The sequence below is a fragment of the Excalfactoria chinensis genome, chromosome 20 (assembly GCF_039878825.1).
Source record: "Excalfactoria chinensis isolate bCotChi1 chromosome 20, bCotChi1.hap2, whole genome shotgun sequence".
NCBI classification, from domain to species: Eukaryota; Metazoa; Chordata; class Aves; order Galliformes; family Phasianidae; genus Excalfactoria; species Excalfactoria chinensis.
In genome coordinates this window covers 4,695,402-4,939,194 of record NC_092844.1, presented here as the reverse complement: position 1 = coordinate 4,939,194, position 243,793 = coordinate 4,695,402, and the positions used below count along the sequence as shown (strand labels likewise).

The 243,793-nt window shown below is 43.7% G+C and overlaps 6 protein-coding genes and 1 long non-coding RNA gene across 21 annotated transcripts in view; 4 read left to right on the top strand and 3 right to left on the bottom strand.

Moving 5' to 3' along the window:
- The first annotated feature begins 9,292 nt into the window (after nucleotides 1-9,292).
- Nucleotides 9,293-32,736, top strand: LOC140261132 (uncharacterized). The gene is made up of 3 exons (XR_011905672.1): nucleotides 9,293-9,405; nucleotides 32,347-32,488; nucleotides 32,583-32,736. It is a non-coding gene; the product is annotated as an uncharacterized lncRNA (long non-coding RNA).
- Nucleotides 32,737-35,590: 2,854 nt separating this feature from the next.
- Nucleotides 35,591-125,069, bottom strand: SKI (SKI proto-oncogene). 5 transcript variants are annotated; one of them, XM_072354247.1, is made up of 9 exons: nucleotides 124,329-125,069; nucleotides 123,301-124,222; nucleotides 100,249-100,359; nucleotides 45,151-45,276; nucleotides 44,534-44,649; nucleotides 43,748-44,013; nucleotides 42,764-43,065; nucleotides 40,503-40,733; nucleotides 35,591-38,706 (listed from the first exon to the last, which is right to left on the bottom strand). In XM_072354247.1, the coding sequence occupies exons 2-9, from the start codon at nucleotides 124,210-124,212 to the stop codon at nucleotides 38,518-38,520; spliced, it is 2,253 nt and encodes a 750-aa protein (XP_072210348.1). In that variant the 5' UTR covers nucleotides 124,213-124,222; nucleotides 124,329-125,069; the 3' UTR covers nucleotides 35,591-38,517. The 5 variants fall into 5 exon arrangements, with proteins under 5 accessions (XP_072210348.1, XP_072210347.1, XP_072210349.1 ...); XM_072354246.1 differs by having other exon boundaries at nucleotides 123,301-125,069; XM_072354248.1 differs by having other exon boundaries at nucleotides 43,748-44,010; nucleotides 123,301-125,069.
- A 19,662-nt stretch (nucleotides 125,070-144,731) lies between these two features.
- FAAP20 (FA core complex associated protein 20) lies at nucleotides 144,732-148,823 on the top strand. Its single transcript, XM_072354019.1, has 4 exons — nucleotides 144,732-144,893; nucleotides 146,050-146,197; nucleotides 146,775-147,394; nucleotides 147,845-148,823. Exons 1-4 carry the CDS (start codon nucleotides 144,802-144,804, stop codon nucleotides 147,915-147,917), a joined length of 933 nt encoding a protein of 310 aa, XP_072210120.1. The 5' UTR covers nucleotides 144,732-144,801; the 3' UTR covers nucleotides 147,918-148,823.
- PRKCZ (protein kinase C zeta) lies at nucleotides 147,824-182,185 on the bottom strand. Of its 4 annotated transcripts, XM_072354014.1 has the most exons (19): nucleotides 182,049-182,185; nucleotides 181,509-181,691; nucleotides 179,810-179,931; nucleotides 178,563-178,652; nucleotides 178,144-178,194; nucleotides 167,512-167,597; nucleotides 164,566-164,697; nucleotides 164,312-164,393; nucleotides 163,393-163,445; nucleotides 161,516-161,704; nucleotides 160,524-160,621; nucleotides 159,915-160,001; nucleotides 159,333-159,468; nucleotides 158,906-158,993; nucleotides 158,267-158,386; nucleotides 157,705-157,784; nucleotides 157,058-157,147; nucleotides 151,283-151,398; nucleotides 147,824-151,086 (listed from the first exon to the last, which is right to left on the bottom strand). In XM_072354014.1, exons 2-19 carry the CDS (start codon nucleotides 181,577-181,579, stop codon nucleotides 150,999-151,001), a joined length of 1,779 nt encoding a protein of 592 aa, XP_072210115.1. In that variant the 5' UTR covers nucleotides 181,580-181,691; nucleotides 182,049-182,185; the 3' UTR covers nucleotides 147,824-150,998. The 4 variants fall into 4 exon arrangements, with proteins under 4 accessions (XP_072210115.1, XP_072210117.1, XP_072210116.1 ...); XM_072354016.1 differs by lacking the exons at nucleotides 178,144-178,194; nucleotides 178,563-178,652; nucleotides 179,810-179,931; nucleotides 181,509-181,691; nucleotides 182,049-182,185 and adding an exon at nucleotides 175,506-175,978; XM_072354015.1 differs by lacking the exons at nucleotides 178,144-178,194; nucleotides 178,563-178,652; nucleotides 179,810-179,931; nucleotides 181,509-181,691; nucleotides 182,049-182,185 and adding an exon at nucleotides 175,143-175,439.
- A 1,540-nt stretch (nucleotides 182,186-183,725) lies between these two features.
- GABRD (gamma-aminobutyric acid type A receptor subunit delta) lies at nucleotides 183,726-197,494 on the bottom strand. 2 transcript variants are annotated; one of them, XM_072353989.1, is made up of 9 exons: nucleotides 196,995-197,494; nucleotides 191,613-191,725; nucleotides 191,038-191,105; nucleotides 190,212-190,432; nucleotides 189,605-189,687; nucleotides 188,016-188,153; nucleotides 186,949-187,104; nucleotides 186,153-186,367; nucleotides 183,726-185,810 (listed from the first exon to the last, which is right to left on the bottom strand). In XM_072353989.1, the coding sequence occupies exons 1-9, from the start codon at nucleotides 197,060-197,062 to the stop codon at nucleotides 185,514-185,516; spliced, it is 1,359 nt and encodes a 452-aa protein (XP_072210090.1). In that variant the 5' UTR covers nucleotides 197,063-197,494; the 3' UTR covers nucleotides 183,726-185,513. The 2 variants fall into 2 exon arrangements, with proteins under 2 accessions (XP_072210090.1, XP_072210091.1); XM_072353990.1 differs by having other exon boundaries at nucleotides 186,949-187,101; nucleotides 196,995-197,490.
- Nucleotides 197,495-197,721: 227 nt separating this feature from the next.
- On the top strand, nucleotides 197,722-233,110 carry CFAP74 (cilia and flagella associated protein 74). 6 transcript variants are annotated; one of them, XM_072353985.1, is made up of 39 exons: nucleotides 197,722-198,595; nucleotides 201,184-201,394; nucleotides 202,271-202,361; nucleotides 203,651-203,785; nucleotides 204,447-204,545; nucleotides 206,337-206,441; nucleotides 206,818-206,991; nucleotides 207,517-207,627; nucleotides 208,773-208,875; nucleotides 209,823-209,971; nucleotides 211,617-211,827; nucleotides 212,759-212,941; nucleotides 213,387-213,560; nucleotides 214,046-214,164; nucleotides 214,736-214,802; nucleotides 214,887-214,976; nucleotides 215,169-215,342; nucleotides 215,506-215,668; nucleotides 216,247-216,359; nucleotides 216,617-216,739; nucleotides 217,864-217,985; nucleotides 219,915-220,043; nucleotides 222,511-222,598; nucleotides 223,243-223,416; nucleotides 223,782-223,915; nucleotides 224,457-224,733; nucleotides 225,205-225,312; nucleotides 225,617-225,792; nucleotides 226,374-226,508; nucleotides 226,791-226,900; nucleotides 227,275-227,330; nucleotides 227,656-227,775; nucleotides 228,060-228,212; nucleotides 228,624-228,759; nucleotides 229,256-229,413; nucleotides 230,395-230,533; nucleotides 230,962-231,095; nucleotides 231,291-231,425; nucleotides 232,549-233,110. In XM_072353985.1, the coding sequence occupies exons 1-39, from the start codon at nucleotides 198,593-198,595 to the stop codon at nucleotides 232,654-232,656; spliced, it is 5,190 nt and encodes a 1,729-aa protein (XP_072210086.1). In that variant the 5' UTR covers nucleotides 197,722-198,592; the 3' UTR covers nucleotides 232,657-233,110. The 6 variants fall into 6 exon arrangements, 4 of the variants coding, with proteins under 4 accessions (XP_072210086.1, XP_072210085.1, XP_072210087.1 ...); XM_072353984.1 differs by lacking the exon at nucleotides 197,722-198,595 and adding an exon at nucleotides 200,291-200,484; XM_072353986.1 differs by lacking the exons at nucleotides 197,722-198,595; nucleotides 228,624-228,759 and adding an exon at nucleotides 200,291-200,484 and having other exon boundaries at nucleotides 229,256-229,369.
- A 1,138-nt stretch (nucleotides 233,111-234,248) lies between these two features.
- Nucleotides 234,249-243,793, top strand: part of TMEM52 (transmembrane protein 52) — a 10,140-nt gene continuing 595 nt past the window's right edge. Inside the window, exons 1-5 of one of the 2 annotated variants that reach the window (XM_072354523.1) lie at nucleotides 234,249-234,458; nucleotides 235,851-235,894; nucleotides 236,653-236,697; nucleotides 238,168-238,337; nucleotides 238,623-243,793. The exon at nucleotides 238,623-243,793 is cut by the window's right edge and continues 595 nt beyond it. In XM_072354523.1, the coding sequence (XP_072210624.1) occupies nucleotides 236,666-236,697; nucleotides 238,168-238,337; nucleotides 238,623-238,933 (513 nt within the window). In that variant the 5' untranslated portion in view covers nucleotides 234,249-234,458; nucleotides 235,851-235,894; nucleotides 236,653-236,665 and the 3' untranslated portion in view covers nucleotides 238,934-243,793. Of the gene's footprint in view, nucleotides 234,459-235,582; nucleotides 235,616-235,850; nucleotides 235,895-236,652; nucleotides 236,698-238,167; nucleotides 238,338-238,622 lie in introns of those variants that run through there. The other variant, XM_072354522.1, reaches the window with a different exon arrangement.

Below are 243,793 nucleotides of genomic sequence, written 5' to 3'. Positions count from 1 at the left end.
TACAGAAGCTGAGTTGGCAGAGAGCTCAGCTCAGAGGTGGGTGGAAGGGGAACCAGAAAGCAAATTTATGATGCACGGGCGTACCCCCTCCGGGGTGGTGCCAGTCAGTGCAGCAGCCAAGGCTGGTGGAGCAGCTCTGCAGGTTCCCTGCGTGCACCCAAAGCACCTCCTTCCCTGCGTGCTCCTATCGCCATGCAAACACACACCCACAGTCTGGGGTTAATTTAATTGTAAAATGACATTAGAGATAACACAGGGCAGCTCATTGGCACTAGGCAAAACACGTGGATCCCTGTGTAAACACAGCACGCTTTTTCGGCTCAGGGAGAGGGGAGTGGGCCACAACCAGGGGGTCATATCATATATTCAGTTTGAGCTGGGGTCAGTTCTCAGATGAGAAGGACGTGATAGAAGGAGCAAGGTTAAAGAAAGAAAGAGAAAGAGTCTTATGCTGCAGTTGAAGCACTATAGTGCGTTCTTCTGGCAAAAATTGTAATATCGGGTCCATTAAGCCATATTAGTGTATATAATAGTTCTTTCTACCTATATTTTTAGTTCATGGGAGACAATGCATGGAAAGAAACCAAAAGGAACTTTGGTTCTGTATTTGAATGTTTGAGAACTGATCATGGTACAAGGACAAGCAAGAGGTATGGGCAGGACATGTGGGCTGGTTCCTTCAAGTCCTCAACCCAGCCACGATTTGCGGTGCATAACTGCAATGAAACCAATACTGGCTTGTTTAAAGTTCTGCAGGAAGGAAGGATGGTGGCAGATGACAAAGTGCTGCTGACCCCAGCTGTGAATGAGAATGGGTGCCTGTTTTATGGGGAAGTCTCCATCGATTCTGATTGTCTGAGTATTCTCCAGTTAAAATGCAGCCCAGTCTGAGGGCCACGGGGAGTGATAAACACTGGCAAGCAAACTTGATGTCGACAGCAGAATCCAGATTGCAATAGAAATTAAATGTGTGTGTCTGTTGTTATTAGAGATTTAACCAGATGACCTGGCAGTAATTAACGGGGAGCTGAAATGAGAAGGTCTGTCCCCCATTGGAGACCCAGCCCTGAAACCTAGCCATTCTGAGCACAGGTCTGCTGCGTATGAGAACCTGGTGAGATGTGACTCCACGTCTGCCAGAGATGGTCTCCAAGGAGAGAGCAGGAATGCGTGTGTGCCAGGAAGCAATATGCATTGCAAGGTTGTTCGTGACCTACTGTAAGGATGTAACACCAGAAATCTTGCTGGCTGGGATTTGCCTTGGCTCAGACCCATCTGCAGACACAAAGCCAAGCAAAAACCAGGTCAGTCAGCTTGAGCTATGCTCATCTGTCCACAGTCACTGTCAGTGGTTAAAAGACTGTGCTGAATTGATCAGCAGTGGCTGCTCTGGCACAGGAATGCAGTTCCTCTTGTATAGATCACCGAGGCATGTAGGGTGATGGTCTCCAGCCATGACCTTCTCAGCTCCCCTTAGAAATTCTCCTTTTTCTTGGTCTCTATTCTCTAGCTCAGTGTAGTTGGTTCAGGGTGGTTGGGAATGGACACAGCAATAATCCTGGTTGGCTTTTGTGAGAGTACTAGTACTTAGTCACAGTTGTTCGGTCACTGAATACCTCCGTTCCCATTGATGCCACCGTGCACTGCCACCTGTCCTGGGGACACTTCATTTGTCCTCCACAGACTCCTGTGGGGATCCAAATCAATCATAGCCAGATGGCCTGTGGCCAGAACTGCTGCAAAACTGAATCACTATGATAACGCCCTTCTATTTTACTCCTCACGAGGGGTAACTAGTCTTAGCATCCCTCTGGATGATAATTAAAACCTAAACTCTCACCTCCACTCTCAGAGCCTCTTCCCTGGAACAAGATCTCAGGCTTCTGCTCTCCCCTTCAGTTTCTGAGTGAGAATGAATTAGTTTCCTCTGTGTGTGTGCATGCACATCTGAAATAAGCAGATTAATATTCTGGTAACTAAATTGTTAGTCTTCCCTTCTCTGCCTCAGAAGCATCTTGTTGCCATCTCCCTCCAGTAAGCCAGAATGAAATGTCTGATTCCTGGTAAGTGCTGTCAGCACAGCAGCTGGGAGAAGAATATCTGAGGGAAATGCACAAGTGCACTGGCATTTATTTGTTTCCTGGGGATATTTATATAGGACAGACCTCAGAGCACAAGTGCACTTGATGCTTCTGTCAACTAAGGACGGGAAATGGGACTGCAAGACAGGCTGCTCTGTGCAGTCCTTGCTCTCAGAGCCCCTTTTAGTTGCCATGTGTGGACCCCAAGGCTCTGCAGGCTGCTGTGATTGAATCCCTGAGTTTGCAGCTCATGGGAGGCAAACAAATGTGCAACATGCAAGGTTGACACTGTGGTCATTGATTTGATTGTTTGTTAGTTCTCAGGTGCACGTTTCCCCAGGATCATTGAGTCCTAATTTCTGTAACTGAGAAGATATTAATAAGCAGTTATGAGCATACAATCCAAATTCTGATAGATGCTCACAATCTCACTCTTGGAATGCCTCTCCGTAATTGTTTTATTTGTAAAGAGCCACCAGTGTGCAAGGTGAGCTGATGCAATGGAAGAGAAACAGAGATGAAACTGTTCCAAGCAGCAGTTTGTTAATCTAAGGGTCTTAGGGTTGCTGCTTCCTAAATCTGCACTGACTTCAGTGGAGTTCTAGGGAGATGATGAGTCCCTCAGTTCATTTGCATAGTTCTAGTTGAGTAAGTAATTATTTCTGCCAGTGAAATACATCGGATCTCCTGTGATTTTGAAGCTCCAGAACCAAATATATTAACCAGTTGCAAAGAGCTCCCAATATGTGTAATTGGGCATCTCATACTTCTTACAGCAAGCGTGCTCTCTTTGGTGGCATTAGAGCACATAGCACTGGACTCTGGTGGCCTTCTGCCATTTCTCTCAAGCAAGCAATGCTCCCTGTCCACTTCATGGGCTTTTGTGTTTCTCCCTATAAGTCCCTGGCTGTCTTACAGCCTGCAGTGTTATTTCCCTAATCCTTATTCTCGTCAAGGAGGAGAGCATTGTTCTTGCAGCATTTTAGATAGGAATCTGACACCCAGGAAAGCTAAATCAGTTGGCAGAGCTCATATGGAAAATCTGTGTTGACAAAGGAGAGTGAACACAGTTTTCCCAGCTGCTGCATTAGTGTTGTAATCATTGCACCAGCTTTCACTGGGCTTTGCTAGGCAGCTCTCACACTTCAGCAACAGAGATGCCAGAATAGAATTATATATATATATATTTAGTATAATTTATGGTTTTTGAATGCTTCCGATTGCTTGTACCGTATTCTCTATAGATAATCCTTTGCAACAAAAATGCTATCCGTACATATTGCTAATTAGTTATGTTTCAATTAGGTCAGTTTCTTCTTCACAGATAGGTTTCTTTTGTATGAGAGATAAACCTCTAGGTAGGCATAGCCCCCTTTATTTGCTGAGGTTTCTATTTTGTTGATTATTGGAAGAAGACAAACAGGAGCATCCCAATGTTACTGCATTGTTTAGTCGTCCTCCTCTTTGTAGGAGCTGGAACACATGCTACTGTGGAAACTCCACATCCTGCTAGTTTTTTCTTCACAGCTGATGTGCACCAAATCGTTTCTGCAATTGACATAATCTCTGTTCTGTTCTCATTAGATTATTCCCCACCTACAAATACTCTTCATAGGTCTTCATCCATGAAATGACCTGCTGTAATACAAGCCATCCCAGGGAGCCCACTGGAACCGGTACTTACATGAGTAAGCCTTATAGCAATTGATCCCAAGCTATTCAGACTTTAGTCACTTCAGTTACATTCCAGTCCTACAGGGAGGCAGGATGACTGCATACAGCAGAACAAGCTAGGAACATTTGATTCACCATCACAGATTCTTCTGCCCATCTCTGCCTATTTGATTTAAAAATATATACATGCCAAGGGGCTTGATATGTCTCTTGTGCCCCATTTAGCATCTGCTGAGCATCCCAGAGCAGCCTGCAGTGTAACACGAGTCACTGGAGGATAGATTTGATAGAGGGAAAAAAACAAAGCAATTGATACCCTCAGGCTCCAGAAGTCTTCAGACTGATTCCTGCTGACTACAGGCAACAAAGCAATTTATGGCAACGTGGTTGAAAGTTTCTTTTATTTCAAAGCTGCTAAACCTTTCCTGGCACATGAAATCACTTTTCATAAGGCAAACCCAGTGAGCTTGCTGGGTTCCCCAGGTCTCAGCCCCAGGAAGCTTTTAACTGGAGTCAAAAAAGGCATTAAGCACTGGGGAGGAATCAGGGTGACATAAAACAGAAATGAGAGTTTAACACAGGGCCATGGGGAGCTTTGTAAAGATTAGGTTTTTTTTTTTTCCCCTATGTGTCTATTTCCTCTCTTTGCCATTTCTGTGTTGCCAGACCTTCAGTGTAGCTCCTTCCCTGGAAGTGGCCTGCAATGTCCAATGAATGAAGTGCACTCTGCAGATGGAAGCGGAGCTTGTTTGGAAGCGGGTGTTTGGAAAGTGGTAGCCAGATTATTTTATTTTAAGGCTCTATTGCAGCAAAAGGCAGGAAAACAGACAGGGGGAGAGGAGTGAGTGGTTCACTGGCACTGATTGTCTACCACAGCAGGTTCAGCACTGAAATCTGAGTGACTTCTCTCTCCAGATGGTTGGTGGGAGCTGACTACCCAGATCTTTGCATAGCATGCTCCATAATGAAAACGTATGGCATCGCTTGCTATCTTTTAAAAGCTCTTTTCTTCAGCCCAAGTATAGCTCACTGTATAATGGATTCCTTCTTTGCCTGATGCAGGAAAAAAAAAAAGTGGATATCTGTCATATGCCCAAGCAGGGACTCCTACCTAGGAAATCCTTCATTTTGATACAGACTAGCTCATACTTTTACAACTGCATGAGCCTACAGTAATGTCAGTGTAGTCGTACTGTCCTTCTGATGTGCCACTGCTGCTCTCTTCACTTCTACCATCACTGAGCCTTATTTGTCTTCTAATCATGTTATGATTCTGGGGGATGCAGAGGATTTATGTTCATTTTAACCCAACTGCACCAATTCTAGAAAAACAGCAATAGAGTTGCAGCAATTCAGCGAGAACTGAGAAATTCAGATAATCTCAGGAATGTGTTTTTGCATGCTAACAAAACAAAAGTTACTTTAAGGAAGGTAAATGGACTTCAAGAGGCATGATCTTCAAAATGATGGGTAGCCAACGTTTCCATGTATTACAGGATGCATACCAGGGTCTGGCTTTTCCAGAAGTGCAGTGTAATGTTCCTTGCCTGAGAGTACATTGTGATTTTGCACTGAGCAGAACTTTACTCTTCTGAGTTCTGGTGCCCAAACCAAACTAGTTCTCTCAGTGTCATATAACCAAGCAGAAAACTGAATGTTGTTTTGCTCCTGGATGCAGTGACTTTGGTTGTGATTTTCTCACCTGTGTCAGATCTTTTTTCCAAACAAATCATGACACAAACTTGGGGTAATTGGGGTTCTATCCAATCGCCTCCAGGCAAAAAGAAGTCTAAGTTCCTAGAGAGCCATTCTCATGCTCTGGTTAACCTCAACTTATGTGTTACATGCAAAATGTATAATGCACTGGATTCCTCTTGTTTCTTCCTCTTTTTGTTGTCCATCTAAATGTGGCAAGATCTGGGAAATGCAATCAATGAGAAGAATATACAGGAAATAGAAGCCATAAACAAAAAAGATTGGTTGAGTCTCGAGGTCTGGAGTACAGTTGTTGAAACTAATCAGTGGTGACCCAGAAAGATCTGAAGCTGAACAGAATGCTTTCAAGATGGAAATGTGCAACAAAGATGGCAGAGATGGGCTGGTAATGGTCTCATCTTTCCTTTTGTAGGCTTTATTCCAGATGTAGCTTTAAAAGAATAGCAGCCTGCTGGACGCACAAGAGGACATGCCTGAGAGTGAGGAAACCTTCATCTGCTCTGAGACCCACAATGTGACTTTGCCTTTCTAAACCTGGAGAACTGTATTTTAAAAGATCCCAAGAGCTGAAGGCACATTATCAGAATGATCCAGCTTCCATTTCAGGATTCATAAACACATTATCTTTTAAAGCTATGACTTGATGCAACTGGGATGTACTATGCAGGAGATACTGTTCTTCCCAGCCTTAAAAATCTATCTAAACTGGGCTGAAAGTTTTGGCTTTTGGTTATCTCTTGTTCTAAATAAGGAGAAATCATTTTGTTTTGTTTGTTTTTTGAGGCTTTTGAAGAAATTCCCAGTAAATGCCAAAGTTTGCTATGCCTTATTAGATTAAAAGTTAGTTATTTAAACCATAAAGTCAACAAGTAGAAAGTTCATTACGTTCAGGATTGTTAGACCAGCATGAGGCAGTTATCGAGCAGGTACCTGCAGTTTGAGGTGGGTTAAAGCAGTGGTACATCAGTGCCCAAGCTCTTCAGATCCCTTTGCAGTTCTGCCTCTCTTTTTGCTGTTCAGTCTCTAGCAAGTTACATCCCTTTCCTGCCTCGATCTTCACAGCAGTGAAATGCAAAGTGTACACGTGTCAGAAGTGGTGTGCCCAGGCCAGCGGAGTTTAACATCAATAACGTGGCTGGTGGGCAGAGCTCACCCCAAGCCATCTGCAGGGGATAGCCAGCAGCAGCAGCTGCCAGGCAGAGGCAGCAAGGCGTGCTGCAAAACTGGGCTGAGGATCTCACAAAGCTCCGCAGAGGGAAGTGCAAATTGTTCCTGCACCTGGGGAAGAATAACCTCAGGCACCAGCACATGCTGGGCTTTGCAGAAAGGACCTCAAGGTTCTGATGGGCACTGAGTCTAAACGTTAATTTCAGTGGCAATAAGAGCAGGTTCCAAGGTGCCAGAGTGGCAGAAAGCTCTTTATCTCATAATGCTTCTGGGCACCTTTTACTGGAATTAACTGTTAGGTTTTTTTTCCCTTCAGATATTCTCCAGCCTTTGCAAAGGAAACCACAGTAACAAATCAGATTCTGCACTAACACATTTTAAGTCCCGAAGCAAAATTCAGCAGTTTTATAGGGACAGTATAAGAGGGAATGGGGCGGGGGAAGTGGGGTGGGAAGTATTTATAATCCCTTTAATATTTTAAAATTTAATTATTTCCAAATTGGGTTAGCGAGACTGACAAGAATACTGCATCTAAAGCATGGAGCCCAGAGGCTGCATTGGAAAATGAGAGGAGAAATTAATAATAAAAAGAAACCTATTGCTTCAAGGCAGCAGACTGGAACACTGACATTCCATTACTCCGTCTGTCTGCTGAATTCATTTAGCATCTGTGGCCTAAATAGGCTAGTTTTAAAGTGGCATACTCCAGATTTTATGTTTAGAGCTGCTGGAAGGGGGGTGGGGATTGCCAGAGGATTTTTCTTCATCGAAAGCTGCCTCAGGAAAGCACATCAGATTTGTCGTTAATAGGGTAGAGTAATGCAAGCCTCTTAGCAGTTGTAGATAATGCAGTATCTTGGAGTGTTTTGTAATGCCTTACAGGTTAGGGTCTGCATCTAGCATCTGGATGTTAGCTTCTGGAGGTTGAGCCTACTGCTGAGCACAGAACTGAAGCCGAGTCTCCATCTGCAAGGCATGCCATCAGCCCATTAGCCATCACTGAAGTGCAGCCACTCCTGACACCTCTGAACTCAGAGCATTAAAAGTCTGGATTTTCAAACTGTGATCCAAAACACAGCATTGTCCAGTAGCACCACAGTCCTTAACAGGTTCTGTTTCAGAAGTGACACCAATGGCCTGCAACATGCGGTTTCTTCCTTAGGATGCTCCTTTCTTACTGCTGACTCCATTGACTCTTGTGTGAGTTTTGTAAGGTCTGAGATCCAAAGCCTGAGGCAGGCTGTCTGTAGTACTACAGAGAACTTCCAGGCACGTACTGGAGGCAAGGTAGATGGCTTGACAGCAGTCTGGAAGAAAGAGAAGAGAATGAAGTGTTTCACTTCTGGGCATTTTCTGAAACATCTGGATACAAAGAGGATAAAAGGTACCAGTGTAACCTCCCAGTTAGATCAATTGTTTAAAGCTTTCTGTGTATTTCTGATCTTCTTTGGCATCCTTCCTAAGATCATAGAAACAGATCTGTGAATTTCCTTGGAGTAGAACACAACGTATTCTGCATATTTCTACTCTATGCAGTCAGCTTAGATTGTCTTATCCCTAATTTATCATCAAATTACACAGAAAGGGAAAACCAGGAATCTTCTTATCCAGCAAGATTCTCAGAGCTACCTACAAAGTCAAAGTGTTGAACTCCCCATAGCTAGGTGAGCTCTGGGCTCTCGGACCTGATTAACCCAGCATCTGAGAGGATCAGTTCAAACTTCCATCTGTTTACCTTATGCAATATGCACATTACCAGTATCTGGGACATCATCAAAGTTGGCTCGTGCATGGAACCAGTATCTTCATAGTCTCTAGGACTGTGACAGAAAACAGGATATTGTTATGTGGTTGTGAGAAGCCTTGAGAATTGGTCTTGGACCTGGAAGATCTGTCCTCCCTGCTGCTGCTTGTGTTCTGCTTTTAATTTCCTTGCCTTCTCATAGACTGCAGACCTCTGTAGTACTCATAATAAAGGGCTTAATTAGGTGACAAGAAGAACATTAAAAGGGCTAAGACCTTTAAAAATAATGGGAAACATTTATAACCCCAAACATGGTACACTTGACATGGTGTTCTTTAGGGATTTATCTCCCTCACAAAGGACATGTCCTATAGTGCTGAAAGAGAACTTGATTTCAATTATTGTTATTCCAAAGAATGAGAATTGTAGTTAAAAGTCATCAGAGTTTGGGGTCTTTTTTCAGTTTTCATTGAATTCTTTCTCCTTTGAGCACACATCTATTTTTCCAACTCAGCCTTTTCTAGTAAACATCATTCTTTCTTTATCCAATCACATCACTGCCTTTCCTTTTTCCTCCTTGTAGATGAATAATTCCCAATTAGACTTCTACCCCAAATTATCCAAGGTTGTTTGTTGTCTTCCTATTCACTGATGCAGTGATGGAAATATTTTCCATTACATGCTTCAAAACTCATCTTTAGTTTCGATCACCGTTGGCTCCATTCAGCGCTTTGAAAAGTTCCATCTCTTTAAAAACTTTCCTTTGGGGCTCAGCTTAGTTCGTTTTTCTGCAGAGAAGCAATGACCTCCCCCAGGTTGTTTCCTGACTGAAGTAATTGCTGAGACTCCTCAGGTCCCAGCCAACCAACAGCTAATTAGTTCCAATCAAGTTCTCTCACAGGTGCTTCTGAAGTTGCCATTTGGAAGCAGCAGTTTCTCCTGGAAGGTGGAGAAGGCAACACCAAAGTTCAGAGAAGAATATGAGATCAGTCCTGGGGTGGTTCTGCTTTTTGCTTGAGCAAGGTATGTCTGAGAAATCCTTTTTTGCTTTTAGAGATGTTACTGCTCAGTGTGGGCTACGTTCCCTGTGTAAAATGTAAAAGCATATAGGGGTGATTTTGGAGTAATCAATGTGTGTGAGCTCTGCTGAAGAAAAGCTCAGTGGGTTTGTGGCACTGGGGTTTTACCATGAAGTTAAGCCAGAGAGGATCAGTCCTAGTAGGTTGCTGGCCTCACCTGCTATCTTTTTAATTATATACTGGTGTTCTTTACTAACAAAAAAGTCCGGTTCTGGATGTGCAGGGTGTGATGGCTGCTGCTCTTTCTGCTTGCATCATGTTATTGCAGGGCCTGTTGCACTAGATTTCGGTCTGTGGAAATTGTATGAGCCAAAATAATGCTTTTTATTGTAGGCTTTGGAAAATAAGTGTAAGTAAAACACAAGTTCTGTTCATCTCTTCCTAAACTAGTGCCAGAATTGCCTCACCTGCTCCCCTGCACAGGTGGCCCTGAGGCTTGCTTGTTCATACTGACACAGCTGGGAAGAATAACCCCTCAGTGGCAGTCACTGCAGAGTGGGGTTGTTTAACCCCAGCTATGCAGGAGATGAGATGAAGTGACCCTGAAGGTGCTCTCTAGGCTTGTTGTCTGTGAATCCAGCGTGTCCCTTTGTGCTCTCAATAGCTGCTGCACTTGGTTTAGGCTACAGGAGACTTTTGCATGTTATGTTAGATAAGTAGGTGCCTCTGGAAGGAACAGAAAGCTTCATGGCTGTGTCTCAAGAGGAAATCTCAAGGTGCTCAAGAACTCTGATGTAATCATGGATAAGACCTCACCTTAGCCACTTCATAGACCTGTAGCCACTATTTGATTGAATAGTGCAATTCTCCATCTTTGAAGGCATTCTTCTGTTGGCTGTTTGGCAACTTCATGCCATAGATGAAGTTAGGATAACTTGATTATGTACCATTTGGGACTCTGTCTTACAGCTGCAATAGTAAAGCTGTTGTATGTATACTTGCAGGGTTCTGCCTTCAATTAAATGCTTCAAATAAGGTAATGTTAACCCCTACTTAACAGATGGAAAAACAAACATGGCCATTAAAAAGGACTTGCTCAAGGTCACAGCAGATGAAAAGCAGAAATAGCATTTAGTTTTCCTGATTCTGTCATGATATTAGACAGACTATGCTGCTGCCACATGTGTCTTCTATTGCAATTGAATGTTGGTAGGGTTCTTAGCTTCAACAAGTAACTGATGAAACCTCAGACAGCTGTAATCATCAAAGCATTAAAAGCCTTGTTTGCCAAGCAGAAATATGTTTAAACAGCTCACATTAGATAACTGAGATCAAGCAGGAGCAGCAGATAGGTTGTTAGTAATGATAGAAGATAAACATGAATCGGCTAAGTGGAGGATATGTTTGTTATGTCACACGAGTGAAATAGATACCTCGTTTATGTGGTGGTTTTTAAGGCAGCAAGTTGCTACTAGGAATCGTATTCTGTTGCTCTTGTTTCTGTGTTGTGCTGCCTTCTCATATGGTATAATACTCAGTTATGAGAATGAGAAGGAAGACATATGGAGAACGCAGCTATGCAATCTAACTCTCAGGGTGAAAATTATACAACTCTTTTCCATGTTATTTATATGATTCGTTTGATATTACAGGCTTCACTTATATGATTATTTCTACTGACTTTTGGTGCTTGATTCAGTTGGTTAAAGACAGATTGAGGAGAGTAAGTGTTTCAATTTGCAGGCTTCTCTTAAAAATGCAGTGTTCCTCCATCTTTGCTATAGGGTTATGCCAAGCACAGGCTTTACTTAGGCAGGGAGGGGCATATTTTGAATAGAATTGTGTGCAACACTTCATCCCATCCATATGTGCTAAATCCTGCACAAAAAAGGAAACTGCTTTAATAACTGGGAGGATATTTACTAAGTTCCCTTTTCTATCTATAAATGCTAGAATTCAAATGTATAGGCCTGTGTGGCAAAGGAAACATAACTATCCTTAAAAAGGAGGAAAGGGGAGGGAGGAAGCTTTAATATATGAATATTGTGATTTGAGGTACCCTGTAATCACAGTTTATCACTAGCCCAAAGGGAAACTGTTTTCCCCCTTTTTGTGTTTTAGTCTTTAAACCCAGGGATATCTCTTTCCAGTGATAGAACTCGGCTGCTTCTCATCCTGAACGTGTGTAGATTCTGAGCCTCAAACCTTATCGCCTTCCTCAGCCTGCAACGTTCCTAACTTTGTATTCAGGCCAGTGCCGTTTTGTGAATAAAGTGCCACACTTTACGTGGGAGGAAGAAGACAGGGGAAAAAAAAAATGTTGTGGCAGGTGGCTTAAAATAAATAAGAATAAAACGAGCCGTGTTTGAAACCGCTCGTAGCTTGGAAATGTTTGAAGCAATCTCTGCAAAGCAGGGTTGCTGTGGAGAACACTTGTGAGAAGGTCAGTTGCAACCATCGTATGGTTTTGCAATTATTATTATTACCAGCGGCTCTGTGTGTGTGCATTTACATCTTCAGTGTATATTGATACTCAGACTAGCCTCTACGTACCTCACCAAGACCCTAATTGTAAATCCAGAAATAGGGTACGTATCATGGACCTGCGTGCTGAATATAATGCACCCCAGAGTCGAATTTGGCCTTCAAGCTGCAGTCTTACTTAAGTTTTGCTCTGCTTGGATTATAATTTTAGTAATGTGAATAAGAAACCGTGCAGATGCTAACCAGATGTTAATATCAAACTAGTTCAGCATGTTTCCATGTCATAACTACAGCGTTACTATGGTGATAACAGATTCACTAGAGGTTTCATTTAATAAAGCAGGACTGCATGTTATATCTATACAGTTACCATAGTTTTAGTCACACAGTTGTGCTGCTTTTGACTCATTTGATGCTGTTGCCACTGAGCTTTTAGTTTCCCTTGTAAATCTACTTCTTTAGAGATAAATTTGCTATGTAAGCAGGTTCTGGTATATTGCTCTGAATGACCTCTATTCCTCTGTATGACAAAAGGAGGAATAGTTATGAATATGAAACTAAAGCTTAGAGTTTTGATCCTTTTATTATTATTATTATTATTTATGCTGCATTTGGCTTCAGCTGTAATGATATTTGGGCTAACAGCCCAAGGCTTCCCAGGAATGCCTAGAGAGGTGGAATAAGGGCTTCAGATGAGATCTGCATTTGCAAATGGCAGGAAAGGGTACTCAGTGTTACTGCCACTCATCCAAGGACCCAGGTAATAGATTTGCACGTTATTATTTCAAACCAATAGACTGCTGATATTTGGCCCAAAGTTTGGAATTACCAACTCAGTAGGTTTGTGATGTTGGTCTGAATGCACAGCAGGAGAGCTACCTCTACTTCCTTCTTGCATTTTGGTTCCCATCTCCCTTGCTTTGTGTCCTGACTAATCATTTACAGATCTACAGGGCAGCGACCATCACTGTGAGCGGAGAAATCAGTTGAGTTTTCACTTGCAGCACTCAGTGCAAGACACGGGAAAGTTGGGTCCAAATACAGGCGGTTTCTTCACTGATCTCAGTCCAACTGTTCCTTTTCTAAGTAGCAGAAAGCTTTGTAGCTTTTTATGGGGCCAGATCTTAACCCTCTAGTTCCATTTACACCGCTGTTGCATCAAATCGAAGGCAGCGTGTAGGTCAGAACTGGGAACTCATCTATTTTCTATGAGACCAAGAAGAGCTTTTGGCTTTTTTCTTTTTTTTTGGTCTGAATAATGGAAGTAATAATAACAATAATTAATAACTATAATGATAGTGATAACCTTCCAGCTGAACACGTGCAATTTGTATTGCCTCAGCATTATTCCCAGGCACAGCCTCATTGATATGCAGAGCGCTGCCACGTCTGTCACTGCTCTGTGCACTTCGGGTCTGGAATCCTTGGGGAGCCTCACAGCTGTCAAATTGACTTCCATCATTTCTCTCCGAGCTGAGAGACAAATTATCCAGCCAGCCAAGACTTCACAATCCAACCTGCGATCTTTAAGTGATAAAACACCGCATCCCGGGTCGGGCAAATAGTTTGGTCTGTGAGGGGGGGGGGGGGAAGGACAGGCTGGCAGCATCGATGCCGTCTGTTTCTCAGTGTCCATTCTTTATTCTTTCAAAGCCTTAATAAATCAATAATGAGGTATTCGTGGTCTGCTGACCCGGCAGGCGGAGTGAGCCACGGACACGTGCGGGCTGAGCGGTGCTGAAGGAGCAAATAGAAGTGCAGAGCCGAGCTTTGCAGGACCCGGCCCGTTCATTTTTATCCTGCGTTCGTTTGGTTTTGAAGCACCCAGAAATGGAGGTGGGGTGCACGCGTGGCAGCGCTGTGACTCCGTGGGTTCCGCAGCCGAGGGGCGACCGCGGCTCTGCTGCACTACCGGCACCGGCCGCCAGGGGGTGCAGCCGAAGCGGGCACCGGGCCGCGCCTCCGCTCTGCCGGCGGGGCCCAGCGTAGGGGCAGCTCCGCACCCGGCGCTGCTCCTCCTCCACGCCTCGCCTTGGCGGGCCCCGCCGGGCAGCGAGTGTCTTATTGCTGCTGTGAGGATGGAAGAAAGGCCGCAGCTGTGTTTGGAAGTGCATGGGAAGCTGTGTGAAAGGAACCGAGCCGTTTAAAACAAAACGCGACAAAAAAAAGGAAATCTCGGTTGCATTCGGTTCTGAGAGCAGAAGAGCCCCAACTGCAAAGCAGGAACTTCCTTCTCTGTAAAGTCTGTTCGAAAAGCAGGCTGCTTGGTTTTGTGTCGAGGAAAAGAGGGCAGTTCTGCGGCCGCTTCTATCTTCCCCTAAAGCTGACAGCGTGAATTCCTTTGTCCCCGCTCCCTCCATCCATAGGTCTTTCCTGGATGGTTGGGAAACTACATAGGATGCTTTCCCAAATCAAGAGAGCACCTTTAAAACTTCCCTTTGAATTTGCTTAAAGTGCTTGAATAGTAGGAGAGATGCATGAGTCATTCTGTCTCTCTCTAGAACAGGAAAGCTAGCAGAGGGTGGAGGCAAGTCAGCACATAGTGTGGTACGCTTGAAAATACCAGCTAAAATGACTAGGCTGAAGAAGTAGGAGGGCTGATATTAGTCACACACTGTTACACGGTTCAGAAGATAAAAGGCGGAAGGAAGGAATTACTGGACTGGCAGATGCCACTTGGCCCAACGTTTTTACAACCTGTATCTTCGCTTCAGGTCTCTTAATTCTTTGTTTTGAGCCTCTTTTTTTTTGCCTTAGGTTGTGAGTGTGGTCGATTATCTTGGTTAAACAGAGAAAATGGTGAAGGTTTCCATGTAGTATCAGCACCTCGCACCCATGGTCATTTGGATGAAGCCCTTTGCTCCTTGTCTAGCTGGACAAGCAGGGCAGTTGTTTCAATATCCCATGGGAGTTAGTATGGAGGGTGAGGATCTGCAGGAAGAGCCAAGATCACGGAGAGATGTCTGATACGATTTCCTTCCCCGCTGCGAGCAATTCAGTGTTAGCTGTTTATCTGTATATTCTGCTTTTCTCAGGCCCCGTTCTTTCACCATTCTTGGCATTGACAAGGTTATACGGAGTTGGCCTACCTTGCAGAGAAATAGACTGTGTTTTTTTGTGGTGACCGCAATGCACAAGCCAAGAGCTTGGGTTGAAGCAATATATCACGCTTTGTGATTGCAGGAGTAAGAGAAATTAACTTGGTTTAAGAAAAAGGACAGTTGAATGTGTGAACTTCCCAGTTGTAATGGAAGAAAACCTCCAAAGCAGCTGAAAGCTTTTTTGGACCATCTGGAGTCCATTTAAAGTCACAGGAGTCTAACATGTTGAATATGTACTTTTCTTCAGTGTCTGCAAATGAAGGATTCTGAAGTGCTTTACAAACCTGATTTCACCTCTGTGTGCCCATCTTGCTCCCTCGATGCATCGCGAAGCTATTATTAAATCCATTTTATGATGACACAGCATGGGATCTTGTCCTGCTGTATGGCTGTCACAGCTGTGCTGAGCTGCTCTGGAGGTCAGTCCTTTGTGAGATGAGTCCTAAACTGATACTGGTGGCAGGACAGGTCGGGGATCCCTGTCTTCCTAAGTCTCAGTGTAGTTACGTCCATCTGCTTGTTGGGTTTTTGTTTCTTTTTCCAAAGATGAGGAGAATTTGCTGCTTGGTTGTCTTAGATACAGACAACAGTGTGCTGCTCAGGCCCTCAGCTTGGACCTGTGGAGGCTTGCAGGGTCTGGTCTCTTTATGTAGCTCTGATTTAACAGAAGGTGTTTCATTAAATAGCCCAGATCTTGTCTCTGTACTATACTGCTATATCTCTCCGTAGTGCAGCTGTTAATCTTATATATCACATTCAACCAAGCCAAAAATAAAACCTGCAACAGACCTTCCCAGTTGTCTGTGACTATCTAAGAAATACATCCATCAGTCCTGTGAGCTGTTTCGGATTTAGTCTTACACAGATTTCAGCCTGTTTGACATGCAAGTGTTTTCCCAGTACCGCTGCTAGAGAAGTGTTGTAGTTGTCAGCTGTGCTGCTTGTTTGCTCACAAAAGAGGAAAGAAAAACCATCATCGTTTTCTCTAAGATGCTGAAATTAATTACTAGCGTTGTACCATTCCTCTACCCTAATTGGATGGCTGGAAGGTGTGTTAACAACTGTCAGGAGTTCTCAAGTGAGTAAAATACTGAAGCTTATGAAGGGTTTTGTAAGTGTGCTGTATTCCCTAGTGTTGTTCTATCATTTAACTTGGTGGAGCATGCAGAGTGGCTCACCCTTTCCACTTGTTAACGTGCTGCGTAGGTTGGCCATGGCTTACTTAAGGTATGTATTGATGCTGCTTTTCCTGGTGGAACTTGGCTTACATTTGTTTGCTTTTCTGATTTATTTTCTTTGCATCTGAACCATCCGGCCCTTTTGTTTCGAGGAAAGTTCACATTTGAAGTCTGCCTGTTCTATGCTAATTGTGCAGCCTGGAGCAAAAGAAGGCAGGCAGTGCTCAGCTGATACTATGAAATCTGTCTCTCTTGGCATGCAGAATCCACACCTACAGTCTCTTGGTGGTGTCCTTGGTGCCTGCTCAGGGCTAATAATCCAGGCTGCAGTGTTACAGGTTCCCTCAGTTTATCAGGATTTTACTTAGAAGTGAAAAAAGATGTTATGCTGTTTTCTTTCATGAACCTCTCGGTGTTTGGAATGGCAGCTTTGTTACTCAGTTTGAAATACATTTGCCTTTTGCTCTGCACAGAAAAGTGTTCCCAGCTTCTCCATTTCACAGGCTGCTTTTAAAGGCAAAACCAAAAGCGGATGCCAAGAGAAGCGAACCCAGCAGTATAAGAAAAACATGTTACCGGGTTAGCTGGTACCCATTTGTGTGCAGAACCAGGGTGAGTGATTTAGCAGTGAGATCATGAGGCCTTCAGCAAGGAGAACTGATGGGGATTGCTGTATATCCAGGCTCCGTATTTCATGCTCCCAGAGCTTGATGGTCAGGATGGAGCAATAGAGTTTGTGTTCATGGCAGAATGACAAAGTAGAGAGACGTTTTGGTGCATCTTGCTGTGTTTTGAGGGTATGGTCCATTTGTCAGGCATGCAGCCTGATGCTGCTTTACCCCCAAAATGGCATCATCGTGTGGAGTTGATGTGAAAACGTTGTTCATAGTTTTTGGTAGCAAACCACAAACGTACCCTGCCGTATTTGTGGAGGGGTTACTGGTCAGAAAGAATCGAACTGTCACAAGTTGCTGCTTCCAGTTGGAAATTCCTGGCTCTTAATTCACAACTCGACCTCCTCCTGAAATTCCAGCATCCTTCCAGCTGTTCACTGTTTAATTTTGTAAGCATAGCCCTGGTTTAATTTCTGCTTCAAGTGCATTTCTTTAAGGACCTCAGGATTCTGAGCTGTGAGATTTGTGTGGCTCTCTGGTTCCGTGTGCTCTGTAGATCTCTCATGAAAACAACAGATGTGCTAAAAGTGAGCATTGCTTTATGCTCAGCACATTTCCAACACAAACCCATGCAGGTAGTGCTGGGGAGGACTGTGCTGAGCTTTCCCTGCAGTCAGTGACCAGGTACTTCTCTGGATGCTATTCCTAGCATCTTATTTCCTAACCAGACATAAAATAGGTCACTTTGTGTCTTTGAGTTCTGTAGTGGATCTGTGTGGGTGACCTCACAGCAGCATCCTACAATCTGGCATGGTGGGTTGGAGCAGCAACAATTTCTTCACAGTGTGAACTTGCCACTGCCCTGCCTGGTTTTCTTTGAAGTAGGTCAAGCCTATGAACTGCTAAAGCTCTGCAGACCACTCATGTATTATATCATTCTAGCCCCCATAATGTGGAGTACAGAGATCACCTGCTTCATTCTGTCTGAGCTGTAGTGGCTTCCATGCAGATACTGCGGATTGCTTTAGAGATGGAGTTCTGTATCTTGTGTCTGGAAGCTCCTGAACCTTGACCACAACATCTATTTGTACGTTGTGTGGATGTTTCTGACGTAGTGATAATGTTGTTGTATAACTGTTTTGTATTGTTCTGGCATGTATGGGTTTGGCTTCACACATCACCAAAGGCTTCGGTAGTGTTATGTGTAGTCACTTGAAATCATTGCCCAGGTGTCCAAAGGCGGACAAATAGAAATACAAAAGCAATAGAAAACTTTTTTGTTCTCTTATTCATTTCCTTGATGTTTCATGCTTTGGCTTAGACCTCTCTGTTTTTCCCTTTGAGTTGCTACCACACAGCTTTTTACGTAGACCACTTTGGAACTGTTCTTTGATTCCTAGGCTATTTAAACCAGATTCCTATTCATTTTTTCCTGGCAGCAGCTACTTCACAGCAAGTACATTAATTACAATTTGTGCCTGTCAAAGTCTGTGCCTTCAATTTTTGTGTTAGCAGAATCACTCTTTTTTTTCCCTAACCCAACTCTGCAATCACAGTACAGCCACAGAGACAGTGTGCATGTTAGGAATTAAGTGTCACCTCGGGAGCATCATTGTAAGCCTCATTGTGCTGATATGTCCTTATACAGGCACGCAGTTTGCACTAGTGTCGTTCACCAACATCTGCCTTATTGAACAGATCTGAGAAATGACTCTTTTGTACTTTAAACTGTACGAACTGAAATAGAATTCTCCAAGTCAATGGCTGTCAGCCAGACATGCCAACTGAGAAGCTTAGCACGCTATATCACATAGTTGGAATAGAAGAGTGATGCCCTCGTATTGATGATCTAACCCGCTGCCAGACCTTCATGATTCCTAATTTACCTTACTGTTTTGTTTCATCTTTTGCTCATAGTGAGAAAAAACTGATTTTCCTGGGAAAGCAGGTATTCCCAAGTTTCACTGCTGAGTGTTGGATGAGAACCCTAAAGAAGCGTGTACAGCTTTGTCACTGATACGGATGGGAACGTGTCCCGAGATACTCAGCAGCTGGTCTCTTCCTTTATTAACGATATAGCAAAACTAGCTATTACATAAAGGTTTGTCATTGCATGCATTTTTAAGGAGGGGATATAAGATCTCCTCCATTTTACTGACTGAGGAAGTTAAGACCCAAAGAACGGAAGTGATTATTCACAGAGACGGAGAGGATATTTAGTCCCAATTTCTATATAATAGACCATGTAGACCATGTAACAGGCCCTAAAATAACCGTCACATTTCAGATATGCGTGTGTAGCTTTCCATTCCAAAGAAAGAAAATATGCATTGCTTTTCTTTTTAACCAACCATACTGTCCCTCTTCTCTTTTTTTCCCCTTAACTTTTTTCCCAGCCCTTACACAGCATGAGGATGCTGAGCCAAATGCTTACATGTCTCTTGAGCAGTGTGCGACTTTTCTGCTTGTGTGACACAAGGAAGTTCAATGGACCTGGTCTTGTCAGACTAAAGCTAGCTATGTATTTCCTTAGCCCAGTATTTGGTGATGGAGAGCTGCCTGTACTTAGCGGCCCTCAGAATTTCATCTGCTGAATTCAGGAAGGTTCTTGCCATTAACTTTTCTGGAACTCTGAAGTCGTCCATGCTTTCAGTCCATGGATACTGAAGTGGGCGACATCAGGAAGCACAGCAATGGTTAAGAGGTCCTCTTCCCATGTGCTGTAAATCAAGACTGCCACAGTCAGTTAAAGTCAGAAAATGGGATGGCTGGAGGAGGGGGGAGAGGCAGAAAGCTTGGGGGTCTTGCAGCTGTTTTCACGTCTTCTCTCGAGCAGAATTACTGCAATTAGAAGCAAGGATTTTATGCAGGAGAACTTGGAAGAAATCAGACTGCACAAATGCTTCACCCCCCCCAGGAGCTGCCATAAGTTGCATTATTGAGTGTTATTTTATTCCTCTTTTCTCTCTCTCTGCGGAACTGCAAAAGTGACAGTGCTTTAAATGGAAAGATTTGCAGCAAGCCATCAGTCATTGTGCATGGAGGATATATCTCCTGGTTTAGTCTTGCTCTTGCTTCCATAAATCAGCATAGCTAAAATATTTGTGGTTGTCTGTAGGAGATTTATGCAGGTGGGAGATTAGAGTCAGTCTGTCATTTTTGTGGGGGAAGTGAGAGATGGAACGGGCTGGGGAATGCTGGCTTGCAGGAAGGAAGGATTTATAATAATGTCAGTGGATATTTAGAGGTTCCATGGAGACAATTAGCAAAAAGTGTATGTATGTCTCTGTGTGTACGTGTCTCCACATCTGATTTGGAAGCAGTTGTTTCTCTGCATCATTTTTGAGTTAATCTCGTTGGAGAGACACATTCTATGGAAGCATTCCTCTTCTCAGATCTACATTCAGTCTGACCGGAGTGTGCTTAGTGGCTTTTCTTAGGTCTGAAGTGTTGTGTATATGGCTTATGCCTCGCTTTTGCTAGCATATGCTTATCTTGCAAATGTGTTGCATTAGTGATTGTCAGGTTAAAAAGTTCTTATAGACCGTCTCTTGTCACACAGTGACTGGATGTAAGCCTCATTACCGTTGCTAACAGTTGTGACCCAGTGAGTTGTTTTGTGCAGAGGATGAAGGTGAAGGAGGGACATGAGTAACACATGCTCTAATACTGGCAGCAAAATTCAGGTCAGCTTTTCAGGTGGTTATAACACTGTGACTCCGCTGACCCTAATGATGTTTTGCTGGTTCACAGCAGTTATGAGTGCAGCCCACTGACTGCACTGGAGACGCTCTGATTTACACAAGCTGACATCCCAATGCTTTATTTCTGTGCAGCAGCAGTGGCCCACCTGGAGTGCCGAGGATGGCAGGTCTGTCCTCCAGGCCTCTGCCTGTTAATCATTCCTGTGTTATCTCAGGCCTGTGTGGAGGTCGTCAGCAGCTTCTATTTCTCCTTGTTGCAAATGAGATCTGCCTTGTTCCTAAGTACTTTCCAGGTTAGGCAAAGCTTAGCAGGTAGGGATGGACACCACAGCCCCAACATCTTGTGAAGAGAGTCTGGAAATCTTAAAGAGTTTGTGAACTGTAATATAAATTTCTGTGTTTTGATGCTATCATGTGTAGTACTAAACCTAAGCAAAAATAATGCTCAGGAACGTGTGTAATGTGAAGGTACTAGTGGTTAGATCAGCCTTTTTTCCTGTTAGCCGCCTTTGCCAAGACCCTATAAATCTTTGCAGTTGTAGAGACAGCCTAAAAAAGCTGCTAACGTTTTCAACTACAGAGCATAACACTGAATAAGGATAGCTGAAAATTTTCTGTCAAAACTGTGTTTAATGGAAAGTGGAGTTTTGATAAAATAGCATTTTCACCAAAAATATCTGCTTTCCACGGAGAATGGGAGCTCTGCAGGATAATATTTTGACAGAGAATCTGAAATCTTGGGCTGAAGTACGTACAGCTGTTCAAGTCCGTCTCGTGCCATTCCTATTTCTTCACCTCTTCAGATCGGAGGTATTTTGCCAACTCTGAGATTTAACATTGTGACACTTGGGATTCTTCTTCCTGCCCATCTCTATAGAGTCATGACACGGGTCTTTTGGCTTCCCCTCTGCAAACACTGAGCTCCTATGGCTTCTGAGGTTAGAGAAGAGAATCCTTGAGAACACAAGCACTCCGGGGACTGGAAATCAGAGGAAGCAAATGAAAAATGCATTTTCTTGTTTCAAATAACTCTCGAGATCTTTCAGCTATTTAAAATATATATATATATATATATAATTTCTGCATCGAAAGCATTTCACAGTCTGACTAAAGATTCCGAATAACTTGGAGCTGGCAGCGCTTTCCCACATGAATGAGCTGAGAGAGCACTGGGCTGGGGCTGCACAAACTCTGATATGTCAGGGATGGCTGCGGGTTGATCCTGTGATGTCTGGCACAGCTTTTTCTCTGCTCCGTGTTCTGTTCAGTCAGTAGTTGAAAATCCCTCTCAGGTTATTGTTGTCGACATGCCAGGCCCTGGTTCACCTGTTCTGATGGTGGCATTAGTTTTAGGTCATTTAACACACGTTGCTCTCTGTGATGACCAAATTAGATCAAGATAAGAGCCGCTGTACTGGGTCAGGCAAAAGGTTTGTCTCACTTAATATCCTTCCCCAGGGAACTGCCAGCACGGTGTCCCCAGGAAAAGAGGCTGAGAACAGCCCAAACTCATGGTGCTGCTTTGTTTTCCTTTACCAGTGATTCCTTGCATGCTGTTTGCATTTCTCAACATTGCTGATGGTTCTTATTACGATCATTTAATGGAAGTTTTATGTTACAAACCTAAGGTGCATCTGCGTGGCAGCTAGAATTGATTTGTCTCCATGTGTTAAAATTACACCTTTGTTGTACTGATCAAAAGAGGGTGAAAGAGGTGAAAAGGAGGAAAAGAGAAGCCTCAGAGCTGCGGGCAGGAAGCATTGCTGTGGTTGTGCTTTCACTAGCAGAGACACTTGACGTTCTTCATCACAGTCTTGTTGTATTAATTCATGCTTTAAGATCTCTTTTAAATTCCAGAGTTAAAATCTTCTGCCAGTGGTGTTTGCATTTCATCTACAAGCTGTCTTTCTTAAGTACTGTGGTTGTCATTGTTCATTCCAGAGTAATAGTACATCGCATGAGGGTGTCAGATAGCTGTCTGATGAACATACAGCTTTCTGGCAAGTGAGAAACGTGCGTGTTCCAAACTGGACCAGAAATCCCTTTTTGGCACTATTGTTACTGTAATGTTCATTTCTGCCATAATTGAGCCTTTCTTTTACTTTGCATTGGGATCTTTGTTCAGAAGATAATGTCCAAACGTTATTCTAGTAAGCATCTGGAAATCTTAGACTCTGTCCATGCTGGTAAAATCAAGGATGCCTGGGAATGTTCCCAGGAATGTTCCTCAAGTGTGGAATACAATACGATACTACTGAAGCAATGGAATGCTTCCTGGCAGAGCTTTGGCCCATGCCAGATAATGTTTTTCTGCCCTGTTCCCAGGTACGGGTTGGAGTGGGGAACCATTCCCAAGTAGCAGCTTATCTGCAGGCGCCCTGTGTTAGAGCTTTCTGATACAGGCAGGAGCCGTTCTCTGTCAGCTGCCCTTAATGTTTGGGAGCATTCCCACACACGTTTCATCTATTAGTGTAAGTATCTGTTACACCAAGTTAAAATCTGGCTGCCCCCCTCACCCCCACCTCTTTTTGTGTGTCATCTTTGTCAAGGACGTGCTGGTACCACTGAGCACATTCCAGGAAGCTGTTTACATGATGTTCATTTGAAATTACCCTCCAGTGTGTGTCACTGCAGCTGATTCCATGTTCAGCGATTTCCTTTGATCAGACAGAATATATCGATTAAAAATGGTGTTTATGGGCATGAACTTTCGGCAGCACTGTGTGTGAATATGTAGTAAACTTCTGAACAGTTTTCATTACGTTGTACTGGCTGTAAAGAATCAAAGATGTGCTTTAGAACAGCTTTTGTATGTAGTAGGAAGTTCCCACCCCATAATAGCATGGTTTAAAGAGATAATCCAAGTAAAGAAACACTGTAGATTCATTCTTATCTATTTGTGGGTCCAGGAGTAGTGGCTGATGTAAAATTCAGGCACTTCTGACATAGACCACAGGCACCAAATAGTTCAAAAATCAGTTCATTTGTTACTAGGGCTCAGAAATGTGTGCTTCTGTCTTTGGGTTCCAGGGCTGGGATTCAGGTATTGGCTCCGTGTTACTTTCTGACATCTTTAACTAACAAAGAAAGGGCTGTAAACGGGCCCGAGTGATTCTAGTGAGCATCTGAGCATTTGGAATGTGCATTGCCTCAGTGATGGGGCAGAGCTGCAATGTGAAATGTGTGATTGAGACATGGAAGGTATAAATGCTCTAATGATGGGAGCTGCATGTTTGCAGAAGGTTTTCCTCCCTGACTGCAAGCAGCTCCGCAGCTCCTTTAAAACAAGACATCAAGCAGGTGCCAGTTTGCTGGTTTCCATGGGGACTGCTACTCTGATGTGCAGTATTGTGGCCTCAGCAGTCAGCTGAGGACTGGTACAAATGAAATTGGTAAAGAGTTGGGTCTGACCATGCACTGCGAAGCCTGTTGTTATCTGATGGACGAGTCTTGCCATTGGCTCTCTTGATGTTTTGCACAGAGTCCCCAGCTGCTGACAGCTTCTGGTCGTAGTGTTGTCCTGAGCTCTCAGAGCATTTTCCTACTGAGTCACAGAGAGAGGCATTAGCACTTAGAGAATTCAGAGCCCATGAATATCCATGCAGCTCCTTCCAGTTGCTTCTATGGGCTCCGGGTCAGCCCACAGAACAGGACATGAAGCATCACAGGGCTCAGAACAAGAGAATTTCCCAGATTTATTTGAAACCAAATTTCTGCACTGTTTGAGATGAAATCTTTGTCAAGGTTTATAAGCCCTCCTGGCAAATTTTACCCATGTGTTGGGGAATTCCCTGCAGGGGGTAGTAAATGTTGAGGAAAGAGCTATAATGTAATTGTGAAAGCATGAGAAACCATAGAAGGTTTTTCAAATGAATTTTCAGCTTCGTTCACAGCTTGGCTGAAGAGCAGCTGTGGGAAACAAACCCCCTGCGAACTGAAACCACTGAGTCGAGTTCAGAGTCACAATTCTGCTCTTAGGGAATTGGAGCATTTTGCTGCTGGGGGAAATGAAACTGGCCCATGCTCTGTTTCTCTAGGTGAGAACTCGGCCTTGCTGTAGGGTTTGGACTTCATGACAGACAAGTGCTCAAGAGACAGGAAGAAGAAACAGTTATTTTAAATTTCCTCTTGCCCCGAGACATCTGAGAAAGGAAATTCTTCTTGTTTGAAACGACTTAATTTAGAAGGACCTCAAGTATTAGTTTTGAAAGCTTTGGGTCCCTGAGCTGCCGCTGGGTCAGCTGGAGAGCCATGGGTGTTCAGCACACCATGAGTGAACAAAGGCTGCTTTGCTTTTGTGCCACTCTGAGCTGCTGCCCTTCTTGAACCTGGTATCTGTCAGAGGTGTATCCTTGGCGCTTGGCTGACTGAATGGGACACGGAGACATGGTCAATATCACCTTTAATTCTGCTCTCCAAATGGGAGGCTCGTATCTCCCAAGTCAGTCATGCATTTACCGTGAGGTAAAAATGCATAACCAGTGGATGTAGCAAAGAGCAGCTGGAAGGTGGTTGCCTTGACATGGTGTTTTCCACCAGACTGTGGTAGCAACCCACCAGTGCAGGAGCAGATTGAGATCAGCATCGCCACAGACCTGCGGTTCACCTTGTTGTTGGTAAGCCATCTGACGAGCCAAGTTTGCGCTTGGGCTCAAAGGCATTGCAGTTAGTTGATTGGTTTTCCTAACGGTTATGAGGTGTTTGCCTTCTGTTTTGTAAATAGGGAGTTGCTTCCTGGGGACAAAAAAAGACCCAGATATTCAGAGATGCTTTACTGCCCGACGATTTACATCAGAGTGAGGCATCTGTGTATCTTTTGAAGGTCTACGACTTTATTATATTGGCCATTAAAAGATAAAGAGGTGGTGGTGGTGGCATTACGTCTGCTTGCTATTCTGATAACTCCATCTTCTGTGTCTGCCCTGCAAGGCCTCCTTAACCTTCATCTCTAAAGCACAAAGTTCTTTGAATGAGTTTCCATTTGCTGTCGGGCAGATCAGCAGCATCCATGTCCGATCCACTTGCTGCGCTGCCTTCATTGACGCATGCAGTCAGTGTGGCTCAGGCTTTATCAGATTAGCACTTATCAGACTGCACAGACGCACCCTGGACTCTATTCTTGTATCTCCAGGGTTACGTTTGTAGTTCAGTCTGTCCCACAGGTTAACGCAGTCTCCATTCAGGAAAGGGTTTAAGCACATACTTACATGTGAAGCACCCCATTTAGTGGTAATGTGGCTGCCGTTAGCTATCAAGGCATGCTTTTAGTGGAAGGAACAAGTGGCTTGTCTATTCTCTTGCCCTCCAACCTGAGCTGCTCAATATTTCTCTGCTCACTGACGGAACTGATGCTGACAGCTATCCAGCAGTCCTTGTGTTGTGCTTGCAGAGGTGACAGACATTCAGCCCCAGGAGGGGAAGATTTCACTGCAGTTTTTTTTTCCAGTTTGCAAGTTGAGGCTGTTTTGATTCTTTGCAGCACAGCTCGGGGCTTTGGCTACCCACAGATTCAGCTGCTTGCAAGAGATGAAACCCAGCCTTTGGTGAAGAGGGAGGAGAATTGTTTTTGGGGTGTCTGACCGTGCCAGTACATTCAGCTCTTCCACTTTGCTTACAGCTTTCATACTCTTGCTGCTGGAAGTCCCATAGGAATAAAGCTATTCCTTTGTACCTTCTCAAAGTGGACAAGAAACACTCCCAGACGTTGTGACTGACTTCACAGCATTGACTGCAGTTGTCACAGGTCCTTCAGGGGCTTGTAGCTGTTTCTGCCTTAGAAATAATGTGGTTAATCTTTGAGCTGCAGGGATCCTTGGACTGATCTCCAGTGTGGTCACCCAGATAACAGCCGTCGCACATAGTAATGAATTATACAGCATTTCAATTCATAGAAGTTTTGTAAATGATTAATAGTCGCTTTAGTAAATAATTATTAACCCTTGCATGTTTAGTGCCCCGACCTGTAAAATGTTTATAACATCTGCAAATAGTTTATTGCCTCCATATAAACTGCTTATAAATGGACACTCTGAGTGCAGACGGGCAGAGCAGAGGATGGGCTCTGACCTCTGTTACCGAGATCCTCTCTGTTCTCATGACGTAGCATGGAGCTGAGGGACCGTCTGGCTCTGTGAGCAGCGGCAGGAAATTGTCTCCCATTGCACTTGGGCTATTTGGTGTATGTTATCTAGAACCTGTCACAGCCCTTTGGTCTCTGATACAGATGGGGTTTATCTGGGGAATACAGATGAGTCGCTGTTATGTGAGTGCTGGCTGGAGCAAGTGCGTGGTTACTGGTTACGTTTCCATCGCTGAGCTGTGTACATTGGAAGGATCAGGTCCTTACTGACTCAGTGGCTTTTGTTGCCCAGCCACTTTGTTTGACGTGACTATCCAGATGATACTGATAAATGATATATGTAGCATTTGAGTCTGGGTCTGAACCTCATACTCTGATCCTCCAAAGTCTACTCAACAATGTACCAAACTTGAATAATGTAATTGTGATAAACACGTTTTACTTTATTCTCCTCTTTTCATCTTGCATATAACGATGCTTTTGTGTCTGGCTTGGAGCTCCCACGTCTCCTTCATTTGGATTGGCTTCTGGTGTGAAGTTTAGCAGCTGTACCTTTTATTCGTGTGTTCTCTCTCACTGCTGTGTATGTGAAACTGCGGCTTTCTGGATGACAGACAGTTTCTTACGTGGTTACATCAGCCAGAAAGCTCTTCAATAGCAGATAGGAATCTGTGCAACTGGGACTGGAAGGGCTGTGCTCCATCCATCCAACAGCAGGGATGGGGCAGAAGGGTTCTGTAGTGCTCAATTAAACCACCAGCATCCTGGCATTCATGTTAGCTGGTCATGGGCTCTTTTCCCTCCATAGGTCCAATCGTGATGCATTCTGTCTCTTCAGATTCTAACAAAACGGGATCTGGGTTGAATCTGAAGTAAAAGGACGGGCTTTATGGAGCACTCAAGAGTTGGGACTTGAATTGTTGGCAAGAATATGCCGTCCTGCAGGGTCTGAAGCATTTCTAGGGACCTTTGGTACAAAACTGAGTTGGGTTCAGTTGGGTTTATTCTTGTTTTTGTGCGTTTCGTTGTGTTTGAAAGACACCTCTTTCACTCTTAAGGGACTAATGAGAGTCAGCAAGGGATGTTGTGATGCCCTCAGTGCAGCATAAAGAATCTATGAGAGCAGAGAGTTGCCAGGACTGTTATTTTTCTCACTGATGGGTTTATATCTGATAAGTATCTGGATTGTTTTGCTGTGGAGTCCTGGTGGGGTCCAGGAAGAAAGAAAGAAAGAAAGAAGGGTTTGTCAGCAATTCTGTGTTTCTTGGTGCCGTTTATGTAGCACCTGCGTGAGATTTAACACAGTAATTCCTTAAATCTTAGCACGCTGCTCACAGAGGTAGGATGTCATAAAGGTGTCTGGTAAACAGCTGTTGTATTCTTTATAAGCTGTTGGGAAAGCGTGGATCATTCTGAATAAATACGGAGGCATCTGCAAATACTTGGGAGATCTTTTTCACTTTGGTAACTGATCTACAGGTCCAAGCAGTGATGCACAGCGATAACAGTGTCTTTGATTAAAGCAATAGGAGAAAGGGAGCGTCCCAGGATGGGTGTAATGACACATCCCGTGCTGCAGCACATCGGCCCAGCAGGGTGAGCTGAGTGGGGATTTCCACTGTGAGTAAAACTCTTCCTTCTTGGAGATGTAATTGAGGCTCCTTCCTTACACCATCTCTGGGTTGGTTCATTCTTTTTTCCACGTGGCTCTCCATCATTTTTCTTTTGACACAGAAATTGCTGTGACAAAGCGCTGAACGCTCTGGGCTATTTTTAATCTAGTGTAGGTGAAAGATCAAAACACGTTCTTGGAAGATTTATACGTGGCGGCCTCGTGCTGTGCTGGATAGGATAAACAGGAGTTGACAAACTACAGGACAGGAGATTTAAACCATTGACCTCTGACCATCACATCTGTACATTGTGGCGCGCTCAGGAGCTGAAGGCTTTGCTCTGAGGGAGTCTCATAAGTGATTAGTAGAGGTATAGGAACAGTTCTTATTCAGTCTTAAGGTTTTATTGTGGTAATCAGTAGTTAAATCTCCTTTCGGGCCCTTGTGGATTTTAGTGCAGAGTATTTATGAGCAATTTCTGAGCGTAGTTTGTGCGTAGTAACACATCTCTGTGTCTCCAAGAAGGTGTAACTACTTAATGACAGTTGGGCTGGAGCTTGAGCTCCACTTTTAGCTGATCCTTTTCCAGCCCACTCTCCAGCTCCTTCCCCACTGCAGGATCTCTGTGGACTGTGTCTGAGCCTTCTTAGGAAGGAGGGTTGAATGAAGAAGAGAGGGCAAAGCTGCTGGCACGGAAGGTGCGTTGAAAGGTGATGGTAATGGGAAGGGCGGCTTTGTGCAGGCTGAGCCACAGCTGTTGGCATTTGCCACACATTTTGTGCAGGAGATCATAGCATTTCATTGCCTTTATTGGGTCTGAGGTTTTTGGGGGCAGTTGCAGCTAACTAGCTGACCCTCTGGGTTTACATACAGGCTCTGTGCAGTGTCGAGTGCTGTTTGTGATGTTCGTAATGCATGCTTCCTAAATTATACATCATTATGAGGAGCACATCACCAATTAGTAGATGGATTTGTTCTGCTTGTGCAAATCTTTTCTTGGGCTGAGGAAGTGTCACACAGAGACTTGGCTGAAGAAAAAAAGAAAATAGTTTAATCTTAAAAGGTAATTGTCATCCTCCAGCTAATGATAAGCAATATTACAGCCTGCGTATCAGCTGTAATTAAGCGGTAAGACACAACAAGGTGTATGTTACACAGAGATAACACAGTGTTCAGGAGCCAGTGACCTGCAAAGCACATTATCTCCCAGCTGCACAAACCCCACAGCCCGTGTGTACATCAGTGCCAGCAAATCCACTGTCCCCTCTTCTCCTGCCTTCGCTCTGCTTTTCAAGGTGCAAAAAACCCTGAAGGATATTCATGTTTCCTGTTGTGTCTCATGATGCTTTTATGAAAAGCCCTTTTTACATACATATATGTGTGTATATATATATATTAGTCAGCTTCTGTACGTGTAACAAGCCAGTGTGAAACGTTATGAGGAGGCATTCACTGGAGTTCTGTGAAATCATATAACTTAAAGTGGGGCCCATCAGTGCCTTGTGAGACACGTAGGTGTGCAGGGAAGGATTCTCACTGATGATGCAAGCAGCAGACTGACAGGGACTCTTAATTTGCTCCACGAAAGATTTCACGTTGTTCTCGAAGATAGAAGAGGGAGCTTTCAGCTGGAACATCGTGTTAGATGAATCTTGTTTCAAAGTAGCATTGATTTTTAGTTAGAATTGAAGTCTGGAAGTGTGAAGCTTGTACTGTTTGTACTCAACATGAAAATCTTCCCTATCAGGATGCCATTTCCATGTAAATGTCCTCAATAGACTGACTAAACTACCATCCATGAAGGGCTGAATTAAAACCGGGGCTGAGAGTGTGGTGTAAGCACTGATAAAAAGCACATCGGGAAAGGGAATGAGAGCATCTGAGTCCTGTTAGTTTGAGGAGGAAAACACACAGCTTCTGTTGTGTGGCATAGGAACCATGAGTGCAGAACTAGTGTTGGAGGAAGGAACCCTAGTGAATGATAGGTCCCAAATGGGAGCAGGAAACAGAAGGTGAGCTGGATTGATGCTGGTTTTGTCCTGCTAAGTGTGATCAGTCTGCTGAAGGAAAGGAGAGTGGATGGGACCCTTCTGTACAGCCTTCACCTCTATAAGGGCCACACGCACATCTCTGCTGGGCTTTGTTGGCATACTCACAGTGCGGGATGAATGTATATTTATGAGCATGTGAGGTTTCATTTTGGAACAAACAGATAAACATTCTTACAGTTTTCACACTGAATTGTGCAAGGCAGAAAACTTGATCCACAAAAATGGAAGGACAGTCATCGCTGAAGGCATCCTGTACATGGTCAGATGCAGAGGAAGGTTCTTTGGACATAAATAGCACTTAGCCTGTCTGGCCGCTGGTTTCAGTACAGCATCCTACATGTTACTGTAGTAAAATGTAAATAAAGGACGTTAGGCTTGATGGAAGAGCAGGGAGACAAAGCAGAGGCAATAGGAACAGCTGTCTGTTCCTCAGAGCCTTTCTACTGGGTGAGACTGTTTCTGATTACAGCTGTAGCACTGTAAATGCCTGCTAGATGTCTGGTGATAATCCATTCAGAGCAATTACAAGGCATCCGTCACCAGCAGGGTCTGAGCCACAGGCCTCTTATCGGGGAAAATTGATGGAAGAGAAAGAGGCAGTGAGGGAAGAAATCAATGTCTTTCACCGATGTGTTCTGCCAGATTAAATTAAGCAGTGTGGGATCCCATCTTTATACACTGCGAGAGTCAGAACTTAAAGAATCTGTTTATAGCGAGCTCCATCGTGGGCAAGGTGAGGGGTGAACACTTGTACTGGCCTGCAGCTCCATCCGTGCCTCCCGCTAACATCAGCAGCACTTGTGTGTGCAGAAGGAATCCAGAACTTAACCTACAGAACGTTTAACCTAATAGCATTCACTTCCAGATGTGAACATTGTGCCTTCTTGAGGTCATAACGTACCATTCCCAGTCCTATTCTAATGGAGTGCTGAGAAAGCAACTGTGGTGATGGAAGCAGAGATACGATAACAGCAAGCTTAGGAGCAGAACTAGTGGAACTACTGCTTAAAAATGACCTGTCGTAACTATTATCCTTCTCCTTTTCTCTATCCTGGTCAATATTTTATCTTAACCCACAGGCTGTACTTTATTTCTTTTCTAGTTATTCTTTTCCCCCATCCCACATAGAGCCACATTCTGTGGTTTCTTCTTGTCCTGCCTGTATGGTGGTTGTTGTTGTTGTAGCTCGTACAAACAGCAGAGACAAGAGCAGTCATTAGTGATAAGTGATAGAAAGGCCAGAGGACTGAGCAAGCTGGGCCAGAATGGGCTCTGGGGAAGTATTTAGGAGCATGAAATTCTCAAGCTTCCAGATTAAGGAGCTGAGTCAGCAGACAGCAAATACAAAAGTAAATCCAGAAAGATGAGCCAGAAAACCCACAGATACTGCACAGAACAATTCAGCTCCACCAGTTCACCAGTGGAAGCTTTTTTTTCCCTCCCCAACACGAGTCTGTGAGAATTTGCATTGCAGTCAGGTACACTTAAAGTGCACATAAGCCATCTAATAAAAATTCCACTGGAGTGTACGTCACACAGCTGGGTTTTATTATATTTGTGCTCTCTTCCCACTGACAGTGCCTTTATAACTGGATTACTCACATATCATCATTAACTGTGACACTCCTGGGTTTTTACTGCTTCCCTGGTTCCTATCATCTTCTGCAAGTTTGATCCCTTCCTTGCAGATGTGCCAAGATGTATTTCTTTAATATCTTTGCAGCAGATGAACATGGGAGCACATAAAAAGTTTGGACACCACGGGCAGCAATAAGGGCTGCCTTCATTTCTGCCCTAAACCCCTATCAAACCTCTGCCCTAAACCCCTATCAAACCTCTGCCCTAAACCCCTATCAAACCTCTGCCCTAAACCCCTATCAAACCTCTGCCCTGCTCTGCATGCGCTGACTTTTCCCTCTGCTCCATCTGTTAGGTATAAAGAAGGGGTGCTGCTAACAGTAAGATGGAAAGGAGCGAGGCTCAGTGCTGAGCTCTCGTTTAATTCTGGTGTTGGTATTTCATAGCCATTTTTTGGCCTCCATACAAGTGCTTTGGTTGGGTATATACGCCGTGTTTGGAGTCGGTGGCTTTAGGAACGTGTGACTTTGCCCTGTGTTTTAGAGCAGTCTCCTCGCTTTGGTCACTGTGTGGATATTTCAAGTGATACACTGATGAAACGATGTACCTCCTCAGTACCTCTTCAGCTGTAGCTGTGTGGGCAGAGGCACGTTGCCAAAGGAAAGACTGCAGAAGTCCAGGAAAGGTGAGGAAATGGAGAGAAAGCAAAGCTCTGCATGGGCGAGTCAGTATCCTGGACACCTCCATTTCTTGCTGCCTGCTAAGAAACTCTCTGACAGGCACCTCACTTAACGGCCTTGGAAGGTGCAGTTCTTCTCCATGTGGCCCCAGCTGTCGGTCTGAGCTCACAAACCGCTTCTGAACACCTCGTTTACGATGCGACGTTAAAGCAGCATCCTTGTTACAGCTGGATTCTTCTGTATCGTTTTTCTGTCCATAAGCAAGTGAGTGTTTAAAAAATAAAATGAAACAAATAGTGTGTATTGCTTCGGGCTTTGCCAAGCCTGACCCGTGTCTCTGTTGGTCTTCCATTGCAGCACCCATATATCCACCCTCCCTCCTGCCCACTGTGAATGTCCAGGTGGTGGAGACAGGAAATAAACCAACACCTTAGAAAACAAGGCCGGGTGAGTCAGAACTAAGAAGTACAATTTGTTTAAGCTCCCTTTGATCGTTCTCTGGCTTTTCCACTGTTTTACAAGGGCACATTAAGAAATGTACCAGAGCTGTGGAAATTCTGCAGCCATTTCTCAGAAAACCACGAGAGAATGACTTTAACATATGTTTCCATCTCCTGCTTTTTGCATTTTTCCCCTCTCGTGTTTCTTTTTTCTTTGACCTGGTACAAACTTTTATGCGCTTACACGTCTCCCTCTTCAAAAGAAACGGACTTCATCCATTGTTGGGATTTTCCTGCTAAAAGGGATGCTTCGTTTCCAGTTAAATTCCTTTCTTCTATCAGCGTTGCCACGTGCAGACCTGAGAGTGATGGTCTATAAGTGGTGCCTCGGAGCCTCATGGCAGGGCTGGCTGGAGCTGCTGTTTGCAGGCAGCCTCGGGTGGCTTGTGGGCCTGAGAGCGTTTAAAGCAGTCAGACATTTTTTTGTATGCTAAAAAAGAGAAACCATGACAGGAAATCCGAGCTTCCCTCCAGCATCTCTGACAACTTAATGCCGCTTCCACCCATAGGCAGAAGGGGCTTTGTTGTGCGTGGGTGTGTAGCAGATGAATACATGGCTGCAGATGAATACATGGCTGCATTGCATGATCTCGAAACTGGAACATGAGAAACTGGCTGGCAGGGGTAAGGAAGTTTGCTATTTTGCAGAATGTGACTCGTCTAGATCTAAATGCATGCAATAAATACATGGATAGTAGCATTAGCTTTGCTAAGTCCTGGCTTCTCCAACAGAGATCCCTGTCCTGAGCAATGAGGGCCCGGCTGCAAGCAGAGAGAACTCACAAACCATAACGGATCTGTTTGGTTTTTTTTCTGGACAAACAATTTTATTTTAGGTAATGCGTCTATACACTGTACATTCAGTCACTGTGGTATATAAGCAATAGCTATTTTCATACATAATCTCATAAAGTCCTTTATTTTACAATATTATCTGCTTCGAGGGGAGGGGGATGTGGAAAAGGGGATGGAAAAGGGGGTGGAAAAAGGACTATCAAGGTACACAGCGAAATAGATAAATATGCCAAGCTTTTTTCTTATTTTTTTTTTCTTTTTTTAAATCAGGCATTTATAAACAAGAAAGCATACATTACTTACATAAAAATAGTTCTAGAATAGTAGAGTAAGTCATAATATTGTCATTAGCAGCAGCATAGGAGAGACCAGGATAACAAAAATGTGCTGAAATGCTATTGGCTATTATAAATGTGTCCATTTGTTTTTTCTTCCATTGAAAAAATGTCATTTCTGTGATTTCTTTCATTAAAAAAAAAAAAGGAAAAAAAAAACAAGAATAGCAAACAAAAAAAACCCCAAAACAACAACAGAAAAAAAACCTCTTATAAACTGATTGTGAGGGCAGAACGGAAAGAAAAATCAGCCTTTGGGGGATAAAATACAGTGAAAATACGGACAACTCAAATGCAAACGGTGGAGAGAGGTGGAAACACAGCGAGGGCTGCAGGAAGGTTGTGGTTGGTTGTTGTTGTTTTGTTGTTCCTAACAGACAGCAAAGGTTCTTCTTAGTTAAAAACACAACTCATAAAACAAGACGGCTACCAGGTAAGAAAGAGTCCTGTAAAAGTAAACACCATATACACTTATAATACAACCGTGTAAAATGAAAACAAGTATTTACATGTTGAATTTACTGCGAAGGTTTTTTTTTTTCTTTACATTGGCTAGTTCTGTTTGAAAAGCAGAATATGACGTTATACTATTAGCTGCTCCAAAGATATGAATGTTATTGCTGTTGTTTTTTTTTTTGTTGGTTTTTTTTTTGTTTTTTTATATATATATTTTTTTCCCTTAAGTCTTCTTTCAGTAATAGAAACAAGGAGTAATTAAACTGAATATACAAGTAATATATTTTTAATCACAGGGAGAGTCAACAGCCTGCATGAAACACCTCTTCTCCCTTTGAACTTCGGAAACTAAAGAGCAGATGAAGTGAGAAGATGCCTTTAGGGCTCCTGCACTCGCAGGTCGGAGCGCAGGCAGGGCAGCAGACACAGGAATTACACACAGAACCTCCTCACCTCAACACCTCCATCACCTCCCATGGACGTTCCCACCACGTTGAGAGACATCTAGAAGGTGTCTCTATGGCTCATTGCTGACAAGTATCATAAAAACAAGTGATGGATGCAGGAATTCAGAGCTCAAAAATAGTTATTTCTGCAGATTGTATCAAGGTTTCATTGTAAAAGTCTACATGGGAAAGACATGCAGTGATTTAGGATTCCTGTCCTCTAAGAACTCCCTGCCAATTGGCTGCTGGTGCAGAGGGGTTGCTGTCAGCCTTTGTGCACCTTTCTCAGTCGCATTGATTTGTAAACCTGATTTTGGAGACATTTAGAACAAGGATGTTTCTGTTCCCTTGGATCGAACGCTAATAAGCCTGAACTTCAACTGCTGTGACTTAGTCATGTATTACGCTGTATTATAATACATGGCAAAAGAAGAAACGGTGCTTTTCTAACAATAGTACCTAATTCATAATGTCGTTCATCTCACCTGATCCACGTGAGAAACGAGGATGCTGATGGTGGTTTGACAGCAAAGAAAAATGGTTCTTATTAATTTATTTTTCTCTGGGGGGGGGAGGTGATAAAAAAACAAGGCAGAATTCATCAATGTTGGAGGGCAAAAGCATCATATGCACACAAGTCATGGCAGTGAATCACTATCCTTCCTGAGGCACACGAAATAAACAGTGCCATGTGCTACAGGTCAGTGGGCGCTGCTCCTGGAAGGGAAAGCAAAGTGAGAGGGCTGAGCTGCCCGAGTGCGGGTGAGTCACAGCGGGAGGAAAACAACAATATCTGAAGCAGCAGATTTGAGGGATCTGCTATTGGGGTGAGAACAGATGTGTTCTATGTGTAATTTCTTAACGTGGCAGCAAAACGGAGCAAATGGGAGACTTCTGAAATGCACAACCATCAACTAAAGCTAAAAGCGTTCAGTTTCCCTTGAAGAAATCAGTGAATAATAATAATAACAGATCTGGAAATCATAAGGCTGAGAACATTTTTATGCATACTGCATAACAAAATAAACCCTTTACATAAGACAGTAATAATGCCCATTAATGAATATACATATGGCAGAGATTTTAATTCCATGCATATGATTTAATAATCGCAGAAAAAAACAAAAAAACAACAAAAAAAACATATAAGGAAACAAAAAAAAAGAACAAAACCAACACAACAAAACCCACATTAAAAAAAAAAACAAACCCAACAACAAACATTGCCTAAGCATGATCAAAAATCCTTTTGCATTGCACTTTAGAGGAGGAGTTCTGCATCCAGCCTCGGGCTCCAGCATCCCACACACAGGGCCGAGCCCTGCACAACCAGGTTCGTGTCATTTATTTGCTGTCACTGTTTCTTGCTCCCAACAGTTCTACATTGTCCCAGTAATTCTCTCATATTTCGTCTTTTTGTACCTAAAAAACGTATATATGAACTTCTCTGTTAATGCTCACAGTTACTTATAATGGTTATTATAATGGTTTCAAGCAAACAGCTCTTGTTTAAAAAAAAATTAAAAAAAAAAAAATAAAAAAGAAAAACTCAAAAAAAAACCAACCAAAAAAGCCCCTCTAACGTACTGTAAGTAAATACTGTAATTTTAGGATTGGAAGCCGCTTTCTGTCTACAGGGAAATAATTTTTAAGCTTACATAGTTTGCATTAATGTCCCAAAGCAAATAAAGATTACTGGAAATACATCTCTTGGTTTATAGTAACTCCTGGGTATGACGATGCATAGGATTTATTTATTGTTTTTTTTTTCTTTTTATTCTTTAAGGTTAAAAAAAGAAAAGTGTCAGCGTTGCCTATAGAAGATGCTGAGAGGAAAAATGAGCTGGAAGGCACAACTGCAGCCCCAGGTCAACTTCTCACTGAGCTCGAGTGTGTCAGAGGTGAGTGTGTGTGGGTGAAAGGAACTTCTCTCTCGTTCAATCAAGCACCAGCTCTATCTGAGCGCTTCCCAGCCTCGACAGACGCAGCGGTGAAGCCCACCCAGCAGCACACTGCTCTGCTGGCTTTGTGGATGGTAGCGTTCTGTACCGAGTTCTTGGTTCACAGAGGTGGAAAATGACGGTGATAGAATTGAAAATGCTGAACTTGTAAACTTCCAAAATACGGAATAAAATGCAGAGGAAGGTTCTGACAAAGTGCAGTTTAAAATCAACGACGATAATAACAGTAATAGTAAGACAGAGTGATGGTGTGCTGCGTGTTTATTCCAGGGCTGCGGCTTGGATCCCAAAATTAAAGTAATTTCTACTTTTAAAAACACAAGTTTTTTTCTTTTAAAAAAGACGTCGGCTTATTCACAGCAGCAAAAAATGTTGGTTTTTTGTGTTCTGTAGTATCCAATAATGTGATGTCGCTCTCTCCTTGGGCACAGGAATCCTGACAAACAATTCAAAGTAGGTAAATACTGAATGCTGTGGTAAAGATGGTGCAACAAAGACGAGCTTTGCAGAGGACTGAAAGCTGACGCGAAGATTTCAGAACGACTTCACATCTTCTGCTTTATTTCTCAACCAACTTCACAGGTCATCCATTTCCTTCCTTTCCTTCCTTCTTTCTTTTCCTAAAGCTGAAGTGCTCTTGGATGAAGCGAGTCTTTTGAACACATCGATTAATGAAGATGTCTTTAGAAAACGTGGCGTGATCTGAAACACTGGAGTCTGTAAGGCTGGGTTTATCATTCTGAAGCGTCCATCTTCTCTTCCTGCCCTCCCCCACGCCCTTACGATCCTGCATCTTCCTTTCTTCTTGTGTTCAGGACAGGAAATGAAGGTGATTGTTTTTAAGGAGGAAAAAAACAAACTCAACTTTGAAAAGCACTCTGAAGTTCTCATACAACCACAGGACAGGATTAAAATTGTGATGGCTTCCTTGACGGCTGGAAAACTGCTAATGAAATGGCATCATCACCAAAGGGCTTCTGCATTAAGAATCCCAAAGCCTTTAACAAGTCATAAAAATTGTGCATCGAAGGTTTTTTTTGTTTTGCTTTTAAAGGTTCATTATAAAAAAATCTTGTTAATTTTTTTTTGTAATACCAAGTCTGTGTAATGAATTACTTTAAATAGCTTATAAGAAAAGTCTGTTTTTAAATTCCAAAAGGTTCCGACAGGAAAAAGGGCAACATGAACACACTGCCATGCTTGCCTTTGATTCTGGTTCTAGTTGGACGATGCTGCTTGCTTGGAGTTTGCCAGTAGAAAATTTGCTGTGGACTTAAAAGTATTTTCTTTATAAACACTTTGTGTTTTATAGGCACAGTAAGATGTTGTGCTATATGGATTGGAAAAAACAAAAAAAAAGAGGCGTAATTCAGTGCTTCTGTTATAAAGAGTAACGTTTGCCTTCCGACTAATAAGAATCCATATTCATAGATCTGTGTGTTAAGACACAACTACTCACACATGCACTTACACACGTACCCCACCCATCCTCCCTTACTGTGCATATATGTCATTCTGTCTGTATTAGACGACGTGGTGTTTTAATTCTCAATGTTGCTCGTTGTGTTTTCACTGCTGGATTGACTGCTCGATTTAGGCCACAGCTGTTCCTGAAGTTCCTTGACTACTTTTTCCAAGTGTTCCCGAGCCTCCCTCTCATGCATCAGGTCAGCTCGGAGCTGCTCCCTGTCAGCCTCTGCGTGCTGAAGCTTAACCTGCAGGTCCTCGATCTAGAGAAAAGAAAAACCAGACATGAAACCAACACAGCCGAGGTAAGGAATTCTCTTTTTCCCTACTGTTTTTCCCACATGCTGTTCTACAGTTATCCAAGTGCATTACACAAACTGTCCAGCTCAGCAATACTTAAATGCTTCTGATGGATCCTTTGTATCAGCTATACAGTGTCCAGCTGCAGCACCCTCACATACAGGAGTATGTATACCTCTACCACGTATACCCCTCCCATTAAATGCATGGAACTCTAAGGAGGCACCTGCAGATTTTCAAAGCTCCCTCCAGTCTGTGAGGAATTCTGTTTCTCTGCACTTGTTACCTCGGTTGTTCTTTTTTTTTTCCCCCTCTCTGTTAAAGTGGAAGTGAGCTGCAGGTAACGCCCAGAGCTGCAGTTCTCAATCTGGTTATGTTTAGTCTGGACACCTCTTATCAGTGAGACATCCTGTGATGCTAGAGAGGAAGCCCACATCATTTCCTGTTTCTGGTCTCCGGTTAGACGTGTCTCACAGTGGTAACAAGTGAACCACTCCCCTTCCCGTTATTGAGAGCCTGGATTAGACAAATTTCTGATTTCTATTGCTTTTTCTTTTCCTTTTTCCTTCTTCCTTAAAGTAACCACATCAAGTATTTGTAGCTTGTGCTCTGGGCATAGCAACACCTGCATAAAGCGTGTGCATCTAACAGCAGAAACACCCCTATAGTAAATGTGATTAGGAGAATTCCCTTTTCCATTGACACAGGTGTGTACAGTAGGCGAGTTAAACAAACGTATGATGATACTGCGTGGCAGCTGCACGTGGTGCACATCTCTTGTGTGTAGCAGTTTAAATTTAGGTAAATGTGCCCCATTTTTCAGGACCTTTCGTGGCTCACTCCTGACTCACACCTCTCAGTTATGATGCAGCAAGGAGCTGGCCTTAAGGCTGTCATCTGAAATCTCTATCAAGGCCAGGGGCTCTCTGTATGTCAGGTGTGGGTTCTGAATGTGGGACCACGCTCTTCTATAGGAGATGTATCACTGGGCACCTGGGATTTATTTATGTATATATATATATTTTGGAGGAAGGGGAAGTCAGAGCATGCAGTTAATTGCTTGTCAGTGCTGTTTCTCAAAGAAATCCAGGAGGCTGCCATTCTACACTCAGTCTGTTGCACTGGGTTATTTCAGAGGTTGAGCAGTGAACTGCCTGGCATCCCACATGCCCTGCAACAGCAAGACACAGCGAGGCGATCTAAGGACGCGCAGCCTGAGCTCTGGGGTCACTGCTGGGTTTTGGTTGGTTTAAATCAACTTTAAAGTAATTTCTTACATAAGAATCTGGTGCAGAAAGGGCAGGGAAGGATTGAGGGAACTCAAAGCTTCAAGCGTACACCTGACATGTAATGGCATGTTCCTGCATTCCAGGAACTATCCTGAAGTGACTGCCTATTGTGTACCGTACTAAAATGGATCCCTATGCGTTGGCATGGCCAACTGAGTATTAGTGGAACTGAAGTAATATTAGTCTTGTTGTCTTAGTTGCCTGTAAACAGTAAATTTTAATGGTCAAATGTGCAGAGTTCAGGGCAGAACTCGAACTGAAGTTCAGGCGTGTTAGTAAGACCTCCAATTAGGACCAGGGTTCTAAACTGACATGATGGGGATGCAGACATTATACAGGTAAGAGCTGGACTTCAAATGAGACCAATGAGGCCAGCTGGCATCTGAGAAAATACAGACACAATCTATTGCTGAGAAGTGCACATAGCAAGCAGAAGTGCTTGCTATGAGCTGTTGGTGTTGAGGTCTTACCTGGGCAGAGTACTTGGCCCGAAGCCTGCCAGCTTCACAGCCCTTGTCGCAAACCCGGATCTGCCTGGCTTGTTCCAGTTCCCTCTTTAGCCGTATCCGAGACTCGTTGGCTTCCTTCATTTTCTTCTCATTCTCAGCTCTCAGACGCTCAATCTCTTTCCTTAAGTTGCGTTTTGCCTCCGTTGCTTCTCTCAGTTTCTCCTTCTTTGCCACTCTGAGGAACTCCAGCTCCTGCAACACGCAAGCAATAAAACATGTGAGAAGAGAGGTGCAGAGGCTGAATTAGCACAGACGTTCTATTTAATTGAAGACAGTGAAGAGGCACAATGCTGTGCTATATGCAAAGCCGAACAAGGCAACTTACTGCTTGCCGAAGAAATCCATGTTGCCAACCCCCACAAGAACACCTAAGGCAAGCCTGAGAATAAAACAAGCTGCGTATATTCTTTCTAACTCACAGGACTTCTGTTCTGCTGTAGGTTAGTGGTGTGCAGCCCCACGTCTCCTGGCCCCCAGCCAGCAGGGCTGCTCTGTCACAGCACTTGGGAAACCCCAGGCTAAAACCTTCCACTAAATGGAAACCATGCTTTGCTCTGGGAACTACCACCACGATCCTGAGTTGTTAAAAAAAGTTGTTAGAGGACAAAATCGCTGGGTGTGCTTTGAAGAACATGGCTGCCCAAAGGCCTGTCTCCCAAATGGTTAAATTACAAACTTCTTTTTTTTTTCAGAAGCAGCATTTCCTCCCTGTCAGACACAACCCTCACAGCAACGTGTTTCTGTTAAGTAACGCCGCAGTCGGGTCATGGGAAATTCACTCTTCTGACAATCTCACTTCCTATCCAGGCCATTGTTAGCTCAGCCCTGCCTCTGGAAGCATGCACAAAGGTACTTGCTCTGTATGTGGAACTGGGAACCCACAGCTGTCCAAGTGGAAAAGGATGGTTAGGATCATTTCTTCTACCATGTGCTCGATTTAATGCCTCAGTGCTCAGTTCTGCTGCTTCATCACTCACTTACCTGATACAATTCCTATTTAACTATATACACTGCATATAACAAGTGCAGCAGTTAGCTTTAAGTATACATACTACTTATATTTTTAGTTTTAAATACATAAAATGAAACTGATTTACTGAAATGCAAAGGAATGAAGTGACTGATTCGCACAAAGTGATGGGGAAAAAGAGAAAAGCAGCTCTGTGGAAAAGGCAATGCTCAGCACAGGGAGGTCTGCTGCAATGAAGCTCTGCAAGAATTTGAGTTGGTAAACTTTCATTACAGTTCTAATTGTGATCCTATCTATGCACTTCACATTCCAACTTTTTCACCTCTTGCTAGTAGAAAATCCCACTCCAATTTGGTTTGTTTTTCCAGTTTTTAACACAGCGCTGATGATGCTGCACACAAACTGTGGCTCTGAGCTGCTGTCCTTGTTTCATTCCTCAAAGCAAAGCCAGACTGCATTCACCTGCTCTTGACCCACAGTACAGACAGCAGTGCTCTGTCCCCTGGGCCTTGTTTTACAGCTGACGCCCCACAGCTATCTAATGGATGACACTTCTAGCTCGGTTCCAGCTCCACACACAGTATTAAGAGAGGACATGTGAAGCTTCTAATCTGGTTCTCTCTCGCATTCCTGTGTCCTAATTCTGCCCTACCTCAAATAAAGCATAAGTTCACCCACCATTCCTATGCAGCCGCTGTGATTTGTTAATGGCCACGCTACCTCCAGCTTCTTTTATCTACTTCTCTTTGACCTGATGTACCTGGGAGTTACAGAAATGGGTTTCTCCACTGAACGAAGGAGGAGAGCTGCACTTCAGTTCTCCATGAGAGCTTCAGCAAGTGTCTCCCAAGAATCCCTCCCTCCAGCAGCTGGGCAATCGCAGCACTCTTACAAATCTTTTTAACTATAAGTAAAAGCTCCAAAATGACGGAGACGTTTCAGTGAAATTAAAGTCAAATAAACTGTGCTGGGATAGAAGATTTTTTTTTCAGTAAAGGAAAAATGTTGATTTTGGTAACCATGGATTTATCCTCTAAAGCAAAAACAGGTGGCAAGCTTAAAAAAAAAAGAAAAAAAGAATGGTTCCTGTATAGTTTCGTTTCCCAGCTGAATTTACAAAACCTTCTCCAGTAAAAACTGTTGCTATTTGGGAAAAATGAGGCAATTCTTTCTAACATGAGACAACTTAATGGTTTCTATCTGGAAGAGCATCTGCAGACAGTGATAAGAGAAAGCTATTCTTCAACATTACCTGATGTAGGCTGCGTTTGGCTTGCAAGGCAGCATTTAGCTTCTCTTCCTGCTTCACTCTCATTTTAACAACTTCATGGAGGAATTTTTCTTTGGCTTCTTTTGTATCTAGGCCACTGTCCAGGGCCTGCCTTAGGTGCTCCAGCTCAGCTTCCAACCCACTGCTGTGAGAGTCAGAATGTGCTGCAACCTCATATGAACTGTTGACTGGGACTGGGGCTTGCATCCCAGGTGAGCTCATGTCCTTTGCAGAGCTGGATGAAGTAAAGGATGGGGAGGAGAGCGAGGATAAGGAGGAGGTGACTGAAAAATAGAAACATCTAAAATTAATAAAAAAAAAAAATAATGTGGAAAACAAATGTAACTCAAAATATGTTGAGCCCCATTTCTAAAGAGGAGACGGTCAGTAATCAATGAAAAAATGGAAGAAAGAAAATACTCATTTTATCCTTTGATGCTTGAAGTGTGATGAAAATGCAAACCTGACTAACTCAGAGGACCAACTTATTGCTTGAACTGTGACTTTGTCTTACGTCACAGCTCCATGTGATCCTGGCTTTTTCAGTGGGAACCTCTTCCTTTGCCAGAACTGTACGCAGGTATGGACTGAACATACTGAGATCAGCAGCAGGATTCCCTAAAGGATGTGTTGGGAAGACAACAACTCTATCTTCATCCTTCACTGAGGGGCCCAAGATGCCAATACTGTCTAAGAGCATTCTGACTCCTGATCCCTGCCTTATGCATTCAGCTGCATAGCTGTAGCTCTGAGACTACAACTGCACTCTCTGGCTGAACATCTGGGCTACATGTTCATATCCCATAAAAGCTTTGCTGTTTTGTTATGAACTTTTCATTATTACCAGAGGCTGCATCTTAATGTGCCATTGAGGTACCAGGCCTCCAGAATCGTGTTTGAATATAACAGAATTCAGTAGCTAACTGCTGGGGTTTAGAGCACAAATAAAGGCAGATCTACACTTACATTCCTCCCTGGTCTCTACTTCAATTTCTGCTTCTGATTCCTTATCCTCTTCAGGGGCAGTAACAGTGGCCACTGGCTCTGGGACAGCCGGGGTCTCTGCAGCATGTTTTCTTTTCCGTGGCTGTGCGGTGCTGCTCGGTGGCTCGCTGCTCCGGGACACCACTGTGGCACAGGGTGGATTGCTCACAACTTTCTGTTGGGCAGGAGGTGCGAGTGCCACATTGGGAGCCACAGCATTCTCAAAGCTTTTGTAGGAGTAAAAACTGCTTGAGAGGGGGGAGCAGAAGGAAGGAGAAAACAGTCACATTCATGGACTTAAAAATGCTTCCCAATCCATGCGTTACACTGAAACTGATGAAGGTTTAGGTATTTTTTCCCCAGACTTTTGGTGCCCGAAGGCTTCCTCTTACACCTACTCAGCTCTTCTCTCCCAGCCTACCTTAAAAATCTGTTTAAAAGCAAGGACATGGTAGTAGCCCCTTTTTTCCCTATTTTTTTTAAATAAGCCCCCATGCCATTTAAGAAGGTTGCTCATCACAGCAGCAAACCATGTTCTCCCAGCATCACTACAACACCTGGCAACTTCCATCAAACTTTACAAAGAAACCATTACCCCCAGGCACTTTCTGCTACCTAAAACACTGCAACTCCAAATACTTTTTATTCCAATACTAGTGAACTGATCAACTAACAAACACTGCAAGGCAGCAAACATAAAGCAACTTGCTCGCCAATTACTCTCCACAGTTGCCAGCCCCATTCCTCCCTCAGCAGCCTCCTCCTCACCTGTCTCGGATCAATGCAGGAAGATGGGTTGAGAGCTCTTTCTCATTTGCTGATACAGCAGGGGACCAGGGCCGGAAAGCTGAGAGACGCTGACGGGGATGGACACAGCCAATACTCTGGGAAGGAGGAGAATGAAAAGTAAGTACAAACAATCTTTAAAAAGTATTAATCCCAACAGAGCACTAATAGTTCTGTTAAGTACGTGTTCTCTTATCTCTAAAGCTGCTCCCCCACTAGCCAAGGCCTACTGGCTTAGCGGGTTCCACTGGAAGAGGTAACTCCACCAATGTGAAACCCCACGTTCTTTTTTCTTTGCCAGCAAGTTATCCGTGGTTTGCACAGACCACGTGAGGCTCCTGAGTTTCAGGATTCTTGTACCTCAAAGGCACGAAGGAATTGCTTACTCCATCATCACAATCAAGGTCAGTGAACACTGGAAGATGGCAAGGGAATTGGGAGGACCGCATAGCTCAATGCTTGCTAGGAAAAGGATAGAAATGTGATTAATTTAGGAAGCCTGGGCAAGGTCTTTCTCACATTAACTCCTCTGGTTTTAGTAGAGGGATGTTGCATGGTCACTTGATCTCTCTTTTGATTACAGAATACTCAGCAATCACCTTATTAGACGAACTGGATAAGGACCGTAACCAACTGGACTGCTTTTCCTTCTCGGTAGAAGCTGGAGATTGGGAAGCAGAGTCATCTATTTTGGTTTTCTTGGAAGCAGGAGGATCTGAAGGGACCTGAAGAAAAGACAGATGAAATCAAAGACAGTTATTCATCTTGCAATCAGCTTAGAGACGAGATATGAAGCAAAAGCAAGTTTTGTATCTGAATGTAAGAAACATCACTTTTTGCCTGCATTTTTAACTCTTAGGAACAACAAAGGAGTGCAAACATGGGGCAGGCACAAATTACAACACAACGTGGTTTCATTCCTCCATTTAAAACACCCAGGTAAAGTGTAGGTGGTGCAGGAGTGACAGGCAGAAATGTGAGACATTCACACCATGTTGCAGAGAAGTATCTGCCTTTTATTATTTTTTTTGTATGCAGAAAGGTAAATTTTAATGTGGTTGCTGAACTGGAAAGATTATTTTAAACGAGAACAGAACAGACTTTGTTATTCTGTTTGCAGTGGTTGTTATGCCGATGACTTCACTACCCCACAGCTGCAGTGGATTCTGGGGGTGCTGCCAAGAGCTGCTTTGCCTTTTCCACAAGTGGCTCAGCTTGGCCCATAAATCATCCCCAAGCATAAGAAAGCCCTTTGGCAAGCAGAGCCCCTTTCCTTCAACACTGTGAAGGAATAAAATTCCTATAGTCCCAGAGCGGCTTGCAAAAAAATTGGTAACTACTGGTTTAACTGGTGCACTGGGGACACCAGCTTGAAGCCTTGCCAGTACAAACTCGTCTGCCGGCAAGGAGGGAGAAGGTTCTGGACCCTGCTGTGCCCCATGGCTACAAATAAGGAGAGCAGCACGCTGCCTTGGCTTCCATCTTCCATCTTCCTGTCCTCCTTCTCGCAGTTCTGAACTCACCACGTTTCCATCAGCCTGGATCTAAGTGAGGTGGCAGAACCAAGCTGCACAACCACCAGTAGCTCATCTTTGCATTGCGTTTTCCCAGCCCAACACCTTGCTTTCTTTTATTACACAAGCATTTATGCTCGTTTTACAGACACGCCTGTATGGTAAAATTCTAAGAGCCTGATATGGTTCAAAGAGAGGCCTGTTAGAAGGTGATAGAAGGTTAGGACCTTCCTGGTCCTTTCAAGGCTGGAAATTCAGAGACTGCTTCTCCAAATCACTGTTCACACCTGAAAGTGGTGACTTTACCTGAAGAATACACTGACTTCAGCATTGCTAAACTGCACTCATCCGGACTCCCAGCTGACTTCCAAACGAACCCGTCAGCCATGAAACCAGAGCAACTCCATCCCTTTTGCACACCTTAATTAGGAGGAAATTCTGACACGCAGGAGAACAGCCTGCTCCTTGCATGGAAGCAGGGCAGCAGTGCGAATATCCAGCTGATGCCAGTTCATCTGGCAGCACACACACTCCTAGGGCTCCTATAGCCCAGTGTGCATAGTAACATAATCAAACCAAGTCTGGAGGTTTCAGTAAAACATTCCCTGGCACTCCGGAGCTCGGGGCAGCTTTCCATATGTAGCAGATGAAGTAGAATGACATGGGTGTGTATATGTGTAACCGCAAGTACAAAATTAGCCCGTACCAGTGCTAAATGCCAGCTTCGATGGATTTGCAAAGAATTCTTGCAGCACAGCCTCAGGCTTACTTAGGGTTGACTCTGGTACTGGCTACGGCACGGCACCTCCCATCTAACCCAACTGAGAGAAGGCATTTCTGAATGCTTTTTGTAGAAATCACAGGACAATGCACTGGAACCGATCTGTTTCTTGCTTTCAGAGATGCTGTCTGTGCAGAATTAGTGACAGCATTAGAAAGGTATTTGGCAAGTGACTGCCGATCCCAGCCCTATCCACTGGGGATGGTGAGCGGCGCGGGGAGGGGAGCAGCGCTGGAGGGTGGGGAGGAGGAAGGGGGCTTGGAATGGGAACGGCAACAGGTGGTGGGGCTCAGAGAGCCTCCTCCCCCCCACCCGCTGCCTTCGTGCCCCTCGGCACCACCCAGCTGGAGCTGGACCCTGCACCGAGTGTCAAGCAGCGGCTCAGGGAGAGGCGGGTTCAGAAGGGTCTGGAGGGGAGAGATGGAACTAGTATGATCTCATTTGCATTTTTAAAGAAATCGTGCCTCCTCTCCAGCTTTCTCCACTGTCACCCTTCTTTTCTCTTAAATCCAGGCTGACATCCGAGGTTCAGGAGGGCTTCGAGCACAAAAAAAGCAGCAGACGTGGGAAGGATGCTTAACCTTTTGTTGCCAGGAGCCAGCACCGATCTGACAGCGTGAGATGCTGCAAGGAGTAAAGCAGTAAATACGTGTGCATGGGGGGAAACGTTTCACCCTTCCCAGAAAGAGATGAAAGCAAGGTGAAAAAACAGGGAGAGAAAACAGGTGCACAACAGGGCACAGAGACAGCTCTAACAGCATCATCTCCCATGGCAGGGCTCAGAAGCACTGCTAACAAACTGGAGCTGAGTGGCACAGCTCGCCAGCAGGACTTGGTGTCACACCTGAGCTGCTGTGATGACCTCGGACACTTTCCATCCTGTCCAACAGACTGTTGTTTTCTAAAGCAAATGACATTTAGAGGGAAAAACAATCATACAGAAAGACTTATAACAGCCCTTAAATATATACATATATATTTTTTCAAGTGAATTCCAAAGGGAAACTCGACCATGTGAACTCCAGCATTCACCCTTTTAAGACAGACTGATAATAAGCAGCCTAATTTGGCCTCTGGCCAACCGGGGGCACGTTGGACACGTCAGATCCAATTTTCTGGTTCAGTTCAGTAATACAGAAACAAAGCACGAAACCAGCAGAAAGCATTTCTGAGCCCGCACTGCTCCGACAGCCTTCCCAGCACACTGTCAGCGTGGAAGCGGCCGACCGGGCGGCACAGCCAGTGCAATGGGGGGGAAAGGCAAGGTGGGCCCAGAAAAAATGGCTACGATGTGGTGTATTGGGGCTGTTCATGGATGTGATTGCTGCTGCCTGTGGGTTTACCAAATACACTCCTGAAGCAATCTGCCGCCTTCCCCTACCTTATTTCCAGCTCTGCAGGGGCTGGGCTGGGTGCCTGGCTCGTGTTCTCTGTGCCCTTTTCTCCTGGCTCTGCTGCACCCAGCGACTGCAGCATCTTCGGGCCGCTCTGTGCTGTGAGCTGCCATCCACTAGGGGATAAGCTAAGACCACTGAGAACAGGACAGTGCTCCCTTTGGGAAGGAGCTGAGTGCCAGCCAAGTCCTGCAGAATGGCCGGGTCAGTGGAACCACCCACACAACACGGTTTGGACGTTGTGTTGAGGGACGTGGTCTAGTGAGAACTGCTGGTGATGGCCGGCTGGTTGCATTGGATGATCTTGCAGGTCTTTTCCAACCTTGATTGATTCTGTGATTCTGTGAACTCTGTATTTCAGTCTCTTTCAAAAAGAATCTGGGAAATAGCGGGAAGCTGAGGAACTCAATTTCATATTTCTACCTCTCATGTAAATCAGAAGCATCTCAACTGAAAACCCTGCAGCTAAAAAAGCCTGTAAACCCAGAATAGGCAAAATAAAAAGCGGGCTCTCGGTCTATAGATAGATGCTGTCATTTGTTCACGCTATCGCTTCTGCTACGAGTTCAAGCCAACAGCTGAGTTCGGTTACACCAGGAGGAAGGGTGGGGCTTCCTGCCTCCTCTGATGCTCGCCTGGCTGTGAAAATCAAGCAGCTTTCTCATTAGGGGCACAAACCACAAGACCAGACGCCGGTCTGATACAATGTGGAGAAACCCCAGAGATAGACTGCTCGGGTTCAAAACGTGTCAGACATCCCAACACAAGAACACATCAGAAATGAAAGAGCGGGGCTGGTGGTGAGCACACAGAGTGCCCCGCTGGCACCTGGATGCCGCCGCAGCCCCACTCATGGAACAGCCTGAAGGCCCAGGGTCTCCCACTGAGCCCATGAGTCCCTGATGAGCAGTTATCTGGTTGCTCTTCTCCTGTCCAGCCCTGGACCACCTCAGCTCATATTTTATCCCAAGGGAACAAGAAATGGAGGCAAAGTCCTGAAGCAGCAACTATCCTGCAGAGCAGGTGCAGGCCCTGCTGCAATGAACACACCTGCAGCAGAGGCTGTAGCAATTATGAAGGGCCAACCTTTCACCTGTTATCAATCTAATGTTTCTTTACACTTTGGGTAAGCTGGGCAAGACAGGTGGCTTAGTAGAGGACTCAGGCACAGCACTGGCAAAGAAAGGCTTGGGACCCCGAGTTTTGCTACCAATCGAGCCTCCCCTAGGAAGCTTACTCTAATTCTGTTCCACTTCAAAAGATGCGTCAAGAATTAAACCCCAAGCACAAGAAACATTCCAGTCTAAAAGAGCAGAGGGCTTCCCCCGTCCCCATCTTTCACTGCTCAGTTGAAGCACACGCTCCCACTTTGCCCCTCCATTTGGGGAGGTGCAATCCCAGGCAGCATCACTTTAGTCCTCCCTTCAGAGCACGCCTGTTGGGCACAGCACAGTGTGAGCCTGCCTGGAGCCGAGCCTCCCCTGACCCTGTGCTGCCCATCCCAAAGGGCACACAGCATGCCCTGCTCACGCAGTAGGATCCAGCGTGCCCTAGGCAATTCAGCATAACCTGTTTTGGTCATCAGAAATTAAGCTGAGTATCCCTGGGCTGTTAATCAGGAGCCCAAGGAGAAGCTCCCAGCAAAACCAGCCACCTCCCCTTCTCACCACTTCTTACAGCTTGATCAGAAATAAACGCAGATCTCAGGACCAACAAATGGAAGAAGAGACGATTCAATCATATGGAACTGAGTGCTGGGAAGGTGGAAATGATTTCGGAGTGGCAGGGGAAGGAAGGAAAACCAAAACGACATCCTCTGTACCGCAGAGCTTCTTCAGAGAGCACTCCTGCCCTTCAAAAGCTGTGAAACCACCCGGTTTCTTCAACCCTACAAGTTTCCAAACCTACAGTCACTGAGTTTATCACAGCTGCTCTTTGAGTCTCTACAGCAGCTGCTCAACAAAATGGGTATTTCCCACTCAAAGTGATCTGGATCCCCAGGTGCTTGGGCTGGGAAGCAGGGTGCCATGGAGGCACGGGGAGCGAGGCCGAGGCCCATGCTGGGTATGAGCACAGTGTCAGCATCCCAACAGCAGCAGCTAAGTCCACTGAGAAAAACACTGCTCTGATTTTCTCTCTGCCTTCTTTTTCCTTTTGTTTGTTTTGAAGAGACATCTGAAAAGATAGCTGATTATTTGCTAAGCAATGTACTTGGGTTTTGGCTCTTGGTTGGAGCAACTGGAAGCCTCTTTTCCACTGGCTAAGAGCTTGTTTTGCCCTTCCAGTGGAAACTAGAAGTTATGGCTTGAGAAGAATTCCCTGCCCTGTGGTTTAAAACAAAACAAAACCTTCAGCTCCCACTTCCCCAGCTGAGCCAGCAATGGGGAGCGGCGCGAGGAGGTCGGGACTAAAGAGGAAAAGGGCCCCAATCCCTGCCCGCTGCTGGCAGCGTGCCTTGGGAGCAGAGGAAAGGGGCTGGCAGAGGGCAGCACGCAGCAGGGCTGTGCCTGCACACAGGGAAACAAGGCAGCACTGGCAGCTGTAAGGAGCCCCACGTCCGGCCCCTCTTGTGACTGAGGCCGAGGGGAGCCACGCCATCAGATTCAGCAAGGAAAATCAAAATTTCCTCTACAAACAGGCTTGCTTTGCCCAGTCCTTGCTGCATTGTTTGTGGGGTCATGGCTCTGGAAATTAAAAAGCCCTTTGTGGGTGAAATTTGCTCGGTGTTTTCTTTGAAATGAAACCAGTATCTCTTGCTGTAACTGCACTGAAGTTCCAGCTTGGAGCTCTCTCCAAGGCCTCGGTTCCTGTGCTGCAGAGACACGTCCACTCTGCCCGCCAAGAATCTCATTTTAATTTCAAATGTTACATAAAAGGGCAAGCATTCCCCTTGAGGTTTTCACTAATACCGGCCCCACCAGGCACTGCTCTCCCTCCAACACCAGCTGATGCACGATGGACTTTGGCGGCCAGACGGTGCCAAACCCTTTGGAGGGCTGGCAGAAAGCACCAGGCTCCCGGCAGCACCTGGGCAGCAGCCAACTCCAGGTGCTGTGTTCAGGTCCCCAGTGCCATAGGTTTTATGGCATGGATAGTGTTATATTACGCTCTGGGTACAGCGACCCATCCTGCCAGAATCGAGCGTCCTTGCAGCACAGCTACGACAAAACAACCGTCTGCTCGCAGACAGCCCCAAGCAGTGGGCAGTGCTTGTTGTACAACATATTCTGACAATTCAGTCGGAAAACCAGGCCACCAGCCCCGTCCCCACTAACCCCGGATCTGCAGCCCGCCGGGTTGCTCTGCTTCCCTGCAGCAGACGCCTGGCACGTGTGCACACACATGTGGCACCGGGGGGACGGGGCCTGCTGCCAGCCCGCGCCAGGGCCGGCCGTCTGACACGTCGTGACAAATTACTTCCAAGGCTGCAGAGCCAGCGGAGCACAGCAGACGCAGCCCTGCTCGTCTGCACCGCGGTCTGTGCTTCCCTGTGCTTATTTATAGGGCCTTTGCTGACAACCTGCTCCCCGTCCCCACCCTTCTTCCACGTCCCAGAAAGGCATTCTGCCAGCAGACCCGGTTTGGTTCTGGTGTGTCGTTGCAGGAACCAGCAATACTCTAGAATAAGAACTTGGAGCCACCTGGGTTCTTCTGGATGCTCAAGGGCTGCAGTCGTTGATTTTTCACTCGTGTTTAATCTGCTGGACGTTGCTTCAGGAAAACTCCGGACCTTTGTGTAAGAGGCAGCCAGTGTCCCATCACAGGATGGAGCACACAAACACCTCCAGTCGGCTGTAACGCTGTGATGCTCCCCCAGAGCCCAACCAGCCTGTTCGGATGCCTCAGCCCACACTAAGCATATGGGTGAAAGCAGACTGCCAATTCATTGATCATGGATTAATAGTTCCAAATCCTATTAAAGATAAGACAAAGTGCAATGGAAACCCCTAGTCCTGGTGAAAAACCAGTGCAAGGTCCTATTCATCCTTGATTCCTGCAGCATCTGATGAAAACAACTGCATTTTTGACTGAAGGAGTTGAGCATCGAGCACACAGTGCAGGACAGCTCAGGTGCAAATGGGTTTAGGTGAGTTACATCCTGAACACATTCAATATCATCAAGGTGGCCTTTTTTCTTGGTGCCTTCTCTATTAAAACACCATTTCTGAGGACTATGTTCTCACCACCCGCATATACAGAAAATAGGGAAGAATTAATTCTTTGCTTACAAAATGTTTTGAAAGCTACAGACAGGCAGATGCTTCCTTAAGTCCCCGACAACTAACGTGCTCCACAATTCAAAGGAATTCACAAGAAGCTCATCTACTTTAAGTAACAGTTATTACTTCTGAAACCTCCCCAGAGCTCGGAGGATAAAGGCAGACAACCAATTACCGTCTTAGACTTCCAAAGCTTCTTTTGCTGCCTTCAGAAATAAGCATCACGCGCTGCGGGCACCAGATGTGGAGTCAGGGGGTGAGGGGAGAGGGCAGAGAGCAGAGGGCCCTTCAGCTCACCCTGCCCAGCAAACCCACGCTGCACATCCTCCTGCCAGAACGGCTTTGCCTGGGAGAACCCTTTCTGTTCCACTGGGTGAGCAGTCCACACAGACCTAATTTTGGTCGAAGCATTTTGCACACAGCATAGATAGAAAAGGACTCGTGTCCTTTAGCGGGGTGCCGGGACGGTCACCATGCTCACCAGCATGGCAGACAGAGCCTTGAACAAATTGCCCTATTCGATACACAACACACTGGCTAAAAAACCACCCAGTTTTGTATAATTCTGAGAAAACTCACCTTCTGACAGCAGATAAGGGATCTGAAGGGAAGTGCCCCTAGTACACGTGCAGAGGTTTATAGGTAGAGTCACAACCTATTTCAACAACTTCATTTTGTTATAACCAAAGGAGGCAGTAAAAGATAATCTGAGGGGGAAAATGGGAGGGGATCGGGATGGACAGGAGGTGAAAATCTGGGGCACCACAAGAAGGCTTTCAGCTCTTGTGTAACGTGACAGATTTTAAGCCTTTAGGGGGAGAACTGGCTAAGCAATATTGCAGTGCAGCGTGACTGCGCAGCCACATGGGTTGTGTCTGCTACGGCTCTATTAATAGGATGGGAGATTAAGAGAGGTCTGACTACGTATGGCCTCTATCTACCAATGCCATTCCTGCTTTGTCTCCACTTCCTCAATGGCCAGAATGGGGTCTGCACCCCAAGGCGCCCACCAGCCCAAGCTGCCCAGGGCATCTGCTGACCCCAGGTCATCCTCCAGACCTGCCAAGGCACCCAACCTCTACTTTACATCTATTTAAACTTAGCAGGCTTTAAGCACAATTTTAAGTGCTTTAAGTGCATTGCAGAATTTAGGTACACATGCAGTGAGTTCTGTTTGTCGTGCCCCTATACTGAATACGAACACCCACCGGGCACAACCAGCACTGTTTTTCCCCCCCCCTTACTTCTCACTTGTGTGTTACAATGTGAGTTCTATTCCACATCCTTCTGTGTATGTGTAATGTGTCTGACCCCTATAAAGATGGTCAAATAAATATCTGGTGACCTCACAAGTATGAAAATAAGCTTATTTGAAACAAAAAGTATATCTTCAGGGGGTTTGGCAGTAACTTTCAATTATTTTTAATTGCCTGGAAAATTAAAGTAAGAAAACAGTGTGGTATAAATGTTAGGGAACGTTATTAAGTAGTTTTCATAATATCTTAGCCGTAGCTTAATAGACAAAAACGGTTTTTTAAGCCATGGTCATCTGTTCAATATGAATGGACTGTCTGTTCCCATACCTCCTCGAGGGGCAACTGAACTGAAATATCTCGTGATAGAAACCAGACTCAGTTTGACCTGGTAGGCAACGAGAACTCCACAGAACCTCCACAATTAGGGTTTAATTACAAACCACCACGGAGTCTGGCCTGCAGCCTGAGACCAGAAACACGAGGAAAGGAGTTCAGAGAAGGTTTGGAGCCACAAGCACTGACCTCCCCTCCCCCATTTCCCTTTTCTCCTTTCCTTGCACCATGGGATGGGCTTTTCTTATCACCAACACAACTGACATGCAAACTGCCAAGTAAGCAAGATTTCCAAGGCAACAGTGTAAGCCTGCCTTTCTTCCTTCTTGGGGAATTGTGCCATCACAAGTCTCTGACATCCCATCAAACACATCACGGGAATCAACAGGAATGAAACTCAGCCCTGGTGGTGGCTTCAGATGGCAATGGCTTCAAAGTCTCTGGTTTTATTTCCTTTTTTTGTCAGAAACTTTCAAGCCTCAGTCCCAGCTGTGAGCTGTAGTTTACTGATGAAGCCTATAATGCAGAGAATGAAAAGCCACCGCTAGCAACCTAGCCAAAAAGAAGCAAAACCTTACATAAGACACTGTTCGTGGCCTTTCGTATTCTGGGGAAGAGTAGAACTGTGCTATACTTGTGGTGAGGTCGTGGTATAAATTAGCAATAAACGCCTGACCCTGAAGCCTTAGGACACAGCAAATCCTGAATGAAGCCCTCACTTCTCCAAGGCAAACACAGCACCATCGCTGGGGCAGTAGGACCATTAGAGCTGGGTGATGGGAACGCATTCATTCGGACACACAAACAGTGGGTGCACGGGGGCTGTGCTCAGCTCTGCACCATTTTGCATGCACACCTCTGTTCCATCCTCAGATGAGACCTAAACAAACAGGTTAACTTGAAGGTTTCATGGAATACGGCTACATCAGTTGGAGCCTGAGACTGGAAGCAGAGCAATGCAGTATTACAGCAGTCACCACCCAGCAGGGCAAGGCTCTGGCTGGGAATTACTAGCTCAAGGGCAAAAACAGGCCTGAGAAGGTGACACACCATGCAGACATAGAGCAACAGTGCACAAAAAAGGTCTGGCAGATACGTTTTGCCCTCCAGTATCTGCTCAAGGAGGAAAGTAACAGCCTGCTGGTATAAATGCACCATCCTGCCCACTGGAAGTTCAGCTTGGAAAGTGCAGATCAGCCTGGTAACCCTGTTCTCAACAAGGCCAAGTTTAATCAACTTCCATAAGAAAAAGGCTGAGCCATTACTGTACAGAAACAGGATTCTGAACATGGAGCACAGTGCTAGCACCATGGAGATAAAGCAGTTCATTCCAGGAAGGAGGAAAGAACGTTATTTAAAATACAGAATAGAATCCCAAACCTTTATTAAAGAATACAGATTAATTCTGTGGGAGAGAAGTTTGTCATTCGCACTGCTGCTGCTGCTGCTGAAGTGGGAGGAAGGAACTGCGGGAAGCCAGGCAAATAATGTCTGGCTCAGCTGTTAGGGTAGCAGCTGTCCTGAAATCCTCATTGGAGGGAACAAGCCAGGAGGTCAGGGAAGTCATGATTATTTGGAAAGAAGAAGGAAAACAATAGGTTGGGGCCCTCTGTCTTCTTGCCTTTCTCATGTCTTTTGTTAGCTGTTGACTTCCCAGGATAGCTGGCTCGCAGTGTTCCAGGCAGAGCTGGGGTTTGGCCTTGCACATGCCTTTTCTCCCCACAACTTCCTCAGTTTTGTTAAAAAACCAACAAAAATTAAGACCCCCAGCTCTGTGTGCAGCCAGGTGTCACCGTGAGGCTTGGAGGCTCCAAATGCTTCAGCAGTCATCAGCAAAACTCAGCTCAAGATGGGGCCAGTCCCTTGAAAGTCTTAATTTTCACTCTAGCCTGAAAATTAGTTTCTGGTTTTAAAGGTTTTTTTTGTGTCATCCCTCCCACCCACCTCCCCCTTTTTATTCTCCTCCATGCAGCTCTTCTGCTGATCCACAGATCAGGGATTTTTGTTGGGTACCATCACAGCTGTTAGTGGAATAGTTCAGGTGTTTTAACACTGGTAAAGAGACCCAAGCACAGACCTGAATAACGCCTTGAAAGAAGATGGAAAATTTAATAAGAGGGCAGATGGATTGAAAGAAGATTAAAAATTCATTTGATCCCCAGCTCCCAGCGAAGTACCTCCTCCCCTTTCTCCATCCTACACACACCTGATTCCTGACCCCATATTAAAGGGCAGAAGGCACAAGAATAAAAACCTAACAAAATCCAGGTTACGTTTTATGCTCAGGATGGGTTTAATCTGTTTGTGCAGGAGATGAAGCCACAGTACAGTTACATGATTCCATTTGGATATTCACCATCCACAGACTTGAAATATCCTGTTGCAAAGCAGTGCTATGTGATTTACAACATCACCGTGCTATTTGTGAGAGCTAAAGCTTTTATTTTTTCTAATGGTATTTGGCTTGGCTTGTTTTTTTGACCTGCTGCTGCTCCCAGGTTCAACAGGAGACATGTTTCTGTAAGCTGATTTCTCTGTGGCTGAGGGTTTAATCAGGTCAAAGTAGCGATTAAAACCCGCACTATAACCACAACCTTAAAGGGATAGCTGTAAGGTTAAGCCTTTCCCCGCTCCCCATCAAAATCAGAAGTGATGCTGCATCTGTCTCTGGCAAACAGGAACACCTTACCATTTGCTGCCTTCCGTGTTGCCTTTCCACTGAATAAGGCGTAAAACTAAGGGTAAGTACTCAGAGATCAAATATGCAAATGGATTAAGGGCTGTGCTTAATGTGAATGCATTAATGCTGTCAAGACATCCCTGAAGGTGGGCTTTCTGACACCCACTCTACTCCAACACACACACTTCAGGCTTCCAGCACCGCCACCTCAACCCTGTCAGTGCTCCCAACATTCTTTCCTCCAGTTTTCCACTTGCTATGTTGTAGGTCTGCGGTTCTTCTCATCCATCCAAAGACAGCACGATAGCATGTTTAGAGTGGTGAGAAACAGAGTAAGAGATGTAAATGGAGCTGTGTTTCCACAGCTCTACACAGCGGTCACAAACACGAAGGCCAAAACCGCTTTTCTAATGACAACTAATTTCAGAAATCAGACCTTACTTTCAAGCAGCTTCAATCATGGCCTGTATGGAGAGCCAACGAGCCGTGCCACCAAGCACACCAGCCCTGTTCCCATCTTCACTCTGCACAACAGAAACAGGCCAAGTGACTCACGCCAGGGAACCCAGAGCTCAGGAGGAAGGCTGCTAGATGCTGGCTCCTAGTCCTCTGTTCTAACCACCAGAAATCACTGGCAGCACTGGTGGGTATTTAAAGGATGGAGAGCAACAGCAGCTTCTGATCTTCATGGAAGACCTGCACCAAACGTACAGAGGATGTTCTGAAAAGCATTCCGCTGGAAGGCAGCATTTAGGCGCTGAGCTCTCCTCTCTCTGTCCTCTCCTCGCTCCTGTCACCACGACACCTTCCAGATCCCAGCTCCTTCCCAGTATGTGGGATAGCATCTTCTTCCAAGCTATTCTTGACACTCTACTCCCACTCCCTTTCTACGTTTTTAACCATTTTAAGGCTGATTTGGGTCATAACTAATATGATTAGATACTAAAATCATGTGCTGCTAGCAATAGTGCTGTGGAGCTGTCAGGACCCGTGTGGAATGCAAGTGGTGGAGCTTTAAGATGGGTGGGAAAGACATTAACTTTTTTTTCCTTCCCCTTCTTAATATTAAAGCTGGACAAAAATCCCACAAGAAGAGAAACCTCAGCGTTACTCTTTCTGTAGCCGATTTATATGCTCTTCTCACAGCTAAAATAAAGCAGAAGGAAGAGAAACCCCTCCCTACTTCTGATGGTTGCAGAATGATCTGTTTATCTGCTTTAGGGCAAGAAGAGCTCTCTAATAGTTACAAAGGTCAGGATTATTGTGCTCTATTCCTGGCTCTGCTACTGTTGCTATTTGAATATCTTCAGGTAAATCACGTACCACAAGCGTTTCATTAACCCACATCAGTGTAAATAGTATCAGAACCCCTACAAACTGGTCTCTGCTTAAAAGCACGACGCTTAAGCATCTTTCCTCCCAGACCTCTTCTCTCAGCTGGCCAAGACCTGTTAACATCCCAGGCACCACCTACATGCCTCAATGCCTCACACACATCACATTCCTTTTCTGTAGTGCTTTCAACTGACTGTTGCCAAAATGTGCTACCTGTACGTGCCTGAAACAGCACTGAAGGTGCACATCACAAACTCGGCTACCCTGGCAAAAACAAGTGGCGGGTCACACAGTTCTGAAGGCTTTTACCACCCTGACTGCATGCGTGCATCACTGTACCTGCTACAGCTGTGCCTTCAGCCATCCTGCAGCTCCATTACCGCATCCCTGCAAGGTCGCAGCCCCGCAGCCCAGCAGGGCTGTCTGGCACGAGGCTGTCGCGCAGCTGCACCACACGCCGCCCTCCCTCCTCTGCTCCTTCCCTAGAAGGGACTCTACAAATTCATCTCTGGGAGAGAAAGGGAACGCCAGCATGCTCTGTAAAGTCACAGTGCTTCCAGTGCAGTGCTGAGGCTGCAGTTTTCCTGTCCTCTACTTCCACTTTCTCTCACGTCAGATCACATTAAAGTAACAATCAATTTTTCTGTCTGGCTCATTCCCGCGCCGCACAAGCACCACCTCTCTCCCCCCAGCCTTCAGAGGCAGGGAAGCCTGGCTGAGAGCCCAACATTCATCAATAAGCCAGCTCCATGGCTGGTGGAACAACCTGGCAGCAGCGCGTCTTCTTTCTTCTTTTTATTGGCTTATAATCAAGCCTCACACCTGCTAAGCATGATTACTACAAAGATTAAAATTTGCAGAGGTGCAAAATAAAAATAGCAGGCACATAACCTGGGCAAGGACAAGGCTGTCCAAGCAGCCAAGGTTTAACCTGAGAGACTGAGCACAATTAACCCCTTCTTACAGCCCCAGCATCGTGCTTAGTTTTAAATAAAAGCATTTCAAGCTGCCCATCGAGTTCTGTAGCTGCAGCCCATTACAAGGACAGCAGTATAGGGCAAAACCCTGTGTTCACGTCTCCAGGCACACAGAGATGTATCTGTGCATCCTCGCTCTGCAGGAACACTGCCCTCATTACCCTTTTTCCCTTACCAGGGGTACACCGGTTTCACAAGCAGAAACATTTCACCAATATTTGGTAAAGGAAATAAAAACGAAATACAACACATTGAAATGTTCACCGTTACCACCGCACTGCCAAAAATCCATGTAGTGGTTAAGGGGAAGAGGTGATCATCTTCAGCTTGGGCTTTTCCCTCAGGATAACGAGTGCCCTCCCCCTGGCCTCACTCTTCCCCACTGCCCACAGCCCCGAAGCACAGCAGTGCTGGCAGCCTCGAGGCAGCTGACAGCCAGCCCTGAAAAAGACTGCTGGGCTCAGCAGGACCATTTCCCACCACCAACGCAGGGTCTGGACCAGAGGAGAGGCACCAGACCGCCGCTCCACGAGCTGCAGGCCCCCCTGCCCCAACACAGAGCTCCAGCAGAACAAGTGCCAGGCAGAGCAGCCCCTGGTGCCCACCCTGGCTCAGTCTTCCTCCTCAAGGGCTGGCGCTGGACCCGGGGCCACTGTCCCCAAACCTTGCTGGTGAGCGGCAATGAATGCAGGTGCCCGTGGAAATAAAGAGCAAGCACCAGGTCTCCTGGGAGGAGGGGGGGCTGCGAGGAGGAGGGGAATTATTGTGGTTTAGAAAAGGGTAGGGGCTGGTAGAGAGAAATGCTATAAAAGCACCATGACGACAGAGGAGGGTGATGGAAAGGTCAGCCTCTTTCAATAATGCTTCTTTTTTTCCTTGTCCAAATGAAACACTTGGCCACGTCCATCGGCAGAGTTCAGCCGGAGGTAAATGGCCAGACCTGGGGCCATAAAGCGTCTGGGGCCGCTGGGATGCGCTGCCCTCAGCCAGGGGGGGGTCACCAGCACTGCTCTGCCCTGCACCCACAAAGGCGACCGCCGCAGCAAAGGGCTCCGAAATTGCTCCAAACAAAAGGTGCTGCTGTGTGCATTGCAGGCAGAGCTGGACTGCGGCTCCTATTTACCTCTGACAAACACCTCCTGATGCCCAGAGCCTATCACGAAGGGTTGCGGGAGGGATAAAGAAGGTATTTTCAATAATGAAACAGTGATTAATCCTGATAGGCATGCAGCCCTTTAGAACTACTTTTCAGCTGCTAGTGGTAGGTGGTCAAATTATACCTTTCCATCACATTTCCCTCTATTGCACATCTCCCCGGTACATTTTCTCATGAAACGCTGTAAGGATTCAGAACAATTAAACCAAACCACTGAGTAATTCCCACTCCTTTTTTCCCTCTAATATGAAATCACTCTTTCTAGCGTGCTACTGAAGTGCTTTAGGAAAATAGATGTAAGCTGTGGAGTTGCAGCTCAGTATTAATGCACAAAAATGGTGCATTACAACAAGAGATGAGATACAAAGATGCATTGTTCCATGGCAGTGGGTGCATGGCCAGCTGAACCATTATTTCATGTTTTCTGCTGTGTGTGACAAGTGGAAAACCTTCCGGGAGAAAAAAATATATATATATATTACTGTGTATCAAATGGTTTAAAAATGACACAAACGAGGCATTTCCTGCCTATCACAACCTTCCTTAAAGCTGAGAGTTTTGTTACTGACAACAGAGCCTTCAAACTGATTTGTCAAGAGCACAGGAGTGCCAACACACGAGCAGGACGGCAGGAGCTGCAGAGCCCCAATAAGCTCTGGGCAGCTTTCCATGCAGTGATGGGTTCCTTTGCCACCAGAGGATCCATGAGCTCCATGGGAGCAGCTGCTGCTGACCCCCACAGCCCTGCAGCATCATGTTGGGCACCCAATGCAGGGCCGGCTCACACGGCTCCTTCAGAAACGCTCCTGCTGGGGGAGATGGGTTTGTTTGCTTTAGAAAAGGAGAGGGGGTGGAACAGTGTGATCATTTCTCACTTCTACTGATTAAGTTGCTTTCTATTCTATTTATCACTTGTTTTTTTAATGCGGTTCCCTTTCACACGCTCCTTTGGAATAATAAAATGGAGTAGTTCCTTCCCACCCAAGTCAGATTCTAAGCAGCACAACCTGGAAATAAACAGAGAATATGCAGGGAATTAAAAAGTCCGTTTTTTTTCTTCTCAGATTGTAACCCTTCAGCTTCTTCACAGCAAGTTCTGTACCACCACACTTAGCTCTGGCACCAACAAGAGTGCAGGGGTCCAGCCAGCTGTGCAAGGGGCAATAAAGGGATGCCTGGTTCCCTGCTGCCTTAAGGATCAATGACACAAAAAAGGCTTCGCTTTTCCATTCCTCCAAGAATGAGAGGAAACACTAAACATAAAAATGAAATGGGGTGTGGTGGTTATTCCGCTTGTAAAGATTATTCACTACGAACCTGAGTAAACCAAAAAGGAATGTTCTGTAAGAAAACGAGGGCCGTATGGCTGTGCTTACAGTTTACAAACCGTTCTTAAGCTCTCCTGAGTTCTTCTATTAAAAAGGCTTCACGAAGTGTCTGGGAGGTTCCCTCCCTTTATGCTCTGTATGCCATCAGCGAGTGCATTTGCATGCCTATTTTTCCTGAGTCCAAACGTTACAATTTCCTAGCATACAACTGCTGCAGGAGGAGCAGGCTCTAAACGTACCGAAAGAATGGCATTAAAATGGAGTGTTTGGAGGTACCAACCAAAAACAAAGGAAAAAACAACAAGGAACGAGCTGAACTCTGCAGGCAATAATTATAACAGTACCTCGCTGCCTTCCCCAGTGCTCCACCGCATGACTCACTGGCTGCTAACAACGCCTCTAAGACAGGAAGTGCCACTGTGAGTGTGCAGTCAGTGGGGAAACCGAGGCACAGCACAGGGATGCACAGGTCCAAGGTCGTGTCCCAAGGCACAGCCACTACACCGGCAGGCACCTCCTGAGCCCAGCCTTGTTACTCTCCTCTCCCTTGAGCTGACAAACTGCTAATGTAAGCCGCACAGGTTGCTGATATCCTTTCAGTAGCATCCACTCTGTTATGACTTCGTGAAGAGATCACCAGAATGGAAAAGAATTTGAGCTGTTAAATTACATAAGTGTGTAGTCACCACCTAGCAATGGAGAAAAAAAGGGCTGGATATTTTCAGTTACAACTAGATTTTCTAACCAGATGGCCAGAAGAACTGACGTCACTCACATTCCAAATTACAGAGCTGCCTGAAAGCAGCTCCAGCGCTAAGGATGCAACCAGGCCTCCATTCTAAGCCGGTTTCCAAGCCCCACTCTGCAAAGATACCAGAAGGGCTTCTGCTGTCATTTATGTTACTGCTGGTGAGAATCTGCTTCTTCTGGGACACAGGCTTGTCCCAAGCTCCCTCAGGGCTGCCCACAGCTTCTTCTCCTGGACAAAGTCCCAGCCCAGCACAGGTTTTGCATTCAGCCCAGCCCTCAGAATACAGCTTAACAGGGTCCTAAGTAATCCCCACCTGGGAAGTATTCTGACCTTCACTGACACCCTGTCAGTGTGTGTGTGTGGGGGGGGGGGGAGCACACAGAATCAGATGAAATATTTTGACTCTGCTGTACTTTCTGCAGCTTTCTGTTGTTTCTATTTGTTTGTTTTGCTTTTATATGTAAGAGCAAAAAGTCAGTAAGAAGGCAGCAGGAACTCTGCAGCATGAGGAGGCTGGGCTCAATTCGAATGCAAGAACCCCCCATCCCAGCTAAGAAAAATGTCTGAACAAGTTCCAAAATCACATCACTCACTGCCTGGACATTTTCCCACCTTCAGTGAAATCCAATACATAAGGGGCCCACAAAACACTTTTAAGCCAACCCATTTCTAACTCGTTTCAGAGTTATGGAAGAACAAGGGAGAAAAGCAGAAAGATCTGAAACCACAATACACTGCATTTTTATACTTACAGCCCCTTAAGAATCAGGAAAGTAACATTATTTTACAATGCTATTCCTCCTGAGATGTGATATTGTTACAGTTCAGGACAGCTGCCCACATCTGCACTAACAGCAGCGGGTACCCAGACGTTGCACACCCAGCTGTGACATGGCCCACAATGTCCTTCTGCCTCCCAGCACCGCTCACAGGGTGTGAGGCAGCTTCTGAGCACTGGCATTACCAATTCTTGCTATTTTTCTGTTTGCTGCAGTAATATTGTAAGACCACCCACCAGGAGTCTGTAATTAACACGTGTTTGCAAAGTATTCTGAGATCCTCAGACAGAATTGCAAAGCACCATCACTATGTACCCAAAAAGGAGCAACGCGAATGAGATATTTCCACTGGCTACTTTCCTTAAAGACAAACAAGAGGAACGTTAGCAAAAGTGATCTAATTGTTGCAAAATACACCATTACGAAGGTGGTAAGGGAAAGAGCTAGAAAAAATCATGGGAAGAAAAGAAGTTCTAATATTTCTAGCAAGAGGTGTAATTCTTTAAACCACCCCTCTGTGCAAAATAAGCCCAGTATTAGTTGTGTCTGGAAGCTGGCACATGAAAGCCTGCCAAGTTTCCATGCAAAATAAAACCTTTTATTTGTTCAAACGTCTCCATCTCTCTCTCTCTTTCCACACAAACGATTCGTGGTTCAGCATGGTAGGGTGAATTATACATTACAGCTCAATTCTGCTGAAAAGTGCTAAGGAGGGATCAAAATTGGAGGGGGGAAGGGAGGAAGGAAGGAAGGGAACGTTGGGTAAAGTAACAAGAAAGAAAAAAAGAAAGGAATTCAGGCAACTTTTGGAAAGCTGAGAAAGGGTAGGACGTGCTGCTGCTCACAGCTTTAGAAGAAAAGCCAAATAAAACAGAATGGGGAATGAAAGAATTCAGAGATGTACAATACCAGCCCCAAGCTACAAATGGAGATGCACCCGGGGCACAACGCACCCCACAGCTCCGCAGCATGCACTGGGCAGAGCTCCCACCCCACTGCCAGGGTTTGGGATCTGCATCCCCCAGGGAAGGGGTGGTGGTAACCCCATGACAAAACACTATTGCAAATATAAGCTAGCTGCAAGGGGAGAAGAAAGCCCTAGCTACGGTATTCTATTATTTCCTTTTCCATAGTTACTATTCGTTGTAAGGTCACTGGAATAATGGGCACGTGTTGGGGCTGTGGGAGCTGTAGATGTATGAGCTGTAGGAGCTATGGGAGCTGTAGGAGCTGGCCATGCAGGGCCAGGGCACCCCCAGCCCCGCTGCCCCCAGCACACGGCCAGGCCAGGCAGGCACAGTGTGGGCTGCCACTGCCCTTTCTTCCCACAGACTTCTGCTACAGAGATGCCCATCGCTGATCTACTGGTGAGAAGCCAGGCTTAACTTTCTTTCACCAGCGTGTTGCCTAACACGAGCCACAGACAGAACAGCAATTAGCAAAACCTCTCAGAAGGCCGCGTGACTCACTGCGATACCCTAATTAAGCGTTGCGTGTCTCCTTCACCTTCAGAAGGGAACAAGATATAAAGCAACAATCCCTTCTTTTTTTGTCTTCTTCAACACGGTTCAGAGCTTTTGTTCAAGTGGAGTTTTACCTGAAGCCACATCTACTCAAAGAGAGGTTCCACAGCAGCAGGCAGCTGATGGGATTTCTGGCTGACAGCTACAGGAGTGTGACCACAAATCCCACCAGTGACAAACCAACCCACTGCCTTCGTGCATCTCAAATGGAGCTTCACCAACAGCACATATCGGGAGGTTTGCAGTGTGTCAAATGACTTTTCCAGCTAACTCATTTACTCCTCCTGAACGAAGGCACAGTGTCTAAGGGTGAATTTTCAGACTGCGCCCCTAAAAAAAGAAAGTACATCTTGCTCACTTCTGTCCTATTTACACCAAAGCAGCTGTTTGTACACCACAGGCACAAATAACTCCATAGTGAAAACCACTGCGGCTCATTTATAAACACCAGAAGCCACACGTATACCTGAACTTAGTTGTTGTCTCACACGGTTGTACTTGAATAGCTCTAAAATAGCTCTTTCCTTGGTGGAAGCTGGCTGTTAATTGCAAACCTAATGTTTGGTGGACTGAGACAATTCTATAAACTTAGGAAGTCTCCAAGGAATGCACTGGGATTAAATAATAGTCTTGCAGTCATTAAAGGTTCTCTGCTCCTCCATGCACCGGGCCTCCCTGCACTGACAGGCATTTTATTGCACATCAGTTGTCCCAGAAAATTGATTACCTATCACGATCACGGAAGGTGAAGAAGGGTTGTTTGACTGGAGCCATTAAAGATCCATAGGATTTGCTATAAAGCGAATAATTACTCCATTGCTTTTTGAGTTTCTCTTCAAATCCCTGCCCTGACTCTACGAAAAGCCCATAAAAAAAAAATACAAAAGTAAAATATTTACCTCTGACAGCAACTTCTCAGTATTTGCACTGCACACAGAATTCATCTCCTAAGCATGAAGCAAACTTAATTAGTGTGGAAAATGGATTCAATCTGAGCAGACAAAACGTTCTAGGAGTCCTGCTTGTACAGAGTTAACTCAGTATAAACTCAGCAGGCGAGTGGAAAAATGATCCCATGACCATCCTCAAGGAAGGACTTCATGGCTTTTCTGCACAAGATCTGCCACCAAATAAACTCTGAACTCTGGGACTCATGCTGTAAGCGCTGGGCCGGGCCAATAAAATGCTTGAATTCCTGCATTATTTCCACTATAGTTTATTTATTCAATGACAAAGACGATCACAGCTTGGCAAACCCCGCTCAGCTCATTATTTTGCCAAATTTGGGCTTTAAGAAAGTCAGACCCAGAAGACAGAGTCACGTAGCCATTGACTACAGTCACCGCCAGAAAAAGGGAATCATTCTCTTTGAGAAGAATAATAGCACTTTATTATCCACAGATCTGAAGCCATTATCCTAACAGGTAATTATTATCATCACTAGCACTTTACACACGCAGCCTGTAGATAAGTGAAGCAACCTGCCACGTGGCACAGCCAGCAACAGAAGAACGCTGCTTGAAACCAAGCTTGGTAACTTCATCCTCAAGGCCGTAGCAAACACACAACCCATTTCCCTCTAAATCATGTGCGGTCTGTGGAGACGAGTCAAGTCCTTGAAAGAGTGAATATTCCAGACATACAGACAAAATAAACAGCCTTACAACCCAAACATCCAGCACAATTAGACTAAATTGTTGATCATTCCAACAGCCTGAAAAGAATAGATGATGAAGAAACATCTGTGTAAATTAAAAGGATACTTACAGCCAGAGGAGCCTTATTTGAGATCTCAGGATGCACTATAAACACTCAAAGCAGTATTCCTAGAGCCTGTGCTAACTGTGAGACAGCTGTTACACATTTATATTCTGTCAATATAGTTTACCGTTGCTATTCAGACTTACTGTAAGGTTGCAAATGCTTCTATTATAAACAAACTTTTTGAGAAACAAATGTTTCTGCCCCAGTTCAATGTGAACAGCTGGAATGATGGAATGCACAGATAACATGGGAAGTGAAAGAAAGCAAAGAAGGAGATATTATTTTTACTGCATAACTGATGTGCTTTGGAACTCGTCTTTAAAACAACCAGCAGCAGCAAAAATCAATCTCCAACAAGTCTGACTCTCCAATCACTTCTGTTCTTCCCTAAATTTGAACCATTTTACTTCATAAAGTATCTATTATAGAAGTTCAGGGCACAACCTTCCAATCTGTAGAAGAATCTCAATGGAAGATGCCCGGACTGCTACACGCACACCGATGTACGGATATGCACACAAGAAAAGCTTTCATTAGATGGAATTTTCCTGCTTGAGGTTACCCATGAAACCGCTATAGAACTCTGTATGAAACGCAGCTCTGCTCTCACACCTACACGACTGCACTGGGTGCAGGCAGTTGATATTGCTTCCATTGATATACTTACTTTTAGCACTCTAAGAAACAATCAGGCTGCACAGCGACTATCCTGACTACTGTTATGCTGTTACCATGCAATGCACACATAACTGCGCCGTAAGATCAGACAGGGCCATACTATGAGCATAGAAAGAAATGCCAACAAATGAATGCTGAGTTGATGTCAGTGGAGACATCCCAGATTTACACAACTATCATAGTGAACAACGTTTGAAACTTGGGGAATAAAAAATCGGACAGTTCACTTGCCCAGATGATCCTTTTTAACCACAAGTACTCAGAAACGGGACAGCATTCAAATTAAGTCCAATTCTTTCAACTATCTCACCAGCATTCCAGTTTGACATCAACATGGAGTAATTCCAAGCTCTTGTTGAGAAGGAAAAGAGAATTACAATGGCTAGCTGAAACGTAACAGTGACAAACCAACCAACACAATAGGAAGAATGCTGGTCCACACCACTCTCAGGTCTTTGCATTATGAGGTTTAATCCGGTTGGGAAACCTTCTAAGCTGAAGTTCTGTTTTTTGTTGTTTGGTGTATTTTTTTAACTATCTTTTAACAAGGTCTCTTTGTTAATTACATACCCGTGTGTAGTTTACAAACTGAGTCAGGGGAGACATTTTGTGCCATTTCTGATAACAGTTCACTAAAGACTCGAACACCTATTTAGCACTCAATCTATGAGTCAACACTTCGCACACCGACTCTCTAAGCTGCTGTTTTTTTTTCCTATGGCAACCACCATAATTATTTAAATGAAAACAGTCTTAAAAAAAGAAAAGGAGGGAACGGGATTAAATCTCTGCCAGCTCAGTTTCTTCTACGATCAAATTAAAAATAACAAACCATAGTTACTAGATGGCGTACAGTCATCTGCAGATTCTTCTTTAGGTCATACAGAAATGCATGGGAGAGCAAGAAGAGACAATGCTGGGAAAGGACAAAATCGAGCTCATTTTCTGTGCTCTATAATCTCTTCGTTTTTCGTACCAGCTGTGGCTCAGAATGCTGATGTGTCTCTTGCAAGTTAACATTTAACAGAGATTTCAGGTCTACCAAATTCCAAGAAATAAAAATAAACTCTTGTCCTGCCTCAGCTGCCAGCTGAGGCCAACGTTTATGGAGGGGAGCTCTAGGAACCAAGGAGATCTTTGGGAGGCAAAGCTCCATAAGACTCACAGCTTTGTGCCCCCCACCGCATCCCTGCCATCTTTGGACCCAGTGCTGCTTTTCTCTGCATGTGCCTGCCTCCATAGCAAACTTCTTCAGCCACTCATTAATAGTGGAGTAATATACAAGGGGAATCTGCATAGCCTCCTTACTGCGCTAGGCACTATTCAGAAGCCACACCTCAGCCCCACACACACCAGCACTGCAGCCTTCATCTCTTCACCCAGGGCCAGGCTGATGAAATCAGGATTACAACAGAAATGTCTCACCCTCCGGACCGTGTTGCAATTAAGAAATTTGTAACTGCCCTCCCTGCAGCCACCACCTGAACTGTCAAAACAAAAGGGCAAATGTGGTTGTTTACTACTAAGCATTCCGGTTTAGACTTCTTTCTAAACCCAACCCCTACCTGGAGAAAATCCTCGTTTCCAAACTTGTTTCAATCCTGAGCTTTCATGTAGCTAAAAAGCTGGAGATTCCTACTTCTAGGGGAAAATGAGGAAGCAAGAACAGCCCAAAATGCAACACTGTTATCAGCACAGGAAAGTCTGCACAGCCCAGAAGTACTGATTTCTTTTAAAGGCAGAGACACCAAACTTATCTGAGTCAGCACTTGTAGGGTTACCTTTAGGTCCTAAAAAGGGGGCAATTCCTTACGATGAGGAAGAACTGAATACTCTGCTATGTGACGGGGGATTCTGCTTTGCATGTATCTTCCTATGTATATCCTTTGACTATTTCTGGTCGCAATAAAACCAGAACTCTACAGAGATGCATTTTCAGGAACCATCCAAACACACAACTGCGAAATGATATATTTAAAAGGTGACAAATCTCCAGGGAATGGAGTCCAGAGTATTATTCTGAGGGCAGATAATTTCTTCGTGATTTGTTTTGCTTTCTTCTGCATCCTGATCAGAACATGTAATGCATGTAATGCTTTGCCACATTACAGGAAGCTACAAGAACTCCCTAGAGCCAAGATCTCAAGAGACATCTTCTAAACCAGGCAGATGGAGAGCAATACTATAAAGCCCATTCCCTGCCATTAGCAGAAACCTTGCAGGGGCTTTTATCTGATGCCAGAGGTTGCTACTGAAACTGTATCTATGTAACTTACAATGCTGAGGGAAACAAGTGCAGATGGAGGGAGAGGGGCGGCAGTTTGAAATCGCTCTTGGAAGAGTGGCACAAAGCTCGTTGATGGACTTAAAACCCAAGGAAAGCTGGAGCTGCATGCATGAAATGCGAGCTCCACTACCCTCTAATTGTGCAGCCCATCCGGAGGCTTGGCAGAGCACGGCACACGGCTCCCTGTGATCTACCACGGGTGAGCCCTCATCTGCTTCCCACAGCACAGAACACCCCAGCTGGTCTTGGCCAACCATAGCAGTGGCTTTGGGATCAGAATCTACCCTGCTAAAAGCACATCTTGGGTAAAGACGTGTGGATTTCGGTCTGGCTTTGCACGCCTGGGAAGACAAAACCCACCCTAACAATTCGACACTGGGAGGAGGGGGCAGAGTCAGGCTTTCACCCTCTGAGCACGCTAGGATCACAGGATCACATTTCTTCTCCACCCCATCCCTCCCCCCCACACTTTCTTCTTCTCCTTTTTTAATACTCTTTCAGGTCTGGCAACCCGTGTGTTTTTTTTTCCTCCATAGAAACCGACATAACAGCAAGTTCGAGCCAGCCTCCAGCTCCACAAACACAGCCTGGCCCAGGGCAGGCTCAAGAGAAACACAGAGACATGGAAAGAAATGTCCAGGATAGCCAGAGGCTGCCAAGCACATCTGATCCTTGAAGGTATTGTTCCCAACTGCTCAGGACAGAGGCAGCGGTCCCATCTGCCCCATCCCACAAGCAGCAGATTGCTCTGCACTCCTCAGATACAGCTTTTCAGCAACAAAAACTGTGTAACTTTGGGCTTTTTATCTGCCTCCTGGTTTTCTCCCGCAGCTAGCAGGAGAATGAACACCTCCACAAGGAGGGGAATCAGGTATCCACACTGCCTGAGGCTCTGAGGGTCTTCTGGAACGTGAACCAGACCACAGGGTCATAAAGCCCTCACATAAAAACCTAACGGTTCATTCACTTTTCTTTGCAAATAGAATTTGCACCAAAACAAAGGACATAAATACATTCTGTTCTCTATTAAAAAGGCATCTGTGGCATGGGATAAATACAAAAACAACACTCCAAAAGGTTATGCTGGCGTCCAGAGAGAAATGAGCAGTAGTGGCAATGGTACACCAGCAGACTGCCAACGTGAGGCTGGTCTAAAAGAAATGACACCCTTCCATCGAGCTCTGCTCCCCACATGACAATCCCTTTGAGCAACCAACAACTCCGGGCCTCACCTGCCCTGGCCACAAGTGAGAAGGCAAAGGAAACAAGACCCCTCCCTGCCCTGAGCAGCTGCACGGGGCCTCCATGAGCAATGCCTGCAGCCCTATGGACTTCTAGGTTTTCCTCCACCTAACACAAGAAAAGCAACACGGTCTTGGAGAAGGATTAGCAGCGGCAGCAGCTGCTGAGTGCTGCTGTGCACGGCAGTGAGCTATCCCCGTTACTTTAGTTTGTCCTTCCACTCAGCTAGGGCAAGGCTGCACAAATGGGATTGCCTTGGGAAGCCCTGGAAATTTCCCTAGAACAAGGTGACTCCCTCTACAGCACAGAAAACCTTTCTGCTCACCTAGCTGTGCTCACACAGCACTGCTGACGTGTTTGCTCTTGCAGACAGGTCATTTCTTCGGAGGTTTTTGTACCAACAGGCAACAAGGGAGGCCTGCTGCAGATGGCAATGCTTTTGCTCTGAAGATGCTCACACAGCTCCAAAGCTTCTAGCTGGACTCAAACAACACCACGGTCCAACCCAAACATGGTAAATATTTATCTCTTTCAGTAAATATTTATCTGTTCCTTCCCCTTCCCACTTTCCCTTAGAGTACTGAGGAGAGCTGAATGAGAGAGGTCAAAGGCTTTTACGTGGATTGTACCCACTGACATGAGCACAGTGCCTGATTTTGCAGCTTTTACTGCCTCGAGTTATCTTTAGATTAAGATCAATCTTGCAATTAGAAGAATAATTTCACCACCTTTTCACATAATTCATACACTTACTATTCTTCTACCTTCACCACGCTACCTGTGCCAATAAAAATAACAGCTCACTCCAAAATAGAGACAACATAGAAGAAGCAAAGACTGAGTAAAACCCAATTCCTTTTGGAGCTCCATTTTAGCTCTTCAGTGCACAGTGGCCCACGGTGAACTTCACAGTCCATCCCACCAGACATCAGCACTCTGCTGCCTTTGAAGCATTTCTGAAGCACCACTGTCAGCCTGTACAGAGCACAACACATGCTGTCCCTGCCTTCAACAAGCCTCTTGAAGCTACGTATCAAAAAGAACACTGTAAATCACCAACTGACCTGAAATTGTTGTTTTATTTGGGTCATGTATTTCTAATACAGCTTAGAGCAATGGCTGCAGCTAACAAATAATAACAGAGGTGAGGGGATGTGACACAGAGGGCATCACTCTTTGAACAAGAGTTTATGAGCAGAGCTCAAGGATGCCCAGAACAACCTGGGGTGGCACGCTGCCTTCACACAACTGGGAAGTGGGACTCGGCGTTCAGCCTCCATCCAGGTGTGTAACAGTGGACAGTCTGGAACCTGTCTAGCACGTTTTCATGCATATGTTAAATAAGCATAATGACATTATGAAACCACCTATCACAAATAATTAAGAACAAATCTGAATGTGATAGAAAGAATAAAGTGCACGGAATTGCACTACAATAAGCAGCAGTTTGTTGTGACGGTTCACAATATTCCAGCAGACATCGTTCACATATGACTTTGCATATGAAGTGTATAAAGTAGAACAGACATTGTTAACCAGTACTCTGCATGTGGAGCAAAAGACTTCAGAGGACACAATAGTTTGCTGCAAAAAGCAAACCCACTGAATGGAGAGACTGTAAAGATATCCCTTACTGGGTATTGATCTGCTCCACTACTATATGGCATTTCATACAAAAAATCAGCATATGACAGGCTGAGGCAAAAGAGAACAACGAAGCAGTAAGTGGAAGAAGTGACTTATCACAGCTTAGAGCTCTCTTTAGTATGCTTGGTTTGCTGTTCAAACATCAAGAGATTTTGGGAAGGTCACCACAAGCTAACTTCCAGCCTTGCACCATTACTATTACTGCTCTGCAATAGTAGGTAAGGAAAACAGCATGGCTACGGAGCATGGAAACGCCAAGTGAAAACAATTCCTGCAACCACAGGAGGCCAGCCTGGAGCTCCATCAGTGGAGCAGGAATGGCTGGCCTCTCTCAGGCACTCCCAAGGCAGCAAGGGACAGCAGAGTACGCTGCAGAAGGCTTGCTCGCAGAGAGCTAAAGGAATCCAGCCTTTTGGAGAGAAGGAAAGGGGCTGGGACTGCTCACCACCAACCACATTATCCTGTAGGTGCAAAAACAGCATGTTCCAGACAAGTTTGGTGACTCCTGCTTTTGTGGGCTCCTTCAGGGCAAATGATGATTCAGCCCTGGAAAGGAGGAAGCCTCAACGCTCACTTCCCCTCCTTGCTCAGAGGAGAGGGCCAGGAGGACCTCCAGGGAAGCTGGCATTCCTCCAGACCCCATCTGCTCCTCCATGCTGCTCGAGAAGAACACTGATAAGAGGTAAAGGCAGCAACTACGGATCTGGGTCTCCTTGTGATAAGTCACAGTGGGGATTCCCCTCAATGTACTGCCATATGACTTCCAGGAAGATACCTCTGAGTTACCCTACATCGAGCGTGGCTGGGATCAATCCAGCTGAGCTAAGCTGCAGCCCTCACTGTGCCTCACCAGCACACACATCACCTCCTCATGTGAGAGAGAAGATGCACCTCCTGCATCACTGCCATTCTGCTCCCATCTTCCCTCTTGGCTGCTGTTCCTCTGTGACCCTTGCACAGTCACACATTTGGTTGGAGTCCAGAATGCAACTGCACCAGCAATAAACAACTTGTGTCAGGATTCTATTCCCCCCACCCTTCCCTGTCCTGTGTATTTTGTCTGAGACTGTGGTTCAAAACACCCAGACAGCATTACTGCAACCCGTCTTTTTTACACACTGTGCAGACTGTCTCCACAGCATGATGCATTTTTAATAGGTTTTCTAAACGCAGACAACCAGGCTGCTAATGACAAGCTTTTTTTTTTCCTCCCCCCTCCTTTTAAAACCCTTTCTCTCTCTTTTTTTCTCCCACAAGGTAAAGCTGCTGCAGAGCTTTGATGTCTCGCTGCACCTTACTCCAAGGAACACCTTTCACATGGCAAACAATTGCAAAACACACAGCGCTCGAGCTGCTACGACTGTAACGTTTACCACCAGAAGGATCTCAGTCTTTGCTTGCTGCCTCCATTAGGTTCACCACCAGTTTTACTCTCACAAGTCTGTTCTATTTGAACATAAGGGAACAAAAGATCTCAGGATGCTGGGCATGGAACCAACAGCTGCGATAAACTCCAAATTTAGCATGCTACAGGCAGAGCCTGCTCCTCTTGAAACACTTGGACAATTTGGGGAGAGCTCCTCCTCCTTGCTGGGCTGAGATGCAGACGACAAATCACACTATCTGGTTCGAACACCTTTCATCTCCTGTCCTATCTACATTTCTCTACTTCACAACTAATCCCCCTGCTTTCTCAACACCTCATAAATTGTAAGGCTATCCTTGCACTGATCAATCTACAAAGTTACTTGAAAAGAGGCTGATTCTGCACTGAAGTGTGTGCACACCAGGTGTGACAGACAGGTTATTAAAGCACCACTGAGCAGAGGACGGCCAGCAGAAAGCAGGAGGCTGTGGCACGGCACAGAGGTGTGTGGTGAGATAAGCACAGCACGGACGGGCAGGCAGACACTCCTTGCTATAAAATAAAAAGGCATCGCCCTTCTTAAGCCTTTCTAAACTGATTGCAACTACAACCTTTAAAAGTCAAGCTATAATTTAGCCCTGCAAAGAAATCTGCATGTAAATAAAAACCAGGAGCACTGATGTCACTAACTTCTTTTCCCCCAGCTTTTCCAAAAACGGAACTTTCAAAATGGGCCAAAATTCAAGAGAAAAGGCTCTACTGTCTCCAGAGCTAAAATGTACCAGTTTGACTTGGCAGCTGAACAACTTTCCACTGATTTGATGCTTTCCCCCTCCTCGAATTCTCCCATCCAAATGCAGCTGGAAATGTCGTTAGAGAAAAGAAGAGGCATTTCCTGTGCGGTTCCCCCTCCCCCTGCCACATTCTTGGCACAAAAGGGAAGGGAAAAGCTAGAGACAGTGTGCATAGGAGGGAGAAAGAGCGGCAGTGTGGAGAGATTTCTGGCTGCTTCCCAAAAAATATTGAACAGAAATCGTGCAAATCAAGAGGGACAATTTACCCCCTTTCTCTGCTGCTTTGCTACCCGGTTGCTGAAGCATTGCTTCGGTATGGAACAGCAGGCAGAGACCTGGGAATGGCACTGCATCCTGCAAAGGAGGCTCTCCAGATACTGAGGAGTCCCTAGAGAGGAGATCAAGGATGCTTCCCACAACCAGCCACACACAGCTTAGCGACTTACACCTTCAATCCAGCTGCATTAAATTCCTTTAGTGGTCCAAATGTACAACGAACATAAATGGAAAGTAAAAAAAAACAAAACAAAACCAAAACCAACAAAGCTTGGTTTAACGCTACATCGCCCGTATTTGACTGCTTTTTTTAATACCATCATTGTGACATTTGAAAAACTGGCCAAAGAGCAAACAGTTTTTGAAAGGCACAACTGAGGTTTTTCATATTTTTCAAGCATCCTGTTTTTCAGAATGTGTGTATTCAGCACTTTGTGAGAATTAAATCCCTGTCAGGTATCCAAATCCCAGCACTCGAAGGGCTTGACACTTCTAGAAACAGTCTGAAGAGCCCCAAATGTTCGGTGACGCTGCCCAGTCATTCTGCACTTCTGTGCATTGCAAAAAGCAGCCATTGTCCCGGCTCCAGAATTCATGATGCCACTCCCAATCTGCTCTGAGCATGCAGTGTTCTTTGTGAAAACGATCCTCCAGCATGAGCCATAAGCTGGGGGACTGCAGGCTGACTTCCCCTGGTTTCACTTAGTTGCTCTCCTCCAGAACGGATAAAGCCTTCACAAAGGTTGAGTCAATTTAAACATTCAGTTTGCTTCTTGAGCTGTGAATTAAATGCATTCTTTGGTGGCTGGGTAGGGATGGGTGACTCAGTCTGTATAAACATTAACTGACTCTAAAGCTAATGGGAAAAAGAAATATGGAAGGAGAAAAACAGAATCATACTTAACTTCTTGTTTCAGCTGGCAGCAGAGCCAGATGAGGTTGGTGCACAATGACTTGCGTATGCTCAGTATCGCTCAGGCTGTTTTCCTAAGCAACCCGTCCTCCCCTACCTTTAAGATTCTTTTAAGTCTCAGCCTGAAATCCACATCCATGCGGGGAAGGGAACACAGAAAGGGTGTGGCCTAATTACTTCCTTCTTTGTTCAGCAATCACATAACACTGAGAGGCTATCTATATCCTTTCTTCCTCCTTGGCAGAGAGAAAGAATTCTCAGTTCACAGATAAGACCTTGCTTTAAAAACTTTAAATTTATCCTGCTCTTCCTGTATTCATACTGCAAAAGTTTTCACGTATCTCAAGCAAAAGCAGAGTGTTACAAATACACGCCAACAAGCAATTTCTGTTCCCCAAAGTTCACAACCCAAATAAGAAGGAACAGACCCTTTCTTAGAGATCCGGATTGGGCTTGCAGAGGATTTAAGAGACAAAGGAATGCAGTTTCTGTGTGTTCCTAGTCCCACTTCTGCTGGAGGGGCTGCACGACACTGCTATCATCTGGTTTGACACGCACCATCCATGTACATCCATACAGGCACTGCAAATGGGCCACCAACAGCCCTAAGAACACACTGCCTGCCCAACCAGAACTAGGAATGTTCTACCTGGAGCTGGACTGCCCCCAATCATGAATAAGAGGCAAAGAAACAAACACCGTAATGACGTGCTAAATTGGTACCGGCACCTTTGTAAACACTGCCCTACTGCTCTAAGGGCACTAACCTTTCCTTATCTGTGAATGGCTACACAGCTCCGAGACACCACGATAACATGCACTTGGCAGGCAGCACCGGGGGCTGTTTAATGCTGTTGGACTTCGGGATGGTTCAGAGGGTCAGCTCCGACTGCTGCGTTTCGCCAGCGCATGTCACAGTCATCTCTGTCTCCCATTAGAGGGGGAGAGAGGTTGTCCTCAGGAAATCAGCTACACTCGAGAACAGCTGTTAATTTTCCCATTTATGCGCTTGGAAGCTGGTGACGAACTGCACAGTGCACTCTAAATTGCATTCAAATTGCATTAAATCTCTTTACAGCAGCATAAAGGAGCTTCAAAGTAAACAAAAAGGGCTCCGTAAGAATAGATGGCAAACAAACGGCTTCTAGAATGGCACAAGCTCTGCTTCACCCAGCCACAGGTGTAAGAATGCACTCTGCTTGTGCCTGCACAGCCCAAGGATGCACCTATGCTAAGAGACACGGCAGCTCCTAGCTCTAATCAACCAACAGAAGCAGCTCATATTGAAATGACTGCCGAGGATCCTGCTTGCGGATGTCCACCTCTATATGGATGCAGTCATCTGAACTCCACATCCACCACCTTTTTAATATCTGTAATACTTGAAAATAAACTCAAGAGAGGCGAGAGGCCAAAGCCACAAGATTATGGAGAGTAACTAACAAAGGCCATCATGGCCTCATCTTCCTCCATTAAACCCAACAGTGTTCCAAACTGTACCCGAACAGCGTACACATGCCTTAATACACATAGGACAAACTATAGGAAAGCTCAGTAAGGCTGACTTCCCATGTATTGTTTTGACATCTTATGTAGGCACACATGAATGAATGGTGATGGTGGATGTTTGGACTGGGTGATCTTGTAGGTCTTCTCCAACCTTGGTGATTCTGTGATATATCAAGGCAACCATTACAGCTTTCTATATACGAATGGAACGTATTGGAACCAAAGCAAAAACAAGTTATTCTCATTAAACAGAGGTTTACTTATCTCCCCCTTGCACAGATTCTCCCCAGTGCTGCAGCATGCACATGGGGCACACAGACAATTAGAGCAGCATTTATCTACAGTTTGCTGTTCTTCTAGAAAAGGAAGTGAAAACACAGTAACATGGAAAGAAGCTTAAATTAATGCTGCAGATCACCAAGAGCTGCACCACGCTATCTGGCTGTCTCTTTTGGCTCCAACTTGCAGTACATTCAAGCAACCTCTCTGCAGACAGTCTCAGCCATGCCAAGAACACATAAGTAACTTTCTTCTCCGGATGTCCTTCTTTTCCCCTTCCCTGCATGCTAAAGGAGAAGGCGTCCATCCACTAACACCAACTGGGAGCTGACACAAAACCTACAGCAAGCCCCATTAGCACACATGGGTGGCAGAGGGAGAAGTGAGGCACAAGGTTGGGACAGGAGCAAGCAGATTCCCAGCTGCACTGATTCTATCAATGAACTACAGCTGTTCCCCTGTGCTTCACTTCACCCAGAGGAGAACCTGGAATAATGGTGACCTGCCATAGCAAACCATTGACCTGTGCAATATGTAAAGCTTAAAAATTATGATGAACAACTTAATTTTTGAACTCACTTTAGAGCCTGTCATTCCATAACCTATAAATTCACTGTGGATCAATGAAACCCAGGGGCACCATTCCCAACTGACCCCAACAGGACGTGCTTCAGCCAAGGGCTCTGTTAACAAAGCAGCTCCACGCAGGTTCATTACGTTAACACAGCTCTTCCCTCTGGAGCTGCTAGCAATCACCATGATCACCAGTGTGGTTGGATTGAGTTGGGAAACCATGGTCGAATATTTGTGGTCACACCAAGTGAGTGAAGAAAGGTGGTTAAACTCAAGGGAGGTGGGATGAATGGAGAAAAGGAGGAATGAAATCTGTGAACTTTTCAAATCTTCTTTACAAGAGCAGCCACGCTCAATTTGTTCTCTGAAAAATGAGACAAAATACCCTTCTTTTTATTGGCAAATCTCAGTGGTGACAACCAGATGTGTTGGAATTTACCAAGCAGTAACATCCACATGGAAATAAACACGGCAATTTTGTCGGGATGTTTATCCCTGGTGCGTGAACATCACTGCCAACGACACTTGGATACTCCCAGCTGTTATCACCAGTATTCTGTAATGCAGGACTGGAATGATGGAAACTTTCGAGCTGCCAGTGCGTTATCAAACAGTGACGGATCTTTCTTCGGATGTGAATTACCAAGCATTTTACACCCAGCTACTGAGATTGCTGCACCAGGTAAACGAGGAGCGACAGACGACGGCCCTCAGGCCAGTCAACACCCTTTGGTGACAGCCAGCCAGCCAACACGACACGGCCTGCCTCCTGCCCAAGCTGCTCCTCCAAGGCCCCCCCTCCCTACCCAGCACTCTGTGCTCACTGTCTGCCTCAGCTTCCTCCCACCCACCCAAGGTCAGCATGGCGAGCCCCAGGAATGGGGCCAATTCCATGGGGGAGCAGGTGGCGGCCAGGTGGAAGTATGGGAAAGAGATGAAATTTCCTCTATTCTGGATGATCTGCTCTCTCTGTACTGAGATCATACTTATAAAACAGGTGCTGCTGCACCATATGTCTCGGAAAAAGTCACACTAAGCAAATTCTATCCTGTAACAGAAGAATCCCTTTTCCTTTAGGTATCAAAACCCTGAGACTCTGGGTTGCTTACATACAGGTTGCCAGGAACATAATGTGTATCAATGAATCTTACAGTTGGGCTTACATAATGATATTTAGTCCATTACTCCCTTTCTGGATAAAAGATAAGAAGAGCTCAGACTCTGCTGCAGCGTCGTATCAATGCAGCACAGAGAAATACACACATCCCTTCTGGTTCTGACTGCTTCTTTTTCATACCCTTCAAGACACTGAGCAGAAAAGTGATCCAAAAAAACTCTCATACGTAATTATGTTAAACTTTGTTAGGAAGCCATTAAAGAATTACTGGGGCTGTCAGAAAGGCCTAGCAGAAACACTTAAGTTATCTGCCTACTGTCCTCTCTTTCACCCCTACTCTTGGCCCTTCCTTTGGAGATGAGTATCTCGCACAAACAAAATTACCTTTGATTGCAACAGCTGAATTTCTCAGAGCAGTGAAAAGAAGCTTGCTGACTACACGGAATGGGTTGCCACAGACACAAACATAGGAGAGCAGACAAGAAAAACAAGTTTTAATTAAAGCCGCTTCTATATAATCAATTTTCCTCTTCGTTATCATGAAGTCCTAATATGAGCCTAAAGAGCCTGATACGACTGACACACTGCAGCGTGTGAAAAGCGTGATCCTGAAAAGTGCTGAACACCTTCAAACCCAACAGGCTGCACAGTGCAGCTATGGGAGGAACAGAGCTTGTGACACCACAGGATAGAACAGCAAGAGCATTTCTGCCTGGCTTTCAAGGCTACAGCTGAAAACACGAGGGCAGTAACACTGCTGCAGCACTCCCAGAGGCCCCAGCAAAGGCTCAGGGGATGCCTGTGCTTACACTGGTCACACTGTACACAACTCACCCCCCGCAGAAAAGCTTGCAATTTGCCCTTAATGTTGATGGCAGAAGGTACAGCAGCCAAGGTGGCTTGTTCAGTGTCCCACGAGGGTCATATGCAACATGATGTGTTGCTCCTGTGTCCCTAACCCAGTGATCTCTATTGCCCGAATCACAGTGGCCCAGAAGCAGTAATTAATTACTCTTAAATGGAATCTTAGGGCCTAACTTTTTACATCAAACGTTCTAAGCTTAATTTAAGTAATCTGAGAGAAGAATTTGGGGTTATTTTTAACCAATGGCTGTTGCTGCTTTTTATGCGCATATACTAAGTGGACAGCCATTGCTGGTATCATTTTACATTATGGTCGTGCATAACTGGATAGATGGACTTTATATATATATATATGCACACACACGTATATACACTCTCTCTCCTTCAGTATCTCATGTATGTATTTTAATGTGTATGCCAAAGAATAATTCTGTGCACAAGGAGCCCCGGCATATCACGTATCATCCTTCCCCTGTTTTAAACTATTTCCTTTAAACCGATCGCCTTCCTCAATCTTTAGAGACTTATAATTTGTCGTGAAATCAGAAGAGAAAAATTAATCCAGAGCATCATAAAAATGAGCAAGCACTAAGAAACGACACCTGCAATTCAGGCCCCGAGCAGTTCTGGTAGGGGGGCGGAAGCCAACGAGATGGAGCCTTTAATCCCGAAGGAGCAGCACTGCTCCCTTCCCAGCTCCCTCCTGACACCCCCAACCCTTTTTCCAAGTGCACACAGTGCCTGTAAAAATTCCTGCGTGCTATTTGCAGGCAAGGTCACTGTGAAAGGGCATGGCTGGCAGCCAGGGTGTTTTTCAGCCGAGCTGCAGGGAGGGGAGGGGAGGCTCAGGAACTCAATTAGAAGTTTCTCCAGTCTAGCCAGGAGGCTGGGAGCCCAGACTGCGGCTGTTCCGTCCTGCGCGCAGCCGCCCCGTCTGCCCGGCTCACCGCCGCGCCAGGGCTGACGCATTTCGCAGGCATCCTCGGAGCCGCAGCAGGGAGGCCCGGGAACGAGAGGCAGCTCGGCCTCCACGGGCTGCTAAATCCGCGTGTGGTTTTCCGGAATGACACACCGGCATGCGAGACGTGTCACGTGTCGTTTAATAGGCAGCCGGGCTCCGTTCGGTGGCACCGACACCGCTCTGTGTACGGATACCTGTGCAGGCGCGTATGTAAAAGCGACGCTCGGTGACAAGCCTGCCCGGAGATGTGTTAGCTGCGCACAGCTGCCAGCACGCTCCAGTCCGGCCAGCACAGCCGCTCCTTTGTCATTCAGCGACAAGCGGGGTCATCCCCATCAAGCCGCTCGGTAATGCTCTGAAGCCTTGTTTGTCTCGGGGCGGCGGAGCACCGCGCAGGGCTCAGTGCACGCACGGCGCATTTGAAATACAGCAGAATGTCACCCAAGGGGAACCTTTGCCCTAAAATTGTCGCGCAATTTCCCCGGCTGGGACCGCGGCCAAGGCAAACCCATTCACCAGCACTGCATGACTTCCTCCTGTGCCTTCGGGACAGGCAACCCCCTGCCAGTGGTTTAAAGGCGCATTTGCATGGCAGAGGCTTTCAACTTCTGCATTTCTGGGTATGCAGGCGCACATGCGCTTCTCACTCCATCCTTTACCTTGAGCTTCTGCTGGGTTTCTGACCCGAACATTCCGCCTACAAACCAGTAGCAAAGGCTGCTGCACTGGTAGCGAGGTGCCAGCACACAGACCTGCTGCCACGGGGCCCGAGAGCAGAACAAGAAGGCAGAGCCTTGGGATCCTACAGACGGAGGGCCTGCTGCTTTGCTAAAAGCCGTGGGCCCACCCTTCACACAGAAGGTTACTCACTTCCCATGTACTGCCCATCCCTTCCTCTATGCTGGCTCCCCAGTTACATGTTCAAACTGGAATCAATCTGGCACATCACCTGGGGAATGAAACAGCACATCTAATCAACATGGAGGGGTTCGTATATAGACATTTTGAACATGAATCCATATACAGACACACACGTTCTCCCAAGCATTCATTCTGCCTGCTGAAATACGATGAGTTTAAACCTTCAGAACAATAGGATAAATGAAACCCGGCACCAGTCGGATTCTTGCCTGAAAAGAGAGCAGCAATTCGGGAATTATGCACAACGAATCCTCTGCTAACAGATGCACATAACAGGCCAGAAAATCCAGAAGCTCAAATTTGCTCTGCACTGTAAGGCTTTTCTGCAGGCAGATTCTGATCTCAGTGAAGCTCGTATTGCTCCCCTGGAGCGAATGCATACCGGCGTACCTGAAATTACAATCCATTTTCTTAAGTTTTTAAGGTCATGTCACCTTAGATTTTTTTGATAAAGAAGGCTGAGCAGTGCTTGCCTGAGAATAAATGCAGCCAGTCCTCAGAGGTGTTGTTGCATGCCAACTGGAGGAAGTGATTAAAAATTAATGCAAGCTAGGAGATACAGAAACCTGAAAGGGTGTGCCCATAAAACACACTTTCAATCTGTCTCATCAGCAAAAGAAAAAAAAAGAAATCAGATTCTTATAAATACCAGCCTTTTGGGAAGTGGTTGGGGCATGAACTCGGTGTGTACCATTCGGATGGAGGAACTCCCCAGCAGCACACAGAGGGTGGGAGGGGCAGGGGGTGGCAGCAGCACAGCTGCCATGTGCCTTCCGCAGGGCAGGCAGGGAGAGCTGTCCTTGCACTGTTTGCTTCTGGCTATTTTTTTTATTATTATTGTTGTTGTTTGTTTAAAATACATCATTTAACAACCTTGAAAGAATACAGAATCTGTTTCTCAAGGCTGCTATGCACAGAAGCCATAATATGTGTATAGCAGGAAACAGACAGACAACTACAGCTTTCCAGGAAGTCAGGGCAGTTACACTGCTTTACCTGCACACACCAAGCCATGCTTAGGATTCCCAGTTGGTGGGTAACTACACCTGAGGTACCAATAGGAGAAGCTGACGCTGCCCGATAAAGGCAGGTTTATCCTCAGACTGGAAATGTAATAATCTTCCCCAGAGTAAGCAGTCCTGTTTGGAAATTTCATGGCTATTTGGGTTTTAGTAATTTAATTAGCAGATATGGTCTCTTGTTTGGTTTCCTGGAAACAGCAGGATTCGGTCTCATTCTCCTAAACAGACTGAACAGTTTATCCAGAAAGGTTCGTTTTTGGCATGGGGAAAAGGAAGGGGAAAAAAAAAGAGGTAGAAGGAGGTATCCAGTTCATTGGATTAGCGGTAATATTCACAATTAAGCTTCTTGAGACTTCACAGAGAGCCTGGGCTGCTCTCCTTTCCCAGCCTCCTCACTTTCTCTACCCAATACTAAAAATCCCAGTCTCTGCATTAACAAGCCCAGACTGCTTCTGTTCTTCCCAGTAAAGGGTCTTAACCTGTGACCTTTGCCATTTTCAAGCCCTCTTGACTCCTCCATGCACCATCATCTGCCCCGGGACTTCCATTTTTTATTGCTCCCTCTGCATTGCTGGTGGGATAATGAAAGCTGGGGATGAAGAACAACAAGGGGCGATGCGAAGCGCACGGCTTTGCTTATAACAGAGATCCTGGGCCGTGGCAGGAATCCCTCGCTATCGGTACTGCTGCTGCAAGAAGGCCAGCAGTGGGCCCCTGGGACACGACCTTCACAGCTCACAGAGCCGCACCCCAGCACTGCTGTTATTAACAATAAATTAATTGGTTCTGCGGCATCATCAGCAGGCCGCCCACAGAACCAGCAGGGACAAGCATGACAGGTTCTAACAAACATCCTTTGACCGCCATGAGGGCATCACCAGCGCGGGCACAAAAACCCAAACAGAAGACGGCACTCGCAGGAAAGAAAAAGACAAAAACCAAAACAAGAGGAACAGTTCCCCTCACCAACAGAGACCTGGTCCCCTCACTGCTCCTCCTCCCCCTTAGCACAGAGCGCACTCTACTTTCCTTAATTATTCCTGATGTTCATTGTAGGTTGCATCATTTTGGAACACCGATGGTATCATTTTTAAAACTCCAGTTGCCATGGCAGCACAGAATGTGGCTCTTAAATGTACTCTGCTTGCACATTCCTCTGACAAGAGGCTGCTTTTTTTTTTTTTCCTTTTTTTTTTTTCTTTTTTAAAAAGCAACTCTTCTGAGAAGCATGATATAATGACAAAAATCCTTGGGAACGGCATACGGAGAAAATGGTGGCTTCAAAAAAAAAAGATGGAGGGGGGGTGGGCAGACACTGGGCTGAATACAGAGCCAAGAGGACACTTTTCTATTGAAGGCAGAAGCTGGGCAGTGCATTTGGGATGGTCCCAGAAGGCTGTAAATCCAGGCAAACGGAGCTGCTTCCTTAGTGGTCGCCTTTACAGCACTGTATTCAGCCTTTGTTTCCCTTTGTAAGGCCTTATGGCGGTCCGACTGCTCAAACCCAGAACTGTAAACCTTGAGCAGCTCTCCCAGAAGCAGCAGCAGGTGACGCGGCACAAGATGCTGCACAGCAGGCAGGAGCTCCTCACTATGGCCACTACACCCGTGGGCTGCAGGCCGGGCAGCAGCCAGGCTGGGCAGGCCCTGGTAAAGCAGAACCCACTCATCCTATGCCCACAGTGCCTGGGGACATCCCTTCCAGTGTGACAGAGAAGTCTTCTCTGGAGCACAGGACCCAGAGATCAGGGAGAACCAGCCCTGAACATCAGCTTGGCACCAGCGAGAAGCTGGTACTGATAGAAGTGAGCTAAACCCAGAAGATCTGCCATCGCTGCCCTATAAAGGTGCTGCATTGCATACCGGTATTTTTCTGGTCTTGTCTCCACTTCAAAGTCCTTTCATTAGCAATCTTGTAAGCAAGAGTTTTAGCTCAAATTAGCAATCCCTAATTGAAAAGGGATGGAGGAACAGAGAGTATTTTTAGCACCTCATCGGACTGTCCTTAAACACCAGCAGTTGGGTTTGAGGCTTAGTTTAAATAAGAATGCTGACTCCTAGGCAATTCTCCAACTTTATTCATCAAAATCATGGGTTGCACCTCTTTCATAAGAACTGCTGCACTTCCTGCTTTCCAGGAGCCCTAGAAGCAGCAAGCAGTGAAGCCTGCTATTTGAAATGCTTCTTCCCTTCTGGCTTTCACCAGCAGCGAGAGTGAAAATTTAAATGAAAATCAATTTCTCCAAATGTTCAGCGCAGTCTAGTTTTGGCACAGGCACTCAAGTCATTTTATCCTTCTCTAAGAAGCAGCCTATCAAAAAAGATAACCCTCTAAGTGCTTCGTAGAAGCCTATAAGCAGCATTATCTCCATTTTTGCAGATAGGTTAACACAAAGGCAAGGATTTTGAGTCCATCACTCAGCAACAGAGAGAAATAGAAGGCAACTGTTCTGACCTTCACACTCATGCCCAGTTCTTAAGATCATAATATAGTCAGACCATAAGAAAATAAAAGATGTCCTAGGTCAGAAAACGAGCTGGAATGATGCAAAAAAAGAAAGATACTGTGTAAATGTGAATTAGAATGACGCAGCAATCTCTTGATCTTAATAAGGCCATGAGATGCTGCTCCACACAGAATGACCACGTACCGATCTGTTCTGTCCATAACGCTGCTTTAGAAATGGTCAGAGAAAAAAATAAGAAGTACCAAATATACCAAGAAGTACAAAAATACCAAGAGTTTTTTTTATCTATTTTCTAAAGTCTCATCAAAGAGATAGTTCTCATATAGAAGACACGGAATACCATCAACTCTTGTCTGTACGTATAAAGAACCCAAGTTTTGAGTCCAAGAAAATAAGACTTGCACAATCTACACGTTCCCATGTTCCTCCACATGGGCAACTTCTTTAGAAGAAAGCTTGGGAGGAGGTAACCACAACAATCACGGCAAGGAAAGCGACTTAACGTGCAAACTAAATAACAGGCCTCCGCTGATAAAATATCAAACACAGAGTCCCGACTGAGTCAGATTTTTCCATGTTGATGTTTAAATATTTCCATCTGAACTCTGCTTTCTTTCTGTGCCGCTATTCCCCACATCTCTGCTTGTGTTGCTCCCAGCCTGTTGCTGCCCAGCTGTGTGGCACTGGTGTCCTGATACACTGGGATGCTGCATAAACCTAAGTTGACTACACAGCCTCATATGAACACTGATTTGTGATTTTTAAACATCTCTGCTTTATGTGCTTCAAAGTGCAAGAACACCACACACCTTCTTTACCCTCTTCTCAGGTGCAACAGCCTAATTTCTTCATCTGAACAACTCTAGCAGGAGGAGCAGTGTCCTGACTCAGTCAGACAGCTGATGCTGCTTTTATTGGTGGAGATTAAGGTATAAACTGGATTGTGCCCTGAGTTCACAGTTCAGCCTTATCTATGGAATCCTTCCCCTCTTTACACATTCCAAGGGTTCTTGCAACTTCAAGTCACTCCAGCCTGTAAGTTAACCCCTAAACACACTTTCACAAACCAGTTTATAAGAACAGAAGGTTTGGAAATTCTTTGATGACAGTTTAAAATGCACCGGTTTGTATAAACAGAACAGTTTTCACCTCATTCAAAACAATCTGCATGTCCTTTTCTGTCTATGCTATCTAATGCAAATCACTGCTTTCAGTTGCACACAGATACAGAGAAGGCACTTGTCATTGGATACAGCACGATGAAAAAAGCCAATAATCTTCTAACTCCTCATGCAGCCCACAGGGACCCCTCCCCATGACCCTTCATTTTTCAAATTTCCTCTGAAAGTGCAGCTGGGAATCAGATCTATCCCGTATTCAAGCACTGACAGGCAGATCTGATGTGACCTGAATGTTGCAACATTATTATTTCACGGGACACAATGCCGCCTGCTCACAATGGTGTTTCTTCTGTTTGCAGTTTGTAAACTACTGTAGCCTGGTAGCCAGGCTGAGGGAAACGGGAGAGCATTTTGGTTGGTTTTACAACACAGACTATTGCATGGCAAGAAAACTCTTTCTTTCTCCACCTACCCCATGTGTCCATCAGTTTTCTTTGGTCCTACATGCCAGCCTTCACCTAAGAGGGAACATCTATCTGTTATACCCAGCACAATGGGGAGGAGACGTTCAGTTTCTCCAGTAATACAAATAATCTGTGAATAAAATTATACACAGTGATTGAACAACATAGTGGAAGACTGTATGATGTACCCAAATATATAGAAGTGCTCTTTGCTTTTGACGTGGTTTTGGTTTGGCCAACCACAAACAGACATTTGCTTCCTCACTATTGAAAACCGCTTCCAAAGATCTCTGGCTTGCTCAAAAGGTGAGATACCAGCAGGGCTCCACTGAGGTCATCCTGCTCTCAGCACACACTGCACACGTCCAGCATTTTGTGACAAAAAGGGAACAGCTTGAAAGCAGCCAGGATGCCAAACTCTGGCAGCGAATGCTGGGTAAGCTCGTCTGGTTCTGAAGTCCAGCATTCCAAGCTCAGCCCAAGCCCAGCCACCTGAGCCCCAAAGGAAAGGGAGACTTCAGGAGGGAAGTCAAGATCTGACAAGTTCTAAGTTGGCCCTATTTGCATTGGGGAGAGGAATAGTTATGTTTTAAATAGTTCTGACTTAGTGTCTTTACAAATACAAAAAACAAAGCTCCATCTGGTAGTGGTAAACCCCAGAAAGGCCCATATTACAAGCCCTGTGGCCTGAAGTCATCTGACGTGAGGCCACGTTCCTCCAGAAAATGAGTTACTGTGCAAACCCAGAATACCACAACAGGACGCTACAGGGATGGGACGGTACATGCCTCTCCTCTCTTGGACACTGCTTTCAAACGGCATCTCAGCAAAAGCTTTTCAATGCCATCTTCAAAGCACAACTTTATTAAAAAAAGAAAGCCAACATTTCTAATAAACGAGACTGAGGTTTCCCTATGAGAAGAGGGAGCAAAAATTGCAACTGCAACGTAAGCCCTCTGCTTTTGTTAGAAAACAGAGGCAAAAATAACGCGTTACTGCTTGTCCCGTTTTCAACCCCACTATTTCCCCTACACTTAGGCTGTTATTCCAGGCAGCTGTGAAGTATCTCAATTGCTTTGGGTTTTAAAGTTTTTGTCCTGTTTTAAAGTTAAGGTAAATACTCAGCATCCTTTAAAGAATAAAAATGTTTAAAGGGCTGATAGCCGGGGTTATTTATAGAACTTTCAAATGGGCTTGTAAGAAAGAGAAAGAATGACTACTTCTCCTAAAAAAAACATCCAAGAGTCATAAAGAAAGAGATAACACCCCTGACCTGTCTGATGCCCTGGCCAGGACTGATGGTGGTCATGAAATGGGACTCCTGAGAACTAAACTGGAGGCAATAAACACGCACACACAAAAGAGCTGTGACCTTTTGAGCCCTGCATCCATACAAAGGTACCAGACACCACAGCTCTGCAGGGAAGGGATACCTGGCCCCATGCAGCCGCTGTTCCCCGCTCCTGGTACTTGCAGTCTGGGAGGAGGTGCTGAGTTTCCAAATCAGGCCCGGACAGCTAGGCTACAGGCTGCTATTTTCTTAATAAAATCCATGTGATATAAACACCAGGTTGGACGCCAAGACAAACGCTAAAATGAACAGCCCACAAACAAGTCAATTAGCAGGGGAAGATTCACACTTGACTGGATTACCCCAGAAGTTATCCAAGTAGAATGCTAGTGGACTATTTCAGCTATCTGACATGGAGTATCACATGCACTCCTCTCTGCCCTACAGCACCATCCCATCGGCTGTGGCTGTGCCAGCACAGCTCGTGAGCAAGCAGATGGTCCCTGATGGTCCTGCAGCAATTGAGGAGGAACGGTTTCCTCCTGACCACTTTCACACTCACCCCCAAGTGACAGGCACTAAATCCTGACAGAAATCACTCACGCCTGCTTCATCTGCCCACCTGCATAGCAGCTCCTAACTGCAGGACGTGGATGTGTCAGCCCATTTCCCACAGAACCATCATTCCAGCCTTGCATTTTACAAGAAATCGTGTGCCCCGTACTTCTACCGCGCTTTAATAAACATTCAGACCAGCCTTTCATGCTCAGCATTTGATTGATAGCAATTAGTTGGCACTGACAGGGATATTGCTTGATGTGACAGACCAAGAAAACACACCAATTTATGCCAAGAAAACGTGTTCAAAGAAAAGTGGTGTATCTAAAGCTCTACCAGTGCTCTGCAGTAACACAGAAAATGAAATAAATACAATGAGAAGGTTCAGTATAAGAGAAGAGAAAGTAGCACCTCACTGCATTGATATAATTGGATGTAGTAACAAGATGGGTATTTCTTTTTCTTTCATTTATCACTGCACTAAGAATATCAGGGCAAAATTCAGTTTTATGCTAACTAAGCAACTTCATCATGCTGCATTTTCATCTTTACACTTAACATCACTCCCTGCTAGGCCAAGTCATTCAAATGACGTGATTCTGTATGCCAATAGCGGTGTTAAATAGCCAGCAGAAAAAGACAGTTCAATTGTCATGCATGTCAGGAGCCTGGCATACACTCAGCTGGAGATATGAACTTCCTTTTGAAAGGAGAGCAATTAAACTGTGCGTGAGGAAAGGAACACTGACGTCATTCCTATACTGAACAGCTCCACTAGTTTCAAACTCAACTCAGCTCAACAGACACACATTTTGTATTGGTTTACGATGTTCCTAACAGGCAGATCTAAACTAGACCATTCTTACCTTGCACACACACCAAGTATGGCTGCACTGACTCAGGGACAGGAGTTTAAATTCAACAACTATATTACAAACAACACAAGTTTTCACATGGACAAGGCACGTGGGGGATCCCAGAGATATGCAGGGCCTGATTCTACCAACTGCTGAATGCTTCATGTATACACAGAGCCCACTCTGAGCTTCAGTGTCAGCTGGGATGCTAACCAACACTATTTTTACCTCTTGGCCAAACAAACAACAACAAAACCAGAAACTTTATTTAAGGTAGACTTCACAGTTCTTGTTATCTCAAGCTGTTAATAGCACACAACACACTTCCTTCCTTTTCTTTGCTCACACTCCTCGTATCCCATACAAGCATTAAAATCAGTGTGATGAAGTGTTTCAACCATCATCCTACAACACAGACTGCAGTGCAGCTTTTATGAGCGCAATAAGCAGCAAGGATTTGTAACAAGTTACTTCTTAAAAGAAAACACAGTCAAAAACATGGTTCTTTTTTTTAAGGTAAAGGTACTGGAAGTTCCCTTACTGAGCTCTCTGACATCTGGGAAAAAGGGGAAGAAACAAAGGGAGATGTTTTTCATACAGCACATACAACTGGGGAATTCACTGCCACAAGATATGGTGGATGCCAAAAGCTTCCAGAAGCTCCAAAAGCAGACAGAGGAATCTGCATAAGAGAAACCTATTAAGATGCAGTAAGAAGGGCTGAGTTCTGGATCCACGTGCAGTACCCCATAAAGATATGCTAGGAAGGCACTGGATGTTTGCCTTCCTATTAACACTGTACCTGGTGCACCTCCCTCAGCACTCAAGAAACAGAGTACACCAAATCAAACTTTGATCTCCTCTACTGAAACAGTTCTTGAGTAACCACTGTTGAAACAAGAAGAACACAGCAGTTTTGCAATGCTGTCTGTACCAAAGCACATTTCCATACTCAGAGCAGGGCTGTGACGTACCGGGATGCCACAGACAATCAGGGAGGTATTTTCCCCTATGGCGTAACTGAGTAACAGCAGGGAGGACAAGGTCATTTTTCTGAAGATGGGCCCGCAGAACTGGAGTGCTGCCCTCCAGACACTTCACTGCTGTTCAACTAGAGATACTTCTGCCACATGGTCAGCATGCAAGTCATACGTGCTTCTAGGTAAGCAGTAACACTGTGCAGGCCATGCACCACTCATATACCCTGGTGTCCACAAGCACAGGCACAGCACCTGAAGATCAAACTCATTCCCTGGGTGAGCACGCTTTTGTGTGCTAACACCGAAGGAAATATTAACACAAGGAAAGCCATCATGGATTGTCACTTTGAACTGAAAAGAACATTGGGTTTCTTCTGGCTGGGATGGACAGGAACTGCGTCAGCTTTCCTTCATGTGCAGGCAATAGCATCTCTATTGTGAAACGAAGGAAACGGCACTGGAAGCAGATGAACCACCTGTAGCCTTGTTATCAAAGTCCTTGCTTCTGTGTGTGACAGTGCTTTAAAACAAGCTCAATCATTACAGTTCATGCCGGAGCAAGATACAAACTTGCACACATTCAGTAACAGCTCCTAGTTCTCTCACTGTTAACGTAGGGTGAGTAAAGAGTGTGCTTTGCATGAGGACAAGCAGAACTGCTGGACAGGAAAAACCCACTTGGCCACCCAAGAATGTTGTGACTGGCCGTCTGTGTGGATGAAGGTAGGTTTCTGTGGTTTTCCGGCAGACAGTTGTGAGTGACACAACGCTACGAAACCAGCCCTCCTTCTTCCCTTTCCTGTCTTGTGACCTTTGGTGCCACTTGTTAGGGTTTACTGTACAGAAGAATCTAGCTTTTAATTGGAAACACAAAATAACATCCTTAACCCAAGGCAGTATTAGTTACTGAAAAATGCTGTGGAAGCTTTCCTCGTCTACCAAAACACCTCTTGATTCCTGCAGAACATTAATAAAAGCATAGTATTGCTAGGCATTGCTTCAGACTTCCTACCAGTACATCCAGATGAATGCACATTGTGTGATAGAAGCTTCACTTGTATTTATTAACCATATTTTACTGAGCCAAACTTCTGTACATATTAGACCCCAAGTCCTCCTTTTAGGTTCAGATTCTGGAAAGCACTGCTGGTCGGGTCAGATTTGTATTCTAATGAGAAGCATGTTTAAAGCCCACTGCAAATCTGACTGATTTTAAGTCCCACAGAGAATTCTCCTAAGCAACTTCTACTATTATGTCCTGTAAATTGGGATTTTTAAGTATGCATTTCTAATCTTCCATGCATCATTAAGAAACCCTCCGGCCTTCAAAGATTCCCCACTACTGATTTCAGAACACAGACCCACCATGAGCACTTAGTTTAGGCAGCTGTACTTTAATTTCCACACCGCTCAGATCTGCTGCATTTAGGCAAAACTGTGGTTACAGTTCCAGCTTCCAAATCAAACCCTGTGACAGGCAAAGCTCTCAAGATGGCAGCAACAACTGGACGTTCCAATGAGACAAGTATGAGGCAGACAAAGCTCAGATAGAGCCAAACCACCCCCTAAGCACACTGCTTCCCCTCAGCCCACGGAGCTCTAACAATGGGAGTGACACTGTGCATAGATTTTATGGTATTTAGAGCTCCTCAGCAGGACACTGGATTGAGCATAAACTGGCCGTTTTAATAAAAATTGCTTGGCAACCGGGGTTTTGTATAATACAAACATTTCTACATAAAAACCCAAGGTAGCTTTCTCCATGTGATTACAGCCGGGCCGCAGTAACGAAGACCAGATGTGCATTCTGCATTCCAGCACATTTGTTAATCTGGAGGCTCTGCGTTGCGAGGGGGGTTAGAACAGTTCACAGAATGATTCACTTTAACCAGGTCTGACTGCTACAGAACAGCATTTATTCAAATGTTTCAGACATTTCTCTCTCAGTTTTTGTTGTTGTTGCAATACCCTGCGCCCCGTTCTGCCTGCCCACTGATCCTGCAGCAGGCGTAGCAGCACACATTCACGCAGTTACTCATACCACTCATTTTCATTATGAGAAGAAGAATCAGGCCCAATGGTCACGGCATTCTTTTGATGCACGAAGCCTATCTGTGATTCCTGCCACATCTGGCAGGGAAGTTCCAGCCTTAATGCGAGGTGGGTGCAGCACTGGTGAGCAGCAGGAGCTACAACCACATACAGAACACAGGTCGGCAGATGAGCAGCCTCACAGAGCCATCCCAACTTTTCCTTTCCCACAGAATACCTCACAGCACCACCAGGTCTGCTGCATCACCTGCCCGTAATGCCACCTGCTCCCCACAGTGCTCTATTGGCAATGCTTCTGTTCCCAGACCAGCTCGCATGTTGCTCTGAACAGCAGTCCCTGAAATCTTCATCTGGTTGCTTCCCTCCGAGGTCTGGTACAGTGGCGTAACAACCTTTTATAAGCTACTAATTGAGTTCAGGGAAATAGGTAACTGAACAGCCTGCACTTGCCAGTTCATTGTTTGGGAGGCTGCCTGGCCTCTCCATCTCACTGTAGCATCTCACACAGTTAAGCTGTTTAACTTCTCTGCTCCCCATCCGAGGCTGTGCTAGCCAGCCCACCTTAGACACAGGCAGCATGGGGCACCAACAGGGCCAGGACTGCCCAGCATCACCATTGTTACAGCTCCCCATAATGCCCACATCCCACCTTTTGGAAGGAAAAAACATGCAGGGGGAACAGCCTGAACTTTTGACCCTTCCTACAGACACCCAACCAGAACAGAGAGCAGCCATAAAGGTGTCTGTGTTAGGGCCCCGAGCTCATGACAATCGTCTGCAGCTTGTTTCCTCACCATCCTCCTCCAAAAAACGTTGATGACTTGTTTTATGATTGCCAGATGGTGGGCTCACCGCCTGCGAACCTTCCTCCCACCCTGCTGACTGCCTGACCCCACATAAAACCAAGGGGCCGAGCCCTGCTCTGCCCATCCCACCACAGGAGGATGCTGAGCCCCTCCAGCCTCAAAGCTGATCCCATTTGTATCACCCTGGTTTCAATTGTGTGAGGAATTCATGCCCAGCTTTAGAAGCAGGAGCAGGTTAGCTATTTTTAAGACTCGTATTGTACCAAAAGTATACAGTCTCTTTAGGAGGTGGCCAGGAGAGCAGCTTCTCCCGCTGCCCCAGGTCCTGTGCTCAGTGAGGCAGGGATGATGCCACACATCAGCTGCATGCCACCCCTACATCTTATTCTGCCATAACTTTCTGGATCCTTTTCCCCCAGGTCCTCTCTCTTACTCTGCCCATCATCACAACTCTTCAACTCATAAGCACCACCAAAGCAGTTCTGCTGTTGCCTGTTTCAGAGCCACCATGCTGGGCTGGATGGATGCTCAGGAGGGGCCATTCCTACACACTGGTTCATAAGGAATTTGGCCTTACTCTGTTACTCCGTTCCCTTTTCCCTCCATTCCTCCCTCTGCCATTTTGACTGATAAAACCACAAAGTTCACAACCCCACTGTCCGAGGATTCCCCTCAGATATGGTGTCCTCCCCCACATCAGTGATAAACAAGATTTACAGGGATGCTGACCGCATAATCCTCTAATTTCCCCCCCAACATACCAACACGCCATAAAGTTTAGTGTGCCCCCCTTTCTGTTGTTGTTTACAATACAATCCTGTTTTAGCTTCTGTCTTGAATAGCTATCACGAAGGTCAGTTAGATCTAATTGCTCTGGGTGCCTCCTAATGACCACAAATAGCGCCTTTTTAATGAGCAGGGAAGGAGGAGAAAGGAAGAAAACAAAAAGAATTCAGCCTTTCAAAACCAGAGAAAGCCACAGCTCTGCGCTTCTCTCAATTACACACATCTTTAACTCCTGTGAACTCTACAAGGAAACAAACGCTCGTGGAGGAGCTCAGAAGGTATCTTTAGTTATTCTATCTATATTTAATCAGGCTGGATTCCGCTCTCATGCGCTCAGCTGGACTGCAGTGCTTCCAGCTCTCCGGGGCAGCAGGGCCCACAGCCGTAACGCAGTGGTGCAGATTCACCCATGCTAGCAGTAAGCCAACAATTACACAGCCAAATGAGCACCCACGCTCAATTCAGGTAGAATTTCTTATCCGCTTCTGTTCAGGCTCATCAGTTAAGTCTTAATTTTCTTGTCTGCCTTCATCCTGCCCTGCTATAATTCTCTACCCAACACACTGTCCCAGAAGACCTCGCAATGCTCACTACTTCTATTTCCCTTGTGCCCTGATCTTACCCTGCTAAATAACAAGCCCAGATGGTAGCAGGCATCCTCAAGATAACACAGAATACATCGGAGTCTTTAACAAATAACAACAATAAATCTCTCCCCACAAACAAACATAAAAACATAGCGTATCAAAGGCAGCTTCAAACATATTTCTGTTCATTTTACAAATCAGAATTAAAATGGCCAATAACTCATGAATGAGTTCCAAAAATAAATCAGTTCAATGATCTGAATAGTCCAATATTCAGTAATGACCACAATCAGAGAACATGAAGACAGCTCTCCCAATGGTTCCCCTGGGAATCCTGCTCATCTGGAGGTGGACACTGTTGGAAGGGAATATCTGTTGGCCTTAAAATCAGCCTTGAATTCTTTGGGAAATCCAACTTCATCTTTGTACTTCCCCTTTTCTTGCTTCCAGAGCATGGAAAGGCTTCTAATTCTGTTCCCGCAATGGAGGGGTTTTTTATTCATTACTACAAAGGATTCATGACGCTGACCATCCTGAGCTCCATTATAAAATCTACGTAGAACTGAAAAGGAAACCCTTAGGACGTCTATTTTATGCAATTCTTGTTTTTTCATGCAGGATTTTTGCAGCATCTGGCCAGCAGAAGGGCTGAAACATCCCTCCTACCGCCTGCATGTAGCTGACATCCCAGCACTAAACAGACAGCACATTAATTCTTCCAAAAGTGCCAAAAAGTCAGATACCAGAAAATGCTTCTAAAAATGCAGGAAGTTGTTTACTGATTTAACATACACTCTGCTTATAAGTTAACACCAGGAGGGCTTTTATTAATTAACAATGTGCTGGGAAACCTTCAGAGCGAGGGGCATGTGGAATGTGGATACCTTTCATAGCAGCGCCTGAACCAAATGGATCAATGTCTTAAAAAGAAGTCAGGAATTTACACGTGCATCCCCTGCTTTTTCTTCAGCAAAGTAACAGGACATTCAGAATCCAGTCCAAATTAGAAAGAATGCTGCCCAGTCAAATTAGTTCTCCCTGACCTCGAGGAAAGGAATATGAATGTGAGGCTGCCTAAACAGCAAGACACGCTAAGCTGATTTACACTCAATTCTTGCTAAAACTAAGAGGTCCAGATCAGCAGTTAAGTTTCTCCTTTGACAACTTCTCTACAGGCACCATTTATTAAGTTCTACTGTGCAAGGAACATTTATGCTGAAAGCCCTCCTAACATGCAGAGCCATATACTTTTCCCATGCAAAGCTGAAACAAAATTTGGGGGTGGGGGGGAACCAGAGCTAAACGCAGCCTCCATTTTACCAATAAACACTGTATATGGGAAAGAACATGATCTGTCTATCTCGTGCTATTTAATTGTCCCCTGTAATTTATGTTTCCAAGTAACTCTGCTTCGAATGCAGCTCAGAATATTTTGATAGCTATCCAAGCTTTTATCTTGTCCCACACTGAGGTTTGGTTTCTGGGTTTGCTACTTCTATAACAAGATTCCATGTTACCAAACAAGCCCCTGCTTCATCTTTTTCCATGCACAAAGGGCAGCAATCAGTCTTCCCTCGAACTCACCAAGCCAAGTGTGGCATATGGATTTTCTTTAAGGTCTATTTTTTTTCTGCTACTGACTCAAGCAGCTCCTGATCCAGCTGTCGGCTGCAGTGCTGGGGGAAGGAATTCCTCCTAATGCTACATTTGCTCTCTCACCTGTCAAGACAGTACAGCATTTCCAAAGTCCATATGCAGCCACTCAAACGAGTGAAAGAAAAACAAACAAACAAACCACCACCAAAGCAGTACACAAATCAGGCACTTACTAGGAAAACGAAGGCAGGCTCAGAGGCAGCACATCAAAGGTGCCACAGAGAGGAAAGAAAGGACTGCTTCAAGCAAAAGCAGAGCTGTACATTGCTTAAGATTAACCAGTCGTATATGAAGCTTTCAGAATGTCTTTGGTTCATGAAATTCTGGAGAAATGCTATATCTGTGGCCCTTTAAGCAGAAAACCTACATCCCAACAGACAAGAGATCTCAGATACAAAGCTTCCTTTTATATGCTTGTTAATTGGGATCTCCCAAAGTGAAATGGCCTACTGTCTATTTTTACCCCTAGGAAATAACTGAGAGGAAGAAGAGAAGAAGATGAGAGAGAGAAGCTGCATCTAGTTGTGCACTACTAAAACATGTTTCTTCTCACAACTTTTAATAATATGTACGTATATAAATACATATATATATTTATTATATATACATTTCCTGTAATGATGATTTAGAGTGATTTTGGGAAGCTCTGTTTGGATGTTCTCCTGGAAGTATCCAAAGCTGAAAACCCCAAAACTGAAAGGGATAGGAGAGGCAGGAAGAGAGAATATCTGTCCTTGCCTAGCACTGTACTGATCCAAGCTACAAAAAACAACTTCCAGCAGCATCTGAGGAGGGAGCTGAGCTGCAGACCAGCTCCCAGGTCTACCCTCAGTTGATTTAAGGCTGCACCAGGTCACTGGAAGCTGGCAGACCAGCATCCTCACCCACTCACCATTCCCTCTGGGCACTCACGCTGCAGTTTGCTGCCTAAACGAGAGTCTGGTGGTCATGACACCCAGCTTTTATTTGCAAGTCTGGAGCCACAATAGAAAGGTCAGAACTCGAGGCAAGAGGTGAGGGCTCCCTGCTCCCAGGCTGTGTGCCAAGGGAAGGGCTGAGCGTGCCCCTGGAGCACAGCACAGGCTGGGCACTGGGGTTCTCACTGCAGGTCCCCAGATAACATCTTGTGTGGCCGTAGACAAGCCACCAGGTCGTTCCCTATCTCAGTTTACTCCTCTCAGAGGCAGATAAAATAAAACTCTTTGTCGCAGGGTCACACAATGGCTGTTTAACATATGTAAATGATTCCAATAGGCTCGGGCAAGCTATGCAGGAAAGGCAGAGCACTGCTGGTGGTACTGTTGGAGCTGCAGCGCTGACAGCGTGTGATGTCACTGGGGCAGCAAATCTTAATGCTGAGCACACAGAAGTCTCTTTAGATGCAAAAGCAAAGCACTGTGAAAGGATTGTATTCCTAATCAGCCTCCTGTCAAGCCCTGGCTTCCATTTGCCCTTAAATCCCAGCGCGGCAGCATGATGTGTGTGCGTGAAAGTGCCTGCGTGCTTGGCCTCTTCTTTTGAAAAAGGAATCTAACAAATCCTTCCAGACAGCATTAGAGAGGAGAGGAGGCACCACCAGATCAAAACAGCCGCCTGAAGTGACCCCTGTTCTGCCTCAGAGACAGTTGCATAAGCTTTGTGCGGGAGTGGGAGCTGACAGGAATGCGGCACGACAGAACTGGAAGCTCAGGCCAGCAGGTTGGGTTCAGCTGCTCACAGGCAGGTACTTCTGCACCACGGCCCCTCCTGGAACGGCATCACTGTGAGCCAGCCACCCTACATGGAGCGGTGCCACCACAAGCACCATTGTGGGGTCAGGACACACTCCTGACTTGGGGTGAAAGAACCATCTGTCTAGAAAATCTGCATCAGTCAAGAGAAACGCTGCAAAAAAAGACGGAGCAGCACCTCCTGATCGCACCTGTGTGCAACTGAACGTGCTGGACTAAGAGTTACTGAGAGTTTGGTTTGCTTTCTGGGTACCTCACAGTCCTAATGGAATGTGGCAAAGGGCATTCTAAAGATCTAAGTGCTCTTTATCCTGGAGCCACCCAAAATAGCATCTTGTGATGTACTTGTGAAATTCTGAAGAAGCCACACAAAAGCCTGGAAGCCACGGGCTGTGGAAAATGGAGCACAGCAATGCAACTTATGATCACACAGACCATGGGAACACACACAGGAGAAGAAAGGAGACATTCATACTCTAGATGAGTAGTGAATGAGTCTGGGAACCTCATGTTTGGGAGAGCTCTAAAAGAGGGACTTTTAAAGGAGGGACGTGGGCTTTCCCAGCCCTGACCCGCCACCAGTAAATTGCTGCTGTCTGTTTTTTCCACTACTGCTGACATCACACTGCTTGAGAGCCTTAAACATCCATCAGTATCTGACTTGAATGGAGAGTTACTCCCAGAAGATACGAGGGCACAGATGAAAGAGTGCTAAAGACTTCTGAAAGCTTTGGTCAGGGATCTGTGCTGTAATTTAATTAACAGTTCAGCATCCAACACGTGACCACAGCCAACTCTGAGCATTTAAGTCTTCACTTCCTTGGAGAACCATGTATAAACGATCCGGAAGTGAGACCTCTTCCTTACAGACCCTTCCCAGACAGGGGAATAGAACACCACTGTGCTTTCTCTCCTCATTCTCCTTATAGCAAAAGGTTTTCCCTTCATTACATCCCTGAGGATGTTCCTCAGAGGAATGAGTGCTGCTGCCCCACTGCCCACCTGACCTGAACGGGCCAAGAAGTATTTCAGTCTTTTCAAGTAGATTTCACTTGAACCTACTGACCACTCCTTTTGAAAAGGAAAGAGCAAAATATGCCAGTATAAGAGTGGGAGGAGGAGAAGTTCTGCAAAAGCAGAACTAACTCTTTGAATGTACATTCAGGTAGTTCTGCTTTTGCTAGTTCAGATGGAAAACTAGTAGAAAAAGAGACACAAACAATATAAACAACTTCTGTGATATTTCCCAAAGGGGCTTTTTTCCTCCCTCCCTCCTTTTTCAGTACCGCTGCTCAGCATCAGAAATCATGACACACACTCCCTGTTTCTCTATGGTCACAGGGTTACAGAGTCTGCAATTCCCAGAGATTAAATGGGGCAGTTTTTTCTTCAAAGGTTCTGTCACATCACTTTTCTCGGATCAAATTTTGCTTTGCTAAAAGATATCTAAAATTTCAACTGTATCAACATGCACAAATAGGAGATGGAAGCTTTGTTCCGCTTACCACCTTATTTGAACTGATGATGCATTACATCACTATAGCCGTTCCACAAAACAAAGCAATCCCATAAAAAGAGGCCAAAATACTTGATAGCCCTTGCTCTGTGATCAGCTCTTCATAAGCATGCTCATTCAGAAATAAAAGAGGACAAAATGTGGGCTATCACTGCTAAAGCCTGAAGATCTGGAAAAAGTTATTTGCATCTCTAAATATTGGTCATTTTGAAATGCATGAGTTTGGCACCTCCAGAAAACCAGGCCAATGTAAGGCATGTCCAGCCGTACACACAAACTCACTTAGGGTCAGTCGAAAATCACAGGCAATGAGCAAATTATGCTCCAGTTATGTCAGTGCACATCCCAAATCAGCGGAGTTACACGGGCTTTTCACTGAGAGCAGTCTGCCCTATTTACTGTAACAACCACACACAAAGCACAACTGACATCTTACTGGCACTGAGCTGAATGAGAACATGCCTACCATAGTTAGCATTTAACACTATAGATACACGTGAATGCATGTATTTCAGAATCACTATTGTTTTCCTTTCCCTTTAAAGGGAAGGAACTCCCCACACCCACCCCTGCAACCCTCTGCACCTCATTTCCATCTGGCTGACGCTGCAGTACCGCTGAACCTCCAGCTGGATCCCACAGCATTGTCTTGAACATTTTGTTCCGGCGGAGCTGAACTCTAGGAGACTCACGGTTCTAAACAAAAATCACAAGGCTTTATGTACAAGAGCAGCCTCTCAATAACAGCCCGTGCCCCTGGTACCGTGGCGGGCAGGCTGGAAATAGGGTCGGCTCATGGAAGGAGGCCAGTTGTTGTGCTGTGGGGTTTTTTGTTTTGGTTTTCAGACACTGCTGCTTTTCACACAGCGCAGACAAACAGGGAAGACTCTTTCTTTCCCAAATGCAAGAAGGTTAGCTCGGTATCTCTGAAAGCCTTCCCAGACTGTGGTGTGAGGGAGGGCGGGAGCCACCTCTCACATACTGCTATAGCAACAAAATGTTTTTCAAGCATGATTTGTTGAAAATGGTAAGTGAATTAAGACCCCACAGCACTGTAGTTAGTTCTACATATCTGCATTTTTCCTTTCCTTCAGTGAAGGACAGGAGAACCACTGGCCACAGCCAAAGCCGAGCCACAGGGTGATGTGGGAGGCTCGTGGGCTCCACTGCTGCCACCCTCGGTGCCTGCATCCCAGCCTGGCTCGCACACAGCGTGGTGCCTGGAGTAGCAGCCCCCCTCCTCCCCCCCACCCGGGCCCAGGGCACGTGGAGCAGAGCTGAGCCCTGCTGCAAGGGTTAACAGAGCAGGCTGCTCCCATACCTCGCCCTCATCAAACATGGCAAGAGGCCTCCCATGCTGGAAACTCCTATGACCCAGTTAAAAAAGACAATGACCCAATTTCATTATGACAGGAATGAAGCCTTTCTAATTTTCTCCGGCGAGAGCTGTCTCAACTGAACAATTCAATTCCATTAGAAGTAGCCCTTTCACGGTGCAGAAATTTGCAAAATGCATTTTTTTATTGCCACAGCCTTACCCTTTTATGGCACATTCATGCCAGCGTTTATTCAAATGCTTTACAAATTAAGAAAACACATTTAATATGGAATAATTCCCCACACTCAAATTCCCCTCGTTTTCAGATGTAAGAATTCCAACATCAAGCCAAGATAAGATCTTCCCAGGTATTGTTATGAGTGCTGATTTCAAGGCAGTGTTACTCTTACTGAACAATGCACAGACTGCTTCGGTGGCACCGAACTCCCTTTGTCACTCCAGCAAAAAGGTCACAGCGAAGTGCCATGAGATGGCTGTGGGCATATTGGAATGCACCCACTTCACGAAAAGATGCATTCGATGAAAGCTGCGTGACAAGACCTTTGCACAGGAGAATCAGGTGCTAAGTGACACGCATATCTCACTGTAAGTATGAATATGACAACGTGAAAAGTCAGCCACAAATGCAGAGAGGAAGTGCTAATCAGTGCACTTGTGTTTAAAACAAGGAAACACAGCATTTGCCTTGTGTGAAACTTTTAGATCATTGTAGAAAGTTCTGATTTAGACGAATCCTCAACCCGGAGCCCTCCTGATGATGCGATTTTCAAATGAATTAGTTGCATAAAGACTTTGCAAATCCATCCTTGCAATACAAAGCAGAGAATGAGTAAAGGAAAAGAGAGTGAGGGTCAAGGCAGGCAAAGGAGCAAGCTAACTCCATGTCTCACTCCTCTGAGCAATCCCCACCGGCTGTGCCACATCTGCTGTTCAGCACAGGTCACCCCACTGCAGCCATCCACCCGACTGGATTACAGTTGCACTGGGGGTAAAGGAGCATGCACAGAGCCACAAACTAACAGCAGAACTCTCCTGAGCCTCAAAATGAAGTTACTGTATCCTGGCAAGCAACTTTTGTCTCTGGTGCTTAATCCATCCTACACTGGTTTGTTTCTTCACGTCACAAGCTTGTTTTTTATTTAATTATACCCATAGTGTGTGCAGGAAATATGGTGAGATTTCAGAAATGACTGTTAACACCTTGACCAAAAGCATAATCTAAAGGATGGCAGAATAGGAGAAAGAGGCATGGGCATTTATTTAAAGCATAGCTTCTGACAGGTTTCTGTCTGACCTGGACCTGCCTTGCCAACTCAATGGACTAAAATCTAAGCTTGCTGGCTCCAGGCAGGGACAGAAGATGCTATTTGATAGCTGTCATTAGGTAACTGGGACAGAAGATGCTATTTGATAGCTGTCATCATACAATTGACTCAAGTCACCTGAGAAGACCTACAAACTAGAAGGCTGGAACACCTACTGTAAAGCACTTTGTACTCACATGTCTATTTTTCAACAACCGTAAACCCAAACATGAAGTTCTCTAGATGGAGGCCTTTTTATTTAATTAAACAGACAAGTTGACTTAAAGAGTGAAAGAGATTAGGAGCATCCACAAAACATTAAGAAAAAACCCTCTCAGTCTTTAGATGGCATCTCAGAACACCTGTAGGTTGGACAGCCCTGCTTGGGCAGCAGCAACAGCACTGCATAGCGAGGCATCAGGGCAAGCTGAGGTCACGGCCATACTGAGTCACCCTGAGCTTACTTTCAGCCTCAACCGTACAGTATGCACGCAGAGTGTATAAGGCAGGCTTATGGATGTATATATTTCAGTTTCTGTCAAGGAAAACGATCCCTCCCATGCAGCAGTGCTGCCCTTTCCCCATTTCACGTAAAAGATGAAGTGAGATGAAGTGAGACAAGGCTCACAACCCTCCTGGCCTTTCCTTGCCTAACTGGATGTCTCCCAGCTATGCCCACCCATCCACAGCAGCACAGCTGCACCACAGGATTGATTAAAAGAGGAAGTCTTCCTTGACACCGCCACTGACACCCTGGAGACCGCACTTGTGCAACCTCCACAGTGTGGTTGGTTCCTTTGCCACAAGCTCAGGATTCAAAAATAAAACGGCAGCACAATATTTTGTCATTATTTCCTCCTTTCTCCGTCGCAATTACAGCTGCATTTTAGGATCTCGCAAAGAGCCTACAGAAAAATAACACGTACTTGGTTCGATGGGAGCATTTCCTGACCCCATGCTCCAAATGCCGGCAATAAGACAAAGTCAGAAAAAACATGGAGTTACTTAGAGAAGGAGAAACGGGGTTTGCCACTTTCTCTTCTGAGAATGTCAACTGCTTCAGAGGATAATGCTCCTAATCTCTTCCATCTCTTCCATTACATAAATTCACAGCAACCACAAGCTTGCAATGAGTTGAGTGCGAGGCCTAAGGTGAGGTAACGTCCCAGTGCCTTTCATACATATTCATAAAAAAACAACACTCAGCAATAATAACATAATCCTGTATGTATGTAAAACAATCCACAGAAATCCTCTCAACAGCCCTGCTGGGCAGGGAGGCAAACATTTGCTCCTGTTTCACAGAGAAATGAAGTAACTCGCCCAAGGTCACCCCTCTAAATGGCGTCAAGAGCTGGGACTATAAAACAGTTCTCTTGACTCAGTCTTCTGCCCTGCCCACTAAAGCAGTATTAGCTCCTTGCACCCTGGTAATAACAAGGGGAGGACAGTTCCTTCCCCACCACCCATGAACAAATTATACCTAGCAAACACCAAGTAATTTGAGAGGAGGAATGAATGAACTCCTGTGTAGTTAATTCCAGGAGCGGATCCAGTCCAGGCCTGCCCATGAACAAAAAGAAATTCTTTCACATGCACGGGAGAGAAGAAAGGAAGAAAGAAGAGGGAGGAAGACAACAGTTATGTGCTAAAATTGGAGTAAAGCTCAGTAATCTCTGAAGAGGAGATAAAACGGATTGACCACCCTGGAAACTGAGTTGCCTAAATAAGGGTGTAATTTTTCAAGTACACGAATTGATTGCTAACCTGGCTTACCCTGCAGAACCTCCAAGGTGTGCTTGTGGCTTTAAATATTTTCTTGTTGCTGCTTTGAAGGCAAGAACAGACATGATCTCCAAAGCATCCGCTGATATGTGGCTGAAGGGAGGGTGGAGGAGGAGGAGGAGGAGAACACTGTAGCTAGCTGAGAACTGTCAGATCGTATTTGCCATCAAGGAATGCCATTTCCCAATGCTTGAGTTTAACTCTGGAATGAGATGCACGCTGCTGCTGACCTCTCTGCTGACATTCTATAGATTCCCTTATCTCATCAGCCCCTGAGCATCCCATCCTCACTCCTCCGCGTTCATGTTCCCAAACTGTCAATCTCCCTGCAATGACTCACAAGGTTCTGAACCCACCATTCGCCTCTATGAGTCTTACTATTTTTTCCATACGTGTCCTTCTGGTTTAGATTGAGAGGTGTCTCATTCTTCTTAAAAGCTAAAAACAAAATTAAAACGAATCACTGAGAGCAATATGCCCTCAGCACAACAGCCTCCCTGAGAGCACTGCGTACTTCAGAGAAAAACACAAGAACCTAATTCTGCTCTTCAGTGATAGCACTGTAAATTGGGAATAGTTCTACTGAAGTTAAACAAGCCACAGTCACTGTAACAACCACTGTGAGCAAAAGCAAAGCTGGGCCTGAGTCTGTGGGCAGATTTCAGAAGCGACAACGCATTACAAAACACAGTGCGAGGGTATACTGAAGTTCAGCTCTGCTTTGCACATTCTCTATGTATCCCCCTTACAACCCAGCTACAAGCATTCTCTTTAGCTATGCTATAATCCTCACCATTATATATGACAACGGAGCTGTTTATGCATTGCTGCTGAGATACCCGGAAGCTGGTGGTGCAACCAGCTGTGTGTTACTGACACAGTTCTGAGGAAGGTGGAGTGGTTTGAGATGGATGCCAACCAAGATTCCAGCAAAGGCTTCGCCCGCTGTACCCACATCCCTCGAGGACAGCCTCAGTCCTTTCCCTTTTGTCGCCTCAATTCTGAATACCCCATATTAAACCAAAGTCTCACTCAACACCGCACTTTTTCAGCTGTAACAACTCAGTAACCAGTAAAGGAACTGTGTTAGTGCCCTCTCATCTAATATTGCAGGAAGAAAAGAATAAAATAAGACTGTCCTCATACTTATAGAGCTGCTTTGGTGTTCCTTAAGCTATTAAGTGACTTGAGCAAAAGGGTTAAAGAAAACCTAACGTGTTATTTTTTCACAGAGCATAGACCCAAACACAAACATGCACATCCATACGTTATTCAATTTGCTGGTTTAATCAGCAAGTACCAGTGACTCAATTAGCCTCTTAGCAGTGCCTAAATGCCACTAATTCAGCCCGCTGGCTGCTGCAGCATACATACCCAGCTTGTCCCCTTAGATTTAGCGGTAACAGCACAACTATTCTTCTCATGACAGCACCAGGGGCCCAGACAGCCTCCCTCTCCCTCTCCCTCTCTCTGTTCTGCCAACCACACAGAAAGAAAAGACCCCAGGGCTGACTGTGTGTGAGCGGCAAGTAGGAGGCAAAAGGAAGAGGGAGACACTATTTCTATTCATTTTAGAGCTTCATCCACCAAAACCCTTTAAAAAAAAAAATATATATATATATATTTATATATATATATATATACATTCACAGTAGCTCACGGTTTAGAGCAACAGCCTAACAAGGTGTTAAAGAAAAGATACTGACCTAATCTTTAGCAGTCACTGCACAAAGGTTTCACAAATGACAGGAGCTGGGGCTGAAGCAGCTCTGCTTGATTCCATCTCATCCTCACTCTCACCATCACAAGTCTGTTCCCTGGACTGTCAGTACTCAAGGATCTGAAACTTTCATACTGTTAGCAAACTCAAATAACATCACAATGCCAGTGATCAAACCCACCAACCCACCTTGGCTTGCTTACTCCGTACACTCAACAGCACATTTGTTCAGTTAGTTTTTGTAACTCTCCTTTATATAATGACTAATTCAGGCAGATTGATTCCCTGGTGAGTTGTTGCACATTGTGCAGCCATAAAAGCACCAGTGACAGTCAGAGAAGGTGACAGGAACAGTAGGCTGGTGTTAGGGCAGAAGCCAAAAGGAGTTTTGGCAGCAACTAGGTATATGTCAAATTAAAGTGACCAAGCAATCCAGCTTCAAAAGTATTGACTCAGTATGAACAAAATGTGCTGTCAAAACACAACGTGTCAGAACTGAGCCCATCAGATCTATTCTACTTGATGACTATACAGAGAATTACAGGTCAGAAGAAACACAGGAGATCCCAGAGGAAAAAAAACACTGTACTAATTAACTCGCAATGTGGAAAACAGAGCGTTCTTACCCAGAAAACAGAGCCAAAAGACAGAGGAGCTCTTCCCTCTCTTCTTCTTTATCTTTCTCGACACTTAAATATCAAAGTTTATTAATTCATGTTCAAAGTGGAGTCACACTTATGTTTCAGAGCCACAACGCTTGCATTATGGCTTTAAATCCCTCCCATCAGCTTCCCTGCTGACATTCACTTGGCATCTTAAGACTGCGTAGGAACCTGGGGATCATACAAAACTGGATTTCTAACATAAAATGAAACAACTGGAAAAGAAAAAAAAACAACAACACACCACTTTCAAGTACTAGACAGTAAACAGACCTTGCACTCCTACTCCCCTTTCCACATTAATATTCAACAGCTTAAAATAAAGATGCACAAAAAAACAGGGAATCCATAGAATTAATTAAACTTTCAGCATTTCATTTCAGCAGTCTCTGATTTCCCAGCTGCACCGAGGTCAGAGAAAAGACGAACATCACACACAGAGCTGTCAGAGCTCAGGTCGGGCAAACGCAGGTTGTTCCTGGAGTTAGATGGGGGCTAAGGAGAATGCAGTGCCTTAATTAATGGAAACAAAACAACCTGTCCCCAACAAACAAAGGCATATACTCAGCTAGCATAAATCAGCACAAACTGCAGGTAAATAGTATAGCAAAAAAAGAAAGTCAGTTTCCTGTTCTCAGAGATAACACTACCAACAGCCTTGGATTGGGGAGATGATTAATGTATAAAGTTTTGTATGTCCTTCACACCTATTGCACCAAAAGATATCACAAATACCAAGCTGAATGTTATCACCTCGATACAAGCAGATGCTGCTAAGACTATTCCAGAAGCGACACCAGCACAGAACCTTCCACCTGCACAAAAACCCAAGCCGGCTTTCCTGTACAAAACAGGGGGAAATTGAGGGGAACTCCATGGGAAGAGTGCACAGAGACAACATCCTGCCCAGTGAATTCTAAGAGTGAAGCCCAGCTTCTAAAAACAGTCACAGAGTTGCAGGCAATTGGCTCTGGGCTGCGGTATCCCCTGACCATGTCCCTGCTCCTTTCACTGCTGACCCCCTGCACGCTCATAAAGCCAGCTGCTCCCAGGGCATCCCAGCAAGCACAGACTGCTGCCTCCCTTACAACTCAGGCTTTAGGAAACAATAGGACAGGCAGATCTTTGTGGGATTTATTTACTTATTTATTTATCTTTAATATCAGCAGAGCCCAGCCACCCAGGGTGCAGGGAAATGTCACTGTGAGGGTATGCTCCTTCCAGAAGCTGGGACAGAAGCTACGAACCGCAGCCTGATCCTCATCAAAGCGGCGTTTCCCTAAATACAGTAAGCAGGCCAGAGAGCAGCTCTACCCAAATGAGGAGATCACAACCAGACAGAACGAAAACGAAGAATGTTCAAAATCGTTATCTTGAGTAGGTGATGTTACTGCAGCTCATGGACATTTTGTCTTCCCTTGTCAGAAAAGCTGGCTTGCTAATTTATGGGCAGAGTGGGAAAAGCAGAGGGAAACAGACAGACACGGAATACTTAAAACAGGACTCAGAATGGAGACAAAGCTCCCCTTTCACCTCCTGCTGCTATTTACCATCTGGGATCCTGAAAAGGGGGTGATGGGTAGCTTTGTGATAGGTTTGGCAAGGGGCAGGACATTTAGGATTTTCTATGTGTAACGAGGTCATGTGTCAGCGCCTTCACAGCACATGGGAACACAGTCCAAAAGGAGGTTCAACAAAAGGGCTGCCCTGGCCAAACAGGAAAGATATTCTATTAAAAATAGAACAGCGGTAACACGGGTTCTTAATAAGATTAATAATAAATTTGAAGGAAATGTCTCAAGAAACTATCTTGGAAAAGCACAAAAAGAAATAAGGCATTGATATATCCCATTATTTTTACAAGTACAAAGAAGCTCCCAAATCACAACATCTCTGCTTCTGCTTGGAAACCAAAGAGGCCAGGAGGTTCCATGCTTGATGTTAACTTTTGCTTCCTTGGCCCACTGAGATCAGGAAGTGGGACCAGGACAGGATTACATAACAGCGCTGAGATTCCCATTGATACTACTGAGGAGGTGGCAAAGACTGAAATCCCACATGTCAGAAGTGTGCCATTTTTCTGCATTTCTAACACAGCTTTATGTCACAACAGCATCTCAAAAAAAGCAGATGCACAAAAAAGAATTATTAATGGGGTTCTTTAACACACCGCAATACAGTCAGTCTCTAAACAGGTTCCTTTTGCCCAGCCTGGATGGCTGCTGACTGAAGTGGTTTGAACAGCTACTAGAGACAGTATCTGTGCATTTATTAAATGGTTTAAAATCCATCCGAGATGAGGAGATGCAGGAAGCAGTCACTAGAACCACTAGAACTAATGCAGCAGTTTCTTATCCACGTCTCTCAAAAAGCCTTGGTTGGTAAAAGCCCCGTTTTCCAGTCTAAAAGCTTTAAACCGAAGTTGCCACTACTCAATCATCAACCTGACAGTGAAACTAAAGGCTGTAATGGAAGACAAATGAGCAAAATTTCCGTGTGTGCTGATGAAGTTTAAGCCAGATAATAAAGAAATTATTTTAAACAATGACTGGGGAGTACCTGTAAACTCGTGGTGTGATGGACTGGAAGTGCAAATGTTGCTCTTGTTCCTTCCTAGCCTCCCGTCTGTGCGTGTGTACACACACACACACACACACACACACACACTGACCCACAAGTGCAGCCAAAGAGCAGTAAAAGGAATTGCAGTCAGTGTACTGCTCTTATACACCAAAACAGATGGACACTTTCAGTCCACTGCAGAAAGGCCTTTCAGTGTACCAGAGTTCACAGTGGTTCAGTCCTACAGCAACAGAGGCCAGCTGCAATAAAAACACTCCCGCTGCAGAAGCCACACTACCTATCATCCTAAGGAATGACTGCTGGAGCCTCCCAGCACCAGATGTACTCCTGAGAATTTGCTCATCTAGCAAACCTTGCCACCCAGCACTCTCCTTCCTTGACCTCCTGCATACTCCTGTTGTGCCTTTTCCAAACAACAGAAACAAGCTGCAGTTGGCCATAATGGGCACCAGGTCCCTCAGTGCACCACGGGATCACTGCCTGCACACTACAGCTACTCCAAGAAACAAGCTTAATAATGGCAGATCTGCATATAATAACATTAGCTTCTTAACATCCTTCACCTATCACTGACCACTGCCTAAAGATGCTTTTAAAGACAGACAAGACAGATGTTTCTCTAAATTTTTCCTCTGAACTTTCATATGAAGGCAACATGTAAAATGACACACCTATAGCATCTAAAATACTGCAGCTGGAAGCTCTCTGCACCAAACCAGCATCTTCCAAACCAAACACTGCAATATAGCATGGTGCTTCGTGGCTAAATATCTTGCAGACCTTTCGTGGGTTACCATTCCTATTTGTTCATGCGCATTTATAGTGGCATCCTGGTATATGGCAACTGTGGGAATGGAGGCAGGTAGTGAGGAGGAGAGAAATACCTAAAGGCTGTGTGTGGAAGCTGAAAAGTTCTCCATAGCCTGAATGACAACAGATGATAAACTTTGCTTTGCAATTCAGATCTACCTTTGATGTATCTGCTATCACTGGGATAAATGTTATTTGAAAACAGGTACCCAAACAGCAGACCTGTACCCAGTTATATGTAATCTGCAGTGCACCAGGAGTCTCCGCTGGGTCACATGCTGTGCTGAGCCAGAGGAAAGTGCAGCCACATACTCATGTGTGTCTGCGATGCATTAACGTGTGAGTCGGGGTTATTACAAGAGGAAGTCACTGAAATCAATCAATCTTCTTCTTATCTCTCTCCTCTCATTCCTGCCATCACCTCAGCATTTCGAGAAGCCAAACAAGGCCACAAAACAACAACACCCTGATGCTTGATTCAGAAAGGCAGGGATGGCCTTCGCAGCATCACCTGAGTAAATGGCGTCCCTCTCACACTCAGACATCTCAAATAAAAACATGGGGTACAAAAGCAGCCCCAGTTCTGCACTGTCACAAACCTGTTTCTTGTTTTAACACTGGGCTACTTTCATCGCTGCAGCCACACTGACACAGCAACGAGCTGATGTGCTGCAGCCATGCAGAAAAGCCACTTGTTTCAACCTCTGTCTGGACAAAAGAAACCATTTAATATAACACATTGCAGCCACCTCGGGCAGTTAGGCAGATAGCACAACATTGGTATCATCGAGCTGGAAGAGCAGGAACGACACACAGCCTTCCACTCCAAATTTTAAGCACAAAAATCCTTTAATATATTTCTTAAAGCATTGTTCTGAAACAATAAACGTGGCTTTGCTTTCTCTGCACAGCTTTGAAAAGACCCTTCCAAATAAAGGGACGCACACGCACAGCAGTACAAAGGTCAGACATGCTGGGCAATGCTCACTAGTTGAAAACCTTACAAAAAAAAATATCACAGTTTCGATAGTTCTGAGGGAAAAAAATTAGCAAATTTGCAACAAAACTGTTAAGTAATTAAAGCAAGACACTTCACACATGAACTTAAACTGCTAATTAAATCCCCCCTGCTTAATTGACTAGATTTGCATATCATTCAGTGAGGACTGGGAATGGCTCGGGCATTACACAAGGCCTTCCTTGTACAGAAGGCAGCTAAGAAATCAACCAAGGGTAATAAGAAAAAGCAACGTCAATTTTGGAAAGGAATTCAAGTTTTCAACTAAGATTTTCAACTTATTAAAACAAAAAACAAACAAACAAACAAACAAAAAAACTATTAAAAGGTGACAACTAATTCCGAGCAGTTGCTATTTTAACAGTAATATTCATTACTGCAAGATCAACTGGAGTCAAGGAAAACATGCAAATATCTGCCATCCGCATTGCTAATAAATGACCAAAAGTGCAGAGGATGCAAGCAGTCTGCCAAAAGCCCTGCTCCGGGGATGCCCAATGAGTATCACTGCCTTCCATACTTTTTGCATCACTGCAACTTTCCCATCTGAGCCTCGATGAGGAAACACTGATGCAAAGGAAAAAAGAAACAGCTTCAGCCCTGGACTCGCCATTTGTTGCGCAGACTTCACTGCTCCCAACTGATGCTGAAGCCCAAAGGATGGCGGCCATCCCTCAATCCCAACCTTCGGAAAGCGAACATCATAACAAACTTATCTCTGTGAGCTCAGGACTGCTGTGGAGGTTGGAACCACATCATGCTCCATTCAGGGGTACCCACCATAAGGAGACGTTATTGATTTTTTAATATCTGCTGGAAGAAATAAAGTTCCATCTTTATTTCATTTTTAAAATGTTTCTTCCCAACAAATCCAGTAACTGCTCTGCCATTCTGGGACACGGATGGTTTTGTTAAATAGGTTTCCATGTGTTTTTTGTTGTTTTTTCCCCCCAGTTCAGCGCGCTTTGCATATGAAACAGAACATCTCCCAGCCCTCCCCCCCATCCCCTCCTAATCCAGAAGGGACCTCACTTCCTCCCTCTTGAACAAGCAGCTCATTCAGCAAAAGGGAAATCCCAAGATGCACTCGGGCAGAAAGCCTACAGGAGGAGCTTGGAGAGGGAAAAAAACCCCAAACCAAACAAAACTCCAACCCCTCCACACCACCAAAAGTGACACGTGTGTCCCAAACAGCACGAAGAGCAACTGAGCTGCTCACGATGAATTCAGTTCTGCAAAGCACCACTTTAGGACACAGCTCTGACACTCCTGGTATGCTAAAGCTTTCCATGGTAGCAGTTCAGCTTTGGTCCTACTGTAACACAGCCCAGAGAAGAAAACCAGCCCGTGAAATGCCAAAAGAAAAAGCTCCCCACCAAAACCAAAAGGACAGAAAGCCAGCTCAGCCAATCTCCAGAGCAGACTCTGGAGAGGGAATTTGGAGCAAGCCAGTTCTTACTTTGCAATTATCATCCAAACCAAACTTGGCTATTTTTTAAAAGAAAATTAAATATATTTCATTTTTAAGAAGTTTGTTCACACATCTCCCTATTTCCCTAGGACCCAATGCTCACTTTGTGGTATCTGAACCATCTGCACATCGAGTACCAAATCTGAAAGGGGGCCAATAAGGACAAGAGCTTAATTCAAGAAATAAACTCACACAGAAAAGACAGCAACATAAAAGTAAGGGTTTTCACATCTGTTGTGATGAGATCCAGCTGCTCTGTAAGGAGAACATGAATGAGCATCCCTCTCAGAAACAGAGAAACAAACCAAGTTTGATTTGTGTGAATCGACTGAAATCAAATCAAGTTGTAACAAGAAAAAGCTGCACTGATAAATTAGTCCAATTAATGAGGGCAACTTGGATAAATTCCTACTTTTTCACATGGAAAATCTCCGTGCAATGTGACCCTCACGGTATGACCAAAGCACTCACCATTACACTCAGGGTCTCTTCTGAAGAAGCTCCTGCTTCTTTCCTTTACTTAACTCAGTTCCTGGCATGGTTTGCGTGGCAGCACAGCTGCACTGATGTCATGTGCATTCCTCTCACTGCACACCACGCAAAATAAGCTGATTAAAGACCCTCAAGGTCTAGACCACAGAGTCACCTCAAATATTATCTTCTATACAATGGCAGAAGTTGAACATCATCCACACGCTTACAAACACATCTGCAGTAACAGCACTCAGGGATGTAGCACTGCTCACATGCTGCTCAGTGATGGCACCAGGGTTAAGATGTTCTTGCCTGTAACTCCTGGGCATTCTGTCCCCTCCAGACAGTAAACACAGATTCTCCTACAGCCACATGTGAATTGAGGAAGCTTTACAAACTACCCCAAAATGAATTTATTTGCAATTCTGGTTTCACTGACTTCTTATATTTAACATGTGGTCATCCTCTTGTTCACACAATTGGAAGTTATTGTGTTCCACAGGTGGGAACACAGGTGGGGCAGTGCCCAGGCTGGCCTACCAGTGATCTGCTCAACATGTGAGAGCACAGCTCACACTCCAGCTCTTTCCCACTCCTCCCATGTAACACTCATGTGTCACGATACTGGGAAAAAGATATGTAACATTTTTCATCCTGGGTGCTGAACTGCTCTACTCGAAATCAAATAAAGAGGAGCGTGACAATCTGTACAAATGCAAATGCCCCAAATGCCAAGACTAACATTTCTAAAACCTAATTCAACTCTTTCATTTCTTAGCTGCAGGCCGTTTACTGCCACTCCTTTTTTTCCACCCAAACAAAAGACGAAAGGGATGACTCAAAGCAACTTGAATTTCAAGCTAAAGCCACAAAGCACTGAATGCCTGATCTTTAATATTAAACAGGTGTGCAGATGATATTCATTCAAGTCTCATCATGGCCAGGTTAATGCCAAAGAAAAAACCTGCAGAAAGACCAAGTTTACCTTAAAGACATGGGTTGGTTGACACTCCAAGTAATGGTGCAGGTTATATGGGAACAAGGACACATCAATAATGGGCGCGATGCTGCAGGCTGCTGTCCACCTCCCAGCAGCTCTAACACCGCTCTAAGCACATTTACTCCAACAGAGGATTTCCAAGTCATTCCAACACGGGTGAGAACTCACTCCCACTGAATTAACTGAAACTGCTAGTGGGGAGTTAAGAATGGGGAACCATTCAATAAATTCATTAATTAATCTAAAAACTTCCGTGAAACTCCATTATCTTCCAGCTCTGCTGGGTTTATCAACTGCAGAGTGACAGGATTTTACAAGTTTACAATTCCTTAATAACAGAAGTGTAAATTGGAAATCCATAACGTCAGTGAAGGTCAATGAGATCAGACCACACTGCAGCCTTAACACTGCCTATTTTCTGACCTCCTCTCACTCTGCACAGGAGCTACAACATACACTGTACAGCCATAAATACGTAAACCTCTGGCATAACACAGATGGTTTTTCTTTTTTGGTGTCTAAAGATCTTTGTCAAATCAAATATTAGACCCAGCCAAAGTTAATATTTAGAGGCTTTGGGTTTTTTTTTTTTAATTATTTGAAGTAATTTGCTGCTTGCAATTGGTAATACTACAGCCTCTGCTTTAGTCAGCAGGATCCCCATGCAGCCTATAGATGTTAATACTCAACAGAATTAACTTTGTTAGCTGGATCCTGAAAAAAGCATCTACAAGCATTATGCACGCAGTCCAAGACACTCAGTGCTCCAGCAGTACATAATAACAGCAAGGACCATCCCCATCCCATTCCTGCAATCTGATCTGCATGGGCAGCTCTGCAGACCTGTGCAGCTCCCCCACTGAGAGCAATGAGGGCTGCATGCAAGGGTCAGGGCCAGCTTTGGGGCTGCAGGAGCTGGTCACACAGACGGCCTCACGCAGAAACTCACGTTTAGCCAAGAGGTTGCTCTGGCCTCCTGACAGTCAATGCACACACATGAGCAGAATTGCTTTCTTCTCCCACATGAAGGGTTACAAAACAGCTTAACTGTGCTGAAAACCAGCAGCAAAGTTTTTACTAAATGGTCAGAGATCACTGGGGGCAGCATTACAGAAATATTTCAGACCCTCATCTTCACTAACAGAATTGGGAAGCTTCACTGTCCTTGTTTGCTGTTTAATGGTAATAAAGGCATCATCATCTTACTAAAGGAGAAAAGTTAAGATAGAAAGCAGGTGTTACCATCTCTGATTTTAACAGTACCATTGGCACACATAACTTTTTTTTGTCCTTCTTTTTGCAACTATGCATCAAAACTCTGCAGATCCCCATCCTGTGTGCCTGCTGCCTGCACCTGGGGAAGAGTCAGACCTGCACAGACCCTGCATAAGCAGAAGGGGCTCCAAAATAAAACCACAGGTTGTGGCAGTGGAAGGATAGGAAATGTTTTTCTTCCAACCCTAACAGATGTTGTCCAATTAAGGATGCAAATAAATCACCCTCTGCATTGTGAGTCAGAAAACACATACATAAAAGCTCTCTAAATACATTTCAGTTTAAACTTGCATAATTCTCCCAGCGGAGAAATCATCTTAAACTTATGTAATCCTTCGAAAGAGACATTATTGCAGACAATTCTGTGCCACCAAGAAACAAAGAAGACATCTCTAGAAAAGAGGTGCACCCACACAATTAATTATATGCATGTAGAGGAGCAGGAGGAAGGCTGGAAGAGCGAAGCCCAGAGCCTGCTGTTTCCACAGAGACTGAGCTGTAACCGAGCTCAAGGAGCTGCTCCCCTTTCACCAGCCAGAACTGTCTGTTATACTTAACCCAGACTTCCTAACACTTGATATCCTGTCTGCTATTTCAATGCCCTTACTCAACATTTCAGACAGACATTACACAAACTGGCTGGTGAAAAGGGTTGAGAAACCAACAAGCAATCCAAGTCAATGACCTTATTCTATAAAATGATGCCATTGACTGAATGGAGGATGAAGAACAAAGCACAGGGGTGCACATCCTCTGAATCTTCCCTAGGAAGACTTAAGGGAACCTCTAGCCTCTATCTTATTTTTATGTCGCTGCTGGCTTTTAATCATTAAAACTAAGCAATTCTCATGCTTCCAATTCAAACGATTCTCATGCCAAAGCAGAAAGAGCTGCAATTAAAAAAAATAAAAGTCACATTTTCTATGAAACATGTGCAAAGGTAACTGCACATCAATCAATAAGCAACAAAGCCAGGAACCAGGTTATCGATCAGCTCCCCTGCTGTTTATCTCCAGTATACAGAATGATGCTGCAGTTTCTACATACGCACAGAATCTCTGCCCACATGCACATTACCCCGATTGTAAGCATAACTATTTAACCAGCCAGAACACTACTGAACACAAGGAGGGGTAGCAGAATGTGTCTCGTGCCAGCGAAAACCCCAACGTGCAGCATAACAGGTTGTTTTAATATGCACCCGGTGCTCAGAGCAACACAAATACAAGTGAGAGCAACCAATCCTCAGGCAGAGCCAACGATAGAAGACCCACATGCAGGAATTCCCACCGCCTCCCACAAGAGCTCAGTTCACCAACGGCTGGCAGGATCAGGACCTGAATTTGTATCTGTTTTTGCTACCTCACCCAACCAAAGGTCAAAGCAACAACATCAGCTGAGTGCACAGGGGCCAGTGTGTCAGCCAGCACGTCTGCCCAATATGGGCAAATTGGGGCATGTTCAAAGAACTGCACCCGCACCTGATGCAATTTTGAGGCCAAGTTTATGGTCCTTGAATTTGCATCGAGGAAAATAAAGCTGACCTTCATTCCAGCTTTAGAAAAAATAAACTAAACAACAACAACAAAAATATAAAGACTGGCAAATCCTAAGTGTAGAAACAAAAAGAAAGCTCACCCAGATAGACACCTACTGCAACTTGAAAGCACAATCTTGCACATGCGAGCAGCAGACAAAAGCTTTTCAGTCTGAAGCAGGGAACCAGTTTTCAGCTCAGGAGCTACTGCCCTGTTCAGTACTGCCTGCCAGCATCTGAGTACCACCAAAACAACACAGCAGCAGCAAAGCTACAGGTCTGCTATCAGCTTCAGCACAGGCCATGAATTCTGGGTCTCACCACAAGCTCACCAAACCTACTCTGTGTTTGCAGCATTGTACCCTGGTTCAGAATCTGTTGCTCAACTCCATGAGTGCCTGCACTGCCAGGCAAGGCACAGGAAGGAGTCTGATCCATAGACAGCTCTCTGTGGTTTGTGGGTGAACTGGTTCCAATCACTGAGCTGCTGACTGCTGTAGTGAGAGCTGCAGAACCAGCCCAGAACAACCCAAGACTGAATTTCTACAGTGGCAACGAAGACAATGAAATGTGACAAACATAAGACTGGACAAGGTGTATATAAGGGAGTAATGGAATGGAGCACATCCATTCAGAGCAATTCTGCTTCTTCATAATTATTTTCCAAAGGAAAAAACACATTACAACAGCTTGTTTCCCTCTTCCCAGAATGACAAACACTGTATTAGAAACTGAGCAGAACAGCATTAAAAATAAAAATGCGGTGCCTATTTATTATTAACGTATATATTATAATTGACAAATTTAAAAGAAAAGTGTGTTATATTGCTACATTTTAAAGTAATGCTTCCTTTATGTGAAAATCAATTTGATTTAAGTGCTCTATGGCCACTCAGATAAAATAGATTAGCTGAGTAATTGATAATATTCTATTGATAGATTTCCTACAACTCGGGTTGAGTTACTTCGTGTGTTCTTTCCAAGAACCTCCTGTTGATGTACCGTGACTGTTCCATCAGGGTTCCCTCTAGATAAAATGGCTCTGGAGTTCAGTTTTTTTGTTGGGTTTGTTGTTTTTTTTTTAATTTAATCAAGCTTTCTGGGTCTGAGCACTTCACATTGAGACACAATTCCTACTATGATGGCAAAGCATGAAACCTTGCTCAGCCTCAAGCACTCAGACGCAGCCCCCGAGCTCCCCATCCCAGCAGTGCTGCTGAGCGAGGTGCAGATAAGGTACCAGCAGCTGCCAGGATTTTAACCGCTGCATTGTCTCGACATGCTCTGAGCAGCCTCGCACAGACGCCTCCAGATGCTTTTACAACACTGGTGTCAACACTCATCTCAGCAAATAAAAACACACCCTCATCGGTCAGCCAGCTCCAGCCAGTGATATCCCTGCTCATCTTCTGGCAGACACGCCAGGTGTTACAGGCTCTGAGCACATCCCAAAAACACACTGTTTTTACACGCATCTTCAAAGCACGCTACTGTTCAGGGCAGAACATCCACCCAAGCCCAGAATTACAGCAGTGGAGAAGCAAATGAGACAGCCCAGACAATGAAGGGAGCAGCAGATGTTCTAATATTTCAGGCAGTGATTTTCTAAAGAAGAGATTTTATATAATTCCCTCCCTAATTCAATAGGGCTGAATTCAGAAAACTGTGAACTATTTTGGGGTAACAGAGGGCCACAGCTGACTCAACATCAGTAGGCTGCTCTTTGCAGCACGCTCTGTCTCTCGCACACATGCACATACCTGCTCCGTCTCAACATCTGTTTGTACTCTTGGAAGAAAATGCTGACGTCTGCCCAAACAGTGACACCTCCCCAGTGCTGCAGGACCGTACTTCAGATTGGGGTCCTTTTTCCAAGCCCTATTGCTAAGCTTTAGAACAACTCCGCATTTAAAGCACTCCTTGGAGGCTTCAACATTTTTGTTCCAGGGCCTTCAGAATTGTTCCTGGATAATTCTTAATGTAATTCTGAAACATTAGGCAAGTGAATAAAATGACTTCTTTGCTCCATGGGAAAATATACCTGGACCAACAGTTCTCAGGCAGTTTGGACAGAATAAATCCAGCAGTCTGAACACATTCAATATCTGCAACAAAATACCAGAATCCCTGCTCTGCACACTATGGGATACATACCATTAACAAACCAAGAAGTTCACCACTGCCAGGAGGCAGGACTCTGAAATACACAAAGATACACATTGAAGATCTACTGCAACATTTCAAGTGGGCACAGAATGCAGTGCAGCAACCACCACGCAGCACCTAAAAGGCCACAGCTCCCCTAGAATTCGACCAGTCCCCCAGTGTTTCACTTCCAGCAGTTTCTGTTCTTTGCTTTGGCTGCACACTTGACCTGGCTAAACCTCACTCCAGCTGAGAAAGCTGCATGTTGTGGCAGCGCTGGGCTGGGAGGCATTGTGAAATGAAGTGGGAGGCCTTACGTGCTTGGTTGTGTGTCAGTATCAGAATGTTGCTTCTAGCTTCCAGCTACTTCATAGAAGTGCTGCTGGGACATGAACCGTGGGAACACGGCGGTGCTAGCATGTGTGGGTGTGTTCACACATGTGCAAGGGAAGCTCTCGTATTCTCTGAGTGTCTGATCACACACAGTTTTGCTAAAAATACAGATGTCTGGCACACAGGTAGGAAATATGAAAGTGCTGTCAAACGTTGCTCAGTTCAATATTAAAAAGAAAAAAAAAAAAAAAGTTCAAAAGAGACAGAGCCAAACCCACCCTCCTTTACTGGAAATAGCAACCAGAGAGCCTTCAGGCCTGCTTTCTGAACTAATCCAATCGTAGGAGACATGCTGATGTTAAAAAGCAGTGATGTATCACACTAAAGAGGAAAGAGAACATGATAGCTATACCAAGGCCCTATCTGTACCAGCAAGTGAACACAATATGCACCAGCAGCTGAGCTCAATAAAAGCACACTGGCACTGATGATGCATTTCCAGGACCATGTTTTGCAACCCTGTCAAGTTACTCATGTTTTCAATCTCTCAAAATACCCCCCAGAATGTTACAATTCTGCTCCATGGCAGTAAAGGTGGATGCAGTGTGTGACAGGCAGTGAGTGGGGACACCCACAAAGGTACAAGCAGTGCTGGTAGCCGGGGAGTCTGAAAGACCTGGCAGAGATCACAGCTGAAAAACCACCAGCACACGAGAAAGTGGAAAACCCAATGAAGGATACAAACAAAGGAAAACTGAAAGGTTATAACGTGGCTCAAAACAGAAGGAGCTTTAGGAAGCGGCAGGAAGGTGAAGGAGCTTATGGGAGGTAAATCATTTATCCAAGGATTAACAGGGAGGATATAACAATCTGATTTTTAAAAGGGGGTAAGGAAAGTGGCTGAGCCACCTATGGATGGTCCCTCTCCGCAGGGGCTCATCACAACTCATCTCAGCTTTGGCTGGGACCCTTTGCTGACTTTCCTGAGCTATAGATGTAGATTAAAGCTGCTTCAGAAAGTGGCAAGACCAGAAAAAGCTCATCTGGTTCAACCAACCATGCTGACACAATGTATCTATGTATCTATTTCTCAGTATAGATAAATAGATGGATAGATATGCACAATGGATGCTCGATGCAAATATATGGTGGGAAGTAAGCATCTAGGCAAAGCTATGCCTTGTAGCAATGCTTTAAAACCACCCAACAGAGGGAGGGAAAAAAAAAAAGAGAAGAAAAAAAAAAGGGAAAAAGGCAGTTTTGCCAGTATGCCAGATCTGCAGTGGGGGCTCATGCCAGCCCAGCTCCTGCATTTCGAAGTCAGTCCCTTAAAAGGCAGAGCTGTGCTAGCAGAAGCCTACATACCTCATCACAGAAACCTCACAAAGACACAAAATGGTCTAAAAACTCACTGCTCCTTAACCAGCCACAGCAACGGGCAGCTGCATCCCAAGCTGCAACACAGTGGCAGAGCACAGGGAAAGCACGACACTGTACACACGTACACAGCGACATTAATCAGGAAAATCATTTTTAAAAACCCTCTTGCACGGAAAAGGCAGCATCTGACACAGCAGATTATGGCATACAACGCACACAGACACCTCTGTATAAAGCGGAACAAAGCAACACAGAGATCTACATCAAAAAGGAAGACCACCACAAAGACACATATGCTTCACCCTTTCATCCACAGAGACAGACAGACACAGAGCCCAGCAGACACACAAAACCCACACAGACTGACAGTGATTAACAATAACGCACAGAGGCAGACACGGGATCATCCTTTCATTTCCTTACTAGGCATCTAAACTTTACTCCAGTGTTACTTGCCCCTGGCCACAGCCTACCAACCTTAGAGCCAGATTAAATCTCACCGTAATTATCCACACGCTCTAATACAACACAAATGACCTTAGCATATGATATCCGTTGGCTAAGCTCTATGGAAAAAGGCTACAGAAAAAGGAAGGATAAGCGTTCAAAACTCCGCCAGTGATGTCAGGGCCTCCCCAAGACTGCGCCACACGAACAGGAGCCGAGAAGACAACTCAAAAGCCTGGAAACTCAAAGGCGTCCTGCACAGGATGTGCGCTATCCCGTCATCTGAGCGCACACACACACACACACACACACACACACACCACGCCATCCTTCCCACAGCTCCTTCCCACTCCCAAGTGAACCTACACAGCAGACTTTTAACATTTTCTTGTCTAATTTTTGGCACCCGCTGTAAGGTACTATCAGGTATAATCGGGTACCCTGAAGTCACTCTTCAAGAAGTGGTTGCAAACAGATTTTGGAGGGCAAGGGAAAAGAGTGCTTGCCATGCTCTGAGCTCGGACTGCTGGGGGGTCACCAAACGAGTAAGGCAAAGCCAAAACTTTGCAGTCTTGTTCTCCACCTGCCCCCTCACCTGGGGCACTGGATAAATCGCACAGCAGAGCAGCGCCGTAAGAGCCTAGTAAGAAAAGGAATGCGGACCTTTAGAAGCGTTCATTTAAATCACACTGTGGAAACGACCAACCCAGGCGCACAACCCCCTCCCAAAAGGTAGAAAGTGGGGATTCTTTTATTTCGTTTCCCAGAGCACGCCCAAGAAAATTCACCGCGCAGGCTGAAAGCCGTCTCCGCTGCCGGAGCCCTTTTCTCCTCTCGCAGACATTCATGCGCATCTTCCCCAGCATCCCCTTAGCACATGACTGACGGAGAATAGACAAGCCATTAAAAACACATCCACCTCCAGCCACGGAGATAATGGGGCTCATTACAGCCCCGCTTTGTCACAGCGGCTCTGACACTCCGACAGAAGGAAAGGGGGGCGGGGGGGAGGGGGTGAGGACGAGGACCGAAATGGGGGCTAAGCAGAAGACCCAGGGGAGAAACTGGACTTGGAGACAGAGAATCCTAGACGCAGAAACGCGGAGCCCAACGAAACGGATTGGGCAGCTGGGCTGCCTGCTGCACTGCGTGCGGGGGGCTGAACACCTCCTGGGTTTGCTTTTTGCTTTTTAACGAAAGCCATATGCAGCCTGAGCGTTTATCTGCACGTTTAAACAGGTAATTTGGGAAGTTAACCGAGAATTTCACCTAGCGTTCTCAGCAGGCTTTAAAAGTTCCTTTTCTTTTTAAGGATTGTGTGATTGCCCCTCCACTGCGGACATAAAACCGAAGAAAACTTCCAAGATCTCTGATGGAGGAGGCAGAATCTGCCCCAAAACCTGCAGGCCAGACTGCTCTGATTTGCTTTTACCTTCCTCGGGGGGGAAGGGGCTGAGAAGGGGCAGAAGCTACCGCCCCCCATTCCCTCCCTTTCCCCCCCCCCCCCCCCCCCCCCGTGCCCACCCACGGCCCCGAGGCCCCGTGGAGCTGCGCCCTTCGCCCACACAGCGGGAATGGTGGGGCCTGCAGGCAGCCAAGGCTGAAAGGAAAACACAGGGCACCTGAAAAATGCTGTCTGGCCTCAGGACAGCAGGGCATACCGTAACGAGCCGCTGCAGCTGGCCCTTCAGATCCATTTACTGAACGTACACATAATCCGATATACAAAAGCCTGTCTTACTGGGGAGAGCCAGACTCCGCTGGGATCCCCTAAAAGCACAGACCTCGCTCCCGTTCTGCACTCGAATGATCACCAGGAACCTGCATTACTGTCAGGATTTTTCTCAGCAGACACGTTTTATTCCAGCTCAAGCATTTCAACAGCTCAGCCCCTGCCTCCATCCCTGGGGGCACGCAGTTGAGGAGAAAATCGTATGCATTTGTGTCTGGGGCGATCAGAGTTATTTTTCCCTCCTTTCTTTCCCATCTTGACCTCCAAACGAAGCTCCCGGCACCCCAAATCACTTCCTGCTGTAGTGGGGCAGCGTGATGGGTTTCAAAGATCAGGTTCTGTGTACAATACGATATACAAGCATATACAGCAGAATCAAACTCCTGAGCTCAGAACACAACCAAAGGGAAAAGGGAAAAAAAGAAGGAGCCATGTCGAACGCTGGTCGTCTACATGAACGCACACGTGGTGAGAATTAAGAACGCGATTAGATTGCTAAACGACTCTAAAAGGAAAACAGTTGGTAACAAATTGAGTACATCTATGGACGTCATCGAAAATCCCTTTCCTCTCTTTCTCCACCCTGCTCCTTCTTAAAATAAGAATTTAAGGCATCACTTACCCTGGGGGCTTTCCTCTTATATTTGTTGTTATAGTCAAATTTTTCTTTCATTTCATCTAAGAGCTGGCCCAGCCTAGCTTTCTCCTCTTTCCCAGTGTAATCCTGGCTGAGGAGGATGTAGGACCTCCAGTTTGCAGAGTCAAAGCCCCAGTGGCAAGTCCTGTTTTCCAGGGATTTGTGAGAGTGGACCACGAATTTGTGAGGCGGGTACATGAGCCTGCAGTCCAAGCACTGGATGCAGGCTGCGCTGGGGTTACTGTAAAGCTCTGGTACCAGGAGTCCCTTACACTTCCCAAAGCACTCATGGTACACCTTGAAGCTCTTCTCTGTAAGCTCCAGCTCAATCGTGCTAGAGAATTCCTTCTTGCAGTGGGGAGGATAGGTGCCACCATAAAGCAAGGCGTTGCAAAGCCTCTCAGCATCAGTTTTAGTGATCAGCCCGCAGGAGGGGGCAGAGAAGGGCAAGATGCCCATGACTTTGAGGATCTCCAGCTGGTCAGCGGTGCATCTGGAGCAGTAAATGTGCAGCTCATCGCACACCGAGTTGATCTGCTGCAGGGAGAAGTCCCTGAGCACCGAGTTCAGGATCTGGGGCAAGCAAAGGCGCTTTTCCCCACCCACCACGAAGCAGGAGATGGTTTCCCCTTCCAGGATGGTCTCGCACCTCTCAGTGGATCTGTCCGAGGGCATGAAGAAGGGACCAGGCATCACCGGGGGGGGCTGGATAGGGGGCAGATGCAGTACAGGTTCCGCTGGGTCTTTGCCATTGTCTTTCTTGTACATCTCCTGTGCCCATCGCGCCGAGAAAGCAGCAGGGCCACCCAGGGAGCTCATAGAGCTCAGATGAAACTGTTCCAAGGTCTTCTGCAGTCCTGGATGAGGCTGGAAGCTGCTTCTACTTACAGTCTCCATTTTTTAGTTTCTATTCCCAAAACAAACAACAAAAATCCCCAATTATCTTCCACGCTGGTACAAATCCACTTAAGGGATTTTTTCTTTTTTTTTCTTTAAACAAAACAACAACCCACCCTTGTTTTTCTCCCCTTCCCACTCCGGTTTAGCAATCCACAGACGACGAGGAAATAAATCCTTTTCGTTCGCGTCTCTCTCTCCTTTCTGTTCTCTCGCTCCGTCACAACCTCTCGCCGTGCCCGGCCCCGACGCCGCCCGGCCGGAGCGCAGAGTCACGCCGAAGCGAGGTCTTCATCCGAGCCGGCGGCCGCAGGCAGCGCGCACTGCCAGCCCCGGAACGCCGGTCCGAGCCGCGCTCCGGGCACCGCGGGTTAAATACGCGCTGGCGGCTGCTGCTTCTCTGCAGCGATCCCGCTTGTGTCCATATCCACCGGGAGGAAGGAGCGGGGGAGGAAAGTAAAAAGCGGGAGGAGGAAGGCGGCTCGGTGCGGGGAAGGGAGCGACGCGGAATAGAATTAAAAGGCCCCGATCTCCGACACTTCCAAAGCGGGGCTGCGGGCTGCCTTCCCCGAGCGGTCCCTTCGCTCGATCCGGCCGGACTCCCCTTTCTTCCTTTCTTCCTCTCGCTCTCAGCGTGCCGTGGGGAGCCGCGGTAACAGCGCGCACATCCTCCCAGCTCCTCTTTCCAGCAGAGACTGAGAGTGCCTGAGAGCTGAGCTAATGCGGGCTGGCTCAGCCTCCCTCACTCCTCCTCCTCCTCCCCCCCCTCTGTTTGTTGGTGTCTGCCTCAGTCATTGAATCCCGGCCAAGAATGTGACCAACTCCCCAGGCCGGGCTCTTCCAGGAACAGCGGCCGCCTCCCCCCTCCCGCGCGGCTGCTGCACGGGCAGGCGCAGCTCGCTCAGCCTCGGGCGGCCGCGCCGGGGGGAGGGAGGGAGGGAGGGAGAGCTGCTGGGTTCACGGAGCGGCGCGCCGCGAAGGAGGGGCGGGAGGGCGCGGGCTGGTTGCTCTGCCGTTTTATTTCTGGACAACAGTTAAATAAATAAAGGAACAAACAGCACCTCGTGTACCCAACGCGCACGCGAAGCGCGAGAGCACCACCTAAACGAGCCGCTGCTAGACCTGCTTGCGGAAAGCGAGTTTAACTCGGAGCTGCAGCAGCGACGATGCCACACGTGCCAGCAGCACCACGCGCGGGGTCCGGCACCGAGCAGCGCCCCGGCGGCGCATCCTTAGGCCGGCACCAGCCGCACTCCGCGTTCACGCTGCGAGCACCGAGCGCGGAGCAGGCGCCGAACAACCACCGCCGCGCTCAGCGCCCGGGGACCGCCAGCCGCGACCGAGGGGCCGCCGGCGGAGCTCCGGGCGATGCGGCCGCCGCTGCACCAAATGGCGGCGCCCGGAGGGCCGCGGCCGGGCCGAACCCGCGGCTCCGCGCAGGGAACGGCGCCCCCTGGTGGCAGCCCGCGGCACGCCGCCCCAGCGGCCGAGCTCAGGGCGCCCTCTCGTCTTCCCTTCCACGGCCCGAGCGAGCTGAACGGCTGGAAATACAGATGTAAAACACGAGCCCGACAGCTCAGCGCTGTTATCAGCGAATCTCACGCAAAAAGAAAACGCTGGAAAGCAGTTCCGCATACACACAACTAAGATATTTCTCATGCAAGAGCGACTTGAAGCGCTGCTCGTAGTGCCTTGCCACGCTTCGTGATGCACAGAGAGACGTTTGGTCTCTTCTGGAAGAGAAGAAGGTATACCACCACCATGGTATGCATGAAAATAAACCCCACTAAAATAAAAAAGTGAAGCAAATCAGTGGCTTTCCAAACAGTTACAAGAGCAAACAAAACCTCACCAAACCAAACAGGCTGAGGTTCAGCCAGGATCGATGCGGGCAGGGATCGCACCGAGTTCAGACACTGTTTGTGTTTCTGTGCTCTGAAGTTCCAGCAGTCAAAGGGAAAAAGGCATCACAGCTCTGAGCCCAGCACTGCTGCACACAGCAGCCCGCTCGGCACCCCAGTGCCAGCCCCAAGGATCACAGAGCAGCACTTGGAGGGGAGGAACCACACATGCATCAGCTGTGTCCTCATACCCCAAGCCTAGAGAACTCCAGGCTGGTGTTTGCACACAACAGCAGATACCCCTGAGCCCATTAGGGATGTGGCATCCAAACGGGCTGCCAACAGAGCAGTGAACAGCACCAGATTCATACCTTAGATGGGTTTAATTCCACTTCGTGCTTTTTTTGATGTTTTAAACTCCCTGAACTATAAACATGCAGACAGACTCAAACATCAAGTATAGATAATCCAATTTTGTTAAGAGTAAAATTATCGTTTGCAGGAAGTCTGCTTAGTAATGGAAAAGCCTCTTAGTTTGGGATGCTGGGGTTTTTTTTGCACTCCTTTTCCTTTACTCTTCAGGAATAAAGGACAGTAATAACCACAGCTCGTTTTAGGTGTTTGGCTGTTGATTTTTTTCCTTCCAAATGACTCTTTAATGCAAGTAAATTACTGGATCAGGCAACAGATGAGTGATTAATTCATGAGTGTGATCCATAAGTGGAATTCCTGAAGCAGAGGGGACTACCAGAAAGACAGGAAGGATGGTCTGGTGGTTAAGACTAAACTCAGGACATCTGGGGTCCATTCCCAGATCTCCCACAGACTTCCTGTAGCCTTGGGCAAGTTGTTCAGTTCCTGCGTGCCTCAGTTTCTATGCCTGCTATACTCAGATGGTAACTGATTAGAGGAGCAGCTCCTGAACCTAACTTTGTGACACAATAGAAACCAGTTTGCAACCCAAGCAGTAAGAATAAAGCCTGTATTTCCCTGTATCTACAGACTTTGCAGAACTACACAGCGGCGGGGCAGAAGGGAGAAGCAAGGAGTATCATCACCAGGGATTAAGGTGGCAATGCTTTCTGAAGCCTCTGCCACCCCGATGACGGACTGCGAGTGCTGTGCATCTTAAGATCCTATTAATCTCTTCCCCAGTAACTGTTTGTCTTGCTTCAGTTCCAAAGCCCTCTAGCTGAAGAAAGGAGAAGGGAAAAAATATCTCAGAGGAAGGGCCCCAACACCACACTGTTTTTCTCACTCTCTCCCTCTTCTCCTCCCCCTCTCCATTGGCTTCAAGGCCAACAGCTCCTGGAACACAAACACTCTTGTAAACTTCTGAACCACACAGCCCTGTGGTGGGTGGGTGTTTGCTCCCTGCCTGCCAGTTCCAATCCACCCACAGATTCCAAAGGCCCAGAACAAAAAGCAGATTCCATTTTCCATATTTAACAGGCAGTTCATTTCCCCCCACACCTCCACGTTGCCTTCATTTTGAAGAACTCGGTGCCTCTCACAAGTATCTTGTCCCACCCTCTACGTGTTTCCAGAGTAGAGTGCAGCATGGTTATGTGTACTTTTTTTTACACGCTCACAGGAAAAGCTTAGTCAGGAGGACCCAGGGACTGTAGAGGACCATGTTGCAATTTGCAACTGTTGACAAAATGTTTGGGAAGAGTCAATTGAGAAGAAGGAAAGAAAGTGAAAAATGAAAGTATCCATGCCAATGTGACACATCAAAATTCCTACTGTAGCTTAGGTTAGATGGTAAACTTGTAACAGCAAGTATCTAATCTCCCCATGTTTGTGTGGTACATACTCATTTCTAACCACGATACACAGCTACTGAAGTAAGACCATTGCTATGCAGCTGGGTCCCACCATTTTCTAGGTAAACCTTGGAATGCTGCACAACAAAACCCTCTCCCTGTTTGACTAACATTCTGATGGCTTATTTATAACGTACAGTGCAAGGAAAAACAATGATATTACTTTCTATCAAGATACAAATCATTAAGATACACTCATTAAGGTATTCATCAGGATATAGTTTAGATAATGCATGAACAAGTGACTTACCCTTTGTGAAGGTCAGCAAAGTCTCCAGAAGGGGCAGCCTCTAGACTAAGATTCTACTCCCTCAGCTGCTAACCCCAAAATGAGAGTGAGGAGGGGTGGACCCAGGGTTCATTGCTTGCACCTGTGTGCCCTGGGTTAGCCACACCTTTTCACCTGGTACTAATCACTGCTTCAAGCTGTGTCCAGGCAATCCCCATACTTAAGGTTACTGTGAGATTTTACTGTGTTCCAAGTAGTGGCAAGATCCAGTCCAGGAGAAGTATAATTAGTAATTATGAGACTGTATATGGGGAGGTGGTTTATAGGTAGATGTGTAAGCAGTGGCCACTACATTGAGCAAGACAAGTGTTTTGTCTCCCTCTGTAACCCAAGGTTAGGAACGTTTGCGCTTGGAACAAAGTCAAGAAAACAAAAGAACGTACCTTTCTCCCTTTTAGCATCCACGACCTGCATGCAGAATGCTGCTCCTCTCCAGGGTCTTGCTTCTTTTCCCTCTGCAAAACAGATTGGTTTAATATCTGCTGAGAATAAGTCATCCAGTGTAAGACTCATCTTTCTAGCTCAAGTTCAACAACTGACTTATTTTTTTTGCTCCAGAAGTCCCTGGTCCTGGCCAGGAGAGCACTAGCACAATACAGCAGGCTACTTAGAAAAGCTGCCTGACTAATAAACTTAAGAACTGACTTAATTCTTCATCAAGTTTGACTAAAGGGCATACAATCCACGGTTAATATATTTAATGACTGGATGACCTGCTAAAAATATTACTTGCTCTCAACCTAAAATTCACAGTTAAATACCAAGAAATCATCAAACATCCTAGGAAACAGAGGAGAGGTAAGGGGTTGTTAAAAGCACATGAAGGAATTCTCCATCTTTTAGAATTGTTTCACTCTGTGTTGCCCGGTGTGTTGCCCAGGGCTGCCCCTTCTACCCACACACTGTACCTACACGCCCCAGTGGACGCTGCCAAACACCTCATTAAAAAAAGCCATGCTTGCTACTGCCAATAAAAAAATTAATTTACTGGAAAGTCAGACACAGAGAAGGGCATACAAGCAGGAACTCTTGGGATTCCCAAAGGAGCTCACAGAACAGCCCTAGGTCACTCAGGACCGCACAGGCTTTTTATCATTTATATTAACACATAATCTTTCATTTCTCAGCATACCCAGCAACAAGCAAACCATAGCACATGCAACAGAGAAAGAGATAAAAATACTAAGACAAAACCTTATTCCTATTTTTTTAAGTTTAAAAAAACTTAATTCAACTGTTACCATTCACCCTCCGTATTTCCTCCTATCACAGTTCTTACACAGGAGATATCACTGCTTCAGGGAAGAAAAAAAAACAACGCATTTAAGGCAAAGTTCAACATGAGCCTCATGCAAAGCGTCTTGTCGAGTCTGTCCCCAAACAGTCAGTATCAAAGGAAACGAGCATGCCGACCTTGCACTACAGGAGCTGCTGATTAGCAAGGCCTCAGGTTTGAGCTTCACCAAAACAAAGTAGGTTAACTCCCCTCTCTTGCCCTCCTACATACACTCGATCATGCAGAGAAGCTGTGGGAATACTGATTTGATCTGCTGCAGCTGCTGTGGTGAGTGAAAGGGTAACAGAGCTGGGTTCTACAGCTACGTGTACCAACTTGCACAAAGGTACAATTAATAATGCCTCATTTCCATCTCACCTGAAACCCACATGCAACTTCAAGGCCAAACATTTCCTTTCTAATAGCCTATCACAGACTCTCAGCATCTGCATATCTTTTTGTAAGTTCTCCCATCTTCAAGATAATTTCTCATCGTCACAGTATCCATATTTTGCAAATAATGTTCATATGCTAAAGTTCTCCTTTCTTAGAAAGACTCTGTGAGACCTTTATCTGTAAGTAGGGTTGCCATAAATGCTTCTGATTGTAGTCTATTTTCTTGTGTTCTTTGGTCTATATTTTACAACAGTTTTAAATCCAAAACTATAGTGGGGAATGAGCCCCATAGTCTGCTTGAAATTGATGATATCTAACGTCTGTTGAAAAGTGATCCTCTATCTGCTGATCTGATATATGAACCTGCAATTTATTTTCAAGGCCTGAGTCTCCTATAAATAACACGTACAGCACTAGGCACTCTATGGGCATAAGTGCTTGCATCATCACTTCAGTAATTCAGAACATACTGTCCTAAAATCTGGAATTTCTACACCTCTCTCCCAAATTCTCGAGAGTTGACCTAATGTTTATTTTATTTATGGACTTTCTGAATGAACCTGTGATTAAAGCGTATGCACACCTCATTAGCATAATGGGATTTTTCTTACAAGCATGTAATAAAAAAGAAACATTCATACTGTCATTTTACAGATGTGGAACCGAGGAACAGAGATAATGTACGATCAGCTTAAGGCCATCCTGCAGATTTATCAGAACCCAAATCCTTTATCGAATTCAAAACAAGTGATTTAACTTAATGACTACTTTTTCTCTAACAAATCTCCACTGATATTCCAAGAACTATTCACTAATTAAATGTATGTGAGAAGAGAATCCAACACAAGTGTCTGTGTTTTAACATTGCCCCATTCTCTTGTTCAGGATGACACATTTTAGGTTCTGGACAGACTAATTCTTACATAAAGCATTTTCATTTCTAATTTCTTCATTTTTTTAGTTGGCTGTCTCAGAAAAGAGAAGTATAAAGGGCTGCAAAAGGAGATGTTAAGGCAGCAAGCAGTTCTCAGTATCACAGCAGAAGGACATTTCAGCAAGCAACCTACCCCTTTCTAGCTGCACAGAGCAGAAAACCAGTTGCAGTGTTTGAGCATGACTTCCAAGATAACTGTTCAAGTGAGCTTGCACTGTAGACTTTCAGTGAGTTTCACTTCTATTTCCAGCAGTCTTACGTTTCCAATTTTCCCTACATCTACGTGCATACTACCAAAAAGAATTTGGTTGGATCTGCGTGTGTTGTGTGGCATTTGACAAAAGAAACAGTCTCTGAAATAAGTAAGTTTTAAGATTACTTTATGAGAGCAATGAACTCACATTCATAGAGCTGCAGGTACAATATTTGCATTAAAAAACAAACAATGGCTGTGAGAGGAGGGGCAGTAGGAAAGGCTGGCCTTGCTTGGACTTCCCTTTTTCATATCCACCCTTTCAAAAACTTTCTGTTAGATTTCTTTTCTGCATGTGCATGAGAATGGCCCTCTCTTCCTCCTACTATCCATGGTGTAATCCAAAGCCCATGCTGAAGCAATGATCGTGCCTGTGCCGCGCACACTGCAGCATTACCACTAGGACCTAAAATCCATCAGTTAACATGCCAGCTGGCACCCTTCCCTCCCCTCTGCTTTCTTTCCCTGAGCAGGAGAAACCATTCATTGCCTTCTGGGGCTAGCACTGGACCCACACTGTTCTTAGTAATGAATGCAACCTGTTCTAACGAATGTGAAGCTTATTTGTGAGTGCAGAGCTGCACTCAATTGCCTGACATTTCACATTTCTCACCATAAATCTGGGTAACACTTTATTTTAATTACTGGGACATTTTCTAACTTTTATTGTTTCTGGCAAACACTGGCAAAACGAGCTCATTCATTATATAAGGTATGCAAGCTATTTCTTCAGGGGAAATTGTGTTCTATATTATTCTGGACATCCAAAAAGACAGCGTTCACCTCACTTCTAGATGTCAGTAACTACTACAAGGGTTGGGAATAATTAACTAATCTGACAGAGACCTTGTAAGATGATAAATCCACCCATCCATCTTTCTGCATTTCTAACACACGTATTAACTGCAGTAACTAAGAGGCAATACATCTCATGCCTTACTTAACATCTCCAGTCCAAAATGGCTGTAGATACCCTAAGATGCCACAGAGGAAACTCCAAATAGCAAGTCTCAGACCCCGATGTGATTTTTCCAGGGCAATTTTGATCTACATGTGTTGCAAACACCAATACGAGGAACAGCAGAATGATAAAGCTGACGAACACTGCAGTCCTGTGGAAGATGCTGCAAATTAACAACTATAAACCAGAGACTGTTGTCAGGGAGAGAACAAAAGGATTTTACAAATATATTGAAGCTTTGATGTAAAAATCCCTTTCTTTCTCCACAGCAAAGTCCTATTACTTCACTAAGATGAGCAGCGCTGTAGACTGGAGAGATGGAACTCCTCTAGCTCTCCCAGGTCAAATCAGTAGAGCTGCAGAAAACAACACTCAGCATCTCTGGGCCTATTTGCCCCACAGCAATCAGTGCTGAATTTCAGATGGAGTCCCAGCAAAGATTAAGTTTAGTCCATTGCTATGTAATAATAATGTAGGGGCAAGACGCAGTAGGTGCTGAACACCCTGCAGGCAATGCAACTTCTAGTTTGTAAAATCAGGCCATAGCTTTTCAATCAGTGAATTCAGACTGGACTGGAAGAACACTAACTCAGGCGACTTCTTCTGACAATTGTTTGAGTGTTGGAAATTGACTCCTGCCCTTGGACTTTCCCCTTGTCTGTGCATTACAATCCTTCCTCAGACTGTACCTTCCTTGTTCGTCGTGCTGAGCCTGAGATGATGGAATTGGCCATTTGCCCAGGTGGAAAAGAAATAAAAAAATCATCTGCTATAATGGAACGGCTTTCTGACTCTTCTGAATGCAGTAAGTGAAAATCCCATGCAGATACAGCATAGCATGCTTAATGACTCACGCTCCATATTTTCACCAGGGAAAAATTTGAGGCCTGCACTCAAAGTTAAAAGATGGAATTTTTTATAAAACTTCCATTGTGATGTGTTACCATCTGTTCTGAAATTAACAACAACAAATCCAAGTAAATTGGCCTACTTTTTACTTTCTTTTTCTTGTTTTAAGAGCTTTCTGTTTCATAGATAAGAATCTCAGTGGGAGGGATACAAGTGCATACAATCCAGTACCAAAAAAACCTAATTGCTCGCTGGCTTTGGGCAAGTTTAAATCCTGGGAAATAAACTATTCTGTATGTGGTGGTCATTTTCTCACACAGTGATCGGGGATGTTTTGTATCAGTCAGAGAGTGAGTTCTGTACTCATAAGCATGTGTGCACGCAAAGTTTCAAGTTGTCATTGGAGGGAAGAAAAAGGAGAGAAAAAGCAGTCAGCAGTTTTCACCCCTTTTGTTTCTCCTTCATTCTTTCTAATGGCTCGTAAAAATATGTAACTTTTTCTGCCTGTCTTTAAGCAAGAACATTTATTTCCATCCTTTCAGAGGACTGAATTCTTGGAACTCATACCATTTTCATTTGGCTATTTTTACCCACCCTGCTTCTTCCTGTATCCATGGAGTTTCATCAAAACATTGAATTCCAGTCTCTAATGACATAACCTTCCCCTTTCCTTCCTGTTCTCATGTCACCTCTCATTTTCTCACCAGTTCCATAGGCTCCTCTGATTTTTTAGACATTTTCTGCTCTGTTCTTCTTATTTTCATTACGTACTTTGCAACAGTTGGGAGTGCTAACAAGCCATGAACTTCTGCATAAAGAAAACCAACGGCCTCAGCTAAAGAGAACAGCTTCTCTTCCTCCATGCTTTAGGGTAAAAATCTGACTTCAAAGAGATAATTCTGTCTTACATCAGCATCAACCAGAAATAACTCATCTATAATCATTATGTGAGAGTCTGCCTTGTTTTGGTATAAATCAGCAAAAGCAAAATAAAGAGAATGACTGTAATTTGAAGTTGAGACAAAGGGATTATGAACTACACCTGACAACTTCTTTGACTGTATTTAACAGTTAAATGGGACATACAGCATGTGCTGTTCTATTCAGTGCATGTCTGCAGCTTCTTAACGGGTCAATGCCAGAAAAATACGTGTCATAGTCTGGCCTACAGGATCTCTCCACATGCATAGTGCACTTTGCTACAGCTGTGTATTTCTGCAAGACAAGGTTCTTTGGGTGTGTAATTTTAAAGGCAAAAGCAGGAGCAGCAATCTGGCATAAATATTCCTTGTCTTAGGAAAGAAAAAACAAAAAACAACTGAGCTGCAAATGGAATTCATTTACTGGTTTGCAGAACAATGAAGTCAAGCAACAAACGATATTAAAAAATATACTCACAAGTGTTTTTGCAGGAGACAGAGGTGTTTATGAACCAAAAAAAAGAGGTGTAGAAGTTACAATTGCTCCAGGGCAAATTTTAACTGCTTTCCCTTCATTGTTAGACTTCTCATTCATAAAAATATTGTTAGCTGACTTAGCAGTCATTGCACCACATGGGATTTCAGGTGCTTCCAACCATCTGTACAATTTTTTTTTCCATTGGTCCAATTAATTTGTCTAATTGTATCTCTTTGTCTAAATAATTAGAGTTATCTGGAACGTCAACACAAACCTTGATCTCAGCAGGAGCATGGATAGCATGTTTGTTCAGAAGCAAAGAAAAGCTCTAGGCTACCACGAAGTCCAGTGCCATTCTCAGCTGGCAGTACTAACGAAAATCCTGTCTTGATCCTGGCACTTTTCCCTAAGCTGGATCTTGAAGTTTCCAGTCAGATTTGCTCTAACACAACATATTCTGATTCAGAGTAACAGCACTAGATTAATCAATTTGAGCTCTATGCTGACAATCTGCCAGGAATCAAAAGCCTTTATATAAAACTGCACTCCGTAAGGTGTCAAGTGTCCCAGATTTCCATCAAATGCGATGGCTGAGCACCCTATAAGATTAGAATGTTAACTTGAATGGTTATATCCACCCATAACTTCCATATGGGAACACAGTACAGGAAGGCTTCATGACTAAGTCAGCCATTTCTGCATCCTACAGTCTTAACTCTTGGTGCTCAGCTAAGTCCTTTTTCAACACAAAAAAACAGTTGGACAGCCTCACACAGAGGTTATGATCCTGCAAAACTCCGTAGTAGCATATCTCCACTTCTTAGTACTGGGGTTAGTTACCAGCTCAATGAGGAAGCACCTGGGAAAGAATCATGTATAACCTCAATCTAAGAATTTCAGCAAGTCCTCCAACAAGGTTTCAAAGCACTTAAAAAGTTACGGTATACTGACAGAAAAGAAGAAAAAAGTCCTGAGTCAAAAGGAAGAAATGATGTAATTCTCAGAAAAAAATGTGGAAGGTCTGGATAGAAGCATAGATTTCCTGTACTTTTAACCAGTTGTGCGGGCACTGTTTCATCAAGCCCACGCATGAGACGGAAACTCATCAGTATCAAGGATCATTATGCAAGAAGGAGGATACGAGAATGTTAAGACATTCATCCAGCAACTCGCTTAAGCCACAATTCAGAACAGGAAGTTTCACAAACTTTCAATTCCCACACCAGGTTAAATCAATCTAAATCAAATACACTTAAAAGATAAAGCCATGAATGGAAAATAAGTCTCTCTATGCCACCCACTACCAGACGGTTTATTGGGTTTTTTTCCTCACTATTTCCCATTTGAAAGTTACTTGAATTTAGAAGTCCAGACATTGGATTCTCTCCTGTGAGGAGAGGTAATTTGTACAATTAGCTGCACTAAGAAAGTTTTTCCACTCAAAGAAGGAAAATAATTATGGCCATACACAGTACATTTGATAAGCTCAAGCCTGTGATTCAATATATGAAGGGAAATTGTGCAAGAACCGTCCATTTCTTCATTCCCCTTTTCTGTGCATTTATTACCAATGAAGGATAGGATGTCAGACGTGACAGCCCTAGAGAAAAACTCCTTTGCCCACACAGCAGGTCTGGTTCTGTCAGCAAGAGGAAGACTTCACTTCTACAGTGTTTTAACAGTGTGTTTCAATGCTTCAAGAAACTTGCAAGGACCACCAAGAACAGCAAAGGAATAAGCAATATTAAAATGCAATAGTCTGCCTAACTCCATGACAGTTCTCCATGAGAACTCCTTCTGAGAGCTACCAAGGAAAACAATTAGGACCAATTGCATTCATTACTGAGGCAGAACACATCTGAGACCATGTAAGTGTTTATTTATGGGTCACTTAAAAATAACCCTATAGAAAACAACCTTTAAATTGCTACTAGCTCACACTCGATTCAAAATAGCAATTAAAGTTTCTCGTTTCATTTGGTAGGCACTGAGCACAACAGCGCTCACCAAAAGTGAGCTTACAAAAGCTTGGACAAGAAAAGGATTACTTGACACACATATCAAAATGTCAACAAAATTTGTTGTGCACCCCATTCCCGAGAGCGATTTCACGATTACTTCCACAAGTGCACACAGATCAGAAATAAGAAATCAAATGGAAGCAATTGTGAAACTTGTGAAATTTTTACACTTTCTGATCAGTGGTCATACAGCTCTTAGAATGTTTTAATAGTATTTTTACTCCATGAATGTTTGCAAGAATTTAATCCATTCTATTTCCTTCAGTATCTCCTCTTAGGGAGCATTATAGCCACACGCTCCTGGCATTTTACAATACATTTCTGTATTTTCATCTCAGTTGCAACATTCAAAACAAGACTAAGTGTCCATTTTTTGCCCTAAGAATTTTCTGAAGTTGCTATGCACAATAAAACAATTTATAGTATAAGCTACCAGAATAGCTTTAACAAGTCCGCTGCACTTGGTCCTTATTCAGAACGTTCTGACTAAATTTCTGTCAATTACTGAATTTAATCACAGTGATATCTTGCCACCTCGAGCAATTTACCTTTATTGTGTAAGGTACAAGACTGCCATTAAGCATGCTGATGAGTTTGAGAAGCGTGAGAGTTGCATAGAGATGCAATGGCTCACATGAGGTCAGTCACAAGGACAGCTTCAGGACCAGCGACAAAAGCAGGTTTCCTGAATCCGAGACCAAACTCTTCTTTCCCCACATCAGATTAAAACACAACACCGTAGACTAACTAGAAGCATCTGGCTTTAAAGCAGTATTTGTTTTTATTGACACTTAAACTAAAGACATATTCTAGGAGAGTCAAAGAGAATTCTATTGTCCTTCCAGAAGTCCTTCGCTTAATACTGAGTGAGGGAAGTGGTAAAGCTTCTTCTTAGCTGTTTATAAAGGAAACCAGAAGATCCTTTGATAAGATGCTATCTTCTTTCCTTCCGCTCACTGTATTCACTGCAACAGGGAAATTTTAACTTTTGCTCCCTGTCCCTTACATTAGCCAAAAGGCTCCTAGTGGGACCTCTCTAGGGCACAAGATGGGACTATTACTTCTCCATTCTCCTGTTCTTTGTAACATTAGAGATACTTCTACAGCACATCCAATATGTATCTTATGGAAATTGTTACCAGAATGTTTCATTCTCAATCTCTCTCTCTCCCCCAGTAAATAAGTTACAGAAAGAAGACAACTGACAGCGCTTGACAACACCGAGCATGGTGCCAGAATGCAAACCAATAAAAGTTACTGCTTCTTGAATGTGACAAAACGCTTATTTTAAGCATACTGAGACAATAAAGTGCTGATTAACAGGCAGTTTTTTCTTCTATGAAGCTTACGAGAGTGTTGGCTTGTCCTAAGTAGAGAAGATGCTGAAGGTTATGCCGTCACAATTGAAAAAACAGCTCCATGCTTAAATATTGAAAGCCAGCTTTGAACTACCTGGCATGAACTCCAGTAACAGTCTATGTCAAGCTGCGCGGAGGACTGACCCTTATGTTGCTGACACATTTTTCTGAACTCATTCAGAATAAACACAGTGTAACGTTCCTTAGACACACCTACATGAGCTGTACTGCTACCTTGTCCTGGTACAAATGAGTATACTGATTCTTCAGGGACTGCTAATGAGTGATCGCTTCAGACCAAGCTAGAGATTGTGATACTCTACCAAAATGCTGTCACACACATTCACGTGTTACTACCACATTCCGCAGAAATTAATATAAAGGGAGCTGAAAATAATACTCACCCACAGAGTCTAAAAATAAGCATCAAAATTTCCCCTCCTCGTTTCTGATCTTTGTTTCCCCTCAGGTGATGACACCGTGCTCCTTTCTGGCTTTCCTGAAACACATCGTGTGCTCTGGGTCACACACTGCTCTGGGAAACTTTGTTTATGCAGAGTTATCGCTTTGGAATGTATTGTGAGATGCATATTAAGGGTCTTTATATTTAAATATGCACAAACAAGATAGGAACTATAGGCGTAAGTATGGTGTGCATTAATTACAATAGATGTATTTTCAGCTGCACTAGTGTATGGGAGATTGGTAATCACAGCCTGAACCTCTGATTAATCAGCTGAGGCAAGTATGGGGTCAGCTGTGGGAGCACAGGTGAGAGTGATGTAGCTGTGCTCCCGGGAGGGGTGGAGCTTGACTCCATCCCCTCTGAGACCTCATTTAAGGGCTGACCCCACTGAGGCAGCATCTCTTGGAGATTGCTCACCAGTGAGGACTGCCCCAGCTTCTTCAGCCAAGGCACCACCATTGGTGAGTTTTCCTTTACTTATACTTTCTGTACATTTGTTACCATCTGTATATTAATAACCAATACAACTACTATAAAGAAATACACTTCTTCAGAGTATTTTTATTTTTGGTTTAGCAGATTCTGTTCAGTTTAGACCTGCAGCTCAGCCCATTTCAGACTTCTATAAACAAGCCAATTAAAACACCAGAAGTTTATTGAATATTGATTACTTCAGACAACTCAATTAAGTGCGGACTGGTTTTATGCAGACATAGGAATTTTAGGAGCACAAGCTTCTTTGAATTGGCAAAAAGGTAATAATTATGCAGCAGCAGAAACTATTTGTAGTTCCTGCCAAGTGGACAAGCTTTCCCATGAGAGGACAAATGAAGAAGAGTCCAGATGAAACCAATTGATGATGAGTAGCAACAATGCTATGGAGTATGGGGCAATTTGATACTTCTGTAGTACTGATACGTCCTCAGGCATGAACTTTATGAACAAATAAATCTTCCATAGAAATTTTATGAGGCAAGTAGTTTCCATCCCACATACAAAAATCGCAGGGTCAGTAGGTGTGAACACAGATGGAGCTGGTTCTAGAAGTGAAATGAAGAGGTGGAATCCTGGGATGATGCTCAAGTCTTGCTACTTCTGCAATACTTAATTCAGAGGTTTTGATGAAGGGAGGGGAGTCTGACCAGGTTTTCATTACATGCTATGGACACGTGCAAGCAACCCGACACAAAGCTTTCCCAACCTGCTCTAAGACCTACCTCAGTGCACACAGGACTGAAGAAGAAATCCACAGTGATGATTCCATGCACGGCGGGCACATTGCAACCCATAGGAAGAATGTCATGCTGCCAGATGTGTGTTCCGTTGCATTCTTCTAGTCCTGAAGGAAAAACACTTTAAATTCAGTATATATAATATTCTTGTTAATGTGAGACAGGAGACTGGCAACATGCCACTACCAGAGCCAAGAGATGGAAAAAACAGCAAGCTAGTAGAGTCTCCCAATCTGAAGCAGACAGATCTATTGTAAGCTGTCTCCATCCTTGGGGCTGGATGGCCCAGGATGATTTACGAGCACAATATTTACAACTAACACACATGAAATACATTATGGGTAGAAATAAATCTCCTAACATGCAGAGAGAACAGTTAAGATAAAAGAATGCATATGGTAAACTAGGTGAATGTTTGTCATTAGAAGTGTGGTACTAAAGCCAGAGCACGCCTTTGGGGCAAAGGATGCTGCATGTTTGCACTAACGTTTATCAATACACAAGATGTTAGGGGAAGACTTTTCCTTATTATTAGTTTTTAGGGTTTTTTTTCCTAGTGAATTCAAAGCTGCTGATGAAAGACCTGGTAACAAAAACATCTAGAAGTAAAATGCTGCTATAAAGGAAAGTTAGTCTTTAGTTCAGCTTCACGAACAGGTACAAGTACAGTCTAGAACCAGACCACCTTTAAACTCACTCATGAAGGGAGCAGCAGTGTGAAGCCCCATTTTGACAGCAAGGAGGTGACCTGACTATGTCATTTTTTTTGTTGTTTTGTTTGCTGGTGTTTGTTTTGTTTTGCGTGGGGATGTTTTTGTTGTTGTCACTTGGTGGGTTTTTTGTTTAAATGGTTTTCATTTACATATGCTGGGAGGTGCAAACATCTACTTTAATATCTCTAATAAGCTGCCACAGTTCTGTTACAAAGAGATATAATCTAAGCAGAATGACCTTTCATATTGACAATGTCACAGGATTGTTTTATGCTCAATGAACTGAAACTATGTAAATAAACCAAGCTCAGGTCAGCCTGAGTCTGATACAGTTAAATAAATGACATCTGGAAAAGAGAAACCATAGCTCTACTGTATTTTACTGTCAGGTCTTACACATTAGTCCCAGTTTGCACTTCTTCTATCAAGTCAAGCACTTATGAAGGACAGAAGAATGAGTATCAAAAAAGAATATTTAAAGTTGATTTTAAACACTGCTCTAGTAACAGATACCAACACATCACATTAACTGGTATTGGCATTTTCGCCCCACTGTTTTGTGGTTTCATGCCCATCAAAAAGACATGTGATCTTCTGTAATTACTGCAGCTATTACTTTTGGATTTATTTTTTTCCCTTTCTTTTTTTTTTGGTGAAGCCCTTAAGTACATTGATTTCAAAGGATGCACAGAAAACAGGACAAATTCAAATGGCTATAGGCCACAATATTATGAGACATACTTAAAAAAAAAACACCAAAAAAACAAGAAAGAAGACAGGAATGTGTAAACCTCAAGCCATTTTTGATCCGAAATTCAGAGCCAAAACCCTTTAAAATGTGGGCAAATTATACAACTCCCTCAGCAGAATCCTAGGCTGGGCCACAGAACCCAGGGCTCTATGCCATCAAACCTAATCTTTGTTTGAGATCTGAAACATTCTCTCCAACAGTTTTCAGTCACATTGCAAAACTGTAGAGGAAGATGAAAGGCAGATTCTCCCCGCCTCTCTCACACTAACCCTAGGGCCTAGAAACATCAGGACTTGATTTAACCAAACATGCAGTGGGCCAGAAAATGATGAGTGATACCAGGACGTGACTGAGACACAGAAGACTTTATCTGATCCACAGTTTTCCATTGGATCTACACAGAACCTTGAGCAAACTGTGCCCAAATGACAATCTTAGCACAAATTAAAGTGGTATGTTCAGAGAGCCACTTATCTTTACTTAACTGCTGCAGTTTTAGTACTGCTGTTGTTACTTTCAAAAGGTAATTCTGCTTTTTGACTATTTGGTTTAGGTTGTCTAAGTGAAGCTAAATGACTCTTACCATCTCCAGTTGCTGGTGACAGTGATGACTGGGTACACCTTTTTCTCTACGTTTACTTTAGTCCATCAGCCAGGAGCAAAGCAATCCTCCTCCAGCACATCTCCTTCAAGTAGGGCACAGGGAGAAATGCAAACAAACAAACAAACAGGAAAAGAAAACATCACTTGCAGCACCTTTTCATGCAATAGTAACAGCCTTTTGGTGCCATCATCAGCTATGGCATTTCATTCACACAGAACACTTGTGGGCACATCACATATGTTTTTCCACTCAACGTATTTTTAAATGTTTCCCAGGCAACTGTTTCAATACAATATGCCTCCTTGGCAACCCGGTACCCACAAATGCCATGCCACTCTTCCTAGCCCTCTTTTTAGGTCCTACTATCTTGGCACATAAATGTCACATGGCTGGATTTTCTACATACAGCTACGCAGGTCCTGAACTTGTTCCTACACTCGGAATGGGAAGGCTGAATTGAAAAGATGAGCTGCTGACTCATCTGTGCACATTAACGAATTCAAGTCCCGGTGTGGTACCAGAGGAAGCAGGTTCCAAAGCCAATGCCTTTTCATTGAAGGCTACGTCACCTAGCACTAAAATTAGGGAGAGCTTACATAACTGTCTCCATTCAGCTGATCTTCTCAAGAAATGGCAATGGGCTCACACTTCTCAGAACGAAACTGCACGTCATCTTTATCCTCCCGCTTGTGCTAAAGGAAATCTTTCACAGCTTTCTTGATTTTGCGGCTTGAATTGTAATACATCCCATCAATGAAAGCAGTCAGAATTTCCCATCTCACTACAGACAGCAGTCAGTACTGTGTTTATGTTCTCAGGGCTGCATTTGCTGCTGCTGGGCTGCAGAGGGTGGAATGTTGGAAGTCCCATTGCTGCAGGAGCTCTCACTGATGTTTTACTACACGTACCTCAGCTCCCTGTGGTATCTTTAGGGACTTTTCCTTTATGGCCTTTAGCAGAACGGATGTGCTAATTCTACAGCAAAGCCACAGAGATCCAACAAGAACAAAATTTATCGGCATGTTCTCCTTAACCAGGTGTGAATGAGACCAAATAATCCAAACACAATAACACATCAATTTTCTAGCAAAGCACTATTTATTCTTAATGTTCTCCTCTGATTGTGGAGTTATCGCTACAGAACCAGAGATAGCTAAAAGGACCAAAACTACCTGACAGCATCAGTCACCATAAAAAATACATAGAAGTTTTAATAACTACTGTGTGGGCTTTAGCCTCTAAGTGGTACACTGACAAAAGAGTAGCTCATGCATGCAACTACAGCAGGCTCTGAGAGGAACCTTGCAGAGAGCACGGCACCACTTCTTCATCCACTGCTCCATAACAATAGCTGAAAATTACAATTTTTCCAGGCTATCAAACTCCTGACACTCCAAATTCTACACCGGCAGCAAAAATCTCCTCCCTGTCTGTGAGCTGTTGTATCTGTAATAGAGACCCTGCATTACCAAGCTTTCTAATTCTTCCCAAATGCAGAAGCTCTCATTCAACGTTGCAGCTGTTGGGTAGGAAATCAGAAATAGCAGAAGGCGGATTAGTTGATAATGTACCAGTTCTTCCCCAGCAAATGCTGCCACCTGCGTTTTGCACTCTCCTCTTTCCCTCAGCCCAGGAAAAGATCACTTGGTTTGTTTGGCAGGCTTAGATGATTGTGGAAATTGCACAAGGATTAGAATTTGTTATAATAGCCCCTTCTTCCTGAGAGCAAAAGTTAAAACTGAGGCCCAATTTACAGCAAGAATCAGGAAACGTGTAAGTAAAGATTAAGCATGTGCAGCTCGATGAGCCTCTACAGGGAGTAGATAACTACACATGCTGGCACTCCATTTACAAGGAAATCCCTGAAGATAATCTGTAGAAGCATTCGAGCTTCCAAAAGCTCAAATCCTTCGGCCATTGGCTCGAATCCAGTTAAGGCTGCTGACGATAAAGACTCTTCTTTGCAATTCCATGAGAACTTTTGTGTAAGATCCCAAAACACTGTAGTTATTGAATTAAGTAAGACTCGAAGTCAAGAGAGAAGTAATGGGATTTCCATGCCAGTCAAAGAAACTATAGCAGTGAGCTCACCCAGCACGGCAGAACCAGAAGCGTGTCCTGTTGTACACTTCACCTTCATGCTATGGCAAATCCATTTTTAATACTGGGAAGATACAAACCAAAACCCATCAGTTACACTAGTAATTCCCACTATTCCTTTCACTATATTCTTTCACTTGTTCATCTTTACTCCGCAATAATTAACTTTTAATCTCACCCATCACAGAGCTGTTACAAATGTTATAACGAGTGAGTCATGGTACCACACAGCATCACCACCAGCACCAAATCAGCCGACACTTCTGATGGCTGCTTTTGAGGAAGCCATACCCACCAGCACTAACCTGCCAGTGCAATGCATGGCTTAGGAGGGGAGGATTGCCCAGCTAGGATGCAAGGGGCCACAAGATGGGTAAAACACTGACAGAAATCACAGGAGCAAAGGAAGGAACTGCGGTGCGAGCACTCATTGCCGTAGATACACCCAGGAATACGCACAGACACGAGCTCAGCCTAAAAGCTCTCCCTGCCCCTCACTTTATTTTACAGACACTGTTTTTGTGCTGTTTGCTGCCGCCAAGCGGTGGTTATCAGCAGCCTAATATCATTGATAGTGCAGCCTGAATGAAGGCCAGCACATAGAACCAGGCCTCGCTTTCCTTATCATTGCTTTTCATCCCCTCTTTCTGCCTACGCTTTATGTGCGTACAGTTCCTCTTTGCTGTCTGCTGTCATCACCACTCCTCACCTGGTTCTGCCTGGGATGCTGATAGTGCCTGTAATGCCGGGGGGGGGGAAAGGGAAAACCTGAACGTGGAACCTCATCTCGTCCCTCTGGGAAGCAGCTTCTACATGGCAGCAGAAGCAAAAGGCACCACAGTTATTTCAGGGGTATTGCAGCAGCTGAGAAAGATGCTCCAACAGGAAAGAAGAACTGAGCAGCATCGCTTCTTCAGGAGAAGGAATTAGATCTGAGGTGTGTCCTTAATCTACTTTAATACTTGAGTTTGCACCTGTAGGCTCCAGCCAGGCACCTCAGCACGCAGCGCTTTGCTCTGGGCACAAAGGCCTACGGAGGGTCCCTCACAGCTGCGCAGAGCGGGATGCGGCCGCTCCAAACACCCCATCGACCGAAACGCGACAAAAACACGAAGCTGAAGGAATAAAATTACTACTAACAAGCCAGTTTTCCAATCCCAGCCATCCTATCAACGCTGCCGGCCCCGCAGGCCGAGCCCAGCCCAGCCCACCACACGACAAGTGCCGCCTACCCGCTGAGGCGCCGCCTTCTCCACATAACGGCCGAGCGCGAGCAGCGCCGCCTCCTCAGCCGTCCCCCCGCGTGGGCCAGGCCGCTGCCATGGCTGAGGAAGGAGCCGCCAAACTGCGCCTCAGAGCCAAGAAAGCACCGACAGCCCTCAGCAGGGAGAGCAGCACCGCCCCGCAGCGACGGTGAGTGCGGGCAGGACGGGGAGGGCTGCTCGAGGACGGCCTGGTGTGTGTGTGTGTGTATGTGGGGGGGCGGCACGGCTCAGCCCCGCCTCGGTTGTGCTTGTAGTTAAAGCGGTGTCGTACACTGACATCACTCAGCGTCACCTCGGGGCGACCAGCCCATAAAACCCTTCAGCCAGGAGTGGGGAGAGCAGAGCTGAATTCTCATCGACGATCCCTCCTCTTCCAATTGGCTCGATGCAACCCCGAGCGCATAAAACCCTTATTATGCTTACTTTATGGTTAATCCTTTCTAATGCCTTCCTAAGGAAGGATTAGATAGAGTTGTTTAGAAAGCTAATCAGTAATTTCAGATTGCCTCGTGGGAACAGCCGAGCACACACAGCGAGCGATGCACCGCCTTCCTCATTGCACTCAGTGATCCCTGTGCTCTGCAAGGGGCCACGTTTGGGCTTAGAGAAGAAAACAGCAGCTACACTGCACTATTCCATCCCGAAATGAAGACAGGAATAAACACCTGTGTCTCATTCGTTACAAGTTATGCTTTTACTGGGCAATTTGGACTGCGAAGGTAGACTGTAAAATGAGTTTACAGACAAAATAACTGCTCTTTGTTCTAGAGGCAGCTTGCTGTAGGCTACGCAAAGGTTCCCATGATAAACAAGTGGTAGAATAAACAGCTAAACTTGTTTTTTTCCTCTGCAGGGAGTCTCCCCTCTCTTTTAAATGGTGAGAAGTCTGCATTGCTGCACTTATTCCTACTGACAAATGGCTTTTATGTGCCTCTCTGTGGTTTTATATGCCCAAATTGTCAAATATAATGCTCCCTTCAGCATACAGTGCTACTTGATCAACAGAAAATAGGTAAGAAGGGAATTCTTTGTAGTGCAAATGGAAGAGACATGCCAATTTGCAATCATAAAACCCTTACCTTGTGCTTAGCCATTGTGTTGGGCTGAAATAGATCAATATACCTTTAGCTGTTGGACACTGGATTGTGAAGCATCCACCTGGCTAAAGCAACAGTTGGGAACATAAGTGTTTTAGGAACCCTCAGCACTACTCTAGATGCATTAAGAGGCAGAAGAACAGCTATGTGAAGTATTTTCTTCTCTTTCCCCACCCCAAACTACCAACACTCCCTCTTGCTTTTCAGGGCATCGACTGACAGAAGTTCCTGGTTTGAAAACAATGACTTAAACGAGTGTGAGAAGACGTGGAGCTTGCTACTGAGGAACATCAGTCAAGATTTACAATGCACAAGTTGGCAAACAGTGCCCAGTTTTCCAGAGTTCTTCAGCAAGGTAAAGGAAGTGCACTGGATCCTGTTTGTCTTCACTTTGTGTCACGCTTACAGTACTGATAGTCTGAATGAGGGTATCAGAGACAGCACTCTGAAATACCTTTAAAATAGATGATTTGCAGCTCTTTAGCCTCTACATACATTGCAAGGAACATAAAGACAATTTGTGCTTGCATAGAGAATCTCTTTGCAGGAAAACATAAGCACCAGCACATCCCAAAGGAAGGGAATTGGACAAAGTAAATGGTAATAGATTAATTAGTCAGTAACAGATTTTACACTGCTCTATTACTGAATAGAACCTTAACATACAAAACACTGCACTTCTAAAGCAGATCTTTGTTCCCCCCTAATCAATCCTATAGAATATCCTGTTTGTGTTCAACCAGTGGGAATGACTTGGAAATGTTAAGATGCACACCTTAAATCCCAGCAAGTTGTTAATTGGTTTGTGAGTGCTGGATGGATGTAAATAAGGTGCTCGTTGCTTCCATGTAGTTTAGCTTTCTCAGTATTTGTAGCATATCCAGCTTTGTTTGTAGTGTGTGCATTTGTTCTGAAGACCTTGTATGTCACAGAGCTCTGAGGAAGAGAATCTACAAAAAGAAGAAGTCTTCAAGATTGGAATGAAAGACTTTTGCTGGACACCATTCCCACCCTTTCCCAAAGAACAACATTTTAAACCAGATTTTAGCTCCCCTCAGCTAATAGAAACACAACTGGAGCATTTACATGAAGAATGGGACCAAGCAGATGAACTGAAAAGTTTACCTTCTGCATCTGAGCAAACGTGCTGTAACACTAATACAGATTCCCCCCCAGACATGGCTGGGGAAGACACAGGAGGTGTTTCCAAGGCAGACGTAGATCTCAAACCATTTACAGACACTCAGCATAAAACTTCTACGTGCCACCTGCCATTGCCACAAAGAACTGTAAAAGCTCTAAGTGTTGAACAGCATTGCAGAGGGACTGTGCAGAACAGCAAGAAGGGAAAACAAGAGAAAAATGAGCTTCAAGCACAAACGCATCAAAGCAGCATTTCATTTGGTGAGAGCAGGAGTGTTCCTACAGGAAGGAAGTCTCCGCTGGTGAACGTGGCTGGAAATGAGAGCTGTAAAGAGAACTCTGGACAGGAGAGTGAAGGATCTTCAGCTCTTGACAGCTGCCCAATGTGTCTGATTCGTTTCAGTGGAAGGTGAGTCTCCTGTTACTTTGTACCGTCTTCCAAGTATACAAACAGCAATATTGCTGGCTGCATTCTGTGCCACGTTATGAAAATAAAATAGGCAAAAATTTTATTTGGCTTTCTAATGGCAAAACTCAGCCCTCCATTACTCTCTAACTGCCTCTATTAAAAAATCTCCCAGCAATTTAGCACCTACAATTTACTGTAAACTATGAATTATGTTTTTCCTTGAAATCACACCACTTACTGGCATTTTGGCTTTCACAGTCGCTGAAAACTAACAAGGCTCTGAACAGGTCCTCGAACACTGCAGGATGTATCTGCCAAATACTTTCCTTCTCTGGAAGGCTGAATGAAACAAAAGAACGGCTTCATTAATGAGATTTTACAGGAACTGAGAGGAGCTGCATAGTTTGAATGATTGGACTCTGTATCTCACTGAGATCTTTTTATTTGCAGGCTGTCCCAATTGGATATTGATGGCCACCTTGCTAGATGCTTATCTGAAAGCACAGACGATATCATGTGGTAAACCCAGAATAATGAAGAGCAAAGGGACAAAGTTGAGGCTGAACCTTTCTCAAAGGAAAAGGAAAAGCGTGTCAAGGAAACGCGTCCTTGTCTCAAACTTCCTGAAATATCACAGATCAGGAACTGAGAGGGAAGGTCAAGTGCTGCCTGCCCATTTGTTTGGGATTGTTTTAAATGCTCTCATATGTCACCAACACAGTTGAGAGCAGCACATACAACCGCCATCACAGAACATGAAAAATCACAACAAACCAGTATCTGAAGTTCTGTGTCTCAGCAAACCCTTTTCTTCTGGACCTCAAGAGCCTGCAGTCCAGATGTGAGCCAATACAGGGAATAAACAGACTACAGTACTGAGGTACAGGCATAATTCTGTAGGTTTTTTAATTTACAATAAGGTCGCTTTAAAAACTGCAGGTTGGACATAGCTCAATTTACTGATAAATAATAACAATTATCTTTTTCATTAAAGTCTTTAATAGATGTGCAAGAATATAAATGATCTTAGCTGTTATGGATTAGTAATACCATCTTCTGCACAAATAAAACTGGTCAAAGATCCCAACTAATTAATTATACAAAACTACAAGAACATATTTACTGTTTTACAATCATCAGAGTAGCTAGAATTTTCATGTACTATTTCAAATAAGACAACTATATATCATAACCAGATCCATTTGTAATATATTAGGATTTTTTTTTTAAACCACACATTTAATTACATCCTTCATTTTCTTTTATTTATAAAACAAGTACTTTATATAAAAATTTCCCCTTCATTATGAACAGAACATTATTCATACACTTGCACATGAGCAACCAAACTCGTATCCAGCAAACTATTTGGCAACACAGCAACATTGTAAATGCCTGTAAGTTTTTAAATAAATCAAGTATTCTCCACAAGGTTTGTTTAGCAGATACGTCTCTGTTCTGCCTTCCCTCCCTCCCAACAATGTTCTGGCCACCCAGGAACATGGTTAAAAACACAACAAACAACAAATGGTGGTTATAACCTTTAGAGTTCTATGCCCAGCATGGCAGAGAACAGCTTCATCTGTCCCATTCCCTCTCATGAGCCACCTGCAGTTCCTAATGGAGCTATTGATCAGCTGAATAACCAGGGGAACTCAAAGGAAACGTTTTTGGGGTAAACAAAGCAGCTGACAGGGAGAAGGAAAAGAAATAAATAGAAAATGGAGATTTAAGAGAGAAAATATTTCCTTTACCAGCTAAAGTATCTAAAGCCCAGGCATCTGAGGCAAGTACTCCTTACTGGTTAAATTATTTAGTGCCGATTAAAATACATCTTGCTTAAGAAAGAAAGCTACAGTCCAACTGAGAGAAACCCACAACTTAAAGCTGAATGGGATTAATAGAACTAAACCACGCGCCTGCGGAACTGTTGCTAATGAAGGGATACAAAATGTAGACTGTTAATCAATGGTTAATTGGAAGTTTTCAACAATGTTTTGGCAGTCTCATCCTAGCACCTCATGACTTGGATGTGAATCCGAAAGATGTCATGTTCAGCACCTAATGCAATGCTGTACCCTGAGAAAACCATATGTTAATACAAAGAAAGTGAGAGTGTTGCATTTTGTCCTGCAATTGACACCAAATTAGGTGAGATGACATGGCACAGGGTTTCTCATCATTTCCTGTTACTGTATTTACAACCCACACAATACAGTTAACCAAAAACCCAGCAAAAAGAAATAGTGCCTCGTGTTGTTACTTGTAGAGGCAGGTGAGTCCTCACAAGCACCGGACATTTCAGACAGCAACGCATACTAATTCCCATACACAGTGACAGAGCTTTTCCAAGCTGATAACTGACCTGGATGGAACACACACTTTTCTCCCCAGCTTCCCCATCCCACACCCCCGCCCCCCAGTTTCTACAAGAAGGGGTTTGACAGTTTCTGTTGCGTGCCCAAGTTCTTGGGTATGCTTTGTTATGCTTTGTTCCTCACTTAAAAGAAGTTACTACCTGGATGCAAACCATTTTTTACCAAAACATCCCATTCTTTTATGTAGAATGATTAGTTATCAATACACACTAATTATAAGCAGACAGTTTATCATAAGCAGGAGGTGTGCTTTATCAGGAAAGTCACTTCTTATGGTTACTCTAGATTTACTATTTAAACTTTAAGGCTATGTTTATTATTAATGCTTCCTCTCTGATTCTGAATATTTGCACTGCTGATGAGAATACCTCCCAAGAATCTGATCCACGACATCACTGTATGTGTAGGCGCTGCTGCAGCATTCCCAGAAATCCTTCCTGTGCAAATTGAGTTTTTCTTCAATCTACACAGTTTGGTCAATTTAAAACAACAGACTTTGAAATTGATACTGTAAAATTTAACTTGGAATTAATACTGAGTCACTCCACATGTCAAATTCTACAAAGAAACAAGTGAACATTAGGCTGCGGCCGTGAACCATGTTTATATGTAAATGGTTACTTGAATATTAACAAGCAGAACTTACCAGGTTTAAGAACGTTCCAAATACGTAACAACTCTTCAATGCAGTTTATCCATTTAGGCACTTAAATCTTGTACCCAAACTTATGTTTTGATTGCTAATAAAACACAACTCCTTTTAAATACATCTGAGACGTTTAGACAGGAACCACTTGTGAAAAAAGGCATCAAAAATAAGCTTCAACACCACCGTAATATATTTTATTCTTCAGGATGTTACACTAATATTCTTCAACTGGTAGCTCATTGCATCAAATGTTTGTAGAAAGTGTGCAGTTCTCAAACTTGTTCAGAAACTCCTTTCCCCGAGATGCAATGAGGGTTTCAATCCTTCATGAAATAGGCACAAAATGCAAATTCCTTCATAAATGAAGCCAGTTGTGTCAGTGCCCAGAATGGAAGAATAACTTGGTGGGAGGACACCCACCAAAATCGTTATTCTCTTCTTTGATTTTCAGCAGCAATTATGTTAAATCATTGGTCTCCATCCAGAATCTTACAGTTCCCCAGCCTCGCATGCATATACTGTAGTTAAGTATAAATTTAAGGTCATTCACATTGTCCACAGCAAAGATGCCTTTCCTTCATACTGTTTCTTCCGTTGACAGCAACAATGGATTAATATATTCAAATCCTTCAAATTCGGACTGGTCTATTCGTTTTATTATATCTCTGAAAAACAGAAAACAAATTCCATTTTACCAGTTGCAAGTAGTGTTGGTGCTGATCTGTTTTCCTCAGGTAACAGCAGAATACCCTACAGAAAGCTACGTCAGACAGAGAGATACAGGAGCAACAATGAAGGGGACAAAAGACTGGGAGATTATATGTAATGTATAGCTGTATTCAGGGCAAAAGAAAAGCTTACTCATCATCTGGGGTTAGCTGCACAGGTTCACTGGTGAACTGCGTATCAAAGTTGTCCAAACCATAATCATCTGTGATCTGAGGCTGAAACGGAGGCGTTGTTTGCTTCTTTTCCAACTAGGAAAAAATACAATGGGAGAGGAAAAGAAGTTACAGATATTCCCCCTCTCCTATAAGCTCCTCTAGAGCTGCCTCTTGCTTTTCTCTAAGATATCCAGACTTGTTAATGTTAGTTCCAGCACAGGACAAGACTGTAGGCAGCATTTACTAACATCCACATCAATGGCTAGTCATGAAAAGCAGGAGTTCTCATAATAGCTAAAGCAACCCAGAAATTTATTTTGCAGTTGAAATGCAACTGTATTTATGTACAACGCTTCCTGCTATGGGAACACGAAACCACTATTCATCTGCCATACCAAGGACTGAGAAAGTGTGAAAAAACACTTTTGATTCAAATAATGCTGCTCTAATCATTAAGAGCCTTTTCTCATTTGCTGCAGCACTGATGTGTTCAACAGTAGCTAAGGTTTATTTATCAAGGCAGATCCCTGCTATCATTCAGAGCTGTAAGACTGCTCTTATCACAGCCCAGAGCGATACAGGAGCCGCTGACAGACTGTGATGTGTTGAAGTCTCTATCCACAGCAGTTAAAAACAAGAATTCCCCCTTGTTTAGCTTGTTCCAAAGGCAAGTCATGGACGGGTGTTTTGACTTCCAAAAGCAATTGGTTGCCCACATACATCTTTGTGAGCCAGTCAGTAACCACAGGGAGATGCTGCATGAGCTGCCAGCTACATCACATTGCCTCAAATAGCACAGCAATACAACAGAAGTAATGTAGAAGTCTCCAAGTTGAAGTACTGTAGAATAAGAAGCATCCTAAGTTATAGTACATCGAGTTTTTGTAGGCTTGTCTATGAACAGTCCTAACAGATTTGTCTATTTCTTGTATATATGGTTCTTTAAGCTATTATACATCAAATATTTGTGAATAGAATTCATTACGACTCAACGTCTGACAGCGCAGTCTAAAGTACCTACAGTGACAAAAAGAAAGTGCTCTCACTCTGCTTTGTAAGAGAGAAGAAAGCAAAAGCACCCCAATTAAATCAATTTCCATTCACACTTCAACACACTGGTTACAAAAAGCATTAGCTGCCCCTCTTCCCAGCTCTACTGCATGGCAAACACTCCTGCGAGCTCCTATGCATTGTGCAGCCATGTCGGTGCTACTGCTCAGTTCCTTCACACAAGCAAACAAGCATTCCAACGCATTCCATTCTGTAAAACCAGTGAGGTAAGCAGCACCACCTGACACCAGATATCAGCACATGATGTGAACTGAACCGCACTGTGCACACACAGCCGGAGCAGCTCATGATCCCAACACGTTGTTCTAAGCATTCGTGGCACTCCAAGGAGGTCCCATCACCACCAATGCCATGCGATGTTATTGCAGGTCTGTCCTGCAAACACCCCCATGTTTCATGGGAAGATAACCAACCAAACTCTAATGCTACAGCTGTTGATATGCTGAGGCTGCGCCTTAAACTGAAGTAAGTGCTTAACTTAGGGATGCAGTGACAACAGAAAGCATTTACACTAGAGAAAAACAATGCATGAGAAATGTAACATACTAGAAAATGTGAAATGCACCTCTACGTGTTTCTAACACCTCACTAATTAGAAACATTAAGAAAATAAGTAAACAAAAACACCTAAAAATGAAGAGTGCCCTTCATTCTAAGTAAGCAATTCTACCTGTTATTAGAGAGATAGCAAAACTCTTCACAGGCAGATTCACCATGACGAGAACTGGAGAGCTTTGTTATCATATGCACCAAGAACAAAAATCTCATACAAAGCAGCTCACAAATTGACATGAATACAAACATCTGATGAGATTTTCCTTTGGACTATGTATGATGTAGATATGAAGCTTCCCCTTTCCTGTTGGGCCATAAGTGTGAAAAATCAGGTCAGACAATTTCAATGAGCCAAAGGTTTAACTGCAGCCAGTTGAGATGGCTAAAGCCTTCTGGACCCTTCTTACAACATTTGCTGGCATTGCTACTTTCAGAGTACAGCTTTAGGGTTATATTGTTTGTGCTTTCATAGTTGTCTGAAATAGCCTCATGACAGTAGAGATTTGATACACTTCACAGTGGTTTTCCCATTTAACATTACTGGATTACACTTTAATGGGAAGAACAAAGGGTAAATAAATGCAGACTTCCAGTACTAACACAGTATGTTTATTGCTCACGCTGGGTTTCTTTAGTGGGTCATCTAAGCAGAAATTAGCCAACCTGAAACAGGACCAGCATTCCAGTTACAGGCTTTGGAAAAATATACAAGAACAATCTCAGCTGTATCCAGTGAGAGGCACAAAACGTTCTGCAGGGATCCCCTTGTAATTGGGATGGGGCAAGATGGAGCAGAACTGGGGACAAGACACTCATCAGCAGGGTAAGATTTTAGTTATATTGTAATCCACAACTTAAATTACCACTGACAGTTTCCTCATTGGGTAGAATACTACCAGGCATGCAGCTGATTAACACACTTCAGTTGTTTCAGAGTTAAGTTCTGGCTAAATGAATTCTTCCTGCTTTCTCTGAACTGTGAAGGTGGTTTTTCTTTAAATCAGAGAACATACACTCCAATTACTTCCCCCTGTTCTGTTAAGGATTTATCACCAAAGTTAGTACTTAAAAACTGTGGTTAAAAGGCAGTACGTTACAGGTAACTTCCTAACCACCAGCTGAGCTAAACATCTATATGCTCTGCATTACTACTCATGCTACAGGGAATAAAAGTGACCAATTAGAAGGAAGTGATTTATCTATACGAGAAACATTGCAGGCTATGAGCAGTTGGAACCATTTTTACCTTCCTCTGAAGCTTCTGGTAATGGCTTTGATAGAGACAGGCTACCAGACTTGATCATTATTCTGATCTGCTATGGCCTACGTGGTACATACACTTTGGGTTAAGCCTTGCTGCCCACTGGAGGTCACCGTTCCTCTAGAGAAATATCAGATACAAAATCAACATTCAAAGCTCCCCCTGGAACAGAACCAACGACACTAACGGAAAATCGAAAAGCACAGTTTGTTTTCATGCAACATCCTCAGTGACAACAGCATTAAATGACAAAGCAATAAGATTGTTTTAATATATACTTCTGCATGAAAAACTACATTTGGTTTTGATAGCAAAAATACTCCGTGATACACTCAGCTTCCTGCCTGGCTCCAGCTCCTTCACACATCTGGATGGATGGTTGAACCACACCAAGGGAAGGGAAACATTCTTGTTTCCTACACCAAGACTTGTAGGTTCTCTTACAGGTCTTGTACAATCTTAAGTACTTGTATTTAATATTAGACAGCATTCTATGATTCCATCCATTCTATGGTTCCTCCTGTAACCATTTGACTCCAGGCTCCTCTTTGCCTCACAGATCATATATAAATCACTGCCACTTTCAAAACAATTCAAAATGCAAACAAGGGTTTCTCCCATTTCAAACCAAAGTTTACACAGACTCTGTTGGCTCCCAGAATCTTATTCCAATATATTTCACAGGTCAGTTTCACAAGGAAAAATTGAAGGTATTTTTGGATGTTTGGAAGCAATACTAACAACAAAAAGCCACTGATGTGAATAGAATTACATCCAGAACAGAAATACATTCCTATTTTTGTAACCTTTTCCATTATAATTAACATAAGCAGCCTACAAATTCAATGATACTAAATGCCAGTTGAGAGAAATGTCAAAATACTTAAGTATAACTTATTACAAGTTACACAGTGAACACCAATACAGTTAATACTCCACATTTAAAAACAGAGATCCAAAACTAATTCAGCCGTCTAAGCTTTCTGTTCTAACTTGGTGCAGTGCACTCAAGACTGGAAAACTCCTACACAGATGCAGAATGGTGCATTACAAGAAATAGACAGGACAGTGGATTCACTTCTCTTCCTGAGGAACAGCATTTGTGTGCATGGAAAACCTATCGGCTGTATTCAGTAGGAAGGGAAACACACCAGATGAAATGCAACACTTGAACAGAATAAATGACTCGAAGTAGCCCTTGACCTTCAAGTCAGCAACAGAGACTAAATTAGTTCTAATTTCCAGTAGCACCAATCCCAGTGCTATAATCCTAACATTTATTGTCATGGGTTAAACAAAAATCTACCTGTTGTGTTGGCGTTTCCCTGAATGCTATTAAACCATCCCTCATACAGAGTGAGTATCTATTACATTCTGAACCACAGCACACACAACTCAGACAACCAACACCGAAAGCAACACAGTGGTTTTACATTTTATCCTTAATATATTTCCCAATACTAGAAGCACAGCTTAGATTTTTTTCCTGACATCTTACGTCCTCCTTAGCAGCACTGCCCTAATTAAAAAAAATCATACAGAAATCCACCCCAATTTATTAGTATTTTTAATTAGATATTTAATACCGAGGCATTCAACCAAAAAGTAGGTAGAAAATCAAAACTGAAGTAAACCCAGCATATGTGATGATCAAGAAGTAACAGTTCCAATTAAGAAGTATTTATACAGATAAAGACAACAACAAGTCTTGTGGACCTCAGAAAAACTCCGCAAAGCAGAAACCCTGCAGTGCATGACGTTAATATTCTAACACAGACCCCAGTAAATTGCATTATAGCTACCACTGGGTAGCTAACATAATGGAACACAGCACGTAGGTAAAAGGAGAACAGAAAACAAGCCACGTCTGTGACAGAAGTAGACATCCTTGTAACTGTGGTACAAATCACTTTGTGAACGGCAGGTATATTAAAACACTGGCTCCTAATGGACTGAATGTCTCCTCTGAACGTCTGAACAGCAGGTCTGAGAGTAACTGTCATCATACGGTTCTTCTCTGAACCTCCTTCGCATTATTACAGTCATTGCTGACTGCCTGTTTCTGTGTTTCGTGGAGACCTCCCAGGACTATGAAAACAACACACGCATTTATTCTCAATATTCTCAAGGTTCAACTGAAGTATTAAAAACAACGCTGGAAAGGAAGAGTTCCCGACTGCTTTTTGGCTGTGTCCATAAATGCAACAACGCAGCTCCTATGGTGACTTTCTGGGAAGCAGAGACAGTCACCAAGTATCAGACCCTTTTATAAGGCTAGCTTTAGTAAATATTTATGCATCCAGACCTGCAGACGTGCAAGTTGCCTGCTCCATCCTAAGCTAAACATTTCCATCATAACACCAAGTATAGAGAAAAATAGAAGAAATCAGAGAATCATTTCAAATAGCTACAAAACCTTCAAGCCACTTTATCAAGACAAAGAAGCAATCCTGTTCTGCCATAACTGTTATTTCACTGTTACCTACCTGAATAATCCCACTGATTTTTAAAAGTACAGAGTTTGATTTTTTTCTTTAAATAATGTATTACAAATAGACCAGAAATGCTTTGGGCACGTGAAGCACCTTCACCTCCCACAGCTGCACATTAACTGGTTCCATGGCACTTTACCTGCTCTTGTTCACTCAGTTACCTACCAACCTTCCCTCTCTTTGAGGTAGAAAGGTTTCTAATCAGGGAAATTAAGCACTGCTTGCTAACATACACTTCCCTTCTCTGTTAGGACTGTGAGATGACCTCCAGAGGAGTCCAACTGCAGGCACCTTGCATCTACACTGGGTAAATTAACAAGAAACTAAACAAGAGGTTCCTTTTGAAAACACAAACAGAAGTAATTATTTTTACCAGATCCCAGTCTATGCTGCGGAAAAACGTGTGAGACTTGATATCAGAAAATCCCGTTTGTGGCTGACAACCAAGCCTTTCCTTGGGATCCTGCAAAAAACACAAACACTGTTACACACTGAGTTGGTTACAGCCCATTTTTGTCAGAGCCCCATCTATATCAGCAGCATTCTCCACTAGTACACTAACGGCTGTTTAGATGCTCATACCATGGCTACCAAAGCATTTGCATTCTCTTTTGGAGTTCATATAAGTTCTATTTAGCAAAGTATTTTACAACTTCTGGCAATAATAAACAATGATTTAGTAATGTATAATTCATATCCCTTCCCCCCCATGTGAATGATGATAGGTCTATGTATTTCAATGAACTTAATGTTCATTAAGTATTACAGATAAGAGTTTAAGTGTCTACAATAACTTCTAACTACAGGCAGGCTTTTGAAACAAGTCTGATGTGGGAATGTGGGAGCTCTTCAGAGCAACAAGTTGCTGGTGGTTTGGTTGGTCTTTTATTTAAATCATACAGGATGCCAAGGTTTTATAGATTTTAATAGTAAGCAGATTAACTTCTTAACTGTATTCCTTTCAACAGGAAGCCCCGACTTCCAGATAGTAGATGCTAAAAATAAGAGAACGTTATTTACCTTGTTTAAAAATCCTTTTAACACATGGGAGGCCTTGACAGAAAGAAACCTTGGAATCCGGATTGGCTTCTCAAGAATAACTGTTACAGGTTTAAAAACAGGAAGAGTTTTGTTGGGTTTTTTCTGTTGTTTTATGACATCGACCATTATTTTAATACAAACACTACATTGTTACCCTTTGGAAAATGGGAACACATGGTAATTTCTGAAAATAATGCAAAAGCAGTTACAGTAATATAAGCTACTGCACCAGAACTTCAAGATTTCAGAAGTAAATGTTAGCTACGTGATCTTGTCATTTATAGCATCAATAGGGAATAGTCGGTTTGCCTTCTGTTTTTTGACATGCTTTTATCACCTGTAGGAAGGTTCCTAATTTCAGGCTATTTCATCACAGTTCAATAAAATAAATACCTAGGATGAAACCTTAAAAATACTCCATATATTCTAGACCTGCTAGCAGCTGTGAGATAACACAAGAAAAGGCAATTCTAAGTGCCACTGCAATTGTTAATTTTCATCATTTCTCCCCCAAGAGAAAACATAGAAAAAAACCCGATACCTTGGAAGAGGTAATCTTCAGTGTTCATGTCTGGATTGTCAGTGATGATATCAAATGGGGACCTTCCTGCCATCATTTCAAACATCAGTACACCAAGAGCCCACCAGTCCACGCTGAACCCTGTCAATATTTACACAGCAGATTTTCAGCTGCTCCTCAAATGCCAGGATTCTCTCATCACGTGAAGATTAATGCCCTGGTTCTACACAATCAGAATTGCTGGAGGAAGCTTGACAGGAATTCGGACCACATAGGAAACCCGTACAGATTTTGTAGGTGCCCGTAAACAACCCAACGTACTGATCAGATCCATTTATAACCACAACAGTAATTAAGATTATAGTTTTGACTTCTGCATAAACAATGAACTTAGTCACAGCATTCCATAACCTTGCCTGGGGAACAACAGCAGCTGAGATGTCAAGTACATCAAGGGTTGGGGCTTGATTTCAATACAATAACACTGCATTGCTCAGGGAAAGTAGGATTTAAAACTAGCCAAAATTAATGACTTTTTCTGAAATCAAAAGGTTGTTTTTCTCTTGCAAAATTGTACAGTATAACATGCATTTAAATTTTCTCAATATATAAGGGCAAAAAATAAGAGGAAATCCAGTAACATGTTCAGTCTCAGCTTACCATATTCTTCTCCTCTTAGGATTTCTGGTGCAATGTAATTTGGTGTTCCACAGAAAGTGCTCGTAGTGTCACCAGGGCCCAATCCTTCCTACATACATAAAACAGTTTAAAACATTTTAGTAGAGGTAGAAAATTGAACAGAAGAAATGAACTCAAACAAGGTCAACTTCTCTCCTGCAAAGTGATTGGCATAAAAAACACAAAGGATGAAGTTACAAATCCGGTCCTGTGCTTCAGTTACTTCGCAGCATTAAGTTGCTATTCCACAACCAAATTCCAGGCTCAATAACACTGGTGTTAAGCAAAGGGGAACTTCTGTCAGTTTTCCCTTGCTATCACTAGGTACAGTGCTGGGCTTAAAAGCTGAACCAGAGAAATACACTACAGAGTGAGCAAAAAAGGGAAAAGAAAGATAAGAGAATTGTACCTTGCACATGCCATAGTCTGTTAATTTGATATGACCTTCTGCATCTAGAAGAACATTGTCTAGTTTTAAATCTCTGTAGATTATGCCTCTTTCATGTAGGAAGTTCAGAGCGATACAAATTTCAGCAGCATAAAACCTGAAAAAACAAAGAGGAACGTCTTAAAGATGGTACAAGACCAGTTTGTCTCTGTGAACAGGATACTGAAAAGCAGCTCCATTTGTTCACAAAGGTATTGAACTCACATTGTAAAACCATTCCTTTCAAAACAGCAAATGTAACTTTAAATTCTATTAGTCATCTATCAGCTTATCAAAGAAACGTTAACTGAACATGAGGCGGTAAATAAAAATACACAGGAATAGTTTGTCAGTTCTCAATTGTTTGCTTGCTTTAAAAAAATATCACATATCCTACTAAAAACAGTTAATATTTCTTACCATGGCACAACAATCCAATCCTTAAAAATAACCTTCTGTTTCCTCTTGGCTATTCATATTCTCTTAGAGAATAAGCTTCCTAAAGCATCTCATACAACATGATATAACAGAAGGAAAACCACAACAGCTGGATTAGTGAAATACCTTGCATGTTCCTCAGGAAGTTTTCTTTGCCGTTGCATATGAAACATAAGGTCTCCTCCATTTACATACTCTATGACAAGAAATAATCTGAAAGTATATAATAGAATTAATGGCTTCCAAGCAAATTCTCAGTAGGAAGAAAACTTTCTATTCTTCCAATCTGAGCCATTTTCACTTCCACTCTTGAATGCGACTTTCATATCTCTTATGGTTACCACAACTACTTAAGATTAAGGAAAGAGGACAAAAGAATCCTTACTTGACCCGTATTAGGCAGGAGCACATTCTTTATTTAAAAGCAAATCAAAATGAAGAAGCTAGACTAAACAGGAAGAAGCCATTTCATTCAGATATCCACTGTGTGCTGTGAAATCTGTAGTGCCATCGAAAACAGTACAAAAGACAGCAGTGCTTGATTAATATTATGGGCAGGAAATCCCTGCATTTTGCTCCACACTGCACTAAGTTACACCCTCTGAACTGGCTTTGGTGGAGCAATGGAACCCTTCCAAAGCTTTCTGACTGCCATGGCAGTGTAATATTTCCTTTACGAGAAGCAGTCAGTACAAGGATTACTGTTTTCAAAAGGAGATTTCAGATCTTTCTTACCGACTTGTTGTTTGAAAGCAGGAATGTAAACCAACTAGGAATGGGTTGCTGGATGCCTGTTCAAACACATGTTTCTCTGTCTGTACCCAATCAATATCCTGAAATAGAATAATTGAACAATCACAACTTCTACCACCACAAACATTCCCAGAAAATACAGTGTTTACATCTAAGCTCCCTTGTATACAGTGTTCTTATGTATGTCCTTAAGAAAGACTAAATCTGGAGGAAAACAGAAAACACTTCAGCTCAATTATTCAGTGCATTTAAATAACTCAAGAAGTTACACTTCAGAATGCTAAATGTGGCTCTAAATATGAACCCGAATTTCAATGTCTTCACATTCACTTTTTGTTTTAATGAATGATTTCACCTTTACAAGATCCCAAACTGAACTCATCACATTTGTACACATAGCACACTAATACTGTGTTAATAAACTAACATTAACGGGATAGGCCTAGAAAAATTCACATTCTTCCAGTACCTTCTGGTGTCACAGTTCATACACCTCTCCAGACGTGCTGCCACTCCTGCACAAGCATGTCACACCGCAGTGTGCCTCTGGAGCTGGCAGCCTGACAACGTATGGCACTGTATGGCATTGTCATTGTTCTGCAACGTCTCTCATCTGAGCAGGGCTGTGGGCAGTGAACCCAACCCCACTCCTTTACTTAATGCGGCACATTCCAGCTCTGTGGCACTGCAGGTGCTTCAAACCTCCCTTTTTTTTCTTCACTGGGATTCACATCATGTATTCCATTTTCTTTTAAGTGAATCGAAGTGTACTGATTAGCACACTTGTGTCTGAACGTTCTTCACATGCATTCTACCAAATTTAAGATTTTATTAAAATGAGAGACATTTCAGATTCAGTCCTGAGGCTGCACTTCAGGCAGTGACAGATGAGGTTCAAAAGCTGGTACAACTTCAATGATGTTTGTCAATCTGTTTTTAAAGCATGCAGTGGAATGCAGGTAACACAGACGTACCTCATCATCGTGGACCAATTCTTTTTTCACTACTTTCATCGCATAGATTTGATCATTCTTTTTTAACCGAACTAATAGAACTTTGGCATAGCTTCCACGTCCAATAACTCTGATTAAATCAAAGTCCTGTAGCCCAAGGCCCTGAGAAATCTTAATTCCATCCATTCCATCAATGACTGGTTTGATATCCTGTATAAAACAAACAAACAAGTAGTTAACTGTTATGAAAGTATCTTCTCTTTCTAGCATAGATTACAGCCAAAAGGTCTTTAACCACCGGACAGAACTCACTGACTGTACACGCTGTTGTCACTGTCACACAGATCTGAATGGCTGACAGTAACTTATTTAGAAATATTTTGTTGGCATTTGTTTTGTTCTCTTGCTCTACTTTGTTCAATGAATCATTTAAGTACTCCCTCCTGGAAAACAGAAGGCGTTGCTTTTAGAAGTGACATTTTAGTCATTCTTAAGCTTTAGGCTCTGCAGAATTACACTTAGCACTGAGCAAAGACCTGCTTTTATATTCTGAAATGTGAGAATTGGCAGAAAATATTCTACAGCAAAGAGAGCTGGTTTTCAATTCATTACTGATCCTAAAAGACAAACTTGATCTTCACTATCTGCTGGACTTATGTGATATAAGACTACAGATTGAGTAGTTCAAGATTCACATACACAATACCTTTTGACTTTCCGAATTTCACCAGGATACACAATGCTTTGACATACTTCTATGGCCTATTTTTATCTGACCTCCTGCTACGGTACTTGCAGACAGATCAGTGTTCTGCTGAACCAAGTAAACTATTTATATAAAGAATCTTGATCTAGGATTGACTGCTATTAGAAGAGATTGCTGTGAGCTTAAAGAGTCCATTCAACAAAGCTACCAGAATACCACGTCCTCTTTGCAGGACACCTTAAATTATTTTAGTAAAGCCCAAAAGCAAGATGGGAAAGTCAGATTGTTGTAATGCAGAAAAGAACCCATCAACATTTAAATAGTAACTGTGCATATATAATAGTACCTGGGCACTCCCATAGCAGAAATAAGTAACTTCTGATAACAATTTGTGTCTTGGCAGCTCTGAATTTGAGACAAATTCTAAAGGCACATGATGGAAAATAAGGCAGTCGCTTACCCAAGAGCAAGAACTACTCAAGTGTAAATTAATAGTAGTGACAAGTATTGTAGCGGAGGTAGAGGAAAGAAGGTACCGGTTTGTTTAGAAGTAGGATAGCAAACCAGCTGCTGCAGTTCTGTAACATGCATTTAATTCAAATGCGCCAGAAGCATTTTTAAAAGCAGCTTCTTGAAATCCTTTAGAATTCAACTGCTTTGAGGGAATAACAGTATGAAGAGATCGTGTCAGAACCGCTACAAAAGCTGAAAAAATAGCTTAAGTACATGTTACTCGACTTGTATTTCCATGGGAGCTCTCTGTAAATTATTAGTTATCCAGAGAGCCGGATAGGTAATGTACTACCAGATTGAACCAGCTCTCTTAATGTTAGCCTGCAGAGGTAGCCCTAGGGTGAGAAGGGGTGTACATCCATTAGAGAGGGCAGATAACAATGTCAGAGCCACCACATGCTGTAAGAACCTATACAGCCAAACAATCTGCCAAATCACTATTGTTTCAGTGTGAATGCAGGGAATAAAGCATCTCTCTCACATCGTGACTCAGATGACAAGAGCTGCATATAGAAGAAATCAAAAATCCATCAAAATGCTTTAAAAACCATTTTCAGAAAGAAAATTCAGACCTCTTATTTAAGCAGAAAAAACAGCATAAATAGAACCGGTTCTTTCATAGAAGCTGTATGATTATGAATACATTGAAGTGAATTACAAAAGTAATCTTACAACATACCTCAGAGTCATCTTTAATGCTGTCATGCTTCCGGTTTGAGGGGATGTAAGGAACTGGAAAACATGTCAAACAGCAGCAATGTGATTAAGGCCTTACTAGAAATAATTCACAAAGTGATAAAGGGGAAGATCATTTAGTAGTTTAGGGTTAGCAGTTTGCTATAAATACTGGGGGACAGTCAATCATGTTTTTCTATTCCATTCTTCTAATCCTGACAGTAGTTCCTAACCAAGGGCACTGCTGAAATAACCATCTCTGAGACAAACAGGAACTTAGCAATGAACGCTGAGGATTAAGTGGGATAAGTGGGTCCCAGACCCAGGACAGGTTAAACCACAGAAGTACTGATCTGGAAGGAATAATCCCAATTCCACACAATTTAGGAGACCTTCAGAAGGTCTCAGAGGTGCTCTTACATTAACACTGTAGGTCAGATCTGTTGTTGCCAACAGACCCACGCTTGAATTCGCCTTATGGAATGGCTTCAGAATGTATGAGTTGAGGATATATCTGAATTGGATGGCATGCTTAAAGGAAACTTTTTGTAATCAATTTGCTAATTAGCATCAAAGTCCATGGGACTAAACTAGAGCTCATCAGCCCACAGTTATCTTTTGAGACAACAGATACGTTGGAAAGTGGGCTGTGTGTATCAACTACCTTGGTCTATAGATCCACTCTATGACACCACACTTGCAAGTATGAGAACTCTACTGAGAGAGCTCACTTAACTCATCAGTAATGAACAAAGAAAAGACAATTGCAACCTCTAATAACAAAGTTCAACATTTCACCCTCTGAAGGATATCAGGAGGCAAAGTTACCAATGAACAAAGTATTTTAAAGCAACAAAGATGTTCACAGATTTTCAGACCACAGTACAGTAGCTATAGTATAAATGGGGAAGAAGAATACTCACTTCCATCATTTTCTTCTGAAGGAAGGTCAACTTCATCATTTTTATCACCTAACTGAGGTTCCTGGGAAGGCATGACCGAATCCTTTGAAGACAAACAAATCAAACTGAAAATCAATTACCTCCCCAAGTGTTATAAATCTACTACAGCCACACAAAGCGTTTCATCACTTAAGATACAGATCTAGAATTAGCAGAACAGGGCACAGTAAAACATAATAGTTTTAGACACAATACAAACTTAAACACCAACTTACCATATGCCTCTTGCAGGTCAGTGGAACAAGTATGTGACAACGTTTATGGACCAACAATTTGCAGTTGATACACTTGTATCCTTGCCTGCTGAGACCCCATATCCTTTCACTGCACTGGCCGCAGTACGCTCTCTAAAAGGCAGAATGCACATTATCAATTCCCATTGTCAATTCCCTTCTGTACACTTCACACTGAAAGTTTAGCAAAATGCCCTTGTTTTTTAAGCTGTATGTTAAGAAAACAAACATCTCAAGCACACGGAATACACCACAGCTCAACACCAGCGTATCATTCTTAGACAGCAAGTATATTTTAAGCTTCGGGTACTGACAGAGGTTACCCAAACAAAAGGGACAGAAAGGAATCAGTGCCACATGTGTAAAAAATATCCTAACTGGCACAAAATGTTACAGGACAGCACAAATCAAAGTATGAAGGCTGTTCCACATCTGCATCTATATGCTTCTGAGGTAGAACATAAGTAGAAGCTTCGGACAACATAATTAAAAATCTTATCTATCAAATCTGATTTAAAACCTCTGTGTGTTGCATTATTTAATACCTGAAATATATGGCCTTTTCTCTTCATGTCTGGAAATGGCATCTGAATAAATTAAATCCGAATGAGGACAAAGTAGTAAGTCAGACTTTCTGCTGCTGACTTCAACAAGGCACCTCTTTAAATAGTTTTTTCCACTGTATGTGTGCTGTGGTCATTTTATACACTTTACGCAAACTGCCAAATAGCAAATAGATCCTTTTATGCCAAGAAGTGACCTACCCTCAGTTATCTCCATATATACAGGACACAGGTTGCCAAATGGTGACTGGATTACAATCCATATCTGCAGACTCTCTCCTGTGATCACTGTAATGGGGGTAACGATGCTGCCCATCGTCCTGCAAGCCGCTCAGGCAGCCCTGCACTCATCCCCCATTTCAAGCTTAGAACTGTCCCAAAGCCACAGAACAGTGCAAGTCTGTTCCTCCCAGCAAACTGCAGTTAGTGTGGTTATTCAGATCCTCAGACTAATGAATCATACATGGTGCCCTGCCCAAAAAGCATTAAACTACTACGAATCCTTTCCAGTAGTATAATGACCAGACTAGATGCTTTTTGAAAAGAAACTGTTCTCTATATCGCCTCTCATATCTTAATAGCTGTAGAAAACAAAGTTTAATTACATTCCATTTAGCTATGTAGCTACTCCTGGACTGGGAGAAATCCAAGCTATGCTGTCCAGGGGGAAACAAACAAGAGAAAGTGCCAGGGCAGCGAGCCTTGGACATCTGTAGCTGCTCCTTTCTAAAGCCCTGCTCCATCAGACTGCTCTCAGTACCCTCGTATGGGTTTGGCAGCAGCAATATTGAAGGCGAAATAAAATGTCCTAGAGCTTGGAAACAGCAAACAAGAAAATCTCATTTATTTTGGTTTGATGCAGGCGGGGGGGGAGGGAAACAAAACAAAAAGACAAAAGGACAACTGTCAGATTCTGGGAGTAACAGAAGGATCCCTCGTGCCTGCCCAAAATACATATAACCATAGGAATAACAGTGGGCTTCCACATCACGCTCAACAAGATTCTAATCACAGCTATTATAGACTAATCACTCAGATGCTCAAATGTGTTCATTTACCTGAATTAACTGAAGAAGTTTTAAGCAGTTGCTATGAGAAGCAAATGAACTCCTAAGTTCATACTGCAATCTTCAAAAAGCAGTTACATTTTGGTCTCTAGTTCAGAAATGCACACATTACTATGAAATACGACATCGGAATTCACAAGTTACAATGAACTGAAATTCACAGCCACTTTATTAGTGCTTCAGTTGGATTTATTTTGTGCTCTGCCTCGAGAAGATTTGATTTCTACAGTGGTGGTTCTAACAAAAGTCCTCTTTAGGATGGCTGGCCAATAAACATGCTGACAGTTTCCAATTCGCCACGTGATTATTCATCATTAGCCCAATTTCTGTATAAGTTCATTATCTACATTAATAAGAGCAGATTAATAACATGGCACGTATGTATCCACAGTGCTTCAGTTAAGGGTTTGAACTCTGTAGCAAATGAACATCTAAATAACATTTATGGAATGTTTCATACTATGAATTACAAAAATAAGATAGGAACGGTACATTACACAATGATTGCTCTAATTCAGATAAATAACCTATGTTTTTTTTTTACATAGCCACTGATAAATAATGACTTTGGAGGGGCTTTTCCTGCTTTTAAAATGCAGATTCGGGATAGGGAACATTAAGGAAAAAAGTACAAATCAAACCATCCAGGCAGTAGCACAAATTCCACAGAGTACTGCTGAAAAAGACTGTTAACTCACCTCACTGTTCCCTGCTTTGTATCCAGTTCCCCAACGTGTACATGACATTTGTATGTGCTGCAATACTTTGACATAATGGGATAGAAGTCGAGGAGGAGCCTCACCCTTAAAGCTACATTCACTGGCTCATGTGGATTAAGTCAGATTCTTAATGCACTTGTATTTTAGCTCAACACGGATTTTTTTCTCTTAATTAGATTACATAATACCACCAATTCCAAACAGTTTGAGCTAACATCAAGAGCTGTAACGGCCAAAAATAGCAATATATACTGAAGGCAAAAGATCACGCAGCAATCAGGCAGCTTAATTGCTACGGGTAGAAAGGAGAAACGCTCATCTGAGCCCTCGAGTTTAAATATTCACAAAAAAACAGTTTTTAGAGACTTTAAAAATAATTGCCACCAATCAGATTCATGGACCGAACCTTCTGATTCCTCTGACCCGAATAACGCTGCGCAGACTGAAAAGCCACATCAATAAGCATCTTGCTTTTCCTTTCATTTTTTTTTCCACCACTCAAATACAGAGAGCACGGGCTGAGAAAACAATTACCACAGAGCATTACCCAAACCCTACATTTCATACAACAGTACTCACTCTGTTAAAACGTTTGGCTTGAAACAAATGCCCATTCACTCGGTACAGCTTCCTCCATCTTCTGGCTCCGCGTCGGTAGATTGATTCTAAGAAAGAAATTAAGAAGGTGTAAAGCAGCAGCATGGTTGCACAGCAATAGCAGATACACTACGGTAAGCAAGTTGTGACCTAAAACAATCTTGCTTTTCTAAACAGCAACGCACAGCTAAGATCCCTGCAGATTTGGTTTGTGTTTTTGCTTAGAGGCAGCCTTAAATGACAGCTTCTGCAGGAGGTGCTCTCTGACTGCCTCTCCCTTTTTTCCATCCCTGTCTCTTTTTCTTCACATGATCCTAATCTTGTTACAGTTTCTTTCCTGCGTTGCTGTTCAGGCTCAGGTGAGGAGGAAGGATGGGTGACAGTTAAAGGAACAGCTTCCTGCAGGAAAACTGCCACGTGAATCCCACCATGGCAACCTCGTACACACACAGGGATGCCTGGTGCTAAAAGCACCGCGCAGTCAAAGAGTTAAAGATGTCACAGATCTGCAGAACTGCATTATTAGACCTCAGTTCTATCTGGGTTAGCAAATGCTATCAGAACTATTTATTCCATTGTGGAAACAGTTCAAGTGCAGGTCTGCGTTTATTTCTAATACAGTCTAAACATGACAACAATTAATAATTTAAGCTGCCTAAGACAGACTGTTCAAGGAGCCACGAAAACAGCACTGGGCACCTCCTCCAAATCCATTTTGTTGTCACTTTCCACATAGAAACGTGCAATGTTTGCCTGCCTCGTTAGAGAACTGGATATTGGGTACCAAGTGTTGAAAATTTCATTGTGCAGCACCAGTCCTGCTGAGAGCTGCTCACAGCTGCATGGTGACACAAGCTGATCCTGTGATGTGAGCAGCACCAGGCGGCCCAGAGCAGCAGCACCAGCGGGTCCTGGCAGGGCAGTGTATGGGGAGGAGATGGACTGAGGAGCTGTGAAGAACTCGGGCAGTCACGTGAAAGCTGGCAATGCAGTCTTACTAACAAGCAGCTCAAAAGGAAGCCTAACTTAGTGCGATTCTAACTGCTGAACCATTTGTTTTAATCACACCTATTAAGAAATTCAAATATATACGTTTGCACATTACGAGCAAACCTCAAAGTTGAAAAGCTATTTTTGACAGTGAGGCACATGTGACCCGTCCCCTTAAACACAACCAGGAAATGCATCTTGCAGTGTTTTCACAGGTAACAATGTCATAAAGCTTCCAAAGAAAAATGAGAAGCTAAAGCACTTCCTAGATAGCATTACTTTAAAGTCACCTTCAGGAACATGAGCACCATCTTCCAATACAAAGCTCTAGCAGAATGCCTTTTCTAACACAGCATTTATACTAGCTATAATGCAACTTAAAGCAGTTGGCAGCTTGTACAAGATCTATTTTATCCACTTCATACATGAAACATTAGCAAGTAAAACAGCGTCAAAGGGAACGGAGAACTCAAACAGCTTTGGAAGTATAAACAGCTCCCATTGAGAAGGTAGCAATAAGATGCATGCTTTTAGGAGACCTTACAAATGGCAATGTGTGTTGTATTTCATTTACCTAGATGCATTGCTAGGACCAGTGAAAAGAAATTGCCCTACATGTGATTCTAAACACATTGGGGTCCAATCATGCTTTCTACAACCAAACCTCTGAACTTCAGACTACAGTTAGAACCACAGAAAGTCCAATAGCACAACTGGAGTCTTTGCTATCAAGGTCAAACAATCTTCAGCTCCCTTTCCTCACGATTCAAAACAAGTTCAATAACGCTTCATGGAAACGCTACTTACACTCCATAATTAGACACAAACCTTCCTGATACAACTGCCAAATAGACCATACACAAACATCTAAAACTGTCCCACCATTTGTAGGTGGACTTTCCACCGAGAAGAGGAAACAAAAACCTCAGATATTCTCAAGGGTAGTTAATGGATTCATTAGACAAAGCACCATATGGAGACAACCTCATACATCTGTGTTCTGAGCAGCAGCTTATCACCAACACGAGGAATAGTAAGTGATGGGTAAGTTAACGAGCAGCTCATGTTGATGAAGTCTGTAAATAAAGGAGCGAGGCACTTCCCTAATTAGTGATAAATATTAAATTCAAAGTCAGAGTTTCGCGTCATATTCTTAGAAGGCAGCAGTCTAACAACAGCTGAACTTCATACAGCTTCATTTAACAAGTACAACCCCAAGCCTCTCCCCGGGCCCAAAATATAGATTTCTGCCATCCAAAGCAGCTCGACAAAGTTACGCTTTCCAGAATACATAAGAGAATTCATCAGCTGCCTGAAAAGTGTGTCCTGTACCAACGAGCAGCAATAGGAGAGCCACAAACGTTTTATTTCCTCTGCATTTGGATTTTATAAATGCTTTTTATGAGTCCAAAATCTGCTTTTATGCGAACTATAATGAAATCTTCTACCATAATAAGCACAGAGATAATTTGCTACCACTGCAAATCACTTCTCAGAGATTAATGCAAGTTGTTTACAGGCCAATTACATGGCCTGCCAGCTGGACACTATGAGAATGCCCACTTTTTGTTTTGTTCTTTTAATGTTTTGCTGAGCAGACAAGTGAGCATTCTTTCAAAACCAACTTAGAAATTAGAACTAGGAAATGGATACTGGTATTTCAGACAGACACTCAGAGACAGTTACGTACAAAGGCAGAATAAGTTTAGAGAAAGCAAACTCTAAACAACTTGGATAGTACGTTGCTCACATCTCTGCTACTTAATGCTTCTCTAATAGTTGCACTGGAACAACAAAATGGCTTTCTAAAGCACATAACAGTCAGGCATTGTATGGTGTGTTAACAGGCCTTCCTTTTTATCACCACTAAGCTGCTATGTACAACTGATGCTTCTTTACAAGTTGTGAAGACTCAAGTATGAAACTGCAGGCAGTTACTGACATGGACAGGAGATGCCATTTATTATATTTAAAACTAGCTGGTATTTGGGAAGCAATAATACCTCGTCTTTATCTCTCCTTTCCAACAGACAGCAACTTGAAAAGGGCTCAGCTAATGCCCATTTCAGCACTGCTGGGAACAAAACCTGCCCTCTATGCACACTGATTTCTCGTGCACGATCTCTTGGTCGCCCATCTTCATATCCCCCACCTCACATGGTCAGAATGTTTAAAAACTCATCTGAATGTTATTGGAAAAATCAGGGCCACCTCATCATTAAAAATCACTGTTGACATTAAAAATATGATTCCATTAGAAAAAACAAATACAACATCAAGAACAAGAAATAAAATGCTCCAATAATAATTAGGTTTCCCTCAAAAGTTCTCCTTACTCGTGACCAATAGATGGACAAGCAATGGAAAATAACACAGATGAGGCCTGAGAAGCACCTCAGAGAAACACCTCGTGTGGAAGCTAATGATGCATGCTAGCAGAACCAGCAGGACGGCTGCTTGAGACACAGAGGGTGTCTGAGGAGCTGACTTGCAACTCTTGAGCAACAACAAGTTATCAACTGATACCTTCAAGAGTTACGTAAACATTTGGGAGTAAACAGTTTACAGCATTATTCCTTGGGAACTGTGATGGAATTGCAGCCCATGGCCTGTAAGAACAGGAGATGCTCAGCATGGTTCTGGCAAGCAACAACAAAACAGGAATGAAAAAAAATCTCATCATCAGATAAAGCAAAGATGTTTTTAAATGGTCTAGACTGTGTTAACATCGTGTCTAAGGTTGTAATATGGTTACTAAGGACTGCAGCTGCCACGGCTACACGCCTGCTTACATACAACATGGGCAATGGACAAGAACAGGTAATCAGAACTTGTGCCTTGCTGAAGGTAACATTCAGCTGGGCACTCAGTACCTGCATTACACTCAACAGCTTGGCTGAATTTGTTAAAGACTGCTGTAAGAATAGTTTGATACATTGACATACACTGACAGCGCCACAATCTCAGATAAATCTGAGATGAGGTGGTGCCCATCAGGTTACCTGACTCACATTCGAGTTATAAGCATCCACACTCGTTTGATTTTGCCATCACTAAAACAGTGGAATTGTCAAAGAAAAGCCCCAGCCATTCAAATTGAATTTAACATTTATTTCAGTTTATAAGGCTTGCATAAGGTGGCCTCCACGGTGCCCTTGAAACAATGACTTGATTCCCACAGTCTCAGCATTAAGACACACTTTGAGTCAGGCTGCTTACCTTCACAGCACGATTCCATTACTTCAGCTTATGAGCCGTTCTAAAAACGGTTCTATTTCCCTTCCAAATGTTTACATTATCCCAGTATTAGCAGAAATTCAGTTTTGATGTTACTTCATAAAGGTGTATTTATCTCCTCTAACATATCAGACTCTTAAGTGCACTCCTCTGAATTCCTTCCAATTTAATCTGCTAATACTATATCCAGAGAAGCGTACAAGATCTCAGTACAACAGGACATTATTGCCTTGCAGCAGGACTAACACTGCACATCTGTCACTTGCTGGTCTGATAGATTGGACACAACTGTATTTCAGAGCACCCAGTTCTGCTCTGTATTAGAAAGGAAGCAAGCCCTTTGGTTTCCATCATCCCACAGTTAAGACTCATCCCAGAGGATCTCCAACTTGTACCTGCATCCCCTCTAAGCCCCCTCATACAATACACATATAAAACATGTGCATTTCACGAGTATAACCTAAGAGCCCCGTGTCAGCAGCATTATAGAAGATCACTAACATTATTATCATTACTTAGTAGCTAAATAAAAACCAAATACCTTCAGAAGTTCATCACTGGCCCTTTCATATTCTGCATTAAATGAATACACGCTAACAGCTAACTGAATCAGCCTCCCAGCTTAGTTAATTATTTTATAATGCAGAGGATTACCTTTACCCTAGAAAGCAAGCTTCCATCCCAGAGCTTCTCATCCTTACAGAGAAAGAAGGGCATAAGATAGCCTTATGCACCTGCCTGCTCCTCTGCTCTGTTAGTGGAAAGCCAGTGTTACAAGCATCAAAGAAAGCACATTAAAAATCTTTCTAATTAATGATGGTGTTTGTCTTTCTGCTTTTGGAAGGGAGCTCTGCATTCATCCCACGAAGGCAAGGAATATAATTACAAGAAGTCTGCAAAGTTTACATTCTGCTTCCCACCAAAACCCCTTTTGCTCTCGATGGCGTTCCCCATTATCTCTGTGTATACTGAGAGAACTGCTATGTGAAGTCACGTTATAAGTTACTTTAACAATTCTTGAGCAGCACTGAGGTAACTCACGACCCTACTTTTAACATCAACCTCACCTTGAAATTAATGGAGCAGGTCCAATCCCTCACTTACTGTTTTGCACCCTACAAGAATTCTATCATTGCTTGAATTCTTCCTTTCCTTACAGTCCTTATGGGTAAGAATGGCACTTTTATCAGAGCTAAAACAAAGAATCCTGCACCAGCCACAGGGGATCTGTACCTGCTTTACTTGAGAAAGCAAGAGATGACCTAAATTACAGAGGAGTCATGTAATAACATTGTTTTAGTTATCATAATGAGTATGTTATTATAAAAGTAGAGGACCACATTAAACCCAAGGTTTTGCCTCCCAATATTTCCCGGTTTCCCTTTATGTACATGCCCTGCTAATGAACAAAGGACAAACGCTTACAGAACAGGTAACACAGCATCACAACTACAGACCAGCTGCTTTCTGGTCAATATACAGCATCCTGATTTCTCATTTTTCACTATCCATTTTTCACCATCTTCCCCCTGTGGTTTAAGGACTGAACTGCACAGTCCGCTCAGTGCTTAACTCTTACACTGACAGCATTATTTGATTTTCACACGCCTTTTCTGAAAGCCACCCTTCCAGCACACCCAAAAGTCATTGCTTTCCTTATGTGCTTCACAAGACCTCCGTGCCACATGGACCTGAACTGACAGCAAGCCTTCAGTGACCAACCAACAACTATCCCTACACAAAGCTTCACTTCTGGATTGCTCCCCAATTCCAGTAAGCAGGACTGGCAATTTCCCCTCACAAAACCCGGATCTCCATCCAGCTACTGGATCTCTGGGATCATTCCAGCTTGGCAGCACGTTTCACACAAGTTGTCTAAAACTAAGCAGCATCTTCCCTACGTGACCAAACTACAGTCGGAGCAATAAACAGCAGAGAGGGGCTGAACAAGATAAAATAGGTAAGGGATTTGCCACAGCGCCTTAAAAACCAGCTCACATATTCCTTGTATTTTACTTTACAGTTCATTCTTGGGTATAAAAATGTCTCTTAAAACATCCAAAGTCAGGGAAGGCACCAAAAAGCACCAGCTGATGCACGCTGTGTAATTTCTTCCTTCCATATCCCAAAAGGAGGCCTAGCACTTTTTCCACTCCTGGGTGTTTCATTACTAAGAAAAATGCTGGAATTATTTGAGAACCAGAAATATTCTGTGATTCCAAGCAAAACAGACACTCAGCCAGAACTCCATGTTCAGTGACTGATCGTGTCTCATGACCTGTACGTGTATATGAAAAATCACATGAAAAAATCAAGCACAGAAAGAACAGAGGGAGAGATTTCAGGTATTCTTGAGAAACTATGACACAGCTATTTTGGATTCCTAAGCGACAATATATCCTACATTCAAAATAGTACAGAACCCTCCTCTGTCAGTTCAATTACTGAAAACCAGGGGGGGGTTACAAGCAGTTCCCAAATTGACTAATTACCCAGAGCAATCCAAGCTATGTCTTCAGAAGACTCTCTGTGGTCGCTACAGTTCCTTTCTTCACTGGGGAATGAAATTGGTTCACGTGCTCTGAATAATCTAATCCCTGCTGCCAATACAGTAACAAATGAAGGGGAAAAAGCTGCCTTATGAACTAGAAAAATATTTACAGGCCACGTTACTCCAGCAGGAAGCTTCTGGGGGCTGTTTGGTAGTATTAGGCAGAATACATAGCAAAAAAATACGTCTATCCTTACCTAAAATAACTCGAGACAGTAACTAGGTTAACACAATAGTAGTGCAATACCCTTCATCAACCCCACGGTGAAATTTTAAGGAAGGTAGCATGGGAAAAATAATGAAGTCGAAATACCTAATGCTAAAATGCCATGCAGATAAACAAAGAGCATAACAGGCATTCACAGCTATGGAAGCATTACAATAAAGGAAAGGCCTGCCAAAATCAGATAGAAGTATTAGATAATAACGCCCATCTACTGCCATACCAGTGCTGTAAGTACTTGTATATTAAAATAGTTGTTTGATTTCATAAAGATCCAGGTTCTTCACTCTGCATTTCTTCTGATGAAATTGACAGCAAAACAACCCCAACATTTGTTATCACCAGTTACTCAAACTAGATGCATTTTTAACATTAAATACACACATCAGTTTGTCCAGATAAAAGAATACAAAGGTGTGCTAGCACAGTTAATTCCGGTAACCTTAGAGACCAACTCAACCCTAATTCAGAACACATTTCACAATTAAGCAATAATCCATTTAAGACAATTCACCATATATTAATCAACAGCACGACTGCAAAACGCGATGCTTCTAAAAACATGCATCTTTCAATCAGCAATCATAAAACAAACAGGCCCCGATCACATACCGTCAGGGTTTTTTGGATACATCTCTTTCATTAATCTCCCTCAGCAGCAGCATCACTCACTCTTCTGTCCTTTTCCTCCTAAAATACGTCCCCTGAGATAGAGTCTTTTCACCGCGATTTTATCAGCGTTTGAGGTGTCTCCACCACATCCCTACGCACAGGAGGCAGCAGAAATCTCTGCATTTCTCACAATCTATGGCTGCAAAGGAGGCTGGTAGGCAAAGCAACTACATCGGAACCAAAACGCTGACTTCTATTATCTGCTGCACCACACATACACACACACACTGCATCAATGGCCTCAATTCATAGCAGCAATCACAATGACACGTAAAATCTATATAAAAGGCATGCATTACTCACTGGGTTTTATTCTTTAGCTTCTTCAGCATGTAATTCTTTATGCTCTACAATGCAGTAGGTATGAAACGAAACATTTTCCCTTTATTCCACTGATGCCGTTGTTTGAATACCATTAGACACCAAGGACAATAGGCAGGATCAGCTCGGACATTAAGAGCAAATATTTAATGGAAGACTGGTTCCCCTCGTCTCTCCCTTTCACATCTCTGCCTCATGTATCCAGGCACGGGTGGTACTGGCTCCCTTGGGAGGCTGTAGCTAGCAGCTGAGGCACAGACTAAAACATGGCATGGATGTCAAGGAGCTGATGTCACAAAAACAAGTATTTCTCTGATAAAAGCAACGATGCTGTTAGGGAAGTCTGACAAATCAATAGAAACTGTTCAGCTAAACGCGCTTTGTTCTACTGCTGCGGCACTAAGAGGAATAAATCAGATCAAAATCTGTCGGTATAAATAAGCTGAAACTACAATAATTAGCAAAACTGCCAATCAGAAACCACGCGTGCATCAGGACGGCCCTCGCTTACGAGCACAGACAAGAAATAGATAAACATTTCAGAAACAGCCCTGTTTAATGTCACTTCCTAAACGAGATCTCATTTATAACCCCACGAGGATTTTTAAATATAGCAGACTGGCAGAGAAGTCCCCCATTTTTAATCAGGGAACACCAGGACCAACCAAGGACTGAGGCTCAGGCAGCAGCTGCCAGGAACGCCTCTGAGCCGCATCCAGTGCCTGTTAAGGGCTGCAGTGCCTGCAGAAGCTCTGCCACCACCCGCCAGCAGCACTGCCATTCCCAGCCAGGGATGCACTGCCTCACCGGAGGCAGAAGGTGCTGTTCCTACAGCAGCTGTACATCCATGGGAGGAGCTAAATCAAGGAGGGGTGAATAACACAGGAGCAAAGGAAACAGTCTGTACAAATCTGACTATAAGAACCTGCAGTTATTCCACGTTGCAGACAGCATCGTAATAAAATAAGAAAGGAGCTTCTTCAAGCACAGGAAGAACTTCTTACACCACGTGACTGAAATTACAATGGGATTTGCATTCCTTATTTTATTAATGGATTACATGTGTTTATTTCAGGCCTTACTGGCTGGCACAATCTCAAAGCCGCATCAGTTTCACAAAGTTTCTGGACAGCCAGCAATTTCATTACTAGATTTCAACAAACACACAATACTCAGTAGATATTTCTGCACTCTCATTCCAAAGGATTGTTCTGATGAAACACCACTTTGAAACACGCTGTACATTTCTAAGCAAAGGACGCTGTTTGAGCCCTGTTAACTTCCCAGTTCCCATTAAACACAGAGCAAAGAGACGAGCACAAAGTCATGTTTTTAATTCAAGTATTTTGCCTAGGTGTATTTCTGGAGCATGAGAAGTCAAAGTACCAATGAGATCATCTGCTTTCCTTGTATGGCCTTTAAACAAACCATATCATGTGAACCAGTAGCATTTCCATATAGCCCAAGAGCAAAGCAGATCTCTGCTGTACATGTGCAAGCAATAAGCAGTAATGCTGAATGCATTAGCATACTCTAAATTAGCACCAGGAAAAACAGTTTGAAAATATTTACAACCAGGCCACAATAACAGATTTGCACGTAGGTCCCATGGACACAAAGAAGCAACAGGCTCCGAGTTCACCCATTAACTGAGAAATCAGACCACAAATCCCTTACCAAGTACACCCAACAGAGCAGCCATTTTTTAACATACAGCTCAACACAACCTGAACACCCTTAAATGGAACATGTAGGTCACCTGTGCCATGCTAATTGATGCTCCTCGAGCTCATCTGATGGCCTGCAGTCATTAAAAACATCTACAAATCAGTCTCAAAACCACTTTTCTTCTAAATATCCAGATATCTAATGAGAACATTAAATCACAACCAACTTCATTACGCTGCATGACTTGCAGTGAAATCTGTTAGCTCACTCTTTTCTGATGATAGCACAGTGTTTTTCCCTTCCATTCTCAGCCATGCAGATCGAAGAAGGGCTTCAAGGTTTGTCTGCTATGCACATCTGACACTTCTCCAGCTCAGAGTTCAAGCTATCACACATCCACTCCATCTAAAACTCCAATAAAAGCTCTCAACAGAGCTACAATTAGTATATCAGTATTATTTCTCTAGCTGAAAATGTCACTCGCAGCCATTGAGCACAGCAGTACTCATTTTCAGTTGGTCTATCAGTGCAAATCCTGGCCAGCTACGTGCGCTGCCTCCCCCAGGATGCATCATTTACCTCCTCTTGTATCTTCCAAATGCAGAGCAGTAAAGCTCCTCTGACACTTCAGAAGGCTTCCACTCACAGTGACCATCACATTCCTTTCCCCAGCATTTACAAAGACATCAAGTAATAAACTGATTAATTCCGTCCATAGCGAAAAGTGACTATACAGCTGTTTAATCACGTCATTCCAGTACTAATCCTTAGAAACATTACAGTATCAGTAGAGAAACTTCATAGTAATATGTTAAATACTGACCATATTAATTGCAGAAAACCACACAACAAATACACGTACATAAAACCAGCTTATGAAAAGCTTTCAAAGTATTTTTTTTGTACAGTTGAAGAAATACAAGCTGGAATCTGGTAGCATTGTGGTACTCACTGTCTTCTCCTGGGCAAGGCATGCCAGGTCTCTCTGGAATGCTTGGGAACACTGGAAAAAAAACACAAAGCCTTTAAGTGAGAAGACTCTTGGCAGCGCTATTTATCTGATTGTTGAATACAGTTACTCAAAACCAAAGCTTTCTGCAAGCCATTAAGTAGCATTCCTTCATAAAACACAGTCACAACTACTGCCAGCACTGCTTGCATTTATAGATCTGGGGTTCAGAATTTGAAGGCCACGCCATCGTGCCAGCTTTGAACTCCACAGCCAACAGAACCCTTCAGCCTGACAACACCAGAGCACAGGGCACCCCAGGCACATGCAGAAGAATGCTATCTGACAGGCAGAAGTTCTAATCTGAAGCTGTTACCCTTACCAACAAATACACACAAGGTCTCAAGCTGTATAATACTTGCCATGAATAATCAGCCCTTCCTCTCTGTTTTGACAATACAAACGGAAGGCTTCTTCCAATTCCATCTGAGATGAGATGGTACATGGGTCACCTGAGGAGGAAAACAAGACGTACAAATTTATGACTGAAATATTGAGGCTACTTCATTTAGCATCAGCCCATGGACGGCTTTTCCGTCAGTCATTTGAAATGTATCAGGCACTTTGATCACATACAGAATATAAGAACAATTTGTTAGATTCAGAGAAGCAATCTATGACTCAATTGCAACAAATAAACACAGGTGAAAGTTATGAATACACACTTACAGCCTTTTCTGTGGATTTGTTTTCTGCACCCACACACTACATTAGCGCAGAACAAGCTTTTAAATGCACTCCAAGGCAACAGCAACATGTTAGCCTCAATTGTATCCCAAAACAGCCTAACAAGTAACTCAACCAACAAGTAAACTAAATGGAGACACCCACCCTCAATAAAACCCAACCTCCTGTGCTACCTGAATCTCCCTTTCATTAGCCATCATGCAGTTCAAAAAGCTACACACATGCAATATTCGGTGGGCATTTATCAAGTTACTTTTCATTAGACTGTTACATACAGCAATGAAACAAACTGAAATCAGTATGGCTGTCTACATCTTTTTTGTCAGCCTCCAAGATGAAGTCGAGTGCTGTGCAATTGTGTAATCACAAGGTAGCTGTTTTACTAACCAAGAGATGTGCCCATAACAAGTTACAGCTGCATCACACCTGAGAGCCATAAGCAGATATCTGAGTTATTAAGGAAAGCAGACAGGTAGCAAAGGCACACAATGCCAAGCACTTCCATCCCGCTCCTACTCACAGCAACCAGAAGGCTCTATCTAACTTAAGGCTGTAGAGAAATGGCACATTTTGCAGCAAGAAGACATACTGAAAACCATCTCACATCGTGATGGCATCTCAGAGCCTACAGGAAGGGTAAAGAAAAGGTAAATTTCTCAACTATTTTTTGGAGAAACACACTGATGAAATCCTTTACATGCAAGGATAACCTGGAACAAGACCTGCCAACATCAGCCTTTCCTGCAGGAAGAAAGTGGGCAGCAGAGACTTGCACAACAAATGATTTCTACCCAACTCTATGAACTCCACACTTCGTTAACATAAAGGCTCATACTATTTCTCCCCACACATGTCATATCTTACACACGCTTTGTATCATAACCGACCAAAAATAAGAACTACCAAGTAGTATTTACTGTACCTTCATCATCAATCCACTTGAGGGTAATTGGCTGCTCCTGTTGCAGATTGCACATCTCACGCACTTCATTACAAAGCTCATCGTAGTTTATGGATGCATCCAAGTTTGTTATCAGGATGTCCCTGCATGACATGAAACCAAACTTCTGTCACAGATATCTGCACAACCCCGAGTATTCCAACAATTCCATCTATGGATTCCAACCTGCAACACCGCGCTTACACAACCAGCATTCTTCATATGAAATGCTCCCTCTAACGTATGAATAATGATTAATCAAGTGACTGACATAATGCAATGAGAAGTACACGTGTTTCCCTTCTGCTGTGTATTTATAGGCTTATATTACACGATGGTATGAAGTACCACACCCAGAAACACACATACCTGCAGCCTGGAACCCAGAGATAGACTGAACATAGTTTTATAACTTCCTCTTGCTTAGATTTAACTCGGATTCCTAAGCGATGCCATCATTTACTATTGATTCCTATTGTTATTTTATTTAGCACACTATTAATTTCTATACAATTCTTTTAGCAGATTCCTGAACGAACTCAGCCCTAATTCTGAAGTTGTCCAGCTTTGGGCTTGATGTGAAAGAGGCCAAAACTCCACATTGCTCTAGAATCCTACACACAAAATGCTGAGTTACTTGGCATTGACCTGGTAAGTAAACTCAACAAGAAAGCACCTCATTCTCAATTAAGTTTGGTGGAATTAATTTCATAATTACATTTAATTAGAAGCCCTTTTTTTTAATTTCCAGCACAGTATTAAAAACTACAGTAGCAACATGTGCTTATTTGGGCAGGAAAATATCAGAGATTACTGAGGCTACTGCTAACACATGCCAGTAATTTCAAGCTAAACACTTCAAGCCTGAAGATTTACTTCAGCCAAACATTTAACTCCTCAAATGACTTAAAACTTCAGCTTCACATAAAAACGAGGCAGATCAAAGCAACACCAACTCACAGGGTCCTCGTTGTGGCAGCAAATCAATTAGGTTAAATCTGTCTGAAAAACCAATCTTCATGCTGAAGCCATAAAGTCAGGCTTCCTGACTCTGTCAACAAGTGGCTGAAGCCATAAGGACCACGACTTGATTTATTGTCTCAAATCAGAGCTGCCAAAATAAGCACTGCAGAGATAACGGAAGCAGCTGTGCGTTAACATTTCATTGCGTTACTCAAACTGCTGGGAGGGGAAAGAGGGGGAAGTAGACAGCAAAAATAAAAGGCAGACTAACAGATAAGTTTACTGCTGGTGTTTATTCACAGCAGGAAAACACATTTGTTTAAACTTCAGGTGTTTAATTGAGTACAAATAGATCCTCAAGCTGCTTGCACAGGTTCATCCGACTCCACCGTTAGCATCAGAAGCAACTGAGATTCTTTAACTTCTCATTATTAACTAAATAATTCCTGTAACCTCACACCATTCATGCACATTTTCCCCAATTCAAGTGGGGAACCAGCAGCACACGGCAGGAATCTGGATGGGATTTTAGTAACTAATTACCAGGCATTAACTACAACGACTTGGGCACCGTGGTTACTCTGTTACCAGATCAGACAGGCATCAAAGTTTGGCCGGGACACAACAGAGAGATACAACGGGATACAACAGAGAGATACAACGGGGCACAACAGAGAGACACAACGGGACACAACAGCTGTACCACACTCGGACTCACCCGCTGTAGTGCGCCTTGACTCTGATGATGTCCTTGTTCAGGTGCACTTTGGAGCCCATCCTGCTGGGCATGGTCCGTGCTGGGCAGCCCGGTGTTACGGATACGCTCCTTTAAGACATCAAACTCTCGGTTCCGAAGCGGAGCTCCGCGGGTGCTCGCTCAGCTCTGCGCTTCACATCGAACCTACGGTGTAATAAGCACAAAGCGGAGCTCGAACAGACAAACTTTAACTTTTCTCCTCGACTTTTCAGCCCGTTCGCCCCGAGCTCCCACACGCTCCTCCCCCCCCCGCCCACACCTGTTTACCACACGGCCCGATCCGGGCGCTCTCTCCCCTCCTCGTTCCCCTCCTGTTATCCCGGAGCCCCCCGAGTCCTGCGGTTCCCCCTCCGCGGCCTTTCCTCACAGGGACCCGGTTCGCCCCGCCTCGGCCTGAAGTTGTTTAAAGTCCCGTGAGGAAGTTCGGAACCAACTTCTACGCCCCGTTTCCCACCCAGCCCGCAGGTCCCGGATCCCGGCAGCGCTCTGTGCGTCCCGTACCGGCTCTCAGCGGACGTCACACCGTCACACCGCGCTCCCTTCAGCCGCCCCCCCCTCCCCGCCCGCCGGCTCCAGTAGCAACGGCGCCACCGCGCCGAACATGGCGGACTAAGAGGACTAACCCCCCCACAGCCAATAAGATGCCTCCCGCTTTACCTGTCAGCCAATAGCGAGCATCGGCTCACCTGGAGCCAATCCCCAAAAGGCTACCTTCCGCCTACCACCAATCGTAGGCCAAGGAACCGTTACCTGGGAGAGTAGTGGTTTGGCCACCAATCAAAAACCAGAATAGAAGAGGAAGCCGAACACCTGCAGCCAATCAAAAAAAAGCAAGCGGCGAGCTCACCCCTCCATAGCGCTGAGCTGACAGGTGTGGCGCCAAGGAGCCGCTAGGGGGCGCTGTCCGCACGAACCAGCCGGCAGCGCTCGGCTCCATCCTGCCAGCAGGGGGCGCTGCTCCTCTTCGTGTGCCCTCGGTTCGTGACCGTCCGCATTAAGCTTCTGTCGTACCGGCAGCAGGAGCCTCATTGAGTGAAATTGGTTTCGCTACATTATCTGTCGGATCAGGAACCGTGTCAAGAACCGATGGGAGAGCTTTAACTTTAACTTCGACAAATGCGTCCTTCTTGCCCAGAAGGAATTACGGGATGAAACCCCTGAGGTTGCTTTGATTTCCCTTCTAATGTCTTTTTATCTCTCGGTTCAGTAGCTGCAATGTCTATCTGGTCCATTTCATAGGAGCTGCCGTTCCGATGCAGAGCGTGCTTTATGAACACACTGAGAACGAGTACATGGATACGTGCCCCACTTACAGACACACCAGCACTCTGATTCCATGAAAGGAATAGGAATACCTCCATGTACAGCCCTCATATGTATGTATTTCCTTCCTGCTATCAGTACAACACATCCAAAGCTTGTCAGCCTTCCAGTGACACCAGACTTAGCTTATTTCTGTTTATTAAGTGTGCCATAAAAACAGAGTTGAGGAGGGTTTTGTCCTTCGATATTCATCGTGTATATAATGGTTTTCAAATGGGAAAGAAACACCCAAAAACGTAGAACAGCCTCAAATGAAGCTTCAGTTTTATTCCCAATCCCAACCATTACAACACACTCCTAAAGTCCCTCCTGTCAAAGGATCTGAACGGCACCTGCCTCATTTCTGGCTTTGGAAACACAAAGGAGCTGTTCTGTCTTGTGCAATAGCTGAGCACCTTGAAGGCCTGCAGTCAGATACAGGAACATCTGTTGAATCAACCTGTTGGAGAAGTCAGCAGCGTGTGCAGCTAATTTTGTCCAGTTTCCCCCTGTGATTATTTACCCCAGTTGGCTTCAGGGTGAGGAGCTGGTCAGGTGCACAACTACCAACTATTACTGCTGAAGTAATGAGATTAGGCATTGCCTTTAGAATGTATGCAGCCACTTTCTCACTAATTGCCCTAAATAACCAGCTGCTGTACAGCACAGGGACCACGGCAGTGCTTTATTCCTGCTCTGTAATAGCTTTAATCCCAACATCATGGATTACATCATGATCTATATGCTGTAGGAACTTGCGACCACTATTTCCTCTGCTGTATTTAGACAACCGTTTCCATTTTAGCATTGCAAGGCAATGAAAATAGCTAGAGAAACTGGCTGGAGACAGAAAGGAATCCCGGTTACCTTCACATATAAAAGGAGATGCACAATTTTATTCGTTTTCTGAGTAAGATGAAATGGAACGTTTTAATTCAGTACGTAAGACTCAGGAACTGAGGCAAATAGCACACGGGTACTGCTGGGTGCACATACCTAATTGGAGGATGAGAGTTTCTGTGTCTCTCAAAAGGGTTTTGCTTCCGTGGATCTCAAAGACTTAGTAAAGAGATCAGTCTAATAATGCCCATGATGCAGATGGTGCAATGAAATGACTCCAGGAAGGTTCAACCCCATGTCAGTGGTGAGAGCTCAGTGAGAGCTCAGTACAAAATCCAGGCATTGCAGTGTAGGGCCAAACTGATAAGATCTTTATGGACAAAAATACAGCTTAATGATGGTTTGCAGCTTCCAGCACGAGGCTGGCAGAAAGTGTTTCCATTATAACAGAAACAACCCACGTGATCCTCAGCCTGACTTACGATGGGTTCATGTTTTATATTATAGTTCAATCCAGATTCATTAGTTTTTCTTCAGCTCATTCTCTTGCTTCAGTGACATTGATCAAATCTCTTTAAGTTATAAATTTGTGTTAAAATGCTCTTTCGGTTCTGGATGTATGAAATCCAGCCACGTGTCACAGATAGGTAAGGTGGGAGGGATAAGTGATCCAATGCTTGTTTCCTCTTCATTGCAGTTCCATCTGTCACTCATCAGCCATGCCCATTCCAAGCCCAGCACAGCTCTTTTCTCACTTACATCTTGTGTCTTGTTTCATCTTGCAGCTCCCCATGCTCTCTTCCATAGCAGCTTTCACTGTCAAATAAGGGAAGTGAAGAAGCCTAACATTATGTCAGCCAGTGAATAAGAATTGCAATTGAATGACTTGAAGCCATTTATGAAGCCATTTATGACATCTCTGAACTTTATTCAGCTTTTTAGTGCCAGATGCAAGAAGATTTTCAGAGGCACGTCGGGCAGACTTGAAACTAATAGAAGAAATTCTAAAGTCCTTCCTGAAAATTGAGTTTGAGCTCCTTCATTACCAGTCACCTCTGAAACTGTTGGTGATCCAGCGCAGAGAGGCTGAGCTCTCCCTGTGTTTCTGAGCTACTTCCATCTGCTTTGGGACCCAGTGAAGGTTACTATGTTTAAGTGTTTAAACTTTCATTAGCTTAGATCTGAAAGGTGACGCCGTCACTATTAACAATTCAGTAGAACTCTATGTAGTGTATCACACTTCATGCTGTGACTAAGAGCACTGAAATGTTTTCAATACTTTATCTAAGACAAAGGAAAATTCAATAATCCCCCACTCACTTCTATTTTTACTTTTATCATGGGGTTTTTGTGACTGAAATCTCCAGCTTTGCCATTTGCATTGAAGTTAGGCCGTTCCACAGAAAATCACTTGTGTGGAAGCTCGGAATGAGCTGATCCTCTATGAGAGATGAAACACTCTGAGTGTGAGAGGCTAAGCCTTCATTACTTACTGACCCTTCAGGTGGAGGAAAACCATGGTAGTTTAAGATTTAAACCTCTGCAGCTATGTACATATGAAATGTTTTCTCGTGGTAACAGAGGAAACAAAAGGAGCTGGGATTGCTGAGCACAGTACAGTCCTTAACATATCAAACCGGACCGGTAACAAACTGTTTCTCTTGCTGCTTTAGTAGGAATTGATTGCAGGAGTTTCTTGACTAGAAATGCCTCGAGGTCATTGGAAAGTATTTTGAGAAGAGATGGCACAATACAGCTTCAGCAAGGACTTTGTAGTGTGTAGGTACCGCTCAGTTCTTACCCCTTCACCAAGTTCTGGGTTTTTTACATTGTGTAGGCAACCCAGTATATAACATTGACTGCTGCAAAGGCTGCTGGGAACACTGCTCTGGCATATATATCGATGGTATCAGCATCAATGGGCTTAAAGAGGGACTTCAGACCACTCTTTTTATCCAGTTTCAGCTCTTGCTGTTTAGTCTCTCCAGTCTCTATTTCTATTGTGCCATATGATCCAGGCAGGCTTCTGGGGATTCGGTGCTGCCTGTTGGAAATGGCCAGTTCCTGGCTCACACCAGCTATGGAGAGGGAAAACAGAACAATGGCATTCTTCACGTTTATCTGCAAAGGAAAGAGGAAAACATAACACAGCAATGAATAGCAAGGTATACTTCATCAGGTGTACTTCAGTGCAGTGCTAACTGTGCATTAACAATTACACTCAGTTGCTTGCTATACAAACATGACAAAAGTATCAGAGAACTGAAAAGGGTGCTAGGTAATGTAATCTAGGCTCTGTTTTCCTATTGAAAGCTGGACCTGGTGGCCTCTCAAGGTCCATTCCAGCCTGGGCTGCTCTGTCATAACATTTCTATAAAAAGAATTTACTTCCAATAAGGAGCAAACTTTGCAATGCAGAGCCATTGCTTTTGCAAATCTTCTCACACTACTTGGCTTACTGACCTCGCTGCTCTGCCTTCTTCTCGCCTTGATCTTGTTCTTCTGCTTTTTCATGTAGTCAGCGTTGAAATGTGCAAAAGCATATTCTACCAGTGCAGCGAAGACAAACACGTAGCATATCCAGAAGTAAACATCGAGTGCCTTGATGGCGGATGCTCGTGGAAGCGAAGATCGGGCACTGACCATCAGTGTAGTCATGGTAAGAACAGTAGTTATGCCTGCAGTGCGGTATGAGAAAGCTCCTTTAGGTTTCACAGCACACCTCAATGAGCGCATTTACCTGTCTCAAACTGAGGAATCCTTTGCACAGTAGAAGACCATTAATGGTATGGTTTCTGATTTTCCAAATGGGATTTAAGGAGCTTGTAAGGACTGCATGTTTGTATGACTAAGGCAGCTCAGAACATCTTATCCTTGGTTTTCTTCTAGTTCTGGGTAAATTAAACAGAAGACTTACTCTCAAAAGCTTTTGGGTCTGGACTTGCAACCCTTACTGGGGCAAGCAGACTAACAAGCTTTAGGAGCACCTTTTTGTCACAGTTCCAGTAGTTCTATATGACCGACTTACCCTCACTATTGCTTTTGGCCACCTTTAGGTGTTTGTGTCCTTTACGGAGGAAACTGCTCTGATAGCATGACAGAAATTAAAGCAGGCAGGAAATATTTTAAAGGACACTCTCCTCTGCAAACTCAAACACAGAATTCATAAATGCATCTGAATGGAAAACGGTACATTAGGGAGCACAATTACAACATCAGCACATTCGTTCCTGTTAGGTCCCCAATAGGTTTGTCTTACCTAATGACACCCTGGCAGGCACAGCTGACTGACTGATCCAGAAGGATACCCAAGACATGGCCACTAGTAAGATGGAAGGGACGTAGGACTGGATGATGTAAACACCTCGATTTCGTCGAAGGTGGAAGTGGAGACTCAACCTGGGAAACTGACCTGCTGACAGAAAGTGGAGACGGAGAAAGATTCCAGCTGTGTGAGCTGCAGTTCAGCCGATATGCAAAAGAACATTTCCTACAGTGATGCAGATCTACGTTCTTAAACAACATTCTTTTGGCCAGGGATCACAAAAAGCTTTTATGAATCTTTTTTGATTAGTCCTCATAAACTCCGCATGAGGGTTTATGCAGTTCTCATCAGCGCAGTTAGCTAAGAATAGGTCAAATGATTTGTCTCAGGTCATATCAATGCCAGATCTGAAAATAAAATCATGAGCCTTCTCAAATTACAGTATTGCTTCAAAATGTGTACTGTCTTATCATCTGCTGTAGAAAGTCCTCCAGATACTAAATTTAGGTTTTTTAAAAGGCCAAGTTAATTTCAAACTCAAAAAAGAGCTTAGAGGAGATGTGCAGCATAAATGAGGATCTGAATACATGAAAGAGGATGAAAAATCAGCAGGAAAGAAATGACTCCAATCTTTTACAAACATTGCAATAAAGCCAGCGATATACATACACACCACTGACTTCTACTGGGTGGAATTAGAATGATCTGACTGTATGTCATAAAGCCTCGTAATATTAAGTCTAATGGAAATTTTTCTTTATCCAAAGTTGCAAATTGGGTCAGGAAAATTTGAGTTACACCTTATCAAGCACTGTCTGACTATTCCATGCAGTGTTTTCTCAAGCATATAGAGCTAAAAGACACAGTATGTTATGGTGGCTACCTGAAAGCTAAAGGTTACCATATTTTGCAAACACGAGCTACATAAAATTCATATCAGAAACCTGACAGATTATTGAAATTAGTTACTTAGGAGGAAGGATTCTCCATTATAGAAATAGATTTTCCTGTATGAAAAGAATAACAGATACTGTCCCTGAATTGAAGACAGATCCTGTTACCAGATTTGAAGTTCATCAGTTCTGTTGTAAACTGGTAATTAGTAATTGTGAATTGAGCAAGCTGCAGCTTATCCAGCCCATGGATCTCATCCTGGTTTTCTGACCAGTGGTAGACAATGTCCTCTGAAGAGTAACCATCTGCCAAAAGAAAGCAGATTAAATGCAAAGCTCGGGGAAGAAATTAAGAACCTAGAGGGCTCATTGTGGAAGTGCTGTAATTGCTCTGCTACGCTGATTTTCATTGGTCCCATTGCAAACATGCTGCGATTCAGTCTAGATAATTCACTATCCTGGCAACATCAGTGTTTCCAGGATCCCATCAGGGGTAGCTTTCCCACAGGGAGAATAATCCGAGTTGATTTGCACTGACTAACAATATGTGGTATGGCACAGTGCACTTCCGTGCCATGAGAAATGGCACAAGAGCAGAATACAGCACTGCTGTAGTGCTCGAACTAGGCTACCTGCTCCAGTCAGAGAACAGCAATATGGCACAGACCCATGTCCATCCTACAATGATTTAGCTAGCTTCACAACCACCATGTATATCAGGCTATTATTTGCTGTAGTCTGGCATGGGTGTCAGCTGGAAGACAGGCACAGGGTACCAGGGATAGGAGAGAAGGATGGGAGATACGTGAATGAATTTATGTAACATGCAAATCCATAGGAAATCGATCTTTGCTGGTGCTGTTGTTAATGCACGATGCTACAAAACCACTGTCTTTCTTGTCACTTGTTTGTTGCACTAACATCTAAATCCTCAAATTCAATTAAAAAACACAATCACCACCAAAATTCCCTGCAGAACTTGCAGAGGGAGGGAACTGATTGCTGGTTCAGTGTCTGCTGCCTCTACATTTGGTGATTACATAAGTAAAACTGAAGATTGCTATTTTTTGCCAGGATAAAATGGTATTGTGGTTAATTGCCTAGAAAACAAAGTCAGGGCTAAGAAATGGAAAACAGAATCTTCAATCAATAGGGCAGTGCTTCTGCTTGGGAACCACTACTCACACATCCAGAGCCCCGACCTCCTCTAGATTCCAAAATACATGTTCATTCTTCACTAACCTTTTTGCCAGCCCCTGAAATACTCTGATTGATTTTTGTGTAACAGATGGCTATGCAAAGGTTAGGCACAATCCCGTGCATTAGAAACAGGGAATTCTTTCTTTTTCCTGTGCTTTATTTCATTTATTTTCTTTCTTTCTTTATTTTCACAAAGGGAAAATAGCACACCAAATTTTGCCCGTGGGCTTCTTCTTGTTGGACTTGATGGAAACATCAGTAATGCTAGTGAAAAGGCTGTCACAGTTCCACCAGGCTTTACATAAAACACAAAGTTCCTGGACTGCAGGTTGTTCAGCTTCACTGAATTAAATCCCACATCTTTAAACTGGAGCTGAACGGGTATAGGAAAGTCCATCACCTGACACACATAGTAAGGGATGTGTGTTTGTACCCTCTCTTTCTAAACCCATGACATTTCACTGATTTAAAGCACAGTCACTCCCTCAAGGTAAGAACCACATACGCAGGCTTTAAGCAAAACACAGGTTACATGAAATGCTGTACTCAGCCCTTACAGCTCTCCAAGTCCAGCATGCATTCCTGCTCATCCATTGGGTACTTGGAGAGGTCCATGTCACACGCCACTGTTGAGGTAATCCTGTCCCAAGCAAAATCAACCAGTTAATGGCAGCAGACAGAGCTGTGGAGTAGCTTTTTCCTTGGAATTCAAAGACTAAGTGGAAAACTTTGACACCTTATTGCTAATACAACAAACTATTTTCAACACACTTGCAGCAATTGTCTTTACTAACTACATGTGAAACATCTTTGGGGCTGGGAGGCAAAGCACAATCAAATGCTTCAATGGCATCTGATGGCAAAATGACTTATCTGAGTCAAGTCTGCTCCCTTCCATCATCCCTGAGTTCATTTCTTCCCTAAGGATGGCTTTCAACATAGAATTCCTAACGTGCACATATCCATTGTTCAGGACGGCACACCATTCTAACAGATACTGAGTTCAGGAAAAGCACCCTTCAAAGTGAAAAATACTTCCTTCGATTTAAGTTATTAATTATTTCAGGACATTTTCCAGGGAAAAAAGGAAAAGGGTGATTACTTTCATAGTCTGTTCAGAGAGTGAACACATGGCAGAGGACACTTGCCCCCCGTCCTGCTTACCTTATGCTGTATAAGATGACTCCATCTGGCTGAAGCCTGATAAGTTTGTTTTCCACAGTCACGTCATGGAACCAGGCAGACTTGGCATTAACTATGAAAGTATCTGGCAACCAGAGCTTGTCCACAAAGCGGCTGTCCAACCCCAGGGTTTCATTGGTGTGGTTGTAAGACAGGCGGTCATCTCGCCAGCTCTGGTGCAAGAACACTGTCATGGTGTATTCCTATGGCAGGAGAAATCCCAGTTAACGAGCGACGCTGAACAAAGACGATAATGCCTCAGGACTTGGTCAAAAATAACTGAATTAGTTTAGAAATGTCCCCGGTGCACAAAGGTATTTTTATACTCTGCCACAGAACTGTCCATGCATTTTAATTTGTCATGTGCTTTTACCTTGGGTAATCCCAAGGTATCAGAGAGTTACTCAGTCGGTGGTACAGATACCCCGTTGCTGGAACTGCATACGTTGCACTAAGGAAAACCTGTTCCATAAGCACTGCCTTTGTTTTTGGAGGATTTTAAAGGCAAAACTAAAGAAATCAGGTAAATTTTTGTATCGGTACTAATGGGAAAAGATGGAGGGAAAGTTCCAGATTTCAAATTCAATCTATTGTGCTTCAGGAATGCACACATCTCAAGTCTTTTCATTGCCAGCTTCTGCCCAAACAGAATCTGCCTGTGTCCTAAGATACAAAGTTTGTTCTTTGTGGGAGCTTTGACAGTGTTCCCACTCCAGACACATAGGGGAGCACCTGCCTCTATTTCTCCTTCTGCACCTTCTGTCACTGCACCACAGACATTCACAGCTCAGTGTAACTCACAACGTACCATGTTCACTTCTGAGATGTGGTCAATGCTGGCTACTTCAATTGCAAGAGCAACATTAACAGGAGGACCTGAGGAAAAATGTTTGAATGACATGATTTACATCATCATAGCAAGCTGAGCGTGGAGATGACCAAAGACTGTTAACTTTTGCATAGTGAATTCACAGAAGCATTTTCCACTGTGTCCCCAGTTTTCAACCGAACACCTCCCTTCAGTGATAAAGGAAATGCAATGCAGTCACAACTAATGGACCTTATGTGATCTCTCCCAGAAAACATGACATTTAGGGTCAGATAAGACACTGTGCCTTATCTGTGCAAACAGGAATTATTGCCACACTGTGATCCACGATGACTCCAACTTAGATATCAGCGGATTAAGAGCTCTAGCAGCAAGAAGGCTGCACTGTTAATTTGTGTTTCAAATGGCAGAACAAACACATTGTTTGCTACTGTTCGCAGGATCCAAGCATAAAATCAACACAACTTTTTAATCATGCAGAGGATGAAGTTCAGATCAACGTCAGAGGGTAAAATAACTGTAAGAAATAAAAGGCGTAACTCTCAATTTCTCACCTCCAATCCCAGGCCTGAAATTACGTGCGTAGCCTTTCATCAAATCATCCAGGTTGGGTAACCAGGATATTTCGATGTTGGAACCTATGTAATCTCCAATGTCAGTCATGGCTCTGGGTAAAGAGAATCGGTATCTTTTAAAACTTGCCCACTTTTACAAACATGAAAGTAACAGCAAATGGAAGACATTGCCCTCTTTCACTCTCTGACCAGCGACAGTAAAACCAGCTAAGTGTGAGTGGTGCTTCAGAAGAACAGCGCTGTTTACGGGCAGAAGGTCATTTCAGATTCTTCTGTTTAAATCTAAACACATTCCAGGAAAGCCTGAAGCTTCTGTCTGCACTAAAAGTAGTTACTTTCAAAAGTAATTCTTTTCTTGAAGAGCTTGAGAAGTGCAATGAAAGCATAAGGAAAAGCAAGATACACTGAATACTGCATGAAATTCAGCTATCTGGGCAGCTGGATTGAGTGGAGAAAGTGAGGATCAAGAAAGGATGGATCTCTTCAAATGCAGTGTGAAAAAGTATAAAAATTACTCAGCTGGAATTTGGGTTGAATGTCTTTGGTGCTGTGAAAAGCCCCATTAGCCCTCTGAAAATGGAAAAGCAATGCTAAGCAGAAGGTGTACAGATACCTGTGAGATGCACATGTATGGTCTAAAAGTGATCAATAGAAAACGGAACCGTTGAAAGTGGCATCCCTGCAGTCTTCAGTAACACTGTAGATATTCCATAATCTCTTACAAACAAGGCAAGCTCACATTCTCTTCGAAACTGAGCTGGCAGGCTTCATTTGCAGCAGATCTGTGCCTGCTCACATAATCCCTCTTGCCAGCGCTGTGATTGACACAAAAGGGATGGATAAATGGAGGACTGTGACAACGTCTACCACAACTATTTGCACAGAATTGCCAGTGGTTTGGGAGAGGCATCCATCTGGGTGCAGGTACTGTATAGGAGCTGTCTGAGCGCTGCTTGAGCATCTCCCCCCGAGGCCAGCAGTAAATACAGTGTTTGAGAGATCTATGTCAGTACTAACTGAGAAGAAGCTTGTTAAACACTGACGAACGACTGCAGAGTAATACACCATAAATATATTCTGCCTTGGTACTTACATAATTTTCTTAGAGTGTTCATGCGACATTGACCCAAATAAAGCACATGGTTTTTCTCTCCAAAATATGCCATTCAGCTCAGCACGTGCCGTAACTTCTAGCTCTTCTGAGTAAGGATCTTGGCAGACTCAATGCCATATAATTTGGTTTAACATTTAAACAAAGGTGTTGAAGGTTTATAATAGATGTGGTAGAGGGTTTGTTTTTTTCATCTGCAAGACCATCCATCACTGCACTTGTTGAAGTCTTAAATTCCTATTCCTCGCTCTCCTATTTCTGAGAGTTCTGAGGGCATTAATACAGAAAACCAAGAATTATTTAAATTAAGGCTTTGGCAGATGAGAGAACCAGACTGTCTTGAAAGTGCTTTGTTTAGAGATGTACTCCCTTGTGTGAGTGCGCAGCAATTATCCCGTGTCAGTATTCTCTTGTAGAGTCAGAAAGCTAAAAGGAAGTGAAAATGACAGAGCTGGGTTAAAAAACTGTGGGCTGTAGCTTGCAGTGTTTTAAGCAGATTACCATCTAGAGGGAGTTTTACTTAAATATCCATGACACAATTAAAAAGGATCTGATTTCTATTATTAATAAAGCCTTAAGGTCGCATCAGTGTAACAAATGGGTTGAAGTAAGTAGAGCTATATGCACTTAACACCAGTGGGAGTTACAGAAGTACTACACTGCACCCAGACCCAGTGCTTTAAAGTGACATAAAGGATGGTGGGAGAATGTCATTCATCCTTCATAAGCAGTGGGGATTATACGTGGCCTAAAATATTGTTCATGTTTTTTACCTGAAGAAGGAAAGCCAGCATAGAAAATATTCATTGGAAGGGATTAACTTTCTGTAATGTAAGCAGCAAAGATTAAAAGAAAGGAAACCACTAATAGTGGAATTAGCAAATTTGCTTCCTAATGTAGGCTGCTGTCAAGCTTGTTTTAGTAAGAAAAGGAATTTGTAAAAGTAAGCTGTTGGCTTGTAAAATCCGAAGGCTACAACAGCTCATCGAAAAGCTTAGCTTTGCATTGCACCAGGGCAGAGCGGGATGCCCAGGTGGCTGAGCAGCTCTCTCATGTGTCCTAATGGCACCCTGGAAGCCATTTTCAGATCTGAAGCTGAGGGAGATGCTTTGTTATCTCAGATCTTAAGAAGCATCTCATTTCAAGCAGAGAATCTGAGAATATATTTCTGTCTGTACAAATGTGATTTCAGCACTGTGAGAAGTTCAGCAGAGCTGGTTGTTAACATCAGAAAACAGATAACTGCTGTTTAAACTGTAATAAAGAGTTAGTACCTTTATATACTAGACAAAGGAGAGAGGAAATCACTACTGGTAGACCTGGAAATGCTATAAAGCTCTCCCTCTGCCTAACAAAATTGTCCTTGTCACAGGTTGGGAAAGCAGCTCTAAGCAACAGCTCTCAAACAACAGAGCAAAGAAACCTATCTCCTTTAGAGCTGAGTATTCTCAGTTCTAGAATCAAAATACATATTTACTAGAATCCTTCCTTTCCAAGATGACATCTTCTACCAGCTGCTATGGGACCAAGATATCCTATTGTCATGGTATCTTGGTATCTTATCTATGAGATAATCTTTCAGGGGCATATGGCCCAGATGTCACCACCACTCAAGAAAACTTCTTTCTTGAGAAACAGACAAGGAATACCCAGCAGGGTCAGTGAACAATCTGGCTTCTGTCAAGCTTCGGGATTATCCAGGGCGCTGTGTGCATCCTTCCCATCTGCCATTCCTGACTCTAAGTGAGGCTCGCTGTAAATATGTTCTGTATTTTGAAATGTAATTGCAAAAGCATTAGGCTTAATTCATGGCAACCTTTTGAACATCAAAGCTCCATCAAAGCGCTAAAACTCTCCGAGTTTTAAGCGACAGAAAATAGACCGCCCTGCATATATTCACGTGTTAAAGCTCCTCCATTTCCATGACTAGAAGTAAAAGACTGAGGAGGGTACACTGCAGAAGAGCAACTGTATGCAAACATATAAAAGCCATTTAATATTGTAGGTTTCTAAATACGAAAGACATGCCTATTTTTAATTAGAGATTCATTATGTGACTTTTAGTATTGCAGCTTCCAAAGCATATCAAACTCTGATAAAACAGTCTCTCCCCAAAGCTGGCAATCGTAGAAATGCCCATTTCTTGCCACTGATCGTGCCTCAAGCAGACCAAAAATCTGTTCCAAAAATGTTCACCTGCAAACAGCACTGCCATAAGGAGGATGTGCTGACTGAGGTTGAATCAGGCTCATTCAAACAGCACACGACAGAGAATTGCACCAAATGCAGCTCTCTTAAGCACTCTCACAGGGTACTCAAACACGCCGCCAGGAAGCAGGCTGTGTGCTTTCCCCTCTCCTCTGCCAAACCTCAGCATCACTTTAACAGGTAGCTTTGCCTTTGGGAACATCTCATGTGGTGCCACCAAGTTCAGGATTCTCTGAAACCTTCCTCTTCTGGCACCTGGCAGGGCACAGCTGCACATCACACATGGAATTCTGAGCCTTTGGATGTCCTCTGTCACCAGAACCACAAATAAATCACATTTAGAAAACAAAATCAGAGTAATAAGAATGTTTCTTTTGGTAGTTCAGCCTGTTATTATTAAACTACAGTCTCAGCAAGACGCTGCCCTCTGTAAAACCCTGTAACAAGTGATAAATCGTATGCCAGGGCTCTAATAAAGACTAGTAAGAAAGTTAATGTGTTTCTTGGGCTCTTCCAAGAAGAATTATTTCATGCATCAAAAGCCACCTATGTGTGAGTAATTTTAGTGATGCAAAGGTAAACATCTGTTTCTAATTCCATTAAAATTCTCATCCAAAGGACACTTGCAAGCAAGATTACTGACTCGTTACAGGATTAAGGAAGGTTCTGCCATAGCCGTGCTAAACCCTGAATCATCACAAAACTGTGCTGTACCAAACGGAGCAGCTTTCTTTGAATATTGAATGTCTTACACTTGGGCATATTTGGAAAACTGCTGCAAACTGAACAGCTCGAAATTCAAAAGCCAGACTTCGCCTTTCTGTGCTCTGTATATTTCTGTGTCTGTATATTGCTAACAAACAACGTCACCATTGTGTAACTGGAGGAAGAAAACCAAGTAACAGGCAATTAACCCAGCATCATTTATCTAAAAAATTACAGGTTGCACATATCCTGGCAGTTACTGTGCCTGGAAACAGACCATGAGGACAGAGGCTGAGAAGATGGATTTCTTCTTAGAATTGCTTCATTTCTTTTTTTCTTTTCAATATCCAAACACTACTTTTCAACTGCAAGCCTCAGTCCCTGCCCAGGTTCAGATGGTTCAGGATCACTGAAATGATGGTTAGATCTTGATGGCTTCTGGTCATAAGCAATATCTTCTCTGCCTTCAGTGTCACACCGCGTGGCCTCAGGGCACGGAGGTGTTGGGTCATGGCCCAAGGTCATGGGATACACCACTATGTGAGCCCTGGACAAGAGCAGCTGACACTTCCTTTTCCTTCCCAATGAGAATGATAAGATCTCTCTAATTAATCCCAAAGGCCACGGCGGCATTGTTATGTCTCTGCCTCGTACACCACCCCGAAGTTATCAACCATGTCTGTAATGCAGAAGTGGGAAGACCCCTTAAATATCACAGCCACCCGTGCTCTGGGTGATGTAGGCATGTTTTTGCATGCAGCAAGTCCTTTTTAACTCCCCCTCTGCTTTCATTGCATAATCTGGCAAGCTTTTTCCAAATCCAGCCTCCAGATCAGTAGAGAATATATAGAGAGCATAGCTGGTTGCCTAGCTAACACCTTCTGACTGAATGCGACTGCGAATCGCAAACCTTCAGCTTTGGAATTTATTATTCAAAAAAAACGGTGTTCTTCAAACTTTTCCTGAGCTGTTCACCTGCCCCATCCCTTCCCCTGAAGCCCGGACGTGCGTTGACCGCCGGGACGGTCGCAGCCGCCGCTGTCCTCCGTCCGCCGCGGTCCGAACGGCTGCGGGGGAGGTCGGGGGGGACCGGGGCTGCACCGCGCGGTGCGGAGCGATCGCCAAAAGGGATTGCCCATCATGTAGAGCGAGTGCCGCGAGGAGAACTCTTCCCCAGGCATCCTGTTCGAAGCACGCCCCGCGATTCACCCAAGAAACCGCTGCTCGTCCGCCCCACGTCCTCCCGTCCGTGCAAACGCGCGGATGGCCCCTCGGTGCTGCCCCGTTCCCGCTTCCCCGGGGGAGCAAAAGCAGGGAATGGGAAGAGGCTGTCTTACCTGATGCATCTGTGCTGCTGGGTGCACAGTAGGACCAAGGCAGGAAAAACCCAGGTGAGGAATTCCATTTTACTCCCACGTATTAGATCGCGGCGCACAGAACCCAGGCTCCCCGGCTCTTTGGGCAGCTCCGAAGCTCCTCCGGTGTTGCCATCCTTCCTGCGGCAAGTTGAGGCTCAGTTTCAACGCCGTATCGCTGCCGGGCAGCAGCGACAGCCCCCACCGTGTCGTCCCCCCGCTCCGCTGCGCTCCCCTGCCCCGCTCTGTGCCTCCCAGCCCGGGGCTGCCCTGCCAGGCTCCGTCCCGCCGGGAGAGCCGGATGGGGGCAGCGGGATCGGCTCAGCAGCGCCGCGCTCCTCCTCCGCCCGGCCGCTCAACGGGCTGCCGAAAATAGCCCCTGCAATTACAGCTCCATCCCACCCAGCGCGGGAGAAAGAGAACTAAAAGTGTTGCCGAGACTGCGGGCATGTCCCGCGTAAATCATCGCCGGGAGGAGAACGAGGAGCGAGGCGGCCCGGGCTGCGTGCGGGAGGGAGGATGCGGGAGGGCCGCCCCCGCCGCCGCCCCCCGCCCGCTCCCCCCGGCCGCGCCGAGCTGCAGCTCCGGCCCTTTCTCCGCGGAGCAGCGCGGACTGGGGGCGGGGGGCTGCGCCCGGGATGGGGGAAGCTGCGATCTCTGCGCTCTCTAAAGGCTCTCCCCGACCGGAGGTGCGACACCGAAAGCGGCGGAGCCTGAGGTGTGCGAACTTCTGCCTCAGCGCTTTCATCGCTCCGGAGCGAACGCCTGAGGTCAGCGGGAGGCAGATGACAGCGCTGCGCAGCCCAACCAGCAGAGACTCAGTCGCGTTTCGGGACCGGGCCGCGCTGCCGGGGGTTGTGGGTTCAGCCCGAAGGTCAGACGCGACCTTCTCCTCCATCTTCGCTCTTTTCTTCTCTCCTCCTCCTCCTCCTCCTCTGCTTTTTGCTGCTGTTCAGTCCAGAATGGCAGTTTTAAAACCAACCCACAAAGGAAACACTGTGTAGGAGACATTTTAAAGGCATTGTATCGCAAAGCAAAAATGAACACGTGGATCCTTTAATCGAACGAAAGGATGCCCGCCAGGTAAAGTGCTTGCTTTACCCTTTTTGTATGGTCGACTTCTTACTGATGAACAGGGACACGTGTCAGAAATGGGTAAGAATGAGGTGGGGTTTCATTTGAGATCTTTAGGTCACACCTGCCCCTAACGCACACCAGGACAAGACCCGTCGTCTCTCACAGTCAAACTGTTGGATGAAAACTGCTTTGTTGGAGGAGGGAAACCAAAAGCTCATTGATGGAACCTACAGGATGAGATTCAGAACAGAAAGATTTTGTCTCCCTGTAAAACAGCAGATTTACACCTTTCAGGATATTTTCAGTTGACATTTTTTTCCGACTCTTCAGGCTGCCGTTCCATGAGCTGTGTACCTACTCTGAGAACTCCTCGGCGCTGCTTTTCTCTGGCGAGACAGCTGTCATCAAACCCACTAGTAAAAAACGAGCAGACTTTTCTATGTCTTCAGAATACCTCTGTTAAAATAGCAAAGTAGGTGTGCGGACATGCAGAATGACTTTGGATGGTACGTATCTGTGTGCGTCTGTATGCTGACACAACCACAACAGTGTAGGCTCTAAAAGGGAAAGATGTTGCTAAGAATTTGACCATTGCAACAAGTGGAAATACAGTGGTGATCCTCTGGAAGAATCATTACTGTGTTTCTCCACAACTTCTCCTGCAGGGCCTACAGACCTGCAGCCCATGAAGAAAGCTCTTTGCTCTCCGTGCTTCTGGCTGCGAGGTGACTGCTTGCAAAGCCTTCAGCGGCGCTGTGATGGGAATGTGTTTGGCTTCAGGACTGCAATAATTCCTTGGATGATTTCTGATAGCCCAGCTATACTGGGTTGGTCACTGAGCCTCGTTTTCAGTTGATTCTGCATTCAAATAAAAGTTTCAGCAAAACAGTCCATTATATAGAGAAATCTATGGATGTACGCCCCCACTCAATGAGAGTAATTCCTATTAGCCAAAGGGAAAAGAGAAGATAAAATAATACTGATACGGTATATTTAATTTCCTACAATTCTAGCAGAATATCCCAAACTCTTTAGAGTCAATGACAGATTAAAACTGCTCAAGAGAGAGATTAAAAAACAATTAAAACTGCTATTAAAGCATCAAAACAAAGCAAATAAGCTCCCCTCAATCTTTCTCATCTAATCCTCTTGAAAATAATTGAAGCTTTCCTTTAGCTACTGGCTTAGAACTGTCAGATAGTCTCAAAAAGATGGCCCTCAACAGCCATTTCTCCTTAAGCCTTTTTGTCACTCCGTTGGCTTGCCACCTCTCCTCAGTCCCTATGGCTGCAGGCATAGCTTTTCTGGGACTATTTCTTCCTCCTGACCTCACACACAGAGTTCAGATGGGTCAGCAGAGACCGCACAGCAGCCCAGCTGCACTGCGACAGCTGCTGCCTCCTTCCCACCACGTCCTAAGAGGGATGGGTGGCCCCACTGCCAGCAATGCCAAGAGCTCACATCACCACACCGAAGTTCTGTGCACCCCACAGATCATTAGCTGAGTTCTCCCACGATTCCACATAAACAGCTCGTGAAAGACTGTTGTGGCAACGTCGCCAAATGTCTCTGGAAACATAAATTACACACATATGCCTATTTTTATAAATGAGATTTGGAAATATCCGTAGCAATCATATGGTGGGAATATTTAGCTTCTTTCAGAGGTTGCACAGAAATGATTCCTCTCTCTGTATCCATGTCCCACAGCCCCAGCTCTGGCCAGGAGTTAATGACTGGGATGAGCACAGCGTTGAGGTTGTCCTCAGTAAGGCTTCCCTCGATGTTCTGCTGATATTTACACTCAGACATTGGTCTGTATTGTAGAAATTGTTTTACATAATCTGAGCCACACTGAAAAAAATTAAGACTCCATTATTGGCATGTCTTGCTGCCAAACAGCCAGAAACCTCCATAGAGGAGCTGCTGTCACCTTGGAAACGTTCGGAAGGAAGAACCAACTGCCTGGAGAGCAGCACAGAGCCATGCAGCCACCACAGCGTCCAGCTCCACCGTGTTACACTGGGGCCCAGTTGGTGCAACAGAACTTCACCAAAATGCCTCTCACTTTAGGATTTCAGTAGGATTTCAATTGATTCGTGCTCACTTCTGCCCTGCTTTCTCAGAGGTGTATCACGCACAGCTGGGCCTACGGGACCTGGGTGTCAGTGAGTGCCTCTGTACACCTCCTAGAGCTTAAAGTGGGGCTGGATCCATTGACTCCCAGTGGGTGCAACGGAGATAGGAGCTTGTCTGGGGAACAGTAACTTGGCACCCTCAGGGGGACTGCCGATATCTCCTGTCTTCTCCCACGTGCATGTGAGAGCAGAATGCCGGCCCTGGTGACAAACGGTTCACCAACATGCACTGCACTCGCTTACAGTTGATAGCGAAGGTACCAATTAGCTGTTATTTTTTGACTCAAGCTGGTTCCGTTCACAGGAAACTTCGAGGTCACGCTTGACTTTATTGATTGCCGAGGCTGATCCCTGGGATGTTGTCGCTACGAAAACGAGCCGATCAGGCGCGGACCAGCCATGCTCACCCACCGGGACAGCCGCGCTCCAGGGCCGCCCCTCCGGCTCATCCCACGCGGAACCGACCGCCCCCAGCGGCTGCGGCGCGCGGTCCCTCCGCTACCCCCGGAGCCGCCGCGTGGTTCGCTCCGTTGCCGGGGCAGCGCGGGCAGCGGCCGGGCTCGGGGTTGGCCGGGGGTCGTTGAGCCTCCTTTGGCCGTGAGGATCGTCCCGGGCCGCGGGGCTTCGGCAGCGCTGAGGCTTCTCCGGGTACACCGCTCGTGTGGGGGGTTTGCTCTTCGTGCAGTCCCAAGTTGCCTTTAAGGTGGCTCTGGGCGTTTAGCTCTAGTATATGCCGTACTTGGTACCTCTCTTGCTCCCTAACCAGATAAAACTGCTTTCTTCTTGGCTTCTTTTATTAATAAGCCACTGACCGTACAAATGAAAATGCTTTGGCAGTGTCCTTACTTCTCTGTAGGAGATTTGTGGAAGTTAATGCTCAGAATTTGTGACTGTATCCCAATACTACACATACCTTAAATGCTTACTGAATGTTATGGATTTACTTCCTAACACAGGCACCAACCCGATGGCTTCCTGGAGATCTCTGTGTACTTACCGACTTGCAGCCGTCTCCAAGTCAGCCCGTTTGCTGTGACGGAACTGCTGGCATGGAAGGCAGTGAGCCAGGCGGTGGTGATGAAGAGGAACCAACTCTTGTCTCGCTTCTGGAAGAGGAAGGCAACGGTGCGGCGGCTCTGAGCTCCGACCTGAGAGAACACGAGGAAGGTGAACATGAGAAACCACAGCCGTAACCTGCAGAATGCTGGGGTTAACTTCCCTGTCTGGTAGATGGGAGCAGTACAGTTAGTTCTAAGGGTAGTGTGATATTCCAAACCAATGAAATGATTCCAGTTGTTTTCTTCTTAGCGTTACGCTGCGACAGGTAGAACTACTTCAAACTCAAACCATTCTTCTTCTGTAGCAGTAAATTCCCTACTTAATCTCTACAGCATTTTGACTCAGCCTTAATGATGGTGAAAACCAGAGTTTGACTGGATGGACTCAGTTTAGCCACTCAGACATCAGCAGCTGCTGCCATGGCTGTTTGCCTTTGGTGAGGGCCTCCGTGCCTCCAGTGGGACACAGGTCTCTATGCACACCCCAGGACATCTGAATGGCAGCAGCTGCCTATTAGCAGGCGACTGACTTCTCTAATTGTGTCAGAGCATGTGTTTAGTTACATGACATGAGTCAGCATATCTACTGTATAACACGTTGCCATGCATCATTTAGTGCTGAATACCAATCTCTGCATTAGAAAGCTGTTCTTAGGCTATTTTCTTACCGTCGTTTTCCTTGTTACCTACATGCACAATAATACATACACAATTCATACTAAATAATGCTTAATAAATACATGTAGGATTCCATCCTCACTGCAGGTTGGAGTAATGAGATGTACAGACTGTTGGCATTTTCCTGCTTTGGTTTCCAGGCATACAGTAGCAGCCTTGTGTGGCTGATTGTAATAAACACTGCAGTCATGCTATAAAATGTAATCTCTGATTCTCCACATATTTTGACTTGGCAGCAGGTACGTTAGTGCTTTGCATGTTGAAGCTCAAAGTCTCTTTATTAAACTGTCGTTTTAATTTCTATTAGAATACGAGCTTGAAGAAGATTTGTCTGATGGTGGCAAGATGTGGAACGAGGTCACTTCTGAAGGAGCTGGAGACAAGTCTGAACCCAGCATGTAAATAATTCATTGCTTTGTTAGCAGCTCCAGTAATAACTTCCTTTGTAGTGGTGATTTGCCTTTTCAAGAGCAGGTTTGGTTAACTCAGTTACCTGTTTGTTGTCGAATGAGCCCTAGGCAATATGCATACATACAACACGAGGTTGCACCACATTAATGTGGGCTTATCAGATCTCCTTAAAAGAGCATTTATTAGCCTGGGTGGTGCTACACCAAGCAATGCACTCTTCTAAAAGCCAGCCAGTTCTCTGTAATAATATGCTGTGTAACGTTCAAATCTCTCTGTACTTACAGAACAACAGGAATTACTGGAAAAAGGGAATAATATCAGTGTTGGATTGTAAGTTTCTGAATAGAGAGTTTCTGAATATAGAGAGTTTTGTACCACTGTGTACAGTTGATTAGCACAGAACTGGCTTGATGATAGTTTGGTACTACTTTGGTTTTACAAGTAGGTGGTAGAGTGAATTTATTCCTGGAGAAATAAATTTGCACGTAGCAAAGGTCATGCATGGAAAAGAATTCAGTGGTTTGAATGTGGCTTTAAGTAGCTGCTGCTCTCCTCACAAAGATCAAAGCACAGTTTGGCCTGTTTGACAGACTGCTAATCTCTGCCCTGCAGTGTCCTGGCATAGGGTTGCAAGGCATGATGAAAAGCTGAAATGATGTTTATTAACATATGTATGTGGGAAGTTGCATAGCACATATGCCTGCTGCCAGTAAATGTTGACAGTGTTACCATTATCAGCAGAGAAACTCGAAATACACCGAAGTGATTTAAAAAAAAAAAGGCAACAAAAAACAAATCACCAAATAACACCAGCCATCTTCTGACTTCTTCTTTCTGTATGTTTAGATGGGCTGGAAAAGTAAGAGAGATGGCTCACAAAATGAACAGTTCTACCCAACGCTTTTAACTAGTTTAGAATGTTCCCTTCGAAGTTTTAAAGTAATGCTCAGGAAAAGTAGAACCTGAAAACCACAGGTGTGATCGAGAGGAGGCTCAGCCATTTAAAACCAAAGGTACATCCCTGAAGCAATAAATGCAAGTATAAACACTCAGGTATTTAAGACTAAAAACCGTGGCTTAAGTGCATGTACTTAAGATTTGTGCACAGATTAGCTTTGCTGTTCCCTGCCTTACACTGATCATGTTTGCAACAGTTTGCTAGAATGAGTTAAACCAAAACAACCAAGACACAAATGCATAAATGACTGTACAAACCTCGTGGAGCTTTTAAACTTCTTGTTGTGTTTTCATGTCCATCATCTGTTTCAATTCAAAGGGACAGCCTGGAATACTGCCTGGACAGCGTTACAAGCATTCAGGCTCTGAAGTCTGCAGATATTGCTTTACCCAGCAACCTAAAAGAACTCAGCAACATGGCCAAAGAAAAGGAACTTGAGATGCAGAAAATCCGGTCAGTGTTGAAGGAAACATAAACCATCAGCATAAATGCACCATCAAATACTGCGATGCTGTGCCTGTTGCACACTTATAGCATATATACATTTGTCATGAGAGTTATGTGATGCAAACACTTGATGTGATATATCCAATGTACTCCAAGACCCTTGTCAAGGATTAAGGTTAAAAATGAAATACTAAAATACTGATATTGATGCTAAAGAAGAGTTCTGGTCTGCAGTAATTAGACACTAATTCCTCCCAGTTATATCATTATAAATATTTCCTTAACTGTGATGGAAATGTTCCATTGGAGTCAGTGATGTCAGCTGCATACTTCAATATACACACCTGCTAGGAGCATTTTCCTCTGCTAAAGACGTTCTATAGCAGGAGATGGCTCTGCAGAGGGATGATGCTAAAAATGCTGTTGTCTTTTTTTGATAATGTGGATGAAGTCAGACTGAACTGTTGTTACTTTTCTGGATTTCTAGAGAAAATTCTTGAAACAAACACGGGCTTCTCAAGAACCACATTATAAAGTCTTAGAGAAAAAGTGCCGTGGTGGTGGGGAGGTGCAATGTTTGAGGAATCCCAACAGTCTTATCCTTCAGAAAGAAAAGTTTCATGTTGGAGAGAGCTTAAGATGTAAATGATGTGTTTGTTTGTTTCAGAGATGAGCTGACTGCCTGCCAGCTGCGGATCAAAACGCTAGAAGAGCAGCTGGAGAACGTAGACATTGAGACAGAAGAGGAGAAGGAGGCTGGCAATGTGTAGGTTGAGAGTATTTCTGGGTGCCAAAGATAAAGGCATCTGCTGTGTTTATCTGTGTGTAATTAATGAGCTTACTTTTTTCATGTTGGCAATTAACAGAATTTTTCAGCACACACGTTAAAGATGTTCATAGGTCAATGAAACCAAATGGAGTTACATCTTACGCTGAGGATGGCCATAGGTTGGAAGGCTGCTCTGACATGAGCGCTATTCTGTATGTTCAGAGCAGTGCTTTCTTTTCTGTCTTGGTGAATGCCAACATTGCAGCTGCTTTTCAGGTGGTTTGGGATTTTCAGCAACAGCTTCTCCCCTTGAAATAAATAATGGTGTGTTAGCATGGACATCACTGAGCTCTGTGCCTTCAGGTCTAGAAGTTCTGTTAGTTAAATCAGAGTGCAGAAGGAGGTGGAGACTTAGGAATGGATAGGAAAAACATATATTTTAAAGGAGCACCCAGCAACAACAAGTTATTAGTCAGCCCAGCTCACTGCTGTCAGTTATGTTTATTAATCCCCCAGTAAATTCTGTCCGTTATGATCAACCAATTCTAGTGTGCCATGTCAGTTCTAGATGTGATGTTTCTTCTCCCAGTAACAATTACAACCAGGATTTATATGTACGCCTTTTCTTTTTTTAATTGTTTTATGTTGTGAGATGCACAAAAGCCTTTCAGGAGTAGCTCTGCACACAGGAGCTGCTCTGAAATGCTTGTGAGGAAGTGGGAGGCAATTTACTGTACTCCTCACATTTGGTTTAAATAGAAAGAAGTGGGTGGCTTGTGTACCAGGAGCCAGTGCATTGTGAACAAACTTTGCAGCTGCATTTTATGACCCGTGTTATTCTTCAATAAGAAGAATCTTGGTGCATCAACCAATGACAGAATAACCAAGGCGGGTTAATTGCCAGAGTAGAGTAACTGATTAAACAAAATGAGTTTAATGCTGATCAGACTTGGGTGGCAGGTATTAGTACTCCCTGTTCAGGATCTCAGAGAGATTCTTATTAAGAAAAACCAACAAAGACAGAAAAGCATTGTGTGAGGTTTCTATACTTATGACAAGTCAAATTGTGAGGTCTAGAAATGTGGAAAACAGCAATTTTCACAGTCTATTATATTTAGCAAATTAATAGTGAAGAAGATTTGATAAGTTCCTGGCTCACAAAGCCCAAGTGCATCACGTTATAGCAATAATGAAAATACTGTCTGCCACAAGCAGCACCGATGCCTTAAAAAAGCTGTGAAATCCAAGTAGTGACTTCAGGTAGGAGATCAATTTCCAATTTTCACTTCCAAAGATGGAGTTTATGTTGAATAAATCCCCTTTGTCGTCTATTGATCCTGCAGTATAGTGCTGTGCAGTCATTTTCCTTGGTAGAGAAGCCCAAGGAAAATAAACAGCTGTGTTGTTACATTGCTGCTGTAGCCAAAGCGCATGAGGTATCATAGTGCCAATCAAGGTTCTCTTGGATTGCTTATACTTATTAATGCTTATTTTGTCAGTGTAAGAAATAATCACTTGCAGCCACCTGAGAGTGCTTTTTAAAGTAAATAGTCCTGTGTAAATATTGACCGATCTGTAATAGCTTAAAGAAAGCTGCACCTCTGAACAACGAACGGACACTTAAAAGCTGAATAAGAGACTGTATAAATTGATGCAATTCTAATACACAGCTCTCACCCTCAAAGCTCTTATTTATTGTTGCTGACTTTGTTTGGAAGTTTTTTGCTTGTTTGTTTTACATTAATTAGTCCCAATTTCTTTCTGATGGTATCTTTTTCAATGTACCAGCGCAGCCGTGTTCCGCCTACAGGCAATGCATAGGCGACTGTGCACTGAACTGGAGAATGAGAAGAATTTTGAGTTGAAAATCGCTTTGACACTGAAAGAAAACACGTAAGTGATGGAATGAGAGAACTGCGTGATGGGAGTCGGTCTTTATTATGTTCTTCCTGTGCTGTTTAATGGATCCAAAATTAATCTCTACAGAAGTTGTTTGTAAATTCCGAACTACATAATTTGAGGACATGAGGTTTACTGCAAAGCAAAGGATCTCGAGAGCAACTTTTAGCCTAAACAATTAATTTCTTAGGAAACTGTTTGCTGTGGCTCAGATCGTGAGTTAATTTTCACACATAAATGAAATTTAAGTCCCATTTTAATTGGAAAATGGGATGGACTAACGTAGATCTGTCTGCAATAGCAACGAATAAGCGTAGATACTTCTAATTTATGCCTCAGTTGTGAAAGCAGCTCACACTTTGTTTTAAAGGCTTGAGATGTGGCGGATAGAAACCCAGAAAGGAAAATATGAAATCCTCCACAAACAACTTAAAAAAGATGAGGAGGAGCTGGAGATGCAATACCAGGAACAGGCAGAAGTGCGGATTCGGAAGGAAAAAATAGCAGCACTGAAAGCAGAAGAAAACCAGCTGTCTTTAAAAAAGTAAGTGGGGCTCTGCTTCCTTTCCCTCTATCACTCGTCTCCTATTCATTATTTCGCGTGTTGAGAGGATTAGCTAATGGAAGTAATGACGGCATTGTATTTCTGAGCTGGATTTTGGGTATGAAATATTTGTGTGAGGAAATAGAATTAAAGTAAGAATCTCCCCCAGTCTTGTCATTATTCTGGTAAAGATTTCTGACATGATTCACTTGCTAAAGACAAAAACTGTGAATGCTTTTTGTCTAAGGAAGTTACATTTATTAGGTCAGACTAAGTGCACGTGCCTGCATTGCTGCTGGATGCCAGGACCTTCTAAATTTCAGATCTTCTCATTGAAATTTGGAGAGAAAAAGGATCCCAGGTTGTCAGTTTGTAGCTTTTGTGATGACGAGAGACTGTACAGAGAGGGAGAAAATACTGTCCCCATTTCAAGACATACAAATAAACGTCCCACCATTAGATATCATTTCCTTAGTTAAACCATCATCATTTCCTTAGTGCTGTTGGTTTGCCCGTCTTTCACAGAAAAGAAGAGAAAGCCCAGAAAGAATATGAAAAAAGGCGTAAAAAAATGCTTGAAGGTGCCAAAAGGAACCACGAAAAAGCAGTCTATTTCCTGAGGAAAAGCATGGCAAGGTAATCACTAACTCCTGCTTTATTTCCCAGCACTGTACGTTCTCGGTATGCAGTGCTCTATCCTCCACTCTTTGAAAAGCAATCGTTTTTCTGCTAGATTATGTCCTGGTATTACACTTGGAAATCTGCTACAATGCCAATGCTCTGAAGCTCTCAAATCTTACACGGCACAAAAAGACATGAAAAAAGACAGTCCACCTTCTGTCTTGGTATGGTCTTCAGATTCCTTGCAGCTGAAGGGACCGTTCTTTGATGAGATGCACAGAGTTCTGACCCCTTGTAGATGTTAATAACTCTTCACAACTCTTACATACAAATGTGTGAGGTAGCACAGCTGAATTCCAGGTTGGAAACTTGCACTGTGCCTTTCTGCACTACTTCTGATATGCAGTAAAATAGCTTTCTTGCTGCCTGTTAACATTGACTCAGAGGGCATTTCTGTGTGCTCCTGTTCTCTTATGGTGGATGATAAACTGAGTGTTTTCTTCCTAAGTTCATGTTCATACAATTACCGTGATATTATTTTGTTACTCAAGAAACTAAGCATTTGTTACTTCTACTTGTATACTAGGACTTAATTGAAGAAGTGATTGAAATAATTGTGCTGTTTTTATGGTGTTTTATGTTTTTCCTTAGTAACGTGTACAAACTTAACAGTAATTAGAATTAACAAACTGAACCAAGACAGTTCATCTTTTTTGCTCAGTATCTTTCTGTTTTTTCTTCTAATTTGCCATCACATTAACTGGGATACTCACAGACTTGATTCATGCCCACATATTTCAAGGCTTTCGAGTTTCTGTGGTTTATTTTCAGTGTGGCTAAATGTGGTTTGCTTGTGTAAAGTTCAACACGCCATTGTTTAGATATCAATGTCATGATCAACCTCTGAATTCTTACTTTATTTTAGCAACTAGACATAAAAGCAAACTGGTTGAAAGCCTGTGGGCCCTTGTGATCAGAGGGTGCTGTATGTAAAAGGCTCTCTGAACTGTTCTGCTTTACCCACACCCAATATTACAGTGAACAGAAAGACACACAGAAGATGCGCTGGGTGACTTACACAATTACTGTTTGTCAGCTTAAACATTCTAATGCAAAAAGCTTTCCAGGATATAAGCTGAAAGATTTCACTCTGCTTACAGAATTCATGAGAAGAATGCAAAGGAAGAAGCGAAAACTCAGGAGCATATGGAGAGAAGGATACAAGCTGTGCTCTCCCTGAAAAACAGCATAACTTCCAATAGGGTACTGCTGCTGTGGCTGAGCTGGGGAATGAAGAAATTGACTTGTTAGACTGCTAGCTTTTACTGAAAGTAATTCCAGTTTTTACTGCAGAATGGGTGCGTGATGCTGCCATTCCATAGACCAAATCTCTTTTTAAATGGAGGAAAATCTAACTATAGGAAATAATGGTATTTGATTTGTACGGACAGATTTTTGACACTTCTACTTAAGGAGTCTTTTTGTGAACATTTGTATGGGAGATTGGTAATCACAGCCTGAACCTCTGATTAATCAGCTGAGGCAAGTATGGGGTCAGCTGTGGGAGCACAGGTGAGAGTGATGTAGCTGTGCTCCCGGGAGGGGTGGAGCTTGACTCCATCCCCTCTGAGACCTCATTTAAGGGCTGACTCCCACTGGAGCAGTATCTCTTGGAGATTGCTCACCAGGGAGGACTGCCCCAGCTTCTTCAGCCAAGGCACCACCATTGGTGAGTTTTTCCTTTACTTATTCATTTATACCTTCTGTACATTTTGTTACCATTTGTACATTAAAGACCAATACAACATTCTAGCTTCTATGGCACGGTAGCTTTCTTGAAAGTAAAGCATGCAGCAAATACTCCTCCAAAAACATGGCTGAAGTATTTCCAATTATTTCCATCCCAAAATGAGAAATACTTTTAATAGCGATTTGATAAGAGCTGTAAATATCCTGTAAGCATCACTTCCTTGAAAAACATTTCCAAGTAAAACAAGAAGGGGAGAGAATTAGTGCTGACCTGTCAGAGCCTCCTGCATCTCCTGCACACACAAACTACTGACAACTCGCTTGACTGCTGTGTATATCAAGAACAGTAAGCTGTAGTTCAGATAAAGCTACCACAATTTAGATAAGGAGACCAGGGTTCCTCTTTGATTTTCTGTAATGTGTGAATCTAATATGAAGCCGTGGTTTGTTTGGCTCCATAGGAAAAACTCCAGGCTCTCCAGGCTTGGAACCAAGCAATGGCAAAGAAACAGGAGATGACAATGAGGGAGGCTATCCTAGCAGAAGGAGGCAATGTTGCCAAGGAAATTTTTCTCCATAAACGTCTGCTACAGCATGAAAAGGAGAAACAGTAAGTATTTGTTTCTATGTTGTGCTCTCATTGCTCACTGATGTTCATGCAGGAGTGTATTGGATCTCTTAATCAGATTCCAAAAGCATAACATATATGGTGCTGTCTCAAGATTGTGAACTCATACTCTGAAAGTGTGAAATTCATACAGCCAGTTTTAAGTGACTTGAAATTCAGCTTATGTATTATTCAGAGAACCAAAGTTTGGAGCCCATGTTCTGATTGCTGCAAGGAGGATAAACCACCCCAGGAGGGCAGTTCAGTGTACCTAAACTGAATGGCTGAAGTAACAGTACTCCTGCATTCCCTCAACACTGTCCATATAGAAAACCACAGTGCAGTAAGAGCAGCAACAGCACAGGTCTCCTTCCTGCTGCTTTGCTATGGACAGAGGTGTGCCTGTATCTCATCTACTCTGCTGCAAAGTTAATAATTGTTTTTAACCACATATGAAGTTGAATTTGAATCAAGGTGCTAAACAGAAGGCGGTTGAGGTATGTGTTTCCGCATGCTGGCTCTTCTAACCTATAGCAAATGTTAAATTTGAGTTAGCAAAGATTCAATCAGTTTCGATAAACAATAAAATAATAATAAATATCCATGTCAGTTGGTAGAGATCTGCAGGAAACGTCTGACTTTTAGAAGTTTAATCTTTTTGCCTCTTTCTTTCTCCTTGCTTGCCTTCTTCCTCTCTCTGTTTCCCTTTGCAGGCACAAAGGAGAGCAGTTTGTTAGTCTTAATGTTAGCTGTGACACGACTGCACTTTCACAGCAGCTCTTTTCTAATTTCAGTACCACCCCACCAGCCGCCTGAGGAACTGCTGAGTTATTCCCCCCAGGGCTCTACCTTTCTCCTTTTATGTGAAGGGACACTCTCTGTTTTCTCAGAGCACATTTTAGCCTGAATAAATCTTTCTGAATTGCCTGCAAAATAAAGTTAACTCTTTAGTCATTAAAGCCTCTAACTTAATTTGTACATTGCCTGTGAGTAGAATGATACAGACAAGAAGTAGTAATAGGAACAAAGGATGGCTTTACACCTAGGGCAGGTAGCACTGGGGGTTAGTGTACCATTCCTACACTTTGTAACTTCTCCGTGCCTTGGTTTTTCCCAAACATAAATACAGTGGGATTTATCACGGCTACACCAAGCCACTGAAGTGCTTCAGTGGGCAATAGCCTGTATTTAAATAAGAAAGGTGATAATATCTTCTCTCCCATTTCGAATCAGGAGTGATATGAATTACTTGAAAAGGTGAAAAGAAAGATTCCTGTATTAGAAAGGCTCATTAGCTTGGATCATGTCATGAAAATTAAATGCTCTGCCCAATGTGTCACAGAGCTGTGGCTCTGAATTTATACCTTTCATGTTCAGTACGTATAGCCTTACCTTTAACCCTTCTTTTGCTTTTCAACAACCTACTTGATTTCAGATAGGCAACTGTCATCAACTTCGAAAGCACTCAGATGGAATATGTTTAGTCTAAATATATTTGCCCTCTTAATCCCATTGTGTCTTGACACAAATTACTGCTGCTCCCTATTTGAAGACTTAATGTTGAGCTTAAGGGCGCAAGAAATGGACTGTAAAGTTATTAACAAATAACGATGGCTGGTTTAATGTTTCTTACAACGTCTTCTTACAGAGCTTTTATAGAACAACAAAAATCAAGAAAAATTGAGATTGTATCTAAAATTTTGCAAGAAAAAGCTTCTATTCTCAAGCAGAAAAATCAGCAGTCCTGTACCAAGGCAATTAAGAGTGGGGGTAAATGTAAGGATTCTTCACCATGGAGAAAGAAAACATGGCGCTATATTGAGAAGACCTGCAAACATCCAGCTGGGGCACTACCACAGGTAAACAAAGGGCTGAGAAACATCTTTAGGTTTATTTTCTATCAGAGCTGTAGGAAAGTGAATTTTGACTGTGCCTCTGGATAGAACAGGCTGCAGCCAAATACCAGATAGGACAGAGTAAGTGGAGAGTGATGTCTCCATCAGCCTGTTAGACCTCCTAATGACCACTAGTCTCCCTGTTTTTGATTGTTGGTACTTTCATTCAGGAAGCCACTGCTGCTTGGTATGGATGCTTTTTGGTTTCCATTTGTATTTCTTAAGGGTATTTGTAAGAAGTGTATTTCAGACAAATGAATCACAACTGATCCCGAGAGGAATAAAATTACATTGACCCCCATGTAAGGATTTGGATCAGTCTGTCAGCACGAGAGAAATGTTTCTAACATATAAGAATGGAGACTATGGTGTGTTCATGACAACAGATTTCTATTTGTTTGGGTTTCTTTCATGTATTTGTTTTGTTTTAATTGATCTGCACAACATTACAGGCAGTACTTGCCTGGAAAGGAGAGGTGGGATGAACTGAATCCCATGAGGAAGCCTGTGTCTGCCTGCAATCCTTATGTACTTTAAAGAAAGGGGGAGAAGGGTACATTGGTTTGTGGAAATAGTCACAACAGAGCAAGAAAATCCTTGGCTATCATGTAGGAGATGTAACAAAAAAATGTACAAAACCCGAAATTGTGTACAGTCACTATTCACATGCCCACCCTCCTATAGGACACAGTTATCATCCTATAGATGCTCATTACTGTAATATTATCTGAGTTGTCATTTTAAGAAGGGATTGGCTTAAGCTGTCATCTTCAGCCTTTCAGCTTTATAGACCAGTCACTCTGTATTAAAAGATCTCCTTGGAAACTGTTAACTGCTCACGTAACTGCCCTCTAGTAAATTCTAATGGTATATCAAGATGTATTTTCTCCCACAGGAGTCGCAGTGCTCTCCATCAGTTTGTTCCCCAGCTGCTGAGATAACTGCTGCTGTAGGAGAGTGTTCTGAAAATGTCCCCCATGAAGTGCTCTGTGAAGGTGATGAAGATGAGGAGAGGAACAAGATCCCAGCAGAACCAGAGCTCCCAGAACTATCGAGTCAGGAATGTGACTTGCACAAGGTAAGATCTGTGATGATTTCCCTTATAAATAAGAAACAATAGATGCGTATTTGTCCTATTGTTACGTTAATGTTTTGGAATTATTCATGAAAGTGTCTAAATGGATTAGAAAAGTTTCATTTCCCTCTCTTGCAGTTGTAAAGATCTGAAGAAATGACACTGGCAGGTGCTGTTTTATGAATGCAGCCTGAAATTACTAATTATTCTGCAGTTACCGTATCATTATTGCATGGATACAGAGATTCAGATGTGGGAATATCAGAGGGTAATTGCTGTTTGACTCTGTCATCAGAGTTTTCTTTTCAGGAGAAAACAAAACTTCTGTTTTAGTTCAGAGACCTGTGAAGACATCACATTGTGTTCACAACTTTTGTTCCAAACTGGGCAAATGAAGCATCATTTGCTACTTACTGCCACTGTGTTTTTTATTGATCTTCCTTTTTAGACATCCGAAGAAGAAATGGATACAAAGCATCTGGCTACAAGGACGATGAAAACCAAGATTTTAGAGGAAAAAAAGGAGGAATTCCAAACTACAATTTTTAATAAGGCAACAGTATCTGGTCATGAACATCAAGGACGAACTTTCTATAGTAAACCAAGCTGTGTTCATTTCAAGGTTTGTGGCCATTCCACATAGGATCTGTAAGGATGATGGATGTCTCTGCTAGAAACTTATATACTGGTGTTTTGATCAAAATGCTGGGACACTGAAAAGATTCTTGTTGGCTGCTGAGGGTTAACACTAACAGACAGCTAAGGGCCACAGAGCCCCTGACCCACTCTGTACTTGAAAAGCTTGCCAATGTGGCCTCACACAGCGAATTTCAGTGTCAGAGGGATGCACCAAGCAGACAGCCCGCAGGACTCTGCTTGTCTTGTGTCAGTGAATGCCCTGTTACCCAGCTTTCATGGCAGGGAAATACAGATCAGCTCGATACATTAGCTGTGCCCATACAAAGAAAATGTTGCCATGTCTATGAAAGTCTTGGAAGTCTATGGAGTCTTGTGCCTTGTGCTGGGGTAAAACTGGTTGTTTTGTTATTACTTGTGTGAATGTTGTTTCCTGTAGTTGATACCTCATGATATGTTTGGTATTTCAAGGATTTTGATGTTGGTAAAATCTACAAAAAGAAGATAGTTTTGATAAACGCATCCTACGGCATTAACTACTGCAAACCAGTGGGAGTCAGTGCATGGCTGAAGGACTTCATCAGCATTCAGTACGTAAAACTACCTGTAGATGTGTTCCGTGTTTCAGTGGGGCCCAGCTTACTAGGTATCCCCCTGGCTAATAGCATTCAGTCATGTATTTTGTCTAGCCTGTTTTTGTCGGGCAGAATAGGGCTCTAGTTGTGCCTCAGTGATTTCATTTGGAGTGCAGCTGTGAGACTTCTTGTCTTCTGATGGGCATTTTGTTTGCATCACAGACACCATGAAATGAGGCATTGAAGTGACTGGCAGTTTCTATTCAAGATGATTTTGATATAGCTTGCAGCAAGCAGCACGTTCTCTAATCACTTGCAGCAACCTTCTTTTTTCCTCTTCATTTCCTATTTGGATAGTGGGAATGTTACAGATCCATGGTTGAAACTGATGCTGGCTTCCCAGGTGTTAGAACAGGTGATGGGTCTGCTTCATTCTTAACAATGTTTATTGAGCCACAGCTCCACCAGTTGCCTTGTTTGTACAGTGAAAACATATATAAGTATTCTTCACTGTTCCTACAAGAGTAGGAATGGGGAACTTCATACATGGCTTTAATTGGGAGCTCTATGCTGCTTCTCTTCATAGGTTTGACCCACCTGGTAAAATGCCTGCTGGAATGTCCTGTGAAGTGGGGGTAACCTTTAAGCCTGTGGTAAGTGCACCTCAGTGGTAACTTTGTCAAATAGGCTGAATCTTTGCACACTACTTGGCTGGTGGGGTTGCTTTTGTTTTTTAGATCAATGAGGATCTGGAAGGAGAAATCATGTTTATGGCCCAAACAGGATCCTTCTCGGTTCCACTGAAATGCACAGCCAAGACTTGCATTGTAAGTGACTGTTTAAAGTCAGAGTAACAGCAGAAAATGCGAGACAGCAGGAGAGTGCCCACAGCTGGCAGTTACCGGACGCTGTTTTGAAATGAAAACTTCAAAGTCCTCTTCTTGGAGAAGTGAATGCTCATATGATGGACATCACTGACTATCTGGGACAGCAGTAATGAATGCTTTCTCTTCTTACAGCTGGCACTTGATACAGTGCTTGTTGACTTTGGCACTCATGTGGTGGGAGAGACGATCTCACGAACTGTCAACCTGACAAACACTGGAGCTTTGGGAACGAGATTCAAAGTTCAGATATCAGCAGGTAACAGCAGCAGATGTGGAACAACAGCAGAATCTTCTACTACCACAATGGTAGGTTCAAAAGCATCTCCCCGAATTAACCAATCCCATTTATAGCATGAAAGAGTAACAAGAAAACACAAGGACTTCTGCAGCTCCTTGATGAAGTTGGAGCTGGATACAGCTCAGTGATCGGTCACAGCAGAAATCATTTTTTCCTGAATATTTTTGATAGGTTACTCAACCAAGCAGTGACTCTGCTCCTGAAAAGAAAGACAGCAATAGTTCTGTGTCATCTGTGCTTGAAAAGGAAGAACAGATTTGTCCTGATGGTAGTGAAGAACCAGCCTGCTGCGTAGCCCAGGTGGAGCAGCAGAGGACTGAGACAAGTTCTACAGGTGAGCTGATTCTGACAAACTGCTGGTGCAGGGTTCCCAGACTTCACCAAATTAAGTAGTTCATCATGCTAGTAGTAATGTTACATCTCTTTGTATGCTGCCTCAACTCTAAATCCTCCGGAGCTCAGAAAAAAAAAGACTAAAAATAATGTACTGGCACCATTATATCAAATTCAACAGAATCTTGATCCTCCTCATTAGTGATCAACAATTCAGCTTCAGAGACTGCAAAAATATTATCATTTTTGTCTCAGCAACCAAATTCCCACCCCTCAGAAGAGAAATCCACACGACAGGTTTATTTTTATAGTCTTTAATTCTAGTAACAAGAAAACAGAAAGATGAACCTCATAAGGCTTCTTCTCATCCCTAATGTTTACTACGTACTTAAGAAGATCCCGTACTGTACAAGAAAGACTTAACTTCTTCAGGATATGTGTTGAATGTTTCTTGTGTGTGTTGATCACCAACCTCAACCAACCTCAACCATTTTGTGTTGTTTTTTTTTTTCTTGCTGCTCTGTTTGATGCACACATCCAGCATTTTGTGGGTCTGTTGGTGTTTGTTTTTTCTTTCAGAACAACTTGCTCAAGATGCATTCAGTTTCAGTCCAGATAAAGACACAGACAATGCACATAATTTAACGAAACCCTCTCCTGAGGAAACAGCAATTGAAATTATGTTGGGAAAGGTAATGAATGCCCTGAAATACATACAAGATTTTCAGTAGTCTAAGCCTCCTACATCAAGTAAATTGCTTTGACTCTGCTGGCAAATGCTGAAGTACGCAATCAGTTTCAACCCTAGTGGAATCCACTGTTTTAGGGTTAATGAAGGAATCATAGAATGTCTTGGGTTGGAATGAATGTCTTGGTTTGCTCCCGTGCTTTTTTATAGCCAAAAACTCTAAGAGAGGTTCTCCTTAAAACTGTGTTGCTTCCTGTTTAGGTTACTGAAGGTGAGATTGGACCCTTCAGCTCAGTCAAACTTGAGATGATATTTATGCCATCTATCCCTGGGGATGTGCGGGCAGAGTTTGTGATCGTGTTTGACAACTCAGACTGCAAACCAGTGAGTGATTTTGTGTAAGACTTGCTTCAAACACTGTTGAAACCCTCCTACTTCTGCTTCTACCATGAATTACAGGAGTGCAGATCTTGTGCTAAAAGCAGGAGAAACAGGCAAAGGACAAATAGATTTATAGACATAAGAAATAACAATAAGGTAACCTACGACAAACAGTAGGAAACCTTATAAATCATGGCCCTTCTTTCTGATGGACTATGGTTGTTGAACCTGTAGATTCTCTCAAATTTCTAAGCAGCCATTTATCAGACACCCCACTGGAAAACATCTATTGTCCTGTATATAAATCTGAAATTATTTTCCTCTGTTCCCAACCCACGCAGTTTATTTTCTTTCTGATATATCAGCACTGGAATTATTTAGCACGAAGTAGTGAAACTGATGTGTGAAGGCTGGGACAGATGACAACTTTAGTTACCATTTCAGCATATTTTAATTCTGCATTTTATTGGAAGCCAAATTCTGCCTGGGAACACTTCACAGAAGCTTGCCAATATACATATATATATTTAAAAAAAAAAAAAAAAAAAAGAAAAAGAAAAAAGAAAAAGGAAGAAAATATCCCAAGAATCTCAGTAGGCCAGTCTTGGCTCTCCCTACAGTCTACAGATGGAACGATCTACAGATGGAATAGTCTACAAAAGAAACTGCAGATGCACACTGCACATTCCTGTGGATGCCCTTTCTTTCAGCTCTGGCAGGGAAGGATCATTTTTATCCAAGTCTGAGCTATGTGGCTGCTGAAATTTAGACTCGAGGTCATTATGTGGAATATAGCACCATACTGCCTTTTTGTATAAACAAACTGCAGCCTCCTGACTTTCCTGCACATTCACTTAACTCTTTATTTCTTTTCAGTTTCTTGGGCAGCACGTTATCCCTTCACAGTCTCTGGAAAGGAGTCCAAACTAAAATATAATTCATTTCTGTTCTGGTACACAGTCATATCTAGGCTCTATTTTGTAAAATATTCCTACAGCTTTGTTTAATTAAGATACCTTTAACAAGTATGTATTTTAGCTGTAGGTTATAGCAGAAATTCTTGCTGTTTAGATCAGTAACAATTTGAGACTAACAAAAATAAGGATACTCCTGGTTTGTATTAACAGCTGTACTTCAGTGCCATTGGAGTTTCTATTGACGTGCCAGTGTGGGTGCCCAATCCCAACATTGATTTAAAAATCTGTATGTATGACAGACTTTACCAGGATTCCATTGACATCCGGAGCAGGTGAGCTGCCTTCCACGGCTAATTGACGAGATCTTAAGTCACCAGGTGATATCTCAGGGGTCTCTTGTACCAGAGATATCTGGTTATCAAAGCAGGCTAAAGAACAGTTTTGCACTTTTTATTTTCCCCTGGTGTTCAGTAGGACATCCTGATTACAAGCCCTCTGAATTTCCCTCTACTGTGGAAACTAGACTTGGGTATACCACTACCCTAGATCCCCAAGAACAGCACTAGCTATGAAATGTCTGAGTTAATAGATGCCTTTCCACTCCTACAAGGTTCCTTGTGCTGTGCCTGTTCTGTGATAGAGCTGTTAAGTCCCGAGGGAATAGCAGCCCTGGTGAGTTTCATCATACGGAACTGCAAGCTAAATATTAGGGAGATAAATGTGCCTAAAACTGAGTGCACATTGGGTGTAATTGATTCAGCCAAAGAACTTTCTGAATGCTGGTTTCATGCCAACTGTTCCTTACTGAGAAGGTCAGTCGCCAGTCTTTGTAGACACGTGCTGTGATGCTGGGTAAATCAAGTCAGTCCTTTTGCATTTCCTATAACACAGGAAAGATGCAGCCTTTCCTGAGCTATACATGAATTAAGAACTGCATAGAGTGGCAGATACTTTTAAGTATACAGATAGTGATGAATTATGAATTATAATGATTGCCCAGATATTTTTTGTACATATGTATTTCCATAGTTTGCATCAGGAACGTCTGAAGGCTCCTTCTGTTTGCACTGTAACAGAAGGACAATATTTCAGCTCATTGGCTCCCAGACATTTCTTGCTGTAACATTCTATTATATGAACTCTTACTCTACTAATTGTCTTCAGGTCTACGTTGGATGTCTTTACCTAATGCAAACCCTATGAAACACTCAGCATTCCTATTTCACCAATCTGCATATCTTAGATTCTATTTAAACAAGAGATTGGGGTGGTTTTGTGGGAGGGTGGGGGAGACTGGTTCTGTAGAAGACATCCATTCTAAACCTCTTACAGACTGCACAGATTCTTCACAGTTGGAAAGAAATGAGTAAAGCTGTTATCTCAAAAATTCAGCCTACAGATATGAGAAGCACGAGTTATGTAAGAGGTTTTACTTGGTGAAGATAACCCAGGGATAAAAGTTACAAGCATGGAAGAAAAATAACTACCCTAATGAAAACTTAAGATTTCAGAGGGGTCCCAAATATAGAAGCTGTCAAATTGCTTAGGCCTAATTTTTTTAGCTGAGAGAACTTTATCAACTTCCCCTAAATTAAAAGCACTCAGTATGTATTATGCTGTCCTTAACACCTTGGCAAATCAAGTCTTCAGTTCATCTCCCCACCTCCTTTGTTAGGAAAAATTGTTGCTGGTCTTTATTTTTCTGTTTCTCAGACAGAAGAAGAGTTCTTCATTGCTAAATTCTCCCTGCTGTCAGTCATAACTGAACAGAGATCCTGCCTCACCAGAGGACTCTGAGCAGGCCCTGTGCTGCAGTGAGCACCAGTCAGATGCCTCAAACACTGCACAAGTCATTCCTACTGGTTCAGATAGAGAGGATGTATTTTAGCAGCAAATAATTAGCTGGTATTTCACAATAATTTGGCTTTGACTTTCCACTGACCTGACTTATCACTGTGCTGCACTTTGATAATTATGTTCCAATCAGCTGTGTACATTTGCCTGAAATACAGCTGGGTTTACTTACAGTAATTCCAAAATCTTGTTTTCTATACTTAACTTAAAAGAATGCAAGTGTGTGATTTTGCCGTAGCAGTTTTACTTGCCCTTCATTTTCAAAGGAAGCTTGGAACAGTTATAATTTTAATGTAGAGCAGAGATGCAAGAGAGGGAGGGAGGAACAACCTGCAAGAGCAAATGTTGCCAAGATGGCAGCACCAGTAGCCCTTGATGTCACTTGAACACATCTGATCTGTTTGCAGAGCAAAAACTACGCTGCATTTGAAGTTTGAGGTGTGCAAAGAATTGAGCAAACACATGAAGCTGCTCCCAAGAACAGGTTACATTCAACCTCAATCATCCTTCAGTGTGCAGTTGAAGTTTCTGCCCAGGTAACCCACCAGCATTAATATTTTTGCCATTTAAATAACGTCAGCAGGAGGCTGTCAATGCAAAATCTGAGCAAATCAAGTATTTTTTTCCTTCCTTCACCTGATGTCTGTAGCAGGCTGGACTTCACACTGCTGGTGTCAGCTCAGTTGTAGACTCCCTTCTCCCCCTTTAAAAGATACCAGATGCACAAAGAGGAAATTAACTTGGATCGAAAACCTATGAGGAAATGCTTTTCCTGTAGTGACAGCAGCAGTGTCAAAATCCTAGTAGTTGTATTCCTGGTAGACTGCTTCCATTTCTGTGGGGAAGCTATTCTTACACGAAAGAGAAGTTATCTGGGCAGGTGGCTACTTCATGGATCAGTGATCAAATCATTTCTGGACAAGCACTCCGGTCTTGCTGGGTAAGGAAAGAATGGTTGGACTCACTGTTCATATCTTACCCACGTACATTTTCCCTGGAATGTGAACACAACGATTTTGATTTTCATGTAGGAATTCATATAACATCTTCAGAGCTGCTAGAAGCCTTATCTCAGCAAGTTTCTCCTTTTCTACTTCACAATACGTCTGTGTGTACAAACGTAACTCAGCCATAGAAACAAAGAAAGCCATTTTTTTTTTCATAGAGTTACACATTTGGATTTTCACTGATGTGCTCAGCATCTCTTTAAATCAAACCCAGTTCTAAAATGGGAGAGTAAGCATCAGCATCCTCAGCATGTTGGTTAGTGTTCAAGGAACCAAAAGTACTTATAATTCTTGTAACATACCAAATCCTATCAGGTTACTGTAACAACAACCATTATCATGATGTTCTTCCATTCCTAAACTTCAGATGCTGCAAAGCACTGTTATACTTACAGAGTAGATAGAAGCATAGCTTGGATTTAGAAAATTAATCTGCCTTTTGAAAAATGAGGAAGCTTCAGAAAGGAGATTTGATGAGATTAAGGCTTTTCTGACACACAAAATAAGTATCTGGCTGTTTCAGTATATAGATCATATTAAAAGGCCTAACACACTGGAGAGTGTGTATGACAGGAAATGAGCTTGCTCCAAGCTGATGTGGAGAACTGAGCTAGTGACACATTTCTTTAAATGCTTCCTCATGGACTTAAGCTCAGTTTCCTCAGGAGAATGAAGAGCTCTTTGAAAAGCAGCACAAGTAAAAAGGAACACTCATTCAGCAAGACTAAGTAAGCAGATAAGATGACTGAAGGCTTGGGAAGCTCCCCCAAGTATTCTGTGCACACTGAAATGCATGGTCAGATGTTACAACGCTCACGTAACTATCTGGGTGCTAGAAGCAAAGACCTATTTTCTGCTCATTTGAAGGCAAATTCTCTAATCTGAGAATTCATTTCAGCATTCCCAAATACTGCATCTTCTACTTTATTATTATTATTATTATTATTATTATTATTATTATTATTATTATTATTATTTGTATTTGGAAGTAGTTCTGCAGATGCTGGCAGTCTAAATCTGATTGGTCTCTCATGCTTCCCCTTAATGGCTTTAAAGAACAAAGATGCTGCTATCAGAAAACAGTCCAAAGGATTTCAGTGTCTCTTCCCTGAGGCACAACAGCTACTTTAGAACCCATTGCTGTGTACGTATAGTAACAATTATTATGTTTTCCCCCGGGATCATTTTGCAACACATGAATTCCTTCTGCTATTCTAATGTCCCGTGACAAAGTGGAAGCTGATACTTTATTCCTACTTTATTTTTATCTCTGTGTTCTATTTTTAAACAAGTTAACAATCACATCTCAGGCTTGCAAAATAAAAGCCAGCAACATCTCAGATCAGTATGATGATCGTGAGTGGGTGCTATTTATTTTTTAACCATCCTTTAATAATACATTAAAAAATCGCTAGCAATTCCAATAGTAGTAGTAGGAATATTATCAGTGTGAAGTCCTAAAAACAGGAAGCAACTCACTCTGGTGCTGTAAGACACCATAAATAGACCAGCAGAGCTAAAAATGTTAGCTTTTGTATTGTCTTGGCTTCAAGCTCTGAAACTGAGCTTATGATAGCAAGATGCTGCAGCAACAGAGCACACGCCTCTTGTAAATGACTAATCTGGTACCTAATCAGACACTATTGGTCTCCAAGTGTGTTTCACTTTATTTATGTCTTGGTGCCATGTGATCCAACCGGTGCTACCAATAGGTAGAACTTCATAGGTCACTGTAATTCTTGGTTGGCATTTTCATCTACCATTCTCCCTGATACTTGTATATGTAAAGCTTACAATGCTTTTAACTTCATAGAAGCATTGGAGCTGGTGCTTAACCCAGTCTAAATGTGAATACTCTGTAGCACAAATACAACATCAAAAGTAGAAGCCTTTTCCTTTGGTTCAGAAACACATCCATCACAGGTTCATTAATCCCCTTTGACAGAAAATAACCACAGTATTTTTATGAAGCTAAATGCAACTTTTTTCATTTCAGGCGCTCCCTCCCCGAAGACGCAGGGAGCTGTTTTAATGAAGAGACAAGTGTTCTGGAAGCTCCAGTGACGATACAGATTGCAGATAATGTTAGTTGCTGTGGGGCTTTTTATCCTGTAGATCCGTATTTGGGCAAGTCCTCCTTTGCTGCAGCGTGAGGTTTTGCTGTTCTGCTGTCACTGCTGTGCTTTCCATCACATTACAGTGTTACACCTAACCTTGCTTTACAAGTCAAAGTCCTGTGACAACAGCAAAAGCCATTCACACTGGCAATATAGATCTCGTGATGGTTTTTCCTTGTCAGCATGTTTACAATACTGACAATTTAATCCTTTCTAATTAGTGTTTGCTTATTCCCTTGCAGTTTCTTCTGTAACAGAGCTCTCACAATTTCTTCATCCTTCTCTCTACTGTTGATGTAGCATATTCTTAGAATTCGTGTTATCTGGAGATGCAGATGTGATTCCATTCTAACATACAGAATTTCAGATAACTAACAGGGCGGGGTTTTGGCAATTATGTTTTCTAAAGAGCTATTTATTATCGCTTATTTTTGAAGAACAATGAGGCTGAAGTTCAAGATAAATATGTTACATTTACATTTGCTGCTCTGAAAGAATGTAGTAGAACAACTTATTTTGTGGTTCTCTTTTCTGATGATGTCTCACTTAAATTCTTTCCACGTGGTACTGCAGGTAGAGGTTTATATTCTTTGCTTTTGGGTTTGTTTCAGGCTAAACAAATTAATCTTACTGTCCATGCAGTTGTTACTACTTCTGACTTGGAGATCAGTCCATCAGAAATCAATTTTGGATACTGCACCATCTATGAAGCTGTGTGGACAAACGTCACTTTGATGAACAAGTCCATCTTGCCACAGGAGTTTGGATTTGTGAGACTCCCAGAGGTAGGTGGTTATCCTGAACACAGCCCTTCTTGTATGATATTTAACTATTTGGAAACTGTGGAAATTGAGAAAGGTGATTAGCGTGGATGGTAAGAAGCAAAGGAAAGAGATTCCACCTAAACTTGACTTAATGGATTTAAATTTCTGCTTCTCAAGCTCCTGTAAGGTTAGTAAAGTGCACATCAGTCAGATGCTGGGCACTGCAACTCAAATGGAAGCTTCTTGATTTGTTTTCCTGACATTTCTACATTTAATAACAGTATTTGCATCTAATTTTCTAAGTTCGGTAATTTTAATAAAAGCAGTAGTAATAACTTTGATATCTTATTATCCTAACAATTATTTCTTATCTTGCTACTTTGAAGTTTGTTGACATTCAGCCCAATGATGGATTTGGAGTTCTTCTTCCTCTTGAAAGTCTGACATTGCACGTAATCTTTAAAGCCAACAAGGCAAAAGAGTACAGCTTTGAACTGACCTGCAAGTCAGAGGCTAATAGGTATGTGAAGAAATTTCAGCCATTCACATAACCCTGTCCAGTAACAAAATCCCTGCCACTATGAAGAGGTGAGGCTGGGACAGAACTGTGAGGCAGGTATGGATTCAGTTGAGAAGAGTTGCTCATTGCTATCAGTTTCATCCTTAGTTTACATGTCTCATGTGCAAGCTGTTAGCTTGCCCCAGGTCTTAGCCTGCAATGTTTTGCCTGCTTTTTGAGTGCAATTACTGAATATTTTTTAAGTTATTAGTATTTGTGTGTGTGTGTGTGTGTGTGTGTGGAAAATGCTTCATGCATTAAGCTACGCTGCTAAAATAATGATGACAAAAAACTTAATGATTTGACTGGATGTATTTCTTCATAGAGGAAGAGTTCATGTATGGTTCATAAGAATAGTGTTATTTTCCATCTTTATGCAGAATTTCCATTGTAAGCTTGAGAAATTCTTCTTAAATAGGGACTACAGGATCAGTTTCCTATTTTTCGGGCTGATGAGGAGACTATTTTATGCTGAAACAATTTATCATGTGTTTATTTTTAGACAATTCAAGTTGTCATGCAGAGCAGTTGGAGTCCACCCACCTCTTGAATTGTCTCATTCCTTAGTTCAGTTTGCTGCAACAGCTCTAAATGATGTGTCTACAGCAACACTGTATGTGATGAATTCCCATGTGAGTGCCAACTTCTTTACTCATGCAGTCCCAAGGATTGGCAATGGGGAAGTTGCCCCTGTTGGACCCACTTCATTTGAATTCTGCGTGCCAGAAGACTGCCCTGTGACAATCGTGCCTTCTGTTGGAACTGTGCTGCCTGGAAAGGTGCATTCGCTTTAAATGTCAAGTGTTCAAACACATCTTTTGATCATCCAGATCTCTGCCTGTTCTGTGACTTGCAAATGATGCTGAAAACAAATTATTAGCATAGTTGGAAGACTTCACCTGGAACAGTTTTAAATTAGACTTAAGGGGTTAACCATCAAACCTGGTTTATGGGAGATGTTCCCTGTGTATTCTTTCCCCAGTGCTATTGCTATGATTTATTTGAAGAAATTTCAGATATCAGAAAGAATGGTCATGTAATAGCTGCCCACTGTGATGCAGCAGACTTCAGAAAAGCTGAAAGTGATCTCATCCTTAAGTTTGTCTCATTAGGGGAATATATATATATACACATATATATATATATATATTTTCTATCAGATATATGCCCCTATCAGGCTTTGTAGGTATAACACATGTATGAAAGATGAATTCTGCCTATCATTCTTGTGTGTGTTTTCTCTCTCCCAGAAAAGCTTGATTCAAGTGTCCTTCAGACCAACACTGTCAGATCAGCTAATCAGAGAAGAGGCAGCTCAGAGGCTTTGTGAAGCAGCTGCAACAGGGGCAGAAATACAAGTAAGGAATGCTGAGAACTAGCACGTGCTGTTGGTCTGTTACTTCCCGATATTTGTTTCTCTAGATGGTATTTTTATCATAAAATTATTTCCATGTTGAAGCCCAAACTCCTGATTGATGTAAGACCTGTCTGTACAGGAGTGCACTGCTGCACTTATTGCTCAGTGAACAGACTGCACATCAGTTTTACTTCACTGTAACATTTTCATCCCCTATAGGACAGGGACTCAATATTTGTAAAGGAATGTCTTGGTTGCGTTACCTGTGATTGGTATTAGTGTGCAGGTATGCTGTGTGTTTGCAGGAAGTGAAGAAAGATGAAAAGAGAGAGCGAAAGAAATCAAGTGTTTCCAGTTCCAGACAGCAGTCCTCCGGACAGGTTGTAAGGACTGGAAGCACTAAACGCCTGAGTTCTTCAGATAAACCAGAATCTTCAGATAAACCAAAACCAGTTCCAGAATCCAAAGAGATAAAGCCTGAGTAAGTCAGCAAAAGCATCTTCTATCAATTAAATGAATTCTCTTTATAATTCTTTATAAATCTACTAAAACCTGCATGTGGGGAAAAAGCCAAACTGTAGTGAAGAAATAACTTCAGCTACATTGCAAATGCTGCTTCCAAAATTAGCGCTGCTTTTACGCCACGCAGCTGTAACCTCTCATGTAAGGCAAAGAATCCTTTTATATGCATCAGAGAAATTGAAGACTTCAAAGAATCTATCAGAAAGCATGAGCTATGGCTGCACTGGTAGATTTGGCTGCAGGATACAAGAGAATGATTTTAAGGGGCAACTAGACAGCTGAACTTTATTACCAGTAGAAATTACTAAAGGATACACCTTTTCTAAATAGGTCTAACAGAGCTGAACAAATTCAACCCAGATGGAAACTATCCATTCTGGTGCGTTGAGACAGTCATTTAGTGTCACTGCTATGCTGTATTTTGAATGTCTAACAAAGAAAAAGTAAATACAGCTTGTTTAGTAGGTACCTTTTGATATTTTTTTTCCCTTCTTTTCTCTCTGACTTACTAAGGCTATTCTTATTCCTGGATTTTTCTAGCTCGGAAGCTTATACAGCAGCCCAGGCATTCCTGACAAGGAATTTCAGAGGAAGGTTTGAAAAATACACCATACCATGCTTTGTTGCAAGTGGAGATATTGATGAAAAGAGAGGCTTGGAAAGTCTAAGCTTCAGGTATTCCACACACACACACGACTTGAAGTGAGATCTTTGTAGTTCTTGGTATTTCAGAAGGTTTGCAGGGAAGTGGTGGGCAGGTTCATTTACTCCTTTAGTTTATTTTCAGATTTGTTTCCTAGGTCAGTGGTAGAAATGCATGCTCACAGCCCACTAGTTGGGTGAGAATCTTACATGCAATCCATACTGCTGTGTGAACAAAATAGGAACCGAGTTCTGACACTCGGTTTCTTTCGCCTGTAAAATTTTAGAGCAAATATCCTTCTATTCTCTCCCCAGCCCTTGTAACACCTTGTATTTGGAGCTGCATTGTCCAGCTGTAGCACCATCTGTTGTGGTCACTTCAGATAACGGCAAAAACACGGTCGATTTTGGTGATGTGGCAGTAGGTATGAGATTTGAATTCAAACACTGAGTTTTTTCAGTCTTTAATTTCTTCCGAGCATAGTTGTGCATTTTCTTTTTGCATTTGGTGGGTTTTTTGAATGTCAGTAATGAAATTAGCCCAGTGAAAGGTAGTCAGGTGGAAAATTAGGAGCCTATCTGGACTGCTGAGGCATATAAAAAGCTAACTTGATACTGAAATGTGGAATCAGGAACTTGGCAATAGACTGTGCAAATTTAAAAGCATTTGAAGGTCTCTATTTGTTAGCCATAGAAGTGGAATGCATGTTTGATGTGGGTAGAAACATGATTTAAAGGAAGCAATGGTGTTGGGTGTAAGCTTCATTATGGTTTTAAATCTTGTTTACATTCCCAACAGGCTATACAATACTGAAGCAAACTACAATACAAAATATCTCCCCGGAGAAGCTGGAAGTATCCTTGTTTGGAACACAGCAGAGTTAATCTGTCATTCAGTTGCTGTTTGTTTTGAGCCTTATCTGTAGGAGTGGTTCAACTCTAAATTAAGGAGGAGATTCCTCCAGTCTCACTCTGAAATCTGGTGACGTAAGAAATACATTACCAAGAATATTTAACCAATATATCGTTCTTTCCTCTTAGTTATTGATCTTCCATATTTCTTTGGAGATGGTTTACACATGTTCTTTTTTGTCCAGAACAATACTTGGAATCTGCTCTTGTGTCTCTTTTCCCTGTTCTTGTTCATAAACTTTTTTTCCCTTGACTTGCACTTCTTTAGCTGCGGTTCTCAGTTCTGAATCCCAGTGGTCCCTTCCTGTTGGTCAGACCAGTTAGGATGCTTGAGCCAGGTGAAATCAAAGCCTTCATCATCTCTTTTTCTCCCAGTGAGAGTAAATTGGTGAGTAAAGAGTTGTAATGGGAACAATAAGTGAGGCAGAAGAGGGAGAAATAAGGGGCTGAGTTATATACAGGTATTGCTGACTGAGCTATGTCTGTATAATAAGCAAAAGTTTGTTGCCTGTGTGCTAAATTCAGAAGTTCTGTAGTAACAGCTCACTGGGGCTGGGGGTCCAAGGGCAGAAGATTTGGGTGGCTCAGAGGGAGGCTGACCTGGAGCCCAGGCAGTGCTGTGGGGGGGGGTTTCCTTCAGCAAACGGGTTGATGCAGACATCTCCTCAGCAGTTTTTTGAAATGCTGGACATCCAGACTGTAAAAAACAACTTGCCATTAAGGATCACTGGTAACGGGGTGATGGCATCAACCATCTGCTCTGTGGAAGAAGTACTTGATATGGGCTACGTCCTAACCAGAGAGAAGGCAACTTCCACGTTCAAGGTAAAGCTGAACCAGAAAGCGTATCAATGATTTCTGCAGGTAGGATGAAGAGTTCTATAGTTCCTAGACTGGTGGAATGTGAGCAGTAGGCAAAAGAACAGAGCTTTACAGGCACATCTGGCAGAATGATTTGGGCTGAAGGTAACGATGCTGTGCAGAAGGGATCTTGTTTGCTGGTCCTGTGCTGCCTGCAGGGTTCTGCCTGTGCATAATATAAAGGGATGTGATACCTTCTATAGAAGAGAAAGAGCCTGTGTCATCTTTTCTGTAGATCTAGGCAGTATAGAGAGAGTACACAATAGTGTGGTAACACAGCAAAATAAATCCATCCAGTTTACAAAATAGAGATCCCATAGGCCTGAGAATCAATTTTCTTCATAAAAATGCTGTTGTATAAATTCATGTTATCAGATACAGAACACTTCCATGCTGACCCTGCAATACTCCATTCATCTGGATTCATTTTCATCCACGAGGGACAAAGATCAGCAGAGGGTTCCGTCCTTTCTTATGTCGTCTTTGCAAGGAGTTACAAGTTTTACTGCTGGTAACTTTTACACACTATCTAATAGCAGCAATACTTTATCACATTAGACTTATATGAGTCTGTCAGAACCTGGGGCATCACATGGCTGAAATGAAAGGCACAATTTTGTCTCCCCAACAGGAGCTGTACTAAATCTGTCAGTGTAGGTAGCTGTAAGTCTATGCAGCCTGAGCAGACATCAAGAAGGAGACACCAGTGTTTGAATCTAGATAAGCCTATACAGCATTTTTACATCAGAGCATATTCTGGGTTGTCCATCCCTGTAAGAAAGATATGGAAAAATATGGGGAGGGTATGGTGATGCCTCTTCAGCTCCACTGGGGCATTAAACAGATAAATGGACTTATCTAGAATTTGTAATGCTCTGTTTTGCCACAGAACCATTTATCAGATCCTATTTTGTGTTCTAACAAAAATGAAATGGGCTTAAAATAAATGCAGAACTAAAACTGAACTGTCCTTCTCTCTCACCTATATCCTTGTTTCCATTTACAAGGAACAGAGAACCATCATCATGGTCCAAGTGTGTTCAGTGTCGATCCAACAGAAGGAGAAATTCTTGCTGGGGAAAGCCAGGACTTTACTGTTACCTTCAGTCCTGAGCATGAAGGTCTGTACTATTCTGAGTGTCTCAAGGTTGTGCTCTTTGGCAAGGTAAGGCAATCAAGATTTTATCAGTATGGATCTTAGTAGGAACTGTAAATAATTGTATCTAGGACAGGATTTGTAGGCAGAAATATTATCCTTATCAGATTAACTGATATAGGTAGGAAACGACAGGGTTGGGACCTGCTGGCTTTTTTCAGGTTTAAATATTCAGTTTCTCATTTATAACAATTGTAACTTGAGGTTCAGTCCTGTGCACAGCGTGAACACAAGAGGTGATGGGAGCTAGCTTGCTGCCACACTGATGAGCACTGCTCCAGCTGGGTTCTCTGTAAGTAGTAGTTAATTGTAGAAGGGAGCAGAGCTATGATGCACAGTGCAAACTGGCAGGTGCACTGAGTACCAGGAAGCGGCTTCTGCATTCTCTCAGCATGAAGGAGGAGGCTTCCATCTGTAGAGCAGCAGTTGAGCTTAGATGGAGCCCAAATCAGGACACACGGGCTGGCAGCACGGCAGGTAGCTTGATGCTATAGTCCAAAAAAGGATAACCGAAAGATAATGAAGGGTGACCACTAATGACCATCAGCACACACTGCAAACTGAGTAGAAATAGAGTGACCAAATAAGTACTGTTTCCTCTCCTTGCATGTTTTGTATCCCTAGATTATCTTTGGAATTGCAGGTAAGAAAGAAAATCAGAGTAAAATGGAGGCTGGTTCAAGTTTACTAACTTCAAGCTGAGTTTGGCAGCAGATGAGTTTTATTTTTTCAGTGGCTTTAGTGTAGTTATTGCAGTCCCTTCTGAAGCACACTGCCTAAGAATAAAATGTCTAAAACAAAAGTGCTTGAGCAGACAAGACAAGGGGAAGATGCAGGATTCTTGTGTTAGTGTGTGGTGCCTCCTGACATTGAAGGTAAGCAGATGATAGATGATACCATTCTTCAGCAACTGAGGCTGTTGTGTCAGTATTCCAGTTACAGTGGTGCTTAAGCTGTAACCTGTATCCAAAATATTCTTGTCCAATGTAGAAGACTGTCCATGTGATTCAGCTCAAGGGTGCAGCAAGAGATCATCCCATGTTTGTGGAAGGTGGAATTCCACTGGATGTGCCCACTGAGTCCTTGGCTGTAACAGTACCTCTGTCATCAAAAAATGCACAAAAAGAAGGTAGTGTGCTGCCGCTTGTTTTATTACATATAATAATTTCCTTTTCTTTTAAGAGAAAGTATGCTAAGGATAACCTTTCCACAATGAGAACAAGTAAGATTTACGGTATAACCAATATTCATAACCCCCCCCTCCAAACCTGCATGAAACTTTCTCTTAAGGAAAGATTTTATCTGAATTCTAATGCAGTTGTGTCTTAATGAAGGTCATGTATCTTTGCAATTTACCTTGCAAATACCTATTATAATTTAATACTAATACAGAGGACCAAGCTGTATTGATTTTCTGCCACTTCTCTGATGCGCGTTGAATATTTATAAAGTTGTTTTGCATGTTATAGCATAAATGGGATTGTCCTGCTATGAAATAGACATGCTTTCAGGGGTTTGAGCTTATCCTCAAAGTGTACTTGATTCATATTTCTTTAGAGCTACGAGAACCAGTGAAGTCCATTCTCCTGCTTCTGGAGCACACTGAGGGAGAGAATGCTCTACTGCCAGCAGTGACAGAACTGAAAGTTGGAGCTATACAGACAACTCAGGCTGCATCAAAGAAGGTGAAGGTAATGCAATCCTATATCAGGTGCTGTTATAAAAACACTGCTAGAGTGTAAATGGTTACCAGTGCCTTCTGTCAAAAGGTTGCCCTCCAGGTTAAAAATGACTCTCATGTTTTTCTAACAAACTTCACACGAAGTGGTTATTATGTATAAAGAAACTGAACTGTCTGTGATGGAGGTGTGTTGTGTTTCTTGTAGGGCGTGGAGTTCTGTTTTGATAACCTATCACACCTCCAGAAGAAGGGATTTGCTATTGAACCTGTGAAGGGAAAAGTTGATCGTGGTCATGTAAAATGCATCAGCGTCTGTTGGGTGCCACCTGCTGACTTTGATGTAAGTAACAGTTGCACATTGCTTCTTAAACCGCCAGCACTGCAGCTGTGTTTTCACTGACTTACAGGATCAATACAAAAGCTGCTTTGACACATTAGGATACAGGAACAAAAGCCAGTAACTATATGTATGATTTGAAGGCTTTCTATCTCATCTTTGACTTCCATTCATCTGTGTGAGAACAAGCATTAGTCACTTGCACTTTACGGGACTTAAAATAACTTCGTACAGACCACCGCATTATACCAGAATACAGCGCCAAAATACTGCTGCTATTCACTGAAAGATTCTGCTTTGTTCACATCCATGAAGTGAATTTCTTCATGCTCCTTTTTCAAGGAAACCTGCAGTCCTGCTGATACAGAACTAGGTTCCCATGGATCATTCTGCCACAGTGTTCACATTTCTTTTAAAGTTTGGGTTCCTTTTCTTTTGGTATCTTCCTAGAAGTCAGTTTCATTTCTGCTTTATGAACTGCTTCATGAAGCCTGTTTCCTTGGCACCTCCTGCTTTTTTTGTATTGCAGAGTCTTGATATGACTTCAAAACAGCCCTAGGGCTGTAACTGCCCTTCCAAATTAATCTTCTTGGGTACTTGTGCAGACTGAAAGAATTCACTCTGCTAATTTTTGTTGTCAGTACTGTGTGGGATGGCAGAACGAGTGGCCTAATCCAAAATTAAAAGGATGCTGTCATTGCTTGGAAAGAAGGCAGGAAAGATCCTGGCACGACATACAAGGCTGACATAGTTCCTCTTGGCAACCACTAGTTGTTACACAAGATTGAACACTAAATCATGGCTAAGGGGGTTTGCTTCTTTCCGAACCCTTGCTGCAGCATTCTTTGCTGCTGCCTTACCCAGTTGCTGTGGATGTAACGTGATGACAGAATCTGTAGTGCTCTGTGGATAGAGCACTTAATCACTGCTACTTTGTTCACTGCAGTGTGAACATGGTGTTGAAGACAGGAAACAACCAACCCAGAGGGAAGAGAGGTAACCTATGGCTACAAGGGGGTGCACCTTACACCTGAGCTGAAAAATAGTTCAGAATTTGGCCAGCTGACCTATTCTGTGTACAAAAGAAATAGGCTGTTTTTATGTGTCGGGTTTTTTTTTTTTGTAGGCCAGTGCCCCCCTGGTTGAGACAGCCTTCCTGAACTTAAAAGGTGACATCAAGGAATCCTACCGAATCCTCTTTGTGGCAACAGCTGCATCTGCTCCCACTTGCTGAGGGCCCCGAGCTACGTGGAAGGTGAAGACCTAATATTTGGGAAATCACTGCATGTCAGTTGGAACCTGGGAAGATTCTGAAACTGTTGCAAATATGTGAGGGGAGGAGGAAAGCAGAAAGGAAAGTAACGCATACAATTCCTGCTTTTCTCCCCACAGAATCTATATAAACTCCATATCTACTCGTTTTACTTTTAGACTGACCTGGTGATGCTAAGCTTGTAGTATAGGGAAGAATCAACATGAGGCACCAAGTAGATACACCTACTGTTAATTGCAGTGTCTTCTAAAGGCAGGAATTCCCTCAGAAAGTATCTTTTTCCTGTTACCTCTAAGTGGGTGAGTTTCCAACAATGTCTGTTTCTAACTTCACATGCATTTTAATGGCTGCAGTGTTTTTTGTTTTCTTTTTTTTCCCTCCTATGACCAGAATAAAGCACTTTCTTTTCAGCCTCCTCCTGCTAGTTTGGACAGTCATTTTTGCAATACAGTGTGATATCTCCATGATCAAGAAGAGAGAGTGACCATGCTGCTTACGAATCACTGTCCGTGATTAGACACTAGATTATGGCTGCCCAGGAATTTAATTTCTGTATTTGTTTTCATTTGAATTCTGACTAAGAACAGATTTCTGCTGGTTACTGGGGAAGCTGAAGTGCCCCATGGGTTTAATTTGGTTCAACAAGTGGTATCCGGTTCAGGGAAGAGTACAGAACCAGTTTAAGATAGGGAACAAGGGAGCAGCGAGTCAGTAAAACTCTGGAGCATAGATATCCCTTAAATCTTGCATCATCTTTCATGAATCACAGTAATCCTGTGGCAGATCTTCCTGACCACTGCTCCCAAACCCTTCATCACTTGCGTAGCTGTTAAAATTGCTCACTTAGCTTAGCAGTAAGAAAACAGAAACAGACCATTTGTAAATGTCACAAAGGTAAATGCCTCATACTAGTCCAACTAGGAGGAGCTCAACGCAGCAACTCCAGCCTTCATGTAACTCATCTCCTGGGGAAAGAAACAATCCTATTCAACACCTCACCTCCAAAACAGGTCAGCAATACATCTGAGTTTCTCAGAAGCTTAAGTTTTCTGCTTCTCTAACTGTACTCCTGAACATCATGCTTGTATGCCGAGATCTGCAGCCATGGATTGCTGTTGGATCACCGGATATGAACTCCTGAACTTTCAGAACAGTTTGGATCTAAATGTAGATGTACTTCTTGGTTCTAATCCAGCTCTAGTTTAATAAGAAGGCCATCTACATCATTTTATATTCCTCTAAAGATACATCAAGTTCATTTCTAAGACAGGAAGTGCGGGTGTAAGTGCGTATCAAGGATGTGTGTTCTCTTATCCAGTGACTTCAGAGATTGCTCCACACTTATGAATGGTGCTTTTTCTAAATGAGCTACAGTCCCATGACCCCGGTTGGTCCTGTAGGAAAATATTTCAGTCAGCAACACACGACATAACTGACAGAGCAAACCCAGTGAATGCCAGCTGGAGGCAGAGCTGTTTAACTCAGTACTTATTGGGTCTGCTGTTGCTCCCGGTTGCTTCTTACAAAAGGAACTTCTGCCTACAGGAGCCCAGATGTATTTCCTTCCAAAGAAGTTTCAGTTTTTTTCAGTTCTGTGCTGCCCACGAGGTGCTGGGAGCACAAGGAGTTGGGAGGGGCCGGAACCAGGACAGCTGACCTCAGCTGACCCAAAGGGATATTGCACGCCATATGACATCATGCAAAAACCTATAAAACTGAGGGAAATGGGCTGGGGGTGAGCTGTGTTCCTCGGGCATCGCTTGGTGAGTAGTGAGCAACTGTGTTGTGCTTCTCCTGATGTGTATATATGCTATTATTGCTATTATTTTTCTGCCTTGGTAAATACTCTCTCAACTTCTGAATTCTGCCTTTTTTCCCCCAGTTCTCTCCTCCATCCCACTTGGACGAGTGGGAAGGGAGAAAAAGGCTTGAGCAGTGTTCAGCTGCTGCCTGGGTTGTGCCACAGCACTCACATTAGTTTTCTGCCATGTAACTGATCTCTGCTGTGCCACTGCTTCAAAAGTGTCTGACTTCAAGTCACCTTCAGCTCTGATGCAGAAATACTCCTTCATTTGGATACAGTTGACTTTTGATGCATGTTTTCTTCTTTCCTGATGACGGTAAGACTTCTGTAACAAGCAAGGGGAGCTTCTTAATGCTCTGGGTACGTATGATCCATCTAAACTAGTGAGGCTTCATCGTGAAGAGGACTGCAGAAAAGCTATCATTCAGAAGGGGAAAGCTGCTACAGGGATTAGTGTAATCAAAGCAACAAAATATTTTCCCATAATTTTACCCCCAGATGTGATATTACAAGACAGACACAGCGACGTGTAGGAATTTTAACTGAATTTATAAACATGAAATGTTGAACACGGTTACCTTCTTTGGGAGCAAACCCATTTTCAAAGAGCCATCAGAACCATTTCAAGTGTGTTTCTATGTGTTTTAACAAGGCTTTCTAAAACTATGAATGATCCATTTTCCCGAAGCTTCGTTGTTGTTTTTCTTTCCTAATTCTCATTTCTTTTTCACTACGCTTTCAAAATACCTCTGAAACTTTACAGCCCCCAGGTGTGTGCTCGGCTGCTTGCAGATCTGATCGTTCTCTGTTTTATAAGCAGCCCAACAACGTCCTGATGAAGCCTCTGACTGCTGGCTTCTCTCCATCCGGACTCCTTTTGTATCACGTTCCCAACTTCACGGTTTCCATTGTACGCGTCCGGCCGAAGCAGAGTCCCAAGGCGGCTGCATGGAGCCGCGCCGGCACCCCGGGAACCCCGGAGCGCGTAATAGGCGCCCGGAGGGGCCTTGTAGGGGAGCCCCGCAGGAAATCACGGCGCTGTGGGAACCCGACGGGCTCGGCCCCGCCTCGGCTCCTCCCCGCGGCGGACGGCTCGGCTCGGCTCGGCTCGCGGCGGTGCGGAGCCGGGCGGCGGTGCGGGACGGAGTGCGGCGGGGCCGCGCTGCGCGGGGCGGGACGGCCCCATCGGGGGGATCCACTCGTCGTTCTCCCCCGGCGCAGCGGCCTGTGCGTGGAGCAGCTCGTCCTTGGGCAGCGCCGCGGTGCTCGGCCCGCCACCTGCTGCGGGACACGGCGGCGCTCTGCTGCTGCCCGTCTGGTTTCCTGATCCCTTTTTTTCCCCCTTTCTTAGGCACTGCTTTGCTCTTCTGGGAATAGCAGGAAGGACTCTGATCAGTGAGTAATCGACATTTTTCCAATGTCCGTTTCCCAATCTGTTCCCTTCCTGATCGAGTGACAGTACCGGGTCAGAAGGAAGATTTACTTGCGGCCGTACACCGCTGCCCCGTTTCTCTCCCAGCTCCTTCCCAGCTCCGGGCCGTGACTTGGCTGCCCTTGCTGCACGCACGGAGCTGCACAACTCTCTTCTTCGTAAGGACTCGGAAGTGTGGCTGGCAGGCTCCTCTCTGGGGCCAAAAGCACCGCTTTGCATTAAATCCATTCCAGGTCTCCACTTGGAGTATTGCTGTGTCTGAAACGTGTTAAAGCTGATCTTCTTATCTTGTATTTTTTTGTACCGTAAGTCGATCTGTGTAAGATATTCCTGGTTGTGCCGCAGCTATGAAAAAGCAATTTAAAAATAAGCAGGGGATGTGGGAAGTCGTCTTAGGCTGGAGATGTCAGACAGCTGCTTCGTGGAGGTCAACGTGAAAGAACTATTTCATGGTGCCTTGGGAACCCAGCATGGGTAGCTCTAACCCCGTGAAAGCACTTGTTCACCCAGAGCCCCACTTTTACAGTGGGGTTTGTGTGTCCTTAGCTGGAGTAACATTACAGCTATGAAGATCAGACCTCTGAAATGAAATCTGAAGGGTTTCTGTTCCACATTCCTATTAATCGCTACTACTTTTACACCTCAGAAATCGATTCCCTGCCACGCATTCGCCGTTTGATTGTGGATATTTAAATCAGTGACTTATCACCTTTCTTCACAGATGCCCTCAGAACATGTCTAATTGGACAAGTCTGTGGTACATCTGGTAAGTTTATTATTAATCTTACTCAATAATTTGACACTTCGTGAGCAGAGATTGCAGTAAGGTAATGGAAACGCTCCTCTCAGTCTGGATGGGGGGAAAGGACTGAGCAGGGAGAGCTGCCAGGGGAATACATGACAGATGGGATGGCAGAGGAGATAAGGTGTCAGGCAGAGCAGAGCATTCATCTGGGGGTCTGTCATCTTTCCATTCTGAGTACACCAGAGTTCAGCTGTAGATCTTGTTTGTTCTTCCTAAATAAACAACTTGGGACACAATGGCAGCTGCACAGAACGGACTTGTTAGGACTTGGCACCGCCTCAAGCGCAGTCCTCAGCGCTCTCCCTTTTATGGGACAAGAGGCTGTGAGCTTATGGTGTTGATTTTTCATTCTGATCTCAAGTTGAATGAAAGGATAATAGTAAGTGAGAGGCAAAGGTCTTGCCACAAGTGTATTTGCCTCTTGCCTAAAACATGGATTCTGTGTATCCTAGTGTTATTTTTGCAGCTTGTATTCTGTCACATAACGTTAATTTTGATAGTAACAGATTGAATTGATTAGTTTTAATCATCGCTCAGTCCACGCTAATTTGCTATTCTTTGCTTTCTTAGAACATGCTGGTATAGGGCTGTTTAAAAATACATACAGCTGCATAAAATATTTTAAGGCCTCTGTAATTAGGCAGAGTTAAAATCATGAAAGCTAATGAGCTAGTGCTGAGATACCTCTCCTGAGGTATTTCTGCCTTCCTCCAAGGGTAGCAGCATGTGAAGGTATGGCTGTGTCACTGCACACCAGCATGCAGCGCTGGTAGTGCGAGGAAATACCCAATGGCCAGAGATAAGGTCACACTCCTTGCACTGGAGGAATGTTTCATTGCAAAGTTTGAGCACTGTGTACTTCTAACACACGAGAGCCAAGACCTGTAGGCCACCTAAGCCTCGTTTGCATTGTATTTAGAAGGTTGTGTGTTTCTTCTGTTTATCTCCCTTCCTGACTGTAATAAGAGAAAGCAAGGCTTTATCCCAAACTCATTCTTCTCTGCACCTGGAGATGCCGAGTGCACCACTTCCTCAGAAATTCTATCTTGTATGAAAGATAATTGCAGTTCAGAGCTTTCCTTTTACTGCAAAAAATGGTCATCTGGGTCCATTTTAAGTGTGCACCCAGCGTATATTAATATGTTACACCATACCTGGGCAGAGTGGTTTTGCAAGTTTATACATGCATTTCCCTTCCACTCTCATTGCAAACAAGATGAATATACAACCCGAGATCATTAACATCACAGAATCTGCAAGCCCAAAAGGATGGTACCAGTAGTCAGTGATTCAGCTTTGTAATTCTGGATCCAGGACTCATTAAAGAGGAGCTTTGACCTATCTTTCACCCATTTACAGTGCAGTTATAGCAGGCTGTGGAAGAAGTAAAACACAACTGATGATATTATGGTGTTCTCCACCCTCTCTAAGGTTAATCTTGCTGACTGTGTTCATGCTCCTGCTCTGTGGGATCACAGCAAGCTGCAAGAAGTTCTGCTGCCGGAAGAAGAGGCCTCCAGTTCAGCCCTTCCCTCGGCACCCCTATGATCTGACTGTTGTTGCTATTGACAGCGACAGCACTGCTCACAGCACAGTGACCTGTAGGTATCATCTGGGTTACACCTACTCTATCAGGTGCTTTACAACAGCAGCTGGATGGCAATATTGCAGCTGTTTGCTCTCCTGACAGTGTTGTGGGTTTTTTTGAGAATGTATAGATTCCGTCATGGATATTTCTGTAGTGGTAGCTTTTAGTATAGTGTGCACATATTCAGCAAGCAAAAGGCAAGCCTGTAATTTCTTGGGGACAAAATGGGATCAGCCTTTATATATCAGGGTTCCATGCAATTGTTGATTTTTTTTCCTTTCCTTTCTTTTCTTCACAGCATATAGTTCATTCCAGTACCCTCCGAGTGCCCCTATTCCTTCAGTATTTGTGGGTGTGGATAGGAGCACTGTATCCCCTCCAGCTTACAGCCCCTATGCAATGGATTTGCCACCTTCTTACGATGAAGCTGTCCAAATGGGTAAACAACACATTGAAGTAGCACTGGTCAGCCAGAAACTCAGTGACATCCCTGGACAGGTGATGCCAGGTGGGCAGAATCCCGTCCAGAATTCACCTGAAGGAATCAACAGAGATCCAGCAACACAGCCAAATTCAGAAGATGCAACACAAGAACAGCCTCAGCTCTAGCTCATTTTGATGGGGAGTAAAGAAATGGAAGGACTATGGAAGTTAAAGAGGACATAAAGGATTTGGTTTTGTAAGACAAAGTTATGATGGAAAGATGATTCTCCTGACAGATTGTGATAAAGGGCAGCAGTTTAAAAGTGCCTATAAAGGTGGGCCATGGATGCTTCTTCATCTCTTGTTTAAGTAAAATAACTCCCTGTGCCCAGCAGAAGACCATGGGGATGTTGTCATCTTGGAAACAGTCAGATGGTGCAAAAAGCACGTTGCTGCTCCTGAACAAAGCTTTCTCAAACTGGAGTTGAAAGTAGAATCCTATAAACTCACACTAGAGAGTCAGTGATACTCTGTCTCTCTACAGTTTCTTTTATTTCGGGAACTATAACTACTCAGCAAACTGCTGGGGTGCTAAATTTGTCACTACATAAAGACATGTGTTCCTTAAACTGAAGAATGACTGCAAACAAGGACAGGAAAGTGTCTGGAGGAAAACGCTTTACCTTCTGTTTCACAACTACAGGCAAGGAATGAAACAGATAAGAGAGATTATTTTTGTTGGTCATAAGACTTGAAGGGATTGGTTTGGAGTTGTTTTTTTTTCCTTTAAATCTACTTTCAAGATGAGCTGGCTTGTGTATGGGATCCTTTTGCTACTTATTTCTGCCACTTGAAGTACAAATTAGTCTCAAAGAGATTTTCTGTACTTGGTTGAGTATTAGTAATGTGTTTCAATATTGCTGATTGAGCACGGTGGGTTTGAAAAACAGCATGATTTGGAAAATATCCATTGTTTTTAGATGCAGATAATGTATAGCAGTTGGCTACTTCAGAAGAACATGACACTACCATCATGAGAACCCATGTGACATCTTACCTGGAGGGATTATCAGCATGAACTTGACAAGCATTTAACTACACAGTAGTTTTTCCTTATTTTTAAACGCTGAAGTAAATAAGAAGATAAGCCACGTGGTATCAGTTTAAGGTCTATGGAAAAACTGTGTTATCTAACCAGTTGTAACTGACCACAAAGAGCTAATTATATTGCCTGCCAGTGTCAGCATCAAGTTCATAATCATTTTCTGCAGTGTGAATTTCTCCCAAGTACATTTTTTCCCATCTCGGTAACATTTGCTTGCACTAAACAGGAACATTCTGGGGCATTTCAAAGCAGTCTTGCAAACATGAGATACCTCCTGTCAACCTTTCATGTGCAGAAATCAAGATTTAACACAATGGCCAACACAGTCAATTCTCTATGTTATGTTTGTATCTGACTTTCTGGCTGTGGCACAGAAGAGGGGTAATTCCCCTTCTGAGTCATTGTGTGCGCACTAACAAACATGTTTTCAAAGCTTAATGTAGGAAATGTAGCATGGCGTCTAATGTGCTATATTATGTTAATTATAGCTGTGAGGAAACCCAGGACATACTAAAGACTCAGAAGACACAAAATTAGAGAGAGACTAGGAGGAAAATGTCCAAACCAAAATCTTGTATGTAAAACAATAAACGTAGTTCATTTTAAGATTGCATTTCTATCTCACAAAGAACTTTAGCAAGTTTTGCCTACCTTGCAGTCAGCCAATCTCTATATTGTTTATATTCTGTACTGTCAAGGTGGTAAATATTATATGTATGGATTACTCGGACTTTCTATTTTTGGTTTCTTAGCACAGCAATCAGTGGGCTAACACACTGAACTGTCTAATACTGCTGGAGAGACAAGGCAGAGTGCTCTTGTTAGAAGAGGCAGGAATATAAAATGAGGTGAATGAAAAAACAGTGACTGACACAAGAGGGCAGTCCTTCGCTTTTCAGTGAATTGCGTTGCGAGATCACTGGGAGTTGCTCTGCAACAGATCTCTTCGTACTGCCAAGGGCAGCGGCTGTTCTGAGCCTGGGCTCTGACCAGTCTGCAGAAAGAAGTTACTTTGCAGTGCAAAGACTGAGTTTGCAAGGGGAAAAAAAGAGGAATAAAATCACAAGGGTTTGACTTCCCTTCTCTGCATGTTTTTGCTTTTACAGTGCTTCTGTCATGTGAGTTCTCAGAAGTTCCTGACAGACTACCTACCACATTGCAAGGAGACCCATTCATTTTGCTTATATATGCTTCTAGACCCAGTATCAAAACATTAAATACCCATGGAGGGTATTGTAAGGCTCTTTGCCTTACAACATGGTTCATTAATTCAAAATAAACTATTTCCTTGACCTAATCAATACACAGGAACATAGGATTTTCTTCAAACATTTAATATTGAAAGATTAAAAGCAGCTCTGTCTCTGAGACAGTGATGTCTGGGCCTTCTCACAGCTGACAACCAAAGCTCACCCTGACCCTGTCTGCAAGGAGGCAGATTGTTGACAACTGTGCATTATTTGCATCTCCACTTAACCGGTTTCATTTGCTCAATAGAACTGCACTAAATATATCTCTCCAGACATAAAGAGCATAAATAAGGGCAAGGCAGGGAAAGATGATTTCTTGTTAATGGCTGTAAAAATAGGTTTGAGAGAGATTCTCTTCAGCCGGCATTTTTGCAATGCAACTGCAAAAGGATAGTAAGATTTCTTAGCCTTAAAGAGTGGTAAGTTAAAATGAACTTCTTAACTTTGATCGATGTTTTAAAACTCACTAATTAAACTGAGAATTTAGAACTGAGATTACTGCTTTTTGTTTCCATCGCTCCTTTCCATACAGATTTCTCTTTTGACTTTTTCTTTGTGTTCTTTCTAGCTCTGCTTATCTGTCTGCATGAGATCTGACTTCATGATCCTAGAAAACCCAGTTGATGGTTGATGCCACTTAGTGAGGTTCAGACAGGATACCTTCAAAAGCTCCCAACCTAGATAGGTGTGGTGTTCTTTGTTTCTGCCCTACTGAGCTTGTAAAGGGGATCTGAAGGATAGGATTGTTCTTTAATTGTTCTTATGTATGTTGTCAGGGTCCCTGGTTTTGTCAGTGAAAGCACTTTTTCCTTCTATAATTGCATTCTGCACAACTTGAAAAAAATAAAACTCAGTTGCAGAAAAAGAGCCCAGCTTACATTTGATTTTATTCCTCTTAACCACGTGTCTAACCACATGTCCTTTCCCACTTGTTTCCAAACAGCCATGATGTGTCTCAACCTCAGGTTCTCTGAGAGCCATTAAAGAGTAACTAGGCAGGGGTGCACAATAATTAATTCAATGAGAATGTCTATGTACATAACGCTTATAGCCAGTTCTTAAGCTCTTAAACAAGGCATTATAAGGGATACTATTTATTAGTGCTGCAGGAATGATGCAGGTTTCCATTCCCTGGCCAAGGGAATTGGCTTGCAGCTGCCTGTGCATGTGCTATTGTGACGTGTTTAGAAGCCTGCAGGGTGACCTCCACAAAGCTACTTCCTATCTCCTGTCTCTCTTTCTTCACCCTTCCTGTTGATCTTCTGTTCAGGGCATGTATCCTCTGGAATGAGAAATTCTCCCCACACTGGAAATGTGGCCACAGAGGGTTCCACAGCTGGATAGAAGACCTAAGAATTCTGATCTGTCAGTCTAGCATTTTCACCATTAGTAGATCTGCTAAACTCTGATTACATCCACACAAGCTTTGTGACATCTCTAAGGGAAAAGCTCCTCTTAGTAATTAACTGAAGTGCATATCCATTGTGAATTGAATCTGGTGCTTATTTGGCACTGTTCAACATGTAATTCTTCTTCTCCCATTTGTTCATAATAATTGTTTTGGCAGCTATTTTCTGCTATTTGCTGGCTGTGTGCAGGAGCTTATGATGGGGAGATGCACTGCTGGAGCAAGGCAGTGCTTACATCACTGGCAGCAGCTTGCAGTCTTGTCTCTCCTCTCACACACACATGCGCTCACCATGAGCCCTTGTGCTCAGAAAGAAAATTCAGGCTTGCAAGTAAATTGCCTCAATAATTCATAGGCTTTATAGCCCAGAGCAAATTATACCTTGGCTCTGTGATGAAATTCAGGCTGCAAATCCCTTTATAGCCAAGCTCATTAACAATACAAGTAAAGTGGTACATCTATAATGGCTTTTATGATCAATGCATTAGAATCTTTGGAGAGTATTAAGTGGTAAACCGGCAGCATCCAGAGCAAAGCATCAGTAGGGTCTGGATGCAGTACGACTCAGAAAAGCCATTTCTTTTCCTGCCTTGCACTTGCCTTTGTCTATCTCGCTGCCCTGCAAATAGCATTTATTCACCATGCAGCATGTGTTATGCTCCCAATCAATAAAATAGACCTCGCTGTCCTGAGGGCTGGTTTACTGCATTAAGCAGTGAGTGTAGGTAAGGAATTCCTGCATGTGCAGTGATTTCTGTTACATGTTCCTATAGTGTCTGTGACTTGGCTCTTGGAGAAGGGGAAGGAGATGGATGACAGCCTTTCATCCTAAGGATGGATGCATGACTGGGGAACTGTCCTCACTCATCTGTTATTCCACCTTGCCTGCAGTCTGCCTTCTTCCACCAGATGGCATCAGTGAGCCTAACTGACCTATGGGCACGTCAATCTTTCAGATGCTTGACCTCACAGGATTTAATTAAGAAAAAACATCCTTTCCTTTATTCTCCATTGGTCAAATAGAGAGCAATTATGGACTTACAGAACAGCTGAGTTTAGGAGGGACCTCAGGACATCACCTATGGGAATGCAAGAAGGACTGTACAGAACAGCAGCCGTGGAGCAAGATAAACAGCATGAGAACCAAGGACGCTGCTAGAAGAGAGAATGGCTCATGGCTCTGACTGAATAAATGCCTGCATGAACAGTTGAAGAGTGTTTATGGAATGTTCTTGCCCTGTCAGTGGGTACCTATGGGCAGGTCCACCTATTTTCATGCTTTC

Bases quoted from the DNA above. Each gene is read 5' to 3' on its own strand.
- CFAP74 (XM_072353984.1), top strand. From the start codon at position 200,452: ATGCACTGCACTCGCTTACAGTTGATAGCGAAG. The intron at 213,561-214,045 runs GTTTGTGGCCAT...TGGTATTTCAAG, and splicing joins CAAGCTGTGTTCATTTCAAG to GATTTTGATGTTGGTAAAAT. The intron at 224,734-225,204 runs GTGCATTCGCTT...TCTCTCTCCCAG, and splicing joins GAACTGTGCTGCCTGGAAAG to AAAAGCTTGATTCAAGTGTC.
- FAAP20 (XM_072354019.1), top strand. From the start codon at position 144,802: ATGGCTGAGGAAGGAGCCGCCAAACTGCGCCTCAGAGCCAAGAAAGCA. The intron at 144,894-146,049 runs GTGAGTGCGGGC...CTTGCTTTTCAG, and splicing joins AGCACCGCCCCGCAGCGACG to GGCATCGACTGACAGAAGTT. The intron at 147,395-147,844 runs GTGAGTCTCCTG...TTTTATTTGCAG, and splicing joins CTGATTCGTTTCAGTGGAAG to GCTGTCCCAATTGGATATTG.
- SKI (XM_072354246.1), bottom strand. From the start codon at position 124,212: ATGGAGACTGTAAGTAGAAGCAGCTTCCAGCCTCATCCAGGACTGCAG. The intron at 45,277-100,248 runs GTGCAGAGGGTT...TCTTTTCTTCAG, and splicing joins GTCAGCCAGATGGAAATGAG to GTCCCTTCAGATCCTCCTGC. The intron at 40,734-42,763 runs GTAATGTTGAAG...TGCGTGTTGCAG, and splicing joins CCAAACGCAGCCTACATCAG to GAGCTGGAGTTCCTCAGAGT.
- GABRD (XM_072353989.1), bottom strand. From the start codon at position 197,062: ATGGAATTCCTCACCTGGGTTTTTCCTGCCTTGGTCCTACTGTGCACC. The intron at 188,154-189,604 runs GTAAGGGCTGAG...TTCTTTTGGCAG, and splicing joins CATGCTGGACTTGGAGAGCT to ATGGTTACTCTTCAGAGGAC. The intron at 186,368-186,948 runs GTAAGACAAACC...ACCGCACTGCAG, and splicing joins GCCTGCCAGGGTGTCATTAG to GCATAACTACTGTTCTTACC.
- PRKCZ (XM_072354014.1), bottom strand. From the start codon at position 181,579: ATGCCCAGCAGGATGGGCTCCAAAGTGCACCTGAACAAGGACATCATC. The intron at 163,446-164,311 runs GTGAGTATTCTT...CATGTTTTCCAG, and splicing joins TTCAGAAGAAAATGATGGAA to TTCCTTACATCCCCTCAAAC. The intron at 151,087-151,282 runs GTAAGCTTTTCT...TCTGTTTTTCAG, and splicing joins CAGCTAACCCCAGATGATGA to AGATATAATAAAACGAATAG.